Source organism: Eupeodes corollae, chromosome 1 (assembly GCF_945859685.1).
Source record: "Eupeodes corollae chromosome 1, idEupCoro1.1, whole genome shotgun sequence".
Lineage (NCBI taxonomy): Eukaryota > Metazoa > Arthropoda > Insecta > Diptera > Syrphidae > Eupeodes > Eupeodes corollae.
This window is the reverse complement of record NC_079147.1, coordinates 243,655,700-243,930,647: the sequence shown is the minus strand read 5'-3', so window position 1 is coordinate 243,930,647 and position 274,948 is coordinate 243,655,700. Positions and strand designations below refer to the sequence as shown.

General features: G+C 32.8%; 14 protein-coding genes and 1 long non-coding RNA gene across 16 annotated transcripts in view; 8 read left to right on the top strand and 7 right to left on the bottom strand.

Moving 5' to 3' along the window:
• Positions 1-7,372: 7,372 nt before the first annotated feature.
• On the top strand, positions 7,373-9,309 carry LOC129949531 (protein Cep89 homolog). Its single transcript, XM_056061054.1, has 3 exons — positions 7,373-7,584; positions 7,642-8,920; positions 9,299-9,309. The coding sequence occupies exons 1-3, from the start codon at positions 7,375-7,377 to the stop codon at positions 9,307-9,309; spliced, it is 1,500 nt and encodes a 499-aa protein (XP_055917029.1). The 5' UTR covers positions 7,373-7,374.
• Positions 9,310-12,954: 3,645 nt separating this feature from the next.
• On the bottom strand, positions 12,955-20,639 carry LOC129941439 (mannose-1-phosphate guanyltransferase alpha). The gene is made up of 7 exons (XM_056050065.1): positions 20,485-20,639; positions 20,207-20,405; positions 19,542-20,110; positions 19,344-19,480; positions 13,633-13,753; positions 13,428-13,571; positions 12,955-13,298 (listed from the first exon to the last, which is right to left on the bottom strand). Exons 1-7 carry the CDS (start codon positions 20,522-20,524, stop codon positions 13,198-13,200), a joined length of 1,311 nt encoding a protein of 436 aa, XP_055906040.1. The 5' UTR covers positions 20,525-20,639; the 3' UTR covers positions 12,955-13,197.
• Positions 20,640-27,018: 6,379 nt separating this feature from the next.
• On the top strand, positions 27,019-41,599 carry LOC129938754 (importin-11). Its single transcript, XM_056046487.1, has 3 exons — positions 27,019-27,288; positions 27,613-28,367; positions 39,289-41,599. Exons 2-3 carry the CDS (start codon positions 27,651-27,653, stop codon positions 41,581-41,583), a joined length of 3,012 nt encoding a protein of 1,003 aa, XP_055902462.1. The 5' UTR covers positions 27,019-27,288; positions 27,613-27,650; the 3' UTR covers positions 41,584-41,599.
• A 10,820-nt stretch (positions 41,600-52,419) lies between these two features.
• LOC129943259 (RNA-binding protein fusilli) lies at positions 52,420-137,132 on the top strand. The gene is made up of 13 exons (XM_056052568.1): positions 52,420-52,988; positions 68,138-68,472; positions 100,265-100,591; positions 107,436-107,721; positions 114,563-114,652; positions 114,721-114,775; positions 118,725-118,835; positions 120,999-121,269; positions 121,336-121,647; positions 122,434-122,580; positions 122,650-122,869; positions 131,049-131,275; positions 135,409-137,132. Exons 2-13 carry the CDS (start codon positions 68,344-68,346, stop codon positions 135,838-135,840), a joined length of 2,607 nt encoding a protein of 868 aa, XP_055908543.1. The 5' UTR covers positions 52,420-52,988; positions 68,138-68,343; the 3' UTR covers positions 135,841-137,132.
• A 10,253-nt stretch (positions 137,133-147,385) lies between these two features.
• On the top strand, positions 147,386-163,869 carry LOC129938460 (C3 and PZP-like alpha-2-macroglobulin domain-containing protein 8). Its single transcript, XM_056046045.1, has 3 exons — positions 147,386-147,546; positions 162,581-162,985; positions 163,051-163,869. The coding sequence occupies exons 1-3, from the start codon at positions 147,537-147,539 to the stop codon at positions 163,536-163,538; spliced, it is 903 nt and encodes a 300-aa protein (XP_055902020.1). The 5' UTR covers positions 147,386-147,536; the 3' UTR covers positions 163,539-163,869.
• A 9,894-nt stretch (positions 163,870-173,763) lies between these two features.
• On the top strand, positions 173,764-185,010 carry LOC129940001 (translocating chain-associated membrane protein 1). Its single transcript, XM_056048216.1, has 5 exons — positions 173,764-174,474; positions 174,810-174,889; positions 174,963-175,071; positions 183,531-183,862; positions 183,927-185,010. The coding sequence occupies exons 1-5, from the start codon at positions 174,337-174,339 to the stop codon at positions 184,372-184,374; spliced, it is 1,107 nt and encodes a 368-aa protein (XP_055904191.1). The 5' UTR covers positions 173,764-174,336; the 3' UTR covers positions 184,375-185,010.
• Positions 185,011-200,697: 15,687 nt separating this feature from the next.
• On the top strand, positions 200,698-202,409 carry LOC129939348 (uncharacterized). The gene is made up of 4 exons (XM_056047325.1): positions 200,698-200,894; positions 201,860-201,942; positions 202,012-202,148; positions 202,207-202,409. Exons 1-4 carry the CDS (start codon positions 200,837-200,839, stop codon positions 202,325-202,327), a joined length of 399 nt encoding a protein of 132 aa, XP_055903300.1. The 5' UTR covers positions 200,698-200,836; the 3' UTR covers positions 202,328-202,409.
• Positions 202,410-208,174: 5,765 nt separating this feature from the next.
• Positions 208,175-208,875, bottom strand: LOC129940743 (uncharacterized). The gene is made up of 2 exons (XR_008780748.1): positions 208,629-208,875; positions 208,175-208,560 (listed from the first exon to the last, which is right to left on the bottom strand). It is a non-coding gene; the product is annotated as an uncharacterized LOC129940743 (long non-coding RNA).
• A 2,576-nt stretch (positions 208,876-211,451) lies between these two features.
• On the top strand, positions 211,452-213,690 carry LOC129949513 (uncharacterized). Its single transcript, XM_056061032.1, has 2 exons — positions 211,452-211,750; positions 212,415-213,690. Exons 1-2 carry the CDS (start codon positions 211,452-211,454, stop codon positions 213,301-213,303), a joined length of 1,188 nt encoding a protein of 395 aa, XP_055917007.1. The 3' UTR covers positions 213,304-213,690.
• Positions 213,691-227,387: 13,697 nt separating this feature from the next.
• LOC129940722 (cuticle protein 7) lies at positions 227,388-232,103 on the top strand. The gene is made up of 2 exons (XM_056049161.1): positions 227,388-227,548; positions 231,498-232,103. Exons 1-2 carry the CDS (start codon positions 227,498-227,500, stop codon positions 231,879-231,881), a joined length of 435 nt encoding a protein of 144 aa, XP_055905136.1. The 5' UTR covers positions 227,388-227,497; the 3' UTR covers positions 231,882-232,103.
• LOC129940723 (zonadhesin) lies at positions 227,667-228,541 on the bottom strand. Its single transcript, XM_056049162.1, has 4 exons — positions 228,399-228,541; positions 228,231-228,293; positions 227,899-228,066; positions 227,667-227,835 (listed from the first exon to the last, which is right to left on the bottom strand). The coding sequence occupies exons 1-4, from the start codon at positions 228,400-228,402 to the stop codon at positions 227,729-227,731; spliced, it is 342 nt and encodes a 113-aa protein (XP_055905137.1). The 5' UTR covers positions 228,403-228,541; the 3' UTR covers positions 227,667-227,728.
• LOC129940724 (uncharacterized) lies at positions 229,471-230,839 on the bottom strand. Its single transcript, XM_056049163.1, has 4 exons — positions 230,723-230,839; positions 230,601-230,660; positions 229,766-229,933; positions 229,471-229,700 (listed from the first exon to the last, which is right to left on the bottom strand). The coding sequence occupies exons 1-4, from the start codon at positions 230,724-230,726 to the stop codon at positions 229,597-229,599; spliced, it is 336 nt and encodes a 111-aa protein (XP_055905138.1). The 5' UTR covers positions 230,727-230,839; the 3' UTR covers positions 229,471-229,596.
• A 2,623-nt stretch (positions 232,104-234,726) lies between the features above and the next one.
• On the bottom strand, positions 234,727-248,370 carry LOC129940310 (cyclic nucleotide-gated cation channel beta-3). 2 transcript variants are annotated; one of them, XM_056048609.1, is made up of 9 exons: positions 248,230-248,370; positions 242,661-242,746; positions 240,339-241,378; positions 239,696-240,278; positions 239,483-239,632; positions 239,305-239,389; positions 239,076-239,165; positions 235,847-236,101; positions 234,727-235,793 (listed from the first exon to the last, which is right to left on the bottom strand). In XM_056048609.1, the coding sequence occupies exons 2-9, from the start codon at positions 242,685-242,687 to the stop codon at positions 234,829-234,831; spliced, it is 3,195 nt and encodes a 1,064-aa protein (XP_055904584.1). In that variant the 5' UTR covers positions 242,688-242,746; positions 248,230-248,370; the 3' UTR covers positions 234,727-234,828. The 2 variants fall into 2 exon arrangements, with proteins under 2 accessions (XP_055904584.1, XP_055904585.1); XM_056048610.1 differs by lacking the exon at positions 248,230-248,370 and adding an exon at positions 247,743-247,760.
• Positions 248,371-248,602: 232 nt separating this feature from the next.
• On the bottom strand, positions 248,603-259,240 carry LOC129949507 (venom serine carboxypeptidase-like). The gene is made up of 6 exons (XM_056061019.1): positions 258,991-259,240; positions 258,577-258,885; positions 258,190-258,476; positions 249,284-249,445; positions 249,097-249,216; positions 248,603-249,028 (listed from the first exon to the last, which is right to left on the bottom strand). The coding sequence occupies exons 1-6, from the start codon at positions 259,238-259,240 to the stop codon at positions 248,633-248,635; spliced, it is 1,524 nt and encodes a 507-aa protein (XP_055916994.1). The 3' UTR covers positions 248,603-248,632.
• A 15,438-nt stretch (positions 259,241-274,678) lies between these two features.
• Positions 274,679-274,948, bottom strand: part of LOC129939598 (zinc finger protein with KRAB and SCAN domains 7-like) — a 1,317-nt gene continuing 1,047 nt past the window's right edge. Inside the window, exon 1 of the mRNA XM_056047672.1 lies at positions 274,679-274,948. This exon is cut by the window's right edge and continues 1,047 nt beyond it. Within this exon, the coding sequence (XP_055903647.1) occupies positions 274,718-274,948 (231 nt within the window). The 3' untranslated portion in view covers positions 274,679-274,717.

The following is a 274,948-nucleotide window of genomic DNA, read 5'->3' as shown; positions in this document are numbered from 1 at the left end:
TGATACGGTATAACTCAAAACTTGTACTACGCTTCCAAGTAAACCGTTTTAAAAATATTTGTGGTTGCAGTGAAAGATTTTTGAACTTTTTCAATTCGATCTTTTGAAACTGTGTAAAAAGGATCCCATACTACTGAAGCGTATTCCAAGTATGGGCGGACGAGAGAAGTATAAACTGCTTTAATTGCGTAAGGATTAGAAAACTCTAAGCAATTTCTTTTTAGGAAACCTAGCATTGAGTTTGCCTTTGCCACTATAAAATCTACATGAAGGGAAAAATTAAGCTTTTCATCAAAATCAACACCAAGATCTTTTACTTCAGATCGTCTTTCCAACGCAGTGTTTGAAATGTCATAGTCATAAAAAATAGATGTTCTTGACCCAGAAAATGAAAAAATAGTACATTTTTTAGTATTAAGTACAAGAAAATTTTGTTTGCACCAATCTACTATTTTATTTAGATCGCTTTGGATATTAAGGCAATCATTTATGGATTTGACTGTAGAAAAAAGTTTGAAATCATCAGCAAATAACAAACCCGTTGCATATTGCAACAATAACGGTAAATCATTCACATAAACTAAAAACAACAAAAGTCCAAGATGGCTTCCTTGAGGAACACCCGATGAAACCTTTATTATTCTCGATGAATAGTCTGAAATTTTTACTATTTGCCTCCTATTGACTAAGTAACTGGAGATCCACTGCAGAAGGGTTGAATGAAATCCAAAATATTTAAATTTTTTTAAAAGCTGCATGATACAAAGGCTATCAAATGCTTTCTGAAAATCCATGAAGATAACGTCAACCTGAGAACCGGATTCTAAAGCATCGGACACATATTTGGTAAACAACGACAAATTTGTAGTTGTTGACCTACCACTTACAAATCCATGCTGACAAGGAGATATAGATTCTTTTATATAAAAATAAATTTTGTGTTTAACAATGAGCTCGAAAAGTTTTGGTATAGCAGAAAGTTTAGAGATAGCACGATAATTTTCAATTTTATGTTTCTGTCCAGCTTTAAAAATGGGTGAAAAATTCCAAGAGAAAGAGATGTATTAAAAATTATTTGAAGTGGCCTAGCTAACGATAAACATTTTTTGATTACAAAAGAAGGAATACCATCTGGACCCGCATTCAAACTTGGATTTAGTTTTAAAATTCCTTCCATTATATCTTCAAAAGACAAGAACAGATTACCCAAATTCATATTTGAAAATGATATTTCTTCATCTTCAGTATCCGGAATAAATGCTGTAGAATGATCTTCATACACAGTCTCAAAAAAGGAAGCAAATAAGTCACATGTAGAAGCTAAATTAGAAGAGATTTGGTTATTATATTCCATATTAGTAAATACTCCAGAATTTTGTTTTTTTTGAATTTATAAATGCCCAAAATGCCTTTGGATTTCTTGTAATTTGCGGTTGAATATTAATCATATATTGTTTATACAGAAATCTATTAAGAAAATCATATTCACGACGTAACTGACAGTATCGGTGTCTATCAATTTCAGATTTCGTTGTTTTAAATTTTTTGAAAGATTTATTTTTTACATTTTTTAGATTTCTTAGTCTATGGTTATCCCAAGGTAATTTAAAAACAGATTTCTTACGAATTTGTGGAACGAATTTCAAAAAACCATCGTACATGAATTGTAAAAAGTTTTCATAAATAAGATCAATTTGTGTTCCAGAAAGAATATATGACCAGTCTAATGAAGATATGTAATTATCAAGTTCAATGTAATTCCCTCTTGCAAAATTAAATTCGTTATTAAAAACATTAATTGTATTGCACACAGGATTATTATAAACTCTAAACATAATACAAATAGCTTTATGAAAAACAGAATTTGCCACTATTGGGAAAATTACTTCACTTACTTCATAAGCTAAATTATTATAAGTTAAAATTAAATCAAGAAATCTTTGCATAGAATTACAAACAGTATTTATCTGAATAAGATTTTGTGACAACAAAGAATCAACAAATATAATTTCATGTTCTTTTTTAACATTATAAGGAATCATAGAATTTTCCTCTTCAGAATAATTCCAATGAATATCACATAAATTACAATCACCAAGAATACAAGGTATTTGATAATCAAAAAGATTTTCTATTAAATATTCAATATTACTTGCATGCGTTTCATAAATATATGTAAGTAGGACTTTTAGGAGTTATATAGCTAACAACAAAAACAATTTCATCATGCAAGCCTAGACCTTTACATAAACTTACAATAACACACAGCTGTTCAATGTTGTCATTTTTTATTCGAAGTTCAAAACGCTGACTTGAGAACTTTGAAAGAACAGCAATAAGCACTCCTCCTCCACGCTGAGTTGAATTTTGATACCGATCCGAACGGTAAATGTTGTAAGAGTCATCAAAAAGTTCAGCTGACTGTATGTGCACATGAAGCCATGTTTCAGTGAGAACAATGATGTCATATTCATGCAATGATGCAGCAAGAAACACATCTTTTGTTTTCGTTCTAATACCACCAACATTTTGGTAATAAACAGAGAGCGAGTTAGAATTAGTTGATGATGACGATGATGATGCAGATGATGCATTTTTTTGTTATTAACCCTCTGAACATGTCGAGGAAGTGTAACAATGATCCTATCTATTTATGTTATGTTTGCGGAGAACTGACATTACAAAAACAAAGACGAAACTTTACGAATCTTGTGTTGGAGTGCTATCACCAATTTTTTTGGTTTTTCTGTCGCCCATCAAGACAAGATAAGGCTCCTTATGTCTGTTGCATAACGTGTGTGAAAAATTCAACCGACTAGACTGGAAGAAAGGCGCACGACCTATTCCGTTTGCAGTACCCATGATATGGACTGAACAGCGAGATCACGTTTCGGATTGCTATTTTTGTCTCACTGACATAAACGGTATAAAATACAAAAAAAAACTGTTATCTACCCTAACTTTTCTTCGGCTATGAGACCAGTCTCTAGTTGTAAAAAATTGCCAGCACTATTACTAGTTGCAACTACGTCTGTTGAGAATGACCATTCACACGCGTACACTTCAGGTAAATGTGTTGACGAGGACGATGACTTTCAATTTAAAGGAATCCCAAACGTGCCACATTTCATAACTCAAGGAGACTAAAATGATTTAGTTCGGAATCTAAATTTGTCGAAAAAACAATCAGAACTATTAGGATATCGTCTAAAAATTAAGCGATTTAGAAAAATCTGCACGGAAGACTTTTAAAAATGTTGTTGCAGATTTGTTGGGTAACTACAAGAGTGACAGCTACAGGGCGAGTTGGTTAGCTAGCTGTTAATGACATATGAAGCTTTGGGTTGCAACATGTGACTTAAGATCCACTTTTTAGACTCCCACCTGGATTTTTTTCCTGACAATTTAGTGCCTGTCAGCGAATGTGGAAAATCGGTACTAGGACAAATGGAACCCAAATATGTTAGCGGATTAAGATTTATTAAGTCATTTATAAAAAAATACAGTTTTGATTAACAAGATCTGTGTTATTTCGCAATATTTTAAATTACTCAATAAAATAAAATCTTTGGCCAACAATTTTTTTTAACTATTTATTTATTTCCACTTATGATCACCAACTAAAGTAAAAAATATCAAAAAAATCCTTGTGGCAAAAAAAAAAGTTAAAATTTTGTTGACCAGTGTAATTTATATTATTATTTTTTGTATAATTCTACAATATAGAGTTTTGTTTAAAAAGTTTAAGTGAGTATTTGATTACTTTAAAAATTAAATTCAAAGAGGACTTTTTACGCTTTGTTGAGAATTGTATGACATGTTAGAACAACTGAAGGCTAAAGTATTCAAAGTTAAGTTGTTAGTTTAAAATAAATGACTCCTAGTTACCTTCGTTCTTAACTTGTATTTAAAAAATTACTGTTATTGAAGTTATTTTATTCCCATCCTTTAAACAAACATTTTGTTATTGAAGTTATTTTATTCCCATCCTTTAAACAAACATTTTGTAATTAAAATTAAAGCCAATACTATTTTAACAGGCGACAGTTTTGTTAGCTTTCAAGTCTTATACTTTTAGTTTGGTTTGTCATTTCCGCAGTAATAGATTGATGCTGATTTATCTCGAAAGTTATGGTCCTGCTCGATATACGAATTTTGTTTAGCAATGAAGCTCACTTCTAGTTTAATGGATACGTCAATAAATTGGCTTCCCAGATCCTGCGATTGAAGTCGGACAGACTATTTTCTGGTATGTGAATGTGAAGTCGTAAGTACAGAGGCATAATTGAGGTTTGGTGTCATTTATGTGCCTAGTTAATTTATTCTTAAGCTGTTGAATAGTTTAAATTTGTCATTTTCGAGATTCTTATAATTTGGAACCAAACGAAAAAAAAAGCATCATATTAAAATTTTACAAAAATCACTGACACGATATTTTGCCAAAGGTATATAAAAGAACAATTTTACCAGGTTTTGTAAAATTTTCGATCTTTTCAGGGTCGGAAAATAAATGTTCACACAGATACTTTTCTAAAAATGTCAGTTCTCTCTGCAATTTAAATTATTTGTTTATTAGTGAGAGATCGAAGAAATTCTTTTAGAATTTAGTTCGATAAATTTTAAAAATTATTTTTAATAAAAAAAGCAAGTCTTGTATTAATTCGTTGGTAAATCAAGCTTATCATCTCGAGAAGTGGATCCGATGAAAAAAATGTATACTAATTTCGCTTAGTAATTTAATTTCACCAATAGAGATTATTATTTGTATTATTGTTGTTATGTACTACATACCTTATTTACTCCATCCTTTTTGGGCAGGTTCAGACGACACAAGGGACTTGAAAGTTAGACAAGTTTCTAGTATCTGATTGGCCAGCTGCCAAAAAATGATCTTCCAATTAAGGCAACTTTAATGGAAAGTTAGTCAAGAAAAATCTGCCTTAATATTAAGTCAAGTCAACTTCTATCAAAATGACAGTTCCTTATGTTTTCCATTTAACTGAAGGTTGAACTTTATTCCTCTATGATTTTTTCTTTTCTGCAGAACTTCATTTAATAATTTCTGTAAAAGGGCTCCTGGTCAATTTGGAAAAGAAATAACTAATATTTCTTTGCAATACAAAATACAAATCGGATGGACTTGTAGCTTGCTTGAACAGTGTTTTGTAGACAATAATTTGTTTGGTACTTTTTTTACTATGAACTTAAAGTAGAGGTTTGCGAAGTAAAGTTCTGAATTAAAATTTCATGACACTTGAAAAACTAACTAGTTGTCTTGGTCAAAATGTACGTTCAAAGAATGAAGTTGACTGCAAATGAAGACCCTTATGTTGCCTAAACCTGCCCATTGTTGTAAGAGTTGTAAAAGCTAAATTATTTAAGTGATTGAGGTTAAGTTAAGAACTTCTAACATAAAAGTACAAGACTTTGTTATTTTCACTGCATACTCTTTGACTTTTTAAGGTCCTTCGAAAGGCAATTTTAAATGCATTCTTCTGAATTTTAAAACTCTAATTGTCGGTTAATTTCTTTACAAAATTTGAGTCAATTTTGAAAACTATTGATTTTTTATATTGCTCATAATCAGGGATTTTACTAACTTTGCATTTTTTTGGTTAAACGGAAGATGAAATCGACTTTCGACAAATACACATGTTTCAAGCCCTGGTGATTGCAAATTTAAGTAAGTATTTTATTTTGCCTTTTTATATCATAATTGCCTTTTTTTGCCTTTCTTCGCCATTGCAAGCTTTAAAATTAAATTTTGTTAAGAAATATCTAATAATTGGTTTAGCATTAAAAGAAATGCGAATATACCGTTGAGAATCTTTAGTTAAAAATCTTGTACAATTTCAAGCATACAAATGCTTGGTACTTCTTCCTCACCTGCGTAAAATTCATTAAAGTCAATTGTGGTTTTTTAGTCCATCCAAAAAAAACATATATTTAAATTCCTACAAAAGACAGGTATATTTAAGAATCTGTACTAAGTTATAATTTATGCTAACAATATTCTTATTAACATCAATTGGCGAAGTGCTGCCTGTCTTGAACAACATTCAAGAAAATTTAAAATGCAAAAGGGCCCAATTCAAAGGAAGTCTTGAAAAGTTTACTGCCGTTTTCAATGGAAACACAGGGCTACAAACGATTGAGCAGATAAATTCTGTAATAAACGGCTACGTGGATTCCAAACTTTTAGGAAACATTGAAGTGAATAATGTTGAAAGTTTTAAATGGGCTCCACTCGATTTAGCCTAAATTGAGAGATCATTTAGCTCCTTCAAAGCCCTTTAAAGGGACAACCGAAGAAGATTGCTACCTGAGAACTTTAAAAAAAACTCTTGGTAGTCCAATGTTACTATAATTAAATGTATTTTTGTTTGTTTCCCTATAGTATTTTTTAATAAATGCTTTTTCTTTGCCTTTTTAATTGTTTTGTATCGTCTTTTTTTAATTTTTTAGGTGAACAAAGTCCTAACCCTGCTCATAATCTTTAAAATAAACTTAACGACACAAATCGATGGGAAGTAGAAAGATGATTGCACACTTTGCAAAATTCGTTTGATATTTATTATTGTGATTATTGGTTGTTAGAAGCACTACAAAAAAGGTTAAGAGCATTATTCAAAACAAAAAAAAAAAAACAAACCGAGTTAGTTGAGATACCATAGATAGAAGTTCAAGTACCAAGTATTCCTTGCCGCATCTTGACGAAAAAATGAAGATTACAGCGTTATAACTCAAGAAATGACGGACGTACCCAAGTCATTAATATATCAAATCCTTACATAAAAATATGATTTTAATATGTTCCTAAATGAAGTACACCACTAATTGTTCGAACGTTTTTCTTCAAAACTTTTAGCTCCACCAAAAGTACGCTTTATCAGAATGTTTCAAACATGAATATCTAATTTTTCTGGACTATAACAAGAAAAACAAATTAAGATTTAAACCTTGTATAAAATACTCTAACGATGGTAGGGTTACACTTTCACAAGAATCCTCATAACCATGAGTAAGTGTCTTACCTATTATTCACTTGCAGCAGACTTCATATTTCCATTTGTCCTAATTTCATGAACACCAGGCTTTCACTAACCATCCCAAGAATTATTACTAATGTTAATAGTTTTCTTTCGCCAACTCAAAATGTATTTTCAAGTAAACAAAAAAACACCCTCTTCTAAAAATCAACCCCAATTTAATAGGTCATGTTCTACGATAATGGAATTTAATTTATAAACCAAATAACCATGGCAACAAATTTCGTTCAAACTTTGTTTACAAATGGCGTTCAATTGCAGCTAGAACCCAAACCTTCCAAAAGTATTCATTATTTTTGTTTATTTGGTTTTCAATCTTTGCAATATGACCTCTTCCACAAAAAAACACAAAATAATAACCGACTTAGATCAATCAGATAGTCAAATACCTGTTCGAGATAAACCCATTCATTCAAGTCGAGTTATTATGGGAAAGAAACATCTGAGTAGCCTTTGTGGAAACTTTCCCAATCGAAGTCGAAGTGCTGAATGGAATCCTAAGAAGCTTCAAAATTCGACTGATCTTCAAACTGCGGTAGGTAATGTTTAACTAAAGAAAATAGAATCCCAATTTAATCAATAAAACCTTTAGCTACGAGATAAGGATAAACAAATGGAGAGTTTAATTCAGAGAATAGGACTACTTTACAAATACAACAATCAATTTGCCAAAGAGAACAAGAAACTTTTATCCATGCTCAAGCGAGCCGAGGAAAACAATCCAAAGAATTGTGAAGTATGTAGTCAACTTATGGAAGAAAAGAATTCCTTACTCGAGGGCAATAGCAATTTGCAAAACGATGTGGCCATGATGAAGGTTTTAGTTTACAGATTGAATGTGCAAATAGAAAGCTACCAGGACAAGCTCAGGAATTCAAATGGGAGTACAGTGGATGATGAAACTCCTCGAAGTAACTTCCATGAGAGGAAAACTGTGGATCCATGTTGGGGACCTGTAAATAGTGAAACCCTGGGTCCTTTATTGAATTCTTATGAGGAAATGATTAGGGACAAAAATGATCTCATCCAACAGCATGAAAAGGAACTGAAACATTTTACAGGCGAACTGAAAAAGGTCATCGATGAGAATTTACATCTGCAAGAAGAATGTGACGTCATAAAGAAGTCTTCCAATGGTTGGTTAGAGACCAAAACACGTCTTCAATCGCAGTTGGAATCATTGAAATCCAAGCTGGATATTCAAACCAAACGAGCCGATTTGGCCAAGGAGAAGCTATTAGAAGTCATTCATTGCTATGAGCAAAAGACTCAAACTTTGTCACTTGATCTTGAGCATTTGCAGAATGCATATTCCCGGTGTAAAAACGAACTTGTGTCAATTAAGAGTTCAACGACTAATCAACCAAACGCTATAGTTGAGTCCTTAAAGGAATGCAAAGAACTCTTTGAAGAACTTAAATCCCAACACAATAATGAAAAATCTGACTTGGTAGCAAAAATAGAAGAACTACGCAAGGAGAACACTGAAATCTTGAGTAAAAACGAAGACCTAAAAAAGCAAGAAGTGACTTTGAGAAATGAATTCAATTCGGAAAGATGTACTTACGAAGAGTTGAAGACTAAAACAATAGCTCTGCAGAAAATTACTGATAAATTAAAGAAATCAAGAGATAGATTGAAATCTCGTTTGAAAATTGCTCTCGAATGGGCTAAGAAATTAGAACAAGAACATGCGAATTTCGAAAGTACTTGGGATGCAGTTAAACGTTTGGAAACTGTAGTAAAGCATAAGGAAGCTCAATTGAGGGGATTACATGCACGTCATTTGGAAGAGATGGAAAAGATGCGTCTGAAGCTGGAACAGAAAGAGGATACTATTAAAAATATTCTCAAATCTAAAATAAATAATGTTTAGGAGTTATTTATAGTTTTGTTTGTGTTTTTTTGATGTGTTTTGTTAATATTTTAAATTAAAAAATAATTGTTCTGAAAAGTTTTGTTTTTCTTTACTTGCATTTGAATTGAGATGTTATTTCAAACAAATAATTCGTTTTAGGTGAAAGATTATTGCATTGTTTTCGGTTCAGCTTATTGAAATTTTTAGGTGGGATTTATTAATCCTGTCGAAAAGAACCCAATGTACTCGCACAATTTCCCCTAAAAACATCTTTTCAAGAACTTCGCTTGAGTATTATTATTTTTCATATCGTCGTTAAAAATTTCCTAAGATATGGGAAACCTTTTGACAAAAAGTCACATGACAAACTATTTGAACTTTCACGTTCTAGTTCGTTCTTAGGAACCCCAGAACAGCGTGGCTGCTAAAAAATCAGACCCACTACCACAAACTTTATAGAATTAATTTTATTAACTCTTAGAGTTCCAGAAAGTGGATGTGAAGTTGATATGGCCTCCTCTTAATAGTCCAAGTCGATGCCTTCCTTTCAGGTGTAATTGAGAGAACGATTCATTTTGGGAAGACAAAGCGATTCAGTTATATGCAGATGGATCTAAGACGGATGACGGATATGTGGAGGCGTTTATTCCGACAAACTAATTCTATGTCGTTCAATTCGTCTTACCAATCACTGTAGATTGTTCCAGGCAGAACTACTGGGAATCAATGTTTGTCCTCTCTTGCCTCAAAGAAAACGTGATATACCCATCTTCTCAGATAGTTAAGCTGCTATAAAATCATTGGATTCTTTCTACATAAACTTAATAACAGCCCGAAACTGTCAACTATCTCATAAACCTCCTTACTAAGGTCCTCAGACCTGGTCCGTTGGGAACCCCTTAGGGGACATAGGACCTATACTACGCGCCATTTTGTACGTTTTCCGGAGATGTGTTTCAGTTCAATCCAACTTTTGCCTAATGACGCTGATTCCGCCTCGACTGTCCTGCGCCATGTGCTTCTCGGTCGTCTAGCTCTTCTTCCTTCTTGTGTGAGCGGATTTCACTGCATTGCTTGGCCTGCAATGCAGTCGTTACATTTTCGAAGCGTAAAGTAATCCATTCCCACTTACGTCTTCGTATTATAGATTCTATAGGTTCCTGACCTGTCCTTCTATGAAGGACCGTATTTGATATACGGTTTGGCCAGAAAATCCTTAGGATGTTACAAAGACATCTATCCACGAAGGTTTGCAGCTTTCTTGTTATGGCTGAATTAACCTTCCAACTGCTGCACCCATGAAGAAGCACAGATTCGACATTTGTGAGAAATAGTCGTAGCTTTGTTCTTTAACTGATAGAGTTATTCCTACAAATTTTCGACAACATACCGAACGCCGCTTTTGCTTTGCCGATGCGGCAGATGACGTCTTGTTCGGTTCCGTCTTCGATGGAAACGATACATCCAAGGTATTGAAAGCTCTCCACTTTTTCTGCCGGTTGCGATAAAATATTTATTTGAGATAATGGCCAAGTTCCGAGGCTGATCATTTTTGTTTTGCCGGAATTAATTTTCAGCCTCACAACTTCAGCTTCTCTCTCTACACTTGTTGCCATTCGATGGAGATCCATGATCCTATGAGAGAGTAAGCAAACATCGGTGACGTAATGCAAGTGCTTTAAATAGGATGTCAAATTCCATTGGATCCCTCCGCTACCTTACAGAGCTGAGCGCAGTACATCGCTTATCAAAAAGAAAAACAATATTGGCGACAGAATACAGCCCTGTCTGACTTCACTTCGGATTTCAAAATCATCTAACAACCTACCATCGTGCAGAACGTTAAACTTGGATCCATCATATGTTGCTTTAATAATAGCTATTAGTTTATCTGGGATGCCTTTCCTCCGCAAAGCTAACCAGATATACTCTCTGTTAACGCTATCAAAGGTCTTTTCGATGTCGATGAACAGCAGGCGTAGTGGTGATCGATATTCAACGCACTGTTCAATAATGATCCGCAGTGTGTTGATATGATCAATACAGGAGGATCCAGCTTGATCGGCATCGAGTGTGGCCTCAAGTTGTTGAGTTCCAGTATGCCTTTTGGTACTATTTTGGCAACGGCAGGTAGAACGCGAATTCCTCTCCAGCTTTTGCACTTTGTAAGACCTCCTTTTTTGGAAGCTTGGCGATAATTCCTTTCTTCCACTCATGGGGGAAGCTTTCGGTGGTCCAGGCTTCTTTTATGAGCGAAAGAAGCAGTTCGCTTGATGACGTTGGAGCTGCTTGTAAAAGCTCTGCGAGAATTCCATCAAGTCCTACCGCTTTGTTGTTCTTAAGTGCGTTAATTGCGGCAACTATCTCATCTTTGCTGGGAGGGGCGGTGCGGATTCTGGGACTAGTTTCTACAGGCGCTTCATCTTACAAAGACATTCCAGGAAACTGCAATGCTGACGAACACGCAAGAAATAAAACAGTTTACCTTTGTTGGACAACAAATCTAACATCGGTATAACCTTGGCTACTGGTGAACTTAAAGCAATATAACATGAAAAAGCGAACCACAAATGGATTAAAACAAATAAGAAGAGAAGGCAGTGCCTCACGTTCTATGTTCATAGCCTTCTATCAAAAAGACAAAGACTCCACTCAGGAGACTTTTACTACAATATTGTTTTAAATGCTTCTTAGCTAGTCCTAATTGGTTTTAACAAGTAAGGTTGATCAATGGCCAACTATTGGTCTAAGTTTGATTCGTTTCCTGACATCTGGTATCTTAACCTAATCCAACCATAGTGTTTTAACTCTTCTCTTTAGGCTGCGAAAATATATTCCTCCTATGATTACTTTTTGCCTAGAAAATTGTAAATATTGTTTCTGATTCGGGTCTACATTTGCCAATGCTATTCTAGCAATTTATGGTGTCCCTCAAGGTAGTCATTTAGGCCCTCTACTCTTTTTTTTTACAATGAACGGTCTTTGAAAATCGTCATATATCTGTTGGACAATCTTAATTGTAAAAGAAATAAGAAATAAGAAAACAAAGTTATTTTTTTTAAAGTATTTAATTTAAGTCTAAGCAATGCAAAAGTCTACAGTGAAGTGATAAGTGAACAGTTTTAGATAAAAGAGTTTAAAATAATAAGGCGTTCCCCCAGGCAGCTTCTAACGTCTCAAAGAGAACGAAATTGGTTGCAGTTGTAGTTGTGTTCATTGTTCTGTAGTACTTATAAAGGGTTTGTGCGCTCAACAATATCCAGCTTACTAAGAATTGTTTAAAGACCAACGTAATCAAATTCCCGACACTGACCTTTTCATGTAAAACAAATTGGTGTCTGAATTATTTTTAAAATCAATCCATAAATATATTAAAAAAGTATGAAAGAATTTGAGCTTTTATGTGCCCGAGTTTTGTTTCTAACTCATATTGATCAAATAATCTATAAGATTAACGTAGACAATTTTTTTGTAAATAAAATGTTCTAAATATTTTGCAACCCTTACGTGACCGGTTTACTTTCTCAAGTTTGGCTTCCAAATCAATGCATACATTGTATATCAAGAATAGGAGACATCTATTGGCGTTTTCTACGTTTTGAACTTCGATACCTTCCCGGGGAAAATCATTTGATCATACCGCTTTATCGTGACCTTATTTAATGGTGGGAATGAAATTCTGACATACTTTTCTTGATAGTTCAGTTTTCTTCCCCTCTATCTGCAAATCGTTTTCTTTCCACATTAACACCCTGGCCTTAAAGAAGTGTTGCTCCGATAACATACTCGTAAAAAGTTCCTTGTCAATGTGGAAAAGAAATAACTAACATTTCTTTACAATACAAAATACAAATCGTGATGGACTTGTAGCTTGCTTGTGGAGTATTTTATAGACAATAATTTTGTCGGTACTTATTGTACTATGGACTTAAAGTCAAAATATACGTTCAACCTGCCCAATTATTATCACTCCTCTTGGATGCATACGCCAGCTCAACTTATAGCTTAATGTTCTAACTTAATACCAATTAAAAACACAATATAAAATTAAGCTTAAAAAAGAACATTTTTATTTATTTCCCCCCCTGTAAGAATTTTATATTAAAAAAGCTTGTTAACATTATTCTTATTTTTGATTTGTTTGTATATTGGAATTATTTATGACAAAAAAAAATATATAAAATAATATAAAACTTGGAAAATAGTATAAAATTGAAAATAAATGTGTTTTCTGTACGTATATTGTTTATGTATACAAGAGGTAAACAATAAATTTGTTTTCTTTTTATTTCACAAAATGATTTCATTTTTAAAATTTCTGCTTAATTCTTTGTCCGGCAAGACTATACAATTTAATAGAATCTTTTCAGGTGGCACATGGACAGAACTCCCTAAAGAAAATGGAACAAAACACAAAAAAAATATATAATATAAAAATTAACATATCAAGTCTTAAAGTCTATTTAATGAATTCCCTTGGAATCTATCAAGAAGAAAAATGTTTGCTTAATTTTACATACCTAATACTGTTATTGATGGATTTAATTTGCCGTCCTTATTAAATAATGGCGGATTTTCCATTTTTGCAAATGGTTTATTTGGATCTGGGTCACTTGGAGTACCTTCTACTCGGGCCCAGTTACCAATTGTTGAGCCACGACCAACTGTAAAACATATATTTATAAATTTAATTGCATAGGATACATAATTATATATTTTACTTACTTATGCTATGTAAAACAAGTGTATGGTCTTTAATCACAGCATTATCAAGAATAATTGATTCTCGAATTCGAACACCAGGTCCGATTGTAACTCCTGGGCCAATTGAAACATTTGGGCCAAGCTTGTAAGAAAAAAAATATACATTAGACATTCAAAAAACAAAATACATATATTGGTTTCAGAAACATTAAATTGTTATTTTTTTTTTGTTTGGGAAGAGGGGAAACATTTGAATAAGTACTTGTCGAATTCGATCTTAAACTAAATTTAAGTAAAATCACTTTGCGTTTAATGAAATTTATATAACCAAGGAAAAATGTAATAAGATGTGGAATAAATCTAAGTTAAGGTTTTAAAATACAGTAAGTGTTTTTTTTTGCATGTCGCTGACTGAAAAGACCTTGTGTTTATAAAACTTAAAAATCCTGTATTTTTCTTGTTTTGCGCCTAATTTTTGAACTGATTTTATGATCGAAAACATATTTTTTTTAAATCTATTTAATCCTCTATAAAATGTACAGTGCTTACAATAACCTCTTCAATATACAAAAATAAGAGATCTTGGCTTTTTACATTTAAAAGACAATAAAAGAAGCCGATTTGGTCTGGAAAATATTTCAAAATACAAACAAGACAATTTAAGCGGAAAAGTAAATTAGAGGAGCCCCTTTAGGGACAGGCCTTAAGCCTTTTTAAAGAAGTAAAATCACTTGGTTTGGACATCGTGTATATTTGGACAGGCGCAGGTGTTCTTTAACAAGCTTAAGTCTTTTGTACAGAAACCAAAAAAGAGCCTTATAATGATAGTTGATAGGTAATTAAAACAGAAAATGGTACATCGCTTGAAACTGTCACCATACTTCATTACTTTTGTTATTTCATCTTATTTTTTAAAGCAATGTTCGGTGTAATTTACCAATTGGATTCCTCCCCCCAGACTCAGTCGTGCTTCTTGCACTTTCAGGAATTCCCAGCCGTTAAACCGTTTTATATAGTTTCGGAAAATATGCCAAGTATAGAAATTCGTTTTTCAGCCGCACATTTGACATTTAAAACTTCAACACCAACAAAATTTTTAAAAAGACATAAGTAATTAAAATCGCATATCAATCTTTTATGAAGCTTTCTTCAGGTTTTGAAATAAATCAGAAATTACAGTAACAAACGTTTACTAGACGAATATTGTACCTATCCTTTAACACACCAAACTAAAATAACTACTTCCAATTTTTGAAGCCATTAAAACCCAGATAGATTACAATATTATCAAAGTTTATGAAAGGCTTGCTAACAAAGCAGCCCTGTTATGATAAATTGAATAAAGCTAGTGCAATATTGTGATATGTAGCTTGATTTGCATACTAAAAACATATTAATGAGTGGAAAGCCAAAACTTATTTTTCACAGCGAAAATGGGTGAGAAGCTTTAAAAGAGTTAATTGAAGATGCCAACAAAACAACTCTGTTAATAAAGTGGTTTACAGTTTTAGCTTCTGCCATAGGTAAGGACCAAGAAACGTCTTCACTATTACGAATAGCATATTTTTTTCAGTTGAATTACATTCCAAAAAGAAAAAACTTTCCCGGCTTATGTAACCAGTGGAACCAAAGAGTGAAAGAAGATGTTTTGTATTTTCTAGGAAGATGCCCAGTTTTAAAAGAAACTGGAAGATACTTCTTTGGCTGCACTTATTTAATTGATGCTGAAATTATAGCGTATTTTACTTTAACAGATGGAGGCATTCAAAAAATTGTGTTTTCGTTGGTTTATGTTATTAAATTTATAGATTACTAGCTTATACCCGCGGCTTTGGCCGTGTAGTAAAACAATATCAAAATATCCCATAGAGACATTCCCGGGCAAGTATACATAAGTTAGTAAGCTGTTTATTGTTAAAGTGATAAATGTTAAGAATATATCAAAAAACAGTTTTCGTTTAAATAAATATTAATTAGAGTTAAATATATTATGTTTTATTTTAAAGTTAATGTGGTATTAAATTAATTAATTTAATTAATAATGAATCAATTAAATTAAATGAATTGGAGTTGTTCATCTGTAGGAATTATTGGGATTCGATGAATAATTACATTTTCACCCATTCCGCCGGTTAAGATATTAGCACTAATAATATTTCCAAGTTATGGAAATGAAGTCTTGTACCGTTACAGAATCGACATCGGGAATCTAGAAAATCTTAACAGCTCAAGTGAGTTAAGAAACTTTACTGAGTATGAAGTACTCTATTCTATTGAAAATACTTCCTCATATCGCTCTTTAAAAAGAATAACGTCATATCTCAAAAAACAAGAAATCTGACTTAATGGTCGCATTCACAAAGCTAGTGGCTACGTAGTCAGAATTCAACTAGCTTTGTGAATGCAAACCACACTACAAAGCTAGTCAATCTGGAACTGTCATATTATTGACAAATGCAAATATATAAAATAAGAAACATTTTTGATTTGATAACTTTAACTTATCTTTTGTGTTTATAAATTCAATAAAATCAAATTTAAGACACAATTTGAATGATTTATATTTATTTGTATTTAAATATTGAAATATTTATTTGATTTTGAATTCGGTTACTTTACCGAGCAGCTGCTTGTGAAACGTCGAATTTATTTGCCACTAACTTTGTAGCCGAATTTTTCACACTAGATACGCCTGCGCCGGCACGAACCGAAGCCTGTAAAGACCATCAGGAGAACATCATAGTAGAACCGCAGTCGATGCTGAGAATATGGAAAGATCACTTCTCCAAATTATGTAACGGCGATGACGAACCGAATTCCGCTGTAAGGGAGATTGAACCACTCAACCTCGACGACGCAGATCAACAATTCCGCCTACCCGACCTTGACGAAGTTAAGATAGCTATATCTAAACTGAAGTCAAACAAAGCTGCTGGAGCTGACGGCATCGCTGCCGAACTATTCAAAGCAGAAGGCGATGACTTGGTACGGAGCATGCACCAACTCATCTGCAAAATATGGTCGGAAGAAAGCATGCCCGATGATTGGAATCTCAACATAGTATGCCCGATACATAAGAAAGGAGACCCTCTAAACTGCGCCAACTACAGAGGCATCAGTCTCCTTAACATTGCGTATAAGATCCTCTCTGCCGTATTATGTGAACGTCTGAAGCCATTCGTCAACAACCTGATTGGTCCTTATCAGTGTGGCTTCAGACCAGGAAGGTCCACTATCGACCAAATTTTCACACTACGGCAGATCTTGGAAAAAAAGAACTTCAAATCGATACCCACCATCTCTTTATCGATTTTAAAGCCGCGTATGACAGCGTCTATAGGGAAGAGCTCTACCGAGCAATGTCTAGTTTTGGCATCCCTGTCAAACTTATCCGTTTGTGCAGAATGACGATGGAGAATGCACGCTGCCCTATCAAGGTCGGAAATGATCCTACCAATACATTTAATGTCAAAAAAGGTTTTAGACAAAGCGATGCACTGTCATGCGACTTCTTCAACATCGTTCTGGAAAGAATTGTGCAAAACTCAACCGTCAACACTAGAGGCACAATCTTCCAAAGGTCCATCCAATTACTCGGATATGTAGATGATATTGACATAATTGGAAGATCAAAGCGTGATGTCAGTGGAGCGTTTTTGAGCATTGCGACGGAAGCGAAGAAGATGGGTTTAGTGGTCAAAAGGACACTGAACAACGACGTCTTGGACAAAACGTCACCATGGATAGGTATAACTTTGAGGACTTTGTCTACCTAGGCACCGCTATTAATGCAGACAACGTCACCAGCGCTGAAATCAAACGAAGAATAACTCTTGCAAATCGCTGCTTCTTTGGACTTAGAAGGCAATTGAGAAGTAAAGTCCTCTAGTTAGCAGAATTAAAGTCCAACGACTTAGATGGCTAGGTCGTGTAGAGCGGATGGACATCAATCCAATCCCGAAGGACGGCGCAGTAGAGGAAGACCGTGACTCAGGTGGCGCACCCAGGTGGTAGAGGACCTCAACCAACTTGGCGTGCGAAACTGGAGATAGCTAGCTAGGGACCGAGCTGGCTGGAGACGCTTGTTGGTTGAGGTCCAGGTCCGCCCGGACTGTAGCGCCACCTTAAGTAAGTAAGTAAGTAAGATACGTCGGAGGAGAAATTTCAACTACTTTTGTAGTTAGATTTAGCCAATCAGAATCCCTTGACTACGTAGCCACTAGCTTTGTGAATGCGACCAATGATACAATTGGCAATACTTTTCTATAAAGTTAATTATGGAGTATCGTCATTTACGTAGTTCAAAAATTGACGAGTAGGGGGCACTTGTGTCGTTAGGACGACTGTCACTTCTGATTTGTTGAAATACACTTTTACGCTGATAGCAAAATACATTTTCTTACTTAAGCCACGAGTACAAATAATTTTATTGTGGAAGAAGTCATATTTCCACTTATTACACGTTTCAAATATTTTTCAATTTGGGGCGACTTTCAATTACCGCAGCACGAATTTCCTTCTGATTTTTTTTTTACAGTTAGGTAGGGGTCTCAATAGAACATGTTTTAAATATTAGGGCGAGGAAACAACTTTAAGTCATACAAAAAAAATATTTTCTTTTTCGGACTTAACCCTACTTTTTTTGTATTGCATTTTTTGAGCCTAAAACAAGTTTTTTTTCAATTGATAGCACGGCGTATTAACAGCTACATAGATATGCAACCCCCCTGCTTGGGTCACTATAGGATTTGTGGTGGGTGCGAGTTTGGGTATATGCAAAGTACTTTTTCATTTGAGCAAATTACCAAGAAAAAAAAACATGTATGGCAACACTGAACAAAAAACAGGGAAGAAATGTCGAAATCAACCATTTTTGTGCGTTTTGTATGTAAAAAAAGTGAACTTCAAAAATAGAAATAAATGTTTCCTCGGTCTATAATTGCTATAGTTATTATTTATTTGCACATATCTATCGAATAAAAAAACCGCGAGTCGAAATTCGTGCTGCGGTAATGGAAAGTTGAGCCCAGTAATGAGATTCCATAGTTCGAATTTCAAATTAAGTTTTCTAAAGAATGGTGTTGTTTGAGTTATGATGATATTCTTTTTAATGAGCGATATCATTCTATATGTTTGAATTTATTTTTAAAACAGCATCGTTTCTCGACAGAGAAATTTATCTTCGTATATGTTAATTTATAAATCAGAGTAAACACTTGCATTTAGTTCAGGGATTAGGAAGAAAGTGTCAAAAAGCCCTCGGCATATGTTTTTAATAGAAAACTAAAAAGGGATTTGGCCTGTATTCAACCCACCAAACAAAAGAAGAAACGTCGTCAAATTATAGACAACGATGATATGTCCAAAAGCAGGAAGCTCTTCACAAAATTACGTTAAAATATTGATCCGTTGCGATGTGAAGGACGGCCAAGCCAACAAACTAATTGTCTTTCTCTGATAGGCGCACTGCGTTTGACAATTTTCGTACCCTGCCCATTTATTGGAATATTGGTTGACACAATATATTTGGATTGGGTCATCAAATATTTATATTTTTCCAAGAGTAGACAATTAGATTGAACTCAGTTTCGTATAAATAACCGCATTTTCCTATAATATAGTACCGCTGCCATTATTCCAGTATAGAGCCCTGATATTATAATAATAACTAATAACGTTTAATCCATCTTTAAACTTTACTAAACAATTGCATTATATAGCAAAATACTCACTGTAGCTGTGGAATGTACAGTTGCCGTTGGATGTATATAAACATCAGGTTTGATATTGCAAATAAGGCTTCCGTCGGCGTTATTGGTTTTTGAACCAGCATTACAGAGCCGTTCTGGGTGCGTTTTCTTGTAAAGCGCTAAAAAATAAATAAAATTAACTTTCGTTCACATAAGAAACAAAACAAGTTAAAATAAAACCTAAATAATGGCGATTGGCGTAAATAGCTGACCCGGCCGTCTTCAGTTGTGACCACCAATTGGGAACTGGCATCGCATAGAGCTTATTTGTCCCAGCCAAAGGCGTAAGCACCTCTTGTTCCCACTTAATATGACCCTGATCCTTGCCATTGCCGTTTCCATTTGAACTTGTAGCATACCATCTATCGTAGCCTGCCTCTCCCTTGGCATAGAAGATCTCTGCCAGCTTGGCAAACACCTCAGTCGAACAAACATAGACACCACAATTGATAAATGTCGACACGTACGAACTCGGCTTCTCAACGTAGTGAGTCACCAGCCCCGCTTCGTTGTCCATAACTAAACAACCATAGTGTAGTGATTGTTGTCGTGTCGCCTCAGTGCTCATAATCGTTATCAGAGCATCATTGGGGCGACTTGTGTGGAATTCGTAGAGATTTTGCAGGGGAAAATCAGCACAAACGTCTCCATTCAGAATGAAGAACGCCTTCGGATTGCCCGCCCTTATCTGATCTCGGAAATGATACATTCCACCTGCTGTCCCCAGAGCTGTAAACTCTTGCAGATATCTACACAATAAAAAATTGATAACAGAATGGGTATGGGTAGTCTTTATCGCTTTATTAATTGATGCAATGCGTCATCGGGGTCGTCTTTTTTGTTACCTTATGTTAATGTTGTACAAATTGTGCATTTCCTCGACGAATTGTTCCATCAGGACACTGGGATAGTAGCCTATGATGAGGATCTCCTTTAGGTCCTTTACAAGAAGACATGCTTCGATGTGGTGTTGGATTATTGGTCGACCGGCAACGGGGAATAAAGGTTTTGGGATGTCAAGAGATAAGGGCCGAAATCGTGTTCCTATGTGGCAAAAATTTATTTATTTCGGTATTTGTTTTGTTAAACGAACTAACGGTCGAGATGGATTGTTTGTTTTTACCTTTTTGTGGTCCGCCGATAAGAATGATAGCTTTTAACATTTTATGTTGATGTAAAAACAAGAAATTTTGTTAAATTTATTTATTGTTCAGTTTTCTTTCTCAATGTTTGTTTTTGTATTTTGTCTTTATTCTTTGGAGTGGAAGTGAGATGTCAACTTCCAGGAATTTCCAATTCTTTGAATTGAGATGACGTTTTATGGGCATTCACAATAGAATCGTTGATCTGTTTGATTAGAGTATATTTTTATGCTTTAACCATTTATGTAGTTTTGTTAAATTTGTTTTGAAATCAGGAGCTGAAAAACAAGTAAATTGAAATTATTATAAACCAAAAAGATTTAAAAACATGCTTAAGCGTTTGACAGAGTCAAAGAACTAAATGGACTCTATTCCAATTGAATGACTTGGGTAAGTTTTAAAAACATATCGAAATATGGAAAAATTAAATTAATTTTATTTGCTATATGCTTTAAAATTAAAGAAAATAATGTACACGATTATTGCTCTTATGCTAGAAATTCGTTTATACCTTCCTTTCGGTCTTCTAAAGCAATACAAAAGATGCTTTTTTTTGTTTTTTATAATTTTAGTCGGAATATGGATAAACCATTTTGATTTGGCAAACATTTTATTAAATTTGTCTATGAAAACAAAACAATTTAGTTTATTTAGAGTTTTAATAAAAATGAATGATTCACAGATTTATTCTTTTCTTTAAACAAGGAAACGCATATTATTTATTAAAAAGGTTTGTTATAAATAATTTTATTTTACTAAGTCCAACCAAAATAAATGTCCTGCACCGACGAGTGCTCCTTAACGGATTCTTTCACTTACTTTGCTAAATTGAAGATATATAGTGAAGAGTAGTTATTAAACTGCGGTTTGACAAATTGTCTGTATCAGCTTGCATTTCAACTATAGTATATGTATAACATTTTTATGTTGTATACAAAATGTCAAAAACAGCAGATGGCCAGAAGTTAAACATACTCTTTCTCTGTCCAAAGCTATTTGACTTCAACGGCTTGATGAAGCCTTGCCTTGGAAAGCTTATCTACTGAGTTTGCTTTTGTCAACTGATAAACGACTGAAAGAAATTCGTATATCGTGTTTTGTGCAGAGTGTTAGTGTAACTGTTTAATGAAAAAATAATTTATGTTTGATATGCCTCCTATAAGACAAAGCAATTAAGGTAGAAGAACCCAAAATGCTACAAACCAAGCTAATACTGATCCAATTGTACTGCTCAAGAACGTGACGACCGAATTGAACGTGAAGGAATTTGGATATCACAAATCGCAAGTTTGAATCGAGCTGCTTTAAGGTACGATGTGTCAATTGACTACAGTAACTACCCATGTGTTGTTATTGGTTCTATGAACTTTATTTGCTCACACTGTAAGGCATTGCAAATGCAAAAGCGAAGCCAATGGATTGTCTTGCGCAAATGGTATTGAAATTGATACCATTGGTTCCACCAGTAAAGCCATTGTACTAATTGGTTTCAGGAATAGCAACAAATTCCATACACTTTTTGACACATATTCAACAATATGGCAATTGTAGTTCGTGAAAATTGTGTGCCAACTTTCAAGGTATGTATTATAGCAGTAACTCATAAATATTTTAGCGAACAGAATTTTCTATCACCTAAGTTAAGATGTGCCACTAATCTACAATTTCTTAATATTACTTACTTACTTAAGGTGGCGGAACAGTCCTGTGTGAACTAAGGCCTCACCCAAAAAGATTCTCCATCTAGCTCAGTCACTAGCTAGCTCGCACTCCACGTTGGGTGAGGTCACCTTCCACATGTGCGTGTCACCTGATCCACGGTCTTCCTCTACTACGCTGTCCTGTGGGTGTGGATTCGAAGACTTTCCGGGCCGGAGCATTGGTTTCCATGTGCTTTACGTGACCCAGACATATTAGCCGTTGGACTTTTACCCTTCTGGCTAAGTCTACGTCGCTGTACAGCCCGTACAGCTCATCGTTCCATCTTCTCCTCCATTCACCTTTGATGCATACGAGGCCGTCGTAGAGCACACGAAGAACTTTTTCCTCGAAATGACCCAAGGTGCTTTTATCCGCTTTTATCAAAGTCCATGCTTCTGCACGGTATAGCAGGACGGGGATGATAAGGGTCTTATATAGCGACACTTTGGTCTTTCGAGAGAGGACTTTACTTCTCAATTGCCTTCTAAGTCCAAAGAAGCAGCGATTTGCAAGAGTTATTCTTCGTTTGATTTCAGCGCTGGTGTTGTTTTCTGCGTTTACAGCGGACTCTAGGTAGACGAAGTCCTTGACTAACTCAAAGTTACGTCTGTCGATGGTGACGTTTTTACGTCCTTTCTTCACGACAGCATGAACTTTGTTTTGCCCTCATTAACCGTTAAACCCATTTTTGCCGCCTTTGCCTCAATACTCACAATAGCCCCATTGGCATCACGCTGAGTTCTTCCGATTATGTCAATGTCATCAGCATATGCCAGTAATTGGACAGACTTTTGAAATATAGTGCCTCTAGTGTTGACGTGTGAGCTCTGCACTATTCTTTCAAGCACGATGTTAACAAAATCACATGACAGCGCATCACCTTGTCTAAAACCTTTTTTGACATCGGAAGGTTCTGTTAAGTTGTTTCCAACTTTTATGGAGCAGCGTGAATTCTCCATGGTCATCCTGCATAAACGGACTAGTTTGGCGGAGATGACAAAACTAGACATGGCTCTATACAGCTCGTCCCTGTAGATGCTGTCATAAGCGGCCTTAAAATCGATGAAAAGATAGTGGGTGTCGATTTGGTGTTCTTGGTTTTTTTCCATTATCTGCCGTAATGTGAATAATTGATCGACTGTGGACTTTCCTGGTCTAAAACCACACTGATAAGGACTTATCAGGTTGTTGACGATGGGCTTAAGACGTTCACATATTACGGCAGAGAAGATTTTATAGGCTATGTTAAGTAGACTGAATCTTCTATAGTTGGTGCAGTTTAGAGGATCTCCTTTTTTTCAGGATCGGGCAAACAATATTAAGGTTCCATTCATCGGGCATGCTTTCTTCCGACCGTATCTTACAGATAAGTTGGTGAATGCTCCTACTCCTAACCAACTTATCTCCAGCTGCTTTAAAGAGCTCGGCATTGAAGCCATCCGCTCCAGTGGCTTTATTAGAGTTCAGCTTAGATATGGCAATCTTTACTTCGTCTAAGTCGGGAGGACGGGATTGTTGGCTTTCGTCGTCTTTGTTGAATGGATCATCCTGCCTGACAGTGGAATTCGTTTCGACGTCGCCGTTATACAGTCTGCAGAAGTGGTCCTTCCATATCCTCAGCATTGACTGCGGTTCCACTATGATGTTTCCACTTTCGTCTTTGCAGCTTTCGGTTCTAGGTTTATGTACCTGTGAATTTCGTTTCACCTGTTCATAAAAGTTTCGAACCTTATTCCTGCTTTTATACCTCTCAACATCTTCGACCGCACGCTTCTCATGCCCTCTCTTTTTCCTTCTGAGAAGTCGGCGTTCCTCTCGCCTCTTATGCTCATAGAGCTCACGAACAGCTCTCGTCCTTTTATGCAGCGCCGCTTTGCGTGCCTTTTGTTTGGCTGCATCTGCTTGCCGACATTCCTCATCAAACCAGGGGTTCCATGTTGGTGGCTGCTTGAAACCCAGCACATCAGAGGCTGCTTCTCTGATTGCATCTTGGCAATGTTGCCACTGGTTTTCGATACATTGTGTTGGCGGCAGAGAACTTCGAGAGACGTTACTTGTAACTCGGTCGGAAAATTATTTGGTGATCTCTGGCGATTGTAGCAGTTCGACGTTGTACCTTCTCCCAGCACCTCCCTGTTTTGACTTGGGTCTGGAAATCCGAAGTGCTACCTTGGCTACAACGAGGTAGTGGTCCGAGTCGAAGTTAGCTCCTCGGAAAGTTCGTACATCCATGATGCTGGAAGCGAGTCTGGCGTCGATCGCAATATGGTCAATCTGGTTGACTGTAGATTGATCTGGAGAAGTTCAAGTTCCTTTGTGGATGTTGAGGTGTGGAAAACCCGTACTGACTACCATGATGTTTCGCCCCACAGCAAAATGTATGAGCCTGAATCCGTTGTCGCAAGTGTGGTCGTGCAGGCTGTTCTTCCCGATTATTCCACAAAAGATGTCTTCCCTTCCTAGCTTGGCATTAAAATCACACAGGACAATTTTAATATCGTATGTTTTGTCTAAGAGCTTAAAGGACATATCTTTGGTGTTGTCGTCTTTCTCTTCTGTGGGGGCGTGCGCGCATATGTTGCCGAATTTAGCCTTGATGCGTATGGTCATGAGGCGCTCATTGATGCACCTATAGCTCAAGACTTCTAGCTTAAGTCTGGCTCCAATCACGAAGCCGCATCCAAATAAGCGCCGTAGGTTTTCGTGGTAGCAGTCACCATAGTAAATATCGCAGTTTCTCATCCTCTTTTTGCCCGGCCCATCGCATCGTATTTCCTGGATGGTGGTGATGTCCGCTTTATAGCAGTCTAAGGCCTCCGCTAATTCTTCGGCTGCACGTGGTCTGTTAAGGGACCTAACATTCCTCGTAAATATCCGTAGTTCGTTGTCCTTAATTCGTTTGCGTAGGTTGTCAACAGTAAATCCGTCCGTATCCGAGGCTTGTTGGTGCTTCGCAACTATGAGGCTTTTACGTAACCAGGAAGTCACCCCGACACACAACCCCCAACCTGGAGGGCCAGATCCTTAGTATAACTCCAAGGACGAGGAGCCGGATAAACTGCTCCTTACAGGCCTGGGCTCCGAATATGTCGAAGAAGCCCTATAAGGTGTTCACTAAGTAGTTCAACCTTACTGGAACTGTAGACGCCACCGGTGATTCCATCTCGGGAATTCCTCCGATGCCGTCTGGATAAGGAGAGGTGCCTTAGTGGAAACACCTCTCCCCACCTCTCTCGTTTGCTGCCACCAACAACTTTCCACTGGGGTTGGAACCCAATCTCTAGTTGAGGTACTAGGCACCCGATGTTAACCACGGGGAGGTGAGAGTAGGAGTTGATAGACAGAGGTGGGTTTTGAGAAAAACCTGTGGACACTTGTGTCCTTTTGAATACACATGTCTACCATTTGAACATTTGCGTTAAATAGCTCCGAAAATTATTGTTGGATTTGTAATCTTTTCATTGACATAACAAATACTAAAATGCAAAATAATAGTGTTTTTGATTTGAGCTCTAAATACAGAATCAATCAATCAATAATCAAATTTTTAAAGTGGCTTGGTCATGTTTGTTGGGCAAATTCAGTTCAAATGTCTTGAAGCAAATTGGCTTTATCTTGTATGTCCAGAAACATTTTTGTCAATGACAGGCATTTTCAGTGACCTTCATAAACAAAATTTCAATGATTGGTTTTAATTATGAAAACCAATGGGCAAATTCAGATAGCATTAGGTGACTCATTTTGAAGTCAACTGCATTCTTTGAACACAAAGTAGGACCAAAGAAGCTAATCGCAAATGCAAAAGCTAACACCGCCCTTGACACTAGGTGTCACTTTTGCTTTTGCTTGCATGAAGTATTAAAAGCATTATTATCTACAAAATTGCAAGCTAATTACAAGTCTTGTTTTGTATTGCTAAGAAAAATCAATAATTTTGTTTTCAATATGACAACAAAAAACTTTAAGTAATTGTGTGCATTTAATAAATAAATAAATAACGTAGTAACGTAGTTCGGCATTCAGTTGAATGAAAAAAACTTGATCAGCTGACATTTTGACATAAGTAGATTTAAATTTGGTAGTAAGGATGATTTTCTAAACTAACTTTTAAGTTAACTGTCTAATAAATTTGTCTTGATTGCAAAGCAATTTTTAAGCAACTGACTAAAAAGATACTACTAACTTGCCTTAGGGGTACGTTATAGAAATCATTGGTTTTCATCAATGAAAACAAACATTGAAATTTTGTTGACATAGCTTTAAAAATTTGTGTCATTGAAAAAATTTGTACTGCCAGAAATCTGTTATTGGAATTGTGAATTGGAAATGAGTGGAACGATTCATTTCACTTTTTAACATACAAGTATCAGCTGTTCAGGAAAATGAATTTCCGCTCGGAAAAAATACATTTTTAAAAGAAAAATAATTGTGCAATTACACTTTTTCAAATCAAATCAAAGAAAAACACCGTCAAATATCGATTGAAAAAGCTCCGGATTGATTTTAATGATAGTTTAACTGGCCCCTTACCTTGAAGTCCCTTATATAGCCAATACCTGTCCAATGAAAGCTATTGACGTAAATATACTCACCAGTAAAACATTTTACATTCCGCCTATTGCTTGAATTTTTACTGTTTGATGTTACTGATAGATCAAAACTAGCGCCACAAATAAAATGAAAAAGATAAATCTATATTTCACCATATTGTGAATGTCAATCGCACCCTATTCGAGTCAGCTGATTCGATTCACAATAGTCGCATAGAATTTGTTTTAAAACCTAACCTCAAACTGAATTTACAAAAAAGAAATATCTGACTCTGACAGCAGAAAATTGAAATCGGTTTCCTTGTCGAACGATTTTGGATTGGATTTTCTTCTCTCTCAACCAAAAGAGTTGATTTTCTCCTCAACATTTCAACCAAAAGACCTATTTAACTTTGAAAAATCATTCTGCGAGTGTTTAATTAATCGTTTTTACTACACAAAAAGTGTTTCCAATCGAATTTATATATTTCATAAGCTTTCGTATTTTTCAATAGTTTTCTACACACCACATATCTCGGACCAAATGTTCTATAGGTTGGTATAGCCATAGTCTTTTATATTTTATATATTTTTTTTTCGCTATCGTCGTCGTCGTCTTCCACACACTATACAACATACAATATATACCTAGAAGAGAAGACACCATATCCACATAGCAGCCAGCCAGTCAGTCAGCCAGGCAGGCAGGGCAGACTTGTACCTAGGTATATTAACGACGACGACGACGATACGTACGAGGCTCCCGATAAGTCTATACAAATGTGTCGTAGTGGTGTCTCTATCTCTAATGAAAAATGTTGTAGCTTTACTCGTAGTCGTACGTATCTATTGAATGCTGTGCTTTTTTATATTCTGTAGATTTTTCCACTGAACTCATCTCGCCTCGATCCGATCGAATGGAGTCGTCACCAGAAATTATGGTCTTGCAGGCCCTCAAAGCGGCCACCGATCAGAATGTTGACTTGGTCAAGAAAGCCGAGCAAAAACTTAGCGAATGGGAGCAGCAGCCGGGGTTTTTCCCAACCCTCATGCGAATTCTAAGAAACCAACAATTCGATATCAATGTGCGCTGGATGGCGGCGGTGTACCTCAAAAACGGGGTCAATAGGTATTGGAGGAAGGGAATCAAGAACGAGTTACCAGCTGCCGATAAGTCGGAGATCCGTCAAAGCTTGTTGGAGAATTTCTGCGAGCCTGTGCCGCAGGTTGCTACACAAATCGCTTTATTGATTGCACAAATAGCCAGGTTGGATTACCCCAGGGAGTGGCCGGATTTGGTGCCGGTTCTGCTGAAGAACATCCAAACAACTGACAGTCTGCAGCAGCAGAGGGTTTTATTGATATTCCATCATGTCATCAAGGCGCTAATGTCGCGTCGCATGATGGCCGAGAGGAAGATGTTCGAAGAGTTGACGGCGAATATCTACGAGTATATTTACGATTTGTGGGATGGATTCTCGAATTTGTTTATTCATAGCCTTGAGAATTCACAACCCGAGGAGGCATTTGTTCACATGGAGAAGGCCCTGTTGACGCTGCGCACACTAAGGAAGCTCACTATTTCCGGGTACTCAAAGCCACAGTTGTCCCCAAGATGCATGCAATTTCTTCAGGTAATTTTATTTTAATGAAGTGATTTGTTTTTGAACTCATTACGTCAGCCTTGAGAAATTCATTCATAATGATGATTTGTTTGCATTAACATGTGTAAGGCATAGTTCACATGGTTAGATAATGGCTTGACAAAGTTTGCATAGAATTTTCTGTTGTTCATCGATATTTTTCTAGAATAAAACTTTGTATGAAGATGAATCATAGATTTGACTTGATTCGAATGGAGTTGAAGTAACGACATAAGTCGAAATTAGCAGATACCCGATTCGATTCAATTTTGAGCCGAATTGTTTTTAGCTTGCTTTATTACATTGTTAAGTTTAATAAGTTTCAAAAGGTATAAAGTATTTGTTTATATTAAACATTAATATTAACAAGTCTTAGCAAATGGCCGGGACATTTAAGCTTTGAAAAGATAACCTCTCTAGAATCGAGAAAATAATGGGATATGTTCCACTTCAAAATGTATCCTCAAAAAGCGATCGAAAATCTATTTTGTCGCTTTAAATATAAAAAAGTTCTGATTCTATATTCTGTCTTGGAAAAAAATTTGGGGAGTTTTTGTTGACACTAGAGACTTAAGCGCATTAAAGCGTGAACAAAAATCAGGGATGAATATTTTCACGTTTTGACTCCTGTTCGTTAGGGTGAACCTAAAACACACATGCGAACTTTAGAGGGTTGTATCAATTTGGATATGTTTTTGGAATTATTTGAACTTCATATGTATTGTTAGAAGAGTGATAATTGTATACCTAGTTGCATTTGAATCTCCACAATCCGAGGTCAAGGACATTTGAGAGAATTCATATAAATCAACCCTCTTATAAAAATTAAAAATATTGAATTTTGAAAAACAAAATGTATTCCTAAAAGAATTAAAATTTGCATTTCTAAAATAAAATAAAATTAAGTGTCGGTCGCAGTTTTGAGTCACAAAGAGGAATATGAAATGCAAAAAATGTACAGATGTTCTACAGCTTAAGTTATGATGGTATTAAACGTGAAAGCCACGGACACACCAAATGTAATTTTTCGCATTGCATTTCCTCTAAGAAAATGTATGGAGAGTGTAAAACGTATTGGGGTTCGAGCGAACGCCAACGCAAATTTGAATGCTTATAACTTTTTTCTAAATCATATTATTGACCAGGGATACAAAATCAGTGAACCTTTTCTTTACGTTTTTGATCGTTTTTTCATCAAAGCAATTTAAGATAATTTTCTGTAATTTTTTTTCTGAAAAAAGTCACAAACCAAACTTGGGGTTCGTCCGAACCCAGGCTTAAACTTAAAAAAAAATTAGCTTAACAAATATCATTATGAAAAAAGAATAGAGCAATAGAGAAACACACAATCACTCAGGAACCGGTGGGAGTTCTGGGAGGTATTTGCCGCCCAACATCACATGCTTGCTCTTCCTGTCCTTTGCTTGTAGACAAATGTGGCATATTGTCTGAAAATAAAAGATTTGTCAAAAACAAAATATTAGGTTTACATTATAAAATACCTGTTTACGAGAAAGTCTCTCGTTACTTACTTACTTAGGGTGGCACTACAGTCCGGGGTGGACCTGGGCCTCAACCAACATGCGTCTCCAGCCAGCTCGGTCCCTAGCTAGCTGTCTCCGGTTTCGCACGCCAAGTTGGTTGAGGTCCTCTCCCACCTGGGTGCGCAACCTGAGTCGCGGTCTTCCTTTACTGCGCCGTCCCTCGAGATTGGATTCGAAGACCTTCCGGGCTGGAGCGTTGATGTCCATTCGCTCTACTTGACCCAGCCATCTAAGCCGTTGGACTTTAATTCTACTAACTAAGTCAGTGTCGCTGAACAGACCGTACAGTTCGTCGTTTTATCTTCTCCTCCATTCTCTATCTATGCGTACGGGACCAAAAATCACCCGAAGAATTTTTCTCTGGAAGCATCCTAAGACGCTCTCATCTTTGTATGACAGGGTCCAGGCCTCAGCGCCATAAATTAGAACCGGGATAATGAGTATCTTATAGATGGTGATTTTAGATGCTCGAGAGAGGACTTTACTACTCAATTGCCTTCTAAGTCCAAAGAAGCAGCGATTTGATTTCAGCGTTGGTGTCGTTGTCTGTGTTAATAGCGGTGCCAAGGTAGACAAATTCCTTAACTACCTCGAAGTTATAGCTGTCCATGGTGACGTTTTGTCCAGACGTCGTTGTTCGATGTCTTTTTTTGATGACAGCATATACTTGGTCCTGCCCTCATTGACCACTTAACCCATCTTCTTCGCTTCCGTCGCAATGCTCAAAAACGCTCCACTAACATCACGCTTTGATCTTCCAATTATATCAATATAACCTGCGTATCCGAGTAATTGAATGGACCTTTGGAAGATTGTGCCTCTAGTGTCGACGGTTGAGTTTTGCACAATTCTTTCCAGAACGATGTTGAAGAAGTCGCATGACAGTGCATCGCCTTGTCTAAAACCTTTTTTGCCATCAAATGCATCGGTGAGATCTTTTCCGACCTTGATAGAGCAGCGTGCATTCTCCATCGTCATTCTACACAAACGGATAATTTTGACAGGGATGTCAAAACTAGACATTGATCTGTAGAGCTCTCCCTATACATGCTTTAAAATCGATAAAGAGATGGTGGGTATCGATTTGAAGTTCTTGGATTTTTTGCCTGGATCTGTCGTAGTGTGAAAATTTGGTCGATAGCGGACTTTCCTGGTCTGGAGCCACACTGATAAGGACCAATCAGGTTGTTGACGAATGGCTTCAGACGTTCACATAATACCGCAGAGAGGATCTTATACGCAATGTTAAGGAGACTGATGCCTCTGTAGTTGGCGCAATTTAGAGGATCTCCTTTCTTATGTATCGGGCATACTATGTTGAGATTCCAATCATCGGGCATGCTTTCTTCCGACCATATTTTGCAGATGAGTTGGTGCATGCTCCCTACCAAGATATCGCCTGCTGCTTCGGCAGCGATGCCGTCAGCTCCAGCAGCTTTGTTTGACTTCAGTTTAGATATAGCTATCTTCACTTCGTCCAGGTCGGGTAGGCGGAATTGTTGATCTGCGTCGCCGAGGTTGAGTGGTTCTGTCTCCCTTACAGCGAAATTCGGTTCGTCATCGCCGTTATATAATTTGGAGAAGTGATCTTTCCATATTCTCAGCATCGACTGCGGCTCTACTACGATGTTCCCCTGATGGTCTTTACAGGCATCGGTTCGTGGCTGGTACCCTTGGGAGGTTTTTTTTACCTTTTGGTAAAATTTACGAACCTCATTCCTGTTGTGACATCCCTCTATCTCCTCGATCGCGCGCTTCTCATGCTCTCTTTTTTTCCATCTAAGAAGCCAGTGTTCCTCTCTCCTCTTCTGCTCGTAGAGCTGGCGAGCAGCTCTAGTCCATTTGTGCAGCGCCGTTTTGTATGCCTCTTGTTTTGCTGCGTGCGCTTGCCGGCATTCGTCGTCAAACCAGGGGTTTTGCTGTGGTGGCCGTGTGAAACCTAGCACTTCAGAGGCGGCATCTCTGATGGCTAAAAGGCAATGTTGCCACTAGTTTTCAATGCTTAATGCAGGAAGCATAGGACTCCTTAAGAGGTTATTAGAAACTCGATCGGAAAAGGACATGGCAGTCTCTTGGGATTGTAGCCGTCTAACGTCGAATCTTCTCACAGTACTTCCTTGTTTTGGCTTGGATCGGGATATCCGTAGCCGTACCTTGGCTACAACGAGGTAGTGGTCCGAGTCAATGTTGGCCTCTCGGAATGTTCGGATATCCTGGATACTGGAGAAGTGTCGTGCGTCGATCGCAATGTGGTCAATCTGAACGTCTCGCCCCGCAGCGAAATCGACCAGCCTGAATTCGTTGTCGGAGGTGGTGTCGTGCAGGCTGTATCTCCCGATCATGCGACCAAAGATGTCTTCTCTTCCTAGCTTGGCATTAAAATCTCCTAAGACAATTTTAATGTCATAGCCAGGGCACTGCTCATATGTCTTGTCCAAGAGCTCGAACAATTTGTCTTTGGTGTCTTCATCTTTCTGCTCTGTTGGGGCATGCGCGCATTATTAGACTTATGTTGACAAATTTAGCCTTGATGCGGATTGTCGTGATGCGCTCGCTCACACTGTTGAAACTCAAGACTTTGAGTTTGCCGGAGTCTAGTTCTAACAACAAATCCACATCCCAATAGACGCTGTCTTTGTTCTCGGTAGCAGTCGCCGTAGTATATATCGCAATCTTTTAGTTTGCCTTTGCCCGGTCCATCCCATCGCACTTCTTGGATGGCGGTAATATCTGCCTTGCACCAGTTAAGGGCTTCCGTTAATTGTTCGGCTGAAGTTCGTTGTGCTTATTTCGTTTGCGTGGATTGTCAACAGTCAATCCGTCCGTATCCACGGCTTTGTTGGTGCTTCGCAACTAAAGGTATTGTTTACGCGACCAGGAAGTCACCCCGACGGCACAACCCCCAAACCTGGAGGGCCAGATCCTTAGTATAACGCCAAGGCCGAGGAGCCGGATAAACCGCTCCTTACAGGCCTGGGCTCTATAAGATGTTCACTAAGTAGTTCAACCTTACTGGAACTCTAGACGCCACCGTTGATTCCATCTCGAGAATTCGTCCGCTGCCGTCTGGATAAGGGGAGGTGCCTTAGTGGAAACACCTCTCGTTTGCTGCCCCCAACAACTTTGTTGGAAGAGGACTTCCAATCCATGAAGTCTCCATAGTTTAAGACATTTACAATATAGCTTTTTGGATTATGTCTGGCATTTGTAATCATAGTTGGCCAATTAGAAGAAGCCCATATGGTTGTATTGCGAACAAAACATTCAATGGTGCTATGAACAACAACAGGCATCATGGTGTGTCAAGGTAAAAGATAAGTGACCTTTATTTCTGTAATTGTTGTTGCGATTTTCAAGAAAAGAATTAAAATTTGCGCGGTTTCTATTTTGCGCAGCACAGCTATCAGAATATAGATTAACAACAGTATGAGTACCTTTTTGATCTAACATATTCAAATACTTAAAAATAACTGTAACCATTTCATTTTTCCTTGGCATTCGCCCCACACATAACAATATCCATCCCTTGTGTCACTTTCATATATACTTTCATTATAATATGCGTATTTTCTCGAGTAATATAAGGTCCAACTTTTACCGTGTGGAGTACTGAGGACGTTTTCCTTCCAAATCAAAGCTTACGCATAAGGAATTAGAATCAGCTACCTTGCTAAGTTTTTGGTCTTCTAAAAAGAGTTTCTTGCATTTTTCTTTATCCAGAATGCGATTTTTATATTCAGTGGTTTATTTATATAACAAAGAAGTTGTATCAACAACGTTTGAAATCGAAATAAGAAAATTTATGACAACTAATTTTCTGAGAATATTAAATATTTAAACGATTGCTTATGTTTTTCAATACCCCTTCTCAATCGTTTAAACCAAGCCTTGAACACGGGTCGAACTTTTTAGAGAGTGTTAGGAAGAATTGAGCCAACATATCGCTTTGGTCTAGTGATGCTCCAGACATCTTCAGTTGCTTAACAAGTTTTCAAATATCACGATGTGGTTAGCTACTGAATCACCATCATTTATACGAAGCTTCATTAGCTGCTTCCGTACCAAAAGTTGGTTAACAATCAGTTTTCTTGCAAAAGATGATTGAATGCTCTCCCACATCTCTTTAGCAGTATTCTTTTCACGGATATAACTTAAACAGTCGTTATGCACAAACGCTACGATTTTATCCTTCGCTTTCTTATCTCTTCTAGAAAATTCTTCATATCATGCATTAGTAGCCTCAACGACTTTCGTTAAAACATCAGCCAGATTAAGCGAGTCCAGATGTGTTTGAACTCTGAACTGCCAATCATCGAATCCGCTTCCATTGAATTGAAAGAGTTTGTATGCCTTCTCGAGCGGTGTTCAGAATTCTATTGGAATTTTCGATGGTGTATCTCAAAGACATTAAATTTGGGCTCACTCAACATCGAATGGTCTGACATTTTGTTAGACAAAAAACTCAGTTTTAATACACACATATCCATAACTATAAATAAAATAAATAGGTATATCCAAATTCTCTATCCTATGATATCCAGAAAATCTGAACTGAGTAAGGACAACAAAATTATTTTGTTCAAAACAGTTTTTCAATCCATCCTCCTCTATGGTGCACCTGTTTGGGGCGATTGTGCCAAAACTCATAAGCTGAAACTACAAAGATGTCAAAATATAGTGCTTAAGATTATGCTTGATCTTCCAAGGTGTTACTCGAACTAGTAAATATCAACTTTTTAAACCTAAACATTGAAATTTATAAAGACAAGTTTCATCGCAATTGTTCTTTATCCGATAATGAACTCGTTCGTCAATTACTTCAATAACAATGAAATATACATATAAAATAATTAATTATATGCAATATTAGTTTGTAAGTTTTTGAATAAGGGGTTTTTGTTCTAGTTCTTTTCCCTTTTAATACCAAATTTATAATACTCTTCTTCTTTGTATAAAATTATATCTTAGCTGTAAAGGTTAAAAACTCTACAAAAATATAATTTGAATGTAATCTAGACTTATAAATTGTAACTACTAAAACTTTAACTAACTAACTTACTGAAACATAAAATCAATATAAAGGTTTACAAATGTTTGTAATAAAACTTTAGAACTCAATTTTAAGTAACTATAAATTTTGCTCTCACTATTTTCACCCAATTGTTTTATTTTTCTGAAACAAGATACGTGTTTAGTTATAATAAGACACCACAACTGTAAACTTAATCAATAACAAATAGAGGCAATGCATCATCTTGCATAATGAACAATAAGATGTGCATACAAATGTTGGGGCTCGTGCGAGCCCAAAGTTTTATAGCATTATTTTTCGTGCCGTAAACTAGGGTTAAACACGTTTTTATGATAAATAAATTAAGTCATTAAGCAGCAAATTAATACAAAACAAGCAAAAGTAGCTCTATAATTAAGAACCTCACACATAATTAGACACTTCATATTTACTACTTATTTGCATATCCTGTCAGTTCTCAGCTTCTTCAAGATGCCGAGGTATTTAAGAGATAGTTTTTAGCATACTTTATAACAGTTTTTTGCAATTCTTCATAAAAGTCCTTAATGTTCTTTTTAAGTTCTTTTGGTAATTCGACGTATCAGGTTTGTTAAGAAAAGTGCAACGCGGAGTAGATTATAAATTAGAATGAGTTTATTTGACAGAATTCATAAGTTGTCGTGTTACAATGTTTACATAGTTTGATGAACGTATTCAGTAATAGTTTTTCATTTTCAACAAGGTTATCCCATATACACACTCCTCGCCACTTGAATAGGAAACCCATGGGCCTTTTTTTTTTCCTCCATTGCTTCCAAACCAAGAGACTATTTTTAACTTCCCATAGGAAGTTATTGTAATAAATAAAAAAATAAATATCTCATGAACTAATAACGCTAGAAACTTGAATTAAATTTTATATTATATTATATTTATGTTAGAGTCTGATTTTGAAGAAATCTTGTGTTTTGTCTATGTTTGTCTTGAATGATTCCATACATTTTACATGGGCTTAGCCTCAGGAGATTGCGGTGGAGTTTAAAGTTGCCTTTGGAGCATTACAGAGCAACCACTCACGAGTTTGGAAAGCAGTGTGCTTAGGATCAATGTCTTGTTGAAAGACTAATCAAATGATAAGACCAAGCTTTCTCAAAACTTTCTTGGATTTTCTTAGTTTAGTTTAGTTAATTTCATCAAACAGAGTACAACTCTTACAGACTACTTCAACAAGTTAATATAATAATTTATTTAAATATAAGTATATGTACAAAAATAATAATAGATACATCTTAATTACAAAACAGATTGCGAAACCAAAGCAGCCATACATTTTTTTTAAGAACATCTTTTGAAATATTAGAAAAAATATCTATAACCTTAACAATAGAATTCGTTCTACTATAATTTCTTATATGAAAAGGCTCTCGCAAATGAAAATTGGAGCGGAGAATCCTTGATGGAAAGTAGATAAGTATTCGTTCTAACAAAAAAGAACATTTGATACGATTGCTTATTAAATCTTTTACAAACATTATTGAAAAATATGTTGTCCTTACTAAATTGGAAACGCAACGTACAGGGAAGAGTCAAAAAAGCTACAGTAGCTCTCTTTTCTTGCAAAAAAGCTATTGGTAATAAATGGGGTTTACAACCCAGACTCACACATTGGCTATACACATAGCTAATCAGACCGATTTAAACGTACGGTGTGGCAGTATGGTGGACTGCTTTAGAGAAAGGTATAAACAGGGATAAGCTAAATAAAGTCCAACGTTCAGCTTGCCTATATATATAAGCGGATCGCTTCGCACGACCCCGTCGCGTCAGCGGCACTGACACCTTCCTCTACCTAACACCTCTTGACATATTTAGCAAACAAATAGCTGCAAGCTCTGCTATTCGCCTCAAAGCTTCGTCGCAGTGGACTAACAACAACATTGGCCACTCCGTTATTCTAAGGTACTTAGAATCAATTCCACAGCACATAGACTACACCATCCCCCAACTACAATTCGACAGGAACTTCCAGATTTCTATACCTACCAGATGTCTTTAAGGGGATAGGACATTCTTGGAGGATGAGTCGATCCATTTTTACACAGATGGGTCAAAAACAAAAGAAGGGGTTGGTGGAGGTGTGTACTCTGAACGACTGAAATTAAGTCCCTCTTTCCGCCTTCCCAATCATTGTAGCGTGTTCCAGGCGGAACTTTTGGCGATAAAGGAAGCAAGGCCGCTATCAAATCTCTGGACTCTGTCTCTACAAACTCTATAACAGTTCATAACTGTCGATCATCTCTAATAAAGATGGCGCAACAGTTTAATATTCACCTTTGCTGGGTGCCGGGCCATAGAGACATTCCAGGTAAGGAATAAGGCAGATGAACTCGCCAGGAACGGTACAGTACAGCCCAACCTACCACGTTTGGCAAGTACTGGCATACCAATCGCTACTTGTAAACTGCTGCTAATGCAAGACGCTGTGAGGAGGGCAGGCACCAGATGGAACAACATCACCACGTGTCAAGTCACAAGAAACATCTGGCCAACACTGGATTTAAAAAGTTCAAGGTGCTTGCTCTCTCTAAGCAGATCGCATATAAGCTCGTTAATAGGTGTCATAACCGGACGCTGTCTAATAGGAAAGCACGCCTCGAGACTAGGCGTATTCTCATATGACTTTTGCAGAAGCTGTATGGATGAGGAAGAGGAAGAAATGGTTCTTCATCTTCTCTGCCAGAATTACCTAGGAGAATTCTTCTTTAATGATCTAAATCATATCAGTATAAGCAGCCTCTCACGTTTCGTAAGGGACTCAAGCTAGTTCCATTGAGCTTAGGAGGAAGCCTCAAGATTCATGTGGTATCACAATAGGCTATTAAACTGGCCTAAGTGTGTCCGTTTCCATCTTGGACAGCCACTATAACCTAACCTACCTAACCTCAAGCGTTTGAATTTCAATAAACAGGCATCTAGATGGATAAGGTGGTACTTCCATATTCCAATTTAATTATAGAAAGCATACCTAGTAAACCTTTTTTGTATTTTTTCTATTCTAGAAAAATGAGTGATATAATAGGGATTCCAACTATGTGCAATATTCCAGTACCGATCTAACAAGTGCAATATATAATGGAAACCAAGTTTTGAAAGCTTAAAAATTAGCTTTTGCAAAATCTGTAAAGATAATATAAGTCTGTAAACCATTTTCGAACCCGCAAAGTACAGAATCGCATAGCAATGAAAGGTTTGTAGCAGTAGATCTTCCAGAAACAAAATCATGTTGGTATTCGGATATTAAATCCTTAACAAAAAAATATATTTTTCTGATCAATAATAATTTGCAGATAGGCCTATATGTCACATTTTTCTTCGAGCCAGACTTAAATATTGGAGTTATATAAGAGATCTTCCAACAGTCCAAAAACTGGGCACTTTTTAAAGACTTATTGAAAATCAACTGAGCGGTAATGCCAAAGAAACGGCGCAGTTTTTTAGTGCAACAGGGGCTATGTTATCTGGCCCAGCACTTTTATTTACATCAAGACTGCCTAGAGCTTCAAAAACATCAAAAACAGTAAAGTCTATACTTCCAATATCAATAGCATAAGATGGCGAAAAATAAGAAGAAGGCAAATAAACCGATTTAAAATAATCGGCAAATAAATCGCATATAACGTTCATATCACTAGATAAACAATTGGACTACTTCATACAGTTTGGAATCCCTAGAGACCTTGTTTTAATATTTATAAATTTCCAGAAGTGTTACAAATCTTTTCTAATTTTTGAATCAGCAGAGAGAATAAAATTATTAAAAGAAAGCTATTGAGACAGTCATATTCAAGGTGGCACTAAATGTATTTCTGCTTAAGGCCCAGATTATCTTTTGTTGTTTTATAAGCTTTATATGCTTTATTCTTTCTATTTTCTGAGTCCTTACCTCCACAAATTTTAGCAAGACCTTTGACAAAATATTCTATTGACTAATACTCCTTAACCCTTTTAGCAAGACCTTTGACAAAATATTCTATTGACTAATACTCCTTAACCCTTCTAGTCTTGCCTTTAAACCGATTTTGTTGAAATGGATTTTTCGTACTTCCCGCTCTCTCCTACTCCTATGGGGCGTACCCCATGGTAGGCACTTAGGTCCTTCCCTTTATATCCTTACCATTAACGATATAGAATTTATTACTAAATATTCTTATATATCACTTTACGCTAAAGACAATTACGTCGATGCATATTTCTTTCAGCCTTAAACTAGACCTCTAAAAGGCGTCAAACAAAAACTATTATGAAATTTGCTAAAGATGCAACTTAAAACAACTACAACTTTTTTTTTTATTTACAGATAATTTTCGGAAGACTAAAACAATGCCTAGAATGGCGTTACCAGCTTCAGCGCCTCAATGCAGCCGACAAATTAATTGAACTGCTGGAAAAGTTCATCCTAAAACAAGTTAAAACTCTAAATGAGTTTCTTGAACATCATCCGGCGGCATTTTTGCGATTTGTATCGCCAGCGCTGGAATTTTCCTTCAACTATGTTTTCCATGAAGGCACCGTTCTCGTGTTTGACGATGGAAATGTTGTTAATTTCCCCCAATTTACTATTCACTGCATAAATTTAATGAAAGGCATTTTACTATGCAATTTGTATAGTGACAAATTGAAAGATAGTCTGCCCACAGAAGAGAGTCCAGTGCCTTTGTCGGAGTTCTTTACTTCGGAGCGAATTTGTTATATTTGCGAGAAAATAGTCACTCATTATTTCCTGTTAACTCAAGCTGAGTTAGAACTATGGGTTGAAGATGCAGAGTCATTCTCACAAGACGACGCCGGTGGCGATAGTTGGAAGTACTCGCTGCGACCCTCTGTGGAGAGGCTCTTTTTAACCGTAATGAATATATTCCGCACAGACATGACCACAGAAACGCTGAAGTACATCCGCAAAGCTCAACAAATCAATCTGACTCCTCAATCAGACCTCGAGGATATTCTACTTAAAGATGCCATCTACTATGCAGCTGGACTTGCTTCCTTCAATCTCTTCGACGAGATCGACTTTGATATGTGGTTCACGAATCAGCTTTTGGCTGAGATTAAAATCGATTCCGACAATTTTAGGATCCTGAGACGAAGGGCCATCTGGCTGACAGCACAATGGGCAGCAGTGAAATTCTCCCGAGATTTACGCACAGTGGCGTATGAAGCCTGCTTGCATCTACTTCGACCCGCAGAAGACATGTCCATTCGTTTGGAGTCATCGAAAACCCTAGCGGCTTTGATCAACAGTTTTGAGTTCGAACCGGATCCCTTTAATCCCTATTTGGAGCAAACCTTCTCCGCTTTGTTTGTGCTGCTAACCGAGTCCAAGGAATGTGATACCAAAATGAATGTTCTATCGATTATCAACGGAATCGTGGAGAAGATGAGCGACCATGTTCAATCGCAGGCCGATAACCTCATTGCATACCTTCCAGTTCTGTGGACAGACAGCGAGGATCACAGCATGCTAAGGTGTTCGATCATTTGTACTCTTCAACAGATTATCAAAGCTCTCCACGAAACTCCCGAGCCAATGAAACCCTTCCTATATGTCGTGATTGGATTGAGCACTGATATCAAGGAACCCTCACATATTTATCTCATGGAGGAGGGTCTCTCTCTTTGGTTATCCGTGATGGAGAACAGCACAGTCATAACTCCGCAGCTCTTAGACATCTGCAAGAACCTACTTCCTATAATCGAAGGTTCGTCGGAGAATTTCCGCACGATACTGTTCATCATTCAAGCTTATATACTCCTTTGTCCGCGTGCATTCCTAGAACGCTACGGCAAGCAATTTGTCGACTTGTGTTCACGTATGTTGGATGATATTCGACCCGAGGGCATCGTCGTCATAATGAAGGTGTTCGAGACGATGTTGAAGGCAGATTCGGCGTATGGTTTGGACATTCTCGAACCAGTGCTTCCCCATATTTTCCGACAAATCTACGACAATAAGGAATTCCCAATGGTAATGAGCACCTATCTTACGATAGTGGCCCGAGTTCTCATCATCAATCAGAGTGTATTCTCTGACGTCATTCTGAAACTCAGCCTACCCAATTCTTTGGAAACTATTATTGACGTTTGGAACGCTAAGATGCCACTAGTCTCCGAGCTAGAGAAGAGGAAACTTCTCAGTCTCGCTCTGGCATCTCTATTTACCGTGAACAATGTAGCCATACACGAGCGCTTTCCAGCTTCAATGCAAAATATCTCCGAGGTTCTGTCCGATGTTATGAAGGAGGAGGATGCGAAGAGTGAAGGCGGACGCAAGTACTACGACTGTCTGGTATTTCAAGATGAAAACGATTTGGACATAGCTAGCAATGATGGCAGCGGGTTTGGAGCATTCTTGGGAGGCATAAGTGATGGAGAAAATCAAGCCCACCACTACGATCGTTGTCGTCAGCTATCGCTAAAGGATCCCGTCCACACAATAGTCCTCAAAGACTACGTGGGCTGGCAATTGAATAGCATGCGTTCGCAATTAGGTGATATGGGTTATCAATATCTAATGAATACAGTCTATCCGGGAGTGCTGACAAATATGAGCGAATATTTGGATCTATCGATTATACCTAAGGCTGTAAACTAATTAAAAATTAAAAATTTTAATATAAACACAAAAAAAAACTAATTACAAAATATTGTGCATATACAGAACTTTGTTTTTATGTTATTTATACTTATATATATTTTTAATAATTAATATTAAATAAAATGATAAACCGATAAACTGATTGTATGCGCGCAGAGAAAAGAGCAGAACAGAAAGGAATTTCTTAATAAAAATGACTCGTTGAACACCAGCCTTTTCTTTTTCCTTATTTGCTTAAGATTCCGATACAATCCAACAAGCTTTTTCATCTGGCTCGGTCCTTACCTTGATGTCTCCATTTGCGCACTCTAAGATGGGTGAGGTCACCTTCCACACTTTCCTCTACGTGGATTCAAAGACATTCTGGGTCGGACCATTGGTTTTCATGCGCTCTACGTGACTCAGCGGTAGCTATAGAGCTTTAAAATAAAACAAGCCTATGAATAGATGTCCATTATTGTTTTTAAACATAATGGTTTCAGGTAACATTTAGGGAAAAATATTGTCTACCAATTAGGACTCCGGGTTGTAAACGCACTTTTTTCAATTAAAAATTTGTTAACAATTTCTATTTTACCGTATCTAAGCTGGTTTTTATAATGAGTAGTGCATGAACGCAACTGGTGTTTTTTTTTCTAGCAATACTTTTTTCGTAATTGGTATTTTTGACAGCTGTCACTTGATTTATGATCAGTTCGGTTGCCCATTTTATTATGAATAGACTTATTTTGCAAATCGTTTTAATTTATTACCAATATATTGGTTCGTGTTTTTGAATCCTTGAACATTGCTATGCCAGGGAAAATTGAGCGTGGTAAGGCTTTCCACATTCGTATAGTTTGGCTAAAAGACCAGTCTCTGTACTTCATAGTACTGCCGAAGTTGGACTTAAGGTTCAACAGAAAGGCATTCCTAGAAGCACGATTATTGTTTTTAAACTTTTAGGATAGGGATGCGCAAGGGCATAGGCATTTTTGGTGACATCGCGTATGTGATCGCTCCACAAAAGGTGGTTGCTGATGACCATTCCGAGGATTTCGAGATTTTCAGTTTCGTTGATGCAAATGCCACTCATGGATAGTGGCAAACAGGATATATCTCGCTTAAACGATACAAGACAGCATTGGGTTTTCGAAGCATTAAATTCCACTCTGTTTTTTATTCCCATTGTACAATGCTGTGTAGGTCAGAATTTAATGAGCTTATTATATTTTGCCACATCCACATCCGAAGAGGAGGGTTGTGAGTCTGGAAACGAATATGAAAAGCCGGAGTGCTATCGTCAGCGAAACAATGTATTGGATTAGAAGTAGCAGACAGGAGATCATTTATAAAAATAAGGAAAATGTTCGGAGACAAAACGGAGCCCTGGGGTACACCAGCATTTATTTTATGAATTTCAGACTTGAATCCATCCAAAACAACTTGTATTGAACGGTTCGAAAGAAAATGTCTAGTCCAACCAAGAAGGCATTCATCAATACCAAAAGCACTCATTTTCAATAAGAGAGCTTGGTGCCAAACCCTATCAAATGCCTTTGAAATATCAAGTGCAATAATCTTACTTTCTTCAAAACGATGTAAAGATTTGTTCCATTGTTCAGTAAGATGAACCATGAGATCACCAGCGGACCTATTGCTACGAAAGCCGTACTGTCGGTCATTAAGAAGCTTCCGTTCCTCAAGATTTTTCTTTAGCTTAAAATTAATCAGCGTTTCCATGACCTTGGAAAGAAGGGACGTTAGTGCTATTGGTCGATAATTTGTGGGAGAAGAAGATTCACCTTTTATTGGGGGATTGGCTGAACAAATACAGTTTTCCAACTACTCGGAACGAACCCAAAAGAATAGGATAGATGGAAAAGCTTACGCAGTGGTTCTGCTAGCGTGGAAGAACACCTCTTCAGATTAATAGCGGGGATACGAACTGGTTCAGCGGATTTGATTGATTGAGATTATGAAGATTCGCCTTTTTTGGGGCGTTATTGCTGAACTAATTCTGTTCAACCCAAAACAAGTCAAGAAAAACAGGATGGATAGGAAACCTTCCGCAAGGGCTTTGGTAGAATGGAGGAACGCTTCTCCAGAATAATTAAAGGATTGCTATCCGGGCCAGCAGATTTAAGTATGTTGAGATCTTTTAGGGCCCTGGTCCATAAAATCAATAATGTCCTTAAGAACTGAATTTTCAGCCTTCAGAACTACCATGCAAACATAAAAGCTTTCTTAATAGATCCAACTAGAGGAGCGTCAATGACAAAAAGTGTAGAGATCAAGAGAAAAAGAAGAGGAGGAATTTCTCAGCTTTTTTACGAATGACCAAAAATGTGTACTGAATTTGGGACATTGCAGTATTTTTTACTTTTGTCATGTGAGAGTTGCAGGTGCAGTACCCGTGTGGCATGGTCTTGGGTTCGATCCCTGTCTGTGCCACCTAAAGTTTTTTACGGGTACTGCCTCTCGAGAGGAATTGACAAATTCTCCAAGAGTAATTCTTGTCATGAAAAGTGTTTTCTCAAATTTGCTGTTCGGATTCAGTTTAAAAAACTGTGGGTCCCTTCCATCCCTGACAACAGTACTCGCACACAGGAATGGTTGAGAGTTGTCAGTCACTAGGTCCTAGTTCTCAAAAGGACTGTTGAGCCACCCAATTTAATTATTTTTAGAGAGCTGCATGCCCTCCTGGCTTGCTTAGACTTTTTCCGGCTTTCGTCTGTAGAATTAGCTTTAAGGTAACAGACATTTACTTTTTTAACCCTACTAACATCCTTACAGTTAGAATGAAGAGAATCAAACTTGTGATCATATCAGTGCTGGCGTTAACGTCTTAATTTTTTTTTTTGAAAATGACACTTGGAACTGTATTTCAGTTATTAGTTATCAAGTAAGTTCTGTTTAAAACTGTGTATGTTTTATCGGCTTTAAAAATAAACTTACTTGAATACTGTTAGACTGAAATTCTGCTTATAAGAAAAGATACGAACAATGCGCTCTATATTTCCGGCCTTGGTAAAATTGGGAATTGTAGCAGCTTTTTGTTTAACATGGTCAAAACAGTCAAAAATGACAACAAGAGGATGGGTCATGAAGAGAGAATATAGACACAAACGCTCCGGGCCGGGAAGCTGCAGAGTCTTCGAATCCAATCTCTTAAGCCATACTATGTGATTGTGGAATATCTTATCTTGTCAATGCAATGTTTCTTCATAAACCGCCTTAACATCACCAATAGCCTAAAAAATTGCGTTCTGCATCGCTTTCCAATTTGATATTTTTAGGTTTTCTCCAATATCTTCTTCAATACATAGAAGACCACTTCAACGACATCCACTGTAATTAACGTGTTGCTATAATTTTAACAAACAATGACTTATTTAACAGATAACTAGATGTCCAATAGAGATGCATCTATTTGGTTTACTAGGTTTACCCAGATCGTCCGTTTCGTGTCCAGGCTTTTGAAGTTATTTTGACTATTCATAATTTTTATCAAAATTAATTCAATTCATTCAAATAAACATTCGTATGTTAACTAAAGCATTAATTATCAGCTCCAAAGAAATTAACATTAAAAAATCATTCAATTTTGTGAACCCCAAAAATTAAAAACAAAATTTCCATTTTCGTTGAGAAAAGAAGAAAAATTACCATAATTTAACTTTTAAGATCGGTTTGTATATGAATTTTTTGAACTTGTAAGAGGAACAAAATCTGATGAATTTGTTTGTTGATTCACCATGAGCTGAAGAATTAATAGTGTTAAGAATTAAAGTTTTGTTTCTAAAATAATTATTTCTGAATCACCCGTTTTAATTCAAAATTATTCATTGAATAGTTGAAATATTGAAAATTGGAGACATGGTATGTTGCACCTATAAGATAATTGAAAGGGTTTTCCCATTAGAGACGGGGTGATTTTGACATTTCTTGGCGGCTATTTATGTGTTATTTTCTGTCGAAATATTTTCTTTGAATTATTCATTTTTTCGCAATTTGCAATTTGAGGCAATTCATCCCAATTTCAGTCGGAAAGTCATCTTTCGCAATGGGACATGGGACGGCGGCCGGCGGAGCCCATCAACGCGAGATTCACGTGGTTCCAATACAACCAAACAAATCTATTGTTTCATCTTTGGTGTGGATTTTGAGCTGGAGGCGTCATCGGTCTGTGCTTCTTCGAAAATGATGCTGTCTAGGCCATAACCATCAACGGCGATCGCTATAAGTCGATGATCATGAACTTCTTTTAGCCTGCATTAGATGATATGAATACCGAAGAAATAAGGTTTTAACAGGATGCCACTACGTGCCACATAGCTCAAGGCACACAAGCTATTCTACCACCGCTGCCTTCAAAGACAATGGCTGCGTTCAATCTCGTGTTGGACAGGGTATCTTGAATAGGTGGATTTTTAGATAATTTGTTGAACGAGTTGGATAGCTGTCAAGAAATAAAAACAACTTTCAGCTGTTCACAAAAAGCAGAGAAACATTTAAGCCTCGAAGTCAAAATAGATCATAATTACCTTCTAAAATTCAGAGGCAATTAGCTTCTTCATCTCTTCATCTATTATGTACAGAACATCCTTAAATACAACTTCAACTAACATTTTGTATATTTTTGTTTACCAAAAAATACAAAAAGCTGAAATCAATTTTGAAGTTTCTTGGAATTAAGCCAGCTGTTCTGTCAGATAACTTCATACCCCAGAAACTCTTGGATACCTTTGGATTCCTTATCCATCTGTCTGACATTGAACGCAGCCAATATAATCGATGTCATCTGTCAAATTCAGCCAGATTTAAGCACCAAAGTACATAATCAAAAACTGGACCTTTCAAATGCGTGCCATCCAGCTTAGTGGCTATTTAAACGATGTTATATTTCACACATTATGTCATTAATAAGGCTCTAAAAAAGACATCTCCTACGCAACTTGTATTTTTCATATCCGATAATTTTGTAGATCAACAGAACACATTACTAATTCCTGAATATGTATATCAGAAAATTCATTAATAAAGAAAAGGTAAAATAGTGGTCCCAAATGGCTTCCGTGAGGGATTCCACATAACATTAGGATTTGATTTCACACTATACCTTACATTTTATTAACTTATAAATATATATACATACATATAACTATTTGGAAGAATCTAATTATTTAAAATTAAGAAGAATAATAGGAAACTAATTAGCCAATAGCAAAGTTATACACTCTATATACACTAATAATTATACATAACATACAAATAAAATACATAATTTACTTATCTATTCCAAATTAGGACAGTCAATATTAAAATTCAAGACATCAAAAGCAAAAAGTATTGAGTTTAATTTTCTTCTCACAGCAAGAGGTTTTCGATCAATTAAAAATCTCATAAGATGGAACATTTGAATAACCATACATTTTTCGTAAGGCAAACTTTGTGAATCTGTTTTGAACTTTTTCTATACGACAAATGCTAGACGCGGTTTAATATCCTAACAAGAGGGAGATGATCGAACTACGATCAATGCAACAATCAATCTCTTTTGCACTTTTAAGAGGAAGTTATTGGGCCGATTCAGACATTTGATGGTAAGGCAAGTTTTAAAAGTTGATTAAAGCAACTTTATTAAAAAGTTGGTCAAGAAAAATCTCTCTTACTATCAACATTTTGTAGTACCCGTGGCATTATGGAAAGTGCGTTGGATTGTCTACCAGAGGTCTTGCGTTCAATCGCTGCCTGTGCCACCTAAAGCTTTATTCACGGGTACTCCCTCTTGCGAGAAGTTGAAAAATTCTCCAAGAATAATTCTTGTCATGAAAAAGTGCTTTCTTGAATTAGCGGTTCGGAATCGGCATATAAACTATAGGTGACCTCCATCAATGCAATTACTCGTACACAGGAATGGTTTAAAGTTCCTCTACGGACTATTGCACCACCTAGTTTATTTATTTACTATCAACATTTGATATCCGCTTACAAATCTCTGGACTCTGTCTCTACAAACTCTATAACAGTCTTTAATGGCTGAATCACAAACACGCTTCAGATTCGGTTTCACCTGACGTTCAAGAGTTCAGCCATAGGAATTCAATGCATGTTATCACAATGGAGCTTCGACCTCACGTTTCGTTTGAAAATCGTAAGGAAAAGAACGTAATGTGACTCCAAACGGAAGCTCTAGTTTAATTATATGGACATTTGATTTGTCTGACAGCCAGTATTTGCTCTTTGGATTGATGAAAAATAGAAATGTCAATCAAAGCAACCTCGAAGCAGGCCCACCGTAACGAAGATGAAGCCAAAGCGTGTTTGTCATTCAGCCATAACTGTCGATGATCTCTTATGGAAATGGCACAACAGATTAATATTCACCTTTGCCGTGTGCCGAGCCATAGAGACATTCCAGGTAACTGTAAGGCAGATGAACTCGGCAGTACACCCCACGTTTGGCAAGACGCTATGAAGAAGGCTAAGCAGATCGCATATAAGCTCGATAATAGGTGTCATAACCCGACACTGTCTACTAGGAATAGTAAAGCAAGCCACACGGCTAGGCATATTCTCAAATGACTTTTGCAGAAACTGTATGGGCGAGGAAGAAGAGGAAACAGTTCTTCACCTTCTTTGTACATGCCCTGCGCTATCTCAAAAACGCAAAAACTACCTAGGAGAATTCTTCTTAACGATTTAAAAGATCTAAATCATATTAGCATAATCAGCCTCTCACATTTCGTAAGGGACTCAAGCAATTTTCATTGAGCTAAGGAGAAATCCTCAAGATTCATGTGGTATCATGGGCCATTACTTACGGAGTATTTGGGAAAAAACACATTGCTCCGAGTGCTAAGTACAAGCTTTTTGAAGCGGTCATGCGATCAGTTATGTGTTATGCGGGGCAAGTATGGGGAATAAATCAGCATGAGGAAGTTGAAAAACTTTTGAGGTATTTTATAAAAAAGATATTCTGGCTCCCGGAAAATACCCCGACATATATGCTGCACTTAGAGACCGGTGTCGCACCGCTCTACGTCTTCACCCTCAAGATGCATCTGTACTATATCTCCAAAATAATAGCGCTCCCAAATCATCGACTGCCAAACAAGATAGTAAGACATCTTCTATCCCAAAAGTCGCAATTCTTTGAAGAATGGACAAGACTCGGCACCCAGCATGAGGTCCACTTATTAGAAAACAACCTAGAATCTTGGAAAGACAGCTTCCCTACACTGTTGGAAAAAATTGAAGTTTCAATGTTTGCTGAATTTGAAGAATTGGCCCATAGGAGTGAATCCCGAAATATGTATAAGCTGCTGCAGTACAACCTTGGCGAAAACAACTATTTCAATGACCGCTTTTCAATTAGTTTAATATCATCGATTTTCAAAACCAGGGGGGAATTGCTTCGCCTAAACTATCAGCCTTATGGACCTGAAGGGAGCATAGAGTGCAGTCTTTGCAACCTGCTAATGACCGAAAATGTCCTCCACTTCTTGGGAACATGCCCAATATTGAAAACGATTCGACGTGCACACTGGGGAAAATGGTTACTGACTTTAGAAGAAACCAAGGACATACTCAACGGCCAAAATTGGACGAACTTATACTCATTCGTAAAGACAGCATATAATTATAGAATGCAAATTATAAATGAAGCTTTTTAAAAATACAGGCGTGAATCCATATTAATTATGTAACTCTAATTTGATACTTCAAAAATTTGTCTTGTAAACAAAAAACAAACATAAAGATACTATAAGTATTATAATTATTCAATTTATGTAATGTTAACTAAATAATACTCTTTTTTTCTGGCTGACGGCAAAAGCCAATGCTATATTTTGTGTTTAAGTATGCATAATGTATTTCAATATTTTGTTTTAAATAAAATCACACTACTACTACTACTACTACTCACTCATGGGCCATTAAACTGGGCTAAGAGTGTCCTATTTTCGCGGGTACTACCTCTTGCGAGGAATTGGCAAATCCTTCAAGAGTAATTCTTGTCATGAGAGTTGAGAGTTTTAATTTAAAATTGATATAGCATCTAACAAATGAACTTGGTACCTTGGCCTTAGTATACATTCAAAGAATTCAGTTGACTTCAAATCGAGTCCCTTATGCTGCCTTAACCTACCTATTGTCATAAGTCTAATTTATCATATTTAAAATGTTGACATTTTTGACGTTTTAAAGATTCCAACAGTTTGTTTAATATATGAAAAAAATCAAATATTGAGTATGAATTTTCATGTGTCACCTCGAATATTTAAGAAAAAAAAGTGATCATTTTCAGTGAAATTAAAATTTCCAAAAATTAAATTTAACACAAATTAAAATCGTTTATATTTCGACAAAAATAGCTTAAACTTCAATTATTGATTGCATGCGAAATTTAGAAGTTCCTTTAATGATAATAATTGAGTTTATTGCTAAACAAAATAATTATTTTAATTACCACCAATAGGATGTAATCAATTTTGGTCACTTTTTAACTTCCCATAGGAAGTTATTGAAATGGGTCCGATTTGTCAAATTGAAAATTTTGACATTTCCACGTTTCAAGGTGACTATGGTCGAAATAAAAAGTTTTTAGATAGATGTCTGTGCGTGCGTGTGTACGTACGTAGCTCAAGAATCAGAAGAGATATCGATTTTAAATACATTTTGTTATACAGATAATAAGGCAGAAAGATGTAGAAAGGGCTCTCAAGAAAATTGCGTGGGTGGTTTTTATACCATAGCAGTTTGAAAAAAAGGTGACAATTTTGGTCAACCCTAAAGATCTCACCAACCAAAAACGCTAGAGACTTGAATTAAATTTTATATTAATATATTGTAATTCTTTGATATCAAAGAAGTATATTTTTTGAAAAAAATCCATTTAACGGTTTTTTTATAAATCAAAAAAACTGAAAAAAAGTTGTCACCTCCAAAATTTTACGACTTAAATATGATTCCATCTCCAAAACAATTTTGTGCAACGAGGAATAATGTTTTTGATATCTGATAAAATTTTGAGAAAAATCGAATTGACAGTTTTTTTTTATAAAAAATAAAAATCTAAAAAAAACATTACTCAAAGTTGGTAAAAATTGATTTTCGACACAAATATCTTTTCAAAAATTGTAGATATTAGCTCTAAACTACTTTTATCATTCAAAAAATATTGTTGTTAATATTCAGTAAAATTTTGAAAAAAAAATCGAATGTACAGTTTTTGTACAAAAAATTAAAAACCTAAAAAACATTTAACAAAAGTTGGTCAAAATTGATTTTCGACTCAAATATCTTTTTAAAAATTTGAAATATTGGCTTCAAACTTATTTTATCTTATAAGAAATATTGTTTTCAACATTCGATTAAATTTGTAAAAAAATCCAAATGACAGTTTTTTTTACAAAAAATAAAACTCCAAAAATAAAACAATAAAACTTGGTAAAAGTTTACTTTCGACTCAAAAAGCTTTTCAAAAATTAAAAAATATTGACATCAAACTTATTTTATTTCAAAGAAAATATTGTTTTCGATATTCAGTAGTTTGTATATAAAAATCTAACAGTCCGTTTTTTCATAAAAAATAAAATCTACAAAAAATATAGACCAACTTTTAAGCAAGACAAATCGACAGACGGGATGGGAAGTTATCAGTGTGGGTCGCATCCCAGCCTCTTTTAATTTTTTTGTTGGTATTTAGCCAAGAGTTCAAACCCTAATTAATATCTTGTTTGACATGTCTCCAAGACTCTAACTTAAACAAGAAAAAACAGATCCCAAAATAATTTAGCTACGTCCCTGATGATCAGTGATCATTTTCTAAGAGAGCCAATATACCTACTTACCTTTATCCCTTGACACCTACGTGCACCAATCTTTTAAAGCACTTGATGTGATAAGTCAAAATTCTATATCGTAAAAACAGTCTTGTTCTCTTCTGATACCAACTAAGAGACCTAAAGGGGCAAACACTGTTGATCTAATCATTGATCGTATAGGCAGGTTATATTATTACACCGTTGCCAACTTTTCAACAATTTCAATAATAATACCTACCTATCTAACTACAAGTATACCTACCTAATTAATGGGGAGTTAAAAAATTGATCAGGTGAGAGTGAAAAGAAGAACAAACTGTCAAATTAACTCTGTGACTTCCTGCCAAAACGAGTCAACTATATTATAGTTATTCACCTTAAATTTAAGCTCAAATCTTTTCCAATACAAAATTATTCTCCCGGCGCGATCAGAAATGAAACAAAAATACTTTTTTAATAACAACTTTATGAAGAACAAAAAAGAAGCTAACTGTTGTACACTTCTACCTTACCTTAGGTAGCTAATATGTATACACCTCATAGACTTTATATTCGTATCCAGTCATCCCTAACAACAAAAGTCATGCAAGGAAAAGAGACAAAACTATGCACTTACCCAATCTTTTACCTATCTCCTATCAAGTTAAAAAAAATATTTTGAATCACTAACAAAATTACAACAAAAACTACAAGTTGTTACACCTGGCCTTGCAACATTCAAACAAACCCAGGTTCCTCTGTGATTACAGGTAAACCAAACTCTATCATTATCATTTTTTGTACGATTGTACTCTCGTCCAAGAAAATACCTTCGTCTCCCTCGATCAGCAGTAATTTCCAATCCAGGTGTGTAACGCCACTGTGACTCTTCTGTTGCAGGTAAACATAGGATAGGTGAGGTGTGTAGTGTAGTCACTCACTGGTGGATTCGATTCGTCGTGTATCGTCGTTTCTGGGTAATAATATAAGCAATGAACTCGATTTATGGAATTACGAGACTAAAAGTTATTTACCTGAGCTCAATGTTCATACCAGTCGACGTTTTACCATCGCACCGTTACGTTCGTGTCTCTTTAGGTACGCCAGCGTCTTCGATATCTTTTTTTTTAACTTCTGTCTGTCGGTACAATAACATGTAATTATTGAGAAAATAATGAATTTTCTGATAAAATATTAGAAAGAAAAAAGATATGTTTTGAAACAAGAACGGTGGTCCTAATAACCAAGTCGAATTATAAATTTTTCGTATCTAACAACTTCAATATACACAAACTTGTTGAGTCTGCGACGACAAGTTCCGGAATTCCTTTCGAAAGTTTTTTTTTCTTACCTGCTTCTTCCACACAAAACACAGTGCAATATTTCAACCGTGTAAACTCACGCAAGTTCCAAAAGTTCCAAGCCTTCCTAGCCAACAAGTGTGTCCACGATATTTTAAATTAAAGTTAAAATTAAAATCAAAATCCCTCGATCTTCCAACAGAACATAACAATAACTAGTTGAGACTTCTTCATCTTTTTATGGAAAAAAACCTACCTACATTAAATTAAAATATATATTTTTTTAATTTATCTCCACATCGTCTACACGGTGAGTTTTCTGTTTTTTTTTTTATTTTGCTGTTTTGTGTATTTTTTAATGTGTACCTGTTTTTTTGGACATAAAACCTTTTTACCTTTGAACTTGTTGCATATGTAAGTTGGTTTTATTTTCTTCTTGGAAGTTCATGTTGAAAACTGTAATTAAATTTGTTGTAAACGAAGATTTAAGAAAAAACAAAAATGGTGTGGCTAACTCTCGGGGTTAATGAGCAAAAACATTTTTATATTTTTGTTTCGAAAAGTCCACAAGCAACATGTAGAAAGAAAGATCATCACCATGATCATTGGCGCTGTATGTCGTCGCGATCGCAAGAAGAATAAAAAAGCAGTTGAACACCTGAGAGAAGTTGTGTTTTCTCTCAATTGGATAGACAGAGATGCAATGATGTTTTTATTATTGTACTTTTTATTTTACACAAAAAGAAAGAAATATTAACGATCATTGTGTGCAGGTATTTTGTCGTTTTGTCGGGGGTCGGTAAAAGTTTTGTTGAGCTCTTCTTACATCCAACAAACCAACGACCGACGACGACGTTGTCGGTCATTCTCTGCAAACAAAACGCAAAATGTCGTCCTCTACTTGTCAAAACTCAAAAAGTCAAAATCCAAAAACGGTGGGTTTCGTAGGTAGGTCGAGGTGGATCGTTTGCGTTTTGTGTTTCGCTTCGTCTTTTCTTTAATTGTTGATGTTGTTTGTTGTTAGGTAATTTTGTTCCCTGTTTTTCCTTTTTGTGCGTATGTGCAACAACCTGTTGCAGTGTTGCAGCTACATTCCCGTAAAATGACACGTGTGAAAAAATGATGGTACTGCCTATTAGCTGTTATAATCCCTAAGGATTGTTTGACTTTTGTGTTGTGTTGAAAAGTGATATTCACCATGATACCTGCTTATTTAGGGTCCACAGTTAGAATTCGGTTCCCATTAAATGTATTTTGTATATGCTTCGATCTTTATTGATGATTTTTCTCGTAGAAAAAAAACAACAAAAAGAGAAAAAATCATTCCCAATGTCGTTCTACAGGAATTTCTGTTCGTTGTGGTTTGAAATTCCATCGCGATGTAGGTTTTGTAATAATAATTGAAAAGAAAAACAGGTTGGAGAGTTCTTATTTCGTGTTCGTTTTTTATTTTATCTTTCTTCTTATTTTAGTTATGTGAAGATATCAATTTTCTTACTTTGTTGTAAAAAATCAATTATTTTATCAATTAAAAAACAATAACCACAATAATTAAGATGTTAAATACCTGTATATACGAACACAACATTAATACCTTCTTTAGCTACTGTCTTATTTGAAACTAAATAACTTGAGTTAAGAATATTTATATAAATCCATTGAGTTAACTTGGTGAATATGTGGTTCTTTACCAGATTCTGGAATTTTAAAGCCAGCAAAATGGTCATATCACACCAATATGTAAACAGCAGGGAGAAATTTTAACAACCTGTCGGTTATGAAGCATTGAACTTTTAAACTTAGAGGTAGAAAGTTAATACAAAACTATAGCAAAGTAGGGTTTATTTATAAATAATATGAATCTAAATATGTTGAGTATGGTCCAGTATTGTGTATTAAAATGCCAATCTCTTTACTTAGAAAATGACTTCTGTTATTATTATTTTTGTTCACAAAATTCTGCGAATTGGATTTTTTAAATATCTGACAATTCTCTGGACAAGTTTTACAGAAAATTAAAGTTGAGAGAGAAGATGGTGGCTTACAATTTTAAAATCCTTAATTTCATGGTATAAATTTGTTTAGCTCATTTATTAAATATTAAAAAGTATTATTAGTAAAAGTGTAAAAGTGTTATTATTGAACGAAAAAACCTTTCAAGCACTTGTCAGAAGCACAGATAATTGGCAAATCTTACAATAAGCGTTTATTTTTTTTTCTGAGGGAGGATCTTTGAGCGATCAGAGCAAAACTGTGATCAGTTTATTATTTTCAGAACCCTCTGATATAATTATGAAGCACCAAATTTTCTTTTTCGTTGAAATCACTATACAAAAAAGAAGCTGGGATGCGATTCACACTGATAACTTCCCGTCTGTCTACTTTTTAAAAATTTTAATAATTATATTATGTGCGAGATTTCTTTATTTGGATAATACTTGAGTGAAAAACTTAAAAACATATGCCTCTATAAAAAAACAAAAATAATTCTGGAAAAATGTACGAATTTTAGGTAACCGAAAGAAATCGAATGTTTTTCCAATCAGTATCGACATGATGGGCTCATATTTCGAAAAACTTACAAAAGTAGATTCTAATCAATCTTAGATATGTTTTGCGTTACCTTTTATTTACATTGCAGAACTAGACACTCCGTTCTCAATGCCAGAACTACTTTTTGCCTTAGAAAAAATGAAAAACAATAAGGCTTCGGGTATAGATGGTATCTCAGACGAGCTTTTGAAAAATGCCAGCTCACAATTTTTAGAATTTATATTGTTCCTAATTAACCAAGTGTTTAACAACGAAGAAATACGAAAGAATTTCAAGTCAAGAGTCATCCAAAAAGGAGATCCTAATCTTCTTGAAAACTACAGTATCTCTGTTCTCAATTCATTACGAAAACTGTTTACTCAGATGCTATATCTAAGATTTGTACCTTGGGTTGAAACAAACAACAAAATAAGTTGTTTTCAGGCTGGACTTCGAGCTAACCTCTCTACGGTTGATCAAATTTTCACTCTTACTAATGTCGCTAAACGTTTCTTGGATAAGAAAACTAATCTCTATGCTTTTTTTGTGTAGATTTTAAAGCTGCATTTGACACTATAAATAGAAAACTATTACTTTTCAAACTAACAGGTGTTGGATTATCAACAAAATTTTTAAGAATATATGAGAAACTTATTTCAAGTACAACAGCGGCAGTTTCTAATGGTAGAACCTCTTCGCAGTAATTTAAGAAAGAAGTGGGTGTCTCGCAAGGTTGCATTTTGAGTCCTTTGCTCTTCTCACTTATTATTAACGACTTTGGAGACGGTGTTCCAGGGGGTGTATATTATGGTGATTTCCTTATTAAGGTGGTTTTATATGCGGATGACCTTGTTATTCTTACTGATAGTCCGATAACTCTACAACTGCAAATTAACAAACTTAACCAGTATTGTGCATTTTGAGTCCTTTGCTCTTCTCACTTATTATTAACGACTTTGGAGACGGTGTTTCAAGGGGTGTATATTTTGGTGATTTCCTTATTAAGGTGGTTTTATATGCGGATGACCTTGTTATTCTTACTGATAGTCCGATAACTCTACAACTGCAAATTAACAAACTTAACCAGTATTGTAACTATTGGGACCTTATAAGAACACAACATTTAAAATCATTTTTTTTATGGTTCATAATGTTTTCAAATGAAATAAAGTAAAAAGATTTACGAAGTTGCAATAATTTCTATGAAAAAATAAACACTTGAACAGCTGATGCACAAAACCCAAACAGATAGGGAATCCGGAGAACTTATTGATAGTGTTTTACGTGTCAAAGAACAGCTGGAATGTCAAAAAGGAATCCAACGGCATTCAAGAATTTATGATATTTGAGGGTATCTAACAGAATAGAGCTAACATAAATCAACGTAATAAAGAAAACCGGACATTGATTTAAAATTTGTAATGTTTTTTTGATAAAAGTCCGCTGATTTTTTAAAATTAACCATTGAGAATTGTATTTCACAATCATATTGGACCTTTTTATTTGAGCAGCTGAAAGTTGTTTTAATTTGTTAACAGCTATCTTAATTTAAGTATCCAACTCATTTAATAAGGTATCTAAAAGTACATGTACACATCCAGGATAGCCTATCCAACACAAATTTGAACGCAGCCAATGTAAGGTCAGGCAATCTTTTTTACATTACTTTCTGTCATTTTTATTTTTTTTTGTCTGAGATGACCGAATTTAAAATAAAAATGTGTTTCTTGTATATCTCAGACACACACATAGAGAACTTCGAAAAGTCGAATCCGACGATGGAATGTAACTTATGTCTAAGTCTCTGAATTGTATAGTAAGAATGTTACTTTATCTAATCAAGGGTTTCCATACAATCTTTCAAAAGTAAAGCCGCAACATAGATCATATCATAGAAATTTGTTTGTTGTTTTGACATAAGAACCGAACTACGAACTTCAAATATTCATGGTCAGCAGGTGGAAAATGGATTAGATTTGAACAAAATTATTTGAATGTTTGAGGGATTTATTGGTATTCACCACAATGATGTTCAAATGAATATACTTAAAATAATAACGATTATATTTAAAAGTTCGCAATTTACTAAGCGCGTATTTCACATGTGCAAGGCGTTTTAACTTCAGTGAATTTAGGCTTGGGTTTATTAAATCTAACTCCTCAACAGGTAGATTTAGTTTACGGTCGCTATAAAATACGGTGTAGGAGTGTACGTATGTAAATTTTATGACCTTATTACAAAAATACATATTTGAGGTATATGAAGTTCATTTCAAACCCATTTTATAATGCATGTATTTTTCTTTCATCTTGTCAATGGTTTTTCCATGATCTTAGTGAATGGTTTTAAAATAAACAAGTCTTTAACAAATCGTGAAAAAACGCAAAGAAATTTGTTTAAGTATGGATTAACATTTAATAGAGCCTCAATAACTTTGTATACACATCTAAAAAATATGAATTCTATTTTTTCACTATTTGCTTTTAAAAATTTTAAATTGTATCAAAGACATTTTTCCAATTTGGTTTTAAACACTTTTCTTTGAGATGATATCTGAATTTACAAATTTAACCAAAAATGTATATTATTTACTTTCATGTTGGCTTAAACTAATAAGAATAACTTAACGACTACATGTGACAGCATGACGCATAGGATGCTGAAAAAATTATAAAACCAACTAATTATCTAAAAAAAAAGAAAACAATTTTCGCATTCATGCTCCGGGCATTGGAGTTTCTTAAGCGTGGCCTTTTACTCTTTTTAATCAAATAAAAACTTAACACTAAAAATCACATCCCTCAAATTGTTATTCCATAAAACCAGTTTTCCTAATTCGAAATATCCTTAATTAAAAGTGGATGCCCTGAAAAAATGTGTTTACCACAAAAAGTTTTATCCAAAAGGTTATTAACCGAAAGATACCTACATATGTATATAATTCAATCATTTATTAATTTTTGTGGTATTTACATTTATCTCTTTGGAACTACTGCAATTATATTAACTCTTCTAGACTTAACTTGCTTCACATAATAGGAATAAATTATATTGATTTCGTGCCAAAAATTAACTTGATGATAGAAGTTTGGTTATGACGTTTTGCAAAAACGTTAAGGTAGGTATTTCCATTATGGTTCGCTAATGGGGTTTTCCCATGGTAAATTTGCAGAAAAAAAATGGCGCAAGTATTTTTTCTGAGCGAAGGGAACAAATTATAGTTTCTGTAGCTGTCAAATCTTCATCTCTGCAAATCATAAGAAGATAAACCAAATTCAGTTAATTGTCTTTCTTAAAACTGTTTACACATTTGAAAAATAATAAAGACCTGAACATTTTAAAAAGAAAATCATCAATTTAAATTGAACCAATCACAAACGAAGCGTTTATCAAACTGACAGATGAAAATTTTATTAACATTGTTAAGAAAAATGCCAGATTTCTGTCAAAATATTAGAAAATAGATAAAGTATCTATTCAAACTAGAAAATACCAAAATTGAAATTCTTAAATTTAGTGCTCCCATCCCAGATGATCACAAATATTGCCCTCGCCTCTTAAACTTGTGGTATTTCCAGGTTTATGTCAGCTGAAGCTAAAATCTAGCTTCTATTCAAGACTCTCTCTTAAATTAATTCAAGTTTAAACTTAGCAAAGAATTTCAGTCTAGTGGCATGCAGTTCTAGCTTACATTTCGTACAAACGTACAAGTAAACGCTTCAGCTTCGCCTTCGTCTGCGTTACGGTGGGACCGCTTCGAGGTTGCTTTGAATGACATTTCTATTATTTCATCCTTCCAAAGAGCAAATATTTTGTTTGTTGACATTTTTTTTACAGCTGTTGAGCTGCCACACAAAGCAAATGTTCAGATAATTGAACAAGAGCTTAAGTTTGGAGCCACATTACGTTACATTCCGTTCTTTTCCTTACGATTGTCAAACGAAACGTGAGGTCGAAGCTCCGTTGTGATAGCATGCATTGAATTCCTATGGCTGAACTCGTAAATGTCAGGACACGCCGAAGTTGAAGAGTGTTTGTGATTCAGCCATTATTTCGATCTAAATTTTTAAAGAGTATTGAAGATTGTACCAAAAAGGCGGAATGGTCGGTGTTGAATCTCCTCAAAAAATGTATTTCAACACAAATTTGAAATGATATTTCGAATATAAATACAAATACAAAAGTTAATACAAAACTTAACGGACTATTGCGCCCCCTAATTTATTTATGTATTTGTATGCGTACTAGCCTTAAGGATTTGAAAAATTAATCTTTACTTTCGCAAATTATAAATCACAAGCTTGACATCATGTTGGAAATATCCCAAATTCAAGGAGGGGAAAGGAATTGTTTATGATCAGCTGGGATATGAGCAAGAAAATTCAAAAAATTAATCTATTTTGCCCAATGGAAGGGAAAATGTGGAAAATCGTCATTTTGACAGATTTAACTAATAAAATAAATTATTTTTTTTTGTTGAAATAAAAAACTGCATAACTGATTCCTTTTATTTTCTTTCGACAAATTTGTGTAAAGTTTCTTTGCTTTTTCATTAAATTTTAAGAAAAATGAAGTAATCTACGATGGCCAGTCCCATAAGATCATTATATAAAATTACAAAATATAAAAAAATTTCCTTTAATCAAAGACAAAAAACACGATAAAACTTGGGATTTTTAAAAATGCCATAAATTGGAAGTTATGGTCCGGATTACAGAATATATTGGCCTATTTAAATTAAGCTATCTAAAATTTAATTCTATTCAATTTTACATACAAGACTGCTAAAAAGAATCGCCAACAATATTTTAAAATCTAATCAAATAATGTATTTTAATAACTTACAAATTTACTTATAGGTGCTTAATGCTAATTTCATTCTAGGAAATAAGACAGTGCACGTATTTGAATAATAATTATTACTTTTATTAAAAATTATTTTAACAACCCATAATGGATATGACCATTTTGAGTTTGGATAAAATGTTTACCATGAATTGCAACCTTATTTTGTTTATTAGTTTTGAGTCTTCTACATAAAATTATTGTTTTATGTTTAAATAACTTCTTTTGGTTAATTTTGTAAGTTAATTAAGCTTAATTAAAAATAAATAAGTAAGATATTTGCATTAATGTTTTGTTTTTCTTAGATATTGCGTAGGTACGAAACTATTAAAAAACAAAACTATTAAAATAGGTAGGTTTTAGTTTCAATTTTTTACATCATTAAATTTGTGACAGTAACCAAGCATGGTTTTTAATGTTTCATTTTTTCTTGGATATGACTAAATAGATGCGTTGATAATTTAAATTTTTGTTTTTTGTTTAAGATCAAAAATTAGGTATAAAAAGTAGTAAAATTATGATTTGGTATGATGACATATCATATTAAAAAATATGATGGTATTTAATCCTCCATTTTTTTTGAAAAACATCCAAATTCGCAACAGCTAATCAACTTGTTCCTAACTTTCAAACAGTCTTTTTGTTATTTTGATACATGATTCAATAAGATAGATTTATTTTGTATTAACTTTTTTGTAAGGTATACTATGTATCCACTTAAGTGCGAGATTACTCTTTAAGATTTTCTCATAATGTTATAAAGAGGCTAAAGTATTATAATTTATCGTAAAAGTGTCATTTCTCACAAGACTAATTGAAAAAAAATCATCTTTCAAAAAGAAGATTATTTTTAATCAAACTTAAAAAACAAACAAATATTTTTTTTTTTTAAATCGCGATTAAAATATTTTTGTTGCGTTTTACTAATGGGAGTTTCTTTGGGTAAAATAAATCAATTTATTCTTGATCCACATCTGTAAGAACACAAATGTTCCATTATTACAATTCATGGTGAAAAATAAATTGATTTTTTCTGATTTAAGTTTAAATATACAGATCTGGATTTTATGGCAGTTTATTTCTCTTTGTATCTACCAATAAAAACAAACAAACTTATCTGGGAGTTTGACAGATCTGCCGTGCCCCCCCTTAATCACACATCCCAATTTTTGAACTTAAATGTTTGTTTTACTGAATTTTCCTTAAGTACTTTTTGTAATTTTTGAAATAAAACAATTATTTTCTAACTTAAATAATTTAATTAAAACCTTACCCTAGTATCAGATTTTAATCTAAGTCTTAACATTTCTTCACTTCAACTTTAATTTATTAACTTTGACAGACATTCTTTTCTTATATGTTATAAATTCAAATTAAATAAATGTCCACAGGAAATAAAAATTCTACTGTTTTAAATTTACGTCGCAATCGTTTACAAAATAATTTAATGTTATTCAACAATAATAAAGCTTAGGTAACATGTAAAGAAGACCGAATTAAATCAAAATTTAAACTCAATTCACCCTGAGACTGCATAATCTAACACCTACAAACTTTCGAACTCGCCTTTCGGCACTCTTATCAATTCCAAAGCTACTTTAGTAGCGTTTAAAAAAGCCCACTCTCTATGTATTGATTACTCGCTCGTGTAACCTCCATGTCTTTAATATAGTCATACAATGTAATAAATGAGCTCTATAAGGAAATTATTTACAACAGATATTAGCAGCTTACCATGGATTTACACGAGGCAGTAGTAGACAATTAGATAATGGTACTTACTCTTCGCTGCTACGTTCTACTTACAAGCCCTTTTATTTGACAAACAGAATAAGCTAGATTTTAAGTTTGAAGTTTTTGATCTAAAAGACTATTTATGTGAATACGACCAACGACCGACGAATGTGATTTTAAACAACTTATTAACCTGAATTCTATGTCAGTTATAAACAAAAAGGAAGAAACAAAGCTTAAGTTAATCTTAACGCCATAAAATTAGCTTTTTCTGTGCCAAAATAAGAGAACTTTGATTAACTAGATTATTTTTCGCGAAATGCAATCTGATTGTATTTGATTGCAATTGCTTGTGATCGAACTGTCAAACTCGATTCGCGTTCCACTTACGATCCACACTTCAACAAATAAAATGTTCGAGCGCCTCTCAACCAAAAAATGTCATTGTAGTCTTTGTTGGGCATAGTATATAATGATAAATAAAAAACAAATTCCGTAAAGGAAATGTCATAAATGACGACTATTCGTTCAATCGTGCGTCGGTCGCTCTCATGTAAATAGTCCTTTAAAGCCCCTTATTCACTTTCCACAGCAAAAAAGAGACAAAATTGACTTTCATTAAGTGAACTAACGATTGTAACATGCGGAAACGGAAATTATATTTTTAAAGTGGTAAGTTGTAAGAAGAACAGGGTGTCTAGAATAATAATCAAAGGGAGAAATGTTCTCCGTCGGAAGTTTGAAAAGACTTTTTTTTGATTTTTCAAAAATTGAAACTAAGAGCAAACCGATGATATCCTATTCATTTACATGTGCAACCATTTTATTATCTTGATATCTTGACACGTGTACGTGTCTTTTAACTAAAAAAATGTCTCTGTCGTTCAAAAGGTTAGAGGTACAAGAAATCCTCAATTTCCTCAATTTTAAAAATAAAAAGTTTAGGTGTTAGTTAATCCACCATATAAATCGCTGCTTTCATTAATTTGTTATGTTCAACATAATTACTCACGACCTTTTTTTGACACAACATTTTCAAAACCGCAATCACTAAATCATCACTAGTTAAGTAAGTTTGTTTTTGTTGTATTTAAATGTTCCTTGATTTGATTGTTTACCTTGAATAAAATGTTACTATGTAGTTATTTAGATGAATAAAGGTACGATTAAGTGCATAGATTCTGACAAGTATGTAACTTAATGAAATCATCAACAACTTAAAGAATTTTTAACACATTAACCTTTGCCTTAAGGTTATTGCTATAATTTAAGCCCCATATGTAGATACATACGATCTTTTAATTTAACAGCATCTAACGTAAGCCCAAGTTAATAAAAATTTTCAGATGCATAATAATTGTTTGTTAAAAACAACTTTGTTCCAATAAAAAAATAATAAAAAATGCTCTACTAGAGTTGCTATAATTTAATTTTGCTCTCTGAACCTTTGTACAAAAACAATTATAACTGAAAAAACAATATTTTTATGGTTTTTGTTGTTTATGAAGACGTAGGTAAGGTGGAGTACCTACGCAAACGCAATGCAACACGCCAATCAAACCATGATGTCAAGCTCGCATGAACTGGAACTTTCATATAACTCTGGGTTTAACTTTAAAAAAACAAAGCTGTCATTGATTTCACAAAAGTGCTTTATTTTTTATTTGTTAACAACAATTTAACGAAAGTTTAACCAATTGCATGCATTTTTTTCACATTAGTTTTGGTTTTGCGTTTTGACGTGATCTCATAAAGAAAGGGGCTGGATTCCATTTTTGGTGTTTTTGTTCAAGTTTAAGCCCAAGTCTACATTTTTTTGTTTTATTTTCAAACCCAACTTTAAACCTGTAACTTGATGGTACTTAGTTTATGTTAAATTTCTTATTATGTGACTATGAAAATGTATCATTGCAACTTTAACGTAACGGACATATAAAAAATAGTTCACTTTGTTGGAAACTGTGATGTGTTTGATGCTTAGCATCGTGCGTCAGTTGGTTGACTTTTTTTATGTCAGGTAAAAGTGGTTTAACTGGACAATGCGTTGGCATTTATATCGTTTTATATATAAGTATATCACTTATCACCATCACATTAACCGGTGCGTGTATCTTCTACATTCGGTGCGAAGTCATTAGTTATTTTCCAAATATGAAGCTGCAATATAATATGAAGTTGATAATGGTGGTTTGAAGAATTAATAAATCAAACAGAGTCTTCTTGCAATTAATTACAATACGGATATTATGTACATAATAAACTAGAAAAATATTTAATATAGATATTGATAGTTAATAAATTCAATTAATATTTATATGGGAACAATTCCAATACCTTATAAGTGAAGTGTTAAATTAGATACTAATAATTTTGGTTAAGAGTGTGAAAAAAAGAAAGGTACATCATAGAAAAAGATTGACCTTACTTAAAAAAAAAAAATTACTTTCTTATGATGTAATGTGTCAGATTCATATTTGTAAAGGGTGTGCCAAAATGTAAAAAAGATTTGAAAATTTGATTGCAAGGTTCCAAACTTTCATTATTTTCGAAATATTTGTGTCTCATGTATACCTTCATACCAACTGGAGGAATTTTCACACTAAAAAAGGAGTATTTCTTAGGATAAATCTATGGACTCCTATTTTATCGTTAAGATGAAAGAAATGAAAGAATGATATTAAATGAAATTGTTCACCATATCCTTTGGATGAAATTTTAAATAACCAATTTCTAAATATGCAGCTGTATGTTCCCAATAACTTCATCAATTTCATATTTAAGGCTTTGAATTGGAGCATTGGGTCCGAAGTATATAATCTGAAAGTAATTAATACCAAGTTCCCGCTGGGCGATTGTTATCAAATCTTAGAGAAATAACACGGCCAAGAAACTTTGTGATTGTTTCGTTGCTTGTGCACGTAGCATCATTGTGTGGAAAATAAACATCGTTCACGTCAATATCATCCAATTGCTACAGCCAGTAGTGCAGGCAGTCAAAGACCACACAAACAAAACAGTGGCACTCTGACAATTGAGAGATTTTTCAATAATCATTTTTGGATTTTCAAACCCAAAATGCGACAATTCTGCTAAATAAAGTAGCCTTCAAGGTGAAAATGGGGTTTTTAACTAAAAACGATTCTTCAATAAAAGTCCGAATTCTTTTAATGCCATTCCAAAGACCGAAACACCAAAGGAAAGAATGCTCTGCTGGGCTTGAATTCCTGAGAAAATTAAAATCCGTAAAAGCTAAGTATTTATGCAAAATGATCGATGGAGAATTGACATAACTGGGCTATATCACCAATACAGGCCTACACCCTGTTTTTCGTATCATCATTTGATATCACATATTGCATTTGTATCTCGATGGCAGTGTTTGTTGAGTTGTTGTACATTTGGAATCATGTGTTTTCCATTGGCAAACAAAAAATCAATCTGTTACTGATGATGTTATTTAGTTTTGTTAATGAAAATGGAGTAACTGAACTTATTTTGCAACAAAAGAAAAAAAAATTAAGTTTTGCTATGTTTCCACTAAATGTTTATGTCAGTTTAAATTAAATAAATCTTTTTGGTGTTTCCACCGCACAAGAAGATTTAAAAATGTTTAAGTTTGACAGCTTTTTCTAAAATGCAAATGTTGTTTCGATATTTCTTAAGAAGTGCAAGTGAAATAGTTTGATTCGTGTTAAACAATGAAGAACTGAATAGTTCAGCAACATTTATTACTTTTTTTTATTTGATTAAAATAAAACTAAATTTTTTGAACACAAACATGCAAATAAACAGACTACAATACATTGTCTGTAAAACTAACTCCTCCACACAGGTTTTTCTTTACAAATTTTGAATCTACTCCTTTTTCCCGACCGAAATCGAGTCAAATCGAGCTCATTTCAACTCGATTCAGTTAAGTATATAAAGAATTGAGACGAGCTTTAAGCTCGCTTTAATACCACATGTAAATGTAGTAGTCTACGAACAAACCCCCTCCTTGAAGTTTTTTTTTTATGTCAAAGAATCTCAATTTCCATATGTTTTCTTACCATTCTTCCTAAAAAACTGTCCTTTATATTAGTTTTAGGTAGTTTTTTTTTTACTGAAGTTAATTTTAACTTTTGATTTTCATAAAACTTACTTCTATTTGTGTTTTTATTTTCTAACAGATCTTCTTCCAGTTGTACCAATTTTTATATACAAAAATCTGGCTACTGCCGATGAGTTTTCTTGGGAAATTTTAACTATACTATTTATAGAATGCCAAAAAACACGGGCATTATTACATTTTGGTTTATAGCCATCATCTGTTGTTTTAAATCTCATTTTAAATTCTTTGGTAGCGATCTGATAAGTAATTTTCATCTCAAAACAGTTGCACTTAAAATTTCGTATAAGTCCCAATCGCTGAAGTCACAGACTGAATAAAAACAAAAATATCAATTTTCCCACAAAAATAAATAAAAAATGTTTTTCATTACTATTTCAGAATCTGTCAAAATGTATATTTAAACCAGAGTTTGAATCAAATTTAAAGGGTAAACCCCGAGTTAACGACAAGATTGTAATACACTGAAAAACACGTTGCAGATGGTAACTCGAGTTTAACTCTGAAACTAGGATGTTCCTGCACCGAAAAACTGGGCTAAAGATGTTCTTGATCGGTCCACATGGTTTTGACTCTTTATATCACGTATTCGTCCCAATAGCTCACATTTTTTCAGAACTTTAACTATTGCTGGCCAAGAAGATGCTCCAAAACAAAAGTGTTTTAGTTTTGCGAACTGTGACTACAAAATGTCTACCATTTTTATAAATATTTCAAACAATTTTAGTGCGTTCTTTTTGCCATTATTGTCAAGTGTCAAAAGATGACAGATCCAAAAATGACAGTTGCCAAATAGCGAGATATTCAAAATTAAACTATTTATTTGTGTACTATATGAAGCAGAAGCTAAAATAATTTTAAAATTCGAAAATAACACGTTAATATTTTTTTTAATAAAGGGTTTTTCAATAAGGGCGGGTAGATGTTGTGGCGTTTGCTGTGTGGCACGTAGTACCGTCCTGCTGGAAACACATGTCGTCTAGGTCCATATGGTTCAATTTAGTTATGTAGCGCTGTACGGACCAATCACGCCCAAACACGGCTTTTTTGCTAGTAAACACAGGCATTCATCTAAAAATGAGCCTCGTCACTAAAGATGATTTTTCGGCCGAAATCGGGGTCCTCTTCCAAGTGATTCGAAGCTCAGTCATGGAACAAACGGTGGCGTTGTCTATGGTCATTAACTTTGAGCTCCTGGGTCAGTTGTCCCGACGCAAAATTCGCAAAGTTGAAATCTGCAAAAGGCCGAGATCGTGGGCACGGCGAGGAATGGACTGCCCCGGGTTCTGCTGTACTTTCACGGACCGTGGCGATGTTCTACTCCGATCTTGCATTTCTTGAACTTACGGGTGTTGATTGATTATTTATTGAACCGGTCATCGCAAAATTTAGCCACCAAACGTTGAAGAGTCGACTGTGAATTGCCACTACGGGCGCAATGCGCGCAACGTTTGCGTTCACCAACACTCCTTTTGATAATAAAGGTTTATCATTTGAAATTAAAATAATAAACAAAAGATTTGACAGATGGCACCAAAACAAAATGGCCGCAAGGAACGCCAAAATCTCGTACAAATTTGTCGGGTTTGCTGTCAAATCTTTAGAATAAGAATTTGAGTAATTGAATTTCTGAATTATCCTATAAAGCACAATTCAAATAGGAAGAAAAGAAATAAAGAAACTTATTTGACTTATGTACGTATTTTTCTGTCCTGTCAATCCTACTTACAAAATTCTCAGAAGTCTTAGGAACATAAACTGGCCAAATTAAAAAAAGTTTTTTCGTGTTTTTATAAAGGATTGGACCTCAAATCAGAAAACTATTTCGAATGATTGTCTTTTTGACAGTCACAGGTTGCGCTGTTTCTAAAACTCTTTTTCTTTTTAATATCTTCCTCTTTCGTGGCTTTAAAATATGAAGGATCCACTTCCGATATTTTTGTAGGTACATTTTCTTATCGTGCATAACATCCGTTTTCCGATATGACAAAAAATAAACTTTAAACATCTCTCTGAAAATCTGGATCAAAGGGAGAAAAATGCCCGTTGTTCTCCGTGGTTACCATACTTTAGATGGTCTTAACGTAGCTTAAATGATATAGTAAATTTCATTAACAACAAACATATTGTGAATTAACATTATTAGTTTTTTTTCATTTTTTAAATACATTTTCTAAAAACTATAGAAACCGTTATTATTTACTTCTCTATATAATTTTTTTTTTTAATTTCTTTTCAGTCCATCTTGACTCAAGCCAAACACTGTTTATCTACCCACATCCTACATTCACCCGAATATATACGAATTTATACTAAAAAAATATCATGTTGATATTTAAATTAACTACATTACAATTTTAAATTAATCAAAAAAAAAAAAAAAAAGTTATTTAATAATTAATTTAAGAATTTTTAAATTTAATTTAAATATAAATTTAAAAGAAAATGCAAGGCCCAGAACATGTAGTCTCGATGTATGTAGCCACATGTGGCCAAAATGGACTTGGACTTGGTTCGGATGAGAAGGAAATTATACTCTTGGTATACGTTGTTATCGATGCGGTGTCAAATCAGGTAAATTTATTTACATATAGAAAAATAATTATATTTATATTGATTTGTATAATTCAAAATGGAGATTTTTTGTTTGAATCAGTTTTGTAGGCTTCGTATAAAATATTAAATTCATAGAACTAGATATTTAAAGCCTCATAAATTACTACGTCATGTGATTTGTGGCTGTCACTGGAGTGATTATATGAATATGAATTATCCCACAGATCATAGAACATGAAGATGAACTAACTCTTTTAAGCTTTTGAAGAAAAGAAAATAAGAATCGGTCGATTATTATGCTTCGTCATTGAATAAAGTTCTTTTGTGACAACTTGCTCTGAAACTAATTTAATTAAAAGTTACGAACTATCGATACCTTTATATCTTTATCTTTGATGATGAGATGGGTCAATGACTTGTTATATGAATTTATGTTTTTGTTATGTTTGCTTTCGATTGTAAAGCTTTTGTATCTTTTTGAAACAAAAAATTGCTTTCTCGCGTTAGCTGCTGCCGATGAATTTAAGAATAATCACAGATAGCCACGAGTATCTATCTTTCTATAGTCGTATGTAAAGCTTGTGGTTAAAGTGACAGCAGTTAGGAAAGTTTCATAAACATTATTCAGTATTTCCATATTTTTTAACCTAAAAAGATTGAAAATTTGGTAATTAATTATACCCACTCTCTTTTTCTTTGATAAGGAATGTTCAAAATTTCATTAAATAGTTTTAATTTAATTTAGTATTGTTGTTTTTTTTTCAATAAGGTTTATCATCGATTGGAAATTCCATGAAAATTTTTTGATGCTATGATTAAACTCTTTGACTTTAAAGAAAAAGAAGAAAAACAGGACAACTTACATAAAAGACACATCAAACTATTTTTTTGTAATTGAGTGTAATTTGCCAGAAAATAAAAATGTAGGTATGGTAACTCGATTTCTTGGAATTATGGAAGTGTTATCTCCATATTGAAAATTTCCATATGACCGGTTTGTTTTGAATAAATACGATTCTCCTTTTGAAGGCTATAGTTTTAATGGAGTTTCTTTTTTAAAAACATTTACATTTTTTTTAAATGGCAATTATATATTTCGTGTGAAAATGATAAAAAGTCAGATTGTCATCGGCAATGATAATTAATATTTTTCTTTAAAAAACATAGTTGTATGTTTACTTGTTTATTAATTGAGTAAAATTTTGTAATCTAGAGTAAAATGAATAAATAATAATCATCGTATTAAAGATTAAACGTGCTTTCTGGGGTTCTAGTTTTATTTGTAGACATTTTCATGCAACGTGCGTCGTCGAAAGTTTAAAAATGGATTTATAAAGTTAACGTAAAAACGTTTCAGGATCTACTGTTTATTTAAATAAGCTATTCGTCTTTGGTCTTGAACGTTCCTCTTTTGAAAAAAACTCATTTTACGATTAAAGTATATGATCAATTAAACCAAATCAGACTTCGGAGCTTTTTTCAACCAGAACATTTCCAATACCAAGATGGAATCGGAGCCTAATTTCTCGGTGTGGTACAAAATTGCAGTGTTTTCGGCGTAAAGCCAAGCGGGCACGAATGATAGATCTTACTTGACAGTTACATATCTACAAATAAGCTGTCAATTAAGTTGTGTTTTTAAATTGAATCTTTCACAACATTTTCAGAAATGATACAAATTGTCAGGTCCCAATATACAATTATAAACAAAATCTAACTAGTTACAATTAAACGACTAAAACATCTTCTAGAATAGAACAAAAATAAGTCTGTTCGCGTACTTTCTGCACTAAAATTCGTAAAAAAAGATATTTTAAGGAGTGGGGGAAAAATTCTCTCACAAGAAGACAAAACTACAAAAAAGTAGGCGAACGGAAAAACAACAATTTTTTCCCACAATTTGACTGTAAAAAAAATCTTAATTTTGAAACATTATCGTTTCATTTCGTGTTCCGAATTTATTTTGTATGTAAATGGATAAATTAATTCAACACGAACTTCAAGCAATATTAATATGGTCCATTGTTTATTTATTTATGAAAAAACTTGATAAATTGGAATTTAAAAATTTGTTGCTGTTTTTTGGAAAAGAATTTTTAATTTTATTATTGACAGCAAAAGCAATCAATTTGTTTGATATATTTGAAGTACTATCAAATTTGACACTTTTCACAAATCAGCCCAAAGAAATTTCTTGGGCTAAAATTCTTAGGATGGGGAAATATTTTACTTTCTCGTGAGCGTTCTCTTTTCCGAAAAACTACCAAATTTTTGTCTACGCGAACAGGATTTAGTTAATTTTGGTAATTTTTCTTAAAATTAGACTGTTTTAGGAAGGTACTAGAACGGACTTATTATTGTTAGATTTCTTTAAGATCACCTGTCAAAAATTTAATTTACACTAAGTTAGACAACACGATGATAAATGTGTGCCCAGACCAAAGAAACATTTTCGAAACATTACAGAGACAATAAAAAATATTTCTCTATTTTTTTTTGGTCAGGAACCTCTCGAAATATTACTGAAATTTGTATGAAATGTTTTTCTGTTTCCCATTCCGAGAGAAAAACTTTGTTTGTTTTCTAAGCATTAACATAGAAAGTGCGTTTATTTGATATAAATATAAAATGTCGCGAAAAGTGTGGAGCACCAAGCATGTTATCCAACCTATAAAAATGTTTTGTGGGATCCATTTGATGAAAATTTAAAAGCAAAGTCGAAAAAGCTGACAATAATAATGCTACTTCTTTAATAGTCCAATTCCACACACAAAACTGAATACAAATACTGGTAAACAAAGCGTTGATACTAAAAAAACAAATCAGAATCATTTTAAACACTTTTTTTTTACAAATGAGAAGTATTTAAGAAACGTTTTTTAAACAATGTTTCTTGAAATGTTTCTTTTGCGTGGACACACCTTAAGATAATGTAACCATTTTTTACTAACAGATCTGAAAATATTGTTAGATTATTTATCAGTCCTCAGATATCATATTTCTAAACACGCCCAGTTCTAAATGACGTTTGCATAATTTTATATATGTAAATACAAACAAATTTGATAGTTTCGGTCAGCAATATCTTTGGATAATTTTATAAAATTTTCCAAAAGAACGTAAAGAATTGTATCTCTGAAAAGAATCAAAAGTGGCTGAAAAAATATAAATATTAGTTGATCTCAGTGACACAAATGACAGATCAAATATAGTAAATTTTTATTGGATATGGTTTAGTTATTTATGTGCCAAGTGTCAGCTTTTTTACTTTACTAAAGGGTTTTTTGAAATTATAGGTACATTTTATTTCGCATTCAAAAAATGTACTTCATATAAAATTAAGCTAATCAATTAAGCCGTTTCAGCTAAAAGAATCATTTGTTTACATTTGCACATTTTTCAAAGCTTAAAATAAAAAAAAATATGCAACAAATAATTCTAGCTACGTTAAGACAGCATTTACGAACATAATTTATCAGATCATAAATACTAAAAATTGGCGTCTTTTCTAATTAAAGATTGCTTTTCAAAATAAAATCCATTATTATTACTGATATACAGTTGTTAATTTGACACCTTCCAAATCATATACGTTAAGTACATGTTGCCATTTTAAATAATTTAAGTGTTTTCAAAGAAGTGTAATATCCACATAATGTCCATTACTTACTATTGTGTTTCTAAAGTGTGGCAGACATAATTTTTTTTGTAATCTGATACGAAATTCTTGTTGATTAGAAAAAATTAATTGGCGACGTCCAACGAATCAAAAATCAACAAAGTTCCATTTGGAATTTTTATTGAAATTAAACCTCCACTAGGTTTTGGTTGTATTAATCTGCCGAAAAAATGGCGATGAATTATTATAGAATTGAAATAAATGTTCAAGAATATATGCCGCTTTGTTTTATAAGTACCTACATAATTCGTAAAAGGGTGCAAATTACTTAAGCTAAATACAGATGATTGTCAGATTTTACAATTTTGTCAATCTGTCAAATCCACCAGTAGAAATATTGTCTTAAATGTCCTAAGATCGTGTGAGCTAACAATTTTGTGAGATATAACTGCCATGAATGTCAAAAAGTTGACATTCATGGCAGTAACGACAAATACTTGTAACTTTAGATTAGTTACTTTTGAAATTATAAAATTGTGTTAAGCTGTTTTTTGTCGAAATTTGAATGTAACGATTTTGGTCGTGTTTATTTTTGTATACAATGCAATTTATTAAGTGACTCCAAAATTTTAAACATTTCTTTTCGTTTTGTGAACTAGAGAATTTCTACTTTCCTTGTATTTTAAAAGTGGCATCCGAACATGTCTTAATAATGACAGTTCGTAAAAATAAACAAAGTAAACAAGCTTAAGGCACTATTCACATGAGCACGACCAACGAATGAACGAATATTCTTCGATTTTGACATTTCTTTCACATGAGAGTTTTTAATTCGTCGCGAATGAAGTTTGACTTTGACAATTGTTTTTTTTTGTGTTTATCATTATTGTGTTTTGTTTCGAAAACAAACGATTGAGAAAATGCGGTCTAAGGTATATTTGTTTAAAAAAAAGTAATTGATGCCCTTATTAATAAACAATACAAGAAAAAGATATCATGTGCATCCATTTAATGCATATCGGAAAATTGAAGGAACCACATCCGAACACCATTCAGCACCGAAACCCAAACAAGAATGATTATTTTAGGTTAAGTACGCGATAATGTGGAACGCGAATTAAGTTTGACAGTTCGTATCAACTAAAATTTTTTTCGCGACGAATAAGTTTTCTTAAATTTACTAAAATATAATATTGGAAAGTAAAAGTATGCATCATAAATCAAATAGCAACTATATTGCTTTTGTTTTGTTAAGAATTTGTGCAGAAATATGTCTTCAAACGTATATAAACCCACATTTTTTTAATTCGTTCGTCTTTCGTTGGTCGCGCTCATGTGAATACTGCTTTAAGCAAATAAGTTTAAGTAGCCATTTTGTGATTTTAACTTTAGCAAATTGTTTAAGAACAGTTAGAAGATGAAATCTTTTAAAATAAGGTAAATCATCTTTTAAGCTAAGTAAACATCGTTATATGTCTGTATGCTTAAGTTATTCGAATCGAAAATCAAAAGTTGTGGTTCTTATGTTTTAAGTAGATGAAGTTTTTCGGAACTTACATCGTTTTTTCTTAAGAAATAATAAGTTTCACTGCTCATGGTTCTGAGATAAGACTGAAATTTGATAGATGTATTTTTTGTGAAAAAAAAAACTGTCAATTCAATTTCAGATAAGTTTATGTCAATTTAGAATAACGTCATAGTAAACGGTGATTTTTTAAGAGCTTGAGAACTTTAAAAAAAAAACGCATAAAATTTGCAAAATCTCATCGATTCTTTATTTGAAACGTTAGATTGGTCCATGACATCTACTTTTTGAAGATATTTTCATTTAAATGTTGACCGCGGCTGCGTCTTAGGTGGTCCATTCGGAAAGTCCAATTTTTGGTAACTTTTTCGAGCATTTCGGCCGGAATAGCCCGAATTTCTTCGGAAATGTTGTCTTCCAAAGCTGGAATAGTTGCTGGCTTATTTGTGTAGACTTTAGACTTGACGTAGCCCCACAAAAAATAGTCTAAAGGCGTCAAATCGCATGATCTTGGTGGCCAACTTACCGGTCCATTCCTTGAGATGAATTGTTCTCCGAAGTTTTCCCTCAAAATGGCAATAGAATCGCGAGCTGTGTGGCATGTAGCACCATCTTGTTGAAACCACATGTCAACCAAGTTCAGTTCTTCCATTTTTGGCAACAAAAAGTTGCCAAAAATGGCGATCGCCATTCACCGTAACGTTGCGTCTAACAGCATCTTTGAAAAAATACGGTCCAATGATTCCACCAGCGTACAAACCACACCAAACAGTGCATTTTTCGGGATGCATGGGCAGTTCTTGAACGGCTTCTGGTTGCTCTTCACTTCAAATGCGGCAATTTTGCTTATTTACGTAGCCATTCAACCAGAAATGAGCCTCATCGCTGAACAAAATTTGTCGATAAAAAAGCGGATTTTCTGCCAACTTTTCTAGGGCCCATTCACTGAAAATTCGACGTTGTGGCAGATCGTTCGGCTTCAGTTCTTGCACGAGCTGTATTTTATACGGTTTTACACCAAGATCTTTGCGTAAAATCTTCCATGTGGTCGAATAACACAAACCCAATTGCTGCGAACGGCGACGAATCGACATTTCACGGTCTTCAGCAACACTCTCAGAAACAGACGCAATATTCTCTTCTGTAAGCACTGTACGCATTCGTGTGGTTGGTTTAATGTCCAATAAAGTAAACTGAGTGCGAAACTTGGTCACAATCGCATTAATTGTTTGCTCACTTGGTCGATTATGTAGACCATAAATCGGACGTAAAGCGCGAGACACATTTCGAACTGAACACTGATTTTGGTAATAAAATTCAATGATTTGCAAGCGTTGCTCGTTAGTAAGTCTATTCATGATGAAATGTCAAAGCATACTGAGCATCTTTCTCTTTGACACCATGTCTGAAATCCCGCGTGATCTGTCAAATACTAATGCATGAAAATCCTAACCTCAAAAAAATCACCCTTTATATGGTGTAAAATATAAATGGATTCCATAACGTTACATCAACTAAATGGTTCACTTTTTTAAATTCATTGTGAAACAAAATTTGATTGAGGTCGATATCTCTGCTGGTTTAGAATGTTTTAACATCAAATGTTGTAAATCAATTCTGTATATTCTTTTTGGATCTCTGGCTGTCTTTTGAATGTTTACTCAATATTAATTTAAATGACGCGTAAATTTGCTAATTTTTTCAACCTTGAAAGGGGCAATTGCTTCCATCAAAAATAAAAATATTTGGGGATGTTTAGGTTAATCGTTTATCAGTTGGCATAAGCAAATATGAAAGAATTAACATTCTTTTTGAAAAAAATATTGTAATTAAAGTTATGTTTTGCAAAGATTTCTAATAAATACAAAGAAACGAATGAAGTCTCAAATGATTGTTGATATTGAAATCTCGAAGACGAATTAAACCTTTGAAGTCAGACTTTCTATTCATATTTAATGAATGCAATACTTCTACTCCATAGTGAAATAAGAAAATTGTAGATGTTCTAAAACTAATTCAAAAGTTATTAGAAAAATAACAATAAAAATCGGTTCACAAAAAATTGTTAAACGTTAAATTGTACGACCGAGCGTTTATATCTTATTTTCTACAAATCTAAAACCATTATTTATTGCTCTTGATTTATTTTGTATAGATATTCTTATCAGAACAGCTTTACAGCCTTCAAGCTACTTTAATCATACCATAAAGCTAAAACTTATGCTTTGTTTTAAAATTGCAATTATGAGAAAAATAAAAAAAACAGTTTTTTGATATAAAAGATTATTATTGTTATTATATTTTTTTTCTATCAAACTTACCTATATATGTATATTTATATTAAAAAAAACATATGTGTTCAATTTAATTGAAGCGGAAAATTATCGTTAAATAAAAGCATCGATGGTACGATGGTATGAAGGTATGTATGTAATGATTCTATAAAAATAGTAGCTGTATCTTATCGGTTTCGTGATTTCAAATTGCTATTTAAGCACATTGTATTTATATGTATATACAGTGGACATCTAAATTGTAGTTATAGGTTTATCTAGACATTTAATATATGTACAAAAAAGTAATAATTTTTAAATGCGGTCGGGGGTCAGCACATCAACTTTACAATATTATAGTAGTTAGTAACTTTGTGCCAAGGCCCGTTAACTACCAACCATGATGGTTGGAAAAAAAAGCTTCCATCAGAGGCCGAAACACTTAAGTACCTTACCTACATTATAAAATCTACACATACGTTCATATATATTCATCACTTCTTTCTTAACGATCAAAGTTCTATAGCACGAGTCAATTAATCTTTAAACATTTTTATACAGATAGAGATATATTTATTTATTCGAGTCGAATATGTGCAATTTCATATTTGAATGCGTCTCAAACATTTAATCATTTGTTTGTTGCTATACGCTAGTATCTACACTTAACTTAATGTACCTAGATACAAGATTGTATATTTAAGTTACCAAACCTGAGATATCACTACAAAAGTTAGCATTTCTATTATTTTGTTGGCATGCAAGTCAGGCAATCAAACTATATGACATGATGATGGAGATTCGTCTATATAATGATCATCTAAGACATATAACTATCTAAGCTAAAGCTGAAAGCTACATACTCGTATTATTATGGTTTCTCCATCTACATTTATGGTTTCTCCATCTAGAAGATTAAAAAGGGTGTTATTATTTTGTGCTCGATTGATCTTTGAATTTAATTAAGACACACAGAAATGTCAAAAGACTTAATTATATTGAATAATGTCGTAAAGTTATTTTAAAGACATCAATTTAGTATTATGTACATATCTGCGAAAATGGCACTCAACTATATGACAGATAGTTTTTGGCGGATTCACATTATTGTTTTAATTCATTTAAAATTGTAGCTAATTAAAAGCAATTTTGTGTTAGATTGTAGCTAGGATGGTTTTATTGATCATCAAAAGCTAAAAAATAAGGACAATTTAAAGAACTTGTCGAAAAAAGTTTCTTTTTTAAATCTAACTTTAATACAAGGAAGTGGATTCACGAAATTAAAACCCAGGAAATATGACAATAAAAAAAATTAAAAATCTTAAAAATAATGCTTGGATCCTGTTAAATTTTCTTCTAACAAGAACCCCTTCAGTTTTTCGACTACTCAGAAACAGATTCTTCAAATAACATGATTCTTAAGTCTTAAAGATCTTTTAAATATGCAGCTTTCCCAAGTTAAGGTATTATCAAAAATTAAACCATCAATCTTACTTGATTCATATTTCGCTCGGCTTAGGTAAAAGTTATCATTTCACGCATGTAAAATTCAGCTGTCATTTGAAGTGGCAAAATGTAAGTCAAATATCGCTTAATAATCGATGAAACCTATAAAATTATTTAAAGGTGATTCAAACTTAACGAAATTTCGCATATCACGCGATAACTATGGTCATCGTTATCGACGAGCTGCCTAAGCAATTGACACAATTGTGGAAAATTTGAAAAGAGTTGGTGCGTTACTGATATCGTACAACCTGTGCGTTATCGTTACGCATGCTCATTCGAATTTAATGCTGTTTCAAGTGCAAATGTTGCTGATGATCCGAATTTATTGATTTCCCGCCACCGTTTGCAGCAATGAAACGTGTTGAACCGTTTTGCTGTCAATTAAAGATGATGACTTGGACGACATGAGGTTCCAATAAGACGGGATAAGAAGCAGCACAACACGAACAATTGTTGCTCTTTAATTTCAAGTTTCGGCAATGTCAATAAACCTTTATGGCTGAAACACAAACACGCTTCAGCTTCGGCTTCGTCTGCCTTAAGTTGGGCCTGCTTCGAAGTTGCTTTGAATGACATTTACAATCACGGTTGCCGCATTGGTCATCTGTGACTAAATTTGGTTATTATTTTTTCACTTGGTCAAATGGTCATTTTGTATTCGACTTGGTCATATTTTTCGGAAACGAAAAAAAGTGTTCAACACTTAGAGTAACGAAAAAGTTTTTTTAACATTCTCGCTTGGCTAAAAAGAAACAACAGTTAAACTTATTTAAGCAGGTTTGTGTACATGTAAATTTTATTAAAAATTTAAACTCTTGATTATTATCTACTCATTACATAAGCCGTACAAATTTTCAAAATACCTTCCTACTTTTAATACAATTATTGTAAGAACAAACGCTTTACATTTTTATTCATGAATATAGAATTTTTAAAACGGCTGCTACTAGTTTTTTAAATTAATTATAATTTAAGAAATGTATCCAAAATAACTCGAAACATTTTTTTTGGAATAGTTTGTTTAAAAGAAATTTAATAGGCTAAATTTTTTATAACTTGCTGGGAAAAGAGCTTCAAAATAACAAAATAGTCTTAGTGTCTGGAGAATAATAAATCTTCTTAAATTATGTATTTGCATTTACATTTTGTAAGCTTATAAACTTTGGTCTCATCTTAAAACACTTTATTTTTATGTTTCGTCATCTTTATTTGGACTAATGTAATTCAATTAAGTTTGTTAGGGATTTTGTGAGTTTATTTGTACGTAACTAAAAAACAAATGTCATCTGCACAATATGGAAAATGTGTTAAGAACAATGTGAAGAACTCATAACCCTACAGGTGGTCATTTTTACTGTCAAATTTGGACACAATCTTTTTTAGGTTGGATACCGTGCTTCCAATATGACATTTCTTAAATGGAACTTGTGTTATTAGCAACTGTTATTTTTTCTCAAAATAAAAAAAAAGTGAGTTTTGAAATCGAAAAATTAAATAATCTTACACAGCCTATAATAACCAATGGGAATCCCTCCAAAAGCAAATGTGTTTTGTTTCTTGACTTTTTTACAGCTTTTTAACTGTCAGACAAACCAAATGGGCAGCAAATTTGAACTAGAACTTCCATTTGGAGTTACATTACGTAACATTACGTTATTTCCTTAAGATTGTGAAATGAAACGTGATGTCGAAGCTTCATTGGATAGCATGCATTGAATTCCTATGGCTGAACTCATAAACGTTAGGCGAAGACTAAGCTAAAGTGTTTCAGCCATTAAGATCATGCGAATTGACAGCGATAGGTTTTTGTCTGTTTAATTTGTGTACGCGTATAATATTCGAGCTCTAGACGCTTTAAAAACTAACAATACTCAAGTTATGGCAGAAATTCTATCAAAAATGTTTAAACATTTACTCAGAAGAATTTTAAGTTGAGCATCTTTCTGACGCGGTCTTTAGAACGATATTGGTTCTTAAATTAAATAATCATATTCTACAGTTGCAGTTTCAATGAAATAAAATAAATATCTAACTTTTGTTACAAAACTAACAAGTTATGGACCCTAAGTTATTTAAATCATTTCAAATTATTTGTGCTCTGTATCTACCCATTTCAAGAATTATAAAACAAAACTATTAAATCTGGCAATATTTTAAACAATTTAGTAAAATGTTTTAGACATTTTTAGCAAATTACTTAATAATAATAAGCTTAAAAGATGTTTTTTTCTAATTTTAAACGACTTTATCTTCTTTCTATCTCTTAACAATTTGCCAAAGTTAAAATCACGGAAGTTCTACCTCAGCATTTAGGAATTCACTAAATTCGTAAGATATCTGTAAAATGGAATGGTGTAGTCTACAGTTGGGTATTCCAATTAATAGGTCAGTTTAAACTTCATTTTCTGAAGCTGTCACTACTTAGACATGTTCGAATGCCAGTTTCTTAATAAAATAGAATTACCAATTTACTAATCCGCAAAAAGAAATGAAAGAGAGAAAATTTATACTTAGGTAAAAATTAAGCCCCTAAAATATGTTCTTTCAAATTTTGTGCCAATGTTCAATAAGATTTCTTATAAGCGAAATTGTTGTTTTCTATGTAACATTTTGCACAAGCAGCTGATGTTGAAATTCAACGAAAATTGTGAGTTGTAATTTTGTGGGATCTGTTAGCAAAGCTTTTTCAATTTTTTGATAATACAAAAAAATGTTTTTTTTCAAGGATCATTCAAATACTTATTCAAATAAGATTCTCTTAACTACTAACAACTCAATATCATAGAAATAATTGACAGCTGTCAGTTTGGTAAGATTTAAATTGAAAAAAACTGATCTGTTCAGATCGATAAAAATACTTTTCCAGATCGGAATTTAAATGTATGGTCCGTTTTTATTAGGTTTGAGTAGCAACAAATGTATGTGGGTAGTTTGTATTATACTCCAAATGTAGCCTTTTAGTTTCTTACTTTATTAAAATAAGCAAAGCTCTTTTCAAAGTCAGGATATCCTCATTTAATAGTTCCTACTATCTAAAGGTAGTTCTGTTTACTCATCTCAAATAAATTTAAATTAGGCTTTGTTCGTGCATAATATTTTTGTATCTTGTATTTCACACATTTTTTATCATTTGATATGTAAATGAACTTATATTTAACTTTATTTTTATAAATATTAAAACGAAAAAAAGAAGGATCATAAATTTATGAGTAGTTTAAGCTAAATCAATTATGTTTATTTTGTGATTATTTCAAAAAACTATTCACAAATTATAACTATTATTATAGGAATTATAAACAAATATAAAATTATAAAATTCTTTACTAATTGAGTCTATAAAATAGTTTTGCAAAAATTAAATAAAAATTGATTTATGAGGAATCAATCTGCATTTCTTAAAACTATTATAACAATTTAAATCTTACAATTTTAGTCTCTATACATGGTTTATGCAAATTCTTACTTTTCATCCAAATTTACAAGTTTTATGTTTTTTTTTATTTTTTCTCATTTTATTTGAGTATGCAACTGGGTCAATGAAATTTAATTAATGATTGTGGTTAGTTGAAATCAACTTTTGTATTTTTTTTCTTCTTAACCAGAAGTTGTGTTTAAACAATATTTTTTTTATTTTTCATTAAAACGACTTTTAATGCATTACAAGACAAAAAACTGAATTTTTTTAAAAGAAGGGTAAACAAAATTACCAAATTGTAGCCTTAAACTCTAGCTTTAGCTTTTTGTTACATTAACCTTGATTCTTTAGTTAAAATAATTGTCTTCATTAAAATATTACAGAAATCTCTTAAATTAAAAAAAGGCAGCGTCCTTAATTTTGGGCGATTACCAACGAAAATTAAAATCTGGCCTTACCGATTTACAAAAAAACAAAATAAACAAAGTAAAATTTCCCTCCCGAATTAACTTTTGGCAATTTCTTGTTTTATTAAATCAAATAAATATTTTATTTAATTAAACATTGCCCAAAAATAAAAAAAACGGAATTATCAAAAAAACGAAAAAATATCAAAGCAATCCACGCATGCACAATTTACTGAGATATTAGCATAATTTTTATAAAATCATTACAGCTTTTTAAAATTTTGAAATTCTATCAATATCTATCTAAATACTACGTTTCCACCGGGCACTAAACCGAGATTTAGCTAGATTTGTCAAAAATCTCCTTGAAATCTCACAGATTTACAATAGAAATTTTAATCTCCTCAAATGAAGATTTCAAATAAAACTCATTGAAATCTACTTGGAAACATTAGTTTGTCAAATCAAACAAACTTTTGTTTCCGAGAATAATTGTTGAACCGACAATAAACCCATCAAGGGTTTTTTTATAAATTAAAATAAAAAAAAAACTGAAAAAAAATTTTTCACCTCGGAAATTTTCCAAATTCAAAACGATTTTATCTCAAAAACAATTTAGTGCAATGAAAAATAGTGGTTTTAACATCGAATCGACAGTTTTTTCATAAAAAATAAAAACAATTGAATTTCTACTCAATATATCTATTAAAAAAAAAATAGATAATGGCTTCCAATTAATTTTATCTCATAGGAAATATTGTTGTTGAAAAACTTTGAGAAAAATCAAATTGACAGTTTTTTTTACAAGAAATAAAATCCTAACAAAAAAAAAAGAATTCTAAAACATGGTAAAAACCAGCCTCTTTTTTCTTATTGGTTTTAAATTCGGCATTGCTATTTATCTAACATTTTACGGGGCCCGAAGAAAAAAGTCACAAGGGCTTTAACATCACTTAATTTTTTGACAGGTCGTTTATAGCAATCATTGAAAACTTTTGTCGATGAGACAAAAATTCCTGATTGAAATTGAAGCGAACAATTTTTCTGACAGAAACCTGTCATTGAACTTGCATAAAGCTGAAACGCAAACCAATGGAACGATTTGTTACATTTTTTAACAAAATAAAATCAAATGTTGGAAATAGAAAAATGCATTTCTAACAACAAAACAATTATTTCAATTTCACCAGAATAAAGTTTATATTTCTAATCAAAATGACACACAGTAAAAGATCCATTCAAACATTTTTCCCGCATTGATTTCATTGAAAGCTATAACTGGCATGTAAACCTATTCTTAAGGGGCCATTTTATTTTGGGATATTTTACTGTGTTTCACTTTAATTAGAAGCATACATTTTATACCGATTGATTTCCAATCACTCAAAAAATCGCAGGAAATTCAGGAAATTTTATGTCCTGTCAACAAATTCTACTGATTGGTTTAAATAATGAAAACCAATGGTACCTATAACATGACCCTCATAATAAAATTTTCCCACTGGCTAATTGTGATAACTTTTTCGAGAAATAATGTGGAAAGGAAAAAACACCCTTTAATAAACAATTTAAGCAGTTTAACATTATAATTTATTTAATAGTTTCATTAGTCATATAAAACTAATTCACATGCAGATATGCACAGTACATGGCTTAAACATATGTATGTACTTTAATTTTCAAAAAGTAATACCTCATAATAATTTAATCCGCCCATAGTGACCAGATAAACAATTTATAAGTTTATTTTGATGTGATTTGAGTTAAGCATAAAGCAAGATGTAGAATTTCTGAGACATAAAGGCAATAGCAATGCAATTCATAGCATGTTGATGATTGCTAGCAATTAACAAACATTCTACTCGTAATTTGTTTCATATTCATTGCAACTAATTCAAAAAAAAAAATTATTTCAAATTGTATTCGAATGTAGATAAAAATAGATACATAGAAAAAATGCATCACTATATCTCTAACGTAAGTGACATCAAACGTCTTGAAAATTCTAGATGCATAACAAAACACTTCATTAAAAATACAGTGAATTAGTACGAAATTGCTTAATCATTGGCATAATCAATCAACAAAAAATAAAATAAAAAGAACACAGGTGAAAAATATAGATAACAATATTTTCTAACATTATGCCTTTGCTGATAACTCTTTTATAAATTATGATGATGAGTACATATATCTATACCTATACCTATCTGCTGTAACTAGCTATAAGAGTTTACATTGCTTAATGACTTTTGAAGTTTAGAAAACCGTCAATAGGAATATTTGTTTGTGTTCTGTTTAGGTACTGTAGAAATGTATGTACGTATAAAATGTGTACATAAGTAAATATCAATAAATGCCGGTAAACAATAATAATAATTTGAAAAGTACAAGTTATCACGTGCTTCCGCTTTGATGTATAAAAATGAACATCTTTTGACGTTATTTGGTTTAGACTTAACCAAAAGAATAATAAAAAAAAAAAAAAAAGTAACGAAAATTAGTAAAGTAACGCACTTGAAAATAGATGAATAAGTCATTTAGTGAATACGTGAAAATAAGTATATATACGTACTTAGGGATAATCCAATTTGTTGATTTAGAGCTTAGCTCATAATACTATTTGGCAAGGGTCCAACTCAGACTCCTAAATGACACTATCAGAACAAGTTTTTGATATATTTAAAAACTTTTTGAGGCAGTCTAAGTTTTTGAAGACATTTTGTTTTTTCTTCATGAAAATTAGTGATGGTTTTAAAGAACTTCCCTTAATCACTATCTTCAATACTCAGTTTAAATATTTATAGTTATTGATACAGTTGTTAGGTTTTACTGCCTTCGCATAAATCTAAAAGAAATGCTGAACCATTTTATGCTCAACCAATTTTTTACAGATTAAAGCATTTGGAAGCAATTCTAGTTTTCGAATAATATTTATAAAATATATAAATTTGGTTGAAACTAATATTTTTAAAATTTGAGCAGACAGTTAAAATCGAAATACAGTCAAACTTTCTTATAACGAACCTTCAAGGGAACAACAAATTGCTTCGTTATAAAGAAGTTTTATAAAAAATTCGATGTATAGAAAGAATTTTTTTTAACACTGCAAGTGTTCTTTTATATTTTCCAAAAAATATATACAAAATACTCATTTTAAAGAAATGTATATGTCTTATTATTTTATTGCACATGAACAGTTTTGATTTTTGTTTTATCATACAAATCTTACAGTTTAGTAAGGTGAAAATATGCATCATCTTAGGTTTCATCTCTTGTTTCAATAAAACTTGGAATATTATCAAATGCAGCTCATTCATTCTTTAAAATTGTCGTCAAGGTACGAAACGATATACCAAGTTTTCTTTTCTCCCCTTTAACTTTTTCAATCATCTATAGCGAAATAGTTTTGCGCTTCGAAATTTTGGAAACAATTCTCGAACTTAAAATGCCAACTCAAACAATTGACCTATTGATATGCGTAAGATTTCTACTACAAGTCCATGCATACACACATTCATTTTAAAATAAGGAATACAAATCGTAGTAAACTTTGGTTTCAAATTTGTAAATTGATATTTCCTTATAAAGAAACAACTTTGCTTTAAAGCAAATTCGTATGGGATATTTCTTAAGCGAAAGCGGAACAAATGAAAATTTTCTATGGAGAGAATTACGTTATGAGGAAATTCGTTATAGAAGAATCATAACGTATGAGGATTTCCATAAACTAAGTAGGGGGTCAGTTACAGCTTTCATTGGTTTTCATCATTGGAACTGCAATAATCTGTATTTTACAATTCTAAATAACACAACACAACTATTCCATGATCAAAACAAAACTAAAACTTATTTATTATTTCTTATATATATTATATATATTATATATATTATATCAATATGTTACAGTGTATCTCCTACTGACAAGGTCGCCACAACTCTCCTATATCATTTTTGGATTCATTGATTGACTGCTCCAAAATATCTTCAATATTTGTTGTTTTGATTCAGCATTGGTATTTTCTTCACATGGTTTAAATTTCGCCTAAAAGTTCTGCCATCATCTCCTTGTAGTACTTCTTCGTTTCGATTCCGTTCCATCACCTTGAATCGAAAGCTGTTGTAAGTTTATTTTGGGGAATGAAATTACAAAGTAAGACTTTATCGCAAGTGAAAATATCCGCTTCCTTTGCGCCACGAACTCTATCTCCTATCTCATTTAATTTTTGTTTGTTAATCTTGTCTAAATCTCTAGGCTCTGAATCTAAATTAGTTTCACTTACATCTTTTACAGAGGGAATTTTGTCTCTAATTGTTCTTTTCAAAAGAAGCCATTAAGACGATTTACCCGTTGTGCCATATGGTGTCACGTTGTACATAAGAGTACATTTCTGTACTTCTTTTCTGTAGTCCGCCCCTTTGCCAAGAGCTATTTGCAGTCGCTTCAAAATAGAATTATTCATATTTTCAACTTCGCCACTGGCCTGTGGCCAGTATCAGATCAATGTTGTTCTTGCCATAAAAGCTCTTAAATTCACTACTCACAAATTGTCGACCATTATCTGCTTTTATAGATTTAGGATATCCCAATACCAATTATTTCTGAATATGTATTTTCTTTTATAAATTTATTCTCCTGGTGCTTGAATAATAATAATCAATGATAACAAAAGCAAAATCGTAATTTGGTAATGGACCCAATAAATCCATTGCTACACATTGCCAGGGTCCATCCGGAAAAGCATGTCGCTGCTTTGGCACAGGAGGAGTGGGTATTGAAACTAAAAGGCAAACGCGAAAAGTTTTAAAAATGATTCCACTTTCCTGTCCATTAATGTCAACCCGTCTTCAACCGCAGTCTCCGCTTCATTGCTGTCTCTCCTGCATGGCCTTCTTGACCCAGTTCCAATACTCTAGATCGTAGTGATTTTGGAAGAAATTTTCTGTACATTGGGATATCCTAAATTTAAATCATGTGAAGAAAATACCAATGCTGGATCAGACTGAAATCAAAACAAAACAAAAACTTTTTTATTATTTCTTCAATAACAATTAAATGCTTTGCAACTTTAATCAATATGATACAGCGTATCTTCTACTGGCAAGGTCGCCAAAGAAACCAATCATTGGATTTTTTTGACTGTTTGGTTATAAGTTTCATTGATAATTTCTGTCATTCAACACAAATTTCGTGATTGGAATCACAACTGCCGGGCGAGATTGCAATGAAAAGGGAATGCTTTCAGTGGACCGATTGTGTTTGGAAATGTGAAATGTTAAAAAAAAACGAGTTTAAAAACAATAAACCCAGAAAATTCGGGAAGAAATAAAAACAATCATTTTTTTGTTGGTTGGTGACCTAAGATTCTTCATTAATGACTTGCAAATCGTCATATGTGCTAATGCTCCAGAATCTACAACCTTGCTCGTTCTGAGACTTCATTCTTGGCTAAATAAGATAAAAACATACAAGTTCATTCGATTTATCTCTCACTCTTTTTTTATTTGGACACTGTAGTGTGAAATGACTAATTTCTCCACAATGACGACATAACCATCTTTTTCACGTAGTCTTTTATGGAATCACACTCATTCAGCTTCAATTCAATGAGTTGTTTCAGCAAATCCACCTTCCTACTAAGACCAGTATCTTCAAACGCATTTGTAAGGATATCCCATGCACTTTTAGCTGATAAAGCATTTACTTTGAACGAACAGTTTTGGGTTTCAAGCAACAAAATAAGCTCAGACTTCGGCTTTCATATCAGTTGCTATTTGGGCAGGCGTAGCTGCAGCGTCCAATTCATTCTCAAAGCAATCCCATAATCCTCTGATTACCAAATATGATTTGGCCGCAATCTTCCAAACATCAAAATTTTCTCGTCCCTTCAGCTTTTCTACGGGCACAGCATTTGAAGCCATGATCAGTTTTATTTCGAATTAAAATTAAAATTTAAATACAAAACAAAATCTTGCGGGACCTGGGGCCATAACTTGTTGAAAAACTAGTTTAAAAACAATAAACCGAGAAAATTCGGGAAGAAATAAAAAACTATGTTTATTCTTTGATAATAATCAGAAATAGAAAAGATCATATGTATATTTATTTTTATTATAAAAATAAATCACAAAGAAGAAGTGATTATTTACTCAATGTTTAAAGGTAAAATTATAAACAAGTGTCAAGTATTCATTCTTTGAAAACAATTTCATCATTGAAAAACTAAAAAATAAAAGTTCTGGCTTGAATAATGATTTTTTTAGTAGAAAAGTCTACAACTAATCAGCTTCATTTTGACAACCAATGATAGATATAACTGGCCCTTTAGATGTTAAAATGATTTAAACTACGATGTATTCATTAAAGAAGCTCTCAGAAAATATGAATTCACTGTAATAAAAGTTGAAACTCTATTTTATTACATTTTGGTAATAAAATTCAAAAACCTATTTATAACTGTTGTCCTAATCAATACCTTGTAGTTAAGTCGTCTGATGGTCTAATAAACTCTGTGATAAAATAAATTATTTTATTAACATGAATTTTTGTGAGCCATAATGTACTCGTACATAATGGGTGTCTTTTTTTATAAAGGCGGATTCGTTCTTCAGAGGTCAGAGAATTATGGAATTGTTTCTGCTGTGCTTCTACAGATATCCATATTGAAGAAATTGTAAAGTATTTGTTGATAAAATTGTTTGTCTATTAAATGATCATAGATAATGAAAAAGGGTTTTAACTTAGAAAATGTCAACGGTACCGCAATATCGGTAGATGAAATTTTCTTTCAGAACTATTTTTTTATTTACGCAATTTTTATAAATTTATAAGCTCATTTCATGACCCAAGAGAATTCATTTTATTGCTTAGATAAATATCTTCAATTTATCACTTTCTTCAAATTTCTTTTCTGACTGCGTGCGTATTTTTAACGAAAACGACTTATCAACATGTAACTGAAAACGATTGGAACTTTTTTGCGTGTAAAACTCATGGTTCTACATTTGTCAACATTTAAAGCAAGACGATTATAACTGCACCATTCCCTGAATAATATTAAGTCTTCTTGCAAGAGAAGACTGTCAGATGTAGAGTTAATTTTTGTTTTTAATTTTAATGTCATCAGCATATATTAGGACAGACGAATTTTGTATGATCGAAACCAAGTCATAAAATAAAACAAATAGAATAGGACCAAAGTGACTACCCTGGGGCACACCAGAATTCACAACAAATCAACTTGAACAGTCATTATGAAAATTGACACTATAACGTCTATCTTGCAAATATGAGGAGATCAAGTTTATGAAATAGTCGTTAAGACCTTGCTGTGATAGTTCTATGACACAATTTGTCAAAGGCCTTGTGCACGTTTTTCAAAAACATCTAAACAAAAGGACGTAAAGTGAAACAGACTAGTAACAGTCGAACGCTTCTTAACAAAACCATGCTGGTTATTACAGATAATTGAAATACAGTGAAAAGAAAAGACGCTACATACGATTGACTCGAACAGTTTAGGTATCACAGATAGTTTAGCAATAGGTCGGTAGTTTATTTTATATCGTTTTAAGGACCTTTTTGGTGTACTGGTATTATGAAGGAGCTCTTCCAGATAAAAAGAAACAACGAGTTACTTAAAGACGTGTTGAAAAGAACACAAAACGGGTGTGCTACATGGATGATGGACACCGCGTCGGGACCAGGACTAAAACATTCGTCAAGTTGTAAGATACTATTAAGGACAGTTTTTTTCACTTATAACGAAATTGATAGAATCTGAGTGGGGAAAAATTTATAACAATGGTAGATGTGTTAGGAAAACTAATATTATTATAATCTACAACAGCATCTTTAAAGTAGTTTGCAAGCATGTTCGCAATTTTTTTCGGCTCACTACTATTTGATGTCGAATCAGTCATTAATTTAGGGTACCCAAATGTTTTCTTCCTACGATTAACGAATTTTCAAAAACTATCAGGATTATTTTTAAGGTTTAATTCAATTTTCCGAATGTAGTCATCATATAGAATGTTAAAGTAGTCATTGAAAAGCTGTTTTATTATAATAAACGTCCTATAATAATCATCAGTTCCTGTTTCATTATACTTTATCCAAGCTTTGTTCCTTTTTTTTTTAAGTTTTTAACGTGAGAATACAACTATGGTGGAACACTCAAGTTATTTCCAGTCTTTTTAAATGGAATCGATATGTAGAAACAGTCAACAAAAATTAAATAAAAAATATTACACATATCGTTAACATTTACGTTACAAAATAAGTGGTAAGGTATTCAAGATTACACCTACTAAAGTTGAATTCTAGTTTGTTGTTATTAGATAGCATATGAGGTGAACGTTAAGCCATGTTTAAATCAAGTGCTATGTCTAATGGAGGATGATAGCGATCTTTGTCCACAATTTTGACAGCAGAAGAAATCACAGCTGCTTCAGAGCATATGGTTTCGGAGAAAAATACCAGATCGAGTGTTTTTCCAAAACGGTTCTTCACACCGTTGAGTTGACCAAAGCCATATGAAGACATATCATCTGCTAATAAAAACTTATTTTAAGATGACGCGTTTATTGAAACTTAAAAGTTATCGTCGTCAATTTGTATCTAATTGAGATTGGGTAAATTAAAATCACCAACAACTAGTACTTCGTCTTCAGGCTCCAAAAGGATATAAATACTTTCTATATAGTTGTTTAGTTTTTCATTAACCTCGTTCTTGGAGCTTGGAGGTATATATGCTGATACAATAAATAAATGTCCTGTTGTCATTTTAATTTTATTTCAATGTCTGTTGATCGAAAGTCGTCAATGAGGTAACCAGTGAAAGTATTGTTGATAGTGACAACAATTCCGCCACCAACGTCGTTTGAACCGTCTCAGTTATTACGATCACGTCTAAAGACTTGCAAAAAGGAGTCAAAAAGAGTTTTGAGCCATGTTTCCGTGAATATTATGATATCGTAAGGAAGATTGTTAATACTTTTGTAAACCATGTTGGCCTTTATCCGAAGTCCATTTACATTTTGGTAGTAGATTTATACCTTTATACTGACGAAAAGGGTTGTTCGACGTATTCATAAATTCATGAACTATTACTTCTTTAGGCCAAAACGATGGTGAATTTAAAATATAGTTAATTGAGTCAGGTGTCCGTATTTTAAAGGACGAATACTTAGTATGGTTACGATGTAAAATTTTCCAATAATGTTTGACTATTGTTAACAATCTTGAACTATTGCCGTTACTAAACGTTAATAATGTTGCAATTTGTAAAAATTTATCGTCATTACATCTTTTCTAAACTTATATCGGTTAGGGAACTGAGTTTAAAATGTTCAATTGTCAAAGAGAATTATTTATTTACGAACAAGAAATTGTTTTTTTTTTCGCTTTGGAGAAAACAACGAACTCAAAAACCCATACGTCATCTAATCTAAATGGAACCACAAATTATTAATTTTCGTTGATTCTTTTCCACACTTTTAATCATTTTGTTAAAAAAAACTAAACATTTAATTGAAAAATTAATGAAAATATTTAACATACATATGTGGAATTGACTTGATAGTTAGGGAGGAACTTTAGCGGATCTTTAGGAATAAATAAATCTACATTGAAAATATTTCCTTAAGTCAACCGTTCTTCCTTTAATGAATTGATAAACGTTATGCTAATTTTTACATTGATCGGCTTATGAAGTTTGGTAATGTTAAATCAAAAGTGTGCTCAAAACATTGATTTGATATGATAGTGCAATATTGAGCAGTGATCGTGATCCTGTTTAGATCGTGTGATCTAACACCTCCAAACTTTTACCCTAATCAACAAGTTGGCTTTCTTAAAGGTTCTAAAATTTAAAGCTTTTAGAGATAACGATCACTATTTTAATCGCAAAATCAAGTTGAATAGTTAAATATTTAATATTAAGCTTTCTGATAACAATTTCTTTACACGAAAATATGACCGTCAATCGAGGATAGTTTAAAAAAAAAAAACATTTCTAAAGGTTAAAAATTGTATTTGAACTTAAATTTAATGCATATTTTTGAATAAACCCTTAACATTAAATTTTATAGCTAGCTAAGCCAATACCTTTCGTTCTCATCCACGCAATAATTTAATATTAATTTATTAGTTTATGGTTAATTCAACACAAAATACGAGCAATGGTGTTTTGTTTGTTCAAAAACCCAAACTGTCATTTATTAGAGTCTATATATAGGGTCAGAATTTGAGGTTATAACCTGTACAGTGTTGTAGTACGTACCTAATACTCATTATTCACAATATCTACATATAACTCTGGGTTTTAATATAATTTGAATAGCAAATTAGAGTTTGAATTTTCAGTTTCTTTTTCTTTTCGTCAGTTTGCCATTGCCGGAAACTTTACATTTGTGTTTTTGTTGTCACCTTAAACAAAAATAGCTTAGACGTAATGTTTTCATTTTTTTAGACCTATAGGTAAGTTTTTTAAATGATCCAATTTTGAAAGTCAATTTTCGTTTAAATTTGAGGATAATTGATTCAAAAAGAAGGCATTTTTAGCGTTTTCGTGTTCTTTAAACTGGAAAACGCATTATTATGCGTATTCGAGGTGTACGATATAATGATTTGAAAATAGATAAAGAAGGAAAGTCATTCATATGTAAATTTAATTTTATGCCATCTCGAGAATAGAGAATCAAATTTAATTAAAAAAAAAGTGTTAAATGAATTAATTCACTTCACACAGAAATTATAGAAAATTTATAATCTCATTGATTTCTTTCACATAGAAAATAGTTTTATGTTTTTTTGGCATAAACAAACTTCTAGTTATAAACATATGGGTTCTCCAATCAAAGGTTTTATATTTAAAATAACCTATTAGTTCTTAAGAGAAATCGATGGTTATTCATTCAATTAAAAAAAAGAGGAAGGTACGCCACTGCCAATGGCTGTCATGACTACTGTTGTAGTGAAATGTTCTTTTCATGGAATTTACTAAGTCTTAAAACTTTAAATTACAAGATAACGGTGGGGGATTTTGATAACATCTTGAAGAAATAACACTGCCTACAAACTTTTCTAAAAAATTGCGATTGTTGCGAAATTTTTTTTTAGTGAATTTAAACAATTTTATTTCAATGGCGTTGTACTTACATGTCAAAAAATGAAACCTTCAAAATTGAAATAATAATAGTGAGCCTTACAAAATAAAGCATTTTAGTTTACATATGACAATGATTGTGCATAACTTTTCAAGACTTTTAAGATTAAGTCCGAAGCGAACTGTCATCCCAGTCCGATATCTAATAGCGTATTTGTTTTGTAAAACAGAAACATTTCAAATGATTCTTATATAGTACAAACACTCCAGTACAAAATTAAAGACTTATTAAGAGTAATTTTTAGGACCCGTGACGTAACGGTTAGTGCGAAGGTCTGTCATGCCAAAGTTCTTGGGTTCAACCCCTGCGTTTGCCACCTAATTTTATTTTTTCCGGGTACAGTTTCTTGCAGGGAATTGACAAATCATCCAAGAGTAATTTTTGTCATGAAAAGTGCTTTTTCAAATTAGCCGTTTGGATTTGGCGTTCAAATTGTGGGTCCTCTCCATCCCTGACATTACTTGCACACAATAATAATTGAAAGTTGTAAGTCGCAAGGCCATGGAGCTGTCGCCTAACTTAATAATAGATCTAATTTTTTAATTGAAAATTTTGACATACATCGATTTTAGTGGGATATCTGTGTACTTAAATCCGTTCTCCAAATCTCAAGAACCAGCACAGATTTCTACTCACAAGGTGTACCACTTTTTTTTAATGGGTAGAAAAAAACAGGAAGTAGCGGTCGAAATAAAAAGATCGCAGATGCAAGGGAGTTAGTTCGACTTTCGTCAACATAGCATTAATTTAATTATGTGTACATCGTTCAGTTGTATCGCTACAAAATGTAAGTTAACGAGACGAATTCTTTTCATTTTTGGGGGGTTCTACTTTTTTGCTTCAATATGAAGAAAAATGCGGCTGAGTCTCATCGAATGCTGTCAATAGTCTGGCGTGAGTGGTTTCAAAGTTTAAAGCATGGTAACTTTAACGTGGAAGATAAGTATAGAGTCGCAGAAGTGACGAAGTTTGACGAAGATGCTGAATTTGAGACGTCACTGAAAGAAAGACTCCTGTCAAACTCAAGTGTATGCCTAGAATTGAAAGACAAAAGCCTGATTTACAACAAGAGGCGCGATAAAGTGATTTTGCAGCACAACAAGGCTTGACTCTAAGTTGCAAAAAATGGTTAAAACGTACTTTGCTCTATCTGATTATAGCTTGTCACTATTAGTTGGTTGATCAACACTTCCGACCTTATCAAGAAGTCGAAAACGGGATTGATTCGTTAATCTCCTCCAAATATCATCGCGGCATTCGTACGTGGCCGTACGATGGTTAATATTTTGAATAAAGAAGCGTGGTATTTTCGGAAAAAAAAGGACTGAATCCACGTTGTTCACCTTGTCAATAAAATCAATATGTTCAGAAAAGAAACCACAATTTTTGTTCTCATACTTTTTCAACCTCTTTAATTTAATAATTATTTAGCTTTAGCAACAAATATCATTTTCAAGTTTTTAGGGAATGCATGGAAATTAATCAGTGTTTTTAAAATCTCAGTAATAGAATAAGTTTGACATTTGATAACTTAAATAAAAATGTAATGTCTGCCTTACTTTTCTGTATCTCTTTATTCAAGGAGATACAAATGCAGTGCTAACGCAGCCTCAAAGATCTATTTGTCAAAGTTTTATTGAAACTTTTTAAGCAATCGTTTCTTGGCAAAATTCCAATATCACAATATCCAAATTCTTAAGAATTAAAACATTTTTAACACTATTCTCAAAAAACTATACCTATTTCAAGCATTAATTCTTTAAAAACAAAAACAAATTTTGTTTTAAATTTCCATTTCATTGATCGATGACGATATAAATATATAATTATTATATTACATATATATATACATTATAATTATTATATCGTGCTTATTCTGAGCTCTTGGTAAATGATAGTATCGGATAAAAACTTAATAAACGCCTATTAAAACTTCTTTCGTAAGCCCCAGCTAGATCGCTTTTAAATACCACATTATTTAAGTACTTCGACAATTATTATTAAATATTATTTTAAAAGACCTGTATAAACTATTATAAATTAAAAATAAGACAATAATGACGAACAAACAAAAAAAGAAGCAAATAAGTGCTTCGGCGAGCATTTATATATTTTTTAAGTGCGTCTATCGCGCATGCACAAACGTAGATATAGAGGACGCCATCAAGACTGGACCTTTGGCCGCAAAGTCGTAACAATTTTACTCTTTAAACAAATCATTGAATGTGATGTTTGCAGTTATCTCAAGCGACAGCTTTTGTGAAAAAAACTCATTGTCATTGCATACGTATCCCGAGATACGAGTACTGCATCTAATGCAAATTAAAAGACTTGATATAGACGCAAGTCTTACGGATAAATACCGCTCTAAACACCTCTTATACAGCATGTCCTATAAACTTTAGTGTATTCAAAACGAATCACTTTTGAAGTTACAAAAACAAAAAATTAAGAGAACAAAAAGACGATGGCGACTTTGCAAGTGAAGTAGTACACAATAATTAACATCGGTAATTGTCAATAGACAGGCCATAATAGATGTAATTAAGTACCAATTACCCTCGACGAGCTAATTATGCCTCTCGCATGGATATGTCTGCTAATATTATGATTGTTATGAATATAGGACTTTGAGATTAATGAAAAAAAAAGTCATAAAATAATGGACAAGATCTAAATTAAATTTGAAGGAAATGACATTTAATGTCTCGTTTTGTCGGTCGATCGCGTCGCGTCATCTGTCGCTCGTCCTGATTTTTATGTTGTCTGCATGTTTTCTTTGGGAAAGTTGATAATTTGTTTATTTAACGTCTATCTTTGTTAAAGAGAAATTTATTAATTAAAAAGTAGTACATTGGACAAATCAGCATTGTTAGATTTGTGTGATCAATTGCTTTGATCGGTTGTTATTATTTTTACTAACCAATATTTAAAAGTTTAAGTATACAATATTTAAATTTTGTAAATTAAAAAAGAAACATGCAGTTCAATATAACTCGTATGTAAGTTTTGATCGAAAGAAAACTCAGCCAGTTGCTCATAGTTGCGTATTATTTGGCGGTTTATATAATTATTTTATTTATTTGACATTTGCCTCATTCATTCAAAGCGTACAAAAACACTAATTATATGCGTCCATAATAAAAATAAAAATTGAAGACCTTGCATCAAAAGGGTTAAAAGTCCATATTTGTTATCTTCAGGTGCACATCTAGAATTTCAAAAACGGATTTAATTACTTATGTATACTATTAACTTTCCTATCACCATATTATTTAAAAATGTTCCTGTTTATTTTCGAAAAAAAAAGTTAAGTTTGGACTTGCCCCCTTTTTGTTGCAAGGTCCTTAATTGAAGTTATTTCAGTTAACGTTTTCAGAAAAAAAATTAACTACTTAATTTGAGTGCGGAATATTCTAATTCCATGAAGTAGGTGTTCGCCTTGAACAAAAAGCTGAAATAACTATATGGTTCCCCGATAAAGTGTGATTTTTTAATAGCTATAGGAAAATTAAAAAAAAAATAATACATATATACAATTCATAAAAATGAATGAAATCTTCATTTGAATCGATAGTACGGTCCATGTAATTAAATGTTTAAAGATTATTTAATGCAAATCTTGACCTTGACTGAGCCTCAAATGGTCCATCCGTTTGGTCCAATTTTGGCCGTTATGTGCACCGAACTCGCCTCTCAATAAGTTCATTGTTGCTCGTGCTGTGTGGCATCCTTCTTGTTGAAACCATATGTCATGCAAAACAAGCTCTTCCATTTTCAGCAAAAAAACTTGGATATCATCTCACGGTAGCGCTCATCATTCACAGTTACGTTACTATTTGCATCATCATTGAAGAAGTACGGTACGATGCCACCAGCCAATAAACGGCACCAAACTGTGACTTTTTCTGGGTGCATTGGTAGCTCTGGCAATGCTTTTGGCTAATATTCACTCCAAAATCGACAATTCCGCTTATTCACGTACCCATTAAGCCAAACATGAGCTTCGTTGTTGAACACAATTTTGTTTGTAAAGAAGCGCGCGATGAAGTTTCTTAACAGAGCACGCATTTTTATAATAAAATTAAATAATTTGCAAGCGTTGTTCGTTTGCAAGACGATTCATGATTAAATTATAGACCAATGTGAAGATGTTTGACAGTGAAACAAAACACAAAACGTGCGTCAACTGTTTAAACCAGTGTTGCCAAAAAGATAATAGCTAAAAAACCACCCTTTACATTCCGGGGATAAAGTTTAATTATAACTTAAACACTATTTTTTAGTTTTATATCATTACAAAATTATAGATTTTAGGTTTTTGGAAAGAAAAATCTTGGAGATTGTTTCGAATTTTTACCATGCTTTTCTTGTGTTTTACTTGTAAACTTACTAAAACTTGTTTGGAGCTTTATAGAAGCGTTTTCTAAAAAATTAAAAAGACAAACTCCTTAATGGAAATTGAAAAAGAAATACCAAACTAGCTGCGTTTGACCCTGGTTTTCAAAGTAGAATTACTTAATATTTCGGAATCAATAAAAATTTGTAGTTGTTGAAAAAATTGTAGTAAAAAAAGAGAACCAATTACTGTTAGGGAAGGTTGAAATAAAATAGAAAACTGAGACAAAATAATTGATATGATTTACACAGTTATCGTCAAAAGTTTGTAGGTCAAAAATTGCCTAAAATTTTTAGTTTATCTAGTACTCGGATACTTTCGAATAATACTAATTCTTTTATTAAGAAAATTAATGCCGAAAGTTCAGTAAACCACAATATTAGATTAAACTCTATGTCATCAGAAATTCTCTGACTTTTTCCTCCCTAAGCAATAGAATTGTATTAACTTTCTATAAAAAGTACAATTTGTCGAACTGAAAATGTGAATAGAAAGTAAAAGATTTTTAGAGAGATGTCTGTGTGTGCGTACGTCGATACGTTGGGGATACCAATTTTCGTCGTCTATATATCAAGAACCAGTAAAGATATCGACTTCAAATAAATAACTTCCAAAAGATCAAAAAAATAAGAAAGATCAAAAAAATGAGCGGGTCTTTTTCTTACCACAGCAATTTAAAACAAAAGTGAAAAGTTTTTCAATCCCAAATATCTCATTAACAAATTTAAATAAAATGTACATATATTATATAATGTAGCATCATACTAAATTAGTATAACTTTGAAAAAAATTCAATCTATGTTTTTTTCTTAATCAAACAAAAAAACTAAAATTTGTACGAAAAAAAATTGTATTGGCTCCAGAATACGAAGAACAATTTTTTTGTCATTTGCTACTGGTTTTCTCGCAAAAAATAAAAAAAAAAACTTAAAAGAAAGCACTACTTGAAGTTGGGAAAAATAGATTTTCAACTCGAATATTTTAAATTTGAAAATGAAAGATACTGCGTTTAAACATTTTATCTTATACAAAATATTGACGCAAAATTGTAAACAGTTCTCGTCTAAGCAATAAAGTAGACTCTAGTTAAAGTTGTTCTTTATTTAAAAACACTTGTTTAAATTTGTCTTAATTTAAAACACTATACAACTATTCTAAATAATGAAGGTTTTAAACGCGACCTAGCCATTACACATCGAAAGAGACCCGGTTTAAATCCGGTAGTCCCCTTCGAAAGTTATATTTTTTTAGGCTTTTCTAAATTTTTCAACTCACGTTTATCCAATTCACCTTTCCAGATCGACTTTTTGCCCCAAAAATGCTGTGAAGTGAATAAAATGATGGACATGTTTTTGTATTTGTTGGGGCGGTCGGCTGAATTCCAAAATCATATTCTCATCTTTAAAAAACATTTTTCTATAATTGTTTTTTATGAAATGACAAAAGTCAAATGGATAAAGTATAGGTACTTTGAAAAACATAAATAACCATTTTTCTGCTTTTGAAGTTAGACGAGTGCTTTACCTTTAAACTATAGTTTATATTATTCAAAGTTATGAAAGAGGCAACAATAATTCTAAAGCTAATTTTTAAAGTCAACTTCAAAATTAAAAATTATTTAGAGTAGCTTTTAAATGTTAAAAAATGTACGCCATCGTTTTTAACATTTATTTTTTAAAAATAAGAATCTAAAAAAAACACTACACAAAGTTGCTAAAAAGTGTGGAAATCGAGAATAAACGAAGGTATTGACTACAAAATTATTTCATTCTATGCAATATTTTGTTATTAACGTAAGAAAAGGTTTCCTTTACAAATCTAATCTACTTTTTAATAAGAAATAAGATCTTTCAAAAATGCTGCCAAAACTAATAAAAATTGATTTTCGAAAAAAATTTCTTGAAAAAAAAAATTTAAATGAACCTTATTTTATTATATGGAAAAAATGTTTCTCACTTTTAGTTAATGTTTTCCAAAAAGGAAATGAAAACTTAATTTAAAAAAAATTTAAACCTACAAAAGAACAAAAAACTGATAATAAATGGTTTTCGACCCAACTTTTATGAGAACGAAGAAAGATATTACCCGTGTTTTTTTGGCATTCTGTAAATAGTATAGTAGAAAATTCCCAAGAAAACGCATCGGCAGTAGCCAGATTTTTGTATTAAAAAATTGGTACTACTGAAAGAAGATCTGTCAGAATAATAATTTGAAAAAAAAACACACACAAACAGAAGAAAGTTTTGTGCAAATCAAAAGTTTAAATTAACTTCAGCAAAAAAAAGTAACTAAAGCAAATAAAATGGACAATTTTCAAGAAGAAATGGTAAAAATACGTCTGCAAATTGAGATTCTATAAAAATAGTTCATTTAGCAGATGCAGCCTTGTCATAAAATACAAAATTCAAGAAGAGGGTTTGTTCGTAGACTACTAAATTAACATGTGGGCTTGTAGCTCGCTTCAATTCTTTTTATACCTGAATCGAGTAGAAATGAGCTTGATTCCCCAACCGGAATCGAGTCAAAATTTGTGAAGAGAAATCTGTGTGGAGGAGTTGGTTTTAAAGATACTGCATTATGGTCTGTTTATTTGCATGTTTGTGTACAAAAAATATAGTTTTATTTTAATCACATTAAAAAAAAATGCAAGCATATTCTTATATGGTGCTAAACTAATCAGTTCTTCATTATTTAATGCGAATAAAACTATCTCACTTCGACTTCATAAGAAAGATCTAAACACCATTTGCATTTAAGAAAACGCTGTCAAACTTAATCATTTTTAAATCTTCTTGTGTGGTGGAAACACTAAAACGATCTAAACTGAGATACACCTTTGGTGGAAACATAGCAAAACTTAATTATCTTTTCTGTTGTTTTCTCTTGCAAAATAAGCCCAGTTAGTCCATTTTTATTAACAAAACTAAATATTAACAGCATCAGATTGATTTATTTCCTAATGGAAAACACATGATTCCAAATGCATAACTACTCAACGAACACAACCATCGAGATACAAACGCAATATTAATCATACCAACATTTGAGAACGAAATCCCATAAGTATCGAGACTCGTATAAATATCAAAACTACTTTAACTTTTATCGGTAGTATTCAAACAACGATATTGTTTTTGTTATTCGTGTATAATCCTACTATACTATTGATATAAAATTAAAAAAATATAAAATTTGTATATTTCACACAAAATAACTGTTCGTTTCACCTTTTTATTGACTGAGATATTGAGAAAATACAAACCTTTTGATAAAATGCAAATAATACAAATACATTCTGCATACCACCCACTATTCTATATCTTAATTCATCATCATCACAATATTTTCATTTTGTATATTTTATAAAAGAAAAGTATTCAGATGATGATAAATATAAACCAATCCGTCTTTAGAAACAACTACAAATCTAAAATCTCCATAATGTATGAGTATATAACGTCATGTTAAATTTTTGTTTTGTGTTTTATTTTTAGATTGTTGGAGTGAAACAAATTCTGGTTCGGCCGATTGGACAATTCGGGAAAGATAGATCATTGTCGACAAGTTCAGATACATCAAATACCACAAATGCTGCTACATTAGCAATAACAGCAACAACAACAGCAACACCATCTGCAGCAACAACAACAACTGTAGCTACTCCTACAACTCCAACGAATGCAATCACACAAAATGTCCCGACATCGTCGCCCTTATTGGGGGATGTTCCACAAAATATTAATGGACCACCGACAAGTGCCGATCTGCCAATAGCTATTGCCCAAGCAGCTGGAAAGCCTCTTAGTGAGGCGATAAAAGAGGTTAGTTTTTTTTCTTCATTTTTTAATAAATCTGTACCCTATGGTTTGGAGCACTCGTATATTTTAAACTACAATACATGTGGTTTCTTCAGAGTATGTAAAAAGTTCTATTTTTAAAATCTCAAATGATTGGGTAGTTTTAAAAATGATGAACATTGTGTGTAAATACAGTCTACTTCAAAAGAAAGTTCACACCAATTAAAATAGGTATGTATATATAAGCTGTTTAATTGTTAACCATGAGTTTAGTAAACGATTAGATATGCATTTGAGTTGGTTTGAATGTACCGTGCGCCGTACATATATCTAATGAAATAAAAGCTAAAAATACTTATCGCCCACTTGCAGTTTGCTAAGTGTCGATAAGATATGAATGGTTTCCATTTCTATTATTTGATAGAGAAGATAAAATGACAAATTTGTAGGTTAGGTAAGTTAGCTTATCCTTATACTATATGACTACTTGCAAGCAATTCAACAACAAGTTGTTGGTCTTTGATTAATTGTTATCATTCGTTATTTTATTATTTTTTGTATTCAAATTATTATTAATTATATTTGTTTTCGAGGTAAGAACTTAAAGATGTTGTGAGTACATAATGTGATGATATGATAAAACGATTAGTCTGGCAGTTTAATTCTACAAATGTATGTATGAAAAAAAAGGCGCGAAATCAATTATCCACAAAATCACAATTTCTTAGAATATTATTAGAAAACTGATGCAATTTTCCTTAAAAAAATGAAAACAACAAATGTAGAAGTTGTAAAATACAAATGATGTAAATTTTAAACTGTACAACAAAAGCATTTAGAAGAATTGTAGATATTAATTGTTATTTCAATATTTGTTTTAAACTTATAAGATGTTTATCATTGACATTTTTAAGCTAATTACAAACTTATACTTAAGAGTTTCATATATAGGAGCTCCTCTAATATTTGTGTGGAGTTTTGAAATATGACAGTGACAGATGATGCTAATTTTATTGACTTGATGAAAAATGACGCCTGCTTTTATGAATGGAGTCGTTATAACACTTTCAGTAAAACCAAAAACTTTTCTTCGGAATACTTCGCATATGGATGGAAATTGGTAAACAGAAATTTTACGACATCGTTTTTAATAAATAGGAAAAGTCCCCAAAAATCTCCTGTGCGTAAATAGGTTTCAAAGTTTTGTTAAGGGAATAGTAATAACTCTGTTTGTATTTTGATTGTTTTGTAACCTTCGCATCATGCATAAACAGATTTTAAAACAGATTTTTGGACTGTGTTTATTATTGTCAAAAAGTAAGGATTTACGAACAAAAAAAATGGAAAAACACTTCTGAAAATCGAAACTTGAAATCGCATGATTTCAAGTTTTGGAAGATGGTAGATGTAAAAAATGTTGGATAAACGAAACCTAACTTTAATTATAATAGATGTCACTGTGCTGCTATTAATACCACAAGTGTGCATTTGAAAGGTTTCCTTTTCCCATTGGTAAACGTACTATTTTTCATGTAAAAAGTAAGGTTTTTTGATTAGGATTAGTTGTTCCCAAGGAAGAATTATTTGCTTGGCTTATTCCACTTGCTGACCATCAAACCTTGGACGACTCATCACCAAAGTGTTTTCCGACATTGCAAAAAATTTAAAAAAAAAATTGATGGAATTATTAAACAGGCAATAGCAATTATGATGTCGATAGCTCAAATTTGATTAGGTCTGTTTGGTTACTTGTACTGCATACAGCGTCGTACGACGTCGCACAACGTTTCTCAAATTCCTGTTTGTTAACTCAAAGAAAGGTCTGTTCCCAGCCTTGAGCAAAACTGCCAATTGTCTAACAATTGTTGCACAAATGCTGTTCCTCACTACATAAATTTGGTTATTTTGGGTAGAAGATATCGCTCACCAGTGGGTAAGTTTTGCCCAAGAAATCTCCTTGGGCAGAAACACTAGCTCCGTCAAAAGTCATATTGTGGTACTTAAATTGACTTTTATAAGCGTACGTCGTCCGTTCGCTTTACTAGAATTGATTCTGTTGCAGACAATAAATATAATTAAATACTTTATTCGGTCTGAGAGTATTTCATACACACTGTTCAACATTTGACAGACCAAAAATTACAACAAAGAGAAAAACTTCAAAATACATGCTGCAAGAATTTCTGAATAGAAAGGGTATCCGGATAACTTTTTGCTAGTGTTTTACGTGTAAAATACCAGCTGATTTAAAACAGCTGAGATGTCAAAAAAGGAATCCAAAGGTATCCAAGAATTTCTGGGGTATGTACATAGGTATCTGACAGTACAGCTGATTCAACACATGGTTGAATTTCAAGAAACTTTAACATTGATTTCAGCTTTTGGTATTTGTTGGTAAACAAAAAGATTGAACACAGCCAATGAAGGGAGTTTAACTACTGTCAAAATCAGCAATTGCCATTGTCACTTTCATTTGATTGTTTGTTTTGTGGATTAATGATAGCTAGTAATTAAAAAATTAAAAATGGAAAAAGTTTTTAATTTTAAAAGTTCTCGCAGATCATTTCAAAAAGTTAGGCACGACTCCCTCAAGATAGTTCTTGATACCTCGTCTATTGCAAATGAATCCATCAGGTCTGAACTATCGATCATTTAGAAAATTTGCAGTTTCTGACTTCTGGCTATCGACGAATCCAAAATTTCTGACACCACGATAAAAAACTTTCAAATGTTATTTCGGTTTTATAAATAAACTAAAAGACCCTGGCACACAGACGTTAATTCACAAAGTGTAACAAAAGCATGTGTTTACTTTGTGGCAAAGTTGTAATCTCTCCGAGAGAATTTTTCCCTCTTTTCAAAAAGTTGACAGATCTTACACTTCTTGATACAAAAGTAACCAAACAGACCTGTTATTTAAAGTCATACTTCTAGAATAATTTAATTCAAGCGATGATCATCTAGTGCAAATTTAAAGGAGATATTGTAACTATTCTGTGAATTTCGCTTTTTCCATAACTGATCTTCCATTCTAATTGAACGAATTTAGTTCTCCGTTCGATTGGCTTTTGTAATCAATAATTTGCAAGACGAATCGTTGGAACGTATCAAAATATATACATTTCTTTACTTTAAGTAATTTTGTAATAGGCAATGATGGTCAATTAATTCCAAAGATGGTTTTTCTAAACTTTTTTTAGAATCCAAAGAAATACTTTCTCCAAAACAAAAAATTGTTTCTTAGCTTTCAAAAATTTCTTTAAAATAAAATCAAGTGCTTTTATTTTCTGTTGTTTATGAAGCTTCAACCCCAAAATCAAAAATTCTTGTAATATTAAAATTTCCACCTACAATTCGGAAATTGTATTAAGAGTTTAAAAACTGTACCTCTTGGTAATTTCTTTAAAATGCGTGTTTATTATGAAAGTTCAGTGTTGTCACATATCCATAGGTGTTTAGGAAAAAGTGAATTTCCTTAAACCTTTAAAAAAGCCTTTTTGCAAGAACCCATTCATTTTATTTTATGACCAACTTTGTAGTATGTTTCATGGGTTGTTATGAAAGATATTGTAGATAGCGTCAACTTTTTGTTACCAATTTTGTTTCTCATCGATGTTAAAGTTGAACCTAATTTAGATAAATACTCATTTCCTTTGTGACCATAGTAATAAATTATTATTAAATCAACTTCGAAAAAAAATTAGAAAATAAAAACAAAACGTGTTAAGATTATAAAGGTACAGATATGTCCAGTCCATTGTAGTCCATTACAATGTATTTTTGTGTAGATACAACGCATTTGACGCAATTAGCTTACTTGCATTTTAATAATTCAGTCATCATCGTATCCTGTTTTAAGTCGTAAAGTGAAATCATATAAAAGTTGAACAAGTTTTATTTCATTTAAGTTCATTTGATTTAATTAGATTTTTTTTAAACTTTTATAATGGCACTAAACGACTTCATAATTGGTATTTACATATAAAATCAATTCGGAATCATACGTTTAAAGTTTATAGCCTATTGAAATAATGGTTTTGCTCGTTCTTCTATGAATTATTCCCTTTTGATAGGATAAAGATATTAATATTTTTTAAATATTCTTGTTAATTTTTAATTTGAGATACAACCAAACTGTGATTGGAAATGTTCACCTTTTGGTGTGACTTGCAACAATTCAAATGTCTTGTATCCTTCCAATTTTAGTAATAGCTTAATTTTGACTTATCATCAAAAGATTACAGCTTAAAAAGTGGCAGCTGCCAAAATAGCGTGCTAATCAAAATGAAATCTTTTATTGGAAAAAAACTTAAGCTTAAAATATATAACGATCAAGCCATCATGCATGTGTTTTTAGGGAAGGATTTAAATATTCTTATTTTGACAGTTCTATACAAAAAAAACAAACATGGTGAAAAATATTTACTGAATACAAAAAGTACCCTTTCATCTTTTCTCAAAAGTCTCGCTTGCTTAGAAATGTCAAAATTGTTACTTTAGCGAGTGACTGACATTTCAAATTTTGACACATTTATTTAAAAAGCGTTTATTTCATACCATGGAATGATTTCTATACGAATTTGATTATCTGTTATATTTTTATTTGTTGCCGTGACGTTTGGGGGAAAATTTAAAATCCTCAATAAGTTTTGATTTGTCACTTCTGAATTTTCACATTGCAAACGCGTGGAATTGCCCAGTTTATAGTTGGAAATTCAAATAAATAGGTCCGTTTAAGCTATGTAGCTTTGGTTATTTCCACGAACTGTCATTGTTTAGACATGTTCGTATGGCAGCTTTTTTATAAAAGGGAATTCGAAATTTACTATTTAGAAAAAAGAAAAGAAAGATTTAAATTTTTTTGAGTCGTTTAGTAAATTCTTAAATGTTTAGAAAATTGGTACTTAGTAAAATTTTTAGCGCTAAACGAAAGGATCTTTAAAATTGTTTGCCAATGTTTTCATAAAAGTTATTCAAAAAGCTTGCTTATGGCAATACTTCATTAACTCTGATGACCCGATATGAATATGGCAACGGGGATTTACACTAGAAGATGCATGTTTTGATGATGCACATTCGATATGTGTAAATAATAACAATTTTAACCTTTTTTGCATGCCTTCTATTAGTTTTGACAACAAAATGCATTATGAGAAGTGTGAAGGCTGCAACGTGTAGACACTTGTGTGTCTCTCTAAAATGTCAACAATTTGAAATTCTGTATGGCGATGGCCTCATATTGACTTTGAATCTTAATAGAATTTAAAATCTGCACATTATTACGTACGTAGGTTAATTCCTAAACATTACCTATTGTATAGGATTTTCTGCAAATATTTTACAAACAATTTGTGAGATGAAGATGTTTTGTATTTACATTACGATTTCGTAGGAAAAATCACATCCTCATCTGTCATTGCGTTCATCATTTTGTTTAAATAAAATACAAGGTACAATTGAATATGAGTAGACATAATAAAAGTCATAGTATGTACTTGTGGTATATGGAAAATTAAAAGCAATCTACACTTTATCTTATGTCATGTAGAATTGTAGAAGTCATAATTATAAATAATATCTTATCAGTAGAATGACTTTTTATCGATAGCATTATTATTGAAATACTTTTACAAAGTAAATCATTTTTTGAAAGAGGTGTGTATACTGTATTATGTAGTACAAGAAGCAAATAAATTAACCACAAGCGCCTAATTAAATAGTTTTTGTTTTATTATTTCAATTTGACACTTAAAAAGAGGTTTATATACAATTGTTATTGGAGTTAAATTGGAGCAATTGTTTGGATTGAAATACCTTCGTTTTATGAATCATCATTGATTGTAAATTTTATCTGACGTATCATTTTGTTTATGATTTGATTGTTCAATGACCTTTGGATTATTTTAAATTTTAAATGATTAAATCTGTATAATTAAGAACTATATCAAATGTTATATATTTTTAACTTATTGCGAAATAAACAGACCTTTTTGACAGCTCATTTATACTGTCTCAACACAATATGTAACTCCAACTATATCACCACTTTTTGACATTTCATGTTTTGTTTTCAATTGTTGGGTTCAGCTGTTCAATCTTTTGTTGGACAAATTCTCTAAACGCTTTAGTATTTTCTTCATTTTTATTCATTATTATTCAATCACGAAATCACAATAAACACTGTAAAGCACTGACAGATGCCAATTTTTCTGCACGAACAAGTTAGAAGATGGTAAAAGTTTGCAGCACCTTCTGCAACACTGATTTGCATTGCGTTTTGTTCGTTACATTGAGTTTGTGTGCTTTCAATATTTTGACAGCTACCCCAGTTCCAGCATTATGTTCAGCCAATTATTTGTTCGGAGCTAAAAAACAAAAACGCCTGACATTGCAATTTTATTTGACATTTTAAAGAGATTACAAACTTTTTATACGAATTTGTGCATTTTTAAAAATCGTCTATAAATCAATGTCTAGTTTTTTAATCTGTACATTTCTATATTACAAAAAACAAAATTAACAAAGAATGAATAAAATGTTTAAATTCTGAAAAGATTGAAATCAATTGATTGAGAAAAAGAACATTTTCAATTGTTTGTATATCAAATAAATGGTGATTCCTGATTGCAATATTATAAATCTGAGTCTATAATTGAAGTTAACGTCAATAGAATTAAACTAAAATAATATTTTATGAAAGCATTCACTAAAGATTGTATTCTTTTAAAACCCAGTCGATCATGCTACTGTCAAAATATTAAAAATAAAACAACGATGAACACATCCTTTAATATATTTCATTATAATTATCTTATTCTTATAAAAAACAAAATCTTATAATTTATACTTTATTTTTTTTTATTTACAGTTTGACGATTATTTACGCTCTCTATCAATTGATCCCGAATCTGTGTCAAATTTTAAATTAATCACAGATGGACAATTTCCAATACGTCAATGTTTACATCCAGAAGCTTGTGCCAAAGATCTAGAATTACCCGCTTATTATTGTAGATTTAGTGATTTACGTAAAGAATTTGTTACTTTTAAGTCTGGTGATTTATCAAAAGCACTTGTTCCAGTGAAAGATATTAAAAAAATACTTCAAACCCCGACGGCAATATTACCCCAGAGTATTGCCGATATGGTAAAAGGTAAGTTTAGTAATAAAAACTGTGATATTTTTGGTTTAGGATTTTTCAACAAGTTTTAGTTAACCGGGTGTCACTTCTGAAGATTTCAGATTTTGACATTTAACAAACAAAGATAACGCCATTTCTAAAAATAGAACGATACGCACTTAGAGACTTAGAGAACGCAACCATTACCCGTGTTTTGTTGGAAAATCTATCCATTGTATGGTAGGATTTTACACGAATAACAAAAACAATATCCGTAGTAATACTACCGATAAAAGTTAAAGTAGAATCTTACTCAGGATGGGTTTTTTAAATTTATACGAGTCTCGAATGGATCTTATGCGATTTCGTTCTCAAATGTTGGTACGATTTATATTGCGTTTGTATCTCGATGGCTGTGTTCGTTGAGTAGTTGTGCATTTGGAATCATATGTTTTCCATTAGGGACATAAATCAATCTGTGAATGTTGATATTGTTTAACTTCGTTAATGAAAATGGACTAACTGGGCTTATTTTGCAAGAGAAATCAATAGTATAGAAAAGATAATTAAGTTCTGCTATGTTTTCACCAAAGGTTTCCCTCAGTTTAGATTGAATAAATCTTTTTGGTGTTTCCACCGCAGAAGAAGATTTAAAAATGATTAAGTTTGACAGCACTTTCTAAAATGCAAATGGTGTTTCGATGTTTCTTATGAAGTGCAAGTAAGATATTAGGACTCGTGTTGAAGAAGAACTGAATAGTTCAGTAACATATAAGAATACGCTACCTACTCCATTTGCAATTTTTTTTTTAATTTGATTAGAACAAAACTATTTTTTTACAAAAACATGCAAATAAACAGAACATAATGCATTGTCTGTAAAACAAACTCCTCCACAAAGGTTCGCAAATTTTGAATCGACTCCGATCCCCGACCAGAATCGAGTCAAATCAAGAACATTTCAACTCGATTCAGTTATATAAAGAATTGAGACAAGCTTTAAGCTCGCTTCAATACCACATGTTAATGTAGTAGTATACGAACAAACCACCTTCTTGAAGTTTTAATTTTATGACAAAGCTGCAATTGTTAAATTAACTATTTTCATAGAATCTCAATTTCCAGATGTTTTCTTACCATTTCTTCTTGAAAAATGTCCATTTTATTAATTTTTTTGCTGAAGTTAATTTAGACTATTGATTTGCACAAAACTTTATTCTGTTTGTGTGTGTTTTTTTTTATTATTATTCTGACAAATCTTCTTTCAGTAGTAACAATTTTTAAATATAAAAATCTGGCTACTGCCGATGCGTTTTCTTGGGAATTTTCTACTATACTGACATTTTGGGCAGTTTCAATGGCCTTTTTTCTCTTTACTATGAAATAAAGATTGATTAAGTTATCTTAAAAAATACTCAAAATGAAATTATTTCAATTTTGTTTTTCACTTCAAATGTAATATAGTTATAAAGTAGGATTTTAAGTTTTGCACTTAAGCAGGTCTGCCGCAAAATCGGAATTCGAACAATGTGTTAATGATTTTCTACTGATGATTTTGAAGCAAAAACATACACAAGTATATCTACATTTAAATGGTGTCAACCCTATTGTTTTGTTTTAAGTAAAACTTCATCTTTCATTTGATAACAAATCAAACTTTGAACGCTATGGCCTGATGAATTGGGAAAACCCTTTGCACTTTTTATCATTTGGATTAAGTGATATCAAAATATCTAAAACTCTCCCTAGGTGAATGGACGGTGAGACTTCTCATCACATAAGTCTTAACTCTTGTTACTTTTTTTTCTGTTACTTATTTTTTGTAAAACTAATTATATTATGAAGACACAAAATTTAATGTCTAAGGCATGATTTTCTATAAAAGTTTATAATTTAAAAATAAACTTATATATGTAAGTAAATATCTATAGTTTTGTTATCACTCCGTTTAATATTGTATATTCCATGACATGACTTAAAGTAATTTGAAATAAATGACAAATTTCATAAAATACAATGTAGTGGGATAACAAACTAATTTTCTAAAGTTGCCCTAAATATTCAAGAACTTATCAGGGAATATAAAAATAAAACAAACTATAACTAATTTTGTCGTGAATAAAAATGTTTGATTTTTGTTTTCTCTAACTTTCATACACGTGGATAAAATAAAATTATGCACGCGATGACGATGACGATCAGAAAATATAAAAACCTTGGAAATGTTTATTGACTTGACCAAACTAATTTGATTGATCTTATGTTTCTAAGTTATTATTATTATTTTTTATTAACTTCAGTAAAATTTCTATACCAGTTTTAATTATTATTTTAATACTGACCCCATCGGAAATTGCAAAAGGGCAAAATGAGACAAGAATGACATCACAGTCATTATAATATCAATATTTCTATGAGTGATGTATTCTTGTACTTTTAGATTTCTGCAAAGTAAAAACCACCTACAATCATTTGATTTTGTTTGTTTCCACCTCAAAAACTAGTTATGCGGAAATCGAGTGCTATGCCCTACTATTTTTTACTGAAAATCAAGTAAAAAACCTCAAATTTTTGGAGCCTTTTTTTAACCAACAAAGTTTTAAAATAGTATGATTCGTTTGCGTCAAAATATCGCTCCCAGAAACATTTCTCTTAAAATCAGACATGTTCTGATAAAGTGGAGAGCTTCTTTCATTTTTCCTTGGTTACATAAAGACTATTTATAATGGTCAAATCATCTCTATGCGGTATAAAGTTCAGCAGTATATATTCTCTTCGCAGCTTTACCACATTGATATTTCGAAGGTACTGTAATTCCTCTCTCCCAAGTAATGATATACCTGGTTGTAGAATAGCCTGTAGATTGATATTGTTGCGTCATTCAAGTATTTTCTAGCTGTTTTAAATGTGCTCCATTAATAAGCTGGTTAAGCGAAGTTTCCAATTCTCAATCAGTTTAGTTCTAAGCCACATTCTGCCAAGAGATCTAGTCATTTAGCTCATCAGATTGGTCTAGTCCTTATGAATTGGAGAACTACTATTTTTGGAGGTCAGTTATCATCCATTTTTAAAACTTGCTTACTTGCATTTTTAAGTTTCGTATAAAGAAAGGTAATATAATATAATAAGTTCTATGTGGATAGGAATTAAAATCTTCGTCTCCAGTAATACCGTAGAAGTTCCTCCCCCTGTCATACGACTTTGTTCCCTAATTTTGTGCAGCTTAAAAAAGTATTGATGCTGATACCGCTTCAAATATTTTGAACTTGCTGCTTTTATTACAGAACAGGGGCGAACACAGGTAGGGGTTTTGGGGGTTAAAACCCCCGAAATATCAGAATATGTGCAGTAATCAAATATCCATTATTGTTCAAAAGAAAAAAAAACTGAAATGGTACAAAATTAATTTTCAACTCTAATTCTCAAACTTTTCTGAACGAAAAATTTTAATAAATTTGCTACGGTGTGATAGAAATTGTACAAAAACACGCTAAATCAGAACAATAAATTTCTGTATTTTTGGGTAAAGAAAGAGAAATATTTTTCTGGTTTTCATCCATACTAACAATTAAAATTTTAAGTATTTTTATTTTCAAACACTGAGGTAGAAGATTAAGGGTTTTGTATGTAGCTAAGTATTATTATTATTACCACTATTACTATAAATGAAAAATTGAAAACAGTAAAGTACCTTGTCGTACTCATTTTTGAAATGATCCCACGGCCACTTATGACACATTTAAATACCAAAACACCCAAAAATTGTTCGGTTCATTAATGTTAGTTTTAACTACAAATTTAAAAAAATCTTTTAACTTAACTTTTCTCATATCTTGAATTGTGACACAAGAATATTTTAAAACATAAACAGGACCCCTGTTTGCCTTTGTCACGTTTTTTCCCTATTTTTCAAGAACAAGAATCAAAATAATAATGAAAGTTACGTGATGTCTTCTAAATTCAATATTTTTAAACATCTGAATGCGTTTCTGTATTTAAAAATACCTTAATGTAAGACACAAAACAATATGGATCATATTTATAGTCATATTTTAAACCCGAGTCTATTTGAGTTGGTTAGCACCCGTGGCATGATGGTTAGTGTATTGGACTGTCAAGGTCTTGGGTTCGATCCCCGCCTATGCTATCTAAAGTTTTTGCACGGAATTGCAAAGTCTTCAAGAGTAATTCTTGTAATGAAAAGAGCTTTCTCAAATTATCCGTTCGGAATCGGCTTAAAACTGTAGGTTCCCTCCATCATTTTCCAGCTCTGTTTAGTTAGAAACAGGTTTAAGGCATATTCGACTACAATTCTGAAAAATTTCACTTAAACCTATACAAAATGGCTTGTAGAGGGGAACAAAATAAATTGGTGGAGAGCCAAAACCTTTGAAACCCTTTAAACTATTTTGTTTGCTGTTAGTTGAGAATTCTTATAAAGTTTGTTTTAAGACTTGGAAGCAAACTTATCAAACATTTCATTGAATTTCGATCTATAATATTCAAAAGGTCAATCATAAACTTGCCAGTTTTTTTTTCTCTAATCGATACCTTTCATCCAAATCATCTTCATCTATTTCAAAGAGGTCTAATTGGGTTAAGCAGAACTTTCGTTTTCTGTTAATTGGTAGCATTTCAAGATCCAGAAAAATAATAAAATATTGATATATGCTTAAGTCTTTTGACATTTTAATTTTGAAATAAAATGTATCGTAGATTAATTTTCTCTACCAGTTGGTTTATTTTTGACGTTTAATAGATTAAAAAAACAGCTTAAAAATAGGTTTCGTCGTGTTTATATATATTTAGACTCCAGATTATCTTTTAAAATGGGTTTAAATTGTCTATGAATAACATAAACTGAAGTTAAGTTTAGCAAAAAGAAAATAAGAACTTATTAAGGAACTATGCATATGACCCTTTGTCTTCGGTCTAAAGGTTCGGAACGCATTCAAGATCATTTCTTCTAGTATTTTCATGGTGAATTAAAGCAAAACATGTTTGACAATTTCAGAATTCAATCTAACAATCTACGGTATATTTGAATATGAAAACAAACAAAAGGGAACTGTGAAAATAGAAAAATCTCACCTCATCTCTTTGTTTCTGTAACTCACATTTATTTATGTGTAAATTCAGCCTAAGATTGATGCGATCGACAACGGCAACTAGAAAATAAGACATACAAACATGCATAAAATGCATACACAAATTATGTTTTAGCTTTGAAGTCAAAGTCATATGTGTATATGTACATATATGTATTTTTTAAATACATGTTTCTTATTACCTATGTACATAATATAAAATAGTGCCAAAAAAGGAAAAACACTTGACATTTAAAATAAAAAAAATAATATAATATATATTTTTTGAAACACTCCCCCCCCTCCCCATAAATTTTTGTCTGCGTTCGTTCCTGTTACAGAACTATTCTGTCTTGTGCTGATTGAAGTTTTCTTCTTTTCTGCTTGACCATTATAATTTATAATGCTAATTTCGTTCGCCCGCTTCCCCTTTTGAAAATTTTAGTCAGCTCCAAAGATGACAATCTTGAAATAGGAAATTTAACATAAGCTGTAATGATTCGGGTGAGTCTGCCAACTCCACGCGGTCTACAAGATCATCAATAAATAACAAAATCCTTGGACTTAAAGTGAAACCTTGTCTAACTCCCGATCGCAATTTAAATTCTTCTGACAGTGCATCACCATTCCATATCTTAGCTATTATGTTCCCGTAAAGATTCTGTTTAAACCTTCCAAAGTTCCGTTACATCTTGGAACTATAGAGCTTGTAAATAAGCGCTTTTCTATCAATCAAATCGAATGCAGATGTTCAAACAACAAAAAAAGCGTACAACTTCTTAATTTTTATGAAAGAATGTTCCTGCAATACTTTTGAGGGGAAAATTTTGGTCAATTGCCACTTCTTAATCATTTCAGAAACTCCCTTTAGCTTATGTTGTCGTGTAACAATAAATTCAAACGTTTTTGCAATACCATCGTAAATATTTTATACGAACAATTTAAAAAGGCTTTTCAAATGTGGTCTTTAGTGAAACGGAAAAATAATCGATTCCTTAAATTCTCCGTTTTTCAATAAGTCTCAGCTTCTTTATTAGTTGTGTTGTGCTATATTTATAAAATTCAGCTGATATACTGGTTTTCCCTCTTTAAGTCTCGTTACTGCTGAGATCACTTCTTGCAAACTTATAAAACACTGTGAAAAGATGGAGATTTCTCTAAGTCTGGATTCAAACATTTCTAAATGTAGGCTGCCAAATATTCTGGCACTCGGGTTCGGATAGATTCAAAACCGTTTGCCAAGTTCCAAAATTCTTTTAATCTTCTACATAAAACTAATCGTTTCGATTGAACTTCGAAGAAGGCTGTCTGTTTTGCTGGCATATAGCCTTGTAAGAAACTATAATGATATTTTTAGAAGGAGTTTAGTGATATACTATTAAGTGATATACTTAATATTATAGAGTACAAATAGCAGGTTTCTTAGTTTTAATATTTAACCAAACAATCGTAAGTTACAATTCCCCCCCATAATTTTTCTTTCAAATTTTTAACCTTAATGAGTGATGTTTCCAGCCTTACAGACCCTTTACAATTATCCAGATTTTCATAGGCTCCCGTTTTGCGAAAGGGTGATCTAAATAAGAAACAAATTTGTATCGTTATTATTGCTTAATGCTACAATTTTCTTATCTTTTTGCTTCTAAAGATTCTATGATTTAAATTTTAAAGAAGTCCACAGCACTGCTTTTAAATTTTAAATGTATGTTTGGTAGTGAAAAAATATTAATTTATTTATTATTTTTTGATATAATTATTTTTTTTTTTTAATTTAATTTAAATCTCAGAACTCAATATTACAACTTGTGATGATACAGAATTTTATGTTAAGGAATCTCGAGATATGGTTTCAGTAATTCAAGCACTCCTGGCAGAAGGTATTTATAATCAATTTTCTTATATTAATTAAAATGTAATTAATTTAATTTGTTTTTATTTTTATTAGGTCACAAGTTTGAGAACAATGAAATTGTTAACTTATTACTAGAACCAGGAATATGGTAAGTAAATATTTTCACAATTAATAACAATTTAAAAAAAAAAGGTGTAAGCGAACTTTAAAAATTTTATAATATAGTACGTACAAAATTATGTACAAAATTGAAAATAAGTCCGAAAAAATGATTTAACACTGTTTAACACTGTTTCGAGTATTGTAATTATTAAGTTTATTTCGTACCAAATCTAAAATGAAAGATGAATTGTTTAAGTTTGGACTAAAAAAAAGGAATTTTGCAATATATTCCACATATAAAATATAAATTGATTTAATTATTATTGTTCTCATTTCTCATATCTAAATCTTTCAAAGACTTTGAATTTTGTAGAAATGAAGCGAATGCATATTTTAAGCTAAGAATATTTATTAAATGAAAAATTAGCTCGAAACTTAAAAAAGAGTATTTTTTTGAATACAAATGTATTTGATTTTATGCTAAAGATGTTCATAATGTTTTTTGTTACATCAAAAAAAAATATTTTGTAAGTGGAAAAATGTTGGCCATCAGCTTAGGATCTTAATGTGTCCACCTTAATGCTTAAGTTAAATGATTTTCTTAGTCAAGTCTCTGTTTGAGTCAGCTTGTATAACACTTGTTTAAATTTAAACTCAGTTATGAGTTTGTTTATATAACAAAAGATGAGAATTATTTTCAAAGTATGGGACAATTTTGAAACGGTTGAACTTTGTTTTTAAACTTTTGAAGCCTAGATAGTTTTTTTGTGTTTTGAAATGTTTGTAAAATTAAGACGTAGAGCATTTTAAAATGACCTTAAGAACAAACTAAAACTTAAAATCATAGAAAAGAACTGTAGTATCCAAAATAATTCCAAACATTTTACGAAAAAGAAATTAAATAGTTTTTATTTACCAGTTGTATAGGTTTGATTTTGGTATTTAAACAAAAATAGTTGCTTTTTTTAACAAATCAATAGATGATTATTTCATTGCAACGAGCTAAATATGTATGCCAATTAGATTGAAAAACTATATCAGCCAAATGGCTACTACTTTTGTTCAGGAAATTTTTCATGACAATTTTCCATTTGAAAAAAATCTTAAACTGTCTCAGTAATTGGTCTTAAATCGATTTTGGAGCATTTATCTTATCTATTGACCTAACAAAATGTAAGGGTTTTAAATCTAAAGCAATTGGTCAATTGTTATTTCCTTTTCAGAAAAATAGGACGGTCAGGCAACTTTTGTGCAAAATTAAGATTGCTTCGTTACAAATGTCTTTCAATTCCATCTATGAAGAAATTGCACCAAGCAGTGATACGTTGAGGAAGAAGTCGTTTTTTAAGTGATTAATACGAAGAAACAACGTTTGTGGTGATCCACCACCTTAAGATTTGTTAAAATCTAAATTTTGCTTCAAGATCTAGGTGTATTGTCGTACGTAGAATGCCGAATTCTAAAGATCGGCGAGTAGTTAACTAACCTGCGAGTTATGGTCTACAACCGCAATAATATCGATTGTTCTTGAGCTACGCACACCGTTAAGATGGCTACTTTTTTTATAGTGAATTTTAACAATTTTAATGCGTTGTTGGAGCTTGTATATGAATAAGGACATAGTTTTAACTTTCAAATGCCTAAGCATTGCCCAAAAAAAAAGGCTTTAGAAAAGTAAAATTTTACTCCCAAGTCCTTTGAAACTCAGCCAAACTTTGTAAACGAAGTTGGGATTATTGAAATTCATTCTTTATCAATTTTAATTAAAATAATAATTATAGTAAAAATATGATCATCTTTTTTGATTAAGTGTATATTTTACTTGGAAGTAAAGCCGATTCGTATTAGACATTTAAAAAAATGCTTAAGACTTAAAATAACAGTAGTGTCCATAAAATATTTTTGGTTTAAAATCGAAAAATCAAATTTTCTCAAAAAGAAACAATATAGGTTTTTTTAATGTTCTCTAAAAATTTTGTTCTTAACTTGAAAAAAAATATTTTCTTATTACTCCAGAAGTTTACCCCCCTAGAACTGTTATTTTATTTTGGAGTTTTCTTAAGAATTAATGAAGTGGTTTGAATGCACAATCTCTTATCTCTTATACTGTCTCAATAAAATTTGATGACCAAAAATGTCAAAATTTACTTTTAGGATTATTAAAAAAATACCTATTACTTTTTTTCAAAATTCATTACCTCGAAAACGAGTCATCATGTTTTTACGACACTCAAATGTAAAACATATATAAATAAGTTCTAAATAACTGAATACTTAAAAATTTAACACTAATTCGAACATTTAATATCTACAAAATTAAATACAAATTCTGGAAAATGATGTTTTTTTATTTTAATTCAAATGGGATTTAAATTTTTAAAAACAAACTCTTTTCACATCTTCATTTTACAATATTAAAATGCAGAAGATATTTTTAAACAGACTTTTAGGATAGATGAGCAAGTTTGTGCGATCCAGTCGTGATGCACTTTATTTTTGAAGACTTATGTGTTTTCTATCTTTAGACATATAACGAACATTTTATAGGTACTGTGTTGTATTCTAAGTTAATGAATCATTTCCTTTTTAGTGTTTAAAACACAGTACGAGCGTTTTCTTTCATTTTTTAAATGTTGCATCAAAACTATTCATATTTTATAATGTTTGATACAAGGAAAATAACAAACAATATTATGCTTTGTTTACTTTGTAAAAAAACAATAAAACTTAACAAATATCTCACCTAATACCTAAAGCCCTAAACCCTAATAAAACCGAAATAATAAAAGTAAAACCGACAAGTAAAACTAAAATTGCTTGACCAAAAGGTATAATAATATTCTAAAATGTCTTCTTTTTTGACTTTGTTTTTCTCTGAGTCAAATTGAACTCCTTATCATGAAGATTCTTTTTTTTATTTTTACTGCCGAAGCCGATCGACTTCGACAAGAAAAACAAAACCTAAACAAATGCGGTCTACATATACGTATTTATGCACGTACAGTCGTTTCTTTGAGTGAAACTCTGAAACTCAACTCTCTTGTCTTGCCTTGCCTTGAGGTTTTATAACTTAAAAAAGGCGATGAGACCGAAGAAGATTACAAAAATATTAGAATTATAGAACTCTCGAAACAGTTTCAATCCGAATGTTATCCATAATCGATCGTTATCTTCATAAAATACCCTCTTAGTCAGACTTGCTTCAGTGGATGTGTCAATAAATGTATTATTATTTTTCAAAATCAATTCCTAAATGAGATAAACAAAATGTCAATTTACAGATAAAAGACTGAATAAAATAAAACAAAATCAATCTTTTCTTTGGCGCGCTACTTTATTATAAAATTTTGAAAAAAAGTGTGGTTCTAATTTTTATATTATTTTTAAACAAAGTAAGTGTCAATTCAATATCAAGAATCTACAACCTGTAATTTTGTTTTATATATTTTGAGTGAAAAGATATAAAAATTCTTATCGACGAAAATACATCGGATTATACTCGTATACCTACATTGATCTACAGGTAGAGATTAATATCGATAAAAACAGAGCTAGAGGTTATAGATACTTTTGACTGACTGACTGCCTCTACCTCGCCTGTTTCGTGTCGCCTCGAAAGCAATTTATTGTGCTTATCGTGCATATTTCTTACAAAGTGTTGAATTGTATTTTAATCATTTTACATCGAAGTTCAGTTAAAAAAGACGAGAGTGACGACTTGAGGGCAAAATTCGTATGTGTTCGCAATAAATTTAAAGTTTTAACACACAATTTTTAACCAACAATATTCTGAAAACCAATTAAAAAACCTTAATTTTGAAAACCAAGTACGTTTTATACATGAAGTTCAGAGATAAGAGAATGCAAGAAAAAAGTGCAGTTCGCATAAGTTCATTAATATATTGTTTTCTTTTGTTTAAATATATTTTTTGTAATTTTGAAAAATGATATTTTTTTAAAAACAGTGTAAAAATATAAATTCTTTTATATTATAGTTCGATTGATGACGAAATCGATGGTGCCTGCATAGTTCGAGCTAGAGGATTACCTTGGCAAAGTAGTGATCAGGATATTGCTAAGTTCTTTCGTGGTCTCAACGTGGCAAAGTAAGTAAAGTTAAAATTTAATTTTGAATTTTGTTTTTAATTCACTTTATTTTTATAAATTTTTCTATCGTTAAGAATTCTCCATTAATAAATTCTACATATCTATATAGTCATAACGTTCGATTAGTTATATTTTTGCCCTCCTTTGATAACAGGCTAAAGGTCTTCCAGATTATTATTATACACTGTCAGAGACTTTTATTCTATATAGGAACTGACAGTAGACAGTAGGATATAGTGATTTAAAATGTTGGTTAAAAACTTAGTCTTGTGAGCATGAGTTTTCCAAGAAATATTTTTTTGGGCAATGGGAAAAGTCAAGCACTACTTTACCGATTTCATTAATCTTCTCTTTCAGTACAGTGCAAGCAAAAATGTCATAATTTTTTTTATTTTGATTTATAAAAAAAATATAATTTTTATATCTCAGAAAGGTATACAGATTAAAATTTACAAATTATATATACAAAATTAATTTAGGGAAAAACGCTTTTGGAAAAATGAAGTTAATCTACCTTTTTTGGGAAATAAAGTTGCATTTCAATCCTTAGTATGGGAAATATTTTTAAACTGACTTTTTTGAAGAATTAGCAAGTTCTAGCTAATCAGTTGTGCATATTTCTTTTGAAATTGATTTTCTGTTGAATAAAGCTTTTAAGATCTTAAAAGAACTAAAGAAATATACTTTTGTAGTGAATTTTCTTCAGATGTTCTAGAACTGAGATTAAAACACAAATTTCAAGAATATAAATGCCCCAAAAACAGCAAAAGTGATACTTTTGTTAAACAAATGGCTAATTGAAAAACAAAATGCACGTTTCATATCTATTAATATAAAAGCTTTGAATATCTTGAGAACTGATACGTGTAATTTGTGACTGCCACACAAAGGATTCTTCCCAACTTATTTGTTTACTTTAATATGTTTTTATTTTATATTCAGAGAAATGATGTACTTAAATGCAGCATTTTTAAACATCTGGCTCTCTACAATTTTTAAGCTTTGTTGGCTCCTTTTAGGTCAAAATATTTTCTAGCATAAGATCCATTCTACGAGTAAGCTAAGTTCCAAAACAATTTTTTAAATCGCGTGAAAGCAACAAAAATCCTCTAAATTGCTGTGGTTTAGCTCTTAAATATGGCACATTTAGAAAACTGTTGGAATCTTGGAATGCTTTTATATGAAAAGAGAGGTGGCCAAAACAAATGGTTAGACTATACTTTGCTGGGCTGCTGAGCGTTCTTAAATAATTTAATAACTAAGGTTGTCACTTTAGCCCTTTAAATTTTTACATTTAAGGTTAAGATACACATTAGGTTATTTAAATTTTGTTAGTCTCCTTTTCAGAACATTTTTAAGCGGTGAGTAAAAACTCGTCTATATGTTAAGCGTGTGACATCCCTCCTTGGTTAACACGTTCAGGAAAGATTACTTTCAAAAATACGATCTGCGGATTGTGACTACAAAGTTTTGACTAGTTTTGTAGTGGATTTTAGGCATATAAATGGGGGTTTTAAGTGTATATCATTCGATTTTTACCAATAAAAGTTTTTCTTGTTATATGTCAAAAGATGAGAGCTTCAAAAGTGAAAGCTGCCAAAATTGAGGTTATTCATAATAAACGACTTATTTAAAACCCCTAAATATAAGCTACCACTAAAATTATTTTTATCAAATTGGAATTTTTATTCACGAAAACTACAGATCAAAATTTAAATTTAATAACAAACTGGTTCACCTGTCATCACTCGAAATAGATTCGTCAAAGTGTTCGCAAAATATTTCTTTAGGAAACCATACCAAATATTGTTCTATAATATACCTAAAATAAAAATGTTCTTAAATTTAAGATGAATCTGTCCCACTGTGCAAACATAGGCATAACATTATTATCGATATACCTAGTACAGGTCTATAGTGTTACATTATTTGTTTTGATTTTTATTTGCTTGTATTCAAAAAAACAAACTCAATTCCGTTGCAAATCAAATTATAGCAAATTATTTTCTAAATAATAATAAATTCTATGTTTTCTAACCTCTTTTCAAGCTTACTTAATCGAAACTAAACTATTTCATGGTAATCTAGATACAAGTGAAAAACTTTTTAGAGCTTTGGTTGACTTTCTGATGTTTATCTTTTTTATTTTTTATTTGTTTCAGAGGTGGTGTTGCTCTTTGTTTATCACCATTGGGACGCCGCAACGGTGAAGCTTTAGTCCGATTCGTTTCACAAGAACACCGAGACATGGCGCTTAAAAGGCACAAACATCATATTGGTAATCGTTACATTGAAGTGTATCGTGCCACAGGAGAGGATTTCCTATCAATAGCTGGTGGTGCTTCGAATGAGGCTCAAGCTTTTCTATCTAAAGGTCATCAGGTGATAATTCGGATGCGGGGATTACCATATGATTGTACAGCAAAACAAATTGTAAGTTTTTTTGTATTTTTGTTATTCATATGGTAATTGTTTTAAAATTTAATTTTTATTTTATAGCTGGATTTTTTCACAACTGGCAATGAACCATGCCATGTTTTGGATGGAACTGAAGGTGTTCTGTTTGTTAAGAAACCCGATGGTAGAGCTACAGGTGATGCATTTGTTTTGTTTGCCTCTGAAGCAGATTCACCGAAAGCTCTGTCACGACACAGAGAATCCATTGGACAGCGATATATTGAATTGTTCCGATCGACAACGGCTGAAGTGCAACAAGTGTTGAATAGGTCGATGGATCCAAAGACCTATGAACCTCCACAGCCACCACTAATTGCTCAATTGCCGCCAATGCAGCTTTCTCTCTTACCTCAAGTAAGTTGCATCAAATGACTTCAAATCAATTTGCTTCATTGTCAAATACTCAGATAAATGAATGTCTCATTCTAAGATCTGTGACATGCTTAAGTATTTCGTTGCTTGAAGGGAGAATTGCCTTTGTATATTCCAGTAACGCTCCTTAAGAAATTAAGATACCTGCACTTTTAAAGTATTACAATAGAAGTTTTAAAAATTAGGTACTTGAGTACTTGGAAAATACTCTCTCTAGATCTTTTTCTTCTATTTTGTTGCAATTTGACTGTAAAATTATAAGAGTGTTATGTACGAGTTTTGTATCAGAAGAAAATATATGTCAAGAACTTCAAAGTACTGATAAAGTATTTGATATTACTTGTCAAGTTCTTCAAAGTTCTTTTCAAGAACTAGTCAAGTACTAACAGAAACTACTTGCAGAAGTGCTGACCTTTTACTTAAATGTACTTTGTTAAGTAAGTACCATATATTTGCTTCTAAGTTATTTCCAATTACTGGTGAAGCATTTTCAAGCACAGGTACTGACGTGCAAGTAATAAACCCTTTTAAAAATACTCAAACGAACTTGACTTGGACATTTCTTCACCTTAATTCTTTATTTTACTTCAAATTGTATCTTAATTTAATATATTTTATCATTTTGATTGCTTATTTCATAAAAATAAGGAAAACCCAATTTTTATATCGATGGAGATTGGAATTTTGTCAAGTTTTCCTTAAATTGTCTTTATTTTTAAGTACTAAGCCCTGATTAATTTTGTTTTGTATTTTTTTTTATTTTATTAGCACATGATAACATCAGGAACAACCAAGAGCTGCATACGGCTGCGGGGCCTTCCTTACGAAGCCATGGTTGAGCATATATTGCATTTCCTCGATGACTATGCCAAAAACATTATGTTCCAAGGCGTGCATATGGTCATCAACGCTCAGGTAAAAATCACACCAACCTCCCGTCAACATTTCACCAATTTTTTAATTTCTTCCATTAATGAATTAAAGGGTCAACCAAGCGGAGAAGCATTCATACAAATGGACTCTGAGGAAGCAGCAAGACAGTGCGCCCAACGCAAGCACAATCAATTTATGGTGTTTGGCAAAAAATACCGTTACATCGAAGTTTTCCAATGCTCCGGCGACGATATGAACATGGTGTTAAGTGGAGGCATGCAATCGCCAGTCAATCATCATCATCCAACGAAACCTTCTCTATTATCACCGGGTATGTTATCACAACCACAGCAGACAACAACTCAATCAAATAGTGCCCATCCTGCAATTCAATCCAATGCGCCTGTAGCCGCCGCAGCAGTGGCAGCAGCAGCCATGGCTCATCAACAGCAGCAACATCAACAACAACAACAGCAACAACACACTTATCAGCACTTGTCGGCCGCCGCGAATTCTCAAGCTGCTGCCGTTGCTGTTGCTGCTAATGCTGCTGCTGCTGTCAGTGCTGCTAGCCTCAATCCATTCATAGCTAGACATCATTCCCTATCGCATTATACTCCGGCGCCGATGGCAGCCTCATTGCCCATGCATAATGGCCATCCAGGCGCTGCGGCGACCACACTTACCACAGCCGCCATGCACAATCAGCATCATAGTTCGAATTTACAAGGCGCCGCCGCAGCCGCTGCGATGCCATTCAATCTTTCAATACCTCCTCCGCTGTCAGCTAATTCGGCTCTGATAGCTCAACAGCAGGCCCACTTTATTGCCCAGCAAAATTTGCTTGCCCGTCAAGCTGCTGCTATGGCCGCTGCCGAACAATCGGCTCCAATGTATCAGAATTTTTTCAATCCATATCTGCTTCCGAACCCTGCCTCGCCTGTTGCTGGAGGCCCCGCTGCTGCAGGGCATCCGCAATACGTTCTTATGCCTCAGAGGCAGTTTTTTCAGCCCTTTCAGCTGAGTTATGATCCGTCCGTTTTCCAGTTTACTGGTCATCCAGCTGGTGCTGCCGCCGCTCCAGCCGGTCCTGGAGTTGCCCATCACCAGGCTGGACTTGCCCAGTCCATGAAAAGATCATACGAAAATGCATTTCAGCATGATCCAAATCAGGTCAACAATGCTGCTAAACGCACTCTTACCCGTCCGCCAGCTGGCAGCATGTACTTTTACAATCCTGGGGTATAAGGTCCTCAAGAAATGAAAAAAAAATGCAAACCTTAAATCCTGACTTATTGCAAAAACAGACAACTTTTTTAATAATCAATGGCAATATTAATGTTTAAGCAAAGAAAAAATATAGTTTTATATTTTTTAAAAATCTTTTTACCGAAAATAATTATGTAGAAAAATCCCTCAATTTTTGTTTTATATATTAAATCATGCAAGCATTTACACTAGCTTTAAGTGGATTTATTTTATTTTATTAAATAAATCTTAAATTTTTAACTATATCTATACCTACTTATTATATTTAAGTAAAATCATACTTAATTATTTTGTTGAACATTTGGTTATACCTATTTTAATAAACAAACAAAAAAATCTAAAAACAAAAGTTTTAAAAACGGCTTGGTCGAAATACTTATATCAAAATTGATTTGTTGATGAGCAACATAAACTTCCTTTGGCAACTCTATGTCTAAGCATTTTCCTTTGACTAAATTAGGTGAAATTTTAAATTTAAAATTGAATGAGGCTAGCAAAAATAATTTCATAAATTTCTATCCAGCGTAAGCGTAATGGCTTGAAGAACTTCTTAAAGTTAAAGTTAAAACAAAAATATTTATAAAAATTGGTTGTGTAGTTTTAGAGATTGTCTCGATAAAAACTCATATTTTATGAAAATAAATTTGAATAGAAACTTATGAAATTAATTTTGTCAGGTGTTGGGCTAAAAATTGGTTGAATTGTGTTCGAATGGTATCTTCTGGATGTTTAGAAAAAAAAAAACACGCATAAATTAGAAAAATATTATTTTACTTAGCGAAAAAAAAAACAAACAAATTGAAAATATATAAAAAATTATATTACCTACATAATTTTATTTATACAATTAATATTGAGTCAATCATGAATTTTTAAAATTTCAAAATCATTGTGTATTTTTTAACTTCCATAATTTTGTTTTTTACTTATTAATATCTGCATTATTTTTTTTCTTATACAAAAAAAGAATTCATACATAAAAAGATCTTAAAAATATATTTTTAATAATTAATAATTTTTTTGTAATTGGTGGTGTAAGTCGCAAAGTCGTATTTTTTTTTTAAACAAAACAAAAACTGTTGTCCTTTTTCTGTCTGTAACGCACCTTAATTTTGCTTTTGTTCATTTTTTGTATAATCTATAAAGTGGCGAGCAACGCTTTTTTTTGCTTTAGCGTAGAGGCGTGCCTTTTTTCCGTGGTAAGCGATTTTTATTTAAATTTTACATTTTTAACAACAAAATATTTCTATTTCTATAATAGCAAAAAGTAATTTTTTTTTCACTTTAAAGAATTAGGTGATAGGTTACAATTGTTTGTGATGGCAGTGGTTCATGGTTGTTTGTATTTATAGGGCTTACAGTCTTCCGTATTTTTAAGAACACAATTTAGAACGTATTTAAAATGCCGGGTTTTGCCGTAACGAAAATAGTGAATACATTAGTCATATACTTAATACCACATTAATGCCCAGCAGTTAATTAACAATGGTTTTCACTTTAGAAATGACTTACTAGCGACAGTTATCGACCTATCGGAAAAAGTTGAAAGTAAACACAATGAACATAAAAGATTTTAATTATTCAAAAATTTAGTTTTATGTACGCGAATCTGAGTACATGAAATTATTCATATTTATTAATGTGAATTCCAAAAGGTGAACTAAGATCCTATGATAGAAAGGTGTTTCTGAAAGGCATTATAAATGCTTCTTACGCCAGAGCCGAATTTCTCCTTTTGGGTTTTTTTTAAAGGTGATAGTTTGTGAAAAATTAACGTTCAGAATCTTTATCAAATAAAAACTCAAAATGTACAATGTACATGGATAACACTGATCGGCAAGGTTGTCTTTCTGGCAATAAAATTGCACTTTTCTAATGGTTTTTGATGGCCTTAATTCAAATCCAACTTAAAAATGAAGGTATCACGTGGCGTTTTTAAGATGTTTCTTTTTGAAATTCTGAAAAATACGTATTTGAGGCAATCTAAGTTTATGAGGTAGTTTTTTTAATAAAATTCATGATGGTTTTCCAAATCAGTAATTCGTCTCTTTAATATTCAGTTACTTACTTACTCATTTAAGTTCTCAGTCTACTCCTTACGTGTGCGGTTTCCGGCGATGTGATTAATCTCCCTTTAGCTTATTTCAAATCTCGACGATTGCTCCTCGGTCTACCGAATTTTCTGCCTTCTTGAGTGAGTGGATTCCATTGCATTGCCTTTCCTGCAATGCAGTCATTAATCCACAATCCACAATCGCTTGGGCCTTCAAATAATAGTGTCAATGAATTTATTACCCCTTATACTATATAGTTTTCCATTGGATATCCGTTTGGGCTAAAAAAAACCTGTAGAATGTAACCTATTAATAAAGGTCTGCAATTTCCTTCTAATCTTTTGCTGTTATCTTCCAAGTGCTGCAGCTGCATACGTATCACAGTATGCTGATTCGACGTTTGAGCGGAACAGTTGTAGCTTTGTTTTCAAGCTAAAAGAGTTGTTGTTCCTAACATTGGACAACATCCCGAACGAAGCTTTTGATTTCTCGATACGGCTAGCGATATCTTGTTGGGTTCCGCCTTCGCTAGAGACAATACTTCCAAGATATTGAAAACTCTCTACTTTGTCTATTGGTTTCTGCGAAATGTTTAGCAGAGAAGATGAGTGGAAGGTTTCTAGCCTAAGAATCTTAGTTTTTCCCGTGCCCTTGTTGCCATTTGATAGAGATCTATTATCATGTGCTATAGAAAGCATAATAAACATGTTTAAGGTATATTTGTTAAATCCAATATTGAATCTTGCTTGTTCAGTGTAGAGTTTTGCTTCGAGGTGTTTTCTTACACATTATAAAATTATATTCACTACTATTTTGGTGACTGCAGGCAAAATACAAAATATTCAATTAAAATATTTATATTATTTAATATGCTTTCCGAAAAGTCTTCATAAAGTTATTAAATTTCTTCTGTCTTACAAATATCTTAAAGAAACGCTAAACTATTTAGGCTAAAACGGTTTTCAACTAATAAAAAGGCAAAGTGGTTTGACAGAAGGTTTTGTTCCTGATCCGAATCAGTTAGCTTAGCTTTAAAATCTTCGTTTTTGTTTGTTTTAAGCATTTTTAAAGGACATCTTTTAAAAACCTGATGTGATAGAAAAATTTAAACGTAAGATTTTTATTTAGGACATTTTAATCATTTAAATAAGTATTGTTTTGTTTGTGGTACAGAAAAAAAGTAATTTTGTCAACCAGTGCAATTAAACGCCAAATGCGACTGTTGTCATTTTTTTAATCATTTTCTTTGATTTTCAATTAGATAACATAAAACCCCGCATCGGGGAGAGCTTCAAGATGAAAAACGATACCGATCTTCGTCTGGAACCATTCTATTCTAGAATTTGAAGTTTATATAAAATAAGTCAATAATATTAGGTCTGTTCGTTTAATTGTCAAAAATGACAAGTTTTCACAATTAACGTCAATAAATTTAAATTGTCAGATTGTTAAAGTAAATAAACATTTAACCGTTCTAAAAAACTACAAGGAATACAAATTTATAGAGCTTTAAAACTTAGGGACAATACTTGTCAACAATTTTTACGAAAGGAACGTATTGTTTTAAAAGGTTTTTTTAATTCATTTTTTTTTCTTGCGAGGAAATCGTAACATATTTAATATTTATTGCTCGCTAAAAACCTACTTAATTTAACATCTGTTTGCTTTTATATTCTCTGGCACTTTTATTTTATAGTTTCTTAAAAGAAACCATTAACAATGGAAAAAGATTATATCATATTCTTTTCATGACCAATTCTCCCATTTGCGGTTGTATGTCGCCGATAACTTCACGAATTCCTAAAGTTCTTGAATCAATTGTTGGGCGTTGACATATCTTTCAGTTTGCTCTAAAGAGACATTTTAAAAAGTATAAGATTTTCTTGGTCAATTTTGATCAATAATGAGAAATGACACCGTCAGGAATCTTTTCTTTCAAAAAACAAAAAGTGACTGTAAAATGTTAACTACTTTGGAAGTGAAATTTAATGTCAATGACTTAGTATTTAATTTTAAAAATCGCAGTTTCAAAAGTGACAGCTGGCAAAAATGAAGTTTAAGTAAAATCTGTTTTTTGGAAACCCTATACTTTCAATTCATAAGCAAACAGTTTAAAACTTTAAAAGCCTGTAAACAACTAAAAACAAAATGTTTGGCATCTGTCATATTAGGATTTTTATTTGATGATTTGTATTTTTCGTAATTTTATAAATTTTATTTTTATATCTAAGCCACCGATTTTTGTGTATGATTGATTGTACATTTGATAGCTTATATTTTAAATACATTGGACAGTTTCAGACGACATAAGGGAGTTGAAAGTTAGACAAGTTTCTTGTATCAGATTGGCAAGATGCCAAACAAATTACCTTCCACATAAGGCAACTATAATGAAAAGATGGTTGGAAAGTTAGTCAAGAAAAATTTCTCTAGATTTGAAATCAAGTCTACTTCTGTCAAAATGGCAGTTGATTATATTTTATTCATTCAATTGAAAGCTGAACTTTATTACTCTATTTATTTTATTTTCTGCTCAACTTCATTTAATGCTTTCTGTAAATGGGTTCCTTGTCAATTTGAAAAACAAATAATTAATAGCGTAGCTTGCCTGAGTAGTGTTTTATAGACAATTATTATGTTGGTACTTTGTGTACTATGAACTTTAAATAGAGGTTTGGGAAGTAAAGTTTTGAATTTGTAATTTATGACACTGTGATATTAGCTCTGTTTGTTAACTTATTTAACCCGCAATCTTACTTTAAATTAGGTTTTGACAGATCCTTAGGCTTTTTATCAGAGTCTTAGAAATTAAGTGATCAGAAATTATATTAACTTCTTTTTTTTAATCAAAATACCTCAAAAGAACCATTGCTAATCACAAAAATCAAAAACAAATTAAAGCGTCTAATAAGCAAGCACAGACATTCTGGCTCTGTAACTTACAGCATCATAACATCAACATTTTTGACATATTCAGTTTGTTTTTGTTGCACTAGTTAAACTAGTAAAACAAAACAAAACAATACAAAAAAGACTCAAATTAGGGTTCCAAAAAATTTTTCATCTTAAAATTAAATTAATTAAAAAAAAAACAACAACTTGTAGGTTTTATTCTTAATTTTAGTTAGCATAAATTAAATTTTAATATTAATACAAAATAAAACATAGACATTATTTACATTGTACGTGTCTTACTGTAAGTGTATCCTAAAAAGGTGTTTGGTTATCATTCTATTAAATTTTATATTTTATATGTTATAAATTATAGTTGAAACATACAAAACGAGAGGAGATATAATAATAAATTTAAGATACATTCCAAAATGTAAATTAACACTTTTTTTTAAGTCGTCAGTTTGACAACAAAAATATGTTATACTTGGTTGGCTATTTCATTTTATTTTATTTCATTATTTTTATACATCTGTGGTACTCTGGGTAAAATCACTGGACGCACATTTAATAAATTTTATAAAAATATAAATAAATACAAAAAAAACATGCATACCTTACCTACAACCTATACTATACATTAAAACATACAACTTTTGAATACTGCATTGAATTTTTAAACAGTAACTAATTTTAAATAAAACACAGACTAAAATAAATTCAATGAAGTAGTCAAAAAGAGCGATATAACACAAAATATTTTTACAATAAACCTATTTTTTAAAAAACTGAAAGAATATTACACGACAAAAATCAAATAATGATATTATTAAAGTTTTGCCTTTGGCGTTATACTTTTTTTTAATTAATAAAATTGTTTGCTAATAAAAATTATTTTTTTATCAAAATGGTTTCTCTAAATCTCTTTAGCTTTTAGTGCACATGTTTAAGGGGTTGTATTTCTTATAAATTCATTTAAATATGGTTCACCTGAGCGGATTATTAAAAACAAAACAAAATATTAATTTGCATTGTGGGTTTATTGTTATTTAATTTTTTTAAACTTTTTTTCAAGGTGGTAATTAAATTCTATTTTGTTTTTAATAAATTTTATCGACAGGCGAATAAATCAAAAAGCTAGCTTTACTACTCTCTTCCTATATTCAAGTCTTTTATAGCGCCTTAACCGTTGTAACTCTATTTTTATTATTTATGTGTTATGTTGTTAAATTTAAATTTTTAACAATATTTATGGTTTTTTATTAATTCATTTAGTTTTGTGTCGTCTGTGCAACGTGGAAATGGAAATGGAAACAGCTCCTGCCTTAAAAAACATAGATTTTTTTTATTTATTGTTGTAATTTTAAGTTTTGGTTGATGGGTTTTGTTTGTTTCCTTTGGAGCTACCTTGCAGTTTTTGTTGTTGTTGGTAATATTTTGCGGTTTTAGCAAAAAGGACATAGCCGATGATTCATTCTTATGATGGATGGTGGGCGGAACGCGACTAATTTCACCTCTCTCTGTGAATGTGATTTTTACTACTATATTAATAAACTATTTATTCATGAGCAATTTACAGAACGCAATATATAATTATTAATTAATTATAACAAAAAGACACGTCCTGACGTTATTATTTTTATGCATTCATCCTTTTGTCTTTTTCTATTATTTTTTTTTTTTAAATAATTTATTATGTAATATGGTGGTAACTTATTTCTGGATTAGAAAAATATAAATTGTTTTGTTGTCCTTCATCGGCAGAATCAAAAAGGAAATGCATTTCAAAATGGTGGTTGTGTGTATTTAAAAAAGAAAAAAAATCTCTTGTATGGTTGGGCAATGGTAAATATTTTTGTACTTAAAATATTTAAATGGCTAAAATGGTGAGTGTTTTTAATTATATAAAATTTTACTTTTTTAAAGTTTTCTTGTTTTTTTTTCCTAATTTTTAATCAAATTGCTAACAAACATTAATATCAAAATTATAACAATCTATAATAGTGCGTCCTTTTTATTTTTTTTTTTAAATCTTTAAATGTGCTGTTTTGGTGAAATTGTAAATGTAAAACACTTAATTTTGTTTCTTATTCAGAGAGCTTTTAGCAACTTTTTACTTTGCAAATCAAACAAAAACAAACTCAATCCAAAAAAGAAAAAAAAATCAAGCATGATAGTAAAAACACAGTGATATTTTTAATTTTAAGCTTAGGATATTTGATTTAAGAATTGCATGAAACTGTTTAGCTTCAATTGCAATAATGTTTTTATATTTATTTCTTTTTCTTTATCTAGGTGGTACATTGATTGGTCCACCACCGTTTGGACCATTTACACACTTTGGACCAGGTCCGACGGCTATTTTACCACCCCATCATCGTGCGCATCCTGCATTTTATAGTCCACCGTTAGTGTTGTGGCCCTATCCAAGTCCACCGGTATCGCCGACAACTTACTTTGGTCCAGCACATCCACCTCCACATATGGCAACAAGTCCAATGTCACCTCAACATCAGCATTTGGTGAGTTAAGATTTTAGTTAAATTTAGTTTAGTTAAAAAAATCTACGTTTTTTATGATATTTTGTATCTGCACGATTTATATTTGAACAAGAGAGCAACAGGAAATTGTGGTCGCCATTATTTTAGGTTTAATATTTTACCCAAATTTAGATTTATTTGTGCTGCCCTTTCCCAAAAGCGTAACCCCTCCCTCCCTACACATTCGACATCGCTAAAAATACTGTTAAGTGTTTATGTTTTCTGCGCCCATGCCAGCATTTTTTTATCCCTTCTGATCTGGCTGGAACGGTTTACCCTTAAGCCCAATTTCTGACGTACAGGGATTCTTTCTTTAGCCGCACTTAACGTATGTTCACACTCATTACAATGTGCAGCCATTCAAAACCAATGTGCATCGGTTTCTCCTTTCTAGTCCTATCCTTCTTTCCTAATTGCTCGCACTATGTCTAATAATTATAAGGGTATTATAAAAACAAAACTTCAACTTAAACTTGAACTTAATTTTGACAGAACAACGTTGTGTATAAAATGCAATTGACTTTGTGGGAACTATCTCCAATAGCATCACCAAATTCTTTTCCTCAACTCAACATTATGTTCGTATTTCGTGCTCTCTTTTTGGGTTTCGAAAGAAATTCTTTAAGAAATAACTTCTTAATATATATTTACACTAATCAAACACGAAAAATACAATTTTGTTCATGGCAGAAACCTTTCAGAAATAGAAATAAGTTCTTTTCTAACATTGTCAATAACACTCCTTTAGTTAGCTCTATTGATAAAGCCAACTTATTTGCAATTCAGTTCGCCAAAAATTCCACCTTACCAGATAGTGTCATGACTCGCGTAAATTATTCTATGGGACCAATCTTTTTTCGTACTCGAACTGTTGTCAGAGTTCTTAGATCTCAACATTCATAAATCCGCTGGACCAGATGGTATCACTGGTATTATTCTGAAGAGTTGTTCTTCCACGCTAGCAAAACCACTGCGTAAGCTTTTCTATCTATCCTATTTTTCTGGGCTCGTTCCGAGCAGTTGGAAAACTGCATTTTTTCAGCAAATCCCAAAAAAGGCGAATCTTCTTTCAAAGGCATTTGATAAAGTCTGGCATCTTGATCTCTTATCGAAAATGAGTGCTTTCGGTATCGACGAATCTCTTCTTCGTTGGATTGGAAATTTTCTTTGAACCGTTCAATACAAGTTGTTTTAGATGGATTCAAGTCTGAAACTTATACAAATAAATGCTGGTGTGCCCCAGGGCTCTGTTTTGTCTCCGACCCTCTTCCTCATTTTTATAAATGATCTCCTGTCTGCTACTTCTAATCCAATACATTGGTTTGCTGACGATAGCACTCTTAGCTTTTCATATTCGTTTCCAGACTCACAACCCTCCTCTTTGGATGTGGAACTGCAACGGCAAAATATGATTAGCTCATTAAATTCCGACCTACACAGCATTGTACAAAGGGAAATAAAAAATCGTGTGGAATTTAATGCTTCAAAAACGCAATGCTGTCTTGTATCGTTAAAGCGAGATAAACCCTCTTTGCCACTATCTATGAGTAGCACGTGCATCAACGAAACGGAAAATCTTGACATCCTTGGAATGTGCATCAGCAACGACCTTTTGTGGAGCGATCACATACGCGATGTTGCCAAAAATGCCGCAAATTGTGTAGGTTTTTTGAGACGTTGCAAGAAATTTGTCTCTTCGACTGACTACTACGACTGGCTACCTATTTACGTCCGAAACTTGAATAAAACTCTCATCAGTAACTTATTTAAGGTTTCTTGCCTCACCCTTTTTTACCGTTATTTTAACGGACAATACTCTAGTGAAATAGAGAGTTGCATTCTTCTCCTTAAACAATTTAACATTAATTCCAGCGCTTCTAGGAATTCCCATTAGTTTAAACTTGAGCCCAACTTCGGCCGTACTATGAAGTACAGAGAATTTTTTTTAGCCGTACTACGCGAATGTGGAACTTCTTGCCGCGCTCTTTCTTTCCCTGGCATTGCAATGTTCAAAAATGTAAAACCAATGTAAACCGACACCTCCTATACACCTCCTGACAAACCAAACCAAGCTGTCAAAAAATGAACTCGTAAAAAAGTATTGCCAGACTTAAAAACACCTGTTATTTTTAACTTTACATTCACTTTATCTGATAGCAACTTTTATTTCAAATTTAACTGATTAAAAATGAATTTGCTCAAAAAAGCAATTATTACAAATCAGGGGCCGATTTCTACATAAACGTTTAAAGCTGTCTTCAAATAAACCTTCTTTTGACAACCAATCTATAATACCATTATTGAACAAACCTAAATATTATTGACAAGAATGTCAAGGGATAAAGCAAATAGAAAAATTAAATGGATAGCTTATCCCATTAACGGATGCATTTAATGAATCTATTTGTTGTATACGGCAACGAAACGCGTTTTGTAAACTTTGATAGCAAATCTGTGTTTTTTGGTTTTTTGACATTCAGCGGAACTACACTGATAAAACTTTATGCTTGCCACAAATAATTTCAAACAGATGGGAAATAACATAGAATTTATATGTACATATGTCGATAAAGTTCGGTATTAAAACACTTTCGTAAAGTACTTAACAAAAAATAATAAGTTAAAATCACAAAATGGTTGTTTTTAAGATGTAATGACCTATGACATTTCTACATTTATAGATGTCAAAAACACGTTGATTTATGAAGCTTACCTGCAATGTTGTTAAGAATCGGCTTTAGTACAAAATACATCAACAAACTATGATGATTTTAGCAAAGTTTTTTGAGTAGCTATCACTGCTTAGCTGTCATCTTTTGAGATTTTACTAATAAAATTACACTATTATTTAAAAACGGAGTTATACAAGCTCCGAAAATTTAAAATAAAAGCGGTGGACTTATTTGCAAAATAAGTGCCAAAAAAGTAACGAAATAATGTAATCTTTCAAAAAAAAGTTTCATGTATCTATGTGCTATTATACTTAAAGACCACCGAAAGAAAAGGTCTATGCCAATGCTCCCCAACCAATCTGAAAGATGGAGTTCGTGAAGTTATCAAGGCCATACAACTGATATCGTATTTCATTTAAAAACTACGCATAAGAAATACTCAGGAAAAATTAAATCCTCATCTTAAGGGGGTTAATATTATTATCATGACAGTTATGTTTTTCGGTCGCAGTAGCCACAAGGTGGCGTTGGAAATGTTATAACAAAAGGTGAAGCAAACAACTGCACGACCTAATGTTACCGTAGCCACTAGGTGGCGCACTCTTATAATCTCCCAATGATAGCTATATAGATTTCATATACGAGTACAAAGATGAATGTGCAAATCACAAATATGGCACGATTTTATATCTAAACTCAGCAAGTTTCAATTTCATATAAATATACCAAATATAAGTATAACTATGCTTTTTACCTAGGTTCTTATTTATTATTTCCAAGATCTTAGAGATTTCTGTATTCTCAGTAATATTAACAAATTTTGCATTTTTGCTATCGGGAATCTGGAAATATGGTTCCATTTCTCAAGATAAACTAAATTAATTGCTAGGTGTGAATGAAAAGTGAATTTTGTTAATAATTCATTCGTCTGCTCTGTTAAGTTTCAATCTGTCTGATTACAGAGATCTTAGAAGTATAAACTAAACAATAATTATTTCGTTTTCTGTCTCAATTTTTAAAATTTTAAAAATTATGTGCAGAAAAATCAAATTTTGTGATTTTTAAACATTTTCTAAGAAAACTTTTAAGAACTGTTTAGTTTATATCGGAGAACATATTTAAACCAAACCTTTTGTCTGCTTTGAAACCGTAAAGACTGACATACGTTTTCATTTAAACCTTCCTCTTGAAAAAATTTGTTGGTCCCAAAGGGTGAATAAAACAGGCAAAACAAGCAAAACATTAAGTTTAAGCCACACAACATGAATGTGACAGGCTGAAATTTGTTGCCTCTTTAGAGACTTTTTGAAATTTGTCTCAATATTTAATTTTCACTACAATATTGGGCACGTCTAAAATATATATTAAAATATAATTATCTTACTCAAAACTAAATTTAACTTTAATAGAAAAAAATAATATAACGGTTTTTTATTTTTCCAGTTTCCAATGGACTATGTAGCAGCTCAGAGTATACCAACTGCTCCTGCAACGTATCACTCTCAACAATCACCGGTGCCTGGTCCAGGACCCGGGCCAGCACCCTTGGCAACTTCGCCACCACAAAATATTCAAATATCTAATTCCCCAAAACCACAACAATACCATCCAAAGGGTATTCAAATGCAACACCAGCCTGGATCAGCTCAAACGCTTACCATAGACACAACTGCACCTACTCATCCATCTCATCTAAACGATAGAACACCAACTCGAGTCATGAAATCAGCTACAATTGTAACAACTCCTGCACCTCCATCTGCATATGCTCTAACGCCAATTGCATCTCCAATGATCCAAGGTGGCACCTCAACAGGATCTCCAAACGGACCTCCTCCAGTTGCTAACCAATATGTGGAACTTTTTATATCTTAAGCCAAATTCAAAAACAAAAATTAACTATTATTTTCTTAATTAGTTCTATAAACAATTATTCTTAAATTAAAGAAAACAAAACGTTAGATATTAAATTAAGTCTAAAATTGTATACTAAGTGCATTACCCTCGAAGAAATTTTGTAACAAACTTTAAATTTATTGCTGGCCAATACAAATTATTAAATATATTATAAAAAATACAATATACCTAAGTAGAAAATTATCAAATTAATAACATTTACAAATATTTTATAAATATGTAGAAGATATTTTCATTTTTAATCTATAGAAAAACATTTGAAAAGTATAACTCGAACTCTTGCCTTACCACAATTTATTATTAAAACAATAAAACAAAAACGAAAAAACAAAAATATAATTTAAGGACCATAAATAAATAAATTTCCGATAAAGATATTGATACACGTATAAAATAATTTAAAGTCACAAAAAAAGCTATAGAAATCAAATATTACAAATAATGTTAATAACAACGAAATTTAATTTCATTTTATTTATAATTTAATAAATAATATAATTTAAATAATTATTTAAAGAATCTCGAAATCTTAGTTATCGAAAATCAAAAAATTGTAAAATTATATAAATTTAAAAACAATCACAAGCTTTGCTAAAAAATAATATGTCTAAAAAATAAAGTCTAATAATAAATGTGCAATAGTTTGTTAGCAATATTCAAGTCGTCATTTAATTTAATTTAATTATATTAAAATATATATTGTATAAAATTAAAATATAAGCCCTAGTCAATAAATACAAAAAGAAAGAAAAAATGTTAATTTTGTTGCTTAAAATCTGTTATTCGTTTTATATTTGATTTAATGTATTTTTCCCAAGAGCGATTTGTTTTATATTAAATAAAATATATTATTGTAGACAAATTTATAAAAATAAAAACCTACCAGATCGATTTTTTTTCATTCTGTTGTTATGAATTTTCACTAAGAAAATGTTATTTTATTGTTTTTTCTTCATCAAAGTAATTGAAAATGAGATAAAAGAAAACAAAAGCAAGAGCAAAAATATTTAATTTTAAGATTTAATTATTTATAAACAAAAGGAACACATGAACGAACAAATACTTTTTTCATTTATAAATAAAAAGAAAGAAAACCCTTATGTAAGTAGACTATTCTAAAAACAAAAACATTTATTTAATGTAATTCTATAATAAAAATATACACTATTCGCTCAAAATTGTTAAATATATACCAATACCTAAAATAAAATTTAAACAAATAAAATTAATGCTGTATTATTTTATAGTAAGTTATTAGATATTACGAAGTATGTACTTTATAATTTGAATGATTTGTAAACTAGAGCCTCACCCAAATAACTTCTCCATTCTCCATTTAGCTTTAGATGTCTTAAGTTGCACACTCCAAGTTAAATGAGGTCACTTTTTAACTGTGCACGTCATTTATTCTTCTTCATTCATCTCCTCTTCTGTGGTGACCTTTATGCAAGTAATTGGAGAGACTTTTGCCTCTAGTGTTGACGTGGGAGCTCTGCATTATTATTTCAAGGACCAGTTGTGCTTTCAAGCTTTGAACTTTTTTTTTCTAAAGTTAGACACTTAGAAAGAAATAGTTAGAAAGAAGGGAGTAGTATTTATAATATTTGGGACAGTTTTTGAACGACGGCTAAGGTTGAAATTGCCTACAAAAAAACACCAAAAATAAGTGACGGACGATACCATAAGGTGCATACTTTATAAAAATAAAACAAGGAGAAATAAGTTTCGTAAATAATTCAGTTAATTAAGAAAAGTACGTATACGCTTGAGTGCACTTTCGGTAATTAGACCGATTTTAATGTACGGTGAGGCAGTATGGCGGACTACTTTAGAGAAAGCTATAAACCGTGAAAAATTAAATAAATTCCAACGTTCAGCTTGCCTGTGTATAAGCGGATCGCTTCGCACGACCCCATCTGCGGCACTGGACACCTTACTATACCTAACACCTCTTGATATATTAAGCAAACAAATATAGCTGCAAGCTCTACTATTCGCCTCATAGCTTCGTCGCAGTGGACTAACAACAACATTGGCCACTCCGTAATTCTAAGGCACTTAGAATAGGACATTCTTGGAGGATGAGTCGATCCATTTTTACACACATGGGTCAAATACAAAGGAATTGGTGGAGGTGTGTAGGTAGGTAGGTAGAAATGACGATCTCAGGGCAACCTAGCCTAAAATCCAATTAACGCTGTAGTGCGCCGTTTTGATACCAAAAACTCGTTTGACCTTTGTTAACTTCCCATAGAAAGTTATTGTAATGGGTCCGATTTTTCAAATTGATAATTTTGACATTTCTCGACGTTTCAAGGTCCCTAGAGTCGAAATAAAAGATTTTTAGAAAGATGTCTGTGCGTGCGTGTGTACGTATGTTCGTACGTCCGTATGTCTGTACGTCCGGAAGTTCGCGACGTTTTTTTCGTCGTCCATAGCTCAAGAACCAGAAGAGATATCGACTTCAAATAAATTTTGTAATACAGATAATAAGGCAGAAAGATGCAGAAAGGGCTCTCAAGAAAATTGCGTGGGTGGTTTTTTTACCATAGCAGTTTAAAAAAAAGGTGCAAATTTTGGTTAACCCTAAATACCTTAAGAACCAAAAACGCTAGAGACTTGAAATTAATTTTATATAATGAACTGTAACGTGATCTCAAAGAAGTATATTTTTTGGAAAAAATGTATCTAACGGTTTTTTTTCTAAATCAAAAAAACTGAAGAAAAAAAATTGTCACCTCTTAAGTTTAACGACTAACATATGATTTCATCTCCAAAACAATTTTGAGCAACGGAGAATAATGTTTTTGATATCTGATAAAATTTTGAGAAAAATCGAATTGACAGTTTTTTTTATAAAAAATAAAAATCTAAAAAAAACATTACTCAAAGTTCGTAAAAATTAAATATCGATTCAAATATCTTTTCAAATACTTGAAATTTAGACTTCAACCTTATTTTATCTTATAAGAAATATTGTTTTTAACATTTAGTAAAATTTTGAGAAAAATCGAATTGACAGTTTTTTTACAAAAAATAAAAACCTAAAAAAAAATTAATAAAAGTTGGTAAAAATTGATTTTCGACTCAAATATCTTTTTAAAACTTTGAGATATTGGCTTTAATTTACTTTTATCTTTCAAAAAATCTTGTTGTCAACATTCAGTTAAAGTTTGAAAAAATCGTATCGACGGTTTTTTTTACAAACACTTAAAAACCGAATAAAAAATTAACAAAAGTTGGTAAAAAATGATTTTCGACTCAAATATCTTTTCAAAACTTTGAGATAATAGCTTCTTACTAATTTTTTCTTATAAGAAATATTGTTTTCAACATTAGGACAAATTTTGAGAAAAATCGAATTGACAGTTTTTTTACAAAAAATAAAATGTATAAAAGTTGGGAAAAATTGATTTTCGACTCAAATATCTCTTTAAAAATTGTAAATATTGGCTTCAAACTAAATTTATCTTATAAGAAATATTATTTTCATGATTTGGTAACATTTTTAAAAAATTCGAATTGAAAGTTTTTTTTACAAAAAATAAAACTCTAAAAAACAATACTAAAACTTAGTAAAAATTTACTTTCGACTCAAATAGCTTTTCAAAACTTAAAAATATTGGCAGAAAATAATGTTTCCGATATTCAGTAATTTTTATATTAAAATCCAACAGTCCGTTTTTTCATAAAAAATAAAATCTACAAAAAATAGTACCTACGCAAATTTGGTAAAATTGATACGAGTACATATAGACAAACTTTTAAGCAAGACAAATCGACAGACGGGATGGGAAGTTATCAGTGTGGGTCGCATCCCAGCCTCTTTTTTGGTTTGGTGTGTACTCTGAACGACAGAAATTAAGTCTCTCTTTCCGCCTTCCCAATCATTGTAGCGTGTTCCAGGCGGAACTTTTGGCGATAAAGGAAGTCTTGTCCTGGCTCAAAGAAAACGTGATATCAACATCTGATATCCGTATTTTCTCCGACAGCCAGGCCGCTATCAAATCTCTGGACTCTGTCTCTACAAACTCTATAACAGTCCATAACTGTCGATCATCTCTAATGGAGATGCCACAACAATTTAATATTCACCTTTGCTGGGTGCCGGGCCATAGAGACATTCCAGGTAACTGTAAGGCAGATGAACTCGCCAGGAACGGTACAGTACAGCCCATTCTACCACGTTTGGCACGTACTAGCATACCAATCGCTGCTTGTAAACTGTTGCTAATGCAAGACGCTGTGAGGAAGGCAGGCACCAGGAGGAACAACATCAACACGTGTCAAGTCACACAAAACATCTGGCCAACACTGGATTTAAAACGTTCAAGGTGCTTGCTCTCTCTAAGCAGATCGCATATAATCTCGATAATAGGTGTCATAACCGGACACTGTCTAATAGGAAAGCATGCCATGAATAAAATAAGAATCTATGAATAGGGTTTATTCGATGATTACACACTGACACTTCGAGTTTAGTGATTTAACGGTTGCAATGTATGAAACAATTTTTTTAGGTATAGAACTTCAAATTGACAGGGCTATTTAAAATGGCGGTCATATTGTCAGCTATCAGGTGTTTTTTTATTTATTTGGTTTGGCATTGCACCATGCAATAGACTGAAGCTTGAACAAACAACGCTTCAAATTGGGCCAGTTTGTTTTGACAATAATGGTTAATTTTTGTTTCATGATAGAATTAAGTTATGTTTCCAGTTTAATGAATACGACAATTAACAAAACTGTGGTATTCGAAGTAATGACAATATTCAAGTGTAAATTAAGACATCTTAACGTCCACATACAATGTATGTTTAGTTTGCTACGGTGTAATAAATTTGTGTCATGATGTGCAGGAGCTGCAGAACATATCACAATGTCACATAGCTCGTGAAACAGTTCAGGTGTCAGAATCGTGAATTGGTCTTCAAGATCGTACGTTTCAATGCAGCTTGACTATTTTCTGTGATACCTAATATGCGAAGTATTTTATCTACACCACTAAGCCCGAAAGGATTGACCACGTGGACTTGGGAGACAACATTTTCGGCGTTATTACGCGATATTCAGCAATAACTTGTTATAACAAAATGTATTACCAAATATGTTTTTTCAAACTAAACAAATTTAAATTTATCGAATTCTTTTCTTCATTGATGATATTTTTATTAAAAGCTGTTTTGATATAGATTCGCTTCTGGACAAGATAAAATTTAATTGTAACACAAAGCTCATGAAACAAATCCAATTGGAAAGTAAACACTGAATATTGTGTTTGAATATAGATGGCACGGGTATAGCAAAGAAGTTATCAACGCATACTCAAAAAGAATACAATTTGTTGTACATTTGAAAGAGCCGTTATGGAAATATACTTTACATTTCCCAATTTATAGTCGAAGTATATATTTTTTGGAAAAGAGTTACCAAGTTTTGTTTGCAAATAAATAAAACTATACAAATAGTTTAAACAAAAATCTGTAAAAATTGTAAACATGAGTTTTATAATAAATCGCGGGGAAATCATTATTTACTTGTTAAAAACTTTAAAATGGCGTGTTTCAATTTTGTAACGTCAAAGAAAAAGAAACCTTAACTGAGTAAACAGGAACGTTTTTTGTTGAAAACGAAGCTAATAAAAAAAAATGTTTAAACAATCGTTTACTTCATAGAAAATATTATTATATCAGCAATTTCATATCGTCGGTGAGGTGTTAAAAATGTGGTGATCCACATTTTTCGAAACTGAGATTTTGATGCCATCTTTTAGATTTAATCGATATCTACAATCCCTCATACTGGGGTCTCCTATTTTAATTATTGTAACTGTTAACAAATTCATTTTGTGTGAAAAAATTCTACCTCCATAATTACTACTTAAAAAACGTTTTGAGTGACATCGTGTCGTGAGTATAAGCTTGTGTAACCAGTTTTTACAACTTTTATTAATAAATCCGGTAAGTGTCCAGTTACGTCTGAGACTTCACCCTATACGCTAAACCCGCTATTATTTGTTAAGACAGCTTAACCAATCTAGATAAACGTATTGACAGCGGCCTTCCTTTTAAAAATAATATAAATTAAAAATGTACGATATAAAATAATTAATAAATAAAACATAAAAAAAAGAAACGTTTAAGTTTTTTTACATCAAACGCAAGGCCACACTCGTAAATGTTGTATAAACGATTTTAAGTAACCAAACTATAAATATTTTGTCAAAAAAGTGGTAAAGGAGTTACACAATTTGCATTTGTCCGCTCATAGAAAAAAAGGAGATACACAATTTGCACATTGAAACTTTTATTTGCAATTCTCGTTCTTCAGCTTTTCAACATGTCTTGAGGGCAAAAAATGTTAAATTTATTGAATATCCAACTAAAAACAGCAATGTTATAGACTCTTCTCAAAAATCAAGAACGCCTCCTGCAAACGATTTCAGTATTTTGGAAAAAGCTCTCAAAAAAGATATTTTAATAGCATACGACTTCGCTGAAGTAGATTATGCGACCTTAAGCCCCTCTGACTCCATCCCAATGAATTGTTGATAACTTCAAATTTGAAGGAAAATAACACAAATGAAAATCCTGAAGATCCAATCATAGATTTACTTGATACCCGTATTTGTGGAGATGAGATTCAAACAAACAATTTGGAGATAAAAATTCTTTGAACGAGGAATAGTTGTTAGTAAAAAGAAAACATATGTAAGATGAAAAAAAAAAAACAAACAGTATGAAATTTGAAGAAAACAAAAGAAAGAGGGAAATAGGCTGCCTGATAACGGCAAGCAAAATTCGAAAGGCCTTTGGAATTGTAAGGTAGCAAAACCTAAAAATTTGTGCTCTATGCATGTACCTGCAACCACTTCGAAAAAAAAAACACTAGACTAGAATGTGTATTTTGGTATTTTGGTTATAACTCCACTCCCAAAATTTGCGGACGGCTCTGGGACTAATATGACTCCTTCATGTTTAATAGTAGTACGCACATTTTAATCGTTGGCTTTCATCTTTGCCTCTAATCTAAAAACGAGCAGAGCAGGTGAATGAAATATTAACACAATTCACTACTCATTCTCACATAGCAATCATACAAACTTCACGTTTCATTTTAATCTTCGTTATTGAATTGTGCGATTGAGAATTTTTAAGAAATCGAATCATGAAAATTCTATTCTCAGATTTCTGACAGTGAAAGTGATAGATGTAACAGAGACATTTTGTTTATATTTCTGAGAATACGGAAATCTCTAAGATCTTAGAAATATAAACTGGCCAAATGTTTGGTTTCAATCGAGAAAATTTTTTTAAACTTCTGATCCCTAAAATCGAGCTTAAAAAAATACAAAATATTGTAATTACATGAGTTACATGAACCTCAAAAAAATTAATTTTAATGACATTTTTGAAAAAAGATATACCTACAAAATTTTAAATAGTAACAAAACTCAAAAATAAAGAAGAAATTTAAGGCTTTTGTTGCACCTGCAATATTGTGGCAACACTGATGCAGACGAAGATGTTGTATTAAAGATGAATATGTTTATCTGCACTAAACATATTTCCTATAAAACAGAAGTGAATATATCTTCCATTTTGGTCCTTGTACTCAAGGGCAGATCCAGACTTATCATCAGGGGGGGGTCACGCACTTAGATGATTTTTTACTTACCGCTTAAAAATGTTCTCTAATGTTTCGTAAAGGATACTAACAAAATTTAATAATTGCTAAAATGACAACTTTAGTTATTAAATTATTTAGAACACTGTTGTCCAGCAAGTTTTGGTCTAACTATTTAATTTGGATGACTCATATAAAAGCATTCCAAGATTCGAACAGTTGTCTAAATATGCCATGTTTAAGTGCTAAAATACAATAGCTTAGAGTGTTTTTGGTGCATTTCGCGCAGAAATGTAGGAAATTGTTTTGAAACGTTCCTTTTTTCCAAAAACAAAACACACTTTTCTTGTTTTCATTTCTATTAATGCGAAGAACGCTGCAAAAATTTAAAAATCCAGAAAATGAGAGAGGATTTAACGTAGATTTTTCGAACTCAATTTCTAGGAGTCTCTTATTACTATCGTTATTTATCTGCTTACTCGTATTTGGATCTTATAAAGGCATCAATAAAATTTAAAAATTGTAGAGACAAAAAGGTTTGGTTCTTGAATTTAAAGAAATAGTTGTATTTAAGAACATAACACGGTCAACACTGGTTTTGTCACACGAATTTTTATAGCTAATTTTGTTTTGTCAATCTAGTCTCATTATTAAATCACAGTTGTCAAGTGTCAATTAGCCTCAGTTTTGTTGTGATACGGTATAGCTCAAAACTTGTACTACGCAGCAAATTAACAGAAGCCCTTCCAAGTAAACTGTTTTAAAAATATTTGTGGTTGCATTTTAACACCTTTTTGTTTTATCATTTTGTTTTTGTTATTAACCCTGTGAACATGTCGAGGAAGTATTACAATAATCCTATCTATTTATTTTATGTTTGTGGAGAACTGACATTCAAAAAACAAAGACGAAACTTTACGAATCTCGTGTTGGAGTGTTATCATTATCACCAATGTTTTGGTTTTTCTGTCGCCCTTCAAGACAAATCCTGGGCTCCTTATGTCTGTTGCATAACGTGTATGAAAAATTCAACCGACTGGAAGAAAGGCGCACGACCTATGCCGTTTGCAGTACCAATGATATGGGCTGAACAGCGAGATCACGTTTCGGATTGCTGTTTTTGTCTCACTGACAAAAACGGTATAAAATACAAGAAAAAAAAAATACTGTTATTTACCCATACCTATCTTCAGATATAAGACCAGTCCCTAATTGTAAAAAATTGCCAGAACTATTACTAGTTGCAACTACGTCTGTTGAGAATGAACATTCACACCCGTCCACTTCAGGTAAATGTGTTGGCGAGGACGATGACTTTCAGTTTAAAGGAATCACAAACGTGCCACATTTCATAACTCAAGGAGACTTAAATGATTTAGTTCGGAATCTAAATTTGTCAAAAAACAATCAGAACTATTAGGACCTCGTCTAAAAACTAAGCGATTTAGACAAATCTGCATGAAAGGCTTTTAAAAATGTTGTTTGTTGCAAATTTGTTGGGTAACCACAAGAGTGACAGCTACAGGGAGTTGGTTAGCGAGCTGTTAATGACATATAAAGCTTTGGGTTGCAACATGTCACTTAAGATCCACTTCTTAGACTCCCACCTGGATTTTTTCATGACACATCATCAACACATTTTGAATATGGAAAAGCGGTACTAGGGCAAATGGAACCCAAATATGTTAGCGGATTACTGCTGGGCAATTAAAAGGGACCAACCAGAAGCGAAACATGGAAGAAAATCTAAGATTTATTAAGTCATTTATAAAAAATACAGTTTTGATTAACAAGATCTGTGTTATTTCCCAATATTTTGAATTACTCAATAAAATAAACCCTTTGGCCAAAAATTATTTTTAACTATTTATTTTTTCTTATGATCACCAACTAAAGCAAAAAGTTCAAAGTTTGTTGACCAGTGTAATTTATCTAAAAAAAAATAAATTAAAACAAAGTAAGGTAAGTAAACAAATAAGTTGGGAAGAAAAGTTTTGCAAGACTCACAAATTACACATTTCAAAGCTTTTATATCAATAGATATGAAACGTTTATTATGTTTTTCACTTAGCCATTCGTTTAACAAAAGTGTCACTTGATTTTTTGTAACATTTTTATCATTGAAATTCATGTTTGAATCTCAGTTCTAGAGCATCCAGAGCAAATTAGCTTCAAAAGTAGATTTATTTAATTTTTTAAGACCTTTTGTATTCAACAAAAAACCAATTTTGAAAGAAAGGAAATGCACGACTGAGTCGCAAGAACTTCTTCCAAAAAGTCTGTTTAAAAATATTACCTATATTTTAAGATTTAAAAATGTACCTCCAAAATAAGTTCTTCTTAAAAATTTAAATGCCATATTTGTCAAAAAATCTAGATTAACCTATTTTTTACGAAAATCATTTTAAATTTTGTCTTAAAAATATTTTTGGTATAAGCACTAAACAAAGAGCTTATAAATATATGATAATTTTACATTTAAATTTCGTACAAAAATGTTGTCCCCTTTCTGTGATATCGAGTTTTGTAAACAAAATTTGTATTTTATTAAAAATTTAAAAAAAATACATTTTTGATCATAAAAAATCATCATCAATTTGAACATTGAATTTTGAAATCGTTCCATTAGTCAGGAAAGACAGACGGATGGAATCGAGGTACCCACTTTTTTCGACTTCTCTACCGTCGTAATGTCATATTTGATTAAAAACTCTAGTTTGAAATTGTTTGCTAATGCAAAACTTGCTATATACATAGTTCCTATACATTGCAGTAAAAATCACTTCAATAATCACTATTTATGTGTGTCAAAAAAATGTAATAATAAAATTGAAGGCTAGTTGAAGGAATTCAAAGGCAACTTAATATAAAATTAATGATCTCTTATTCAAGGTTTCTTCTTAAGAACCTCTTTTTCTTAGAAACAATTTGTATGAAAATAATTTAAAGCATTACTAAAGTTTTTTTCAAGTTTTAAGTTGAGCGAAAATCAAAATTTGAGTTATTTTTGACTGCAAACCACTTTTTGGTGAATGTCGTTAAACTATTAATAAATCTTTAAATGAAATCTTTACTTATACAACTCAACTGTATAAGCTTTTTGACTCATATGACCCCCCCTGGATCGTCAATTGGTCAAAAGTTGATGAATTTGTGCTGTGTTTTTGGAATAGGGCAGAATATCCGATTCATATTATGTTGCTGGTCCAATATTCAGTCAAAAGTAGTACTTTTAGCAACAAAGTTTAAGGAAATAAAATACAAATGTTGTTTTTATATTAAAAAAATAAATAATTCAAAATATAATGAGGGTCATATCCATTAACGCAATATGATTAGTCTTGGATTGAAGGGAGTTCCTATGAAAAGGCAAACAAATTATCTCCCAGGGGGGTCATGACCCCTACGACCCCCCTCCCCCTCTGGGCCTGCCATTGCTTGTACCTTATGTCAAAAACATCAATTGTAAATGTAACATCCTTTTTTGCAGGAATCAAATGTTGATACCGAAAAATTACCAATCAACAAACACTAAATAACTGAAAATTGTATAAAACCAAGTATTTTTGAATATAACTGTATCTACTATAATATTTTGACAGCTACGTTAAACATAACGTAACGTAATGCTGTTTGTTTAAATCTAATTCCCGTTAGGTAGTGCGCAAGTTCCATAAGCACCTGTTTTAATATAAATAGAAGATGATGACATCAATAACAGCAAAATCAACAACAACAACAAAAGCTACAACTTATCTGCCTATGAAAAAGCGTCCCAAGCTCCCAAGACGACGCATGGAATCTGACAAATTGTTTGTGTTTTTTGATCGAGCTTTCGAAGCCAAACCAAACTAAACGCAAAACAACACACCGGTCGCGGTGGTGGCTAGTGGCTAGGTTAGACTTTGATTTTGATTCAACTACAAAATCAGTATCTGTTTTAATTTCACCGAGTGAACGTGTGAATTCAAATTTTTCCAAATAATTTATATATTTTCCCAAGTGTTTTAAATTAAAAATAAATCAAAATGCCAATTGGTAAGTAGAGTTTGTGATTAATTATTATTTTTCAAAATCAAGTTACCTGAATACATATTTACTTCTACCAACTTACCCACGCTTAAAGGTTATTGCATTTTAAAGAAACTAAAAAATATCATTGCCGTTTTAAAGTGTGTCACATAGATATTTGTTTCAACAAAAATTGAAAAAAAAATAAAATATTTTGAAATTTTCTTTACTTATAGAAAATTAAGGTGTGGCTTGATTTTCCGTTTGATCAACAATAATAATAAATTGTTGTCAATGCATTTTACATTGATTTCCGTTACGCTTTTAACGATCGCAGTTCTTTTTAACACGTCATTGCGAATTTTAAAACTACAAAGAATAAAAATGCAAATGGCTTTGAAAAGATGACATAATCCAACACAATTTAAAAAATGATACAAAAAGAAAATTGTTTTTGTTTTTCTTTTCTTGTCATGATATATCACCCTATAATTTTTATACTTTGTAAATTCTTTCAAATTAAAGTGGTTTTTCTGCAATAGATGCCTCTACCTACTTTATATTTCTGAAACATTCGCTCACCCATTTCTAGTTCGCCGTTCTATGATTTTCGAATTAATTCCACAGAATCAGGCATTAAGAGAGGGGTCGGTCGCTTTTTGAATATAGAATTAATTTCACATTTTTGAGTGGCAGTGGCTTCATAAAAGAATTCAACGAATAAAAATTGCGTTTGAAAAAAGTGCGGAAAGCAGAAGAATTGCTAACCTTAACCATTGTATTTTTTTTGCTTTGATGATTTGCTTGTTGTTCATCTACGTTATGATAAATGTGCCGGCATTGCGTCGTTTTTGTTGTTGTTGTTTCTCTTTTTATATGTTATTCTGTTGTTGTTTCTATTCTGCGTGCAGCTTGTTTTTGGTTCGCATTATAAATTCCAACCAACCCAAAGATTAATTTATTGAGGTTAATACAAAATTTATGAAAGTCGTGTCAGATCATTTGACTATGGAATTTTTCGTTTGATTATGTTCTTCAAAAACAAATCAAAATAGATGTCGCGTCATCATGAATCATTTGATCACTATACCTATGATGTGTACCTTATTTAAAGCCACATATAGCAAAAGGCACATATTTACATAGGAACAACATTATTTTGGAGCTTTATACCAACCGTTACACATCGTCATCAAAATCATATTTTGTTCAATAAGTTTATTTATGCATAAGATCGATACAAGTTTTTGTGAATTAAAATAAGTTTCGTTTTTCAAACAACTTGAAATTTAAAAACTTGTTTTTGGCTATAAACACAATATTTTTTTTAAACAAATAGCAATTAAATATATATATGTACATTCATAACATTCCAACGTTGCGTTTGTTTACAAACGTCAAAAATGTTTCCAAAAACGTTATAACAGTTTGAAACACTTGTTATTTATTTTTAGAATCGGATACCTACTCGCAGATCGATATGTACCGCATTTTTGAATGGTAATCCAAAAGAAATGAAATACCAATTTTGTTTGCACAAATGACATTTTGTTTCGGATGCCTTTTTAAGGCCCAAATAATGCAATAATGTTATTATTTTTGGCGCAAAATTTAAGTCTGCCTAATACGATACTAAATCAATTTATGTTTAATGTTATGGACTTATCCAAGGGTAAAATTAATTAATTGATTTAGATCTGTCAAAACAAATTTTTTATTTTACATTTTTGACTCATGTAAATTGATTTATTTTTGATTCAAGATGAAATCTGCAGATCTGAGTTTTTTGGCGGATTTATTCCTCTAAGTATTAAAAATAAGACAATTATAAAAAAATGTTTACACGTCCTACACGTAAACTTCCAATTCGCCACGAAAAAAGAAATCAATTTTTGACGGAAATTTGAGCTTGCTCATTTAAAAACTTCTCAAAAAGAAGATGTTGCTTATCTTAAACGGTCTTAGGAGCCATATAAAAACAAGCAATCCGGAAAAATGTTTGAATGGATATTTGATTGTGTTTCCTTTTGTTAGAATTGCAAAATATGTACTGATCGATTGGAAATCACATAAAGAAATATTATATGACATTAATTATTTTATTAACTGGACTCAAACTTATATGTATTTGTAAACATTCCATTTTGAAACGAATCGTATAATAAGTAAATAAGTTTTGATTTGCTGTAACCTACTATAGTTTTTCGTTTGCGATAGAAATCTTTTTGACGCTTACGATAATTTTCCGTCAAGGACTCGATATAACCTTTTTTCTTCGATTTTTTTAACGTCTTTCATAGCGTACAAAACAATTCAATTAATCTTTCCCAGTAATGGATATTCCCACAAATTGAGTGCCCTGATGTCTCTTAGCTTAAAAAGTAGTCTTAGCTAAGAAGCGTAAAGATTTGAGTGCAAGATTTTTTAACAAGCTCTTGTTAAGAGCCTAACATTTTATAAAGTAGCAATTTTCTAAATATTTATCAATTTTAAACCTTTCTTTTTTAAATTAAAGTAGGCTTACAAATTTTTGCGCAAAATAAAGTCCCTATAGACTGGGCTAGATTTTTCGACAGGGAACTCCAATTAATAGGTCCGTTTATGTGTGTTTGCTTTGTTTATTTTCACGAAATGTCACTATTTAGGCACGTTTGGATGTTAGTTTAGCAATTTACTAGTTATCAAAACAAAAAAGAGCCTTTTAAAGTAAGAAAGTTTCGGTGTAGTTTAGTTTTGTTACAAAATGAAAATAAAAACTCAAAAAATACAATGAATTCGGTTACGAAGAAAATTAAGACATGAATGGGACCTTCTATCTATTCTATCCCACATGTAAGCATTTTTGTATATACAAAATATCAGTAATCTCTCTTAATTGTTGTTGAATATATAAAACGATAATTGTAGTTTTGGAGTTTCAAAGGAGGACTTTATTATAAACAATTAATCTGCCAGACGGTTGTCGTTCTACATACATAAATAATGTACATATATACTTTCCACAACAGGCAACGATTTTAGTATCGCTTTTGCACAAAGCACTAATCCAAAGTAGTTTTGGAAACTAAAAATATTTTTGAAGCCAAGTTATGTTCCTTGTGGATAAAATGGAGTTTTCACTTCCTTCCCTTGGACTAAATTGGGTTCATTACTGCACCTAATTTACAAAAATATCAGACATTGAACAAACATTTTGATATTATAGTTTTATCTTCGGCGGCAACAAATGAAAACACAAAAATTGACAATAACAATAAACGTCATAAAATAGTTGATTTGTTTACGAACATTAAATTTTTTTGCAAAATTGCCCATAGAGAAAAACCAAGTCTAATAACATTTTCAAGTTATTGAACAAGCATTATCTTTCGTTGAGTTCATTTTGACTTTTCAGTTCTAGTATAAAGGCCCAACTATAATAGGCATAAACTAGCATATGCGCACATAAGTAAACGTGCGAATACAAAGAATCTCAATATTCTCAATACGAGTGAACATAATGGAGTCTAGCTCCGTTTCGTTCAGTTTTTCTCTGTTTCGTTAACTTAAGCAAACTTAAGCAAGAGCGATCCCAGTCGCTCGCCGCATAAGTAAAATCTGACATGTAGATACGTGAGCAAAATTGCATTATGGCTACCCGCAGTAATTTCACAAACTATAGTGAATTTTCGTTGGGTTTTTGACATAAGCTTATGTTTGCTCATGCCTATTAAAGTTGGGCCTTAAGAGCATTTGGAATATACTCAACGAACTTTTACTGGAAACGATTGAACGAGGCGATAGTGATAAAGTTACGTGAAGCAAATTATTGACGATATCGTTAATGATAATCGTTTTGATGATTATCGTTTCGGAAATTACGGAATGACTCCCCTGATCTGAGCAGTATAACTGAATTCCAAACAGGAATAATTTTCTATTAAAACATATGTAGCTTAATAGTAGCACATATATTTGTATCTTTATTTAAATGGTTAGTTAAAAACTAGGCCACCTAAAACAAATTTAGAACTACTTAGGTATGTCCTTATGTCCTTTTCAAGAAAAATGTTATATCCTTACATATTTTAAAAAATACAAAAGTAATAATACAATGGTTCTTATTTTGTTTTATTAAATACTTTACAAAATTCAGCTGGGATCAAGTATAAGTGACGCATTACCTATATTGTTGTTAGTAGCTGGTTTTTGTTGCTATAATTCGTTGTTAAATTCATCCAATCATAATCGAGGAAGTGAAAATGAATAGGATTCCTTATATCTCATTCAAACACGTACAAAAATATATCCATTAAGATCACATGCAATTAAAATAAAATAAATAAAAACATCAAAAATGGCGCAATTTTTCACTTCTTTTACAAAACAGCGTCATTAAGTAAAATGCCTTTCAATCGTATTTAATTGTGACACTTCTGACGTGACGTGTTGTTTATGTTGTTATTTTTTGTAATAAACTTATATTAGTCATATCATGCGGTCATATATGTATTTTTAAACTAACATACTCGTATCAAAGTATTAAAATCGGTGGGTGTAATACCAAATGTGATAAAAGCTACAAGTTCGAATTAGGATTACGTAAACAAAATTACAAGGTCATTTAATAAAAAATTGTATTCCAAATTAATAGTGGTTACAATAAGTAATTTTAGAATAATGATAATATGACTAATGAGTAATCCCTTCTATGTTTGTATACTTAACTTAGCCAAAATTATAATTTTTCAAGTTTGGCAATGTTAAGGTGCAATTAAAATAAACAAAATAATTGCATCATATTTCATTTCTGCTCTTTTTAGTCTGTAGTGCAAATTATAATATAAACATAAAGAAAAACTGACTCACACTTTTCTCAAATCTAATAATTACTGTATTTAAGTGGGTTTCCTTTCAATCATGTCATTCAAATGCCAAAAGACATCAAGTTGGATACATGCCACGTTTAGGGAACTCAGATTTTTCCTGGAATAAAATAAGTTTTTTTTCTTGTAAAACAATTATTTTGTTTCTATTTATTGGTATAATAATATCAAAATTCCATATTTTAAACCAATAATTGTTTTCACTTAATTTTTAAACTTAAACGTTTCTTTAATTTTTCTATTTATAGTTCTTAATTAAAAAAAATTGAATGGCTTGTTTATGATAATGATGCGCCCTCTTCCACGTAATTTGTTTTGAACTTTCTAATCACAAACGTTATTTTTAATAGCAATTTATAAACTTCTACAATGCCTTTAAAACTTGTTTTATCTTAATTTTTCTCCTCAAGACTTAACTTGGGAATAATAAGTGGATAAGCAAATACTTGTGTGTTCTTTTTTCAATAAGATCATTGTTAGAACTTTGGAGGTTATTATTGGTCATTTCTTTCATATGTTAGAGTAGTTAGAAGTTATGTATCATATTTTGTCTTTAAGTTATAGAATCACGATTTATAAACAATTATGTAGATATTTGTATAATCATCATATTTTTCACAAATATTCTATGCTTATGTAAGAACTTGAATTTTAAGAGGTAACAAAATATTCACAAGGTTTAATTTGCTTATAAATAATATTATGAAAAGGCTAAATAAAAAAAAGTCGTTATAGAGGTAGGGTAGTGGTGATACGTTCTAGTGGAATGATCTCGAGTTTCGTCATGGGCTGTTGTTAACTTATTTTTAGATCCGTTTTAACCAGTGTTGTTATAGAAATTATCATTTTTTCCTGAAGAAAATCTTTCTTAAATTTGTTAAAACCATCCAAGATGTAAGTTCGGAGGCAAAAACACAAATCTATTTTATGTACTTATTTTTAGATCCGTTTTAACCAGTGTTGTTATAGAAATTATCATTTTTTTCTGAAGAAAATCTTTCTTAAATTTGTTAAAACCATCCAAGATGTAAGTTCGGAGGCAAAAACACAAATCTATTTTATGTACCATAGTACTTTTTAAATAGTTGGAGTGTGGGAAGGTGTTGAATTAAAATTTTAAAAAATGTCAGAGAACCTTACATTATTTTGTAAATTGAGCTTTAGAATAGAATGGCTGCGTTCAATCTCGTGTTGGATAGAGTATCTTGGATAGGTGGATTTTTAGATACCTTGTTGAACGAGTTGGATAGCTCTATGGAGATAGCTGTCAAAAAATAAAAACATTTACGCTTCGAAGTCAAAATTGTTGTAAGATAAAACATTTAATGGATAATTCAACTGATTATACTTTCGGCTACTTTTTATTGTTTTTCTTCGATGTTGATAATTTTTTTTTGAAATGTGACATTGACATCACTGCTTCTTTTTCTTGAATGTAGACTAGAGCTCTCAACCGAAGATGATGTCGAGGGCATACTCGGATAGACCCCAGAGTATGACACAAGGAAACTTATTGTTTCGGTGTCACTAACTTGTGCCTCGTTGAGGTAAATTTCAGCCATCATCGCAAAGTATGGCCAATTCATTAGCCCTCGATCAATCGACGTTTTCTTGTTATTGTCTATGTTAATGTTGTAGCGCTTTTTCATATATTTTAATCTTATTTCTAATTCCTTCTCATCAAAAATTAGCCCTTGTTCTTCAAGGACTTTTGCAATTTCTTGAAAAATTGTTCTTCGCCGGGTTTTTGGGCCTCGGAGCTGGTTCTTTCTCTTTCTGCACTCCTCCAAAAAGAGCAGAATGGATTTATGTTCCCAACCTTAAAAAAAGGGAATAGCGTGGTTCTTCTTTGGTGTTTTGAATTATCTGAAAGAATAACTTATCTTTTCTTTCAGCGAGCTTATTTGCTTGTAGCTCAACAACCTGTCCGCCTAGGTCTACTTTTATGCATAAAAACAAAAAAGTTAGATTTATTCATTTCCACAAGATTTATATATATTTACCTGTTTTTTTTTCTACCTCTTGATCAGGATGAGGTTCTTCAACGTCAGAATGCTAGACACTAGACTGGAGATAAGCCCTAGCAAATTGGTCATCTACAAAACGAGAACAAAATAAGTCAATTTTGAAGTTTATATAAATAGATCATAATTACCTTCTAAAATTCGGAGGCAAATAGCTTCTTCATCGTCTTTTATGTACAAAACATCCTCAAATATAACTTCAACTAACATTTTGTATCTTTTTGTTTACCAACAAATACAAAAAGTTGAAATCAATTTTTAAGTTTCTTGAAATTCAACCATGTGTTGAATCAGCTGTTAAATAAAAAAAAATACCACAGAAATTCTTGGATACCTTTGGATTCCCTTTTTGACATCTCAGCTGTTTTTGATCAGCTCTTATTTTACACGTAAACCACTAACAAATAGGTATCCGGATACCCTATCTGTCTGAGATTGAACGCAGCCAATAGGTTTTGACAGACCAGTTTCACTGTCTAAATTAAAGTAAAGACGATTGTCAAATCTTACATTTTTAAATCATCTGATAGCTATTAGCTTAAAATGTGCTGATAATGGCTCCATATACTTTTCAATTTTTGTTCTTAGACTGTTGACTCATAGATATTGTATTATCTATGACAATGGAAACATTTCCAAATGCTTTAAAAATGACATTTGACAGCTTCAAACGTCATCTGAAAAGTTCTTGCAATGCCGTTTCTGGCAATATTGGCTGCGTTTAATCTCGTGTTGGATGGGGTATCCTAGTTAGGTGGATTTTGAGATACCCTATTGAACGAGTTAGATACCTAAATTGAGGCAGCATAACAAAAATTTTTAAAAATTTAACAGCTGTTCACAAAAAGCAGACAAGCATCTAGATTTTAAGGCCCCAAATTAATGTATAATAAAGTTTTGTATAAATAATTTACTGAAAAAACATGCAAATTTGAAATTATTCTTAGGATCCTTCAAATTGAACCATTTTTTGCTGTTCTGTCAGATACCTACATCCTATATCAGAAATTCTTGAATACGTTTGTTTTTTTTTTTGTTGACCTCCCAGCTGTTTTGTATCAGTTTTTCCTTTAGACGTAAAACACTTACAAAAAGGTTTCGGATTCCTATTTTGCAATTTCACACCTTTTAAGATATTTGGGAGCGTTTTTAACTACCTGAAAGATCTGACATTTATCTGACTTAGATGAAGTTCTATTTAAAGGTTAAAAAACACAAAAAATCCTTTTTTTTTCTTTTAAAAGCTTATACAAAAGAAACATTGATCTGTGCGTGGTTTTTTCAGTTTCATCAAATCTTGAAATTCGCTTCCTTATCCTCTTTTATTACCGTTTCGATGTCAAGTTTCTCTTGTAACAATAAAAAAACTTCTATAACAACGCTGTGCACTTGACCAACTGATTGGAATTATAGGTATTAAGCTTAAACAAATTAAATGTTCATGTCATTAGCTATAAAAAAAAACAAGCTAGTAAAATTAAAAAAAAAAAACAATAAAATTCAAACAATCAAGTGGTTTATCAATAAAAATAACAACCACACAACTTACACTCTATCGACATCTGCACTGGCTCCAAACAAAAAGGTCAAGAATATTGAAAGACGCAATCATTCCATTCCAAGTTCAAGGGTAGATGAACTAATAGCTCTTGAAAGAAAAGTTAAAACCTTTGCGAAAGTTGAGTCATTCAATAAAGAATTTAAATAAAAATAAATTGTTGATGTAAAAATGATTTCACACAGCAAAAATTTTCCATTGTTTTGGTTTTAGACGAAAAGTGTAAAATCTATAAATCAGACTTTTCTATAGTAAAGATGACGACATGTTTTCTTATACAATTCACTTTTTGAAGAAAAAAATCGAATTTCAAGGAAAAGATTTAGTACAGTGGTAGAGGAATAGCGCATAGAGAATATTAAATGGCAGATAGTTGTTGTTCGAGGTGATGTCATTCTCATTTTTCAATTTGTTGTATAAAACTATACATTTACGAGGCGATGCGATGGTGTTATTTATTAATGTAGATTGTACAAGTTTATAAACTCATAGACATAAATAAAGTACCTTACCTTCTAGCTTGTACTTAAACTTATTTAATGGAAGTTTTGAAGTCGGTTATAAGAATACACTTCTGCCAAACATAAGCAATGTACCCTATGTCGGTCAGGGCAAGAGTGCTAATTTACGAGTAATTGTATTGTTGTGCTTAAATAAAAGTTGGGTAGGGAGATAGTTATCACGAAAAGTAGCAACCTATTTATAAAAAGTAACAACAAATTGTGAATTGTATTATTTCTATTCTCTCTTTCGAAGTGGAAGTTTATGGAAATGGTTGAATTGATTTAAATTATTTTTATTATAGCTACCTATGAGAATTTTTAGTTGTTCTTTGGAGAACTAAAATAGTTTTGATATTCGTTAGACGAAAGGTTCACTTGACCATTCTACCTACAGCATAATGCTTAACGGAGCTTTTCAGTCATTTCAGCATTAGTAAATTAATCAGATTTATTTTGAGAAAATATACAATCATTTCCTGCCACCTGCCACCAGGGTTAACCACCTATGCTAATTAATCTTCCAAGTTATATAACTTTTTGATACTTATTCAAAATATGAAAATAATAAATTCAATCGATGTTTATAATCTTTTGTGTTCTTTGCTATTAAGTCAGTTAAAAAATCAAATTAATGTGAAAGAACACTTTAACGCCTATTTTTCTGCAAACATTTTTCCATTCGATCTTACAAAAAAAAGTGACTGGGATGCGACCAACACTGATAACTTCTCATCCCGTCTGTCGATTTGTCTTGCTTAAAAGTTTGTCTATATGTACTCGTATCAATTTTTACCAAATTTGCGAACAATTGTTTGTAGATTTTATTTTTTATGAAAAAACGGACTGTTGGATTTTTATATAAAAATTACTGAATATCGAAAACAATATTTTCTGTGAAATAAAATAAGTTTGAAGCCAATATTTTTAATTTTGAAAAGCTATTCGAGCCGAAAGTAAATTTTTACCAAGTTTAAGTAAAAAACCTGTCAATTCGATTTTCGAATGTTGAAAACAATATTTCTTATAAGATAAAATTAGTTTGAAGCCAATATTTCAAATTTTTAAAAAGATATTTTAGTCGAAAATCAATTATTACCAACTTTTGTTAATTTTTTTAGGTTTTTATTTTTTTGTACTAAAACTGTCAATTCGATTTTTCTCCAAATTTTATCAGATGTCAAAAACATTATTCTTCGTTGCACAAAATTGTTTTGGAGGGGAAATCATATTTTAGTGGTAAAATTTTGGAGGTTACAAATTTTTTTTCAGTTTTTTTGATTTATAAAAAAACCCGTTAAATGGATTTTTTTTTTCAAAAAATATATTTCTTTGATATCACGTTACAATATATTATATACAATTTAATTCAAATCTCTAGCGTTTTTGGTTCACAAGATATTTAGGGTTAACCAAAACTTTCACCTTTTTTTCAAACTGCTATGGTAAGAAAACCACCCACGAAATTTTCTTGAGAGCCCTTTCTGCCTTCTGGTTCATGAGCTATGGACAACGAAAAAACGTCACGGACGTACGAACATACGTACACTCGCACGCACAGACATCTTTTTAAAAACTTTTATTTCGACCCGGTCCCTAGAGGACCTTGAAACGTCCAGAAATGTCAAACTTTTCTATTTGACAAATCGGACCCATTACAATAACTATGGGAAGTTAATAAATTGATTCATTTCTGATTAATACGTGTGAACATTTTTATAGAAATTTACGCTGAATTGCACCCCAACTCGGCTGTCATCAGTAAGTTTGATTACATTTGAAAATTTAATTGGTGAAACTACATTTGGCCAGTTTATATTTCTAAGATTTCTGAAAATTTTGTCAGGGGGATTAACAGAGCAGGAGAATGAAATATAAACACAATTCACTACCCATTTAATCAATCACATAGCAATCATATTACACTTTTTGTTCTTCCTTTTTAATAATTGTGCCCTAGAGAATTCTTAAGAAATTAAACCATACAAATTATCTCCTCACATTTTTGACAGCAAAAGTGAGAAATTTGTATATAAAATGTTGTTTATATTTCTGAGAATTCGGAAATCTCTGACACCTAGGGTACGTAGTGTTAAAAAAAAATAGGAGTGCCTGTTCTTTTGAGATTAATTCGTGGCTCAAAAGTTGTATATATAACAAGAATTACAGTCTTTTTATTAATTATGCTTAAAGACTACTTTGTTTACAACAAATAAGGTGGTAAAAATATGAATTTTATCAAAATAAAGTAAAAAAAAGTTCAAAGTAATAGGAGTACACAAAATAAAGTATAAAAAAAATGAAGAAAATATTCAACGTTAAGATTGTTTTCTCAGTATTTTATGGAAAACCCTCTGTTTTTTATAATTGCTGTTCATCTGCGTGGCATAGAGTTCACAAGGGCCTGACAACGGTCAACTGGAATTTGGTTCCATGTTTCCTCGACTGCGTCCCACAACTGCTTCGAATTCAAGGGTCTTTGTCAAGAAACACCCTTTTTCACATCTACACTTACATTTTCTATGGGATTGAGCTGGCCAGTTCATGACCTCAACCCCAGAGACCGGAAAGCATTCCTTGGCAGACTTACTGGTCTTGTTGAAATATCCATTTAACCGGCTTATTCGAACTTGCATACTGGTCCATCGTGCCAATGATTTGATGTATGGAACCAACACCAGCATGTGAGAAACTGCCCCTGCCATCACTTTAGCACTTCCATGCTTTACCGTTTTAATAGTGTACCGAGGCTTAAACTCGGAATTTTCTGGACGTCGTCGTCGGGCGTATTTCCTAGAGCCAGTTCTTCCGAATAAAACAATTTGGGTCTCGTCAGTTCACAAAATGTTTCGCCATTTCTCTGCAGGCCAATTAACATGGCTCTTTGCAAATTTCAATCGAGTTTTTTTGTAAGCATCGGCACTGCGAGCAGAAAGATTTTGTTCCAACAATCGCCTTCTTATTGTTTCTCTACTTACTGAAAGTCCTAGATCTTCCTGGATCATCTTAGAGGACGCAAAAGGATCCTTTTAACTGTAGCGAACAATACGACGATCGTCATTTTTACTTGTTTTTCGTTTCATTCCCCAGGTTTCGACGTTTTATTTCATATTTTATAGCATAGGCGATCATTTAGTCAGAGCACCCCAACATCAACTTTATATCCATTCTTATACGTTTTTCCTTCGTTTCGCAACTTTTTATGATTTCTCGTTTTTCGTCAGTGCAGTGCTTTCCTCAGCCCACAAAATAACCAAACTTGCTTAGATATTCGATATTCCAACTATTTAATTAAGATACTTAAGGCCCAACTATAAAAGGCATAAGCAAACATAAGCTTATGTCAAAAACCCAACGATAATTCACTTAAGTTTGCGAAATTACTGCATAGCCATAATGCAATTTTGCTCACGTATCTAAATGTCAGATTTTACTTATGCGGCGAGCGACTGGGATCGCTCTTGCTTAAGTGTGCTTAAGTTAACGAAACTGAGAAAAATTGAACGAAACGGAGCTAGACTCCATTATGTTCATTCGTATTGAGATTCTTTGTATTCGCACGTTTACTTATGCGCGCATATGCTAGCTTATGCCTATTATAGTTGGGCCTTTAAGCAAGAGCGATCCCAGTCGCTCGCCGCATAAGTAAAATCTGACATGTAGATACTCGAACAAAATTGCATTATGGCTATGCAGTAATTTCGCAAGCTTAAGTAAATTTTTGTTGTGTTTTTGACATAAGCTTATGTTTGCTTATGCCTTTTATAGTTGGGCCTTTACTGATTACTTTTTTTAAAGTTTTTTGTTTACACATGGTAAAAAAAAAACTATTATTTAGAACACAATGTATAAACTATAAACTGGCCAATTTTCTTCCCCTGACAAAAAACTTTTGGCAGGTTCAAGTGACCAAAGGCAAGTTTATTGTATGTGATTGGCCAGCTGTCAAAAAATTGCCATATAACGCAGCTCTATTGTAAAGTTGACTGAAAACAAAAGTAAGGAAAAAAATCTTCCTTTCAGTCGAGTCAAGACTTCGTATGTAAAAATATCAGCTGATCATGTATTTTAGTTAAACTGAAAGCGGAACTTCATAACTCTATGATTCATATTGAAAATAGTATAGGTGGTGGACTTGTTTAAGGTGATAAATTATTGTCATATTTTTGATAGTCACATTGACTATCGCCGAAATTTCCGTCTGCGTAAGATATTTCAAAAAAATTCATGTCGATTAAACAAATTTTGATTCGAATGGTCGAAATTCATTGTTGCCACAGTGAAATTTTATAGTTCCTATAATATATTAAAAAAAAGTACCAAATTGGGATCTAATTATAATTTTCTTTTCTTTTTTTGGAATGCTGGACAAAATAATGTTTTTTTTAACGGTTTTATTATTAAAAACTACTAAAATGGTTCTAAAACATTAGATTAGGGGATTTATATTTTCAAGTATGTTTGACATATGTATATGGTTTGATGAATATTTGACGGAAACTAGATTTATCCACACAAAATAAATGAAACCCTTTAATTTTATTTCTTATGATTTGCACAACTTTTCATAGTCATGCGTTCATAATCTCGAATTTGCTTGTCCAATATGCAACATAAACAGTTTGTCTCACTTACACGGTAACGTCACACTACAAATGTGAAGATTCACTCTTTTGCTACTGTCTACTAGTACAAGAATTATGAGTGAAAATTAAAGTTAACGTCCTTAAAGTTGCAGTCACCGACTTCGCATTCGCAGATATTGCTCGTTTGTGAAGTTAAACATGATGAAAATGTTGAGTTTACTTATGAAATTGACAATGACAGTTCGTTGATTAGTGAAAAGGGTGCGTTCGCAAATTAAATTAATAGTTGTCAGGTCATTATTTAAAAAAAAAAACGATATTTCAAATTTCGTCAAGGATATTTGGCATTCTTATTGATGTAGCTTCACATTTTCATAGTCAAGTCAACCACTGCATTTGTCAAACTCATTTGAGAATGTGATTTCCCTTTTCAGAAGCGTTTCGAATACGTCTGGGCTTATGGTTCAGAAAGTATACATTTAGTTTTTAAATGACAATTCCTCCCCAAATAGCATATCAACTACGATGATGAAGATTTCTTAAGTAAAGCTCTAAGTTTAGTCTAAATTTGCGTTCAATGAACGCACTTGTGAACGTTCTCAATACCTAAATCTGTCAATTTTGGCATTTGCAAATTGGTATTATAGGAACGTTTGAGGCTTAATAGTAATCTAATATGACATGACTTACAAAATGCATAATATGACATTTCATATAATTTGTATTTATGTTATTTCAATATCCCGTATGTCAACCACCATAAAATAAAAGACTATACCCACAAAATTTGCCTTTTTAAAGAAATAACTTTTCAGATGCAAAGATACCCAATCTCGTGAGCTACTTATAACCATTAAGCACTTAATTTGTCTTCAACGAGAGCCCACTCACAGACTATCTAAATAACCCTCATACACAAATATATACTTTGTTAAATTATAGCTCGTCATATCACATAATTAAACGTAATTAGAACTACTATGGGATCCTCTATCGCAATTTCGCAATTATTTAAAATATCATGACTAATTTTTGTTTCAAGTAGCTGGGCAAATATATTTTTATTGAGTTGAATTTTAACTACGACGCGACGCGAAGATGAACAACGAAACAAATGATTAAATCTGTACATGCCATAATAAATTTTGTACTATAATACATGAGGTCATAATTAAGCTTTTAAGAGTCATCTTACATGCACACCCATCCTCTCTAATGTCTAGATTACTAGTACATAAGTCTGCACGTCTACCACAGAAGGATTACATTACAAGTTACCAAGTTCCGATTTTGATACAAAATTACAATAAATTATAGCTACGCAATGAAAATAATGATTCATCTAAATTATCACCATCATATAACTCCTAAAACTAAACTACGATTTGCTTAATTTTGCTTCATTTGGATTGACGGTTTTTTCTGGAATACTTCGTGTGCCTATAAAGAATTTTATACTATTTATAAATTTTTATAACCAAAAGCGAAGTGATACTATTTTTCTTTATTTGTTTTTCGACTCTTGCAGAAGTCAACACTCCCGACAAATTGGAATATATTTTCTACCCAGCATCCAGTGGTTGCTTCACCTTCAAGGTTCGTTCAGCAAGCGATGCCCATTTGGCTCTTACAAGCGGACCTCATGAATCAGACCCAATGTTTGAGGTCTTCTTGGGTGGCTGGTCCAACAGTAAATCGGTCATTCGCAAGAACCGCACCAAGCCCGATGTTGTTGAGGTGAACACACCTGGAATTCTCAACGCTGGAGAATTCCGTGGTTTCTGGATTCGCTGGTACGATAATGTGATCACTGTTGGACGTGAGGGTGAAGCTGCTGCCTTTATGTCTTGGGAAGAACCCGGTATGCATCCAGTCAACTATGTAGGAGTTTGCACAGGATGGGGTGCCACTGGTACCTGGTTGATTGATGAAGGTAAGTGCTCTATTTTTTCACTGACTTAAGAATGGGAATCATGTGAATCATGTTTTTTTGTGTAGATCAATGTTCCGCCCAAGCTTCAGCTCCAGTTATGGGATTCTCACCCCCAACTGGCTCTGGTCCCGGCTGTTGGGTTCCAGCTGCTAACGGCGCTATTCCACCAGGTGCTATCGAAGGAGGTTTCGATGGATCAGAACAATTGTACATTGCCCGCGCCGTTCACGAAGGAGCTCTTATTCCCGGTAAACTCCATCCATCACATGGTGTCACCTACGTGGCATGGGGAGGTGGTGAACATGGACACCAGGAATACGAAGTATTGTGTGCCTGTGGTGGTAACTGGGTAGCCATTTCCGGTGGCGATATCCCTCCAAATGCTCTTCCAGCTGGTGAAACCGAAGATGGTGAACCATTGTTCATTGGACGTTGCAATCACAACGGATCAATTGTTGTCGGCAAGGTGCAACCATCCCATGGGAAGTGCTACATTCCATACGGTGGAGAGGAAGTGGCCTTCAGTGACTACGAAGTCTTTGTGAGCAACTAAATTTAATGAAACAAAACAAACTAAAATATAAAATAGAATATAGCACACGCCGTAAATTATTAATGTGAAACAATAAATTAAAAAAAGTAATAAGTTGGAACATTTTGCCAACATTTATAACATCCTAGTGGCTTTAATAAAAATCAAATTAGAATCTCCTGCAGTAGTGCCTTGATGGAGAGCACAGCTTTCATATATACTACAATAATGTATTCATATTATGGGATTGCAGTTAAATGTTAAATGAATCTCTCAGATGATATTAAAATTACACTTAATTTTATATATTTTTTGCAAACTGTTAAATAAAATCTAAAGATGTTATAAAAAAGTTGTGACTGTTTTTTAAATTAAGCCTCTTCAAACGTATCAATCAGGACTTCTACTCCATGAGGAACATACATAGGTTGGTAAATAAATCCCAGTCCCACGGTCGAAATGATTTACCCAAATGTGACAATTCTGTTGCCGAAATGTTGTTTTGTCTTTTTGACGTTTGAAATTTTTATAACAAACCAATAATGATGGTTTTTGTAAGTTCTTTTTTTGAAAACTAATTTTAGCTTGATCCAAAACATTTTCCAAAAAGTAAGGAAAGTTAAAAATTAAAAATATGCTAGAAATTCAATGCTTTAAATAAAACGACAAATACTTAACACCATTTGGCCCTTTTAATGAAAGGAAAGTATTTCAACTTATCGCTTTTTTAACAAAACCAGGGGAAAGAAGTTGCTATAGAATTTGTTGAAAATATAATTCCTATTTCTCAATAGCTTTCGCTATTTCTAGGACCTATAAGAAACCTCTATTTCCTAAAAGTGTATTTTTACTTTTCGCAACAGCATTTATTTTAACCTTTAAGTATTTATATAAAAGAGAAGCACAGCTTAAATAAAACTTTAAAGAACTCAATAATATTGCTGAAATAGCCTCTTCCTTGATACGAGGGGCGTTCAATATATTCTCGGTATCGATATGAAGGAAAATTCGAATTCAATTTAAATTGTTTTTATTTTTCAATATAATCTCCCCTAACATCAATCCATTTGTTACATCTTGAGATAAGCTTTTTTAAACCCTCAAAAAAATAAGTTTCCTCTTTCCCTGCAAAATACCCATTTATTTCCGACTTGAGTTCTTCATCATCCGAAAATCTTTTTCCACGAAGACATTTTTTCAAATCCGGAAACAGGAAGTAATCACTAGGGGCAAGGTCTGGACTATAGGGTGGATGTTGAATTTCTTCAAAACCACAATCTCGCACAGCAGCCTTGGAAACTCGCACCGTGTGAACAGGAGCGTTGTCATGAAGAAGCAACACACCCGCTGCGAGTTTACCCCGTCTTTTCTTTTTAATTTCCTCCCGCAAATTATGCAAAGTGGAAGCGTAGGATTTGGCGTTGATGGTTTCACCTTTTTTTTGTACTCAATGAGTAAGATTCCCTTTGAGTCCCAAGAAACTGTGGCCATGAGCTTCCCGGCAGACGGAGTGACTTTGAACTTCTTCGGGGGGTCTGTTCCTTTTTTATGCCACTGCATGGACTCTTGTTTGCTTTCAGGGTCATAGTGGTGAACCCATGTTTCGTCCCCAGTAACAATCCGATGCATAACACCGTCCACGTTCTCACTACACATCTCCAAAAGCTCTCTACAGCATGCGATTCTCACTTTTTTCTGAGGCGCTGTGAGCATTCGTGGCACCCACCTTGCACTGACCTTTTAAAGGTTAAGATGGTCATGAAGGATGGTGTGAATGGTACCAGTCGAAAGCTTGGTGATCTCTGCCATCATTTTCACCTTTATTCGGGCATCCTCGAGAACAAGTTTTTCGACTTCTTTGATGCTTTCCCCCGTACAAGCACTAGCCCGGGCGCCATAGCGGGGGTCGTCTTCAATGCTCTCTCTGCCTCTCTTGAAATCACTTGACCACTTTTGCACAGTTGATAATGAAGGTGCGGAACCCTGGTAAACTGCCACCATTTCTTCATGAATTGTTTTTTGACTTTTTCCTTGCTTAGTGAGAAAATTTAATTACAGCGCGATGCTCAATTTTCACCATCATCGTCTCAGTTGCCATTATGATTCAGTTTAAATAGAGATTTAACGGTAAATAATATGAAATTTTATATGAAATTTTACATGAATGCACTAAAATAATAGTATTAGTTGATAAATAAGTCAATTTATATATATAACCACAGCTTCACCCCGATACCGAGAATATATTGAACGCCCCTTATATTGCTCAATACATATCTATCTTAAAGGGTTGAAGTTTCCAAGGTTTGTCTCAATTTAGACTTTCTTTTGGAAAGTTTTTGTAGATATGTATTGAAACAATAAGAGGATGCTGTCACGTGTAAAGCACTAATTTTTTGACATTTGACAAAAATACACAATCAGTGAATTTGTACCGCCTCTAGGCACATCAGACCATTGTATCGTATCTGCAAAATTCTCATGCCTTAAGAACCCAGTTAAAGAAAAAACTCCTATGAGAACCGTTTGTCAATATGAGAAAGCCAACTGGGACGGTCTCCATGAATTCTTCAAGAACTTTAACTGGTTACTATGCTTCCTCGATAGCGACATGGATTCCAGCACAGATAATGGTACAAATTTAATTCTTTGTGGAATGAGAAATTCTATCCTGAATAGGGTAAAATCTATCAAACCAAACGAGAACTCATGGTTTGATTCGAGCTGTAAAGAGGTTACTAGGTTCAGAGATGTAAGTTTCCGTTGTTATAAAAACAACCGACTGAGGAAAACCGGAATAAGTTCAAACATGATAAAAAGACCTGTAATGGTCATATTCGACGAACCAAATTTTTGCATGATCAGAAATTAAGGCAAAAAATAATACAATGTCTCAAAGGTAGTAGGGTCGGTTGGGGTAAATGTGAACAGTTTTTGCATTTTTGTAGAGATACATTTTTTTCAGAGAAGTAAAAAATATATTTTTTTTAACTTTTAAAAGTGGATATTATATAATAATATACCTATTATTCTACTTATTATATGTTTATAAATGTATAAGCATCCAAAAACGATTTAGGGTATATATTTACCCCTTGCTTGTTTACATTTCCCCCATAAATTGCTAGGAGATCACCTATGGGGTTAAAGGAAACAGACATGAATTTCATTTGAATTATTCACTTGAAAAAATGATTACATTTACCCCAAATAATGCATATTACCCATCAAAAAAGAATTCGAAAAACACCTTTATACTTTTTTTTAAAATAGAAACAAATTGATTTTTACTCAAAAAATGATATTTAATCATATGCTTTCAAAGCTTTTTTTTAGGAACAAGATACAGGTACCTAGGTAGCCTAGCCAGTTATTAAGAGACAAACAAGTTTTCATTCTTTACTTTTCATTTACGTCGATTGTTTTTTTAAATTTGTAGTAAATACGTGTTTTTGACATGTAAAGAGTTGGATTTGGTAGAATTCCAAGTATGTTTTCCACAAAAAGTTTCCTTTTTTCAGCCGGCATCAATGCGAAAGTTGTTTTTGTAGTGTCCATACCACTTCAATTTCGTTGCTTTCTTTAGTGGTTACTGATAATCTGGTGCCTCCTTTCAACTGAATCAGGAGAAACTGACCTTTGTTCAGTGTTTTGGAACCAACAGGTTCTAACTGCTCATGGTCATCGTCGTCATCTAACTCCTCATTCCATGGGCTGTCCTCATCATTTTCGATGTTTTTTTCATTTTCTGACTCCTCAGCACTCGAGCTGACGTGTCTATTTTTATAGTACTCTGCTTTTTAATAGAAACTTTCCTCTTAAGCTTAGGTTTAGGTGTTCGTTTGGATTTCCTAAGATCTTCAGCTCCTTTAAGTCGATTAAGAACACTTTGCGAAGTAAGTACCTCCCCATAAGACATTTGATCAGTCGTGGAATGGGTTTTTTCTCTTTGACGGGTGGTTCATTTGGAGAATTTGGAGGTAAAAACAAGGTGCTGATGGATATTCTAGGAAAAATCTCTGCAATTTCTATAACAGGCTGTAGTTCACTTACTGTTTCAATTGAATTAGCCATGTTCGTATCGTTTTCGTGCATTCTTTCATCTTCTCGGTTTGTTTCGTTGTCAACAATAATATTCGCACCTAATTACAAAATTAGCATGCTTCAGTATCAGTACATACCTAAATGGTTAGTTCCTAATGCCTTACCTTCAATTACTTCAGTCGTTTCCTGTGAAATTACTCCATCGGATGAAAACTCCAAGCAAACATCATTCGAATTTGACCGGTACCTTTCCAGAGCTTCGGGCGGAAATTCGTTTTCTGGAAATTTAGTTCGATCCACAATGTAAATTCCGGTGTTTACAAATCCAGATATGATGTTGTCAGCGGTCATAGAATCTTTCCAGGTTTCTCCGATAAGTTTGGAAAACATCTGTTTACTGAGGCGCATACAACATTTGCCCATTTGCGATTTTCCAAAAGCTACCAGTTTTTTTCCCCAAGCTGTTGTTATTGGACCAAATACGCATTTGTACAATGGTTGCAACTTATCAGTTAGATGACAAGGAAGCCGCATCAACATCACATTGTTTTTCAAAGCTTTCTCAACTATTCGTACGCTTTTGTGACTGCAATGACCATCGTATACCAACAATGCTGCTTGATCTGGTAATCTCCCTTCATCACGAATATTTCTAACAAAAGGAATGAAGCCATCAGCCAACCAATTGAAAAATTGTGGTTCCTCCATCCATCCATTTTTTGAGGCCGCATAGAGTGTTCCCGGAAAACCAGCTTCAGAAGTCCATCTCGCCTGAACAGCAGCACCTTTAAAAATTATTAACCGTGGTAATGTGGTGCCATCGGCTGAAACGCATGCAAGCACTTCTTCTCCTTTTTATATGTTCGGGGCATTTTAAACGCTAGAAATAGAAGTACCTAAGTAAAAAAAATTATGGAAAGGGACGTTTACATCTATCCCAAAAACTTGTTTACTTTTACCCCATAGTTTTAAATTACTGGGGTAAATGTAAACATGCAAAAAAAACTACAAGGATTGACAAGAGTTTGGTGTATTCACAGAAACTACTTCAACGCACTTTTATTTACATATATATTAAACAAATTTTAATTACGCTTTCAATTTAGTCAATTTTTTTCAAAGTTCACAAACACTTATAAACTTGAATTTCACTTTTCAGATATAGCTTAAAATCAAGACTAAAATTCTCGACGAAATCCGAACAACAACTAAAAGATATTACATGCACCGGTTTTTTGTCTGGGTTGCTACAATTTAACGGCCGTTTACATTTACCCCATGTTTACATTTACCCCAACCAACCCTAAACATTTCTGGTCATTTGTAAAAAAACGTACGAAACACCACGTCATCCTGAGTTCTAACGCTTGTCCACAATGACACTCCCTATGTAAGCTCGATTGATAAAGCCAATTTGCTTGCAGTTTGCTGCTAATTCGACGCTACCGGAAAGTGTCATGAGTCCTCCTGTTCTTGAGAGCGTAAATGATTCTATGGTCTCTTTCCGAGCGGATGAAAAATAGCATTTGTCTAGCCTGTCCCAAAAAAAGCGAATCCTCCTCCACTTTAGACTATCGTCCAATTGCACTTACGTCCCTTCCTACCAAGGTCATGGAAACGCTGATAAATTTCCAGCTTAAGAAATATCTTGAAGAACGGAAGCTTCTTAATGACAGACAGCATGGCTTTCGTAGCAATAGGTCCACTGGTGATCTCATGGTTCATCTCACCGAACAGTGGAACAAATCCTTGCATTGTTTTGGAGAAAGTAAGATTATTGCGCTTGATATTTCAAAAGCATTTGATAGAGTTTGGCACCAAGCTCCCTTATCGAAAATGCTTGCTTTTGGCATTGATGAATCTCTTCTTCGTTGGATTAGAAATAACCTTTCTAACCGTTCAATACAAGTTGTATTAGATGGTTTCAAGTCTGAAATTCATAAAATAAATGCTGGTGTCCCCCAGCGCTCCGTTTTGTCTCCGACTCTCTTAATTTTATTCATAAATGATCTCTTGTCGGTCACTTTTAATCCATTAAACTGTTTCGTCGACGACAGTACCCTCAGCTTTTCATATTCGTTTCTATAGATTCTCATCCTTGTCCTTCAGATGTGGAACTTAAATGGCAGCGTATGATAAGCTCATTAAATTCTGATCTTGACAGCGTTGTCCAAACGGGAATCAAAAACCGTGTTGAATTTAAAACTTTGAAAACTCAATGCTGTCTCCAGTCGTAATTAGCTTTTCACACCAAACCCGAAACCCGGTTTTCGCCGAAAACCTACATCGAAAGCTCAAGTTTTCCCATTTTTGGTTACCGACAAGTTTTCATAAACAACATGTTTTATATAAAACCTCTCGAAAACTAGTTGCAACTTGCAATTCAAAGTTGAACTTAAAAACAAACCTTTCGAAAACAAATATTTTTAATTTTGAAATAAATTTAGTCGTGGTAAGTAATATTATTTATACAATTTCCTTCCAAAATAAGAATTATTGCTTTTGGTTTTATATTTACAGAATATGGACATTTTTCAACGTCGAGAATAAAAGCCCCTGTGACTATTTGCGGCACTGGCGGTTCTTTTATGATCCTCCCCTCCAGAGTTTCAAACACTCTTTGTTAAGCGAGGAACCGGAATTCACTATAGCTATTGGCGTGACGACCCCAAGAACGAAGATGACTTGCTCATAGTTAGTAATGACGTTTCCAAGGCATGCATCTTCCAACTTGTCGCCACAAATATGTTCGACGCTATCGCTTACTACCTGGAGAAAGACTTTCCGGTAACTCCGTTCAATTACAAGGGTTTAGGAGATATGAAAAAGGCGATAAGTTCATTTGTGGAGGAAAATAAGTATGAAAGAAAATCCTTGGTGGAGGCTATGTCGCAGGGGGCTAGGATAATTTGCGCCGAAACATTCCACAATGTGGAAATCGTTGTTCCAGTGAATAAAACCACAACAGTGGGCTTTCGCCCCTTGATGGACAGCGATGCCAACTTCAAGAAGACCCTCAGTGCTTTGGACAAGCCAGGCGAGGGTGATTTTGGTACGCATCTGGAACCAGGAATTGAAATTTTCTGCTCCGGCCATAAGGACCTACACGAAATCGTTCAGAATTTCCTCAACCCCGCCTATTAGCTGCTTGGACGGCCACAATGCATGGATATTCTGAAGTCACATTTGGCCAACAGAAGCAATAGTCATAAGCAGTATTTTGGATTGAGTTTGTTTTGAAAGAAAAAAGAAAATGTAGCTTCGGTTGTGATTTTGCACACCTCCTCCGGCAGAGTAAAAAGAGGCCAACAGCGAACCCTGTGTATTCTTATCTTCAAATCTGACAACTGTCAGATCGGGAGTGCTAAAATTTGGACATAAAAAACCTTTTAAATGTTTCTTAGCTAAAATACAAGTACTGGATTACCTTGGTCTTGATCTGCGGTTTTATAAAAGAGGTCGTATTGGTTGCCTTGGAGGCCTCGCACCTTGAGACCGTTTATCCACGGTTCTTGGATAATGCCAATGTCGAAGTTTTCCTCCCCACAAGGAAAACTCTCAGATTATCGGAAGCACACTTAGAGTGCTTCAGATTAATCTGGATGACCTTCAGCGCTTTTCTTAAAATTATTTTTAGCTGCAGAGCTGGGGCCCGGCAACTCGCTGGGGATCTCGAATCGAGACCAGCGGATTTTGCCTCTGAAGACCGCGGATCAGGTCCTGTCCGCTTGGCTTTATGCTCATGAGCGGCAACCAAATGCTAGCCTTCGGTTGTCTAGGGATGTCCTGGGATAAGCTTGAGCTGCAAGCCCTCCCAGTCATTGCTAACCTTTGACTACGGAAATCAGTAGAAAACCTATCCGCACACTTAATTACCCTATACCCCCTGAGCACCTGTCCAGAATCAAAACTAGGGTAGGGGCCCTCACTGTTTGATATAGTGTATGAAAACACCATCTCAGAGAGCTTGCCCTCAATAGAGTTCCACACGTTCAGCAGACCTTTGCTGTTTGTGGAGAGCTCATCCACAACTGCTACGTGGAGGTCATCCCTGGCAACCTCACTAAGTGTACGCAGTGGCGCTGCTCCAGAAGATGGTGCTTTCACTGGCTTTCTCCGGTCGTCAAGCTTGCTCTTTTTCTGAGACGTGCAGATCTCTACCTGAGCTCTGTTTCGCTTAACGGCCTTTACTCGGCTGGCCAGAAGGTTGTTGTATCTATATTCATCAACAACCTTCTGATAGTTTATTTTATCTTGGGCGTCCCTCTCATGAAACACTCCGGTCTCTTAATTTTTGGCAATCTTGTTAAGAATGTGAGAGGCCGTTTTGAAGCGGTTCCTGAGAAGATCGCCTTCTGATGGTTTTTTGGTTCTTCGATTTGCACTGCTACTCGAGGGTTTCGGTTTTGTACGGTTTATAGGTGTGCTATGAATAGCACTGCCTATACTTCCTGTGGTTTTGGGTTGCTCACAAGTGCTGAAACTACCAGCGCTAAATGAGCTCCCCTTTAAGGTCTCCTAGCTGCAGGCCAAGAGTTCATCCTCCAAGTCTGTGGATGGTTCTACGTTTGTCATGTCTATTTGGTCCATTTTATAAAAGTTTTTGAATGTTGGTCCCACGAGTAGGTAAGCAGAAGATAAGACGGACCCTGTCAAGGCATCCGCAGTTAGTACATGGTTTTTTCATTTCTCCAGCTATATTAATCCAATTGCTAGCAACGGCTGAGTTATTTTTGTGAAATAGCCTCACTGGCTCCGACCAACGAAGCCAGTTCCTTTTTTTTTTCTTCGAAGAGAAATACATTTTTTTCTTTTGTTTATTTTTTGGAAGTTGAACTTCATCGTCTTCATCACTTCTTGCACATCACCAATAACATCTTCAGCATCCTGAGTTTCCGATTCAGAAATGTATTGTTGGAACACATTAGACAAATCCATTTTATTTTAAATATTAAATCAAAGACAAAACACCGAAAGCCACCAGTAAACAATTTTTTTCCAATACAAAACTTAAATATGCCGGACAATTAAATTTAGAACGAAAAGAGTGGAGAATTGTACTAAGAAATTTTGTACAGCTATCCACTAAAATGACACATTTCGTCGTTCAGCAGCGTACTGAAAATCGAAAAGCATAGCGAAATTTTTCGTATATGATTTCGTCGTGTCATTTTTGTTTGGAAATGTTGGCTTAGACCTATAAAGAGGAAAATTGTATTATTCAGGCAAATGTGTTAAAAGTTTCATATATTATATGGTTTATTAAAGTTCTTGTTTTTTTTGTGTTCGCTATAAAATTTTTCGAATATCGAAAATAAATGTATCCATCTTGAGAAACGTCAAAATTCATCGACTAGTGCCAAGATTTAGAATTTTTTTGCACCAGAATATATTTCATCACACTAGTGTCAAAATTTATCCAAACGTCAACTTTAACGAACATTTTAACACAAATTGTACACGGGCTAAAAGTTTTAAATGAAGCTGTAAATATCTAATGTAGGGTGCAATCGGCTAAGGTGATAATTGACTACCATATTTTTGATCATTTTCATTCCGTCTGTGTAAAATGATTCAACTCAATTCAATTCGATTGAACATTTTTAGATTCAAACTGTCAAAATTCATTATTGCCATTGTTAAATTTTTAATTTATTCCTATAAAACATCTCAATAAAACTATCAAATTGAATGTGTTTGAATAATATTGTTACTTTTCTTGATTTTGGTTTGAATCTCGTAAGCTTTGTCGTTCACAGAAATTTGTTTTTTGAACGAAACATACATACGTAACTAAGAAAATGTTCCAGTCGTTTGTGTAAGCGTCTGGTAGCTCTATTCGGAATAAACATATTAGTTTGAAAAAGACTATCACATTTTTGTTGTGACAGCTTTTTAGGTATCAATTTGACTATCACCTTGCAAAGATTAAATTCGCTTATTTTGATTGTCAATTATCAACAATCAGCTTAGCCGATTCAACCACTGCTCCATCTAGGTGTGAGCTGTAATATTAGTTATATTCACCTTTTGTTTGTTATCTGCCCACTAGTCCTTAATTTCTACCACATCACCATCTTCAGTGGGTGACGTTGACATTTTGTCACCCACCCTCTTCCTTTTTTTGCCGAAAAGCAACAACAAAACCAAAAATCTGGAAACGTCAACAAAAATTCATCTGTCAAACAAAAAAAAGAAACAAAAAGAACACAAAGAGAGAGAAAATCACAAAAAAGAAGAAATCCTCTTTGAAAAGAAATAAATTAACTTTGTTCTCTTGCTACTTGCTCTGCATTCCATGCAATTCTCTGTTGAAATCTTGAAATATAATCGCAAATTCATTCAATTTTACACACGCCAATTGCATTGTCGGTTCCTGAATCCTCTGTCTTCCAAGTGAGTGATTCCGTGTTTTTGACTTAACTCATTGGAATCTCTAATATCCAAGAGATATCTTAAGACAGACGCCTCAAAAATAAAGAAAACATAAATCCACTCCATAATCTCGTACTCGTACGTCGTAGCCCATAGTCGTAGCTCGTAGCTGTTGTCGTAGTCGTAGTCGTAGCGATTCTCATTGTTGTCTTCTTCACCATTGATAACTGGGAGAGTTTAGTTGTTGTACACGTCACTAGATTTCTTCTTCCACTTCTACTTTAATCCAACCAACGACGAACGACGAGCGAACGATTTGATTTGTGGTGATTTGATAGTTTCAGTCTTGGATTGATTTCGTAGTAGTGAACGAGCGAAACGTGACGGCGACGACGGCAAGATGGCAATTAAACCAGGAATGGGACGAAAGTCTTCCAACAAGAATCCACCAATTCTTAGCCACGAATTTGTTATCCAAAATCATGCAGATATAATTTCCTGTGTGGCAATGGTATTCGTTGTGGGTTTAATGGACGAGGTAAGTGTTTCAGCATCCGGATGCAATTTCAAGTGCCTACTATTGTGCCACGTATCCTCTCTACATTCTGCTACTATACCATCCCAAACTAGCCTTAACCTCAATCACAATAATGGACTACAACGAAAGAAAGGCCGAATACCTTCAGTATTCAGTGGAGGAAGGTATGTAGGTACCTTCTCTCGTGGTAGTTGGACGATGTTAATGCATAGTTGATGATGGATTTGGTGAAAGTTGTAATGAGTTGAAATGTGGCAGGCTTTAGTTGGATTTTCTTCTTCTTCATTTTAATTGATGTTTCTTGTCTTGGTTTTTTTTCTTCTTCCTCCATAAAGACCACGGCTAAATTTGCGAGTCCGTTTGTGTCATTGCATCACAATGTGAGCGGCGAGGATCCCAGCCATGAATTCCCAACGTAAGTTCACAATAATTTTTGCATACCTCTTCAAAGTGATGTTGATTTTTTTCCCTCATGTTTCTTTCTTCAGAGGAAAGCCATACACTTATGCTGCTGGAGTCAAGGACCAATGTGCTATCTTCTTCTACACCTTGACCTGTATCATTATGCATGCAATTCTGCAAGAATTTGTCCTCGATGTAAGTATTATTTATAGTTTTTGTTTTTTTTTTTTTTTGAAATTCAGAAATATTTTAGCATATTACAATTAGCTTAATATCTCGACATTGTCTCTTCGATGCTCTCCTTTGAAGGTCACTAGTTGATAAGTAGAGTGTCTTATTTCTATTCTGTTTTTTGATTACGTTTGGTTGTTTATACAGCTGTTGATTAGTTTGTGGGTTTTTTCCGTCTTAGTTTTATAAATATAAATTCTATAATCTAGGATTTTTGATAAAATCGTAAAGCCAATCCAAAAAAACCGGTATTGAAAAAGAAGAGGTACTCTCCATTTCTATGAACTTGTCCGGTTTAAGTTGTTCATTATGTAAATGTCCCGAAGCTATGTATATTCTTCATTAAAAACGATTTATAAGCATTTTTGGCCTTCTTCGTTTGAAACCGAAAATGTAAGGCAATAACATATCTCAAAATGCCTATCAAGCTATCCTGCCGTAAGCCGTTGCCAATAAACTAAGAAAACATATCGACAAGTCAAAACTGATTCCTTAATTTTGTTTACTGTGTTAAGTCTGTAGAAGCCTAGGCAAAGTCTTCAAGTCTTAACAAGATGAACAAAAAGTTAAGTTTATTTATTTACATGCGTTTGATGGGCACAAGTCAGATTTTATGCTTCTTTTGCAGAATTACACGTCACGTCAATCAGTCCACATGGCATTTTGCTTCAATTTAAATTTATGAATTTTCAGTTTCTGTTCAAGGTCGTAGAGACTAGACTGTTTTATAAAATTTAATGAAACTCTATGGTACTTAAATAATGTATGTATTTTAAAGGTCATTACAAAAAAAATACTTTTTAATGTTTTTGAAGTTGTTTAGGAATTTTTAGATTTTGCAAAGATACAAAACTATTAAAAATATAAGAAAAATGTCGAAGCTGCCCATACACGACACAAAATAACTACACATTGTTTTGATTTTTGCACAAAAAACTCCATTCGCAAATATCAGTTGGAGCAGTTTTTTAATATTCCACAGAAAGTTTTTGTAATCGGTTCGATTTGTCGAATTTGAAATTTTGAGATTTCTGGGCGTTTCAAGGTCCCTAGAATCTAAATTAAAGGTTTTTAGAGGGATTTCTGTGTGTGTGTACGATCGTACTTCCGTACGTTCGGGATACCATTTTTTAGTCAAGAACCGGTAAAGATATTGACTTCAAATAAATTAGTATTAGTTCCTATAGTAGTTTAAAATAAAGTGCACAACTGGATCGCTTAAAAATGGCTCCTGTGTACAAATAAAACGTATGTTTTAAAATTTACCAATAAAATAAGTTTTTCTCCAAAAACTTAAATGCCTTTTATTTAATCAAAAATCTTTGATTTTTAAAACAGAACATTTAGTACATATACATATACAAATTTTCAATCTTCCTTAAAAATGTTTTTGGTATGCGGTTTTGTAGTGCTTTTACATTTTCCATTAGATTTTCGTCAACAAATATTTACCCGTTTTTGAAATATCGAATTTTTAAAACCAAAACAAAAAGCAATGAAAGTTTTGATGGTCAACAGTATAAGCGCTTGTGTTTATTGAAATCAATTCATTAGTTCTTGAAATTAAAAATAGTTCTATGAGGGTACCCTTCCGGAGCAATACAAAAAAGAGGCTAGGATGCGACCAACACTGATAACTTCCCATCCTGTCTGTCGATTTGTCTTGCTTAAAAGTTTGCAGGTTTTTGTGTTTGGTTAAAAAAGTTGTCAGTTTAATTATTCTTTAAAATTTTAAATTTTCCAAAAATATTTTTCATATAAAGAAATAGGTTAGTTTGAAAATCTAGTTTTGTTAAATGGATTTTTAGTCTAAAACAATTTTTTACCAATTTTGCAGCTTTTGTTAAATTTTTACAAATTGGATGAATGAAATTAATTTGAGAGATATCAAGAACCGAAAATCAATTCTTCCCAAATTTGCGTACTATTTTTTGTAGGTATTGTTTTTTTATGGAATAACGGACTGTTGGATTTTTATACAAAAAAAACTACTGAATATCGAAAACAATATTTTCTGTGAAATAAGAAAGTTTGAAAACAATATTTTTAATTTTTGAAAAGGTATTGGAGATGAAAGTAAAAATTTGTTTTTTTTTTGTTTTTATATTTTGTAAAAAACTGTCAATTGGATTTTTCTCAAAATTTACTTGATTAATGACATAGATATTTTTTAAAAGAAACGAGTAGTTTATTGCCAATATCTCAAAGTTTTGAGAAGATATTTGAGTCGAAATTCAATTTTTATTAACTTTTTTAAAATTTTGTTTAGGTTTTTAATTTTTTTGTAAAAAAAAACTGTCAATTCAATTTTTATCAAAGTCTTTTAAAATGTTCATAACAATATTTTTTAACGATAAAAATAGTTTAAAGCCAATATCTCAAAGTTTTGAAAAGATATTTCAGTCCATATTTAATTTTTACCAACCTTGATCAATTTTTTTTTGGTTTTTATTTTTTATAAAAAAAACTGTCAATAAGATTTTTCTCAAAATTTTATCAGATTTCTGTTTATTCTTCGTTGCACACAATTGTTTTGAAGATGAAATCATAATTTAGTCGTAAAATTTTCAACTTGAGAATTTTTTTTTCAGTTTTTTTTTTAAATTTAAAAAACCGTTTAATGGATTTTTTTTCAAAAAATATACTTGTTTATTATCACGTTACAATATATTATATAAAATTTAATTCAAGTCTCTAGCGTTTTTGGCTTGTAAGCTATTAAAGTATAAAAAACATTTTCACATTTTTTTAAACTGCTATTATAAAAAAACCGCCCACGCAATTTTCTTGAGAGCCCTTTCTGCATCTTTTTGCATTATTATCTCTATAACAAAATTTATTTGAAGTCGATAACTCTTCTGATTCTTGAGCTATGGACAACGAAGAAAACGTCGCGAACGTACGGACGTACGAAAGTACGTACACACGCACGCACAGACATCTTTCTAAAAATCTTTTATTTCGACTCTAGGGACCTTGAAACGTCGAGAAATGTCAAAATTTTCAATTTGACAAATCGGACCCATTACAATAACTTCCTATTGGAAGTTAAATATATTTTTCTATTGAAAGAAACAAAATTAAGATAGAAAAATAGATAAAAGTTTAGTAAAAATCAATCGGTTTGTTTTTGACAAAAAAAATAAAATTTTTTAACAAAAAAATTGCATGTGGACTTCTGTTATTTTTAGTATTAAACAAATGAAAAAAAACGCCTATGCGAATCTGCTTTAAACTTTAAGTTTCAAGTTTGAACTAAATCGACCAAATAATTTGATCCGTAGGGAAGAGGACAGACGGACGAAACCAGTTACCCACTTTTTTCGACTTCTCTTCCTACGATGGAATATGTTTTATTAAAATCTCGAGTTCAAATGCAATACTTGCTTGTAGTTTCTGTTTATGTTTGTAGTCAATAGTCGAACCTTGAATATATTGAAACTGACCTGTGATATTAAAATCTTGCTAAATTTTCGTTAGCATCTAAAATAAGTGTACCTACAGTCCCTGGCCGTATTATTAGTCGCACTTTAGATTTTATGCAAAATCTTATTTTAATCAGGTTTTCGAATATTGTAATGCATTTAAATTATTTTGTATGCAGAATATAAACTACTTCCTAGAAATAAAGCAACAGATTTAAATAATTGTTTTTAAAACTAATATTTTCAGTTTTTTTATGTTATTTTTGTAATTCTTTTTCAATATTTTGTTGAACCTCCTTTTGCTTTAATAAGAGTCTTAATTCTGCGCGGCATACTGTCAATAAATGATTTGACTGTTTCCTGCATTTGTGCGTGGTGATTCCACAAGTGAACTACTCTTTCAATAAGTGACCGTATACGTCCCTCCTCCTCAGCATTCAAACGTTTTCAATTGGGTTCATATCAGGGCTGTTTCCCGGCCAGTCCAACAGAGGTATGTTTTCTTCTCTAAAATAAGTTTTTATTGGCCGGGATGTGTGGCAGGGAGCTCCATCTTGCATACAAATCTAACTATACATCCATTCTTGAACATTAAAAATATAGCGCATTGTCTAATAATTATAAAAATTCTGCAGTGCGTCTAATAATACGGCCAATGACTGTATATATTGGAAACTAAATTCACAAAAGAAAATGAGTGTTTTCGTGCAGAAAAACCCAAAACGCAAAGATGGCTTAAGACCCTGTAATTTGTAGAAAGGCTTTACCTTGCACATATGCATGTGCACATACAGGATCAGGATCTTGACCAACTTATAGATAAATTTGAAGAGCAAGACTGTACCAAAGTCATGAAGACGCTTTCAAATGTGTGACAAAAATGACTGAAGCCAAATTACATATTTACAAAAATGTAGTTTTATTATTTATTTAAAAAATAAATAAATTTCAATATTCTTTTTATCATTGTAAAAGGACTCATGTCTAAAAATAAGTTATCAAAGGTTTTATGGGTACCTGAGCCAAAGATAAGTTTGTTTGTTTTTATATTTTCTTGTCCTCAATTCTATCCTAAAGATTATTTTATCCAATTTAAAAAAAAATCGCCAAAGTTGATTTCATGTTCTAAAAATGTCCCGTCCTTCCAAAAAAAAATATACTAAGTTTTGATGTGGAACAAACATATTAGAAGGAAAAGGGGCTTGAATAATTTGTTTTCCAAATTACTCAAGAATGGTTAAAAACGTGAAAATGAAGCTCTAAAAAAAATCAGTTTTGTTGGAGTTTTATACAATTAATAAAATTTTTGTAACTATATTTTAGAATATTAATTTTCACTCGATTAAAATTTGCAGGAGCTAATTTAAAGTTCGCAGAATACAAATTAAATGGTTGTTATTCTATTCCACCAAAACAAAAACGTGAACAGCTTAAAGGAGAAGAATTTGGTTAGCTAAAGCCAGAATAGACATACATTTTTAAAAAACTGAGGAAAGCTAATTTTTTAACTTGTCTGTCAACAATTTATTTTGTCCAAATAAATTCAATCATTGAGTTTTCTAATTTTAAATTTTTAGCAGGACATGTAGAGTTTCTGTAAACATCACCTTTTCCGATGCTTTTGATGTAAGTGCAGGTGTACCTCAAGGCTCTGTATTTGGTCCTATCTTATATAATATTTTCACATATGATTTTCCCTCCTTTCCCAACTGTGAAAAAGCAATTTTTCCCGATAATACCTGTATCTTTTCTACAGATTCAGTTGGCTTCTTCATAAAAACTAACTTGAAATCTGCATTAAATGAAATACAAAGCTACTGCAATGCTTGGAAAATAAAAATAAACTCTTCAAAACACTCGAAAGAGAAAAGCCTGTTTTTTGCCAAGTAATAACCTTTTTATTTGCGGTATGAGTACAGGTGCAAAATATCTTGGCTTATACCTCGATAAAAACCCTTATTTTTGGCTTACATGTTAAAGAAATAGTGAAAAAAGTTTGTATCCCAATAAAAAGTTTTCATCAACCAAGAATCTAAATTGAGCATGAAAAATAAGTTGTTGATATACAAAGTCGCTTTCAAGCAATCAATTTTTACGGTTCTCCTGCGTGGGGCAGATGTGCTATAAGTCACGTACGTAAGTTACAAATCATTCAAAATAAAGTCTTGAAATTGATGTTGAATCTTCCGAGACATTTTTCGACAGAAAAACTGCACCAAATTTGTAATATTGAATTTATATCGTTAAGACTTTCAAGGCTTTATGAGAGATATAATACAGCATGCAATTCTTCCATAAACTAATTGATAGCAAACCTGGCTAGTTCAAAAATATTTAAAAAAAAAGATTATATATATGTATATATAACACATAAATATATATATTTTATTTACATAATCATTTGTATATTTATTTTTTAACTTCCCATAGGAAGTTATTGTAATGGGTCCGATTTATCAAATTGAAAAGAGTCGAAATAAAAGATTTTTATAAAGATGTCTGTGCGTGCGTGTGTACGTACATACGTTCGCGATGTTTTTTCGTCGTCCATAGCTCAAGAACCAGAAGCGATATAGATTTCAAATAAATTTTGTTATACATATAATAAGGCAGAAAGTGCTCTCAAGAAAATTGCGTGGGTGTTTTTTTTTTACCATAACAGTTTAAAAAAAGGTGAAAATTCTGGTTAACCCTAAATATCTTACGAACCAAAAACGCTATAGACTTGAATTAAATTTTATATTTTTTTTTTATAAATCAAAAAAACTGAAAAAAAATTGTCACTTCCAAAATTTTACGACTAAAATATGATTACATCTCCAAAACAATTTTGTGCAACGAAGAATAATGTTTTTGACATCTGATAGAATTTTTAGAAAAATCGAATTAACAGTTTTTTTATAAAAAATAAAAATCTAAAAAAAACATTACTCAAAAATGGTAAAAATTGAATATCGATTCAAATATCTTTTCAAAAACTTGAAATTTAGGCTTCAAACTTATTTTATCTTATAAGAAATATTTGAAAAATGTTGAAAAAAATCGAATGGACAGTTTTCTTACAAAAAATAAAAACCTAAACAAAAATTAATAAAAGTTGGTAAAAATTGATTTTCGACTCAAATATCTTTTCAAAAATTTGTAATAATAGCTTCTAACTAATTTTTACTTATAAGAAATATTGTTTTTAACATTAAACAAATTTGGTAAAAATTGATGTTCGGTTCTTGATATCTCTCAAATTAATTTCATTCATCCGATTTGTAAAAATTTAACAAATGCTGCAAAATTGGTAAACATTTGTTTTCCACTAAAAATCTATTTAACAAAACTAGATTTTCAAACTAACCTATTTCTTATATGAAAAATATTGTTGGTAATTTTAAAATTTTCAAGAATAATTCAACTAACAACTTTTTTTTAACAAAACGCGAAAACCTACAAACCTTTTAAGTGGGACAAATCGACAGACAAGATGGGGAGTTATCAGTGTGGGTCGCATCCCAGCCTCTTTTTATTTTTACAATAAATTTCTCCTTACCCTTAAGTTCATTGAAAGAAAGTTCTTTTTGTATCTCAAGTCGTAAAGTCTTAAAAAAATAACGACTTTCTTCAAACGAATACTGAATATACGTATACTAATTTTTTTATAAAATCAGTTCTTGTTAGCATTTTCCAATAGGGAATCATTAACCATGTAGAATTTAATGATTTAAAAACTTATTGCCATATACTGTCATTAAAGCTGAATGCCACTTTTCATAGATGGTTTTTGTATCCAGAAGACTAAACAGCTGTAATTTTTAGGTATGTGCATTACATTTTATTCTCCGACGGTGTAAAAATGTTTGCACGCCTCTTGACCTGGTTATAATCTATAAAGTCTATACAACAAAAACTCGAGTCCAATTTTCATATATGGGAAGTTGCCCTAATAAAACACTTATTTGGAAATAATTCAAACAAGAGCTCTAAATATGGAAGGTGACCGTTTTCTTTCTAATACATTTGCAACTTTCAAGCAAGGCCATGTTTCATGTCTGTCCTTATTTTATATCTATTTTTATAATTTTCATCTCTCAAAAAATTCGGACGTAATACTTGTTCTTCTAAGAAGGCTAACCAGTTAACCCTTAGGCCCATATATTATGTTTTTAGCCACACAAAAAACGAATGAGGAATACTTTACTAGGCTCAATAATACTCACTCATTACAATGGGCAGGTTCAGACGATACAAGTGACTTGAAAGTTAGGCAAGTTTCCCGTATCTGATTTTCCAGCTGCCAAAATATTACCTTCCAATTAAGACAACTTTAATGGAAAGTTGAATGGAATATTAGCCAAGAAAAATCTCCCTAACTATTAAGTCAAGTCTACTTCTATTAAAATGACAGCTTATCATGTTTTTTCATTCAACTGAAAGCTTAACTTTATTACTCTATAATTTATTTATTTTCTGCACAACTTTATTTAATACATTTTGTAAATGGGTTTCTTGTCAATTTGGAAAAGAAATAACTATAATTTCTTTACAAAACAAAATACAAATCGTGATGGACTTGTAGCTTGCTTGAGGAGTGTTTTGTAGACAATAATTTGTTTGATACTAAGAACTTAAGTAAAGGTCTGCGAAGTAAAGTTCTGAATTTGAAATTCATGACACTTGAAAAACAAACTAGTTGCCTTGGGCAAACTGTACTTTCAAAGAATGAACTTGACTGCAAATGAAGTCCCTTATGTTGCATGAACCTGCCCATTTCAATTCAATATGCATCGATATCTCCTGTATAATTCTATCCATTTTTAATTGCTCAGACGGTCTTTAATAATTTTAAGTACCCGTCAAATACGAGTATATATAAAAAAGAAGCAATTTTTCTACTCCCTTATTCGTAAGAAGTCTTTATTGTACCATTTGGTTCGATATTAAATTTAAATCATATCTTCCCAACTTATATAAATATTTAACAACGATTTATAATTTTTTTCATTACAGAAAATCTCCAAGAAACTTCACCTCTCCAAATTCAAGTTGTCGCTCTTCAACGAGTCCGGACAGCTTGTTGTGTTTTATATTCTATCATTCTTGTGTGGTGCTGATGTTATTCTTCGTGAAGGATACTTTAGTAAATTCTCGCTTCTGTGGGAAGACTTCCCCAACCATCCAATGATCTTCCTCCATAAATTCTTCTTCATTGTCCAAATGGCTTACTACTTGCACATGCTGCCCGAATTATATTTCCAAAAGGTCAAGAAAGAAGATCAACAGCCAAAAATAATTCACGCTATCACTGGATTTTCTATTATCTGTTTGGCTTATACTTTTGGGTAAGTTGAGCTTCTTTAAAATTAAAAGAGATATGAAAAATTAAACTTTATGTTTGTATTATAGTTTCCAAAGAATCACACTCGTCCTACTTACCCTGCATTATTTGAGTGAAATCATTGCTCACATCTTCCAATTGATTGGAGTTTTCGATCGTGACGAGAAATATGCCAGCATTCGTATCGTCAACAGTGTGTTCTTTGTTTTGGTTCGTTTCGCCACAATGGTCATTGCTGTGCTTACCCTCTACTATGGTGTAGCCAATACCGAACAGTCAACTCGTGGATTTATGGCGCTCATTGGAGTTATCATTCTTCAAGGATACTTGATCTTCTCCTTCATCACTGAACAATTGCGTGCCAAACGTGAACGTCAACGAGAATTGAAACAACAATCACAGGCCAAGAAAAACAAAGCCATCAAGGAAAAGATCAAGAAGAAGAAGGAAAGCGACCTCCCCGAAGCCGATCAATCACCTAGTCCATCGCACAGTGGCAAAAGTAAAGTTAAATAAATTTCTAACTCTAGCTAGCTTGCCATTTCCATCTTAGTAAAAAAAAATTATAACACAAACTTCCATGCTGAGAGAATTCTAAGAAAAAACAAAAAAAAAATAATATCCTGCGTGATCCCTCTCCAGAGTCTTAAGAGTCAAGTTTTATGTGTTGTTGTGCTGGAGTATAACAATTCCGTTTATTATTGTCCATTAAATGGATTGAATTCTGTTTTTTAAATCTTTTTTGTTTTTCAATTTTCACAGCGAAAGAGAGAGGGATCACGTTTTTTTAAAAGAATTCTATCTTTATTTTTGTCTACTATTTCTATCTTTTTTGTTTTTGTTTCATGTATATTTAAGCCACTTATATACTTCGTCCTTTTTCTTATAACTTTATTTTCTCTTATTACCTACTTTAAACAAATAAAAGAATGATCTATAGAACATTTTGCGAATGCTTGAGTAATGAAAAAGCTACTAACGCAACAAGACTTTATAGTGAAACATAAAATGCACTTAGAGGGTAATGAAATGATTTTTCTTTTCTCCAGAAAATGCAAACTATTTTGTACAAAAAAAAGAAAAATAAATTAAATAAGAAACAAGTGAAACTTTTTTATGAAAATTCAAAACAAACAAACAAAAAAAAACACATCCATACAAAGTTATGATGAAATAAAAAACACAGAAAAAAAGTAAAAAACAAAATGTATATTGTTTAATTTTTTTGGACTGCCTGCACGTGCACACGCTTGTATTTTTAGCAACAAATTAAAATTATAACTAGTTTAGTATCTAGTTAAGTAGAAGACTGTATAAACTTCTTCAACAACTGGTAAGCTTTTTTTCAAATCTTTCTTGTTTTTTTTGTTTTTTACTTATCGAGCGTATTTTTTATTTAATAATTTTTATATTTTTTTAAAACAGTAAACTGGTTGTTTTATATTTAAATTGTGCTAATATTAGGCTACTTCTGTTTGAAATCTTGTTTTAATTTAGCGATAAGAGGGGGTTTTCTTGTTTGACACAATCGTCAATCAGTGCTGATGATTATAATCTTTTGTATTAAAGTGTAATCAAAAAAGTCAACATAGATTGTTATGAAATGTGATAAAATATCAAGTTTTTATGATTTTATATTTCTTTTCAAAAATTCGCGCACACTTTAGAAATTATGACTACCCTTAGGATAATTACCCGCATTGCGACTGTTAGAAAAATAGGGAAGGATTTAAATGAAGATATTGATGCTGCACATTGGTTTAACAGTTCTGGAAAAGAAAGACTTATTTCAGTAAATCAATCAACATTAACAAAAAAATCACAATTTAATGCTGATCCAACGAGAGGTATTATTTGTAAGAGGTTGTTTTTAGGTTGATTTTTAAAGTAAAGATATATTTTCGAACCAGATGAGGTGGTCGCATCGGCTAGCAAGCGGAATAAACAAAGAGAGTCGTTGAAGAAGACCAGGAGCCGGTAATGATCGTCATCATCATCATTTTATTTAAGTAAGGTCTGCTTACAATCTTCCTAAATTTTACTCTGCCATGCAGTGTCTTAATTATAAGAAGTATGTATCAATAATATAACTTTAAAATATAGAGAAATAAATAAACTGGTATAGAATATAAAAATATAAGTTTTGTTGCTTTTTATTTTTACTGCAGGATTTTTAAACAACATATGGTTATTCTGATCCAGGGATTTTAACAGGTTTGTTAAGGTATTATATTATTATCAAGTCGTTTATTGAAAATAAATTATATAATGCCAGTCGAATATTTTTAAGATTAACACAAAAACAACCTTCAATGGGATTCACTTGGTTATGGATCTAGAACGATCATCATTGTGACACGATTAGTTAATTCAGGTTGATCTACTATTTATCATTTAAAGTTAAGGGCCCTATTATGACTCGCGAGTCGCAAGAAAAATTTAATAAATGTGACTATTTGGTATTACCGTTTGCGAATCGCCTAGTTGACATTCGCCTAAAATGTCAAAAAAATAGCGAATTGAAATCTCGCTCTATTACCACTAGCGAACATTCGCTTTTATCTGTCAGAATCGGTCGAACTGTAATTCTTCGTGACTCGAAGAAATTTACTGTTAAATTTGAAATCGGTGGTTGTTTGTTTGTTTTGAGAATAATTTTTGAAAATAAAGTAAAATGAGTCGAAGTAAAAAAAGGTAATGAATGCTTAAAATTAATGAATGAAATCAAGCACTTCACTTAGAACTACTGAAACTGTAGATTGCGCGAGACCCAGCTCAAAGTCACTTCCCACACCATTTTGGTGGCTTCCACTGCCGAGAAAACGCAACGCACATGCAAGTTTTATATATGGTGGAATTGCAGAACTTCGAGTAGTTTTAAATCCTGGTGTAATGATGTTTAAAATATAACCAAATGCATGCTTATTAACGCGATAAAATGACACAAACCTATAAAAAGAACAATTGAATTAAACTGAAATAGAATTCACGATTTTATTCTTACAAATTATCTGGGAGTTGAAGTGGGTTGGAGTTGTCCCTTAAACTTCTTCGTAATCTACACACCAATACTTTCTCCGCTCTTTCGTTTTCATCTTCATCTTCAAAAAATAAATCAATACTGCTTATCATATTTTGTTTTATTTATTTTACTTTTTTCCAAATTGTAAACAATATATCTCATCAACAATAATTTTCAGTTTTTGACGTTTCACCGAGTCATGACGTTACATATTTCACTTCTTAAAGTTGGTAATATTGTTCTCAAAAGCGAACGTCGAAGTTCGCCTTTCATAATACCACGACTTAGGCAATTCGCCAAAAGGTGTTTTAAATTGTGTTTTTAGCACTTGAATTCATTGGTTCTAAATAGGTTGGCATTTTAAACAGGGTAATTTTTGTGTACAAGTCTATTTTTCAAGTCCAAGTTCAAATTTTCGGAGACAGCACGCTACAAAATATTGAATTTTTACATACCTTTATGACTTCAAGGGAATTGGAAACTCGTCCACACATAAAACTGAGATTCGTAGAACGGCCTCTAAGCCAAAGACAAATGGGAGTTACTGGGATAATTTATACATATAACTTAAGACCGGATGGGGTACAGGGTTTTTAATAGATATTGAAAACATTGAACCAAAGTTGATAAAGGCAGAGTTTGCAAATTTTTTTTTTTGCCTGAGGATATCTAAAATATCTTGTTTATAACAATTTTCGCATCGGGTAACGTTTAATCGAAAAATTTGAATACTTTTCCGGTAAATGTTTGGAAAATAGTGTTAAACAATGTTGGGAGTGTGACGGCTGAAATTTGGCGCATACACTATTTTTAAAACAGTTGATGAGGGCTGAATAGCAGTTTAATCCAAATAACTTGAAAACAATAATTTCTTTTTCGTAAACCAAGTTATGGTAAATCATTTCAAGAAAGCACAAAAACTATAGTAATATTAATGGCTAGAATGGTCAAAAACAATGGTGTGGTAGTACATTTAGTAAAAAAAAAACTTAGTCAAAAAATAAAATTAATACGTTGTGAAAGAAAAAGTATTTCTTTGTACTAACTTTAGTTTATTTTACTTTTAATTTAATTTTACAAAAAATATGCTGAGCACTTTTTTCGTGTCTCCAAACCGGTTGAGTGCATGAAAAAATAATGGATATACAAAATTTAGCAATCAGTATGCTGGCAAAAGGTGTCAACACCATTGGAACTATAGAAACGGAGATTATCTCAAAAATTGGTTTTCAGTACTTTTGAGGGTTTATAACTTACGGCGCGGACATGAGATCTTGCGAGACTTCTTAAACAATGTGTAGAACACAACCCCTTTTTCACCCTATATTTAACTGGTGTAGTATAGTTATCAACGTTATGAACTTATGAGCAATGTCTGTATGTCTTTATTTGTCCTTAAGTTAATGTGGTTAAAAGTTATTTTTTTTTGTTTTAGGGTTAAATAATGTTGCCTTTTTTTTAAGGTTGTTTTTGTGCTCCTAATATAGTTTTGAATGTGCCCTGAGCTTTAAATCTCGTTAACTTACTTACTTACTTAAGGTGGCGCTACAGTCCGGTGTGAACTAGGGCCTCACCCAACAAACTTCTCCATCTAGCTCGGTCCCTAGCTAGATGTCTCCAGTTTCGCGCTCCAAGTTGGGTGAGGTCACCTTCCACTTGTGCGCGGCACCTGATCCGCGGTCTCCCTCTACTGCGCTGTCCTGTGGGTGCGGATTCGAAGACTTTCCGGGCCGGAGCATTGGTTTCCATGCGCTCTACGTGACCCAGCCATCTTAGTCGTTGGACTTTTACTCTTCTGGCTAAGTCTACGTCGCTGTACAGCCCGTACAGTTCGTCGTTCCATCTTCTCCTCCACTCCCCTTCGATGCATACGGGACCGTAGATCACACGAAGAACTTTTCTCTCGAAGCGACCCAAGGTGCTTTCATCCGCTTTTGTCATGGTCCATGCTTCTGCACCGTATAGCAGGACGGGATGATAAGGGTCTTATATAGCAACACTTTGGTCCCTCGAGAGAGGACTTTACCTCTCAATTGCTTTCTTAGTCCAAAGAAACAGCGGTTAGCAAGAGTTATTCTGCGTTTGATCTCAGCGCTGGTGTTGTTTTCTGCGTTTACAGTGGAGCCTAGGTAGACGAAGTCCTTGACTACCTCAAAGTTACGTCTGTCGATTGTGACGTTTTGACCAAAACGTCGGTGTTGTATGTCTTTTCTAGACGACAGCATGTACTTTGTTTTGCCCTCATTAACCGTTAAACCCATTTTTGCCGCTTCTGCCTCAATACTCACAAAAGCCCCATTGACATCACGCTGAGTTCTTCCGATTATGTCAATGTCATCAGCATATGCCAGTAATTGGACAGACTTTTGAAAGATAGTGCCTCTGGTGTTGACGTGTGAGCTCTGCACTATTCTTTCAAGCACGATGTTAAAAAAATCGCATGACAGCGCATCACCTTGTCTAAAGCCTTTTTTGACATCAAAAGGTTCTGTTAAGTTGTTTCCAACCTTTATGGAGCAGCGTGAATTCTCCATGGTCATCCTGCACAAACGGATGAGTTTGGCAGGGATGCCAAAACTAGACACGGCTCTATACAGCTCGTCTCTGTAGATGCTGTCATATGCGGCCTTGAAATCGATGAAGAGATGGTGGGTGTCGATTTGGTGTTCTTGAGTTTTTTCCAGGATCTGCCGTAATGTGAATATTTGATTAACTGTGGACTTTCCTGGTCTAAAACCACACTGATAAGGACCTATCAGGTTGTTGACGATGGGCTTTAGACGTTCACATATTACGGCAGAGAAGATTTTATAGGCGATGTTAAGTAGACTTATTCCTCTATAGTTGGTGCAGTTTAGAGGGTCTCCTTTTTTCAGGATCGGGCAAACAATACTGAGGTTCCATTCATCGGGCATGTTTTCTTCCGACCATATCTTACAGATAAGTTGGTGCATGCTCCTAACCAGCTTATCGTCGTCTAACTTGGCTTTCGTCGTCTATATCGAATGGGTCATCCTGCCTGACAGCGGAATTCAATCTCGTTAAAGTAAGTTTTTTTTCTGGACTTAACGATATTAAATAACTAGCTTATCCGGCCACGCGTTGCTGTGGCGCATTTTTAGTTATATTTTGTAAACTATTAAAGTGGAAACAATAGGAGAACATCAGACATGGGCACCACCATGGCTTTTTGCATTATGTGCCATTTGTAAAAAAAAACAAGGCGACCTTCATGACTGATTTTTAAATACCGTTGCCCCTTATTACAATACAATTATCATTTAGAAACGAAGATGGAACTTTAAAGCTGGTATACAAATATACTGGTTTGGGATTTGAAGGGGAAGGACTTTTAACACAATTGATCAAAATTTTGGAACAGTTGATGTAAGTCAAAACAAAATATTGTATTGTATCATAAATGTATTATTATTTGTTTTCAAGTTTGTAAAAAATACGTATATATTACAAAGCTTTTAGTTCATGTGGCAGTTAAACTTATAAATAAGGTACATAGGTTGGGCGATTAGTTTAAAATCTTCCAACCATATTTATTACTTTGAATTATAAATATTTTTAATTCCAATTATTTACCACTAATCGGTTCACAATATTTTTGGTTAATCTGTCTTTTGGTAACACAAATAGGTTCGACGGTTTTCCTACAAGTGAACATGGAACATATAGCTGCCTCTTGAGAAAAACATGGACTTTCCAAATCTAAACAACAAATGGACATTGTTGAGCCTTGAGAACTATTATAGCCATGTCAAAATCTAAACGAATTTGAAACTGAAATGTTTTTGAAGATATGGTAGAATCTGACTGTATTATTGGACTACGTTTCAAAAGGAACACTTTTCCTTTAAACTTTCCAGTTAAAATGAGCCAGTAATGATTCAGGTAATTACTCTGTATATCCGGAAATATACTTTGAATCAATTAATTTTTGTATTGCATTGCGTATTTGTTAGCAAATTTATAACACCAAAAATTGAAAAATAAAATTTCACTGTATTTCGTTTAATACAACATAAATATTACATATATCTATTTATGCCTCAGCAACATGTAGTGGTTAAGCTATTGAATAGTAGTTTATATGAAACGTTTGGAAGTTTTACATAGCGCCATCTATTGAATACTAACTCAGTCGTGTTTGAGTTTTAAATAGTGTAACTAACACGACTTTCTTTTATATATAGATTAATCGAATATTAAGACAAAGACATCACATGTCGTGTTTGTAATTGTTAGTCCAAGAAGATCATATACTGAAATCCCTGTCGGAACTATTGGATTGATTTAAATAAAACAAACAATTTTAACAAAGAAACACTTCACAACTTTATTCCTTTTAAAAACGAAACAGACTAACTACACAGTTGGTTTTTGAATACAGTAGAAAAGGTTGTGTTCAGCAATAACTTAAAAGATATTGAGGTGGCTGAATTCAGCTACAATTCAACAGCCCCCCTCAAAAACTAACTTATTTGATTTGTTTAATAGTTATTTAAAATCAAGTTAAAATTCATAAATTTACTTAACATGAATTTACAAAAAATTGTACGATACTTCTTAATTATGAATTTAAAAATATTTATACATATCAGTTTTTTTTTTTCAAATCAAAAATGTCTTCAATTTCAACTTATACTCAAAAAAACGTTTTTCTTCATTCAAACTTAGGTACTTATACAAAATTAATTAAAATTAACTATTTCATTTCAAAAACTATATATTTTAATTAAGAATTTAAAGGTATGTTTCATTTTCATTAAAGTTTACAGTTTTAATAAGTTTCATTTAATGTTCTTTGTTTTTCTGGGAGATTTGACAAAAATAAATCCAACATTTGTTGCAAAGGGTAAGGGAAAAACCCAGAAAAACCTTACCAGATTTTAATAATTGTATATTAAAAGTTTTTATCAATGTTATCATTTTTCAGTTATTTAACCCCATTCCATTTCTCAGCTCCACAAATTTGACTGCTGGCAACGGCTTGGTCAGAATATCAGCTAACTGATCACCTGTAGGAATGTAACATAATTTAATTATTTTTTTTTCAATTTGTTCTCTTGAAAAATGGTATTTAATATCGATATGTTTAGATCTCTTATGATTAGTAGGATTATTTGCAATACTTATACAGCCATTATTGTCTTCATAAATAACTATAGGTTTTAATAAAATAATTTGAATGCTAGTTGCCAATGACCTCAACCATAGAGCCTCTCTTACAGCTTCAAATAGAGCCATATATTCAGCCTCTGTTGAGGAGGCTGCTACGGATAGCTGTCGTTTCGTACTCCAGCATATGGTACATTGTTCAAACAATTTAAAAAGGTAACCAGTTGTACTTTTTCTATCTCTTTCATCATTTCCTCCCCAATCAGAATCCACATAACCACTCAAAATATCTGTATAACTACATTGGGTATAGGTTAATTTCAAATCTATAGATCCTTTCAGATACCGTAATACCCTTTTCAAGCATTGCCAAAGCTCTTTATTATTTTTATTTAAATATCTACTTAATATATTAACAGCTGTACTTAGGTCAGGTCGTGTGCATATCATTATATACATCAAACATCCAACAAGATTTCTACAAGGAGCATCATAAGATTCTTCTAAATTTAGAGCTTTATAATCTAACCTATTTTTCGAGTGGAGTACTAACAGCGTTGCAATCCTGCATTTTAAATTTATTTAAAACTGTTTTTATGTATGAACTTTGGTCTAGTGTTAAAATTTCCTTATTTCTTCGAATTCTAATTCCCAAAAAAAGTTTAATTTCTTTCAAATCGACCATTTGAAATTTATGCATCAAATACTTTTTAAAACTTTCCATTGTTTCAATATTGGCTGTCACAATCACAAGGTCATCTACATATAGTACTACATATATATTTTTTGAAAAATGTCCCCTGTCTAGAATGTATATACATCGATCTACTAACGAATTTTTAAAACCTTTTTCTTTTAGAGCTTCTTCAAACATTTGAAACCAACACCTTGCTGATTGTTTTAAACCATATAATGATTTATTTAACCTACACACTTGATTACTTGTGCTTGCGACTCCCTCAGGAACTTTCATATATATTTCCTCTTTTAAAATACCATTGAGGAATGCTGTCTTTACATCCATATGATGTACCAGTAAGTTAAACTGATTTGAAAATGCTAGAATAAATCTAAGGCTTGAAATTCTTGCAACAGGTGCGAATGTTTCGTTATAATCTAGTAAATATTCTTGATTAAAACCGCGGGCAACAAGACGGGCTTTGTATTTTAAAGGAAATCCGTTTTCATCATTTTTAATTGTAAATACCCACTTACAATCAATAATGTTTTTATTTTCAGGCTTAGATACTAGGGTCCATGCATTGCTAACTAGAAGAGAATTAAGCTCTTCTTTAATAGCATCATCCCATTTGGATCTGTTTTCCATATTTTGAATATCACTATAGGAAGTAGGAATCGTACATACTATAGATTGAGCACTCAATATATAATCATCATACAAAATAGGCCGCTTTTTGGTTCTATCACTTTTTCTGAAATCAATAGTAGTTTCTATTTTTGAGGGACTACCATCAAGTAAACACTCAGTTTCCAAAAAATCATTAGATTTATTAATTAATTCATTATCTAATTTGTGTATTTTATGAGGGATTACCTCTTCTGTGTATTTTGGCATTTCTAGTTTGTTTTCATTTTCAATAGACTCTACTGATTTTGACTCAAATAATTTTAAGACAGATGCATCAGTTTTCTTATTGGAGTTTTCAAAGTTAATTGCTTTGATTTTAAGTACAGGTCTAGATTCTAAGAAATCTGTCTCATCGACAATTACATCTCTTACCATTACAAACTTTTCAGTATCCACATTTAAAACTTTGTAACCATTTGGCCCATATCCAACCAAAATGGCTTTCCAAGACTTCTCTTCAAATTTAGTAGTTCTGGTTTTATTATGCACATAGACTGTAGCACCAAAAACTTTAAGATATTTGATTTGAGGCTTTCTACTATGCCACAATTCATATGGTGTTTTGTCTTGTTTTAAGGCTTTTGTTGGAGACAGATTTATTAAATAAGTTGCAGTTAAGACTGCTTCACCCCATAGTAAAGCTGGCAAACTAGCACCATGCAACATGGAACGAGCCTTTTCAGTTATTGTTCTAACCATTCTCTCTGATACACCATTTAATTGAGGGGTTCGTGGAACCGTTAAATGATAGCTAATGCCTTTTTCTACACAGTATTCTTTCATTTCATGAGATAAATACTCGCCCCCATTATCACAATATAGATTTGAAACTTTCAGATTAAAATGTGCTTCACTTTTTGCTACAAAATCTTTAAAAACGGAAAACACATCTGACTTATAGGATATTAAATAAGTTACACAGTAATGTGTATTTTCATCCAAAAACAATACAAAATAATTTTTATTATCAATTGTTGCAGGATTTATTGGGCCACATACATCTGAATGTACAATAAACAAAGGTCTTTGAATATAATTTTTATTTTTTTTATTTTCAAAGGGTAATCTACTTTGTTTACCATTTATGCATGCTTCACATAGACTGTCATTTGGAGATATATTCTCAATCTGATTTATATCATTTACCATGCTTTTTTTTATCATTTCAATAAATATAGATTTTCCTATATGGCCCAAACGCTGATGCCACAATTGATAATTTCCCTTTTGTGTACTAAATGCTTTTTTATCATTTATTTGAAAATCAATGCTAAATAAATTATTAAAACTCTTACCCTCAATAATCATTTTACCACCTTTATTTATTGTTACTCCGTGTTCATTGAAGATAATTGTCATTCCAGCTTGTTGCATTTTTCGCACAGACAGCAAATTGTATGGGACATCAGGGCAGTAAAGCACGTCCTCAATTATACCCTCTACACCAATATTGCTAGTAACACTGATATTGCCCTTCTTAGTGGCAGATATGTATGCACCATTTTTGGCAATATATATTTTGATTGGCGGCTTCAAATCCACGAACTCTTTAGTGTATTCCTCCTTGTTTATTATATGGTCTGATGCTCCAGAGTCCAAGAGGAATGACAAATTTGATTCATTTGTCAAGATATTGACACCAGCCATAAATGCGAAACTTGAAGATTCATTATTTGCAGTCGAAGGCTCATTAGACTGAGCTGTCTGGACGATTTTTTTGTTGTAAATATTATTTTTGTTTAAGTTTCCCCTTTTATAATAAAAGCAGTCGTTTATTGTGTGTCCTTTTCTACCACAGTGGTAACACTTTATGTTATTGTTATTTGTTTTTTTGTTTGGTTTATATTTTTGTTTCGAACCGTGATTGAAATTTTTATTAAATTTAAAGTTTGAAGTACCGAGATTAGGTTTATTTTTAAAGGTCGAAGTTCGAGTTTCTACGTGAAGAACTTTTAAACTTGTATCACGATTCTCGGCAGCCAATTTAACTTCGTGGTCAAGCAACCGCGTTTTAACAAAGGCTAGTGTTAAATTGTCTTCCGCTAAGGTTTCAATTGCGGTTACAATACCATCGTACGAAGAAGGGAGTGTAATAAAAAGATGAGAAATTTTGTCCGCTTCTTGTAGTTTAGCACCCGCAGCTGACAACTCGGCAAATAACTCGTCAATCATTAAAAAATGTTTCGAGAGGGGGGTGTTACCTTGAAGTTTGAAAGTTAAAAGTTTCTTACGAAGCGCCAATTGAGTAGCGAGACTTTTTCTCTCATACACTTTGTCAAGACTTCTAAAAACGTTTTTCGCGGTATACTCTTGTTTAGCAAAATTTAAAAAAGAATCGGACAAGTACTCCACGATTGTGCCTTTCGCAATACGCTCAGCCCTTTTCCACTCATCATTTATAACTTTCGGAGTTTCGTAGTCTATGACTTTAATAACGTCGAGTTCACTGAGTAAAGCACGCATTCTTATCTTCCATACACTGTATTTTTCACCGTCGAAAACTTTGATATTCTTTTTCTTTTCCATAATGATAATGATAGACAAACACTTTTCCGATCAGCGACAAAAATTTTTTTTTTTTCTCTAACAGAACACAAAAAACAGTTGCACACGAATGTGTGTTGTTGTCGATACTTTTCTGTTTTTTTGTTTTCTCTTTTTCTTTGTTTGTTATCTGTATATAGGCAGATCGCAGATGTCTAGACGAATTTGATTCGAGTAAAAAAACGAAACACGAGAGTGAGACACAAATAGTTTTATATTTAGGCGTACACACACAAATGCATAATCAAGAACCGTTAGCCTTAGCAGACAAGCACAATATGAACGAGAAAAAAAAGAATAAAAATAATGCGCACTTCAAAAAAATTAAATTGAGTTCTTCAAAAAACATTGAATTGAAATTTCTTTAATCCGAGAAGAAATATTTATAGAACAGCGAATTACTGGTCCCATAACCTATTGGATTGATTTAAATAAAACAAACAATTTTAACAAAGAAACACTTCACAACTTTATTCCTTTTAAAAACGAAACAGACTAACTACACAGTTGGTTTTTGAATACAGTAGAAAAGGTTGTGTTCAGCAATAACTTAAAAGATATTGAGGTGGCTGAATTCAGCTACAATTCAACAGGAACCATCTTCTTGGGAAGATCGCCGTGTTTTAACTTTTCACCATGAGAATATGATTTTATTTTATTGGACATAAATCACAAAGGCCTAATTTTATACTGTGTGCAAAAAATCCTATATCTTGGTTTTATATCAAATCTTATCTTTCATTTGACACCATTAAATCCTCAAGAGTCATGAGCTCAATAATTGATGAATGCAAAAAATGTAGTACCTTAAAAGAAACAAACGACCCAAATCAAATATTGACAGTTCATTTATTCTTTTTTTTATCTCTTATTAAGATTTAGATATAAGTTGGATCAAATTAAAGTTAACAACCTTTTGAACCACTTAGAAACTATTTATTTGGAGAAATAATGTTCATTTCCTAATTTTAAATTCCTTTAAGTCAACTGCATTCCTAATATTATTATCTTCATTTGATGAAAATTAATGCTGTTTTTGTAGTTTTTATTAGAAAATTAATATTTAAACTACATTATTCAAGTAGTTTAATATTTTGCTATTCTTTATTCTTATATTTTGTTTAACGTAAAAAGTTTGAGATGGTATTTAATGCGCTAAAAAACACCTATTTAAGAAAGTAGAAGAATTTTAATAGCTTTTGCACATCTTTTCTTCTCTACACTATAATAACTTCTGTTGGATTGTTCCCCAGAGTGAGGCCGTATTTATTAGTTTTTGCGGCTTAGCTCCCATTTCTATAATACCTTACAAATATACAAATCACGATTTAGAGCAAGCCACTATGGGCCTTGAATAGAGTTGGATCAAAATAAAAAAAAACTGGGGTTTTGAAGAGTTTAGAGCACTGCTTCGACCCGTAATTTGTTGAAGTATCCAGATGTCTCTACTTAGATCTCATCAATAATTTTTGTATTGACCTATGGACCAACCTTAAATGGAGTCAAACATATCAAAATCATCACTAATTACTGCAAGTGTTAAACACTCTATTTAGCGTATTAGGGTACAATTCTTTAAGTAAAGGACGCCTGACGTACGGTATTCATTCATTCTAACGGCTTGCGTACACTAAAACCGAATTATTTTTGTAATAAAAGATTTCAAAAAAAAGTATATTTTCGAAATTCAATTCATACCGTCAGTAAATTAAATATTTGTGTAAAGAAACGAACTAAAGAAAAAAGAAAAAATTACCGCAGCGCTAGACCAGATCTTCTCTTGTACTCTTCTTGGAATTTGTCCCTTAAAATACTCCATTTTTTCTTTATACTCGGAACAGTCAGTTCCATCTCTGAAGAAACTTCCTCCTTTTTTTCGTAAACTTTATGGTATAAATTGAACAGACAACGGATGAAAAATCCAAACATGTTTGGATTATGTCGGTTGATCGGTTACTATTTGGCGTTATAGGACGTTGCTGCTTTCCCTTTCAGTGGTGTTCGCGCTCCAAATGTGAATTCAATTTTTCCAATACTTCAAGCCCTTTATTATTTCAGCAAATATTTGTACAAGGCAATCTTTTTTCCTTAAGGCTGTAATTTTGTATCGATTTCATGAAGGGACCCACTTTGGTAAACCTAGTGAATTTTCTTTTTCTGTAAATAGTATCTTTTATGCAAATAGATTTATTCGTTATTAATCCTTGAAAGTTTTATTATTTGATAAAATAACTAACCTCAGTGATTTTTTTGTTATATGGAGTTGTATTTAACAAATAAATGGTGTTTTATACGACGTAAATAGTTTTAGGTTGGAAACAGTATTTTAACTTACTGTAATTTTGTCAGCTTTGAAGTGGTTTATTTTAGTGGCAAGAGCTGTAGTTTCAAAAAGACGGTCAAAATTTAAAGTAGCTTATGCCAAAAATTGAATTATTGAAAGAAACGTTTGTTAAACGCATAGTTTCATGTTACGTAATCGGGAATTGCCTCCAAGATCGTGCGACAAATATCGACTATTTCCTGGGGAGATATGTGAAGCCGCTAGTTCACGCCGCTGGTAAGCATGAAATGATTGATCACTTTTGGAAGACAGCATTCGCTGCCGATATACGGCCCAAAATGTTAGAAAAAGTCATCGAGTATTAGACAATGCCACAAAATTATCGTTCGAATAAAGTACAAATTGTCATCCTTAGTAATTTCACGTGAATTCTTAATGTTTTATTTCAACTTTCTTAACTCATCAACTGCATCAGTGTGGGACGGAACTAAATTCTCTGAATGGTTTAAAACAACATCAGGTGTACCCCAAGGGTGTATATTAAGCCCGATATTATTCACCTTGTTTATTGATGACGTTTGTGATGTTCTTCCGGGTGGAATACTATTTGCCGGTATACTAATCAAAGTTTTGCTCTACGCCGACGATTTAGTTTTATTGGCTGACAATCCATCTACCCTTCAGCTGCAAATTAACAAACTTTACATATTTTGTTAATCCTGGAGTCTCTGCGTCAATACTAACAAGAAAAAAATGATTTTTGAACCGCGTCATAGAAGAAGACTCGCAGATGAAAACTGGTCCCTAAACAACGCGCCTACTGAGGTCCTTCATAATTTCAAATATCTTGGAGTTTGCTGTCTTACAATCTTAATGTTTCGAAACACGTGAAAGAAAAAAGCAACGAAGCCAAAGTATCTCTAAACTTTGCCTTCTTCAACAATCCAAACCTTAAAACCAACTCAGACTACATATTGAAAGTTATGAGGAGGGATGAAAGAAGCCTTCACAAATCCATTATGACAAGGCTTATGCAAACAAATGCCTCCCCTTTTAATGAATCGAACCAGATAGCTTCTTTAAATGGCAGTAATCTATTCTTTTTGGAGTCCAATTTAAATCAATGGCACACCATGTTCAATTATCTGATCGCCAGAACTGATGAACATATCTTCAGTGAACATCTTTCAAGAGACTCAACAACATTATCAAGAAATGTGTATAAAAACCTCAATCACCAAATAACATCACAAGCTAATTATTTCAGTAACAATTTTTCTTCTGAGGCTATTAGTTACATATTTAGAGCCCGAGTCGAAATACTGAATCTTAACTCTATGCTGCATAGAACTGATGTTCCACAAATCTGTAGCCTTTGTAACACCGGAGAACCAGAAAACATCACACACTTCTTTGCATCGTGTCGTCTACTCCAAGAGATTGGACAGCTGTATTTCGGACTGAATTTTCTTCCCCCAACTCAATTTTTTGGATGATCAACTGTCTATAGATACTACGAATATGCTCTAAATTCCCGCAATATTTTTCTATAACTCAACCAGTTATTGCAAAGTTTCCTAATTACTATTTTGTGTTTTAAATCATGTTAAAAATTGATATATTTTTTATTTCAAAATCATCTCAAAATTGTTGAATTCGAACTTGATGCTTTAACAAACTATTACTTCTTTTTTTAATTATTATTTGAATTTTAACTTTTTTACGTTTAAATTGTGTTTTTGTAATGATGTGTCGATCAGGCAAACGGCAGAATTGCCATGTCCATATTCTTAAAGAAAAACATTTGTTAATAATTTATATCTTAAAATGAGGAAAATATCTATCTACTAAAATAATTTAATCTTCATCTGCCTATTGAAGATATAGATTTAAACTTTGCAAAACCATCATTTATAGTTAAAAACTAACTTAGACTGAAAAACACCGAATTAAGTTGTTTTTAACATTTTATAGAGGGATATTTTAAGAACCTGATGTAACACACAAAAGACTTATAAGTCGTGAACCGAATTCAGGACAACTTAATCTCTTGAAAAAGTACGACTACTCTTTTGTTTATTTTTTTTGTCGACCAGTGTAAAAGAATCAATGGTCCTTAAATAAAACAAATCTATAAAGATTCAAAAATGGGATAAAATGTTTTAATTCATTTTGCAGTTTAATTATATTACAAAAACTGTATGGAATTAAATAACGGTACTGGGACAATGAGAACAGTGGTTTTTTGAAGGTGTGAATTCAACATATAAAACTCACAAAGTACCACGGATAGCAAAGTAACGGAAAGGGAACATAAAAACCAAAACCTAGAATTTAGAAGCATAAATCTAAAATTCTTTCGTATGCCAACTTGAAGGAATCATCATCATCATTATCATTTCGTTCTTAGCCATATTCTACTGCAGGCAATACACGTCACATAAGACTCATCACAAAACTTGGGTATAAAAGTTTTACCCAACCATTTGGGAAGGTTAGTCTTAACCCGATCGTCCGTCGTATAGAACCTTTATAATAGTTACTTTTTTGTGAATCTATAGACTTGTGTACAGATCTCATCGACCAAAGTTATTTTTAGATTCGTTTTAACTTAACAAAAACCGCAATCATGAAAATCACCTGTCTGGTTTTATTCTTTGTGGGATTAGCTGCTTTTGCTAGTGCAGGTATTTAATTATCAAAGATTCATCAACATCATCAGCATCAACAACGTTAACGCTTCTAAACAAATTGAATGGCGTCACAGAGTTTTACAAAAAAAAGTTTATATTTATTTTATGATTAACAAATTGATTAGAAAAATCTGACAAGTTGGTAATGAATGATTTGTATAAAATTCGTGATTATTGGTTTCGGTTCTTGGAAAAAAATTGAATAGACTTGAAAGTGTACTTTTCCGATGCATTCCAATAGACCTCCGTCCGGATGGAAGATTGTAGAACCAATTATGAGTCATTTATTGTGTTTGCAAATAAAAAATAATGATGATCGTTCAATGATCTTTGCCAAGGGGCATGCCTCGAATGAGGAAGTGTGTCTGACCCTCATTCGTCTCAACAAAGAATCTTCTTCTTCGCATTGGCAATGTTTGGTTTTGTGATTTATACAACATACAAATAAAAATTACTTGACTTCATAGTGTTGGAGAAGGTATTTACGATACCTACGTGTCTTATTAGCCATTCAAGCCATTCAACACACGTTCTGAGAAAAAAACAACCAACGAATATCCACGATCCACCTCACCAGGGCAATGTATCTTTTGCCTTTCAAATGTTATTTCAAGTTCGCAATAATCAAGACAATCTATGGAAAGGAATCTAGAAGACGTACGGATTTAGGTTAAAGTCTAGAATTGATTTTTGTGGTTTAAATGATGAAAGAATTTCCCCTAAAAACAAGTTCGAAAAGATTATCAAAGTAATTAAGAGCCGGTTTATTTAATTACTTTCACGTTGCCAAAATATCTCATCTTAGTTATTTATAATGATTATGGCTATGGCTATGGCTAACTATGATGATGATGATGATGGTTTTAATTAAAAATTATTATACCTACCTATATCAACTTTGTTTATCTATTTCCTGTTAAGTGTTTGTTTTATATCGTCATTTGTTTTTTGTTTTCTAGAATCTGGCTACTTTGTTCCCAAAGCGTTTTACAAATTAGATGCTGAGGGCCATAAGTCGAATGTCCATGAAATCAATCCACACGTATGAGTTCATCATTTCTATTTGTTTATTTATATTATTAATTTTTTTTTTTTGTATTTATGATTATAGCAAGCAAATATCTTGAGGCGTTTGAGGAGACAAACTTCGTCTAGCAGTTCAAGTAGCAGCTCTACTTTCACAGCTAATGGTGGACCAACTTTTTTTGAACATCATAATTCAGTTAAGACCGATGTTGGGGGTTTTGGGTAAGTTTGAGTTATTTGAATATTAAATAATAAATAATTTTAATTTTGTTAATTATAGACTTCAGAGCCGTTTTGGTGGTGATGATGATTCCATTGGATTTGGGCATGCAGTTCATACACAAGGTGTGATTAGTAATGGTCGTGTTGTTTATCAAGAAACTAAACACCAAAAATTGTAAAAACCATTTTAAACTTTAAAGGACTTTTAAATTTCGGTATTTCTGAATAAAGAACACTCATTTTTGTATTAAAGGAAACTAAGAGGATTGAGGATATTTTTATTTGCCTATTAAAAACTTATCAAAGTGATAAAATGCAAGCGGTTTCACACTAATTGTAAGCATTAACACAAAATAACTTTTAGTTTGAGTAGCGAAGTTCCTAAGTTCCTAAAAATTCCTACCCTTTGCACTTTGTCCGAACGCATTAAAGACGGTAAGAATACAAGTATGATAATTTTTTAGTGTTTATTTTGGTATAATATAGGCATTATGACACATTATTTCAAGCTCGTTTTGAATACCACGCCTATAATGAAATCAAAATCAAAACATAATCAAAACAATGCCAATGCGTTTTGTATGATAAAGTTATGTTTTTTGATATAAAAACAGGTACAATTCAATCGAAACCCCTTTAAAGTAGTGTTAAGTTTATGAAACACTTTAAACTACGAACACTTTACGACAAACATCAAGTATTGGGTTACAAAAACTTTTTGTTAATCAAAATCCAGTGAGTGTTTTTTAACTTTCCATACGAAGAAATTGTAAAGGGTTCGATTTTTCGAATTGAAAATTTTAACAATAATCAACGTTTAATACAACCTAAATTGAAGCTTATTAAAGCCAAAACTGTGTGTGTGTGCGTATTTTAAACGTTCGTATGGCCGTACTCTGAGGATATCTTTTTTTGGTGGGCCATATCTCAAGAACCAGTGAATATAATCGTCTTCGAAAATATTTAGTTTTACAGGAAATAAAAATATAAAATATACAGAAAGGACAATTTAAAAACAAAGTAAAAGGAGGCTGTGTGAGAAAATAAAATTGAAGTCAATATCTTTCATTGTTCTCTTAATACTTAAGTCCAAAACCATTTCTTATCAGTTTGTTGCAGGTTTTCCTGTCTTGATAAAAAAAGTTGTCAATTGATTTTTTCTAAAAACTTAACTTTAAGCAACAATAAATTGCATGTGATAACACGAGTTTGATTTCAAAATCTGTTTTTGGTCCTGAGATTTTTAATCGAAAACCAAATTTATAAAATTTTAGAATTATTTTTTCAAAGTTATTTTTTTATTTAAAAAAATAAAGATTATATATAAAGAAAACAAACCCAGACGCAAAGGCTTCCCCTAAGTAGACAAACTTATTTAATACCTTGCTACTTGCTACAGAAACAAAGCATAATTTTTGATCCGTCATGTGTTCGAAATAATTTGGAACTCACCTAAAGGTGTGTTCAGATTGAAGGAACATTTTTAAAACAGTTTAGAAATAGAAAAACATTTCAATGTTTACAACATTGTTAACTTCCCATAGGAAGTTATTGTAATGGGTCAAATTGAAAATTTTCACATTTCTCGACTTTTCAAGGTCCCTAGAGTCGAAATAAAAGATTTTTAAAAAGATGTCTGTGCGTGCGTGTGTACGTACGTTCGCGACGTTTTTTTCGTCGTCCATAGCTCAAGAACCAGAAGAGATATCGACTTCAAATAAATTTTGTTATACAGATAATAAGGCAGAAAGATGCAGAAAGGGCTCTGAAGAAAATTGCGTGGGTGGTTTTTTTACCATAGCAGTTTGAAAAAAAGGTGAAAATTTTGGTTAACCCTAAATATTTTACGAACCAAAAACGCTAGAGACTTGAATTAAATTTTATATAATATATTGTAACGTGATACCAAACAAGTATATTTTTTGAAAAAAATTAATATAACGGTTTTTTGTATAAATCAATAAAACTGAAAAAATAAATTTGTCACCTCCAAAATTTTACGACTGAAATATGATTTCATCTCCAAAACAATTTTGTGCATCGAATAATAATGTTTTTGATATCTGGTTAAATTTTGAGAAAAATCTAATTGACAGTTTTTTTTATAAAAAATAAAAATCTAAAAAAAACATTACTCAAAGTTGGTAAAAATTGAATAATGATTCAAATATCTTTTCAAAAACTTAAAATTTAGGATTCAAACTTATTTTATCTTATGAGGAATATTGTTTTCAACATTTTGAAAAATTTTGAGAAAAATCGAATTGACAGTTTTTTTTACAAAAAATAAAAACCTAAAAAAAGAATGTATAAAAGTTGGTAAAAATTGATTTTCGACTCAAATATCTTTTGAAAACTTTGAGCTATTGGCTTTGATTTACTTTAATCTTTCAAAAAATATTGTTGTCAACATTCAATTAAAGTTAGAAAAAATTGAATTCACAGTTTCTTAACAAAAAATAAAAACCTAAAAAAATTTATAAAAGTTGGTAAAAATTGATTTTCGACTCAAATATTTTTCCAAAAATTGTAGATATTGGCTTTTAACAACTTTTATCTTTAAAAAAATATTGTTGTCAACATTCAATAAAATTTTGAAAAAAATTGAATTGACAGTTTTTGTGCAAAAAATTAAAAACCTAATCAAAATTTACCAAAAGTTGGTGAAAATTGATTTTTGACTCAAATATCTTTTCAAAAACTTGAAATATTTTCTTCAAACTAATTTTATCTTATAAGAAATATTGTTTTCAATATTCGATAAAATTTTGAAAAAAATCGAATTAACAGTTTTTTTACAAAAAATAAAACTCTAAAAAAACAATTCTAATACTTGGTAAAAATTTACTTTCAATTTAAATAGCTTTTCAAAAATTAAAAATATTGGCTTCAAACTTATTTTATTTCACAGAAAATATTGTTTTCGATATTCAGTAATTTGTATATAAAAATCCAACAGTCCGTTTTTTCATTTCATGAAACTCCCAAAAATATAAATGGTAAAAAGGATAAGGTAGACAACAACACTATGGGCAAGTTCAGAAAACAAAAAGGAGTTAAAGGTAAGCCAAGTTTTTAGTATCTGATTGGCCAACTTTTAAGAAAATTGGTTTCCAATTAAGGCAACTTCATTCAAAAAAAAAAAACAAGGTCAAATAAAGTTCTGAGCTTAAAATGTACAAGACTTGAAAATCTGATTAGTGGCCTTGGTAACATTGTACGTTCAAAGAATGCAGTTACCGCAAATGAAGTCCCTTATTTTGCCTGAACCAAAATTAAATACATAAATGGTATTGAAAGAAACAAACGGTATACATTTTAGAAACGTTTTTTAAACAATATTTCTTTTGTGTGGACACACCTTAATAATTTTTTATGGTAAACATAAATTGGATATACCTATATAAGCATTTTGTAGATAATTTTGTCCTATACAATTTTTGATCGAGGCTTTTTACTGTACAAACAGTATGAAGCGAGATATTAACGCAAAGGCTACTTGTTTTTAGCGAAAAAATTATATTTCCTTAAAAGTGTAGGTACACTTTGTTGGCCTTATAACGGAAAAACAACTTTACGTGAAAATGTTAGAAGACCATTTTTGTAGATAATTACCTCCTCTAAAATTTGTGCCTAAGACTTTTGTTTGTACGACCAATAAAATACGAGATATTAAAATAAAAAGGTCAATTTCTTGACCTTTGACTTCGAATAACCTTTGACGCATACACGAGATCGAGGTTGACTTTTTACACATTGTTAACAACAATATCAAAAAGATGTGTACCAAAATTCAGCTAGGTGGAAATTTTTCCGAGCTGAACCCATTTTTGGACTATTAAGATGTATGTGCATAAATTATATTTAATATCATAGCCTCAATGAAGGAAAGAAGTGAAGGTTTGGTCCTTACCATATAGTAAGGGGTTAGAATGGTCCCTTTGCATTTTACGATATCTGCGCCTTACCACAATGTATTCTTCTTCGACCAAAATACAAAGGTTTACCTACATCAACAGGTGGAACAACTTCACCACGTGTCAGGTCACAAAAGACATCTGGCCAACGCTGGATTTAAAACATTCAAGGTGCTTGGTATCTCTAAGCAAATCGGATATAAGCTCGATAATAGGTGTCATAACCAGTCACTGTCTAATAGGAAAGCACGCTACGCGACTATGCGTATTCTCAAATGACTTTTGCAGAAGCTGTACGGACGAGGAAGAGTAGGAAACATTTCTTCATCTTCTCTGTACATGCCCTGTTTTGGCTCGAAAACCCAAGAATTACCTAGGATAATTCTTCTTTAACGATCTAATTCATAGTAGCATAATCAGCCTCCCACGTTTCGTAAGAGACTCAAACTAGTTGAGCTTAGGAGGAAGCCTCAAGATTCATGTGCTATCACAATGGGCCATTAAACTAGCCTAAGTGTGTTCGTTTCTACTTGGACAGCAACTTCAACCTAACATAACGTAACCTACATCAATATTCCGAATCAAATCTAAATACTTGTGAATGAAACTAGCGTATTCCTTTATTTTTTTGTTTAAGACAAGGGATAAGCTCACCGCTTAAAATCGCCTGTTCAGGAACCTGGGCAAAAACCTTTAAAAACTAAATATTATTAGGAATAACTTGTCTTTTAGTCGGAAATCAACAATCTAACACCTCAAAGTAGCTGTCAGACCTGTAAATACATATGTATTCATACATTTTTCAGAATTTGTATTCTTAAAACTATGTTCATAAATAGAATTTCTCGTACTTAGTTTTCGTTTGCCATTTTCTTCATAGTCCAATAATTAAACTAGATATTCACTTCCAAATAATTATGTCAAAAAATGTTACTTCTTTGCACTTTAAGTTTCAAGTTTAACTCAGTTATTTCATACAATTGACTGATTTGAAGAAATTTATCAAAACATTAGTTAATTTAGTTAAACAAAATTTATTTTGAATACACATATCTTTTTTAATTGTGAAGTAAATCAACCTAAGCCGTAAAAACAATTATGTCCCGAAAAATAATATCTCTACGATGTTAGTCATTCAAAAAGTCAGTAAACGAATACAAATATTACAGGAGAAACCTAAAAAAATGTGCTTCAGATCCTGACGTTAAAGAAATGGTATTGTTTAATACTTATTTTTTTTACTTCTATTCGTCGATCGGCTTCTTTTTGACTTTTTCTTAAAACAAACATCACAATTAAACTCATTTTCTTGGTCGACAGCATACTCTTGATTTGGAACACATATTCCGTAATCTTCTTGCTTTTTCCATATTTTCGGTAGCACCCTTTTCGATGAACGTTCGATCATTTTTTTCGTTCGAAAGAATATATCCGTAGCATAACTTACGCAATAAAACAAAACCAAACTTATTATAAACGTTGTTATTTCCACCAACCAACTTTCCCTTAGAATCCATGATTTTGGAATGGCTATTGAAATGCCTGTTGTCAAAGTGCAATAAATTAATCTTTCCAAATTATTCCAAATTGTCATAACCCCGAATTCGATTAAGAGTAAAGAAGCGAACATTTCAATCCACCAAAGACACCAAATTGGAATTGTTTTATAACGTTCAGGCACAATTTCTACATCCATAAGAATTTCTATAGTTGTTAAAAGAATAATCCAACTTGATAGGGTAGATTGAGACGAGGATTTCATATCATTGGGCTTTAAAAATACAGTCATCCTCAGGATCTTATGAACAAACGAAGCCACTATTATAGCCAATAATTTTGCCATTTTTCAAATCTATATACAAAACAAAAAAAAGAACGAACATAAAAACTTAAAAACGAATAGTTTTTAGTTGACTTTTGAAATTTCAATTCAAATATTTTAAAATGCGAAGTGTAATTACTTGCTATTCATTTTGGTAGTTTATTATACGTTATAAAATCTCACTTCGGCAACTCTGTTTGTTTCTTACTTTTCTGTGAAGTTCAAGAGCATCCGATTTAATGAGGTATTAAACCAAGAGCAACGTTCAAGTGTTTGATAATGAATCATTATTGGAATCTGTTAAATTTATTTATTAAAATATAATTTTTTGGTATAGAATGTATTAATTATTTAGGCAACAACATTATTCTTGCAGATGCTGGTGGAAACATAAATTCTGTGGTAGTTTCCGGTCGATAGGTTGGGTAAGTGAACGGTATATCTGGCCGAATGTATTCATAACCTCTAAAAACGCTGTTAAATTCTGTACTTCTAGGGGTTGGAAATTCTGGTCTTCCATAGTTGTATCCATCTCTTTCGTATTTATAAATCGGCAGGACTTTTTTGTCAAAAGTTTCATATTGACTTTTTAATAAAGCTTGTTGCTCGAGAAGATCGTTGTCGTTTTTTGAAATTTTTTCCACCATTGGCATCAGATTGACAGTTTTTAATACTAGAATTATTTGATAAGAAGAATTAATAAAAAGCATTAACTATTTAAAAACAATTTACAAAACTTACTGCTTAAAGAAACACAAATTGTTAATACGAAGAAACTTTCTCGAAACAACATAATAAAAAGAGTCTGCAGGAGTGATTGAGGTGCTAAGCTGTCTTGAAGTACAATGAGAGTTCCCTATAAATATTCTTTGGTTTTTACGCACTTTTCCATTTGTACAATGCAATGTTTACCAGCGATTCGATCTAGTGAGACTTGAAAGTCATAAACTTACAAGATAAGACCTACCTATGTATATTTATATTTTAAAGTCGAAATATTTAAACAACACATAAAACAAACCGATTGTTTGCCAGAGCATTTTAACGGAAATGGGTTATTTTTTGCGAATGATGATTATGTCAAAAATACAATATTTCAAAAGTGCAGGTACCAAGTGAAATTGCAAGGTCAAGTGTGTGCTTTTTGAGAAGTTAACGAGTGTGCTTATCCCATATTTCACTCTATAGGGTATATTTTACTATTATTGGCATATTTAAAACAAATTAAACAGTTAAAATTGTTCATAGTTGCAGACCACGAAAACTGATATTGGGAAATTTCAAATACCAAAATGTACTGGTTTTTTGAACTAGTAAAAACAAATTATTAATAGGAAAACTTTTTTTTTAAATAATCTACAGTAGGCCTCCCACGTTTAAACTGTTATAAGAATAGGTCTAACGAACTTTAGTGGTATACGAAAGATTGTAGTGTCGTTGTTGTATATCCGACAGATCAGAAGTGCGTTAAAAACTCTTAAGAACATTGAGACACGACACAACTGGTTTATTGTATACTGTTCTGACAGTTTGATCAAAAGTCTATTAGACTGTTGCAAAGTGAATGGCATTTCATCGTACCAATATTTGAGAACGAAATCATATAAGATCAATTCGAGAATTTTATAAATATCAAAACTACTTTAACTTTTATCTGCAGTATTCAAACAAAGGATATTGTTTTTGTTATTCATGTAAAATCTTACTATACTATTGATAGATTTTCCAACAAAACACGGGTAATATCAATCAATGAATTTACTAAACGTCAGAAAAGTCATTATTCGTACTAAAGGGTAGTTTCATTTTAAGACCCGGTATCGATTTTTAATAAAACACAAATTATTTTGGAATTATTGATATTTCTTTTGATAATAATAATATTCATATTGGTATGGTTTAGTTACGTACTGAACAAAATATCGGACACATCCATCTGATAGTCCAAATTGTCGTTCACCATGAGGTATAATCTCATCCCTTAGCTCTTGAATTATTGCTGGCATTTCGATGTTTTCCCATCTCCCACAGACCCGGTTTGCTCAAATTTTGCAAGATTTTTCCGATTGTACGCACATTTAATTAAATTAAATTAAATTCACCGAAAAAATCACGAACTACACGATATTTCTTCTGATTTTAAGGCCCATTTTCATAATAAGCCCAAATAAATTTAACGCGTTGCTCGATTGTGTATCATTCCATGTCTCCCTTCGGCTCTCATACGGAACTAATTTCAACAAATAAGGTGTCAAAACAGAGAGAATTTTCCGTAGACTATGCGAAATGCATTTTATTGAATATATATTAATTTATAATTTGTTGAAAAAACTTAACTTTTTATCATAAGAAAAATATGAAATACTCAGAAAATATTATGTTAAGGGTAATGGTTTGTGTATTTGAATTAACTTATTTAATACACACCATTTTTTGTCGTTAAGCTAGTTTCATCCCAAGACACAACTCCTCCTAGGACAACTCATCCCGGAAATGAAAAATACTTGTAAGCTTACTTAACGAAAACAATAGTTTGTGTATTCAACTAGTTCGTTCAAAGCTCTTTCCTTTGGATAGCTTTACTTAAATTTCATATTAGAAAAACCAGGATGGAAAATAAATTATCTGAAGATAAGAAAGAGGCAGAACATGTATGTTTAAATTGTAAAATGATCCCCAATTGGTTATGTAGTAAGGTAGGTGTCTAAAACGGATAAAAAATAGTTCATTAGCGTAGTTCCTATATATCACAAGAAAAATTTGTAAAATAAAACATTATCTATCATTTTTGAAATGATTTCAGCTTCAGCCAAATAGACACGACCCTTTTCTATAAATATTGAACTCTTTAAAAATGTTTGTATTTCATCAATTGTAGAGACTATTGTACAATGCATTCAATATATATATTTTTAACAATTTGCTTAAAAAATAGGGTATTGTACGATTTGCAACATTCGAGTTGTTTTTTCTATGCAAAGTAATTTTCTAAAACGAACAAATTACAACGCATCTTCAATTTAAAGACCTTAATGCTGCAAATAAGGAATTGAACATCACATAAGACAATGTCGTCATCTTCTCAAACTTTCATACTCCTAGTTAAAAAAAAAACGATGAATGCCTGTTATATGGCATTGCTTATATTTTAATGAATGCTCAAAGTTGATATTGTTTTAAACACAAACTGTTGACACGTAGACGTACATATGAAACATTTGATATTATATTTAAAAGTGATACTTAAGTAACCCAAAGATTGTATTTTTACCAGTCACTACTTAATGTCACATGTCTGACATGAATGTTCAAATTCAAATGGAATGTCCAAAACATTTGATGGACGTTTCATAGTCAAAAAATTTTGTTTTTTAATTTTCATATTTGTAAAAACGAGTCAACATCAATTTCCAGAGCTATTTTAAAAATCATCAACGTTAAGGCTTCGGCCACGCAATGAGCGACGAGCGACTGAGCGACCGAGCGACGAGTCGCTGAGCGACCAATCTGAGCGATGGGTGGCCATTTTCTAAACGACACGTCGCTGAGCGATTAGTTGGAAAAATGCCTTCGTCAAGTGCGGTTCATCGTAGCTTACTGGTTGAAAGTCGCGCTCATATTTATAGATCTGTAATCAGATCGAGAATCCGTAGATTTGGTGTACACCCCATAAATCGTGAAAGGGAAAATTATGGTGAATTTCATCATTTATATCTAAATCTTCGCAGATTTCCAGATCGCTTTTGGCAATATTGTCGTATGTCAGTACCATCTTTTGATTTGCTGTTGGAAAAAGTTCGACCAAAATTAACAAGACAAAAGAAAGCAATTAGTCCAGAACAACGGCTGGTTTTATGTTTAAGGTTAGTTTTTTTTTTAATTTTTTTAATCTTTATTTGTATTCTTCAGTTTACCCAATATAATATTTTGAATGTCAGTTCTTATCTCAAGTTTTTCAAAATTGTTAAATTGTGCCATAAATGGCAAAAGACTTTTGAAAAATTGAAGGTCATCACTATCCTCTTCTTTTTTTGCTACCTTTTTCTTTAAAATTTGTAGTCTTTCTTTTTCTAACTCGAGAAATTCTGACTCCAAATTGTATGTTGACGCTCTCTTATTTTTATTTTTTCGCACGTTTTGGGGGCAGCTGGTGCTCGTAGAAGGAGTGCTGTTTGTAAGCATATTGACACTTGAAAGGGTTACATCCTCTTCTTCCAGTAAATCTGATATTGTTTCTGCGAAAAAACGATTTTGAGCCATTGAATAACTTTCTGGTTCTCGAAGATTTCCCTCAGTTGGATCGGGTTCAATTGTCTGCCTCGTAAAGGCCATCATTTCAAAAAATGGCCATTTCGGTTTTGTTGGTGGAGCTTCGGATCCCGATACTGGACGTGGAGCTTTTCGAAGAACCCTTCGAAAAGCGTCTTTTAGGTTTTTCCACTTTAGTTTTACATTGGCTCCTGAAATTTGAAATATAATTATACGTACATATACTATTTACAATTTTTGTATCTTCAATGTTTTCAGATTTCTCGCAACAGGTCTTTCGTTTCGAGATTTAGCTTTTGCTTTTCGAATGGGCAGAAGCACAGTAAGTAACATTGTCTTGGAAACTAGCGTTATCATATGGGAACAACTTGTGGAAGAATATATGCCTATACCAACAACTGACCACCTTCGAAATGTTATTAACGATTACTACCGACGCTGGAAATTTCCTAACTGTTTTGGCAGTATTGATGGTAGACATTGCCAAATTCAATGTCCAGCAAATTCTGGCTCTCATTATTTTAACTACCTGCATTATTTTTCTATTGTACTGCAAGCTGTAGCTGATGCTGACAAAAAGTTTCTAACAATCGAGGTGGGTGGGAGAGGAAAACAAAGTGATGGTGGTACATTTTCTGGATCTACTTTGTTCAAATTACTTGAAGCTGATAAATTTAACGTTCCACCTCCACAAGCATTACCAGAATCAAACATTGTTCTTCCCAATTTTTTAATCGGAGATGAGGCTTACCCCCTGAAAAACTATTTACTAAGACCTTATCCAAGGAGAAACTTAAATGCTCAAACAGAAAACTTCAACAAAAAACTTTCAATCGCAAGAAAATGCATTGAGTGTGCATTTGGCATATTAAGCAAGAAATGGCGGTTTTTACAAAAAAACATCGAAACGAAGCCAAGCACTGCAGTTCGTTTAATTAAATGTGCTTGTATACTGCACAATTTTGTGAGAGAGTGCGATGGCGACAGTGACCTTGATTATATACACGTGTCTGCAGAAATGGCTAATGACTTAGCTCAAACAAATGCAACCACCCAAGAAGAACAGTCCCGTTATAACAGAAGCTCAAGCAATGCGTTGAATACAAGAAACGAGCTTGTGCAATATTTTTGGGAATTCGGGCATTGAACAAAAAACACTACTATTTGTAAAGATTAAATAAATTAAACTTACCAGAACAATTACAAATTTGTCCAACTTTTTCCCACTCTTTATCGGTGACATTTTTATTTTTGTGATCTTTGTGGGTGTCCTGCCATAGCATTGGGCGGCTTTGGACAGCTGAAATTAAACTTTCAATGTTTATTGTAGACATCTTTTTTTTACGTCGCTCAGCGATCGACTGAAAAATTAAAACAAATTTGATTGCTAAGCGACGTCGCTCTGTCGCTTGAAAATTCGCTCAGTCGCTTACGGCTTATGTGGCCACCTCCATACGATTTCATGTGTTCTAATTTTTTTGAGTCGCTCAGCGGCTCGTCGCTCGGTCGCTCAGTCGCTCGTCGCTCATTACGTGGCCGGACCCTTAAGAATGAGCATTAACAAACAGGAATAATTACTTTATGGAGATTAATGGAAAAAAATGTTTTTGAATATTTTAGTTTTTTTAATGGAAAATCTTATAATAATTTTTGTTTTCTTTTTTGTAGATGTATATCATCACGTATACAGAAATAGTCCCACCATCAGGTAATTTATTTGTTATGACTGCTAAGACGCTACGATAACATTTTGTTTGATCTTTAATTTTGCTTACTTTTATTTGATTATTTGGTTTTCAGGAGTGGACTCATTTTCAACTAATTCCTAAAACCTAAAAAAAGGAAATCGGTTTAAAATATAAATTGGAGTTCTTAAATTCATTTCGATATAGTTTCTTGCTCTAAATTTCTATATCTATCACATTTTGAATCCATTTACTGGGTTGAAGATAAGAATCAGGAATTTTTTTTCAATGACAGAAACTTGTAATGATAGCTATAAACGACCTGTCAAGAAAATTTTAATGCTTGTTTTCAATGATGAAAACTAATAATAGCTTTAACTGGCTCCTTAACTTGACTTGATTGGAGGTAAGTTATGACTTTTGTTTCATATTTGAAGAAACGGAAAAAGAAGTAGAAATAATTTTTAGCAAACCAAATTTTGTCTCTTCGAAGTTTCAATTAGAAAAATGTTCTTTTAAAAATTGTAGCCACGACCCATGACAACATCAGATCCTCACTACAAAAATTAAAATGGATGGAGAACAGTTGTGTACTTTATCAACATCGTCTTAATAGAAATATTAATATCCTCCCTCTAATACAATCATCAAGATCAACTGATGAAATCGCAGAAAGTATAATGCACGCAATAAAAACTTCAGCTTCATATGCACTCATCAAAACCCAAAAAGCTGAAACAGTAAATAGATGGTTTGATAGTTTGATAATGGCTGCAAGCGACTACGAAAGAAATCCTTTGTGTTTTTAAAGCTTTTCAGATCAACCAACGCTGATTTCTTCAAAACCCAGTATCTGCACTGTAACTCGCAATGCAAACAACTATGTACAACGAAAAAGATCGATTATCTGAAACTTGTTACTATTAAACTTATCTCTTGTAAGGACTCGAAAAAATTTTGGAACAATGTAAATGAACTAGGAGGACGCTCTCAACAAACTGCAAACAATAACCCTATAGGAGAAGACAGTCTTGCAAATCATTTTAAAAAGCTGTTAGCAATTAAAGATACCACCATTTTAGAGTTTAGCTATGCGCAACCACACACCTGTGTGTCCGAACAAGACTGCCCAATTTCATTGAATCAATTGCATACAGTTTTGGATCAAATGAAAAATAACAAGGCACCTGGTGTCGACGAAATCCCTTCCGAATTTTATAAAGTCGCTACTTTACAGTTTTAAAACTACCTGCTAAACTTCTTTAACCAACTCTATGTTGTCTATGATGTCTCCGTTCCGATCTGTTTTAATAAAGCGATTATATATGCCATTTTTAAGAAGGTGGAGATGAGCGTTGCTGAGAATTATAGGGGCATATCTATTCTAAATACTCTGCGAAAAGTTTTTAGCTAAATTCCCTATGAGAGACTTATCAGATAGATTGAGTACAAACCGCTTAAGTATTTTTCAAGCAGGGTTTCGGTTGGGATTCTCTTCTGTGGGTTATATCTTCGCGCTGTCTAGTATAGCATCAAAGTATTTGGACAATTCTAAGAGGCTCTACGTTTGCTTCGTTGATTTTAAAGCGGCCTTTGACACGGTAAATAGGCAAGCATTGATCTACAAGCTATCATCTATAGGTGTATCTAGGAAATTTCTTCTATTATACTCCAAATTCCTGGATTCAACAACTGCGGCAGTTTGGAATCGAAGCAACTTATCGGAATGGTTTCAGACGTCTACGGGTGTTGCCCAAGGATGCATTCTCAGCCCAATTTTGTTTGTCCTTTATATCGATGCTGTCACTGACATTCTTCCGGGAGGTGTATTTTTTGCGGACTTCTTACTCAAAGTCTTACTGTATGCTGATGACCTGGTGGTATGGGCTGATACACCATGTGCTCTGCAACTGCAAATCAACAGACTTCAAGACTACTGTTTAACGTGGGGCCTAAAAATCAATACAAGTAAAATAAAAGCTATGATTTTTGAATCTAGATACCGAAGAAGGCTACCGGAGGAATCATGGACCATCAACAATGAGCGCATCGATGTAGTAAAGGAGTTCAATACCTGGGAGTGTTGATAACATCTAACCTTAACTGTAGTAAACATACAAAGGAGAAGCCAAACCAGCCATAAATCTGATGTGGCCAACGTTTTTCAGCACCAGCAACATTGATGTAGCATCGAAGTACCGAGTGTTCAAAGCAACAGTTAAGACTTGTATGGGGTGTAAGCATTTGGGTACGCACAACATGAGGAATTCAAAAGTATCCAGAGGTTCTTTTTCAAACGACTATTCAGATTACCTAACGCAACACCAACGTATGCTTTACATGTGGAGTCAGGTTTAGCACCGATTTACATCCAAAATCTTAAATTGCATGCCAAATATCTGACTATAGTAGTGAAAAGAGAAAACTATCTACATAAGTCAATTCTGTTAAGGCAACTTCGGAGAAACGCAACACCTTTCAAAGAATGGAACCATCTTGCTGAGGCACAAAATGTAAAGCTTCCTTTAACTGAAAATAACGTTATTGAATGGCAAAATTTACTTGATGACCTGATTGCTAAAACTGATAATGCGATATATTTATAATATCTAGAAAGGCCATCTTCTTCAGAAAGTAGAAACATTTACATTAACCTGAAACACCAACTGTCATCTAATATAAGTTATTTTTGCAAGATTTATCACAAATTTGCACTCTCTGCAATTTAAGAGAACTTGAAGGTACTCGCCATTTTATAGCAGCTTGCCCAATATTGCAAGAAATAAGGCGATTATATTTCCAAGCCAGTTTTTTAACTTTGATCGAGCTTATTGATATTCTCAACGGATCAATTGGTTTGGTAAATCTCTATAAATTTTGTAAACATGCGTTTTCATATCGCAATAGTTTTTGAACCTTAAGGAATATTCTCCTAGTTAAAAAAATAACAAATATTTGTGTTTCAAATCACTTGAAAATTGAATAGTAGAGATTTATGTAGGTAAGTCGTTAAAATTGCTTAAAAGTGTAATATCTTTCAAATTTAAAATATAAAATGTATCTCAATTACTATGATCTGCTATAAACTAATTGCATTTTAAACAAAAATACAACAAAATAAATAAAAAATGTAAAAAACTTTTTATTGAAGATTTAAAAACTTTTATATTTTACTTAGGTATATGTATGTTAGTTTAAAAAAGACGGCAGCTTTGCCATGTCCTTCTGCTCTTAGTTTAAATAGATTTTAAAACTTATATATTGTAATAAAGAAATGCATTTTTCTGAGCAAATCTTTAAAAAAAACACCAGCTTTCTGTAATATATAACGCACAAAAAAACATCCTTATTGTATGTTTATTATATTGAAAAGCTATAATCACTTAGTAGACTTTAAGTTTTTAAATATTGGTGCAAGTTTGTAAACATTTAAATCCTACTTCTAAATCTTTTTGAATTCGTAGTCCACTCTTAAAATGAGTTTTAGAATGAGGGTTGAAATTTTGATAATTTAAAAACAGCAAAATGCTTCTTTATCATTTTTAAAGTATACTTTATCCATTTGAATTTTGTCATTTCATAATTTAATGCTTCCTGAAGATCAAAAATTTTAAACCTCGAACTTATCCATTTAAAGAGTGAGTGTTAATCCGATATTAATAAAAAAAAAAACAAAAACGAATCTTTTAAAATTTTGAGACAATGCATAAAATGCACAATCAACAGGAAAGATTACAAAAAATACCGCTAAAATGAGTGAAACAAAATGTAAACAATTATATTTTTAATAGTTATTTTATACATTTTTTTTTCCTTTGGGATATTATCACTTTGTCATTGTTGCCGGATGTGGAGAATTTGATTTCTGTTTTTATTTTTGTTTCGTTCTTCGTTCTGTTTGATTTAAGCTTGTTTTACAAAAGTTGGCTGTCATTTAAACCAGACTTTTTAAATTACGAACAATTTAAACTTAAACCAGAACTTTTTAAAAACTTTGCGCAATTGTCTAAAGTGCAAATAGAAAATAGAAAAGAATAGTTACAAAATATATTTAGCAAGCACAATCACCGGACTCCAAAACTGGCCCTCCTATTAAGTTAAGTATATTTAAAAAAATTGAGTATGATAAATCCAGCTCTGATTTTCTTTTGAGTTACACATGTTTATGTTTTTGTTTGACTCATATAGCTTTTGGTGTTAAGTATGAAATAAGCCAATCAGAGAAAAAAGTTCAACACCTTTTTAAGTGGGAATTATGACCACTATCCTTCGCAGAAAAAACAATTTATTATGAAGTTGGGTTAAGAGGATGTTATTTTTGTTTGTTGATTCTCAGAAAAAGTCAAAATATGTATTGATATGTGTATTTATGTAGTAAGTATTTTAAAATAATAATGAAAACATTCATTGTGAAGGTATATTGTAATTATAAATTTAAAACACCAGAATTTTGATGTTCAGTAGATTCCAACATTTAAAACAGAACAAAATATTTTCATAAATATTCAGTTTTTATTATTTTTACAAAAAAAAATTTACACACAATCAAAATAATCTCTTCTTTGTTGCTAATCAAGCAAAATTCGTTGAGCTGCTTTTGAAATTGTTGAAATGAATTTTGAATATTCTAATTTGGTAGAAAATTTCACGACATTTATTTCTTAAATATGATTTCTGACATTATTTCGATCAATCTAATTTTTCACTCCATTTTTTAATAATTCTGGACGTATGTATTTCAGTTTTTCAAGATTTGCTGATTTTTTGAGATACTATAATGACTTTAAATATTCTCGCCGAAAGTCTTCGTGATGCATTAAGTCGTTCTTTAAATAAATATGAAATCAAATTGATTATATAGGGTCCACCAAATAACTTTTTTTCGAAAATGCTTTAAAACATCGATTGTAGCTTCAGCTGTGTGGCACGTAGTGCCGTCCCGTTGAAACAAAATGTTGCCAATAGCCTCCTCTTCAAATTTTTGAAGAAAAATTAGTTCAACAGGCTCGATAACGATCGCCATTGACTGTTATGCCTCTGGACCAAAATCGGCACGAAGCAGTGACTCGTTTTGGGTGTATCGGCTTTCAATATATGCGTGCCCCAAATGTGACAATTTTGCTTGTTTAAATACAATATCAATATCAAAATGAGCTTAATCTGAAAAGATGATTTTTTTGACAAAACCGGCATCTTCTCTAAGCGTTGTTCAAGCGTATACACAACCATATTCGTTCAGCGGAAGGATAAAACTAATAATTTATAAAATCAGACATGGGATAAGTGTTACCATTCACGAAATAAGCACTAGTTAAAAAAAAGTTAACATACGAGTAACATAAAAATATTTAGGTGATTAAGCAGTCTTGTTGAATAATTCTTCATTTCGAACAAAATATAAACAGACGATGCCCCAATGCCAGACTGTCAAACAGTCGATTTCGATGGATGTAATAGTGATTCGTTAATGGCTTGAAGGTTTTCTTCGCCATTTCACCAATAATGAGCTTTATCAATAAACATCGTAAAATAGGTGAAGTGTTCTATGAATTAGAAAGACTTGCTCTGGCGTTTAATGTGATTAAAATATACTAATATTTTAAATGGGAAACTCATTTTGTTTGTTAGTTTGTCTGTCCTTCATTTCGTAACGAAGCAATGTTATGTCATGATATTTTGTGTGAAGGTATTTACGAGAATGGAGAGTGTTTTACAGCGGTCAAATATCTTATTCAAACAGATCAGCTGGAAACACTTATAACTGGATTTTCAATATACTCTTTTTTTATAACACTATAATAACAATAATAACTAATAACTAACACAGACTACCTCCCTACCTAATTTCTTATTAAATATAGGAAAAAGATGGTTAAAAACCTATGCCAAGGGATAAGAGAAACTAAAGGAAGATTTTTTATGACCATTTTTCTCTTAATAGTAGAACAATAATTTTAACAGATAAAAGATTGACATAAACAGGATCAGGACAACTGAAAGTATAGCTTTATATAAATGTAAAAAAAGAAAGTGCAGTTTAAGATTAAAACGCTTCATTTAAAATTTGATCCCCATATTTAAGTGTTGTTTTTCAATGTGCATATAACTTTGTGACATACATTCACTGCCTAGGATAACTCTTCTTATTTCAGTCAATATCGCACATCGTCCAACAAAATTAAATACATCCTCGCACTCTTTCAAGTTGCACATGTTGCATAAAATCGGTAAGTAGTCACGGTGAGGAATGTAGTTCAAATTAAGGAGGAGACTCTTAGCCGCTGAATGGACGAAATCCACTTCGGGATTGGATTGTTTGTAGAACTACTTTCTTTGGGAGACGATAACTTGGCATATCCAGAGCTTTGAGGATGAAATCGACCTGCAACTTAAGTTTTTTTCTGTAAATAAAGGCGATAAACTCGTATCCAGCATGATCATGTAGTTTGGTGTACTTGATGAAAGGTGGAAAGTCCGTTGTATGAAAATCTGAGCAGTTTTTCCACTTGTTCATATTTCTGATCTCCCCAAGCTTGCACCGTATAAAACATAACTGATTCCGATACAGCTTCGAAGACCCTGAATTTACTGGTGGCATGATTTTCTTATAATTTAAAACATTGCTTCCACGCTACATTTATAGCTTTTTTCGCCTTAACAAGTTTGTCAATGAGATGTTTTTTCATGCTCAAGTTCTTAGTAAAGCAGACTCTTAGATATTTGTACTCTTTCATCAACTCTACTCTTTCACCGTTATGGTACCATTGCTCCCTTGCACCCGATTTGCAGTACTGTATCGAACTTAATAAACATTCCTACCTGTAATAGCTTGTAAGACAGGGCATTACGATCCACGGTTTCGAAAACAGCTTTGAAATCAATTAAAAATGCAAATAGTTTCTTACTTATGGATAGAAATGAGTCAGCAATCGAGCGGAGTACAAATATGTGATCGACGGTAGAATATCCCGATCATAAACCAGCTTATAAGCAGGTTATTAGTAGAATGTTAACGTCTTTTATGACGAGTTCAAAAACGAGATTCTTCTGTAATTTTCCAGAACTTCAGTGCTTCCAGAATTTTGTTACAAAGTACAGAGTAATCCTGAACTTATTGCAAGTGCTTACAATGATTTATAAAACAACATACATGACAATCAACTTTTCTGTCAAATAGCGATTCTAGAAACGATGTTGTTTTAAAAATAATTTCAAACATGTTGGATGAAGTCGCAGGAGATAAAAGGGAATATTTGTCATGGATTCAGAAAAAGAGGATACCCAGTAGAGTTTCTTAACTCACTTAAGCTTTCCCTCACATAAGCAGCAATGGAAATTATTTTTTCCAGTAATGCTTATGTTAATTTGAATGGATGTGATGATGATTATGCTTATGTGAAATTTAGATACCCCTCGATTATGTTACTTGGGCGAAACGTTATTGGTGGTAATAACTAAACCAGCGTTGCGTTGGAAATGGTGAGAAAGTTATTATTACTGGAACCCCAATAATTCTTACAGATTTACCATTCAAATTCAGAAGGCTTCGATTTTTTATTAAAGTTAGTTTGGCAATGAAAATGAATAATTGGTAAGGGCAAACACAAAACGTAGCGAGGGTTAGCCTAAAAAAGCTTGATCACTTTACTTTTGCTTCCTCTTTATTTCTATTGATTACGATGCTTATCAACTAACTCATAAATACTTGCTTCTGGAATATCCACTCGGGTAAAGCTGCGGGTAACAGCTATTAAATAATAAACTACCAAACCTCATTAAACAGAGATACCAAAACAGTTTGGAATTCCCTACTGTCAACTTTTATTAAGTAAACCAATCCAAATTGTTGCTATTTCTTTTTGAAACTTAACCGAAAATTAGGACACTAAGAAATATTTAAAAATTAACATCTACACTCAATCCATTACATAACTAAATTGAAGAATCTAAAGGAGAGAGACTTTAAAGTTATAAAAATTTAAATGTTATTTTACAAAATAAACGTATTAAAACCACATTATGTCGCAATTAATATATGTATGTACATAAAATGTGTTCTCACTTACTCTAAAGTTATCAACAACAACAGTGAAGTCTGCCAATTTTGCTCTTGATGTCAATTAAAACGATATTAAATTTACATTTCTCATAAATTCAACACACAATTTCGTTTATTTACTATTAATTACCCAACGTGCCTTAAATTTTTCATTATTAATTTGTATGTTAAAAATGTCATTTTGCTGATTCAAAATGTCAACCTTCTTTTACTGAGCCATAATTTAGTTTGAAATGAAATTATATGAATGATATGCATGATGATGTTTCACTGTAATTTATGTTAATCACAAAATATATCACCGGAATCTCAAAAACCTTTCTACATACAATCTACACCATAATCCACAAAAAGAAGAAAATAACTTTAGTCTAAAATTTGGAATGGTGTCTAGGATAAATGTCAAATGGGATAGATGCCAAATTATTTATAACAAAGCAACAACAAATAAAAAAACTACTAAAAAATACGTGTTTTTGGTTTATGAATGATAAACGTAGGTGTGTGATATAAATTATAATAACTATTAAAAAAAAAAACAAGTTGTCAAATCTCAAGTATAAAAATCTATCTTAAACTAATTAACTCTATTCAATTGGATACAATGGTTTCATAATAAAAACCTTTATGTTTTTGTTTTGTTACCAATCGATGCAACCTTTTTTTTAATACCCCCATTTTTATACCTTCGTACAAATTATGGTAGGTCTTTTCAATGGTCGCAATTTTAGTTTTTTTTGCCAAAACCAAAAAACATGTTTTCTTTTATCAAGGTATGTCATAAAAGGGCTGCATGATGGTGTTGCATCTGCATATCTTCAAGACCAGACCAAACCACTGATGACCAAGATGTAAAATTATATACATTTCTCGCCCAAATATTTAAATAATTACATAAGAAATACTCACAATACCGCCCAACAGGTGATGATCGATAATAAAGCCGGTTTGTATTTTATTTTAGATCATGCAACGTGGGTACAATCGAATTTTCGTATACAGTGGGTTTTTTTCCGAGTTTGAACGAAATTTTAAAATTTAAAGACTTTTTAAGGATTTCTTAATTCATTTTTATTTAATAGTTTTTTTTTTTTTAATTTTGATGGATTAACTCCTACTTAGCATAGTTTTAAATAAACTGTTTTGTTATCATTTTCAAAATATCAAAGTAACAAAAAATGGAATATTCCTTTATTTTATATTTGTAGTAATTTGATACTTGCTCAATCAATAATTTTTTGGAATAATATTGTTAAATGATGTCGTCTAACAAATCATCCTTTAATCTCTGTTCCACCTATTAAACAAAAAAAAATGTCGTTCTTACTATCTTGTCTTTTAAAACCGATACAATATGTGTATGGGACGTACAAAAATCCTTTCGAAAAAAGTTCAATGTAAACATAACCTCATGCTCAAATTTTACAAAAAATAAATGTTCATTTATATAATTGAATGTCCAAATTTTACTTCACAATTACGGAAAATTCAAATTTTCCGTAAATTTTCGAACGCACCTTTTTGTAAATAATTCCAAAAATGTATTAGCGAAATTATTATTGAGTACATTCAAAATCTTAAAGCAGCCAGAGGACTATTTCATAATTATTAATTAATAAATGTAAAATTTTTCTATTTTTTATAAAAATATTTTTTTCACTTATTTCTTTTCTTTCTTATTATATTTATTTGTATTTTAAGAAATAAAATGTTTAATCAATCAATCAAATCAATCAATGGCATTATAGTATTTGTCACTATCAACATGTGTCCAAAATTCAAAACATATGTGTGACAAAATTGCCCATTATTTCCTGTAGAAAATCTAGAAGAAATTTGGAAATTTGTGTAGAACGATTAAAATTCTATCAGCATTGATAACTACAGAATCTATAAAAAGAAAATATAAGCATTTTAGGTCTTGAGAACGAAAGTGGCATAGGTCTTGTTTTATTTAAACTTAAGAGGACACATTTTTCACTCTACGCCAAATCCTGGAAAAGACCCAAGAATATAACATCGAAACATGACAGTGTAGACAGGAACGAACTATACCGTGCCAGATTGAGTTTTGGTATCCCTACTAAACTGATACGACTTATCAGGATGACGCTGGAAAATGCTCGTTGCTGCGTCAAAATTGGAAGAGACTCGAGCGAAACCTTCGAAGCCACCAGAGGACTTCGACAAGGCGATGTGCTGTCATGTAGCTGCTTCAATATTGTTCTTGAAAGAGTGGTGCGCAACACCAACGCCAATACAAGTGGCACCATCTTTCAAAAACCCACATAACATCGTGGATATGCAGATGACATCGACATTATGGGAAGAACCAAACGAGCAGTGACGGGTGCTTTCTCTAATGTCGAGTCTGAAGCGAAGAAAATGGGTCTTTTACATTAACGAGGACAAAACAAAGTATTTACTGTTATCAAATAGAGTCGATCCACACCGTAGACTTGTTTAAAATGTGACAATTGACGTGTACAAATTCGAGGTGGTAAACGAATTTGTTTATCTGGGCACTGCTGTTAATAATTCTGCAAATGACATCAGCGCGAAGATCAAACGTAGAATTACCCTCGCTAATCGATGTTTATTTGGCCTAAGTAAGCAGTTGAGGAATAAGGCCCTATCGCGAAGTGCACCGTCCCCTCTCCCAGGCGGATGAAGGATCTCTTGGTATCTTCGAGAGGAAGGTTCTGCGTACGATCTATGGTCCGGTTTGTGTTGACAGGCAAAGTAACATCTGGCGGAGAACATTTAATCAGGAGTTATACGAGCTGTACAGCGACTTGCCACTGGTCAAAAAACTGCGTGTACAACGCTTAAGATGGCTAGGGCATGTCGAGCGAATGAACATCGAAGCTCCAGCCCGTAAGGTATTCAACGCCAAGCCTGAGGGAACAAGAAGCAGAGGCAGGCCTCATCTCCGGTGGAGTGATCAAGTTGAGGCCCACGCACGTCAACTTGGTATTCGAAACTGAAGGCAGCAAGCTAGAGATCGAATAAGATGTCGAAAGTTATTACTTAAGGCCCAGAAGCATAATGCTGTAACGCCAACTAAAGGAAAGGAAAGGAAGAGGAAAAATCATATTTAAATACATACCTACGTCAAAAACAATGTTATCTCAAATAAAATGTTACTTCCGCTCTTAAGTCTTCATTTGTCAAAAGTCATTTTAGTAAATGTAGTCTTGATCCAAAAGAAGTACATATGTATAATGTTTACTTTTGTTTTGGTTAAAAAATTACATGTTTTCAGGAATACTTGCATTTCACAGTATTTTTTTCGTTTTCTATCTAAAGCCTCTTTTAAAGATCAATCAAAATCATTGGCCATGATTTAAAAGTGTCATGTGAAAAATGTTGACGTACATATCTTTTTAGTGAAAAATTGATGCTTTTTTCAAACGTTTGGTTTTAAATCTGGCAACACTTTTTTTTAAATTAGTCATCTTGACATCTGTCAACTGATTTTTGCTTAATTTGGTTTGAATTTTTTAATGAATAGACATACTTCTAAAAAAAAATGGTCCGGTTTGCACGGCGCAAAGAACCAATCAATTTATTTCAGGAAACATCGTAGGCCTCTGGATGATGTGGACTACAAGAACGTGCAATTTAACATCGCTGTATTATATTTTGGGGTTTTGCAAGTTCCCTTTTCTACTCAGATTAGCCCGAGACGATTTACGCCTTGAAAAAGAATATTTGTCTTGTTAATACTGACATACGGCTCAGTTTCTTCAAAAAGTTGTCGAAAATTGGATATCTCCGCAGAAAATCCTTTTTAGAACATACATATTTGTAAACCTTTATCTTTATTATACAGTAAGATTCTTTGTCAAAACATTAAATAATTACTGTTTTATACATAAATGTACGTTCTTGGAACTACACGTTTTAAAAAACACCAAATATTAAAAATGTTTACAGCAGTGACGTGGGCCTGCATTTTATTCAAAGCCAAAAACATATTTCATAAATGTAAAAAGGTGATGCCTCTATGAATTTTACAAACTTGTTTGATCAGTTTTTACTTCATATTAATATTTTGGTAGCATTTTGACATAATTCTCCGCTTGTAACAACTTGTCGGTCAATTTGTTATTAATTTCTGACAGTTTTTTGTCATGAAAATTTATACATACATATTATGCAAATTTTCGGAAAGTTCTTCAAAACGCCACTTTATTCATGGGACAAGAAAAATTTTGGCATAACGCTCATTATATAATTTTAATTTAAAGAAAAACCAAAAAATTTTTCCTTCGGAAAAAAAAATTAATTTTGTTCAAACAACGATAATACTCGTATATGTCGTATACCAACCTACCAAAAATGTGCCTTCCAATTGAGGCAACTTTATTGGAAAGATGACTGGAAAGTTGGAAAAAAAGATCTCCCTTTGTATCAAGTCAAGTCCACTTATGTCAAAATAAAAGCTAATCATGTTTTTTTATTCCACTGAAAGATGAATTTTATTGGTTAATAATTTATTTATTTTCTACCCAATTCCATGTCATATGTTTTATGTAAAAGGGTTTTTTGTCAGATTGGAACATACATAAGTAATATTTCTGTACAATAAAAAAGGCAAGTCATGCTGGACTCGTATCTTGGCTAAGATGTGTTTTGTAGACAATGCCACGGTAAACTGAAAGTAGAGGTTTGTGTAGTAAGGTTCCTAATTTGAAATGTATAACATTTGAAAAACCAAGTAGTTGCTTAGGTCAAAATTTACATCCAAAGAATGCCTTTGAGTTCAAATTAAGCTCCTTGCGTTGCGCTTGGAACTGCTTATACATAGTTAATTTCTAGAAGGATTAAGGATTCTTTTTTTTTTTTGTTTGGGAAGTTACAATTTTCTCCGGAACTAACTAATCTTATGTTGTAGTTCTTTGGTCATTCTATTCAAATTAACTTTAAAAGAATAATTGGTCTCTTTGACGATGATTTGAAATTGTAGTAAATTTAATTTCAAAAAATATGTATTTTAGGGCCCAATTATAAGGGAATACTGCCCCACTGTACGACTACATAATGACACACTGAGATATTTACAATGACCTCGAAACCTTATGCCAATTTCGTATCCACTTTCGTTTTTTTTCTTTAATTTTAATTTGTTGTTGGTTTTTGACATTAAAACCAGCAAGTGTGTGATAATATTCTCTTCGATATCCAAAAGTAAAAATCTCCTTCCACCAATAAAAATTAAAAAAAAAACATATAACACATCACACATCAACTTTTGAATAATGTTGATCGAAATTTCATTAGATAATTAATATAACAACAAAAGTATAGCTAAAAATCTGGTATAACCGGCACTGATGGTGTGGTCCGAGGTACCGTCACCGTGGTACGAGGAATATTTCCAAATTTCCCACCTACCTACCTGAAATATTTACTGACAAAAGAAAAGCAAAAGCACTGAAGATGAGTGCTCGGTATTGGTATCATCACCACCAACCACGTGTATATATAATAACTGTCCCGTCTTGTCCAGTACTCAGTTCAAAGTTTACTCCATTCGTGAACAACGTCTTATATTTTAATATTGTCCGGGAGACAATTTTTTCTTAACCATTATGTTTCGTTTCGTATTCGTTCTTTGCGCTTTGAGCGCCGTTTTAGCTGCTGTGAGTGAAAATTTAAATATTTAAACTAAAAATTAAAAAAATATTTTTTTAAATCAATATAAACATTTATCTATCTATATTTGACAATCATATATTGCAATAAGAAAAAGTGACATAAAAATTACATATTACATAGTTCGAAAATAGTTAATACAAAAATTAAAAAAAGGCAAGAGATTTTTAGGCCCGAACGCACTTTGGACGTTGAGTTGATTTATCCATATTACATTTTTCAAATGAACTACATTTCACATTGCCACAATAGGATCCAGAACCACCGGACGAATCTGTACAAAATTCAATAGTTTTCGTTCAATTTCAAAATTGTTTATAGTCTCAACAAAACTTACATTTATCTTTGCCTGATGCCCCAGAGCCAGAATTTGAAAGAACATTTGGTTGGGCACATGAACGACCGTTGCAGAGATTCGGGCAGCATTTACCACCTATGCTGCTACATTCACTGTCCTGCAAGCACTTTGGAGTGCAATTCTGGACCTTAGTATACGATGGGCATTCTAAAATAATAAATTATTAACATTAACACAAACAACGCATTTATCCACAACAACAAAATAATAATAGAAATATTAATTAACTTGTTCTGTTCAATTGAATAATTATTCACTTATTCGTGTTGTTCGCATTAGAAAAGTCTTAAACAAAACTTTACATAACTTACCTCCCGCTGCACTTGCAACAGCGACGCATACAGCAATTACTGCCAAACAAATAATAAGTTTCACTGAAATAATTTTTATTTCAAAAGAAATGAAAAGAAAAGAAAAAATAACGTTCAAACATAATTTATTTTAAATTCTTTTAAATTAATGTTATATTCAAAGTTTACCCATTTTATTTTCGATTGTGTAAGATTCAACACGTCTTCTTTCATCAACTTTATAAAACTGACTGCTTTAAGTAGTTTGGTAATTTTTATATTATATAGAGGTACATAAACGCTGAATATGAATGTACATTAACGATTAAATTATTATTATGCCCATGAATCTCTGTTAACCAAAACCAGAAATGTGAAATCACTACCTTTACGGTAACGACGACGACCGAACGAATCTTGGGTGACTTTGTTGATCTTTTATTCTTTTTTCAATAATTGAGGACGAGATTCAGTTAAGATAAGCTAATTGAAGAACTCGATTTAAGCGCCATCAATTCATAACAATCAATTTTTAATAATTTTGAATGGTTTTTGGTAGTTTATAAGTTAAAAGGTTTCCGTGATGCTTCTAATCTATTTTCAATCCTTTTTTAACTTATTATTGAAAATCATTAACGACTTTTCTTAAAGCCTCAAACACTTAAAACGGTGAGAAGCGACATTCAAAAATAGCTTAAAATTGATCCTGGAATTATAACATCCATGTACGATTTCGTAAAACAGAGGAATTTTTATAAAAATATTCAAATCAAAAATGTAGAAAATGTTCTAGTTTAAACTAAACGAGTTTCTAGAAACGCCCAAGTTTCAATATAAAGACAAATCACTAGACAAGGCCTCAGTTTTAAAATGCTCTTTCTATGAATCAGGTTTGCCAAAAAGAATACAATCTTTTTTATTTCAATCCCTTGCGAATGAAATCGTTTATAAATTCAATTCAAATATTAAATTCTTTTGAATTCACCTACAGACTGGCACTTCAATAGATTTTTCTACAAAAATGATAGCGATCTTTTTAAAGTCAACTGATTGGTGATTCCACAATTTAAGTTTCAATCTTTGAGTGAGAATGCAAACTTGTTTATTTCTTTAAGAAAACGTTTATAATGATTGCATTCACAAGAGACTGCATTCTTTTATAAGTCTGTTTTAATAGAAATATTATTAGATTAGATTAGAGCAAATAAATATAAATATAATCAAGAGAAGAATTTCTTTGATCACTTTCAATTCTCAATACAAATTTTAATTTTAACCGTGAAATGTGTATTCTTTATTCAACAACCCAATTTTTGTTTAAACAATACATAATTCGTAATATTTATTTACAAGTTTTTTAAGTTTCTATTTAAAAATAAAAATAAAATTAAGACCGGACACATTTTGGCCTTTTAGTTGCTTTATCCATTCCACATTTTTCAAAAGAATTACATTTAACATTTCCACAATAGACACCAGTGGCACCAGAATCTGTTAAAAAAAAAAGAACATAGTTACTAAATACTAAATACTATTGATGGATTTGGTTGTTTTACATTTGTCCTTGTTCGATCCCGAACCAATATTATTTTTAAGAACATTTGGTTGTGCACATGAGTTAGTATTGCAAATATTTGGACAACATTTTCCACCAACGCGACTACATTCAGTATCGTGAAAACATCTTGGAGTACAGTTTTGAACCTTAGTAAATGATGGACATTCTAAAATAACACAATTTGTTTGAGTTAAATAAATTTGTATTATCATGAAATCCGATGAATCAAGTGTCACGTTGGACACTTGTGCCATAATAATTAATGATTTCGAATACATTCTTGTTTATCGGATAATTGGCACGATTACATTTATTTTAAAAATTTAAAGTTTTACAACTTAAAGTTGTACGTAACAATTATTCACTTTGTCATCAGCGCTGTTGAATACGTTTTAAAGTTTTTGATACTTTCGTGAAGATTTGTTCTTAAATTCAAAAGAATGTTCGAAACTATGTTAAAATAATAATAATCTTCACTTTAAACATTGTTAAAATCTTATTTTTTTTTTGTTATGAAAGTTTAATTTCAGTGTTTTACAAGTTAAATTTAAAAAGAACACTTAAAAAAAAAACTTAAAGCACATAAGACAGCACTGGCACTATGTAAAACAGCAAACTCACTTCGATTGTACAACTTTACACTCTTTAAGATAACAGCGCTGAGAAATTACAAAATTGTATTTTAAAAGTCAATAATTTAAAAGCTTTTTTATGTTTTACAGATAATAACTCTATTTTATTGTCAAATACTCTGTTTTCAGTTAAATTTCTTCAACTTGAGTTTAGTTTTTTATCCATTATTTTATATTTTATGAAAGTAAGAGAAAACTTACCTGCTGCATTTGTAAAAGCAACGGATAAAGCAACTATTACCAAACAAACAATAAGTTTCACTGAAATAGGTAATTCACAGTTAAAGTTTTATTTAAATGTGTTTATTATTCACAAAGTTTACCCATTTTACTGTTATAAGATCGCTATAGTACTTTACACGTCTTATTTCTTCAACTTTATGTTATAGACTGTTTAGACAGCCGTTTACTTTCTTTTGTCCCTGGAATGATGATAATTTTTGTAGAGATGCTGAATATGAATGAAGAGTTAACGAGTTTTTATAATTTTACTCTCTTACTTAACTATAAACTGTCATAAACTATTATTTACTATTTTTTGTTTACAATGGACGGAAGACGAGATTCTATCAGACAAAAAAAACGACGTTAGCGCCATCAACAATAGTAAAGTAGAGGTTAAGCGTTTATTTAATTTTGTATTTAATATACAAAAGATCATTAAGAAAAGCCAGATGCAGCCGACTTGATAATGCGTCTTTATTTGTTTTGAGTCATTTTTTACATGAATAAAGTTTTTATCATTATTGAAGACTTTTTTCATAAAAAATGTGTACAAACGAGAGTGATGCAGTTGAATGAGGGGGTTTTCAGTTTAAAAAATTAAACTAACCACATACTTAAAGTTGCTTCAGATTTACAAGAGCTTAATAATAATTGCACATCATAATTTATTATTTCTTAGAAATACTAAGTAATTTTTATTAAAAATGTACTCAATCTGTTAAATAATTGAACAAAGAAAATTAAGATAAGTGAATTTGTAATTTATTGGAATATTTTCAATCAAATAGATCAGGGAGGGATTTTAAACAATCACTAATCGTTGAAACGTAAATTTAAAATACATAATAATAATTGAATTAATTTTTTTTTTAGCCCCAACGCAACCTCAGTGCTTCTGAACTTGAAGAGAAAGCTGAAATTGAAAAAATCCAAAACGAAAGCGCTCACTATTCCTTCGATTCATCTGTCAATGATGATATCAACGATCAAGCCCTCCAAAGGACAGAAACTCGTGATGGAACAAAAGTAGAAGGCTCATACTCGTACAGTGATGGTTATGTCCGTCGTACTGTTCATTATGTTGCCGATGAAAATGGTTACAGAATTGTTAAGGAAGATATGGAAGAAATTGGTGAAGGTCCAATCTTCAATCCAAATGGTCAAGCTGATATTTCTGGATCACAAATTGGTCAATATTCCATTAAATTGGATCAAAGTGACAATGAAAAACATTACAAAGAAGTTAAGTCACAATAAGTTGTTATATCTTATTAAGTACAAATAATTGTTAAAAAAAATGAAAAAATGAAGAAAAAAAAAATATCTGTATTAGACTGAAATAATTTTATTAGCTATTATAAACTTAGCTGAACTGTAAGATTTATTAAAAAAAAATGTTGTTTTTGAATGGAATAAATATAACTCAGGACAGGGTTAACTGTTGAAAGTTAATTCAATGTGCTGAAAAAACATCAAAAAGTGTGTTTGTTTGAATTTTTCATAAAATTTAATAGTAAAGTATACAATTTGAAAAAAATATGAATTTGTTTTTGAAAGATAAAAATTAAATCATTAATGAGCCTCAATTCGGTCTGCTCTTATTTAAGAAAACGCAAAAACTTATATGATTAATTATTTTTCGATTTTTCACATATTATTAGGTTAAAAGAAGCTTTAAGATGAAATTTAATAGGTGAATAAGAGCAGAATTAAAAATAATGTCGGCAATAAAACTTATATAGAGTTTGAAAGTTGAATATAGAAAACTGTTTTTGAGATATTTTACTTAGGGGAAAATACAAAAGTGATATACAAAAGTTAGAACACAAATGTATGATGGATCACCTTAAAGTTATAGATCAACATTTTTTTTATTCATAATCTTGTTTACAATGCCCTAATTTCTCTCAGCATAGAATAAGAATGGGGTAAACATTTGCCATATTTCGTAAAATTAGTTTATTTTAAAGATTAAAATGCTTTACATATCTGCAGTAGAAAATTTAGTAAAAGATGGAGCCCAAGCCTTAAGACCATTTTGTGGATGTACAATGGTACACTACTATTTTAAGGCCAAACTAAATACTCATGTTTGGTTTAGCTTGTTTTGGTGGCCAGCCCTTGAAAGGGTTACCAATTTTGAAAAATATGACAAACATATTATCGTAAAAGAAATGGCGCATTGGCGGCGGCCAAAAACGCATTACGTCTAATACAGTGTAATAACTGGAAAAGGGCTTCCTTTGGTCACAGGAATATAAAAAACTATCAACATACACATTGGGACTCAGACAGACTGTTTTAAGCCACGCATATATTTTAACTCAGTAGCACAAACTGAAATTCCCAAAATGAAGGACTGGATGAAAAACGGGGTCATTAAAATAAATCAAGTATCTGTCTTTACGGATAGTTCCAAAACGGGGGAGGGGGTATAGTGTTTGGCATCTTTTTATGTAATCCTCCACCTGGAAATATCAATAAAGCTTCCAAATTAGTGTCTTTTAAGTAGAAGAATTGGTGGTTTCTGAAATCACTAAGGATATTTATCGACAGCCATACAGCAATCAAGACCATTTCAGCCACTGTCACAAAGTCAAGGCTGGTACAGAAATGCCGTAGGGAGCTTCGTTTATTTAACGAAAATAACATGGTTGCCCTCTGTTGGGTCCCAGGACACTGTGACATTGACGGTAATGAAAAGGCAGACAAATTGGCCAAAAACGCATCAATGCTCATACACGCCAATGGATAAGGTAAATGAATATATAGCCAAAGATTTCTAAAGGCAAATTTCCTTACTAATAGGTATCCTAAAGGATCACAACGCATTGGGAACCCACATTAACATAATGGGTATCGGCTGATCTAATTTATGACGAGGGGACGCAGGAAGATACCTTCCACTTTCTATGCGATTACTTAAGCCTAGCAGAAAGATATAAGGAATTTACTTTTTCGATGACTTTTTTGACGTCTCGTCCTTGTCACCTAGAGACATTCTAAAATTTCCCAGAAATAAGGAAAGTTCAGGGAGGCGGCCTTCTTAAACCCTTCCCAATCATTTTCCTTTCGTGGGGAGTAAAATAAATCCATATACATCCAAGTGAGATGTTTTCTCACTTAGATGTCTATGTCTAACCTAAGGGTAGACTTATAGAAACACCAATACGATAAATGGGGGAAAATGCCATCTGGGAAATCTATTTCAAGTACAACTCCATTTAAACAATTGTTATTCGCAGAAATTTTCAATGTTGACGGTGCAGCCGACCCTTATGGCTGAAAAACAAACACGCTTCATCTTCAGCTTCACCAGACGTTTACGAGTATAACAATAGGATTTAAATGCATGCTATCACAATAAAGCTTTGACTTCACATTTCGTTTGACAATCGTAAGGAAAAAAACGTAATGTGAGTCCAAACGGAAGCTCTATGTCATATTGTCGTACTTTTGAGGAAAAATAACAGCTGCTAATGACAGAAGTTCCCTTTTAGAAACGTCATATTGGAAATGTCATTTAAAGCAACCTCGTAGCAGGCCCATCGTAATGCAGACGAAGCCGAAGCTGAAGCGTGTTTGTGTTTCAGACATTAAGGTCCAGTTTCAAGTTAATTGTCCAGAAATATTAACTGATATCTCCACAATGTTACTCACCAATTTCAAAATGAATTTCAAAAGGTTGCCATTAAAATCGGTTATTTATAATACTCAAGAAAATTTTATTATGTATAGTTACTGAGCGTGAACAATTTAACTTTGACAAGATCTAGACAATTTGAAAAGAAAACATTCCGGTTTAAAGCGTCTTCTATAAATCGATTAATTATGGTCTTCTATCACACATCAGTAGTTACAAGTCTAATGAATATGAGGAAAATTATGATCTTTTAAAATAAGATTCGTCTCTAATAAGACTCAAACCACATGAAAATTTGTTAGACGAGTGTCATTTAAATTTGACAGCTGTCAAAATTACGGAGCCACCAACAATCACTATGAATAATGTTTTTTTCTAAATTGGATCAATAACAATTTTTTTTAAATTTTGCAAGAACAAATCTATGTTCATAAAAAGAGGAAATAAAAACACGAAATACATATTTTTAACATTTAATTTTATGTGCTATTCAATAGTTAATAATAATTTGACTTCAGTTTCCTGAAGAAAAAAAAATTAAAAAGTAATTATTTATAAAATTTACATTTCATTGTGTACAGTGACATCACATTCGCCACTCAACGAACTACTGCTACTGTTCGATATTATAAGTGCCTTCTCGGAATCGGTTAAGTTGATAAACTTATTCTTATTCTTCAGTTCGATTTGTATCAATGAAAGAAGATCTGGAGATTTAGGTCGTTTTTCATTTAGAATTGAAAAACTATTTTGTGCATTTTCCTCAGTTGTTGATGTTTGAGATGCTACAGCAGGTACTGAAGGTGCTGTAACCGATGATGACGACGCTGTCGCAGCTTGATTTGCCTCATCTAATGCTAATGCTTTTTCCTTGTTTTCCGATCTTCTCTGGAGTCGTTTTGATCCTTTGGTAATCAACATTACAGCTGGAGATTCATGAGACAGAGCTTGGATGACTGTCTTAAGAAGTTTTGGTGGTGTTTCAGGAGTTTTGGGATTACCTATCACTACATCGGCTTGCATGGCACTTCTTCGAGCTTCCTCACGTTCTCGGGCGGCATTTTTACGCATGAGACTTCTGGCACGTTTCTTAAGAATAGCTTGTGCATTTGGATAGTAAACGATAACTTCATTTAGATCGGACTTCGAGAGAACAAATAAATTTGCATAGCCCTTTGATCGTACATCCGCCGTCCGTCGATCAGCCCCATTTATACCAAGCAGACTGATCTCTCCAAATACCGAACCTTCCGAGAGTGTGGCAAGAACAATGTCATTGCTGGGACCGCCCATTACTTGAACTTGTCCCAACTTAATTATATACATTTCACGACCAACTTCACCTTTGCGACACACATAATCGCCTGGCAGAAAGGTCACCGCTCGTAGCTTAAGCACTAAATCTCTCAACAATGCCTCTTCGCAGTCGGCAAAAAGTTGAACTTTTGATAGAGTCTGAATGTGCACAGAGATGGCAATGTCTGTTTTCAGATTAATTGGTAGTGAATCCAATATGTTGCTTTCATCTACAAATAAGAAAAGATATGATTATAAGGAAAAAATGTTTCCTTAAACTTACCCAATGTTCTCTGCTGATCCCAAGTAAATTTAAACCACATTTTAACTCTTCTCTGAACTTCGTTTGGTAAATTCAAACGTCGCATATATTCAAGAGTTTCATCTTCAAGCTGACGGTATTCGTTTTTATTTCGGGTTGCAGTTGAGATAATATCTCGGATTTGACCAATAAGCAAGGCAAATACGAACACTCCCATCAGCCAAGCAGCTGTCATGAAGACATATTCACCTTCCCTTTCGGGTTTTGGATTTTTTCCTGTAATGACATTAGAATGAATATGTACCGACAAATTTTAAATGAGACTTAAGTTAAGTTAAAGTACTTAAGTTAAATACATGGGTCTTCAAAAAAATATATGTACAAGAACATTTTGAAAGCTCATGGCGGCAATTTTGCATATATTTAAAGTAATTTCCTTTTTTATGCATGAAAGCAACGTGTAAACTATTTACTTTTACTGCAAAAGCTCCAGTTTAAAAGCAACAAGGTACATTTTGGAGTAAATAGGAACGCCTATATGAGCTTACACGAAATATACCAACCAGGTGTAAGTTAATTCTCAAAACGTTACTGATTGGCCATAATAATGACAGCATTGCTACTATTAAAGAACAAAGTGGGCAGATTCAGAATGGCAATGGATCATGTTTTTTTTTTTAATTCAAATGAAAGTTGAACTTTATTACTCTATGGTTTATTTGTATTTTCTGCACAATTCCATTTAATGTTTTGTGTAAAAGGGTTCCTTGTCAAATTGAAAAAGAAATAAGAAACATTTCTTCATAATACAAAATTCAAATCGTGATGGACTTGTAGCTTGTCTGAGGAGTGTTTTGTAGACAATTATGTATTTTGAAGTTTTTGCACAATCAACTGAAGGCAGAGTTAAGTGAAGTAAGTACCGAGTTCGAAGTTTATGACACTTAAAAAACAAACTACTTTCTTTGGTCAAAATTTACTCTCAAAGAATCAGTTGACTGCAAATGGAATTCCTTTTGTTGTCTGCACCTGCCCAGTATTATCGAGTAAGAATAAAAGACATTCCAAAAGAGACATAGATACTTTGACATCTTTCATGTTGTTAAAGCTTTATATGTTAACATTCATCAGAAAATCTAAGACTTTCGGTGTCCACAACTTGGTGCATTTTACTTCGTCTTATGTACCCAGAAGCTGAAGACAAACTACCATATACAATCTTAAATTGACGCAAACTTCTACTGAAATCTCGTTTTAGCCTAACTCTGAATAAAAATTGTCGAAAAGTAGAACAGTTACAATCCACTTCAGAACGATCGTTTTTTTTTTCACAATGAAATTGAAAAACGAGTGAATTTTCTCAATGATCCGTATTTGAAGTATTTTTAAAGATTTAAAATCTTCAAGTGACTTTAAAGTGAAACATAATTATTTTAAACCGCTGTCATGTTTTCAATTAAACTTTACTTACTTTCGACCAGAATAACACGGCAAATGAATTCATTGGCAGGGCTTGGTTATTGTAATAAACTAGTATTCAATAATTTGTCCAGCATCACCAAAGCCTCTTTTCGGTTATAAATAAGTCAGAAATGATGTTTTCAGCAAACTAAAATGGAGAAACCTCAAAAAGATGCAATTACACTCCCTTAATAAAAAGTGCTATATGCGACAAAGAGGCTGGGATGCGACCCACACTGATAACTTCCCTCCCGTCTGTCTATTTGCCTTGCTTAAAAATTTTTAGGTTTTCGTATTGGGTTAAAAAAATTGTAAGTTGAATTATTCTCACAAATTTTAAAATTACCAACAATATTTTTCATATTAAGTTTGGTTTTAAAATCTAGTTTTGTTAAATAGTCTTTTAGTCGAAAACAAATGTTTACAAATTTTAGTAGCATTTATTAAATTTTTACAAATTGGGTGAATGAAATTTATTTGAGAGATATCAAGAACCGAACATCAATTCTTACAAAATTTGCGTAATTTTTTGTAGATTTTATATTTTTATAAAAAAACGGACTGTTGAACTTTTATAAAAAAAAAAACTACTGAATATCGAAAACAATATTTTTTGTGAAATAAAAAGAGTTTGAAAACAATGTTTTTAATTTTTAAAAGCTTTTTGAGTCGTAAGTACATTTTTACCAAGTTCAGAACATACGAACATACGTTTAGAACATGTGAACGTACGTTCACACGTTCGCACAGACATCTTTCTACAAATCTTTTATTTCGACTCTAGGGACCTTGAAACGTGGAGAAATGTAAATATTTTCAATTTGACAAATTAGACCATTACAATAACTTCCTATGGGAAGTTATTAAGAGGTTTCATTTTGAATAAACCCACTATTTGCCAATTAGGACTTTTAAAACTGTAACCTATTTGGGAATACCCGTGGAGGTTTTGGGTTCGATCCCTGCGTGTGCCATCTAAAGTCTTTTCACTGGTACTGCCTCTTGCGAGGAATTGCCAAATTCTCTAAGAGTAACTTGTGTCATGAAAAAGTGCTTTCTCAAATTAGCCATTCGGATTCGGCATATAAACTGTAGGTCCCCTTCATTCCTGATAACATTACTCGTACACAGGAATGGTTGAGAGTTGTAAGTCACTAGGCCCTAGTTCTCAACGGATTGTTGCGCCACACAATTTATTTATTTTTTATTGGAATACCCTTTTTATACAAATTTCATCAAAAATATTTTGTATAACTGAATCAAGTTGAAATGAGCTTGATTTGACTCGACTCTCTTGCGTAATTGCGCGAAAGTTAGCGAAATTTACTGAAACTGTCACAACGTCTATTATGGTAAGTGATATATAAGGCTGAGTATTGGTTCGTTCCCTTACTGCTGGAACACAATGGTGTTGGAGCCGAAGTCGAAACTGGAATAGCTGTCAAAGTACTCAATGTACGCAAATGCAAATTTACGACGCAACTGGAATCGGAGCCGCAGCCGGAGTCGCAAGAGTTGACCAACTTTTAACTTTGACGTACGACAAATGTGACGTTTCCATTTTTGAAGTGAATAATTTGGTAATTGTATTTTTTTAATAGTTTTTCAATAAAAAAGTGAAAATATTTAAATAAGAAATAGTACAAAATTTCATAAAAAGGATATTTGTAAATTTCAAAATGAAACTTCTTACTGGAATACCCTATTTATACGAATTTCATTCATTTTGTCATATTTCCTAACTTTTTCTTAACCTTTAGACATAAAATACAATTATTCATATCCTTACCAATTGATGTAGCAGTCTTAGTTGCAAATGCAAAACATCTTACGTACGGATGACCTTTTCCACTAAATACCCAACGATTGACTCCAAGACCTGAAAATATTAAACATACAATTTTCAAAAAATAAATAACTATAAACATAAACAAATCAGTTGTTTATCAACAAAGAAGATAGGTTGCAACGTTTCTAATTAGCATGTCAATCATACAATTAAGCATCGACTAGATTACCTTGATACGAACTATACGCATAATACGAACAAGCTGTGAGGTGTATCATATAAAGCATGTAGGTCAGTGTCTTAGCAACTCGAACCTATAACGAGAGAAGATATAGTGAAATTCATTCACGATTTGGTTAGATAAAATATCAAAGATTAGTCTATAGCATTGCTGATTAGGAGCTTACAAAATGTGGTGACGAAATGACTCGATCGAGTAGCTTGAAGACTTCCCAGAAACTTTGAATTTTTAAGAATCTTGGAAATCGCCAATAAACAGCTCCTGTACCGAACTTGAAATACAACAGGTCCAAAGGTAAAAGTGACAGGAGATCGAGCTGTAAATATAGGAATGAGCTTATAAGTTAAGATAAGTGAGAATTTGAAGAGTCTTTTCTTACTTTAAACTGTAGTTTTCGCATATAGTTCTTCCGCGTCAGATTTTTATTCTTTACCCAGAAACCTTCGAAAAGATACATTACACGGTGCTTAAAAAATATCACGTCCAGAAGATAAATAAGATCAGCACAAAAGTCGCAAATAAGCCATGCGTTCGTGTTTTCCGGAGTCTGAAAGGGAAACGTAGACCGCAAAGGGATAACCCAAGCGTTGTAGAGAAAGCTGATGGAAACAACACACAGCCAGGAAATATAGATTTTCCCTTGTGGGTCGAGAGTTTTCTCGTCGTTATTACTGCCACAAAGACTGGAGCAAAGCCAGAGGCTTGACTGTGGGTTGTCTGCTTCGAAGTGACTCCGGTTGTTTCGGTTTAGTATTTTGATATTTGAATGGCTGTCACTTTTATTGGGTTGTTTTGTTATAGAGACGGGCGCCGAAGGTGGTGGTGGAGATGGAGAGCTGGCACTGCTGGAAGGAGTTGGTGGCAACTCTAATCGGGATTTGACCTTGTTTGCCCGCGCTGTGAACCTACGGACTAAATGGCGAACTTGGTCCCGAAGAAACTGCTGTCCATCGGAATCAAGACTGGAAAAAAGAACTTAATTTAAAATTTGGATGAACAAAGATTAAATTATGAAAACTAACCTTCCCGGAGTTGACCTGTCTATAGTGTTGGTTTGGGCGTCATGGGTATCCACAGCTACCAATTCACTGTCCAAAACGTTTTCCTGTGCTTCACGAGTGTTCTTCTCCTCATTGGGCAAGTCGGGAGCTTCATTGTAACAGATTTGCATATCTTTCTCATCACCATCCTCCTCCTCCACAACTGTATTCGCAATAGGCTCTGATAAACTATCAAAATTCTCATCTGTAAAGTTCAGCTCCCCCACTACTTTCTCAGCTTCTACCATAAGAGGTCTGCCTGATTCTTCATATTCTTCGAATGGAACCTGCCCTGGCAACAGACATTCATTCAAAACCTTTCGAACACTCTCAGGGCTTACTAGAGGCTTCTCGTTTTCATACTGGAGAATGTGTTTAACCAAAGCATGTGTGCTTTCGATGTTCGAAGCATTTTGCTCTGCTTCAAGGCATCCAATCTTTCCATTTCGAAAGTAAAGCTTAGAATTTAAGAACCTTGGACTACCCGGCTTGGATCTTTTATTCTTGAAGGAGTTTATTTTGTAGGTAATACCTCGCTGGGAGTTCTTCCTCGACGTAGCTGGCGTGGTCTTTTTTAAAGGACTCGGTGTTTTGTTCTCCTTATTCGGACTTGATATCTCACCGGACTTCCGTCTTTGTTTCTCTTCCAGTTTTCGTCTTTTCTCTCGTGCATACAGCTCTCTGTCACGTTCTTTTTCCCTGCGGATAATATTTTCGGTGACAGTGAGAAAATCTTCGATTTCTTTGATATCCTTCGAAATTTCCTCCAAACTCTTTCTCACTGATGCTTCCTTCTCACTTGGTGACGAATATTTGATCTCAAACCCCTTCGAATTTATGACATTCCTCATAAACGGATGACGTTCCAAGGTATCGCAGAACATTGGCGATATCGGTCTGTTGGCACGTGTTGCAGGTGGAGAGGTCATTTTGCGGGCGGCCTTGCGAAAATCTTCGTATGGAAAATTCTCCAAAATATTCGGCGATGACTTTAACAGATATTCTGACTCGCAGCCAAAAGGCTATATATTCAATAAGAATTATACATAGGTACAATAAATAAAAATAAATTAAATTATTTTACGACTAAAAAACGTCAATCCAAACACATTGCTAAGTACTACGATACTAAGACCCATCGTCGATTCTGTAGAATTTCAACTGCTGAACTGATACAGCCAAAGCCGCAACTAAATCGAAATCCATTGACCATTCGCAAATTTCTGGACAAACAACGTAAGTATAGGCGTTTTTTTATGTTATGTTTGAATGCCATTAAATGACTCTCGTCACGTCGTCGTCCGTCGCGCTGGTCGTCATCGGTCAGCTACTGCTGAAGCTGATGTATACGCCTTTGGAATACTAATTAAAACTGAACGTAGACTTTAACAATATTATTATTATTACCTACTGAATTTCAAGATATGCTTCGCGTCGTAGAGCCGTAGGCAGAAAACTATTTGACAGGGGAATTAAGATAAGGTGTTTGTAATTGAATAATCAATTTATCCAATTAACCTACCTACATTATGTGTAGATGAAGTTGTGACAATTGGTCAATGAATAAGGCTTTTATAAGAAGCGTCGATCAACACATTTTGGACATTTTATAACCTTTTAAAATTGACCGCAACTAAATTATATTGCAACAAGAAAGTGTACAAAGTTCGAAATACGTTTTTTTCTGATTGTTTTTACATGTTTATAAAATCAAATTTAAAATTCAGGATATTTTGTTTTAATGTTCATAATTAACAACATCAAGCCCTTTCCACCAATTTATCGTAATTGTAAAAATAAATTTAATCGTAAACGACAAATCAAAAGCTTACTGCTGGTTCTTGAAACAACTTGTAACCATATTCAGTTTTGGAAAATGTTAAATATGCTTAAGTTTAGACATGACAATAGCCTTTAAAGCTTTATGTGTTGTCTTTTTTATTGAAAATGTCGCTTGCGATAAAATGGCGGGAAGGGCTCGAAATTAGTGAACTAAATAACCGAACCAAAAATTAAGATTGGGAATAAAAAGATGGTAAGGTTAAAGCCCTTCCTTTTAATTTTAAAGGGTGAGTCAAATTGATAAATAAGTTGTTTGTTATTGAAATATGTTACTCCTGCAAAACAATTTAAGAGCTACGACTTTGGCAAAACTGTCTCACCAGGTGTATACAATCTTAGTTTGAATATCGATCATGGGTCTTTGTAGTCTTATAGCATTAAATATAGGCACTTGCACTTAAGGATATCTATAAATACCTACAAAATAATAAATAGTTTATCCCCAAGGACAATGTTACTCACCTTTCGCAATAATCCAACTTTATCCATGATGGACTCGGAATTTTGTTTTTATTGCTTTCTATTTATGGAAATTGTATATTATTCAGCTGCAAAGAATAAATGTACAGGTTAATAATAATAAAACTATTTTTATTAATAACAGGCTCATTATTTGTTTACTAACAAGTTATAAATAGTAAAACAAAAAAAGAAGAAGAAAGCCTTCTAAGAAAAATAATAAAAATGTTTTGAAAGATATTTGTCTGAAGTTTTATTTTAATAATATTTAATTAAAAATTTAACTGCGTGATTTATTGACCAGCATAATGTCAATATTAGTTTATTTTGGCCCCACTCATTTGTCAAATGTAAAATTGTGTCAGATGAGAAGTAAATCCTTTTATATTTTGATACATTCAATGGTCCGTCTTTTCTTGTCTAAGAAATATTGTTGTTTTCTTAAACTGAAAATCTAATTTCTGAATACAGCAACTAAATGGTTTTCAAATTAGAATGTCAATATCTTTAGAGGTGATTAAAGATACATCTGTCAAATAAGCTGTGATTTATTAAAAGCCGATAAAGTGCGTAAATTAAAATTGAAAGTTCCAAAAATTGATTTTGTTGAAATACAGTTGACTGTTTTAAAATGTGGTCATGGAAAATTTAAACCATTAGATGGCAATAAAAATAAATGACAATAATTTCTTAAATAATTTTTGTTTTATTCTATAAATCCATTAGAATGCGTTGACTTAACGACTAAATCTAAACTTCATAAAATACATACATTAATCTTTGTAACCGAAACATTGGCCGGTTCAGACCACATAGGGGATTGAAAGTAAGGCAAGTTTCTAGTTGATAAAAAATTACCTTTCCAATTAAGGCAACTTTATTGGAATTTTGACTGGAAAATTAGTCAAGAAAAATCTCCCTAACTATCAAGTCAAGTCTACTTATGTCAAAATGACAGTTGATCATGTTTTTTCCTTCAACTGAAAGCTAAACTTTATTACTATATAAATTATTTATTTTCTGCACAATTCCATTCAATGTTTTCTGTTAAAGGGTTTCTTGCCAATTTAGAAAAGAAATAAGTAATATTTCTTAACAATTCAAAATACAAATAGTGATGGCCTTGTAGCTTGCCTGAGGAGTGTTTTGTAAACAGTAATAGTGTTTTTTTGGCATTCTATTAATAGTACAACTTACTTACTTACAACTGAAAGAAGATCTGTCAGAATAATAATAAAAAGAACCACACAAAAGGAAGAAAGTTTAGTGAAAATCAAAAGTTAAAATTAGCTTAGCAAAAAAACCTAACTAGAACTAATAAAATGGATAATTTTCAGGAAGAAATGTTAAGAAAACATCTGGAAATTGAGATTCTATAAACAAAAGTTCATTTAATAATTGCTTCGAGGAGGGGGTTTGTTCGTAGCCTACTACATTAAGATGTGGTGTTGAAGCGAGCTTGAAGCTCGCCTCAATTCTTTATATACCTGAATCGAGTTGAAATGAGCTTAATTCGACTCGATTCCGGTCGGGATCGGAGTCGAGTCAACAAGATACAACGAGATACAAATGCAAAATCAATCAACATTTGAGAACGAAATCAAATGAGATCTATTCGAGACTCGTATAAATGTCAAAAACCCATCCGTAGTAAGATTATACTTTAGCTTTTATCGGTAGTATTCAGACTACGGATATTGTGTTTGTTATTCGTGTAAAATCCTACTATACTATTGATAGATTTGTTTTTGGTAGATTTTGTACTATTAATTCCAAATGCATTCAAAGAATGCAGTTGACTAAAGGGAGTCCCTTATGTTGTCTGAACCTGGCCATTCGATGGTCTTACTCATAACTAAAGTGAAGTACAGACGATTTGGTTACAATGTTTTCATTTTGTTTACAATTTTTGTTACAAATTGCCGTTTCCAACAATATTATTACACGAAATTGTAATAATTAACACAATTTTGAGGCGCTTGATAAAATTTTTCAAGTTAGTCATATTGTACGATCGTCTGTAGGTACTCAGCTTAAGTTTGTATGTGTAATTCAATTTAAATATTGTAATAGCACTACCAATAAGAGGTTTCTTCTAGCTTTTGACAATTTTTAACTGCTAGCAACCGACATTTTGTTTGCAAGACATTTTATTAGTGATCGTGTTGTTTTTCAAAGAAGTAATATCAATAATTGTCCACCGATATGGTGATATCTTGTGATTTATTAATTATTAAGCAAACACTTGTTGTCAAATAATTTATGAACATTTTATGTTTTTACATTTAGAAATAAATGAACGGGTTATCTATTTTGCGGTTTCAAAAGTAAAAGACTGGAATTCGACATCTGTCTAACTAAGTTGGCGATTATTTCAAAAACATTTTCTTCAGCGAGGAAGCACATTTCGATGGTTAAATACGAATACCTCCTAACAAACATTTTTTGTGAAAATCACTTTTTGATGTAGTTTTGTTAAGAATTAACATCTGCATCGCTGAACGCATTTATTATGTCTCCAGCAGCTGTCAAAATATTGTTATTATTATTTTCTAATACCTTCTATCATCTTGGCGCCTAAAATATCTCCTATCATCACATTTCACAAGAAGTTTTTGCTTCATATTTTATTTAATGTAAGTATTTGTTTAGTTTTGTTTTCTGTTTTTTTAAGAAATTAGTGTTTTTGTAGCACCATAGTTATAAAGTTTTTCGATTTTATTACAATTATAAACAATTAAACTCACAGAACTTGTGCTAAGTATGATCGGAGGTATTCTGTTTGTTACAACTGGTACCATAACATCTCCTATCAACGGATTTGTATTGAAATTTTCATTTTTTTATTTTAGTTCTTAAATAAGTTAATGACTCGTCGTACCACAAATTAATGTTTTAATAGACCCTTCTTAGTAGAATAATTAATTTATAGATTAAGAATGCTCTTTTAATTTATTATTTAAAAGCAAAATGTGCTCTCGAGCGAAGAAATGCCTCGAAATGGCGCGGGCTCAAACGGCTTCTATCTTTCCCAGAACCATTAAAATGACTATTGAGCCGGTTAACAGCACTAGAGTCGGAAACTATAGAAAACAATGAGCTTTTACTTGAAGAAACATTAGATCCACCGCTCGATCTTCAAGTACCAGAAAATGCGGACAACATTTTGTCAAACGATTGTGAGTATGGTGACATGCAAGATGAAGACTTGAAGTAAAAAAGCCAATGATTCAAATTGGAAACAGAATAAAAACAAGCAACTTCGAACGCAAGGACTTCAATACCTTGGCTTTACAAGGAAAAATAAAATTATTAAACAAGATACGATTCGAAAAGCCAGAGTCATTGGTGCTTCTTGCTCTTCCGAATACTGTAAAAAATCTTTAAAACGATTCTGTAGTATGTTTACTGAAGCCAATAGGACCTCAATTTTTGAAAATTTTTGGACTAAAATGGATTGGTCACAGCGGAAAGTTTTCGTTTGCAACCACGTCCAACAATTGGAAGTCTCAAAGTTTTTTTTTAATTTTTATCATCAAATGAAAAAGGTGGCAACATTTATTTATAACTTTTAATCCAAATGACACTTTTCACAAATAAACCCTTTCAGGTACAAAAGTGCAAATTTGTCGACAAATGTTTATGAACACAATTTGCATTGGAGATCATACCATTCACTTTTGGGTGAAAAAAAGTTCCTATTCGATGCTTGCAGTGTTTACAAGAAATATTATGATAGTAATGATAACTCCGAAAGAAAAAACAAAAATGATTTTTTGAAGAATTTCTTGGAGCAATTACCAAAGCTCCCATCAAATTACTCTAGAAAAGATTCATCGAAGCTTTTTCTTGAGCCACAAGTTTGTATCCCAACAAAGTTTGTTTGATTTCTATAAAGAGCATTGCAGTTTATACAAGATTGATTCTCTCCAATAAAAAAAATTTCGAGAAGTATTTGATAGCATGAATATATCCCTCTATCAGCTTAAGAAAGATCAATGTGATCTTTGCACAAAATTCCGACAGAAAACAACTACTGCCGAAGAATATGAATTTAAACAATTTAGATGAAGACTACGAGCTTAAGGCCTTAATTTCAAGCCAACTTGCTATTCCAAAGAAGAAATGGAATCATCTACAAGAACTGAAAGAGTTCTTACCTGAAGACTGTAGAAATTTTTATGAAAACTTGTCATTAAAATAATAAGTTATTGGTTTTTGCTGAATTTACTGTGAAGAATAGAAAAGTTTGTGATATTTTCTAATGAATTAATATTTGTATTCATTATTTTTTTAAGTTTCCGTTTCCTATTGCTATGAGCGTTATCATTTTAAATCAATAAATGAATTCCTCTTATCAGCATAAAAAGTATTTTTTTTTTTTATATATGAATATCTCCTAAGTTCTTTTATCTTAGGAAAATTACAATTTTTAGCATTTACAACTATTTCACATAGTAGAGATTCAAAATTGGTAAGACTCTGTCAAATTTCATTACGATACGAATTTGTTTTGAAAAAATATTCAGTTTTTTTTGTCTTCTGTAAAATTTGCAAAATGCGACACACAACTCGAGCGAATATGGTTTTATTGCAAGAGACATTTCCTGGCCGCGTACAACAATTCGCGTGCTGGTCATTTAAATGATGTAGTGTTTCACACTACAACGTCAACGTTCAAACTTTATAATACAAATTAAATATCATGAACAAAATGTTTTATATTTTTTTTATTAACTTTTGCTTTTGAAACCGCAAAATTTTTTTTTTTTTGGTTTGATCGTAAAACTATGGTCCTTGGATTAATATACCAAAAATAATAAATATTTATATTTTCACTTTTTCCTTGTCTCAAAAAAAACATATGATATTGAGTTACACCCTAATCAAAAAAGCAATATTTAGTTTAAAATATCATAAAAAAGTAATAAAAACTCCATCAAAAATTAATTAAATTTCTTGTTGGAAGAAATATTTAATTCTCTTACATTCATTTAATTGACATAAAAACAAATCGATTTTTATTTATCGATAGGTAAACAATATTTTATTGCAAATTAAATGATGCAAAAAACAATGACTCACTTTAGAGCAAAACAATTTAATATAAATTCCTTTGTACGTACTCGAAGGTAGATATAGATTTGAGTTCACATTCTATGATAATATCATTTCTTTGACCACAAATGAACTTGCAACTTAGATAAGTTTTGTTTTAAAATTAAGAAACTTCAACTTATAAATCTTTTTACGAAGTACACTGAAATTTATAAATAGAATCTCCGAAAAGTCATTACCTAGTACTTCAGACTTTTGAAACATATTCACCAAGTTCAATGATAGTTATTTCGATTTTACTTTAATTCATTTTTGCTGACATAAAAAACACTTAAATTTGTAATTTTTGAACTCAAATATTCATTTAAAATTAACTTGATAGAATTTGTTTTCATATAAGAAAAGAATATACTTTTCTTAGAAGGATTTCGTCACATTCGAAAAACATATTTAAAGGAACTTTTTTAATAAATTTCAACTCAGCCCACTTCACAAAAATTCATTCGAAACTTACATTAGATTGCAAAAAGTAAAACAATGGATACAAATATTTGTTTGGAACAATGAACCGACTATAAAATTATTTTATTTTTAAGAAACGCAAAATATTTGTATCACCTCCATTGCAGCGAACGAGAACTTACGTTTGACAGATTTTTTGAGACAGCAGAGAGAGAACAGATGTTAAAGAATGCTCCTTTACGCATGTCCTTAAACGCACAATGAAAATGATAACACAATCAACTGGTGTTTCATATTTGTTTATGTTGTCAACATTCTTTGTCTCCCAAGGACAATGACTGAATTTTCAACAAACTTATTTATAAAAATACGCTGTGATGTACATATGTATAGGTAGATATAATTTTAAGGAAAAGAAAACAGACTGCATTTCATATTTTGTATTTCATTTTACTCTACAACTTGTTTGTAAAAAATCTATCAATCAAAGTCAAGCAAGCTATTGGCTGATCTGTTGGTACCATGTGTCCTGAGTTAAGCATTGAAACCTCGTAGAAATTTCTAGCCTTAGTTACGTAGCCATGGAGCTTTCCATTGACCGTGAAAGGTCGACGTGGAGCTGATTTGTATTCATCAGCGCCAGACCATTGCATCTTGTGGAAGGAGTTTTCTGACAAAGGATATGCCACAATGAAGTCCCAATTACCATTGTAGTACATGATACGAAGTCCGGCGTTAAGGAGTCGTTCGGTCCAGTGCATTGCTGTTGTCATGAAATCATTGAGGAGATGCGTATAGACAGTGTTTGGTCCTGAAAATGGATGACCACCGACGTGTAAAGCCTCTCGAACCTTGAAAAGAATGATTGATACTCTTCAATACATATTTAGAAAATAGCGATATACAAATAAGTACTTACTTGAGGTTGATCAATAAAGGCTTTATACGGGAATAGATCCATTGATTTAGGTTCTCCAATATTGTAGAGATTACTATAGTTGCTATGAACAGTGAAAAGATGCAGGGTTGAATCCCAATACTGAAAAAAAAATCATTTTCATTTAGAAACAGATATCAAATTTGAATATTATTGGTTACGTTCTTACAGCTTTGGCCAACTTCGGTTGATCAATATACGCTCGAATAAGACTCTCTGTTAGCTTCATTTCTTGATGACCCTTTCGACCTATCAAACCCAATTGGTATGCAAAGTCTGAGTAGTCCACCATGTTGTAAGGATCTGAAAAGGCATTTCCCAGAGCAAGACCCTGCGAATGAGAAATTCATTTAATAGATATCAACTTTTTATTTATAAGAAAAGAAATAACTATTAGTAGTTAAAGTCTTATTAAATATAAATCTGATGGAAACTTTGAAATGTCTCCTCTTTTGTAATTTGCGACTTTAAACAAGTTTCACAACCGATTTTATGTTTGGGCGATGAGAAAATAGTCGTTTAATACTTGCTTTTGTAGATAAATATAGGATTTTCCAATAAGAGGTTTAGTTTTAATATTAAAAATAATAGAGTTAATTTATTGACCAATTTGTGTAATTAATATGATTAGTGGATAATCGTCGCTAACGAGAAAAAATTCATCAAAATCTTAAGTGATAATGGTTATCATTCAACCGAAATTCGAAGTCTCCTTTTAAAACACAAAATGCAAATTCCACGAGAAAATATTGATGAACCCGTTAGAACGCACCACGTCCCAAGTTTATCCGACAACTTCAAAAAATTGACAGAGGTTTGCCTTGCTTTCAAAGCAAACAAAACACTTGATCATTGTTTTACTAAACTAAAGACAATACCTGATAAGAACAAACAAACAGATGTTATCTACAAAATTAACTGCAATGGTAAATCAAATGCATCGTGCAACCTGTGTTATATTGGAACCCTAAAACTAAACATTTCTGAGAAGACAGCCCTGACCAGTCACAGCATTGCAAGCGGTCATTCTTCAAAATTTGACGGCGTGGAAGTTCTACAGACAGAGAAATAAACAAGACACACAAAACATTTCTGCCGTATATAGCTCTCTTCTTTCTTTTCAAATGTCATTTGTGCTTTATTCATATTTAATAGTTTTATTTTTAATTTATATTAATTAATATAATCAAAATTAAATTTTGTGTCATACTTTTCTTGAATGATTAAACTTTATTGCATTTGTATCCCATCGATCTTACTAAGATTATTTGTATATTTTTTTGTGTTATTAAAGTTCCCCTGAAGAAGGCAGCAATCCCTGCCGAAGGGTTGAGGTTAATTGTTTCAATGCAAAAGCAACAGCAACCAAAAATACCGACGAAAAACTATATTTATACTAATCAAAATTAAAAATAATATGTACAATGCAAATGCATGTTTATTTCATTATAAAAAGAAAGGTATCTTATAGGCGATAAAATCAAAAGAATTTGGCTGACAATTGTGATCACCACTTCGAGAAATAGCAATCTTAGAAAACTTTGTTTGCAAAATTTTGATCGTTTCTTTGACTGTTTGGCATGTAGCCCCGTGTCGTTTTGCAATATCTTCTAGTTCCGGCCATAATCCATAACTATTCATCATATAGGTAGGTAATCATAGTTGTTCCATCCTAATTTTTGAACAAGTAAGAAATGTAGAGACTTTTGAACAATTATTCTCGAATTTTTCCAAAAATTCTGCAAAATAACAAAACTATCGGTATAACAAAGCTGATGGTTGACTTGAGTTCTTGTCTTAACTGAACCTTAGAAGCCTTAAGACCTACGTCACTTTGTAGCATTTCAAGTATCAACTGGTTTTGCTACACGATTCCGGTGTATGGATTTTTCCAGTTTAAATTTCTAAGACCACATACATATGTAGATTTAGAACGTATTTTCCCATTTTTGCTGACATAAATCGAAAAACAGAGTTTATGGTATTCGATTTCTCAATAATTCTCTATGGCACTATTTAAAAGGGTTAAAAAGAAATGCAAAACTAATTTGATTGTTAAAATAATTAGTGAATTGTGTTAATATTGCATTTGCCGGTTCTGTCAAACCGTCTTCAAAAATTCTCAGAAATCGTAGAAATATTAATTAGCCAATCATGATCATGAAACAAAAAAGAAAATTAAGTTGGTCAAAAAGAAAAACTCTGTTGTTTATTTGCTTTTAAAAAATCAATAAGTTTTGCATATATTTTAGAAGATGTGCTAACACAAACATCATGCAAAATCACATTGCAAATTTGTTTACCGAAAGAATATTAATAGCTTGAGAATTAAGGTTTCAAGGTTATTATTTCAAAGAAATTTTTCGAACTTGAAACGAAGTGAATTTCGATATTAGCGGTTTTCAAGTGATTTGAATCCGACAAAAACAATTCGACTTGAGGAAATTGTTAAAAATACAGTAGCTTTTTCACTTAAGGGAAATACATCTCTACTTCTTTATATAATGCAGTTCGTTGGTACGAAGTTGCAGCTTATACTTTGTAGTTGGGGGAACAACCGACAAAGCTTTTAAATATTTGAATAAAACAATGTTCTTTTAAAAAGGAACACGTTCAAAAACTAAGCTTTGACAAAACTATATTATCGGGAACATCTTATCACAAGGAAATGCAAACCTACAGCTAGCTGTATGTGCATCAACACAATGTAAATTAAAACCACTTACTTTTATGTTTACTTATGTAATTGAAAGAGCAGATCAAATAAAAACTTAAGAATTTATTCAAATTGTGACAATCAACTGAATTATTTATTGACTGATGTGATGTCACTTGAAGTAATTTCGAAAAGTATTCGAAGTTATGAAATCTAGCGACTGTTAGAAGCCTGAAAACAATTTCACTAAACTTTCAATTTACATGTAGATTTCATATCACTCGATTTTGAAAACCTAGCTGTATATTTAAACAATTGACGATGAATTCAGCATTGTTTTTTCAAACGAAAATAGCGAACCAAAAAGTAGGTCTTGGAGATTGCTAACCGATGCACTTACCTAGCTTAAACTTATTTACAGATGTCAACGTGTACGTGACAGAAAATGAGATAAGAATGTCAAGGGTATAGATCTTAAAGTGACAAGCTTTTCTTTTCTTTTTGAACCTCTTTATACGAAGTGAACGTTTTTTGAGAAATTTACTTAATTTTAACCAAAAGCCGGTACATTTATTTGTCAAGCATAAACAAGCTCATTTGTAGGAAGCATATTTCCTAATACCGCAGTCAAAAGTGACTGATTTCAGAATGACAGATGTCAAAGTGGCAAGATTATGTTATTTGATTTTCAGGAGAGCAACAATATAAAAAACAGTTAGTAAGCGATATATTATTTTGTGAAGTATTCTACATGACTTAACTTTTCTATAAAATGTTCAAACTTACAAAAAACCGAAATGTTATAAATTCTTCTCAGGTTAGTAAAATACAAAAAGAATAAATTAAACTTTTGAAAAATCGGTTAAACTATTTCTGTAAAATAAAAACAATATAAAAACAAAATATGTACAAAAGTTTAGCACTTTCGTCATTGAACAGAAAATAACAAATGGAAGTGGCCCTGAGCTATCAAGGAAAATAATTTCGCCCATTAAAAGCAATAGAAAAACTGAAAACTTCATTCTGGCTTTGTTTGTGCATAAGCCAAGCACTCTATTTCGCCAAAATTTTAGTTTTTGAAAAAAATAAATCCTTAAATGAGAAAGTATAGTTTTGAATAAGTTTAAGGGCCTTAGGCCCTTATTACGAGAAGGGAATCGAACGATCGACTTAAAACGACCGATTGAGAAATCCAATATAGAAATTAAGATGGGTGAAGTTCAGGGTGCAAATGGGTTGATATCTCTTTTTTGGCTTTGGAAGTAAATAATTCATTTTATACGAAATAAGTCATTTTTAGAAACGTTCGCTTCGAGTCGAACGTTAGGTTCGCTTCTTGTACGAAGGGCCTAAAAACCAAAATAATTTATTTCTATTGCAAATATGTAGGCAAAAATAGCGTCGCTGTACGAGCCGGTATCCTCTTCTATTTGTAATTATGTATTCAACGTATTTTTCTTCTTCGGACATGTCAATAAATAATAAAAATATTAAAAAAAAAAAAACAGTAGGAACTACTTCGTTTAAATTTTTTTAATTGCAAATTTCTTAATGAACTTGTCAAATTTGATGAATTAGCTAGATAAATAAAAGCAGCAAAATTAAAAATACCGTTTATTTTGTGAAACGGTTCATTTCAAAGTGCCCTTTTCTGCTATAGCAGTCAAAAAAAAAACTTACGACGAGGACGCATAAGCGCGAAAATTCAAAATCTTCTTTATTTTTCAGCGAAAAAGAGTGTTTTTGAAGCATGTTTCAAATTGTCAAAATAAAAAATGAAACCTTTTAATGAACTTGGATGAATTTATTTTTGTTTTATCGATTACAGTATTTTGGCAAAATTCAACTGCAATGTTGTTAAAGGCTTGATTTTTGTTTAACCTATATATTTTTCTTCCTAAAAAGAATTACGAACAAAAACTTTACCAAAAGAATCAATTTATTTTTGCAGGGTCTACTGTTTGAAGTACATTCTTAGTTTCTATTATTTTGTTTATTTTCATATACCCACAACAATTTCTTGTTGTAGCTAATAACCATAAATAAAATTAAAAACTTCGAAAGATTGCTCTTGAATAATAAATTTGTATAACAGTAATATTTTTAAGAATTCTAAAATTTATTATTCTACCATTATTGATAAAATATTCCGCATAGACCCCCGCACACAACTAAACTAATAAACCTAATAGATTTACAATGACGACAATTTTGACGCAAAGTATATTGAAATTTAAATATAAAATTGTATTTTCTTAGATTTCGTATTCTTAACTTTACTGAGACCAATTTTTGCCTTTTGTTTAGAAAGAATTTAATTTTTTTCATTTGGAAATATGATTTTGTATTGTATTTATGCGAGAAGGCGGTACTTATTGTTGGTATGTGCCAAAGCATACCAGCGTAGATATATTTTGTTTGTTAATAAATAGAATTATTGTAAGATTAAACAAATTAAAAAAGGGTCATTCATTTTGTGGTTTCAATTTGGCAGCGCTTGCATTTGACACCTGTCAAGCTTAGTTATCATATAATGTGTCATATAAATTATCAATTATTTTCATTTATGATAAAGGACTCAAACGAAACCATATCTCGCGCATCACGCGTCAAAATATATACTTGCAAAGCAAGCAATCGGTAGGGCGTAACGAACGCTCCCTGGAAAATATAACTTTGCTTTTAAATTGAAGAATAAACAACCCGTTTATTGTAACGATGTGAGGAAAAGTTTTAACGAATATCTACTAAAAACATTATTTGTCTTATTCTCAAATGTATTTAAAAAGCAATTAGAGTTTTTAATTAATTTTGGGCAGTATACTCACATTTTAATGATTTTGATGAAAATACTTGCATATTTTTAAAATGAATGATTTACGGGTCTTGGAAAAAGTGGCCATAAAAGCCATACAAGATCAAAGCAGTTCGTATCGAAAGTGGCAAGATATTGCTGAAACATCTTGTATGAAGTCATTTTAAAGGTTGACGGGAAATGAAGAGCTGAATATATTGCTGATGCGTCTAATTCCCTGTACAGAACAACTTACAGCAGATTAAATCATAACCTTGCAGAGAACAACTATTTTAGGATTCCAATAATGTCCGTGTGATTTCTATGATGGTCAGAATACGTAGTCAACTAAAAGATTTAAATTCCATTCCACACAGACCTGAGTTTTCCCTGGAGTGTAATATGTGCAACCTATCAGAGAGAGAGGATATTGCCCACTTCTTGGGAAAAAAATGCCGCATTCTCAGAGAAATCAGAAGGAATGTATTTAGAAAAGAATTTCTATCGGAAGATCAAGTGATAAGTTTATTGAATGAAATGGATGTTGTGAATCCTTACGAATTTTTCAAAACTGCGCTTAGATATACATAGAAGTGCTATAATGAATGAAAAAAAAAACAACTATGGTAAATGAGGGACTATTTTGTTGAAAACAAAAGGAGAAAATGGAAAATTGTTAATTGAGTCAAGAGTATGTGAAAATAAATCGGGTCATTAGATTAGAAGCACATGAAATAAATGAAAGTAATTGTATTTTGTTATGTTTTTTAGTTTTCATAAGGTTTTTAATATGTGCTACCACCAGCCTTCAAAATAATTTCAAAAATTCTGTCTTTTAAGGATTTAAAAAGAAATTCCAAGTAGACCAAAGAAATCTCACTCTAGGCCAATATGATACCATGAATAAGCGCTTCCTATCATCGTATTGCTTTCCTTCCTAATCATGTACCTTACGTGTAAGCTATCCCACACATTTTCAATTATATTAAGGTCCGAGGAATATAGTGGCCAAGGCAGCAAGTAGAAGTTTTGGTTTGCAATAATGGATTTTATCTCTCGGGCTGTGTGTATGGGAGCCTTTTCCTGCTGATCAATCCACTGAATAAGGATATATTGGGGAATACTGATTCCAGCACGGCTTTGTATGTTTTCCTAGTCATTTGGTATCTTTGACTACCAAGTCTATAGCGCCATACAATACAATTGAACCCCAGACGATAACTCCTCCTTCTTTGCTATGGTGACGGTTTAAAAATCACTACTCTCCTCAGGTGATGGAAATAATAATTATAACCGTCTGGCATATCTAGGCTTAGTTGCAAAAAAATAACCTTCCTCCAATCATTTGCAGTCATTCCATTTTGCATATCCCAGCTTATGTGATCTTTCTCCAAACACAAGCGTTGGTGCTTCCTTGCGTCATTAAGTGGTGGTTTTTTTCTTAAGCTTCAGGCGCTTTAAGTGTTTAGCATGGCGAATCGTGCATTTAGCAGTGGATAAGCTGGCTTTAACATTAACTTTTCCCCTAGTTTTAGCTGCCGATAAAGCTGAATTTTACGCTATTTTAAGGATTCTGCGTGTTTCGTGAAGTCTTGAGGCAGAGGAAGTTTTTTTTTATAATTGTTCGAGTAAGGCGATGGGTTTTCAAATAATTATTGACACAACGATCACTTCGATTTTTTTTCAGGCTCAAGCAAAGCATCAAAGCCCTTTAGAGCAATAAACTTTATTCTTTTTCTTTCCTTCACTGTGACACTGTCAAACATTTTTGTTGCTCATTTCTGTTAACACTCAATCAAGAACAATTAGTTTATAAATTTTGCGGTTTTTTCGAAAAATAGTGCATGCACTTCACAAAACAACGTTGATTGTTTCACTGCTTCTAATCTAATGACCGGATTTATTTTCGCATATTCTTGACTCAATTAACAATTTGTCATAAAAGCGTCCTAAGCCAAAATTTTAAATTTTGTTTATATTTTAACAAAATAGTCCCTCATTTACCATAATTGTTTTTTCTAATCTATCATGTAACTAATATAAACATTATTTTTAAGTTTGAATGATAACATCTTCACACTCAGAAAAATGTGATTCAACATTGGCACATTTTAGCTCCAATAATTAAGGTTTTTCTAAAGTGTTTATTGTCAAAGAAGAGTCATTAAAAATTCATCTATACGAGTCAAAAACACTCTTGGTGCTTTTTTTTTTATATTAGAATTCCAGAATTAAATACTTCTACTCCATTATTCAGCAAATCAAAAACATTTGATCAGACATTCCTTGAATTTGTTTAATTCGTAAAATAAAAACTGTATTCATTTTCTAATTAAACAAAAATCTCATGAAGCGTAGATTCGGATTCAAAACGTATTTTGGGGAGGAAAGCTATTGAATTAAAGAAATCATATTATTAATTTATTTTGTCAACAATGGGCAGGTTCAAATGACATAAGGGGCTTGAAAGTTAGGCAAGTTTCTAGTATCTGATTGGCCATCTGTCAAAAAATTGCCTTCCAATTTTGCCAACTTTATTGGAAAGTTAACTGGAAACTTATTCAAGAAAAAACTCCATAACTATCAAGTCAAGTCTACTTATGTCAAAATAACAGTTGTGCATGGTTTTTCGTTGAACTGAAAGCTGAACTTTATTACTCTATGATTTATTTATTTTCTTCACAATTTCATTAAATGCTTTGTGGAAGAAATTCTTGTGCATCTGAAAAAAAATAATTAATTTTTCTTTACAATACAAAATATAAATCGTGATGGACTTGTAGCTTGCCTGAAGAGTGTTTTGTAGACAATAATGTTTTTGGAAGTTTCTTTTAACTTTAAACTTAAAGTAGAAGTTTGTGAAGTTAGGTTCTGAATTTAAAATTTATGACACCTGAAAAACTAACTAGTTGCCTTGGTCAAAATTTACGTTCAAAGAATGAAGTTGACTGTAAATGAAGTCTTGTTTTATATTCCATAACCTTAAACTTAATATATATTTTTGACCATTTCCATTTGAAACTTAGTATAGATGAATCGTTTTTAAAAGTGCTCTCGAAAAATACATACTTTGGAAAAATTATGAAATTAAGAAGTCATACGATTCTTCATTTGACAACATTGTTAAACATTACATCATTTTCAACTCGCAAAAATCTAATCTATCAAAGTTTATCTGAAAATTACCAAACAATTTGTTTGTCTTAGATCAAATATCAAAATTAAAATTTCGTAACTTTACTTTAAAATCGGAAGAAAAAATCAAATATTTTGTTTTTAAAAACGAATAAAATTGTTTTCAGTGTTCCGTATTTTGGTTGCTTTCAAAAACTTGTCTAAATCATAAAAATTCACTTTTTTCAATATCGATTTAATTCCTAGCGAACGTGCAATAAAGAACCTCACCGAATATCCTATTTTTCATCATGTCTCAAAATATCTAGTTTCAAGTTCTATATAAATTGATAATTAAAAATGATAATCAAAAGTTATTACCAAAAGGATTGTAATTTATGTTACTAGCATTTTAATAGATATGAAGGTGGCGACATAAAGGAGGACATATCAAGTTAATCATGTGCGTAAATCATTATATAAAAACTTATTATAAAGCACTCAAACTCACCTTCAAGTTTATCTTCAAATAATTCTGGGGTATTCCATTCTGTTCATAAATCACATCCGCTATCGCAGGAATATATTTCCCAGCAAATGATTCACCCGCAATATAAAAACTATTCGTCTGCAACGATGGAAACAATTTGAAGAACTGCACCAATCCAATATACAAATGCCGAGCCACTCCCGATATATTCTCACAATATCCATCCGTACCCGTAAAACTAAATCCCGTCCCAACTGGATTATCAATATACAGCATGTGATACTTCTTGTGCCACGAATAGGGATTATCTACGAGTACATAAATTATAAAGTCCATAAAGCCGGATGGAAGTTAGCGTCTGAGTCCGATGTAATTGCACCACTTAAGTGATGTTAATGTAGTACAAACCTTTTAATTTTGTGCCGTCCACAAAGAAAGGTCCATTTTCTGTGAATAACGCCATAAGCGATGATATTCCTGGTCCGCCCTGCAGCCACAAAACAACAGGTTTTTCATCGTATGCATAGTTGGTGGTTTCATTAGCTGACAGCTTCTTCAGATATTCATGATCGAAGTCAGTGTCCTCAGTCTCGCCTGCATCCGCTTCATCGTCGAGGTCATTTTCGCCGCTCGCAGCCAACATACGTTGTGACCCTTCGGCTGGGAAGAACCAGAAGAATAGATTCGAATCTCGTTCCTCATCAACTGTCAGGTATCCTTTATAAGATCAACATCAACAACAGCACCAATAACAACAATAAAGAAAAATGCTAAATGAGTGAAAGTATTGACCATGAATTGCACGCTGAGCCTTTAACCAACCAGCATAACTTGTCGTGTTGAGAAATAAGCCCCTGTCGACTTTGGCCAATTTCCTGGCAGTCGACTGCAGGCCGGCTTCGATATATGGGGTCAGCAGCAGTCTGCCATCTTCAAGATCGATTTTATTGAAGGTGTGTCCGTCCGAGGGGAATTTCGGTATTTCAAATGTCGGAAGAAGTTGACACCGAACCGTAGTGATAATGACAAACACGCACATTAATCCCAACACCAACTCTCGAAGTTGTTCCATCACGCGTAATAATTTGCACTATTTTTTGTCCAACCAACGATAAGTTTCAGGTGGAAGGAGAATGTTTACTCCCGCGTGGTAAGGCTTCGACTGCCTTTGCGTCAGAACGCACAATAATCTTTATATGGATAACAATGGATAGATGGACTGACGATTTTTCCTTTCCTATTCCTCCTTCATAACCTGTACCGCCGGCCGCTCTCCTATATCTGATGCGTAATCCGTTTCCATTAAAGCCTCTTCTCATATCGAATTAAATGAATCAAGAAGTGCTTAAACATAATCAAGCAAATAATAACCACAGGTGATGGGCATACAGAATACAAAGTGGCTCTCACCTGATGGCCGGCTGACTCGAAGTCAATATCGACGCCGCAGACCGCTTCCAATTACATATTATGATGATGTTTGGCTGCGATGATTGACTGGGGGACACAGTCAGTCCAGTTGTTGTTCGGGAAGGTTTTGGGCCACTCTGTTGGTATTGTTTACATTCCGGTAAGACTCGGAATCAACTTGAGAATCAAGTGATGGTGCTTGAAAGGTGTTGTAGGCCTTGTTTTTTCTTCCACTTGAAGACGGACTTATGTTTTGATCGCTTCGATTCACAAATTATAATGCATTATCGCCTTTTTATTGGAAGATCTATAAACATAAATTAAATGCCTTTAAGGCACCATTGTGTCTGACTTAAAAGGGTGATAACCGAATGAGTTGGATTTAGTTTGAGATTTTTTGGAATCCGTAAATAATTGGGTCATCTAAAACTTGAAAGACTCTTCAGAGGATTTGTCTATTCTTCATGACGATTAGTACCTTCTTTGCTATGATATTAAGTTTTTAGGTATGTTTTCAAAAATTAAAACGCGGATCCAATTTAAATAAATATGGTAGCCTTAAAGCTTAAATATGTACATTTCGGAACATCAAGAAACATTTAGTGAATAAAAAAGCTTTAATATACTTTTTACAAGTCACTTTGAACTATATCAAGGGGTTAAAGGTTAACTATGTATAACGAACTAATTATCTATTTAATGCATGAAATTAAAATTAGCGTCTTTAATGTATGTTCCAGCAATAAAGTTATATCTGCTTTAATTCCTAATACCTAACTCCAGAACTATATTTTTAAATTAGGTGATTTAATTTGATTTGCCTTGAGCTGTAAGGCCCCAGGTTGGTTAAATTTGTTGGTGAAGCATTATTTTTATAAATTGATGTATGGAAAAGAATTTATGTATTCACAAAATGGAAAGAATATCAGGGAAATTAGCCTTGGTATAAGATTTTTTTAAAAAATGTTTTTATTTTGTTATTAAGATTTTAAACATTATTTAATCAAAGCTCTATTGCAGCTTTTGGTGATCTAATGCTAAAACAATTCTTGATTTTAGTATACATAACAAAATAAAGAAATGCGGTCACATTCGCCAATCTAAAAGCTTCGAGACCTATAAAAATATATTGTTAATTCAAAAGTAAATAAGACATGCGGAACTTGCTCCTGCACCAAAGGGTCTGATTAAAAACAAATACTTTTATTTTAAGATATGAAAATGTACCTATAAACAATACTAATATTATAAATGCGAAAATGACTCTGTCAGTTACTCAATCACGCCTAAACTACTGAACCAATTTGCATGACATTTAGTATGAAGATATTTTGATACCCGAGAAAGGACATAGGCTACTTTTTACCCCGGGAAAATGACGTATTCCCTTAACCAATTCCGGGCCGATCGCATTTACGCCTAAACTTAAGATTTAAATGAAATTTGGTAAGGATATAGTTTGAGACTTAAGAAAGGACATGAGTTACTTTTGACTTCGGAAAAACAACGCATTCCCATGGGAAACATTACTTTCCGGGGAATCTGATCACTTTCACTCCTAAATTACCAAAGATTTGAATAATGTTTGGATAAAATTGGTATTACGGGAAAACAACGCATTCCCAACCCTGGCTTCGCGCGCCACGTGCCTCAAGCCCTTAATGTTAGACACAAACTGTGGCTCCTACCAAGTTCCACAAATAATAATTTTAAACCTAAACTTAGCTATGATCAACCTTTCATCGCCAAACACGAGCCATGTAGGTACAACAAATAATTCACTGGGTCCGTCTTCTACTTCTGATAATTCTGCTTCCTTCGGCTGAGGCGCGGTAGAATACCCCACAGAATTTCAAAATTCTTTAAAATTATCAAGGGCGCCTTCTCATAAGTTGAGATTAAAAGTTGGTGTTCCAGTCCTGAAAAATCTTGACTCGCCAAAGTTATGTAATGGTTCACGGCTACAGATTACTCATCTAAGACGAAATATTATAAAAACTATAATCAAGACTGGAATACCAAAAGGAAAAAATGTTTTAATTTCCCGCATTCCGATAGTTCCAACCGATTTGCAATTTCAGTTTAAAAGAGTGCATAGTTTCCTCTGAAAGCAGTATCAACAATAACAATAAATAAAGCGCAGGGGTAAACGCTGAAAGTTGCAAGCGGAAATTTGGAAAAAAAAAACTGTTTTTCCCATCGACAATTATATGTAGCGTGCGTTCTGCATTTTGAGTCCCTTGGTTTCCTCGCTCTTTATAAATGACTTTGAAGATAATATACCAGGTGGTGTTGTTTTTGGTGATCTAGTTATCAAGGTGCTCCTTTATGCGGATGACCTTGTTATTTTAACTGATAATCCTGTGACGCTTCAACTCCAAACTAACAAGTTAAAACAATATTGTGATTTGTGGGACCTTCAAATAAATACTGCGAAATCTAAGATCATGATATTCAGACACCATAATCGCAGTGCACGTAATGACCGTTCTTGGAACTTGAGCGGTTCAAATATAGAAGTAGTGAAGGACTTCAAATATCTAGGTTTCACAATAGGACACAATCAGAACTTTCGAAGTCATCTAACAGATAAATTGGCCGCAGCAAAAGCAGCTATTAACTGTATGTGGTCAAATTTTGTCAATAACAAAAATATAGATCCGGCTTCGAAATTTAAAGTGTTTGATTCAACCGTTAAAAGCTGCCTTTGCTATGAAAATGAAGTTTATGGCTACATGCAATTAGACGAAATAGAAACTATCCAAAGATATTTCTTCAAGCGAATCTTTAGACTCCCATCTAATACCCCCAATACACGTTGAGTCGGGACTACCACCAATTTTTTTAAAGAATCTAAAAGGAAATGCAGACTATATATAATCAAAGTCATGCAAAGATCTAACAACAATTTGCAGAAAAGGATTCTTCTAACAGCGTTACGTTACAGATACACACCTTTTAAAGATTGGAGTGAGTTGGCCTCAGAACATAACTTTCCTTTGACGTTTTGTTTGGATAATCTAGATACGTGGAGGAATGAACTTTACGATTGTATTTCTGTTATATAGATGACAACATTTTTCAGACATTTCAAGGCAAGGGAGTCCCAATCTAGATTATTTATAGTAAACTTCCTTTCGTTTGAGGACTGTCTTGGAGTTTTAAATGGTGAGAGTGGTTGGAAACTTCTTATCCGTTTTTTCTCTGAAGCTGATGCGTATAGAAATTCATTTGTGGACCTCTAATGTAATGTTCAATCTAATATAATTTTGTTTTAGCTAAACTAAAAGCCCGTTTCACTGTTCATATTGAAAGTCTTTTACTGCTCTTCCATTTTTCATGTATCTAAATATCAATGATTAAACCTTTTTGTTAAATTAAAAGCATGTAACATTTGTTATTTTCAAATCAAATAAATCGTTCAATCTGGCATACTTAATCATATTCAGTATCTTAATCTTAAATTATTTTGTAAATTGTTAATTTTTATTATATAACAGCTAAAAAATAACTTCTCTCTCAATGTTAAAATTTAGATATAACCGGCAGACGGCTTAATAGCCATGCTTCCATGCTTGTAAATCTTTAAAATGTAAGTGAGTCTGTATTTTTGTGAAGAAAAAATAAAGATAATAATAATAATAATTTATAAAATTTTTAACTTCCCATACGAAATTATTGTAATCCGATTTGTCGAATTGAAAATTTTTACATTCGTCGACGTTTCAAGGTCCCTGGAGTCGAAATAAAAGCTGTCTGTGCAAAAATTTGAGATTATTTTTAACATTAAGTAAAATATGAGAAAAATCGAATTGACAGTTTTCTTACAAGAAATAAAAACCTATAAAAACCAATACTAAAACTTTATAAAAAAATTACTTTCGACTCATATATCTTTTCAAAAATTAAAAACATTGTCTTCAAACTAACAAAACATATTGTTTTCGACGTATTGGTTTGTATATACATATATGTAATAAAAACTTGGTAAAAAATTGCTAAAAATTGGTTTCCACTAAAAATCTCGTTCACAAAAATAGATTTTGAAATCAAACTATTTCATTATATGCAAAATATTGTTATCAGTGTGGGTGGCATTTAAAAAACGTTTTTTTAAAACAATGTTTCTTTGGTGTGAACACAATTTAGAAGGTATATAAATTTGAAATGTAATAAAAGAATGATGATGGTTTTTTTTTTAAATGTCATACATTTTAATTTATTCGATTTATTATAATCTTTTGGCATTACAATTTAAATGTCCAATTATAGATTTTTAAATTTGGGGCCGTATATGCGCAATAACATGCTGAATGTTGTTCTATACGTAGTCAATCGTTTCAGATTTATCTGCGATGACTAGGAACTTCACATATGCCCACAAAAAATTGTCAATTCACGGTAACGTGAAACTATTCGCGGTTACCAAACGTTTCCTTCAATAAACCAATTATGGGCGTGTTACAAGTTCCACCCCGTCTTCTTATAACCATAGCTCCTGCACAAATTGCGGTCACCATTGACTGTTCTTTCTGGCCATTACCGTTTCAAAAGAAGTACAGACCATTTATTTCATAAACCCATAAAAAACACCAAACAGCCAGTTTTTGTGGATGAAACAGTGTCTCAGCATCAACTTAAGAATTACCATCACTCAAAATGCGGCAGTTTTGTTTATTGATGTATTCAACCATCCACAATTGAGCTTCATCGCTAGACGAAATTCGTTAATGGAAATTGGAATAAACGGCCATCTTGTTGTGGAGCCATTTATCACATGATTGATCCTGAATCTATTCAAGTTTAAACTAAATCAACTAAATGATTAAGACTGTAGAGGTGATGACAGCCAGAAGGGCTGCGATAAAGAAGACTTTATCTGTTACACAGAAATAATTTTGAAATAAGCTTTAAATATTTCTTAAAACAAGTTAATTCAGTCTTTGGCATTCCCCGTCTCAAAAAGATGGCGCTAATTGACTGCATTTAAAATGAGTATTAAACTAGATTTTACCTTACAATTCTCGAGCTTTTTAACAAACCGTGTACATTAATTAGTGCATACTTAAGTTAAATTCCTATATTTTCAAACTCTATTTTTTTAATAGATCGTTAGATCGTTCTTCGCCCGGCAAAATCCTCATTCAAACCCTCCAAATGGATGCCAGGCGGGCAGTGATCACCACAGTAGTCCTGTGCGTTTTTGGCAGGATGGTGATTAGCTAAGGTTGAGTTGGGTCGCCGAATTGTTGTAACTCCTCAATAGTGCAACGTTCGGAAACCCAATTTAATCATAGTTTAGAAGTTCCTACTTTCAGTGGTGGTGTGAGCGTACTTTGTACGAAAACCGTGCCGAAGAATGAAAGGCCCCCAGCCTTAAACCAGCCACTAACGAGCTCTTTTGAATGCTGTGGCAAGGTCGGTCATATTTCTGCCTTACCCCGGCAAGCGGCTCTGCCGGGCCGACCGTCTTTCCGCATTACTCGTGGGAACAAAATGAAAAAATCAAACAGGATACCCCGCTCCTGCTAGGACGTTGTAAGTGACCCCAAGAAGGGACACCATCCGGAGAGACAAAATCTGCGACATGTGGAATTGACTCGAAGGGTAAGGGCACACCCCGATTAGTATCGGTAATTCTGGAGGTGGACCCACATCTGTGTCACACGGACATAGCTCTGGGCCAGCCAACAAGAAGTCCAAGAAGTCACAGGCCAATCGAGACCAACGCAATGCTGAGAGGATTCTAGCCGCAGTCGGTGTCATACCGGCGGCGGAAAGAACCCCTGAGCAAACGCGAAATCTCGAGTGGGCTAGTGGCTTTCTTAGCAAAAATACCAAACCGACCTGCGGCGACTCAACGTCAAAGCGCAATAGGTCTTTCGAGGGCGACAAGCCCGAATCAAAAAGACAGAAGGTGCATTTCAACAGCACAACAGCCTTCAATAAAGATCTTTCCTTCAGCGACACGCTCAAAGCCAAGATCATAGCCACGGTCATTGACAGGAGTCATATGTGGATGGTAACATCTCTCATGATCATTGGGCAGACGTCAAGGTTCACCTCGGTTTCAGCCGATGCAGGATGGTACCAAAATCGTATCAAACTCATCGCCTGTGGTGATCAGAGATCTTTCCATCTATACAGGGCTGCTTTCAATGGCTTGCCAGAAGACTAGCCGGGTGCCAAGCTTGAGGTTGTTGCAAGGGAGAATATTCCTTGCCAGCCAAAAGCACGTATAATGGTCCCGGCTCTACACAACTCCCCTGCAGATATGATCATGAAATTGATCAAAGCAAGTAATCCAAACCTGCCTACGCACGACTGGAAAGTCCCAAAGGTTGAGAAGGAGACAGTGGGTCACTATAGATCAGCTCTCGTGTTGATTAATAGGGAATCACTGGCTTCACTGGCCGCCAAAGGCGTGATTAGGTATGGTTTCGATGAAATCGTGATCCGTATCTATAAAGAAGACGAAGAATCGCTCAACACGCCCCCCACAGAAGCCCCTTCAGCGGAAGGAAACGCTTCACTACCACCAATAATGGAAGTCGATGCAACACCACAAGTGGAACCATCGACCTCCACAGCCCCAAACAAGCCATCCGACGTGGGGGCTAAACCTATAGTCGATAGCAACTCCGACATGGATACTGAAGACGCCACCTTAGGCATCACTCTGAGTGAGGAAGACCTACTTTATTCCTCCTCAGACGATGAAAACGGCGATAAAACAGTGGTGAAGGTGGATCTGACTAAAAGTAGCAATGCTGCTATTAGTAGACATTAATCTCCATCACGCCATCATGGCCGCAAACAACCTAGTACCCGATTGCATAGAAACAAGGAAGACATCGCCTTGATACAGGAGCCGTGGGTCTCAAACTCCATCATCAGAGGCCTCGGAACTCCTGGCTATAAACTATTGTATGAATCGGAGAAAGGTGAACCAAGGTCATGCACTTAAACGTATTTTTACTCCCCAATTACAGCGACAAGGACACCCCTGGCTCATATCATCTTATCTTGGCCACGACAGCCCAATTCCAGGAGACACCTTGAGGAAGGCAATTGCGGACGCGCAATCGAAAAAAGTTGGTGTCCTGATTGGTTTGGACGCTAACGCTCATCACACGGTATGGGGTAACTCTGATATAAATGAGAGAGATGAGTCCTTATTTATAAGACGAATAAAGGAACTTTTAAATTGAGGCAACTTTATTGGAAAGTTGACTAAAAAGTTTGTGAAGAATTATTGGGCAGGTGCAGACAACATGAGGGACTTCATCTGCAGTCCACTGCATTCTTTGAACGTAAATTAAGACCAAGACAACTAGTTAGTTTTTATAGTTTCATAACCTTTAAACTCCAACCTCTACTTTCAATGTATCGTACAAAAGCTACCAAAAACATAATTATCTATAAAACACCTCTCAGGCATCTTAAATTGTATTTTGCATTTTAAAAAAATATGACTTACTCCTTTGTCGCCTGAACCTCCCCATTGCCTATCAAGTCAAGTCAAAATGCCAACTGAGGTATGTATGTAGAATTCTATTATGTGGTTCTTTTTCAAATTAGAAAAGGAATAAATAATATTCCTTTAAAATGTCTACACAAAAGGAAAAGGCGTGACGGACTTTAGCTTACCTTGTGGAGTGTTTTTGATATTTTTTGTACGATTTACGGAAGGTAGAGATTAGTAAAAGAGTAAAGTTCCAAATTTGAAGATAATGACATTTGAAAAACCAACTTATTTCCTTGGACTAAATTTACTTTAAATGAATTCTATAATGTTGTCTGAATTCGCGGAATGTCATTTTCTTATTCTTAAAATGTTCATGCTAAAAATGATTATACAAAAATTGATGAATTTTTGTGAAAGTTAAAGACAAAATTGGTTTGAAGTCGATATCTGTATGGTTCTTGATATTGGGAAAAAGAAAATGGGTATTCTGAACAATCGCACTCCTTTATGCATCTCCCTAAAAACCATGGATTTAAATTCTAGAGACCTTGAAACGTTAATAACTTTTTAATTTGACAGACCTGACCAATTGTAACTTCTATACAACCTGATCAAATGGGTTTTTTGATGTTATTACTTAGATTTTAGTACCACATATTACCAAGGTTTGATTATCTGTTTTTCATTTCTTGACAGACATGAACCACTCGATTTTTATATCCCATATGGTCTAGTGGCTAGGATATCTGGCTTCAGTCGTTATTTGACCTCCAACGAGTGTAGAAGTGTTTTCATTTATAATTATTTCCAAGTTAAACAGTGCAAGTTAAGTTTTAAGTAAAGTTGGCAGTTTGCCACCAGAAAAAATAACAATTCGATAGCCCAGTGGAAGTGGCGTCCGGAAACAGATCCAAGGGTCGTGGGTTCGATTCCCAGCCGGAGTCAACGAAAAATTTAATTGCTTTTTTTCACAACAGAGAAATTGTTGATTTTATCTGTTGGGAAGAAAAGGTGATGGAGAAGGAGAAAAGAGCAGGGGTATCGAAAGATACCTCTGCCAACATATCAGGCGATGTTGCGGTGGTGCCAGCAGCGGTACTAAAATCAACCGCAACAACATCAGGTCAGGCTTCTGACCAGTCAACGTCAAGAATTCAAAAAAGAAAATTAAAAAAACAAAGCCCAAACAAGGTGAAAAGAACGAATTCGGCTAAGCGGCAGGCCAATAAAAAAAAAATGGAAGGGAGTGGTAAAGGGGGCTTTACCACTGAAAGTGACTTCTCAGACTATGCTGAGTCTGAGAAAACGGAATACATTTCCGAAGGTGGAGAGGGCCACTACAGGTCTCCGAATAATAGGTATTCAATCCTCTCGGAGCCAGAGCCAGTGCCGTCAACAAAGAAGGTGTTGGAGGGTGAGGGGGCCCTCCAAGAAGAAACAAAACTGGTGGAGGCCCTGCAAGCCAAACAGGCTGCCATCAGCCAGTTTGAGCAAAACCTCAAAAAGCTTAAGGAGGAAATGGAGCCCCTCCTTAGACAGTTAAAGCTGAAGCAAGAGGCTCGCCGCCAAGAAGAGGCGGCTCAACGGCAACAGCAACAAAAACAACAGGAAAACAAAAAAAAGCAACAACAACAACAGCAGAAACAACCACAGCAGCAACAACCACAAAACAAGCCCGCTTCCAAAATCTCAGGAGCGGAGCAGTTTAAAAAGACACCGCCAGCAACAGCAGGCCCAAGTGTTGAGGGCCCAACAACCTCAACAAAAGCCAAACAACGGCTTCAAGAAGAGCCAAAACAGCCGCAGCAACAACCAATCCTGCAGCAGCAGCAACAGCAGCAGAATCAGCAGCAGAAACAGCAGCAGCAGAAACAGCAGCAGCAGCAACACCAGAAACAACCACAGCCCAAGAAGGAGAAGGTGCCACCTATTAGGACCTACCGGGTTGACTTACAGGACATAAAACAGGTATGTAAGTCGGCCACTAAGGGCAAATTCCTTATAAAAATTTTGAATGAAAAAGAAAAGAGCTATTCGGTCCAGTGCTTCTCACTGGCCGAATACAAACTAGTGAAAGAGTTACTAAAAGAGGCCACAGCTGAGTTCTTCAGCTACACGCCTAAGAGCGAAAAATTCAAGACGGTCCTTCTGAAGGGCATAAGTTCCTGCACGGAACAGGAGGAGCTCTTAGCAGAGCTCCGCCAAAAAGCCAGTGACGATCTCGATTTTATCGGGGTCAAGCCTTTCACTACGGTGAAGTCAAGACGAGGGGGTTATAGGCTGCCAATGTTCCTCGTAACATTATCGCCCCAGAGCAGTTTTAATAGTGTCGAGAGAATCGTATCTCTCGACAATCAAGCTGTACGCTGGGAGACATTAAAAAGGCACGACGACATTCTACAATGTACGAAGTGCCAGAGGTTTGGCCATGCCAATGCCAATTGCAATATGCAGTTGCGTTGTGTGAGGTGCGGAGAAACCCACAAAGAAGGAGAATGCAAGCTGGGGAATGAGAGGGTTGAGGATTTGACCCTGCTCAAGTGTGTCCTTTGTGGAAACCAAGGGCACCCGGCTAGCTATAGGGGTTGCCCTAAGGTCCAACAAATGAAACAGAAACAGGCCAGTCAAAAAGCCGAAAAAAGTAGACAGGCTCCAACACAAAAATTCGTAGATCCCAAATTTTCCTACGCCCAAATGGTGTCAGGGAATGGGAACACGAGACAGGCTCCACCAAAGGTTGCCCCAAAGGCCTCTGTGCCTAAGGCACCAGAGGTGCAGCCTGACATTGTAGCCTTGTTGTTGAGCATTCAAGGTCAACTAACAGGACTGCAAAGTCAGATAAAGGAGCAAGGCAAAAGGGTAGATCATCTCTACTCTTTGTTGCCTGGCCTGGCGCAATTTAGATCATAATGGGCGCGCTGCCGGAGACGCGCCTTAAAGTCCTAGCTGTGAATGTAAATTCACTGATTAGGATTGAACGAAGAGCCAATATGTTCCAATTGTTGACAGACTACAGTCCCGATGTGTTTATGGCTAGCGAAACTAAGCTAAACCACAAACACAAATTGACTCATAAAAATTACAATATCGTAAGAAGAGACCGGCCCGACTCCACTCAAGGGGGCGGTGTCGCTCTCTTTATACGAAAAGGCATTAATTATAAAGTCATATACAACAATGAATTGCGAAAGCTCAAGACGCTAGAAGTTTGCGTTGTATGCATCTCTCTCACTCAAGGGAAGCGGATGTATATGATTGCGGCTTATGCGGCTGGAGCTCCGCAGGTTACTTACTTTGCTTCAGAACTTGAGATTCTTTTTAGGGAACTTAAACTGAGCTTGAAAGAAAACTATTTCATCTTGGCCGGTGATTTGAACGCAAAACATGAAGATTGGGGAAATCAACATAGTAATCCCAGAGGTAATCATCTTTTTAATTTGATGAATCTTTACAGCGTTGAGTATGGCGTCGACCTGCTGGCTACTGAAAGGCCATCGTATCCAAGAAGCGGCTCCTTTCTGGACCTTTTGCTGTACGACACCAGACTGACAGTTACAGACAAAGTGGGTAATCACCCGCGAAACTGTTTACAGACAGTCGAGTACGACAGTGATCACTGCGGACTGGCTGCTGTAATGCAGATTCCGAACGAACGCGTGGAGTTGGAGGAATACGTTCCAACGCATTCTTACAATTACAGTAAGATGCGGTGGCCTCGTTTCACCAATGCCCTAGCGAGAGAACTTCGTTCGAGTGACATAGCCCCACCAAACAACAGGAACCTGACAAATACAGAAATTGACCAACATTTACAACAGATGGACGAAACAATAAAACGAACGATGGAACGGACAATCCCAAAGTACAGAGAACGGGACCAAATGGACGCTTACAGAAACGCGACAATTGACGCACTGCGAAAGCACAAGAGTGGCTTACTGACAAGACTCAAAAACTTGTACAGACGACTTACAGACCCACACGACTTGGAGGTTAGGACACTGAAGTCGTCAATAAAAAATGTCAATCTGTTGATTAAGGAGAACTACAGGCTATCAATTAACAAGTACTGGGACCGCAAGATCCGGTCAGTTAATTCGAGCGACCCTAGTATGTTCCCTAAAATCAACAAGATATTCAGAAAAAAGAACGACAATGACCTTCCGAGTCTGAAACTCCAAAGAACCGAAGAAAACAGAGACGTACTCATGACAGCGCAAATAGATCCAGAAGAAGCCATTTTTGACGATGACTTTTATATAATTGAAGATCCGAAGGAAAAAGTGGAGGCGGTGGGAGCTGCTTTTCAGCAACTGTACAAGGTGAATGTTAGCATTCGCCCCAACCACGACCTGGAAAACAGAGCCCTACTTAATCACTTTTACCTTCGAAATGATATGACACAATGGCGATCTGAGAACCGCGGTTTCATGCAGTTCAATGACGATTCCTTGGCAAATGCCATAATCGCCGAGCAAACGGGACCAAGTCCCTTGTTAGTGACGAAGGTTGAGCTTCAGCTCATCTTTAATTCAATAAAAAACAAAAAGTCAGCAGGTGTCGATGGTATATCCAACGTTGTACTAAGACATTTACCGACGGAAGCAATTGACATTTACACCACACTCTTCAACAATGCACTGAATAATGCATATTATCCAGTGCATTGGAAGACCGCTGTGGTTCATCCTCTCCCGAAAAAGGGAAAGGACAACTCCAACCCGTCAAATCTTCGGTCGATAAGTCTTCTTCCGAGCATCAGCAAAGTTTTCGAAAAGATCATTAATAGGGCTCTGACTAAGTGGGCTGCGGACAACAAAATAATTCCGGATAAACAGTTCGGGTTCAAGGCGGGTCATGACACAATTCATGCTGCGTCTAAACTCGTTTCTGATATCCAATGGAATAAATCAAAACAACAATGCACAGGTGCTGTCCTGGTTGATTTGGAAAAGGCCTTTGACACCGTATGGTTAGAGGGTCTTTACCTAAAATTGAGCAGGTTTGGCATTAGCAAGCCATTGTTGTATATACTTTATGATATGCTTAACGGTAGAAAGTTTGTTGTCAAAAGTGGCAATGTAACTTCTACCACAACATTCTCAATTAAAAATGGTCTTCAACAGGGAGCGGTGAATTCGCCGATTCTCTTCAGCATTTACACCAGCGATCTGATAGGTAGTCTTACAAAGGCAATTGCGTACGCCGACGATCTAATTGCGTACAGAACGGCCCGAAAGGTTGAGGTTATTAGAATTCTCTTGCAGCGTGATTTCGACAAGATTCAGCGATATTGCGACGACTGGAAACTGAAAATAAATGTCCAGAAGTCAGAGACAATTCTGTTTCGGACTCCGTTGGCTATGGCCACGAGGGATACGTGCAAGAATTGGCGCAAGATGGTCATCGTTGATCTTCACGGGCAACCATTAGCGAGCAAAAGTGTTGTGAAGTACCTCGGTATCTGGTTAGATCAGTATTTATATTTCGACAGACATATAAATGCTGCTCTGACCAGGGCCAGAGGAGCCTTCGCTCTGACGAAACGGCTGTTTTTTAGCAGTCGGCTTGACCCCAGAGTGAAGGTAATTTGCTACATGGCCCTCATACGGCCAATGATCGTTTATGGTTGTCCTGTGTGGTTCAACGTTGCCCCTTCCCAGATGGAGAAGTTTCGGGTGTTCGAGCGGCAGTGTTTACGACGCTGTACCGGCTTATATCGAACAGCCGAATCTTCTTATGTGCATTACTATTCCAACGAGGTCCTATACAACGGGGCTCGAATCAATAGAATTGACAATTTCGTGATAAAACTCGTTCGAGGTCACATTGCAAGAGCTATTTCTTCGACCAACAATTTAATTTTCGGGGCGTTCTATCCGAACGACGAGTATTTTGAGAGTGCACGCTTGAGCGGCTTCATTCCCCCAGAGGCATTCCTCTTTTTAGATAGATGCGGTCTGATACAGGATAGATTGGCAGTTCCGTTAATCTACCACGTCAGACGAAGAACCGTGGATAGGCGACTCCTGTACAATCGGGACGTCATGGCACAAGGTGGAGCAGAGCTCCTTCGGTTCAGTAGGGCTGTGTCCGAACGGGACCGAACTGATAGGGTGAAGCAGGAGAACCAGTTCTGGTGGCTTCAATCGGCACTTGATAACGGGTAATCGGGATGGGGTTTAAGCCTTGGCCGGCTTACATACTTGTTTTATAGTTTTAGGGTTTAGTTTTAAATAGAATAGGCATGGTGGCACAAAAAAAAATTAAAAATAATAAAAAAAAAAAAAAAAAAAAACAAAACAAAAAAAAAAAAAATTAAAAAAAAAAAAAAAAAACAAAAAAAATACATGGAATATAAAAAAAGAACAAAAAAAAAATAAAAAAAACATACAAAAAAAGACAGTAAAATATAAAAACAAAAAACAAAAAACGTTAGATTTGCTGCTGTGGTTGTTCTAGTTTTAAGTAGTTTATAGGTAGAATAGGTAGTTTAAGTTAGTTTTAAGTTTTATTTAAGGACCTTATTTTAAGTAGTTTGTAAGTAAAAATAAATAAAAAGGTTATTCACATTAGTTTTTTCAAAATTTTCTAATAAAAACAAACTAAATAAAATTTAAATTGAAGTAAAATAGATCTTAAGGCCGAAAGGCATTAGTAATTAGTGTTATAGTTTAGCTTAGAGTGTCCGTATGGGACCATTAAGTTAGTTGTAAGTTATGGATAATTAGGCTAGTTTTATGAATTTTTGTCTAGCTTTAAGATAGGTTTAAGATTGAACTAATAAAAATGAATTTAAAAAAAAAAAAAAAAAAAAAAAAAGGATATCTGGCTTTCACCCAGAAGGCCCGGGTTCGATTCCCGGTATGGGAAATTTTTTTAATTTGTTTTATTTATATAAAATTTGAAAACAAGTTCATTTTGATGATATTCAATTTTAATTAAATTATCAAAAGGCCAATGTATATTTCTAGAATCATGTACTTACATTTTTTTCAGTAGGTAAAACAATTAAGCAGAACACGGATTCCAGTAACCTCTGTATTTCTTTTCTTCAAATTTCAATCATATTGACAGAGCAGGAGATTAAAATATAAACATCGTTCACTATTAATTCTCACCTAGCAATCAGAATAGCTTGGTATTGCTTTTCTTCCTTTTTAAATTGTGTGATAAAAATTCTGGAAAAAACGAAGCATACAAATTCTATTTTCAGATTTCTGACAGCAAATGAAAATTTTTGTATTTCCACACAAAAAGTCAATTCATTTGAGAATTCATAAAACAAATTTGAAATCATATTCGCGTATAAAACCTACAAACCAAAACGTCTTGGAACATTTTTGTTATCAGAAGAAATTTTCCAATTGATTTGGTTATCATTTCGACTGAAATAGTTCACTTAAGCACAATTTCGAACGCTCACCCCCGACAACGGCTGGAAAACCAAAGCCAGTTGAATTTGATATAATGAATGAATATCGGCTCTTACCGATGAATAATTGATTTTGGTGATCAAATGGAACCTATATTCAATCAATGATTTTCCCAGTGTAGTGAATTTCAGAAACGTATTTTAGTGAATTCCAAAGTAAAAGAAAAGGCTAAAAGCTTTATATTTCAATACACTCATTTTATTTATTCTACATTTTATAATTATATACATATGCTTCATTTTTTAGATTTATTTGGTTTTGGTTTTTGCTCAACATTGCATAACGTTGTCTGAAGTGGGCATTTATGTGTTTGAAGACAAACTTTTTGGATGAATCTCTTATGGCACGCGGTGCACTGGTATGGTTTTTCTCCAGTGTGGATCATTTCATGACGTTTTTTATGTGAGGCTCTAGAAAACAGTTTGTGACAAAAAGAGCATTGAAATTCTTTCAGACCCTCATGAAT

Excerpts from the sequence above, each read along its gene's own strand:
- LOC129949531 (XM_056061054.1), top strand. The coding sequence starts at position 7,375 with ATGACCTCTTCCACAAAAAAACACAAAATAATAACCGACTTAGATCAA. Across the intron at positions 7,585-7,641 it reads CGACTGATCTTCAAACTGCG|CTACGAGATAAGGATAAACA; the intron begins GTAGGTAATGTT and ends TAAAACCTTTAG.
- LOC129941439 (XM_056050065.1), bottom strand. The coding sequence starts at position 20,524 with ATGTTAAAAGCTATCATTCTTATCGGCGGACCACAAAAAG. Across the intron at positions 19,481-19,541 it reads CGCCAATCGCCATTATTTAG|CGCTTTACAAGAAAACGCAC; the intron begins GTTTTATTTTAA and ends TTTATTTTTTAG. Across the intron at positions 13,299-13,427 it reads TCCATCAATAACAGTATTAG|GGAGTTCTGTCCATGTGCCA; the intron begins GTATGTAAAATT and ends CATTTTCTTTAG.
- LOC129938754 (XM_056046487.1), top strand. The coding sequence starts at position 27,651 with ATGGAGTCGTCACCAGAAATTATGGTCTTGCAGGCCCTCAAAGCGGCC. Across the intron at positions 28,368-39,288 it reads GATGCATGCAATTTCTTCAG|ATAATTTTCGGAAGACTAAA; the intron begins GTAATTTTATTT and ends TTTTATTTACAG.
- LOC129943259 (XM_056052568.1), top strand. The coding sequence starts at position 68,344 with ATGCAAGGCCCAGAACATGTAGTCTCGATGTATGTAGCCACATGTGGC. Across the intron at positions 68,473-100,264 it reads TCGATGCGGTGTCAAATCAG|ATTGTTGGAGTGAAACAAAT; the intron begins GTAAATTTATTT and ends TTTTATTTTTAG. Across the intron at positions 131,276-135,408 it reads CACCTCAACATCAGCATTTG|TTTCCAATGGACTATGTAGC; the intron begins GTGAGTTAAGAT and ends TTATTTTTCCAG.
- LOC129938460 (XM_056046045.1), top strand. Across the intron at positions 162,986-163,050 it reads TACCTGGTTGATTGATGAAG|ATCAATGTTCCGCCCAAGCT; the intron begins GTAAGTGCTCTA and ends TTTTTTGTGTAG.
- LOC129940001 (XM_056048216.1), top strand. The coding sequence starts at position 174,337 with ATGGCAATTAAACCAGGAATGGGACGAAAGTCTTCCAACAAGAATCCA. Across the intron at positions 175,072-183,530 it reads TGCAAGAATTTGTCCTCGAT|AAAATCTCCAAGAAACTTCA; the intron begins GTAAGTATTATT and ends TTTTCATTACAG. Across the intron at positions 183,863-183,926 it reads TGTTTGGCTTATACTTTTGG|TTTCCAAAGAATCACACTCG; the intron begins GTAAGTTGAGCT and ends TTTGTATTATAG.
- LOC129939348 (XM_056047325.1), top strand. The coding sequence starts at position 200,837 with ATGAAAATCACCTGTCTGGTTTTATTCTTTGTGGGATTAGCTGCTTTT. Across the intron at positions 200,895-201,859 it reads AGCTGCTTTTGCTAGTGCAG|AATCTGGCTACTTTGTTCCC; the intron begins GTATTTAATTAT and ends TTTGTTTTCTAG. Across the intron at positions 201,943-202,011 it reads TCCATGAAATCAATCCACAC|CAAGCAAATATCTTGAGGCG; the intron begins GTATGAGTTCAT and ends TTATGATTATAG.
- LOC129949513 (XM_056061032.1), top strand. The coding sequence starts at position 211,452 with ATGCCTTCGTCAAGTGCGGTTCATCGTAGCTTACTGGTTGAAAGTCGC. Across the intron at positions 211,751-212,414 it reads CGGCTGGTTTTATGTTTAAG|ATTTCTCGCAACAGGTCTTT; the intron begins GTTAGTTTTTTT and ends CAATGTTTTCAG.
- LOC129940722 (XM_056049161.1), top strand. The coding sequence starts at position 227,498 with ATGTTTCGTTTCGTATTCGTTCTTTGCGCTTTGAGCGCCGTTTTAGCT. Across the intron at positions 227,549-231,497 it reads TGAGCGCCGTTTTAGCTGCT|CCCCAACGCAACCTCAGTGC; the intron begins GTGAGTGAAAAT and ends TTTTTTTTTTAG.
- LOC129940723 (XM_056049162.1), bottom strand. Across the intron at positions 228,067-228,230 it reads TGTTGCAAGTGCAGCGGGAG|AATGCCCATCGTATACTAAG; the intron begins GTAAGTTATGTA and ends TTATTATTTTAG. Across the intron at positions 227,836-227,898 it reads GGCATCAGGCAAAGATAAAT|ATTCGTCCGGTGGTTCTGGA; the intron begins GTAAGTTTTGTT and ends AATTTTGTACAG.
- LOC129940724 (XM_056049163.1), bottom strand. Across the intron at positions 229,934-230,600 it reads TGCTTTTACAAATGCAGCAG|AATGTCCATCATTTACTAAG; the intron begins GTAAGTTTTCTC and ends GTGTTATTTTAG. Across the intron at positions 229,701-229,765 it reads GGGATCGAACAAGGACAAAT|ATTCTGGTGCCACTGGTGTC; the intron begins GTAAAACAACCA and ends TTTTTTTAACAG.
- LOC129940310 (XM_056048609.1), bottom strand. The coding sequence starts at position 242,687 with ATGGATAAAGTTGGATTATTGCGAAAG. Across the intron at positions 241,379-242,660 it reads AAGTTGGATTATTGCGAAAG|CCTTTTGGCTGCGAGTCAGA; the intron begins GTGAGTAACATT and ends TTGAATATATAG. Across the intron at positions 239,633-239,695 it reads TGCGAAAACTACAGTTTAAA|CTCGATCTCCTGTCACTTTT; the intron begins GTAAGAAAAGAC and ends CTATATTTACAG.
- LOC129949507 (XM_056061019.1), bottom strand. The coding sequence starts at position 259,240 with ATGGAACAACTTCGAGAGTTGGTGTTGGGATTAATGTGCGTGTTTGTC. Across the intron at positions 258,886-258,990 it reads CAACACGACAAGTTATGCTG|GATACCTGACAGTTGATGAG; the intron begins GTTGGTTAAAGG and ends GATCTTATAAAG. Across the intron at positions 249,029-249,096 it reads CCTTTATTGATCAACCTCAA|GTTCGAGAGGCTTTACACGT; the intron begins GTAAGTACTTAT and ends ATTCTTTTCAAG.